Source organism: Falco rusticolus, chromosome 7 (genome assembly GCF_015220075.1).
Source record: "Falco rusticolus isolate bFalRus1 chromosome 7, bFalRus1.pri, whole genome shotgun sequence".
Taxonomy (NCBI): domain Eukaryota; kingdom Metazoa; phylum Chordata; class Aves; order Falconiformes; family Falconidae; genus Falco; species Falco rusticolus.
Window position 1 is genome coordinate 11,397,431 of NC_051193.1, and position 288,358 is coordinate 11,685,788.

The following is a 288,358-nucleotide window of genomic DNA, read 5'->3' on the forward strand; positions in this document are numbered from 1 at the left end:
AACTCAGCACAGCTGTTTTCCTTCTTCCCCTCCAAAACTGTCATGCCAAAAAGGGATGCAGCAGTTTCCATCATGTCTTCAAGCGAAAAACAACCTCCCTCATCCCCACAACAAACCTCCATCCAGCATCAACAGGCCAAGGGGCATAAAGCAGCAGCAGCAGCCAGGGAGACATCACACCGCAGGACTGCAGCTTATCCTGCTCTTCTGAGCAATTGTTCACAATTACCTTTGACAAAAGGACATTTTTCTGAGTCAGTCACTGCACTTGGTGGGGCTAACAGTAAAGCAGTCAGACAGCCTGAACCTTGGTCTCAGCCACTTCACATGTTCTGGAGACCCATCTCCTTGCCTCTCACAGACTACTTATTCCTAACCATGTAGCACCAAGGCTCGGTGTCGTGCTCGGCTCCTGAGCTTGCCTTGCTGTTGTGACTCTACAAAGAGGTGGCAAAAGGGACAGGGTGGTGGTGCTGGGGAGGAGGGGAAGGGGGAAAGAAGGAAGGAAAGCAGGATGTAGCTGCTGTGCAGAATGGTGACAGGGAAATCTCATTGACTGTAGGAATGCAGTGTCTGTACGTGATCTGATAGTGTAAAGGCCCGTGACACTGGCCAAAAAAGAAATGAGAGCATGAAAGTGAGAGAGAGGGGTGGACAAAATGGCCTTGCACAATCTGGCACAGACCCTGGAAGTCACAAGAGCAAGAAGCCATTAGAGGTAAGAGACAGGCAGCCCCAGGGAAGGGTTTTCTTGTGGAGACACTGGGCACTTAATAGACATTGCTTGTTCTCCCCTTGTATAGAATCTCCAGTCCTTTTAGCCAAAGCAGCCTGCATACAAAGGGAGCCAGGCCAGGGCTAACAACCTTTAAACCAATCTTTTTCACTTTCATAGCTGGACTCAAGTAGGCACATGAGGAAAACTGGATGTCTTCTCCCAAAGCAGTAAGAACCTACTATTGAGGGGTGACATGGTATGCTGTTCCTGTGTGTGGGCTCCCAGCAACGGTCCACACCCTTGTCCCTGACCATGCCATCTTTGGTGTCCGTGCCGAGAGCTGCTTGTGCCTGTTCAGTGGCAGTCTGCCCAGTCTCCAGTGGCACCAGTCTGTCCCACTAGCCCAGATCTCTCTAACGCGCAGAGGAAGGTTACCATGCTTAGTCTCACATGGTTACTGCCACCCATCATCCCTCACCCCAGGCTTGCACTGCTCTTTACACAAGCACAGAATAAACCCACAGCCACTGCTGCCCACCACAGACCTCCTTCTAGCAGTGTCCCCAGCCTCTGTCTGAAACCATAAGCCAGGTCATGCCAGGGCCATGGGTGGGAGGTATAGATTGGCAAAGGAACAAGGAAGATGAGAAGATGCAAAATCTTCCCTTTCACTGTCGCCTCCTGGCCATGAACACTACTCTGACCACCAAGATCCTTTCTCTGTCTCTTCTTCCTCCATCTGCATTCCCTTCCAGGCTAACGCCACATCCAAGCAGCCTATTTTTGTGCTGGCTGTTGTTGCCTTCTCAAAATTGCCTTGACAATGCCTGTGCCGCCCGCTCCCTGCCTCCTGAGAGCAGCTGCCAAGCTGAGGTTCCCGCTCATCCTCCATTAGCCACGTGAAAAAAAGACCCAGAAAGGTTTTGTATTCTCAGCCTGGTCTGGACAGACTGGATTCAGCATCTGACTCAGCCTTTCCCCAGGTCCAGATTATTTCCTGCTAGAGGGAGATAGGCTACAGGGAGAATGTTTCTGTCTCTCCCTCGCTGTCCCCACCACCCCCTGTCGCTGCCTGTCAGGCCTTTATCCTCATTGAGATGCAAGGCTGGCCACTGCGGCCATCCGCTGAGCCGTCTGCTCCTGAAGGCACCTTCCCCTCCTTCCCCCCCTCCTCCCGGGGCTGCCTGTGGAGCTATTCTTCAGCCTCTGCATTTCACAACAGCTCAAAGGCAGATGCATCAATCCTTTCAGGGGATGGGGACGTGAGGAGAATGGCAAGGGGTCTGCAGGCAGGTGTTGGTAGGTTCCCAGCCATTTCACGAGCTTTGTCCCGCTCCCTGTCCCCCACTGGCTTGTGCCTGAGGCTTGGAGTGGGGCATGGGGCAGAAATGGGGAAGAGAAGAGGATGGGGAGGAAGAGCGCTGGGATACGCTGACCCCATAGGCACGCCCAGCCAGGACGCAGGCACGCTCCCTCCCAGCTGTCTGCACGCTGCCACCTTTCCCCCGTCAGGGGAGCAGGGATCCAACCCTGTCCGCTCAAGGTTTACACCAGGGACTAATTTGGCCCTGGTGCAGACAACTGAGGGAGGGGGAACAACCCCATGGATGCTAGCAAGCGTGAAGGGTGGGGAGAAAAAGGAGGGGAGGGGATGGGGGGTTGTCGCCACCTGCGCCGGGCACCCTGGGCAGACAGCGCTCCCGTCTCGTACCCTGGAATGGGTTGGGGCTGGTTCAGGACCGGGTCCCCAGGACCCCTCCTCGGCTCCCTCGCGCAGCCGCTCTGGTCCCGCTGCTCCCCCCGCCCTGGCAGCAGCCGGCGTGGGGCAGGAGGGAGGGCTGGGTCGGGCCAGCTCGAGGTCTGCAGGAGGGCAGCTGGTTCCCAGTGTGTGTTTTACCCGTAGGTGCCACAATCCTGTGACTGTGTGTTCGAAAGCCTTGAGTCTATACATTTAAGAATCAGCAAATTAGAAAAATTGTCCTGAAATGTTGGGGGGAGGAAAAAGGCAGGAAGGCAGAGAGGGGCAGGGAAGCACTGAGAGGGAGGGAGGGACGGGGTTGGTAAAAGAGAGCTCCTCCAGGGGCACTGCCCTGGCTTTGTGCCCATCACCTGTGGGCTGGGAAGGCAGGAGGGAGGCAAGGATGAGAAAGGAGGACTGATTTCACACATTCAGTGCATATCATACAACCAGGGCAAGGCTTTCCTCCCGGGGCTCCTACCCAGGATGGCATCACTGCCGTAAGCCAGTCTAGAGCCCTGCCCAGCAGCCCGAACCATACTCACAGCAGGGTTACAATTCACTGCTTCATTGCTCGGGGGAAAGATATCTTCTCCTTTCTTTCTTTCTTTTTTTTTTTTTTTTTTTTTAATTATATATATCTCTTTAAGCACTTTTTTCTCCCTTTTTTGTTTCTTTTTTTTTTAAAGTCTTACAATTTTCTGTAACAGCAGCTTCTTTCTGTATTGGTGTGGAAGTTATATATAGAGAGATATCTATAAATATATATAAGCCAAACTGCCTTACAGGTTGTTGTTTTGTGGGATTTTTGTCGGTTTGCTTTTTGTTTTTGTTTTTTTCAGTGTTGTATGTGTAGCAGGCACTTGAGTTTATATGAAGATGTTTGCTTGGGAGCTGAGGGGCAAAGGACTTGGGAGGGGGAGAGGGAAGGAAGGACGGAAGGAAGGAGCAGGGACTTTCGACAAGTGGCCACTGCTAGCCAAGGATGTCCAGGTAGATTGGTGTGGCCTTGCCCAGAGCATGAAGGATCTTGTAGATCTCCTTGATGTTGAGCCTTTGCTGAGGTTCTCTCTGCCAGCAGCCCAACATGATGTCATAAACCTCCTTGGGGCAGACTCGAGGCCTTTCCAAAACTCGGCCCTGGGTAATGCACTCAATGACCTGAAAGAATGAAAGAAAAGAGACGTTGAACACCAGCTGGGCAGCGCTTGGAGGGTGTCCTGTCCCAGCTACTTCTTGGGTGATGTGGTACCGTTTGGTGAATGGGAGTGCTAAGAAGCCAAGAGGTCTGCAGATCCTTAGCACTCACCTGTTTGTGTATTCTTAATGATAATTTTACAGTGAAAAGTTCGTCTCCAGCTACAGCCTTGCAGTTCCCAAAAACCTTCCCCATTTGACACCTATCTACCTCAATGCACTTTCCAAACAGGTCATAGGAAAATGAAACAAAGTTTTAATTTATGATGTCAGGTTTTCCTGCTAGCTGAAGAAGGAAAATAAGCCTTAAAATCCCCAAACTAAAGTAATACGTTGCACAACTGAAATGGTATTATTCTTCCCTGAAAATCAGAGTCCTTTCCATTACAAAGCCCAGGAATGTTCTGCAAGGGAGGGTACAGAGCATCTTTTCCTACCTCCATCTCCAAGGGCAGCTTTGCCTCATTTTGACAGAGGCAAGCAGCTGAAAGAATGAAATTTCATCTCAAATCACATCTGTGATGGAGAAAAAAAAATCGCAGTGCTAACACTCTGCTTTGGGTCAGGTTGATGCTGCTAATGAATGAGCAAAATGTGAGCTTTTGGGTAGCATTGAAGTCTCTTCAGAGGGATGCCATTGGAAAGGACTCCCCTAAGTGTCTGTTCATGTTTTCTTCACCGGAGGAGCAGATGCAAAAGGAAGGGAGGTATGATTTGTGAGAGCTGCTATTACTGTCTGGCCTCCTTGGTTGGAGTTGCTGAGTCCCAGCATTGCAGTGTTTGAGTGACCTACCACACTCTGCAGATAAACACAGATCCCAAGCAGTGTGTTGAGGGAAGCCACCCAGCAAGGGATGTTTGGAATTTATGATTTATGAATAGTAATGGGCCTGCCACACAGCTCAACAGATACTTATCGCTTTGCTGTTTGCATATAAATACAGAGGGGAGATATTTGGACCTGCTGAAAGCGGCTGAGGAAGACACAGCATGCAGAGAAGCCTGCACTGCCATAAAGCTGCTGGCAGCGGTGACTTGTGGGAGGAGGTGAGTTATGGTTTCTGACAGGACATCCTGGACATGCACAGGAGCACTGTGATGGGCCCCTTCTCTCCAGGACAAAGGAAGGGCATAAACAGAAATTAATGGACTGGCTGAGGCCTTCAGGTGAGGTGGTGCTCTGCTTCATTCCTCTGCTCAGGCAGGGTCTTTTCCAGCCTCGAAAAAAACTGCTAAAAATACTCTGGAGGTATGAGGCCATGTGGATGCCACAGGAGGGAGCAGGCATCCCAGCCTTGCTACTGCCAACCCCCAGCAGCAACAACGCTCGACCAGCCTGGTGATTGCTCATGGTCCAGTCCTGGCAGCCTGGAGCTGGGCACAGACTCCATTAAGCTGCGTCTCCATGGGGCTCTGCAGCTGCGGCCAGGCTGCCGCTGGGTTGCTTTGATGCCTCCCCATCCAGGAGCTGGTGGAGGTGTCAGTCCTCTGCAACCACCCAGGTTCAGTCAGCCCACCTCTTCACAAATTGTGAAAAACTAGCCAGATGAGAGCTAACGTGGCTTCCTCCCACCAGGATAGTGTGTTCTGGGGCGGGAGTCCTCAGCTCTCAGAATGAAGTGGATACAGCAACAGGAAAGGGAAGGATGAGATTTTTTGCAGGGATAGTAGCAAAGCCAACAGAGCTGCACTCGTGCAGAGTTTAACCAGCCCTCCTCCCTCAAGGTTAAGGTTGACTATTCTCAGTCCTATTGCCCTGCAAAGGAAACTGAGGCAGAAAGCATGGGGGTAGCCAAGCTGTCATATTGCAGCATGCCTATCATCCATGTACAAGCTACATGTGCTCATTTGTGTCTGTTTGTATTTACCCTCCCAGGGAAATGCAAGAGCAGCTCATTAAATAGCGTGACAAATAACTTCTGTCGCTGTCGATTCCATTGTTTGCGTCTCTAAAATGTTTACGTGTGCTACTTTGGGATATATAGTCAGGCCCCATTGAGCACATGAATGGGCAAGTATTAGAGCTGTAAAGCAACACCTTGGATTTGCCATCTCTGCAACTCACTTAATTAAGGGATCTGTATCCAGAAAGCAGAAAATGCACATTTCTCATTACAAAAGGTGAAATTTCTGAAATCCATTAGATACACAGTAGGATAAAAATGTGCAAGGTTCCCACACACTGCTATGTCAATGCATCTTGTTCCTCTTCTATAATGCCCCCTGCTATTCTGAGCAAAAATCTTCCAGTGCATTTCTGCTGATGTGCCTCAAACCTCAGGTCTGACACTCCGCTAATCCCAGCCAGTCTTCCCTCAACATTTTTACAGCGCAGCCTTATACTGATGGGCTTCAACTTTTGCTATTCAAAGAAATAACAAGCAGAAACCAGCTCCTTGGGTTCCACCTCCAATGAACTGGGGCAAACAACATAGTAGATATCCCTACGGCAAAAAGCCCCCCAGAAATGCGCCACGTGCTATATAACAAGCTTCAAACTGTTTCTCCCAAACTGGAGATGGCAGCCAGAGCCTCAGCTATAAAGGAGAAAGAGAGCACAGGAAACTCTGGGCATGACAATGACTTAGGTCCTGACAGTAATTTGGGTATCCCCAGTTCTGACAGCACCCCGAGAGTTTACCAGATGTGGCTGTTATGGAAGTCTGCCAGGGACTTAGAAGGGAGAGACTGAGGTTGAACCAGCACATGGCTTTGGCAGAACCCTTTGGTTCCTGCATGCCTCAGTTCCCCTAGGCCTTAGGCAGAGATAACGACACTTCTCCCACGGTGAGGGCACCTGTGGGAGGGGACCATCTATGTATGAATTGCTTTGCAAGCAACCTGGAAAGGAGAGATGGTAGAAAGTACAGTTTCCAGCTGAGGTGTCTCAGCACTGTTGTACCTCTGTGTTTGAGAGCTGAAACCAGGGCTGCTTCCCATACGTGAAGATCTCCCAGAGGATCACCCCGAAGCTCCAGACATCACTCTCTGTTGTGAACTTCCTGTACATGATGCTCTCCGGAGGCATCCAGCGGATAGGCAGCATGGTGTGTCCTCCGACCTGGGTGAGGGCAAAGGCACAAGGAAAGCTGAGTGATGAGAACCCCGAGGAAGGGATCATGTCCACATGATGTGGACAAACACAGGGCATCCCTGTAAGCTACATCAACAAGGAGCTGTTCAAAAAAGCTGGGCTGGCTACTGCCTCCCCGACCGCCCATGGGCTTATCTACCAATCCCACCTGGTTAACATGATGGATAGGGAGTGAAATGTTTCAAGATAAATGATGGCCTCTCCTCCCAAAATGGGCTTGAAAAGAAATCAAACGACAAAATGCCAAGAGCATACTCCAACCCTATAGTCTGATGAACCAGGAGGCAAGGCAAGAAACAGTGTTCAGCAAAGTATTGCACTGAGTTTTGCAGGGCCTCAGTGCTCTGGGGCACCCACCAGAAATATAGGGTGAGGTTTGTCCCTCCTCGGTAAGGTTTTCTAAAAGTCATGCACAGGCATCTGCACATCACCTAGTGCCATGAAAGATTTTGTGCTCATAAAACTGTGCTACAGGCTTTTTTTCAAAGAGTGCTTTGAATATGTAAATGACTGCAGGACCACACTGCAAAAAGGCGGTCTGTTTGTAAAGAACAGGCTCTTACAGGCAGGGATATGCCCAGCATTTAATGGAGGCAAGAAAGCCAGCCCCTTTGGAGAGTTTGGCAATGGAAGAGCCCATGGGTGAAGTCCCATTGGGGTATGCCAAGCCAGGGAAAGGCTCTTTCTCTGTCAGGGTCTGCTCTTCTCCAGGGCACATGAATCCAGCAGGTACACAGCAGGTTTGCAGGATACATGCGAACAGTTTGAAAGCAGATGGATTTACCTTCAGATTCACTAGAGATTTCTAAACAAGTGTCTCTGAGCAGGACAAGTTTTTCTCTGTTCTGTCCTACATAAGAAGCACCATCTGTGGGGAAACAGCTAATTGATAAGGCCAGGCAGTGCTGGAAGCAGTACTGCTGCAAGTCTCCAGCACTCATTTCTACTGAGGATAAAGCGTCCAAGGTTTTAGCGGTGATGAAAAAGAGTGCTTTTGTGGTGCTGCTTGGAAGACTGCTTGTCTCATTACAGGCACCAAAAAAGCAAGTGCTAATAACTTTGTAGCACTCTATGTGAATCAGGCAGAAATCTCTCTGGTCCTGCGAAGCATCACAGGGAGGAGGTATCTGGTATCTAGGTTTCCAGCATATGTGTGGCTATTCAAAATAATGAGATTGTTGTGTTTACTTGGATGAAAACTTTCCTTCTACAAACAAAAGCTCTTGGTTGAGCTGCCAGTTTTCCAAAGCTGCTACAGTTTTGCCTGATTAAAGCAGAACTAGTGTGGGGAGGGGTCAGCACAGAGACACACTGCAGTGCTTGGAAGCAAGAGGGAGAGTGCTGGGGAGGTGTGTTGGAACAGGGTGTGAAATGGGTATGATGCTTAGCAGGCTCTCTGCACGAAGGGTGTGAGTCAGACTTCTCTGGGGTTTGGCAGAATTTGGACTTTGGGTTTGCAATGTTGTACTCAGAGGTCTGCAGACCAGCTTTTTTTTCTAATTTTGAAACAGACCTTCCTTCAACAAAGAGGAGGAGTTCTGAAAGTCTCAGGAACATCACTGTTTCCTAAGTGCAGAGGTGCTCAGAACTGCAACACATGAAGATAAAAAGCTCATTGCAGCTGTACACCTCCTGTTTAGAGATGGCTTGGCTGGTGTGTTCTCAGCTCGCTTCTCTGAACTCTCTTCCGTAATGGAAATTGAAATATGCTTTTCTTTGTTTGTTCCTTTGAAACCTTGGCTGCAATTCTAGCTCTTTCCTGCATTCCCAGCTTTTACAAGTTGCTTTCTTTTCTTGTGAAGGGCTCTGAGGAAATGTTATCAACAGAACAGGACATATATCGAACTTGATTGTTGTAAAAAATGTTTTGTGCTAATGTTTATTTTATTATCCTTTAAGTAGCCCTAAGTTTTCAGTTTTCCAACAACCTCCAACAAAATGATCACTTATTGCAAAGCTCTCTGTGTTTGCAGTATCCTGAATCTTGCAGGATCACTTGCAATTACAAGTCGTACGATGTGTTGAGCACAGTCAACTCCCTTTTGAACAGGTCTTACAGCAGTTCAGAATCTATGAACCAGCTTCTCAGCTTACACAAAGAATATTAGCGCAGTATTGCTTGAATGGGGGGCCCCTCATTTACACCACTTGCGTATCTGGCCCTGAAAGCAGAGTAGACAAGCCATCCCAGTTCTAATAAGCTAAAATAAAGTTGAGGTCTTTCATCTGCTCTAGAGACATCCTGGGGAAGAACTGCCAGTAAAGTGACATACACAGTCAACCGTTGTACCAAGGATGCGACGACACAGTCTTGGCTTAGCTCATACGGTGGAGTCCAGGGACGGCCAAAGCATTCCTCCCAGCCCTGTATGTCATGTGAGACATATCTTTTACTAAAAATTAATCTGGTAATAATTACTAATCAAATTAATTTGGGGAGGAAAAGTCCCAAGCAATGCCCAGAAAACATGTGGATCCAGAAAAATATGGCTCAGCTGTGCTCATAAAAAGGAAGGTATTCTTTGCAGAGGTATTCTTTGCATCCCAAACAGGGTGCCACATTTTTGAGAGTAAATGTTAAGTCTTGCACTTACTAGCTGGCTATAAGCAGAACAGGCATCAATTAAACTATACCATAAAAGCACTCCAATGCCTAGCCTGACACATAAGGCTGACTATTACGTTTTAAAGCATTGCTTTTGACTATCCCTTACTGCTTCCCTCACAAACTGATTAGGATTAAAATTCCCATTTCACAGATGAGAAAACAGATGCAGGAAGGCTGGGGAAGGCCCTGCGCTGAAGCTGTGTAGTAAGTCAACACTAAGTTGAGTCTCCCTGGTCTGTGGTCAGCCATACCCTGTTACTTGCTGATGTAGCAAAATGATTTAGAGCTGAGCACAGAGGGCTTGTGCTACTGATGCCATAGGAAGCAGAGTGTGTTCAGAGTGACAGAAATCCTTTGCATAACATGTAGTGGCTGCGAGTTGTATTATGCCACTGTAGACTTGCACGTGACTCCCATGGCTACACACTTCTTTTACAGGACCAGCCATTGCCAGAAGCATAAAAGTAAAATGATGCTATTAAATCAGGCTAAAAAAAAAAGGATGCTGGTTTTTTTCTTTTGCAAAGCCAGTTTACATGGCATGTCCTTGGCTTTGCAAAGAATCGTTACCATGTCTTCAGAGAGATGCTGAAAGTTTATTTCAGGCAAACATCTGTTTGCTCAGAGCTGGGCCTGGCAGGTTTCGGTCCATGTAAGACTGATGCTTGTCGGAAGCATGCTGCTTCTGAGTCTTTTCTAAACCCGTCACGTCATCTTCCTACCCCATCTTCCTCCATTTCCCTTGGGAGCCAGGGATGGGGGAGCCCAGCGATCATGCAGGTTCATCTTCTAAAGGCCTCTAAGGGTAAAATATCCTCAAACAGTGGCATTGTAACATCTCCCCTGGAGACACTCCACAACCTGGAAGAGGGATTTGCTTTCAAGCAAATAAAGCAAGTAAATCCTCCTCTGTTCCTCTCTTTAAATCCTAAGACGCTGCCAAGCTCACCCTTTCTCCTTGTTATTTTAATGCTTCATAGACCTGCAGACTGGCCTCTTTATCCCATTGTCATGGCTGTCTAGCTTTGCTTGACATTTTTAGCTCTCTGACTTTCTCCCCCTAGATAAACTCTCCATGCCCACATTGACATGTTACTCCCACTGCTTTCTTTTTCAGTTTGAAGTACTATCCTGGTAATAAACAGAACAATAAGTGCACATCCTTTGAGTGGCCAAAGTTTCCTTCTTCTGTATCCATTTTAAGATCACAGTATCACCTACTCGTTTCCACCCCTTTCTAATGGATACTCCCAAGTGCATGACCTGGTCTACAGCCACGTTTCTGATACTCCAGGGCACCTGGCCTCTGCTCTGAAGCCTCATTACACATCCAAGCCTGTAGACTTGCAAGATAACCAGCCACTCCCTTGGAGTAGCTTATTGCTGTATTAGATATGAACCTCGGGGAGCTGGGGGAGGTTCGTGAAAGGCCAGCATTAATGGCCATTAGGGAGAGAGATAATTACTTAATGCTAGTACAGCACTTTGACGATGTAAAGCTATATAAGTGCTATGTACAAGTAGGAGGCTTATAAGGCTTGGGGTTTGTCTGCTACCAAGGAAAGCTGGTGTCTGGGGAAAAGATTCTCCTTGTCCCACCTTTCTGAATGACATCCAGCTGATTAGGAAAGGAAAAGATGGCTTGTTATCCCCAGTGAGTTCGACAGTACAGCAGCAGGTAGTGGAGCAGCACCGTTCAGCAAAGACTGTGCACTATGCCTGCAGTTTGGGCCGCTGACAGAGATACCATGGAAATCAAAACCAAAGTATGGCTGAAAAGCCCTCATGAGAACTCTGGACTGGTGGGAATCCAGAGACTAACACATTAAAGGCAGCTGTTTGTGAGCAGTGCTGTTTTCCCCCTCCCGGCTCACATACCAGCTCCTGGGCTGTAGCCCAGGGTGGCATTCAGAGGGGAGGTACCGAGCCATCCACTCCATGCTCACAGTTGAAGGTTGCTTCATGGATCTGTTAAGAACAGAGTTTGGTCTCTGCCATACTCTAAGGCAGTATTTTATTTTCCTTTTTGTGCAGTTTCCTTCCCAACTTTGAAATAAAAAGAAAAATAAGCCCGTGCTTTTGTTTTCCTTAGTCATTTGACATTCACTTTCCAAGGTCATTTGACAGCTTTCTTCCTGTTCCTGGCATACTTCAGGAAGGCCCTGCTCCTGCTCCTGCCTTGGGAAAGTCACAAGAACTACTCACTGTAGGTGTCTTCATATGGTGCAGCATTATTTGAACTTCCCTTTCATGTGCAGGAAGTTGAGACATTTGAGTTTGAACAGAATCATGTAGCAGTAGTGGAGACCTTGGCACCATTTTTCTCCAGGAAAATCCAACACTCAGTCCCCTCGATGTAATGATAACACACGCATTCCCCAAATGCTGTCTCTGTTCCTGCTGCTGTAGGTAGGGATGACCTGGGATCTTATTTAATTGCAGACTTGGCTGTCATCCCAGGCTGGGCTGCACCAGAACACATGTCCTTTAGCCCTCAGTTCTAGGAGCTGGGTGATCCCTGGAAGATACTTAGCTCTGAACCTTCCCCCAGCAGCCAGATGTACGTCCCCATCAGGACACGCTGATTCCTGCTGCGGGCAGGATGTGTTATTCAGCAGTTCTGGACAGCCTTGTATGAATAAGAGCCGCAGGTGGCTCGGTGACCCAAGAGGACACAAGGGCAAAAAAAAGCAATGCAAGCAAGAAGCAGGAAAACCACCCCTGTTTGGCTAAGTTGAGCTCTTGGAGAAAAACAAACAGCAAACAAAACTGCTGTAGATCATGCCTTTGTTAGTCGAAGTCTGTCAGATCAGGCTGGGGCAGGAGAAGGTGGCTTCTCAGGGACAAGGCAAAGGGCAGTACGTGGTTATGGCTGGGGATGCAGGAGACACTCCTTTCTCGCCTCCAGTGCTGCATCCAGCAGCACTGAGAGATTCTTCCCGATCACATGTGCCTGTATTTTGCCTGCGTGGGTCCTGACAAATTCCTGGGCACCTTTTGCAAAGCAGAGAGATTAACTGCCATGCCAGACAGAGCTGAGCTTTGCTGAACCTTAGCTGTCCTCTACTCCATAGTTTTAACTGTCACCTTACTGGGCTCTTAAGTACCCAAGTGGTTTAAATCAGAGGTAGCTGAATGTAACTGCAAGTTGTGACTGGGTGTGATTCCGAGTACTTTATCTGTCATTTTCCTTCAGCTTATCCAGAAAGAAAGGCTCTAGCTATAGCTGAGATTACACCATTGCCAGAATTACTCTGCCCACAAAATATCCCCAAGGTGTTCTCCTGACTGAGAGGCGTCACGCGTTACGGCTGTACCAGCCCTCGGGCTGAGCCTCTTCTAAGCGACTCAAAAGCCATCACTGCAAACTCTGCATAGCCCTGTCCTTGCGTTCAGGTCCTGTGCCTTTGCTGCCGCGCTGTCATAGCCAGTGCTGAACATGAGCTGAAGAACACTCAGCAAATAAGAAAAAGCTTCCTCCAAAGATTTTGACTTGACTTAGTGTGTCCTCACCATGCAGCACTCTGCATGTGTACGCTCTGCTTTCTGGGAATGGCAGATGTGATCCTCTCCTAATCCTCACTTTCTACGCCAACCACCTCTTCCATTGCAGGCTCTGGCAGTGCCGCAGCGTGGGGCTTGCTGCCTGCTCCCCTGCATGCCAGTGACTGAAGACATCTCACAGCAATTTGCAAGCGATCACAGAGGGGTTTTGGAAAATTACAGAACGCCCAAAGCAACCTGCAGCTGCCTCTCCTACTTGCCTGCAGCTGCACTGGGTGTCCCAGCCGTGGCCGAAGCAGGGAAGATGCAGGTCACTTGCTGCCAGAGGGGAGTGCTGGACTTAACCAGGGAGAGCATGAGGAAAAGAACCAAATGTCCGCATCATGAGGTGATGTAAGGAGCCAGATGGACTTGCTCAGGAGCAGGAAAGACTGACCAGGCAGGGTTAATGTGAAAATGAGAAAGGGGTGAGACCTTCCTGCTGTCAGTAGGACTGTTTGGCAGGGGACTGTTTGTTCCCCCCAGATGCACACACTGTGTTTAAACATGAGTCTAAAAATAAAGCCTGCCGTTGACATTGTTTTTCCTTACTTCATTTAACAATCTAGTTGCTTTATGACCTGTAATTCTGAATCACGTTGAATCAAGCGGTATAATTTGCAAGCAGGGACAGCGGCCTTTCTCCCCCTTCCCCTCATCTCTGCTCCACTGACTGTGTTTTAATCCCACGGTTTTCAGCATTCCTAATGAGCCATTAACAAGCTGCCAATTACTTATGCAAATGAGGGGGGGCAGACATGGAGGGGTGGCTGTAGCTAGAGGTAAATTCTGCTACCTCAAAACGGCCTGAGATAAATCACTGCTGCTCTAAGAGCTGCCTGTACCCAAGAGTCCTCTCAGTTATATTATCTGCCATCTAAAAATGCCAGAGGTAATGCAGAGGATGGTTAGAAAAGGGAAACAGAGGAGTAATCGCACATATATTTTTAATTATGTTTGCCAATAATCTATTTGGTGTGCTCCTTACCACAGCTCACCCCTCCTATTTACTTCCCAGGACTCAAAGCAGCAGCACCCACTGCTAGAAAAGGGCTGCACAACCAGCCTGCAGAGGATCAAAGGCCAGTTTCTTATCTTTGTAGAAGTAAATGCTCCAAAAGCCATGATCTCCAACACAGGGACATAAACTGTAAGAAACCCCACCCTTGCCTCATTCAGCTGGGGAGAGGTGAGCGCACCTAGTAACGAAGTCAGCAAGGCCACCACCACGTCCCAGCAGGTCCTACACCACCACCCTGACAGTTGCTGCTAGAGCCTGCCAGGTGAAGAAGAGGTGACCAGCCTCCTGAGCCCCTGGACCACCTACTGAAAGTTTCTTTTGGTCCAGAGTAACAAAACCCCACGCTAGGATCTCGGACAGTGGAGGAAAGTGGTAGCATGAGGGAAAGATTCACCGGTAGAAGACCCAGTGGCTTCCCAGGAGTCCCACTGCTGGGATGTGGGTTGGCACTGGGCAGCTGTGCAGAGGGGTGCATGCAGATGGTGGCCTCTGCGGTCTTCTGCACCACAGCCACAACACGGGCACCACATCTAGGCTGTTCAAAAGCTACCAACTAAGCCACCTTTCCCTGGCCACTGCCCAGACAACAGCAGGTGCTGAGAAGGCCACTAAACCTAGTCAAACTACAGCCATCACGTAGTTTGTCAGGCACCGTATGGATTTACCATTTTGTCTCCACCAGGCTGGAGATCCTTGTACCACGCCACACTCTTCCAGGACAGGCCTGCTCAGAGACATGCAATATCCGTGAAACAGCACAGCTGTCGGCTAGATACAGCTTCAAAGGGGATCTGTAGTCTGCAAAGACTGCATGTGCCAACAGAAATTGTCCATGACTGATCTGCATTATCATTTTGCAGTGAGCTGGTAATGCTACAAGAAGTGTTTAATAGCTCAAAAGCTAATCAGATAGAGACTAAGTTAAACCATCATGATGCAAGAAACGCGTCCATCAGGATTCTGCTCTTTGGCGGACGCAGAGAATGAAAATCAGCTCAGTTTCTGGCTTCAGAAAGTAGGAAGATTTTCCCAATAAATCTCAACCTGGCTACATAAAAGTGAAGTCTCAAAATGGCCTGAGAAATGCAGTTTAGGAAATAGGACCAATAAAACACTTGCATGTATGATCACCCTACACTAAAATGCTTCCAGATTAGTATCTCATAATCTCCCCTACCACCGTCCCTCTCTCTCTGTCCTGACAGTGACTCCCCTCTGGGTAACCCATAATGCTCTGTCTTTGTCTGCAGCCAGAGCTATTCCAGGCTGAAGACTATACGTGACTTAGATAAGGCTCCATTACTTAACTTGTAGATGCTGGACAATCAGTTCAACTGCCTTAGCATTAATCATAATCATATTCAAAATTCATTAAGCTAGATTGTTTGGAAATCTATTTCTTGTTAATGTCAGAATCACTGAGCATAGCCCCGGCAGTGTATAGAGAGAAATTTAATACATTGGGAACTCCCGTATAATAAATGGGAACTCCCTATAGAAGCAGAACCTTTCTTTACGTGCAGCTGGACTCTGGCAGCTCCTGCCTGGTTTGTCATTTGTGAATTTTGTTAAGTAGCAGTGAAACACTCTGAGCATGCTGGCTGTCGGCTGATCAAGAGGCATCTATAGAAATATGTAGCTGAGTATGGAGTTTTTAAGGGGGAAGCTTAGATGCTCAGATCCATGCCCACAAATCTTAATAATACCTTTTGTATCTAAAAACTGGCCAGGCAACCCAGAGACTTTCATGCACAATCATGGTGTAGAGGTACAAAAATCTAAAGTCCTTTAAAAATAGAAACCTGTTCCTTGCTTTCCTGAAAACTTTCATTAGATTAGAGGATGGGGCTTTAGTACTTCACCAAGATGAAAAACTTTGAGCAATAAAATAGCTGGATCACTCCTTCCAGCCAGTTTCCTGTAGGCCAATTGAGGACGGTTCCCAATGGTGCGCTCCCTAATGGTTTATTTGGCCTGTTTAAGCATTTTGGATGATGGTGCTTTCCTTCAGGTACGAGTTCTCACCCTCTAGTCGCACAGTGGTTTCTCAGCAGGGTAACATCACAGAAATACAGAACAACTTCAGAAGATGCATACTCTTTGTCTCCTAATGAAGGCAGTGCAGGCACAGATGGCATCTCAGACAAACACGTTGCAAGCAGTTTTAAAATAAAGAGCTCATCATCAGAGGCTGCAGTGTCACACCTACTAATGATGCAATTAAACTCATCAGTGCCGGTGGGAAAGCTGTGCCAGCTCTGGCACTGCTGAATGGAGAGCTGCATTTCACGGCAAAGGCAAACCCCAGCCTGCCACCTCCTCCCCCTGCCATGATTTAGGTCCCTGTAGAGACACACTGAATATATGAAGCCAGTGGATGAACCTCCGGACACCTAAAATACAGGGGGTTGCCCTGGACATGCCCTTCCCATGCCTGCCTGAAGCATCCCCGTCAAAATGTGATGTGGCTTACAGAGGGGAGGCTGCAGATGGTGACAACAGCCAAAGATGGACAGGCGCAGGAGAGCGACTGCACCCACCAGCACGGCTGCAGTGGGGGAGCAGCAGCAGCACTGGGAAGTGGCAGAACTAAAACCATCAACAGCCCAAATGGTGGCATGTGCAGAAAGTGGGGCTGGGGTTTGGCCATAGGATTGTGATAGAAAACAAGCTAAATTTGAAAATCTGAAGACATAAAGCATTGCAGCCTCTCCTACTGTTTGTCCACCCAAGACTTTCTGTGCATTGAAATTTCCTCCATTCTTTATCAAGTTTTCCAGATGCCCTTGAGTAGGAGAGAACTGCTGGAGTCCCATGCATTTTAAACCACTGTGTTAAAATTCTTCCTCCCTACTTCATTTAGCCAGGAGTGTAAATAAATAAGCAAACCCACAAACACAGGAACCTGGTTCCCAGATGCCATTAGAGCCCTCAAGCACTAAGTGGCCATCGTAGATATCGCTAGTTGCCTTCTGCTCCCCTTCCTGCAGCCAGTCAGACACTCCACCCCAGGGAGCCCCACCGGGACCATTCAACAAACCCAACACCCGGCAGGACACATCTGACTGTTTCTGCCGTAATAGAGGACTTCTTCTAGATGGTCAGCTCTCCGAACTAGGCGAGTTTTCCTAGAGGAGTCTCCAGCCACCAGCTCTCCATTAGGGTTAGCCACAAGAGGAAGGGCAGAAGGAGAAAGTGAGTCTAAAGAAACCGCTAATGTTCTGCAGTGTCTGATAGGATGAATGACCCCTGCAGACATATGCTGAGCAGACAGGACAGTCCTCAATTATGTCATTGCTGGAGCGTTTACTTCAAGGAGAAACGTGACTACAAATGCTGGGCTTAAAGCCTTGGCTGTTTTTACCGCCTCTGGAGAAGCTGCTCTGGTCCAAGAGTGTTAGGTATGTGTGTGCATCATGCACAGGCAGTGACACACATGTCTGCGTATGAAACAGCTTTACAGCCCGAAGAGTAAAGCTGAAAAAAACCTGTTAAATTTCATTCTGCCCTCTTTCCTTTGTGAGAGAGGCCCTAAAGGATTTGCTAAGGTATTGATGGGTGCCAATCCATATATCCCGGCGGGTAACCCACAGCCTCTGTCAGGAAATCACAAGCAAATCTTGCCTACATGATGGAAATTTCCTGCTCGCCACAGATTTTCCCCAGCCTCATCCTCACCGCATTATCCCTGTGCTGACTTCTATATACTTCTCTCAATGTTTTCTAACCTTCAGGCTCACAACTTTGTAAATATTTGCAGTCAGGTAGCACATTTCCCCACTCTGGTCATTCTTTAGACAAACTATTTTCATACAGCTCTTTCTATCCTCAGCAATCAATTGTTTCACACTGTCTTTGCTTCTGCTGCGCCTCTGCAGAAACTGTTGACCTTACGGATACTCTTTGTGGGGCTGAATCAGGGACACATGGCTATGTAATAAGAGGGTATTTAAAATAATGACTGCTGTAGAGGCACACGCTTTGCTTTTTGACTTGGGCTCTTTACATGGATGGCTTCAGAAAGGCATTTGTTTCACTGGCACACTGAAAGCCATAGGCTTGCTGGGGAGCTGCCACCCCACGAGGGACTGTGCTTGGTTCAAGGAGGACAGGGTTTATAAAGACAAAATGTAATTTGCCCTGGGGCAGCCACAATCTCACTTTTACAGCAATACTTGCTGTATATTGATCATAACCTGCTCGGTGCTTTATTAGCCACCCGAGGTGCGATGAGCTGCTACTGGCATTTGTGCTTGATAATCAAAGGCATTTGTCATTCTTTGAAATGTTCTGTGAGTAGGTGTTTGATTTGGGTGCATGTAAAAGAGGGCAGCAGTCTGGAGCAAGAGGCAGGGAGGCAACGGGCATAGGTAGGGTGTCCTGCTGCCCACCCCTGTCCTGACCCACAGGGCATCCCCACTGCAGCATCCCACGTGACCCCATGGACACCATCCCACAGGGCAGGATCCCGTGGCTGTGCAGCTCTGTGGCTCAGCAGCATCCTCCACCACTGGCAAAGCTCTGCCTGAGGAAGCTTGAAGAGCAGCAGCCATTGCTGCCGTTCAGCCCGCAGCCGCCCAGCACCCATAGCTCCCTTGAAGCCCTCCTTTCTCTTTTGCCTTTCCCTCATTTCCTAGACAAACTGCTCTGGGTTTTTTTCCTCCCTCTCACTGGCAGGTACAGGTGGCTTGACGCCTCCCCCAGCTTGAATTTTAAACTATTTAACAGCTTTAAATGCACCTAACGAGGTTTCAGTCTGCACTTTGCTGCCATCCCTCTGCTTCTCTGACACTGGGAAGGAGAGTGGTTTGGAAACCCAACCCAGACTTCACTGCACTGGAAGTCTAATTACATGGTAACTGGTGACCTTGTAAGTACGGGGTAATCTGCTGCGTAATACCAGGGTAAATTATCCCAGTACTTCTGTCTTTTCCACTGCAGCCTTCCGCAGAGACAAAAATACAGCCAGTTAAATGGTAATTAATCTTTAAATCATTTGGCACTTACCCAGGCCAATGAGGAGTGACCAGCAGAAGCCCACTGGCTCTCGCAGGGCAAGGGACCAGTTCAGGAGCCACCGCTCTGGGACTGTCTGGTGTCACTTGGCCAGAGCAGGGGCTACTTTGTCACCCAGCCTCTCCGGGTGCCAGATGCCTAAGGCAGCAGGTATGGGCTGCTTTCTCGGAGCTGGATGTAGCTCTCTTGCCTGCCCTGTGTCAGGCATCGCTTATTCGGAGGGACACATCCAAAGCCATCTGCAGGAGGAAGGGGGCACCAGGAGCATGTGGATGCCCAAGGGGAACAGGCAGCCACCCTGTCTGTGTTAGCAGGATGGGGCCAGAGGTTCAGAGTGGCTCACCCGTGATGGGGGTGAACCATCTGGAGCACTTCCTTACCCTCACCACGAGGGAGGTGCATGGGAACGCACCAACACTTTCCTCTGAAACCACCCAAACCATCCAGGCACAGCCTCAGGCATTCACCCTGCAAAACTCCAGGAAAACCGGCTGAGAGATGCGCTTCATTCCCTCCCACACTAACAGCCTGTCGCCCTGGGGCTGGGGGCTGCCTGTCTGACCCCTGGTACCTCTATGGCACCAAAATATATTTGCATACATTTTAGACCCGCTGACATCATTCTTTCTGGAGACCTTCAGGTTCTTACAGTAACTACGGTAATGATTTTCAGATTATAGACTAATAAAATATTTTAATTTGTTAGGAACATTAAGGTGGGCACTGTACGATTCTTATGACATTTAAATACTGCTTAAAAAAAAAAAAAAAAAGAAGGGGGGGAGTTCTGAGTGCATTTCTTTTCCAGACAAGAGCACTGAAATAGAAAGTCAAAATCCTACACACTGGTACCCAGATCAGCTCTGACACCTCCCCTCCATGCCTGTTTCACTTGAATACCTGCCAAGTTAAACAAGAAAACATGAGATTGCAGTGTCCTAGTTGCAGCCCCGGTTTTGGCAAGCGAGCCCTCCTCCTTAGTCACTGTGCGGCAGCGACCTGATCTAAGCATGTACGACTCCGTGTGCCATTGCCCTCTATGGGCTGGGTCACAACTAATGGGTAACACAGAGGTTTTGCACCTCAGCCTATACTCACCCTTTTCTCCCCCCTGCCCATTCGTTGTGGGCTCTGATTAACTAACCAGACAAGACTAAAGCAAGCAAGCCATGGCTTTAGAGCATCCCGTCATTTCCGTGGCATGCAACGTACACCGTGTGCCATAAGGCAGACTGCTGCATCAGCCCCTTTCCTCTGGCTGGGTAGAAATTGCACAGTTTGGAGTGCATAAGACTGCTGAATAAAGCAGGAGCATTTTGGAGGAGGAAAATTGCCCTTGCAGCTCCATGGGTTGATATGGCTGATAGCTCTGTCCTTCGCCTCCTAACCTGTAAAATGGGGCAATGCAACTCACTGCCTTCTCAAAGATGCTGTGCAGGTAGTGGCTTGTACAGTAAAGCAATAAATGGCATGGGAAAGCCTGCCAAGAAAGGGAAAAACAGTCAAATGTTTAGCCTAGCGTTAGTTATACCAGGCAAAAGAGACAGAGGGTTACACAATGAATATTATGGAGAAGAATAGCAAAGAAGTTCCTTTGTTCTGTGAGTACTTTTGCCTGTACCTCAACTGGATCATACAAGATTAACGGCAGGTGATTATGTAAAGTCTGTACTACAAGGCAGAGGCAAGTGTGAGCTTGGGCCTCCCCATTATCATTACCTGACCTTGCACGCTCCCTTTTGCAACCTCAGCATTTTTTTGCAGATAGGATTTTTGGGTGGTTATTTTAAGAAAACTGTGTTAAATTTCTTGCTTCTGTGCCAGATACCTGCTGTTTAACAAACGGGCCATGACTAAGCATAGACTGGAAATTAGAAGCATCTATGAGTGAAAGCAATGAGATTCTGGGACTGTCTTCCCTTAGGAGCACATTTAATAGTGGTGCTTGATTATGAAAAGGATAAATCTGATGTGATTGATGCAACAGGGGATTGGATTTGATGATCCAGGGAATCCCTTCCAGCCTTCTCTACTCCTAATGAATTTATTTTCTAAGGACGGGGGGGATGCAGTGCTCTACTGATGGCAAACAACAGAGAAAAGTGGGTACCTGCTGATGGTTAATGGGTCTCCAACCCTAGACTTAACCACTTCCCATCACCAAGAAGGTGGAGCAAGTGTCTCTCCTGGTTCTGCCCATCCTGAAAACACCAAGCAGAGGTGGGAGCAAGGATCCTACCTGCTTCCCTCTTTGCATTTTCCAACTACCAAGGACTTGGAAAATGCACTTTCCTTGAACCAGTACTGCAAATGTCTCAGGTCACAGGTTCCCTGTGCATTTCTAAGGTACTTACCTGTCTCCCAAAACCATAATGCCTGTATCCCCTGCAATCTTTTTTTCATGTGAATCTCCTCAGTGAAGATGATCAGGGATCATCTTTTAACAATGGGAAACTGAGGCACAGAAGGACTAACTGATCTGCTATGACGGCAGAGGACATCGGTAACATGGAAGGGACCCACAGCCCAGTCCAAAGCTGGGATCTCACTGCTGGACTCTCCTCTGTGCACTTAACTGTGCTTTCCCTTTCACAACAGGAATAGCGGAGCAGAAAGTATCTTTCAGCCCAAGCATTCACTGGTCTGGGATTCCCATCCTCTGCCAAGCCAAGGGGGCTGAGTCTGGGGTTCCTGAGGGGAAAGTGCAAGGCTGTTTCCGAAGGAACGCACAGGGAAAGTGGTTATGTTTCTTTTCCCCCTGAGTAGTTTAAATTCTTTAATTCCTACTTGCTAATAAGATAAAATGCTGTGATTTCTGCAGGATCAAATGGTGCAGGATAAGCTAAGGCTGTTTATTAATTAACATGCTTTCAGGGCTGGGAAAAAAATAACAAAAAGATGCAACAGGGTTGTAGATGATAGCTATAAATATGACCCAGACATTACCTGCCACGACATTTTAGCCAAGGGGAAGCTGTCATGTTAGTGCTGGGCATGGCACTCTGATAGTGAATAAAACCCATAAATGAGAGGGCAATGCTTTCCGTCTAGAAAATGTGGCTGTTCACAGACACGGGCTACAATTTTCCAGGGCCTGATCCTGCAAATAATACCAGGTATAGCACTTCAGTGTGTCAGTGCTCCGCTGGCCTCCCCAGGGACTGCTTGGAGCAGGGAGTGCTAAGCTCAGTGGTAAACGGTTGCAGGATCAGATTCATAGTGCGCCAAGCATTTTGGATGAAAAGAGCTATAAAGAAGTCACATATTATTATGTCACATTGCAAAGGTCAACCCCAGTATTTGTTCTGTCATAAGGACATGATTGAAAGGCAAAAAACAGTGTCAGGGCACAGGGGAAAATAATTTTTTAAAAACTGCCCTCAGGGCTGAGGATACAGAATTACATCAGTGCTTAGAACTAAATTCCCATCCACACCCTGCAATTCAATTTTGGCTCAGAAAGGCATAAATGTAACAAAATAATCTTTCAGCAGCACATCTTATCCGCTGACATATCCTCTGTAAAATCAGCAATACCTGAACTCACACTCCTGTGTGATCCTTGCAACAGTCGGGAACTGCCAGAGCCCTGTTCTGTCACGGATCCCAGCAGCACTTCGCAGGATCCACTCAGGTCCTTAACATCGTGTAGGCGTTCACTTAACCCCCATCGCTGATTGGGCAGGAGAAGTGTTGGGATGCTGGGAGGAGGCTGGGCAGGGGGACAGCTAGTCCTCCATCACCTGGCCAGGAGCATACACCTCCCCTAGCAATGTCACAGGGAGGTTTGGGGCATGGGACCCTGGTAGCTTGTCCCAGTCATGGCTACTTTGGAAATATTTATGACCATCTCTCTGGGCTTGCTGGCACAGGGGAGCTATTAAGAAATAAAGTAAGGAAGCCATCACTTTCCTGCCTTAATTTAAGAGGGGTCATGACTGCTCCACACAGACAGTGTCTTTGGGTGGATTCGCTCAATCCATTTCCAAAACCAACTCAAGACAAGGCTCCCCAACTTTCTGGATCAGCAGAGCACTTCCTTGTGTGCCAGCAGCAAAACCTTATAGAACAATCCAGTTCAATGTTTGCCCCTCTCACAGGCTTCTGCAGTTCACCTCTAGAAGCCTTGCAGCTTGCTAGCGGTGGCTTCTGCAGTGCTGCAACACCTGGGGACCCACCGAGCCGAGCATCACTACACAGAGGCTCCAGCACAACAGTATGGTGGCCCACCTCTGTGGGAGAGAAAGCAGGGCCAACAGAGGTGTTACCAGCCCTCAGCTGGCTCACATGGCTCCCATCAGCCACCACCTTGGCAAACCAAAACGCCTTTGCACTGCTAGAGCACCTCCAGGCAAGGGGTGGGAGCAGCAGCGGAGCAGCGATGGTTAACATCCACTAATCGCAGCTGCAAGCACCCAACCGGGCACCGGGCAGACACCTAGGCTGCATCTAGACCAGCAGACAGAAGGCGTCAGGGCTGTCATCTGACAGTCCAACTGGTCCAATGGTCTGGTTTTAGTCTGCGCCAATTTGACGGTATCTGAAGGACTGTTGAGAGGACAATGCAAGTCAGGGGCAGTCCCCAGGGAGCAGTGCACATGCCACCCTGCTTGGAGGTGCGGAGTGGTTGAGCTGCACAGAGGCAAACCATGCTGCACTCAGTGCCATCAGAGCCAGAGGACGGCACACACCGTCCACTAGTGCAGAGACAGCTGGACACCCACGGGGGAAGACTGCACTGAAGACTATTGCATTCATCCCATATTATCTCACCATACAGACAGGCCCCAGAGAGTTACTACAGTAGAAACACGTGCAGTTCCCATCACACACAAGAGCCCCTTTGCTGCCAAACGCACTAGACCCGACCAAGTCCCAAAGCTGCTCAACCCCACGTGTCATGTCATGCTCAAGCGGTACCAGTCCCCCGCTTCCAGCTGCCCCAGGGGTCGAGATCCACTCACTGTTGCAGCTGCCGGCGGTGCCAGTCTCTGTCGCTGCCACGCTGCGCTGAACTGGCCCTTCGGACGCGGCCCTTCCTGACAGTGAATGGGTGAAAACAAGGGAAGGAGACAAACAAAAGAGAAGGGAAGGGTGAGAGAGGGAGGGAGGGATGGAGGGAATGAAGCAAGGGGACAAGAAGGGAAAGGGTATGTCTTTAACCGAACCATACGTCTTTCGCTGGCTGCAACATCCCAACACTGCACAACCCTTGCTGCGAGGGCACGGGGCAGGTGAGACCCTCTGGCCCTGGTCACCACCACCTCGCACCCCACACCATCACCTGCCCTCGTGCAGAGGGAGGGTGACCTGGGTGAGAGTCAAGGGGTGGGGGGGTGGCCTCCTGAAGCTTCTTCTTGGACTGTGAAGCCACATTCCTTGGGGGTTCCAGAGTCCCTGTCCAGACAGGAGAAGTTTTAGGGGGCTTGAGCGGCTCCTCTGTATCGGGTACATAAGCATCCTGCTCCTTGCCCATTGCCAGCCCTCCTGGGCACAGTGCAGGGACTCATCTGCCTCTTCCAGCAGAACAAGACCCAGACCTGATGTCTTTACTCAGGCTTAAGCTCGGGGTAGCCTGAGTTAAGGGCATCGTTGGCCAAATGTCCCAGTGAAGCACCTCGTACATCACCCTATGCTTCCCCAAAAGTCTTCGTCCCGTTGGTACTGTCACAGGTTGGGGGAGGAAGGAAAAAATTCATCCCACAGCTTCTGATCACCCATAAACCTGCCAGCGCTCACAAAACTGAACCTTCAGAGGGGACAAGGGAAGAAGCAGAAAATACAGCGCTACATTTTCCAGCATATCAAAGTAGGAAAGATTTGGGGAATGGGAGGGACGAGAAGGGGCAGGGATCTCAGTGTGCAAATTAGGAGTAAATGAGGAGCATAAGGGCTGCTGACTTCCTAGTAAGGTGTTCATGTTCCCACGGGGACAAAAAAGGAGACAAATTCCCAAGACAAAAGGGCAGTTGATGAGCACGGTGATTTGGGGGGACACTCCTGGCTGTGCTACTTAGGAGCTCAGGCTGACATCTGCCTGGGGAATATCAAAAATACGGCCTCAGGGTGTGTCCAGCTAGTCATCACCCTGGGCAGCTTCCTACTCCGCACCAGAGGTGAAAATTGAGCTGCTAAATGTAGCTGACAGCTCATTCCGCTTGGGGAATTGCCCCGTGAATGACTGACTCACCTCCCTTCCCAAAAGGTTGAGGTGGGAAATGGGTGGGGGAAAAGCATAGGAAATGGTTTCATGATGGTTGTTTAAATTGCCTCTGCATTAGTGTTACAGTTAGAGAAAAAGAAAAGAGAGATCTATCGCATAAAGCCACATCCTAAAGACAGCTGTGGCAGAGCTATGGACATTGGAAAGAAGTAGAGTAAATGAAGTCATCCAGCAGTGGAAAAAAAACAACCCATCAATATAACATAGTGCAGAACAAAGCAAATTCTACCTCAAACACAGAGCTGAAAGAGAAACATCTTCCTCTGTCAGATCTATTACCATGCATTTATTCCAATAACAAATAACTAACCCAGAGAGTTACCCAAACCTGATTTATTCCTCCATCTAAGTAAATATGAAGAGGCAGCCGAATCTGACTGTAAAAACCACTGATCTCATATGTTTTCCTTGTATGTATTGGAAAAAATAGGAGTGGAGTTTCTGCCTTGCTGCCAGGGGATGCTGGCAAAGCATTTGAGCTATAGATATTGTATCTTGTCACTAATGACTGCAGGGAACTAAAAAGGATTTGGATTTTTTAATGCTTCACATTAATTGATAATTTGGTCTCAGAATCCACAGTGGAACACAGGATTTGCTATATTGGATCAGTCTAGTGGCCCATAAAATCTGGCATCTTGCCTCAGTGATGCTCAGAAAAATTATCATCCCATGTCTTTGCTTATAAGATTGCTGGCCATTTCTGTAAGGCCATACAACTGAGGAAGACAAAAGGTCTTTCTGGCCTGCACAGCAAGGCTCTTTAAAACCCTGACACGTGGTTTTGGCAGGGCTGTATTACATCTGTTTGGGTTTTTTTTAATGCAAGGAAGAAACTCTGTTAATGACAAACATTTTCAGCAGACATGCTGCTGGTTTTCCTCTTGGTCACCACCACCGACATAGTGAGAACTTGTGTCTTCAGAGGGCAAATGAGAACATGACTGAGGCCAGAGGGGGGAAGATGCCTTGTACTGAGCAGAATAATATTGATTAGGCAGCATAAAGCTTTCCCTCACTAATTCCTTTAGCAATCTTCTGTGTTGCTGGAGTAATTGCATGGGGAAGAGAGAGGTGGAATCATTTAAGCGTTCAAAGCTTGACACACACCAAGAAAAGATTCCTATTTTGTGTGTGTGTGCAATTTTGTGCATCGTTGCCCCTTGATTGGGCAGTGAACATGCTCTCTTTGACAGCCTAGCCCTAAACAGCCTGTGCATTAAAGACAGCTGCTTGCAAACAGGGGCTTTCTCCATCCAGCTGCTGTGGTGGAGCTCTCTGTGGCTGTGACTATGAAACTGGGGGGGACCAGGCGGGGAAAGCCTGTGGAAACTCTGACCATGCAGGAATCAGGAGGAAAAAAGAAAGGCAATGCTTTTTCCATGCAAACATCTTAATTAAGGAGTATGATGAAGCTATTTACATCTTAATTTTTCTAGGAAGGTCTTCCGTTTGCCTTGAAGCAAGGCATAATTTATACGTGCTCCCACTAAACTGCCTTATAACTTCTTTGCTTCGAGTTCCTTCTGCTGACCATACTGAGATCTGGGGATGCTCCCCACCTTTCCCGACTGATGTGTGATCTCATGGCTCTCCCGATGGTAAAGGAGAGCTGAGATCATGGTCCTGCAGATGGGAAGGCAAGAGGTGGTCACTGGCCAGCTGGGAAGCAGTGAGGAAATGGGTCCAACAACATAGGTAAGTTGAGAGGAGAGAGTTTTACTCATCCAAGTCTCCCTTGATTGTAAGTGGCTGTGCCTTCCAAAGTAGGAACAGTTAATTTCTGTGTGCACAGGAGCACACACACTCTTTCTGGTCTACCTGGGGCTGGAATAATGAAGCTTGCTGGCATATGGTTCTCCACCTTCTGCTCTAGCTACAGTTTAAATCAAACCACCTTGGTAAAACCCAGGAACCACCAGTTTCTCTGTCCTGCCCTGTACAAAATCCTTCCTTGTGTCTGGTGACACCACGAAGGAACACGTTTTGGATGGATGTCCACTGTGGGAGAGGCTCTCTGGCTCAAACTAGGCTCTGTGCTCTTTTCCATGTATCTCGCAGCTTTCAGGTTAATGGGATGTGCAGAGTGGGGACAGCGGGAGGAAGGGAGCACATTGCATGCAGGCAGCCTCCAGCAAGCGCTTGGGAACCACACTTGAACAATACAAATTAGAGAGCAGGGGAAAAAGACAGTTTCACAGTCAAGGCGGGGAGAAGGGGAACTACTCAAGGATGGGTGGGGAGCACAAGTAGCTTCTCTTGCCTCTCTGGATCTGTTGGCTGCACCCAGGGGACACTGAAACAGGAAAGAGTCCTGCCCTCCCTAGTTAAGTTTTATGGGAAGGAAAAGGCTCCTGAAATCCCTGCAGGGAACTTGCTGTCTCAAGTTTTCACAGCAGAGCTGAACAGGCTTGGGTAGTCTGGCTACGCTGAGAAACAATCCCAGCTTTCTGAATGGAACTGGATCTCCCAGTTCCTGGTAGTTAAGCACTACCCCTCACCTGGGTCCAGCATTTCACTGGTTACTCCCAGTACTCTCCTCACCTCCCAGGAAAACAGAGATCAGTTCGGACAGCTTTTAAGAGCAGCCAAAGTCCTGCCAGCTGGGACCCTGACCTCAGTCAGAGATGCATAGGGGAGAGTATGGAAACGGAAGAGGCCACAGCCTATGTCCCACAATATCCTCCAGTCCTTAATAATCAGTGGCCCAGAGATTTCTTGAAAACATGGGAGGTATTTTGTGTTTGATAGCCTCTGATACATTACTTTGCTTTTACAGTTCTGTTCAAACACTTTTTTCAAGCCATCTATCATCTCCTGAGACGAGGAGTCCCACCACTTTACTACCCAGCGCTGCACCACCGTTGAATCCAAACCTCCCATGTACATCACCAGGTGTTTTAGGCCAGGAAATACCAAACAACAAACAATTCTTCCCCATCCAGCTACATCTAGGACCTCCACAAATGGAAAGCCAGCAGTTAAAATCCATCAAGAAGCTAAATCCAATGACTGAGAGAAAGCAAAAGCCTCAATTCAAATGCTTGGGAGTGGGGCTGAGCTTTGATTGAAAGTTTGTAAGTTTGATTAGCTCTCAGTAAGTGTGTGAAGGTTTGGGTGGTTTGAGGGGAACACAGAAGGGTTAAGCATTGAGGTCAGTGTTTGCATGAATATGGAGACGATATTAAACAACAAATCTGAGCCAAATGACTTGCAATGCAGCAGCGACATATCCCAGGCGTGAGAAGAGATGAGCGTGGAGGTCAAGTACCATAGCAGGGAGGTTTTATTTCCCCAAAACAAACTGCTCTTTTGTGCCTGTGCTTCAAAGAAGATGTCATGAGTTTATGAGAGCTCTTCACCTGCCACATCCCTCTCATTACTGAAATGAAATAAATGGCAGCAGCATGAAAACAGCAACTCGAGCAGGAGAAAGACAGGTATACAGTGAGGAAAAGGGGAGGGGGGAAACAGGGTGCAGGTGGAGGTCTTGGCAGGGTAGAGAATTAGGGTAGTTACCATTTCTGAGAAAATGCCAGAAGTACAACACAACCTAATTTCCCCAATTAATTCTTCTGTACTTGAGCTGCTTTGTGTGAAGGGCTCTTAATGTTTTGAACAGGAGGAAAGGGAAAAAAACAGAAAGACTCAACATTTGTTCTTTCCTCAGTGCAGAAATGGGGAAGTGTTGAGGAAAAATGTCTGGCTAAAACACAAGATGATGCTGTTACATCTTCCTTCCAGGAGATAAGCTACTGTGCCGCAAATTCAATTTGCAGAGATTTTTATGAGCCACAGAGATATCAAAGACCAGGACATTCAATATCACACTGACTTTTCCTGCACGCAAAACATATCAGGACAGGCACAGAGACACTTAACCCATGCACCCACATTGAGTGGTTCCCTCACATCCCCTGTTTCCCCCCCAACTGCAACGTAGGGAGAAATTGCTTCTTTTGCCCCTAAACCACCAGTCAGGGCAGCTGTGAGGCACCACGGCACGAGCCACCTGCACCTCATGGGGAAACAGGTTTCATCTAGAGGGAATGATGGCAATGACAACAAGGAAAGAAACAACAAATCAGGGGGTGGGGTGATGGGACCCATGGGGTAAACAGATGCTGAGACGGGCATGCAATACTTTCAGCAGCAGGTACAGGGTCCTGCACATAGCAAGACTGTGGCTCTGCCTGGCTGGCCCATCTGTATCAGTACTAGGGGACCCCAGGTCACATCTCCAGGTCACTACGAGACTTCTTTGCACTCACTTATGTAGGTAGACAAATCAAGACATGGTCTCCAGGATCCCAATTGGTACAGGAGAAAATTAAAGTACTTTTCACTTCTAAGTCCTTTCCTCAGCGGAACATATTTACAGAGACAAACCCTTCCCAATGCCCAAGCAGAAAGGATAGAGAAAGAGTACTGTGTTATGTTTTTCACCTCAGGGAAGGGGTAGAAGAGACAAAAGGCAATGCTCAGCTTTGGTGCTAGAAATGGTACTGATGTCGGAAGCTGAATGCGGCACACGCATTGTACCAGTTACACAAGATCCCACACAACAGCCAGCACGGCCGGGGACGGAGCTTTCCTTCCCCCACCCATCGGCACTGAAGCAGAGCCTGAGCACAAGGTCTGGGTGCACCAAACCCGGCTCACTCTATCTCTGGAGATGACTACCCCTGCTAGTGTACACCAGGTCTACTGTAAAACCTGAGGGTGGCAGCTTTTTTATTCCCACAAAGTGAGTCAGTAACATATCCCAGACAGAAATTCAGAGGGAGTTTTCCTCCCCTCTGCCTGTCGCGTTCCCCTTTGTAAGCGATGCTGCAGAGCCCTAGCACGCTCATTGCAGGGCTCCATCCTGGTGCTAACAGGGCTGGGCAGCAGTTTCCCTCTCCTAGGATTGATCTCCCACGCTGCAAACGTGCTCCACGAGATGGATAGCAAAGCAACGAAGAGAGCATCAGGGGACTTGGAAGTAGGTGGTGTACAACTGAAGGATACACACAGGCATTAAGGGGCCCTAGCAAGGATGCACAAAAAATGCTGGTGGGAGAGTACAGCCAAATCTCTCCAGAGAGTTCAAAGCTGCTGTGAACAGAGCACTGTTCAATGATGGTGTGATTGTTTAAGGACCCTCTATCTAGGAGAGCAAGGGTCAGAGCAAATCTACTTTCAATATGAGGTTGGTGTATTAGTCTTAATACCATGCTGAATGAGCTTCAAAAGGAGTACAACTCAGGCAGCTGCTAAACCCCAATGATCTATTACTTGCATGGAAACTTCACTGGAAAAATAACAGACTGTACCCAGGAAAAAGAAAACAATTCTGAACTCCAGAGCAGACAAACTAAAATAAGAGATGGTCTAGATGGGAGATGGTCATCAGAAAGCAACCTGACAATGGGTACTGAAAATTACCAAGAATGCAGGGGTTTTGCTAGACATTTTAAAGAAAGAGAAAAAAAAATGTTTACACAGTAAACCTTCATACTTTGCAGCAGGAGGCATCAGCCAGAGGGATCCTAGACTTTTTAAAGAACACTGACCTAAGGCCAAAGTTATAGCAGAAATGTTTTGGTTCTGATGTGAGAGCCAAGGTTCATAGGAAGAAATATTAATCTTTTATTAAACCAACTGATACTACTGGAAAAAAAAAAAAAAAAAAAACAAACCAAAAAAACCCAAACAAACAAAAAAGAGCTCAGAGAGGGTTTACGTGTCTAAAATTCATTCTTCTTCCCCCTCCAACAATATCGTATGTTCTATTAAAAGATATTACTTCTTCCTGCAAACCTTGTCTCTCCCAAACCCAAACAATGCTCCAGAGTGGTAAGGACACAGAAACAGGGAGCATTTTTTGTTATTATGTTTAGCTCTCTGTTGCTAGAAATAGAAACGTATTTTCGGAGCCCTTTGCAAATCCTGCATGTGCCTTTTTTTTGACAAGCAGGTGTCCTCTGCACGATGAACTGTGACCAGGAGAACACTCAGGACAAACCTCCAGGAAAGGATGGAGCTAAGTCCCCAAGTGATTTTAAGCCCAGCCCAGGATTTGGGGCAGGATGCCAGAAGGGTAGGACACATGAGGTCTGGCCACAGGGTTGTCTTAATGAGGTTTAATGCCTACATAAATCCTTCCCCTATGCAACATGTGTCTTCACTGCTGATGTCCCACCCACATCAGGATGTTACCTTGGAAGTTATTAAGGACCATTGACTACGATTTAAGACTGTGTTCTCTTCTAAAGATGAAGAAGTAGTGCCCTTTCCCTGGACAGCTGCCACACGATTTTGTTTTGGAATTGAATTACACATTTTGGGGGACAAAAGGAAAATGATCTGGGTTTTATTGGAGCTCAGGTGAGTTCAGAGCCACAGAAGGGCTCTGGGAGCAACCAGCCCCCAGTCTGCTGGGTGAAAGAGCAGCTGGGGGTCCTAAGCCCAGCTCTGGTGATGCCCTCTGCTCTGGACAGCCCCCACCCCAGCCGCCGTGACAGCCTCCAGCTCCCTGGGCAGCACTGGGCAGGCACCATGTGCTGACTTGCTGTAGTCTCCATGACACATTCAACTTGGCTGAGGCACAATGTCCCTGACCTGCAGCGTCCCACCACCTGCTGTCACAGTCCTGAGTCATACCTAAAAAAATCGCCTACTCACACATTTTTTTAAAGAAAACAACAAGGAAAACTAAATCCGCCCAAATCTTTTCTCTCCGATATGGATATATTTCATCCTGCCTTCCCACAGAGACCCACACCAAAGATTGCACAGCACATTACACAACACATCACAGAAATGCTTCTTCAGCATCCCCGCCTTTACTCTTCACACAGAAGCTGGGCTACTTCTCCATCTCCCCAGTCCCTCCACTTTCCTCTGCTTTCTAATCAGATGCTGCTCCACCTCTCCCCACCACCTCCACAACCATCGTCTCTCCATCCTGTCTTGTTGAAAGAAGGTTTAAAGGCAACAGCTGACAGGATCCCTCTGTGATGTACAAGGAAAAGGACGCATCTGTCTTCAGGCAGAACATGGAGAGCCTCGTGGAGAGGGGAAACAAGCCTTTCTGCTGCTTTTGTTACACAAATGTTTGGTTTCTGTATCCAAATGTGTAACAGGAAATTAAGCAGTTCACCTTTGTTAAAGCACTTTAGCATCCCACAAATGCAGGAGCCAGATGGTGTTCTTTCTTTGTTTTAAAAGATTAAAAATGGGAAAGAAAGGAAATGGCTAGGAGCTAATCCTCAGCCTGGAACATGCTTACATATCCACGTGCCCAGTTATCCATGCTCATGGGGCCTGGGCAAGAGCAAACACGGGGACCCAGTGGACTGAAGTGAGTCTGCTTGCAGAGAGCTCCAGACCTGTCACTTTGTCTCAGCTTTGAGGTGGAATCCTTCACTGTGTTCCCAGAAAATGACAAATTATAGTATTTTCCCTAGGCTGCAGCTTAGATACACCACGCAGTATTCTCTAGAAATCACCTGAAGCAGAACTTTGCTCCAGGTCCTACTGGTGGGAATGGCAGGCTGTCAGCAGGGGAAAGCTGCTGTGCACAAACACTGAGAATCGGACTTGGGAATTTCACCGGGCAGGCTGCAGATATAACCATGGACAACACCAAAGAGTTCCAAAGTTCAACTCTTCAGCCACATCTCCATCTTACATAGGTGAGACCCAGGAGCAGTTTGGTTCTTGCACTTGGGCTCCTTTTCTCTCTGTCTATATCCATTCAAAAGCCCTCACTTAGGATACCTTGGTGAATTTTATGATAGGCCTGTGCACTTAAAGGGATTGTCTCAGGAGCCTTGAAGAGCCAGTTTTCATGCAAGGAATGGGGATGTTAGGAATTAAGACTGTGAGGAAGACAGAGCACAAATGCACAACTGTTGCGAAGCTATATAGTTTTTCTCACCTACATTTGCAGGAGAAAGCAAATGCTGCTTCTAGATACCAGAGTTACAAGTCTAACACAGTCAATTCACATGAGCCCCATGTGGCTTCATTAGTGTCACAAGCAGGTTTCTGCTCAAAGGCTTGATTGCTCTTGTTCATAGGGAACTTAGAAGTGCAGGTTGCCACACAGAAACCAAATAGATTTCCCAGTCCAGAGACACCAAATTTTACAGCAGTTCTTGCAGAGAATGAATGCAGCAGTTCCGTGCAAAGGCACAGGGAGAGAAGAGGACAGGTACGAGACAGGGGTGCATGGGGAAGGACAGAGACTGTCACATAGCCATGAGGCTGAATAACGCGATCAGCTCCGTGTGCTCTCCTGGTAAACATGTCCCACAAGGTCGTGATTAGAGAAGGAGATTGAGAAATGAACCTATTTGGGTTCTTCTCATGTGCTGGGAGGAGTGTGGTTGGGCTGTGGCTGGAGAAGGGATGAAGGGCACTTGGCCCCTGCTTTTTGCTGGGGGGGATATACAGCCTGGGTGGGCTGCCCAGCTCCGCCACCGAATTCTGCTTTGGCCTTGGGCAAGTCATATAAACCCTCTGCCCCTCCTGCCACCAATGTAAATTTGGGCAATCAGAACCTTATTATGCTAGGACCCTTTTTTGGACTTTTGGAGAAAAAGCCTCCATGCATGCAGACCACAGTCTAACTGATCAAGGGTTTCAGAAGTACAAAAAGTCAGTGAAAACAGACAAAGGAAAATCAACTAAGAACAACAGGCTGTGCTGGTCTGCAGCTCAGCTCTTGCTCTGGTAAACAGATGACAACCAGTTACTACTTTGGTCACACATGGCAATTTGTGTTAGCAGAGAAAAATTCACTAAAAAGCCTTACAACACTGCACGAGATACCATGGAGCAATCCTCAGCAAAGTGTTTTGCACACACAGGATGAGGTCTACAACACACCACTACAGAGAGGACAAGAACGCCCACAACAAAAAACTAGACTGTAGAGATCATATCAGTTCTCAGGTTTTGGGGCCCCCTCCCAGCCTTCACATGTTAGCAGCAGCAAATTCTCCCATTGCACAGAGAGCTCTCAGTGCTGCAGGAGAACAAGCTTGGCTGGGATTGTCTCAAGCGGTCTGACACTGACTGTGGCTGGGGTAGATCTAACAGAGCTGAAGGAAAGGAGGCAGGCAAGAGCATGGGTGATGGTGTGGGCCGCTTCTCATCCTCCCCTGGGCTCTTTCTTACTCTTTCCTTCCTGAAGTTTCATCAGTGATGGGGTCATAGCCACCTCTCTTCCCTCATCACTGCCCAGTAACTGCACCGAGATCTTTTCCCAACATGGGCTCTTGTGCTGCAAGGTGAAGATTGGCTCCCTCACTAGTAATTAAACTTAGTGATAAGCCAGTGTCCTGGGCTGGGAGATGTGATATGTCTCAGCAGAAATCTGGTCACATTTTTCCTCCTCCCCAACACAGTAACTCCACTTGACAGCTGCCTATCTTATAAAGAAAACCTTCTGAATCAGATCAAGACCTCAGGTCAACCCTTTCTAGGGTAGCTGATAGAAATCATCCTCAAAGCCAAACATCCATGTTGCAACAAGAAGTAAACCCGCCTTAGTCCAAGCATCAAGCTAGAAACCACTGCTCCTTTGCCTGAAAAGCCCTTCCCTGCTGGTGGATGGCCCAGCAACAAATGCCTGCTCCAGTGTGCTTCAAACGCTCTGCACATCACAGATGCTCCTGTAGATGAGGAAGGGTGAGAAACAGGCTGTCCCCCCCAGGGAGGCTGCCATCCCAGGCACATAGGGCCGTGCAGACAGGTACAAAGGGAGTGTGCAAGACAAGGGGACAGTGCGAGCACAAATCACAGCAGAAAAGGCTGGAAAGGCATTTCTGAGTCATTGAGTCTGTCCCCAGAGACGAGTGCAGGATTAGCCTCTGCACTAAACCCAGGCATTTTTATCTAGTTGCTTCCTGAACTTCTTTAATGACAGACCCTCAGCAACCTACCTCTGACAAATTATTCCTTTGTCTAAATGATGACCCTGCTGGAAAAAAATGTATTGAGGTTGAACCCAAATTGCCTATTATTTCCTCTTCCACATCTTAGGCACTTATCAGTCAGTCTTTCAGTTGCCTTTTCTCTAGGTCCCTGTATTAAGTTTCTTTAATCTAACACCAGAGGTCACGGTCTGTAGTCTTTGTCATCTCTTTGGATTACTTTTAATTTATCAAGGTCTTCAAATAAGAGGGAGAAAAAATAGGAGGAAAGAATGGGATGACTTCAGAGCCATCCCAAAGCGTGTGACTGTGTGCTGGGGTATCACAGAGAGCTCTGTGTGTAGGCATCTGTATGGATGTCTGAGCTACAAGCATGCCCAGGACTGAAAAGGAATAAGGACTCAGGGATGCCTGATCAACACCTGTGTGCGTGTTTCAGTGAGGGAATAACCAAGTGAGTGAGCCCAAGAGCTCCAAAAACTGATTTACTGTAACATTTCCTAGTCTCCCTTTGCTCTGAGCATCAGACTGTGCTGGAGCTGCCTTACCCTGTAGTAATCAGTGCTGTAGACATCTCTTGACATCCCAAAGTCTCCAATCTTCACCAGCAGGTTGGCTCCGACCAAGCAGTTCCTGGTGGCCAGGTCTCTATGGACAAAGTGCTGGGAGGCAAGGTACACCATTCCAGAGGCGATCTGGCTAGCGATGTGGAGCATCTGAGATAGCCCTAGCTCCCCTTTGGCTTGTCGCGGCTGCCCATCCACGAGGATCATAGCATCTGGGCCATGTGCCCTATAGGGAGGAAGAAGCAAAAAGCATAGAGTTGGGTCTCAAAAGTGAGCAGGAGACAGGAATCCCACACTGTCGCTGTTCCTGCTGGGGTGGGGACTAGCTCCCAGCTGCACTGTGAGGATGTACACACAGCTCCAGTGGAAAGAAAAAAAGAAAAGCTTAAGAGAGCAGGAGGTTGGGGGAACATTCGGGGTGTGAGTGGGTACCATATATCCTTATCCTATCCTTACTCTGCTGCAAACAACTTCTTACAGCTACAGGTAGAGACAGACTGCCAAGACAGAGGGAACATTGGCTTGATGCAACTTGGACATTCTTCTCTGGCAAGACCTATGCAAAACTAATGAGGCTCCAGATATTTACATTTGCTCCAGTTAATTCTTACACCTTGGAAACCTTCCCAAAGGAAGAGATATCACCCCTTTTCCTCCACAGCCATCATATTCTTGCTACTTAGTATCTTTATTAGTTCCAACCAACCTCCTCTATTTCCTCCAAACACTGTATGACCAACCAGCCACCCCCTGATTGATATCAATACAGCCAGAGATCATAGAAAAGGTTTCAGAGGAACACCAGCAGCTTCATGGCTGGAGAATACCTTTTGTACCATAAGCTATCCCAGATGTAACACAGGTACCGTGAACTGTGAAGGCACGAGCACAGGTGCAAAGGTTAGACCTGGATGTCAGCAGATGCAGAGAACATCCTGAGCAACAAAAGGAAATAGTTTGCTGAACCAAGTGCATTGTAAATGCAGGACTTAAGGTCAGTCTCATTCCTGTCCTGTCCCCTTTTTAGTACCCTTCCTGGCTGTGTACCCAGCCTGTCTTTGCCGTACTCCCTCTGTGATGTCTCTTCCCCTGGTAGAGCTCACCCTGTGGTAGCCTGTGTGAGGGTGGAATAACAAAAGCCCTCATATTTAGGGAAAAGCAAGAGATTTTGCTGTGACCTTCCTCCTTGTGACTAAGACTGCAGCACAGTATTTCCTTTGAGGCTTTCATACTGTTCTCTTTGAAACGATTCTTGGCATTTCACCCCTGTCATCAGCAATAACCCCAGAGAGAGGCAGCAAATTGAAACTGCACATACAGAGATTTCCCTCCTTCTTGACATGGGACCGAACAGTGCACAGCAAGATCCAAACTGTTTCCCTCCTTCATCTCTGTTCCCTGACTGCTCTGTTGGACTTGAGGATGCCCCAAAGGGATTAGCACCCAGGTGTTTGGGGTTCAACTGATAGTTTTTCAAATGCCCCCCCTCTTCAGCTACCTCCTGCTGCCCTACCACTGGGAACATGGCTCTGAAGGTCCCTGCTGGTAGAAGGGACAGCTGGAAGAGGAGAGGAACTCCAGAAATGAGCGCTTGGGAGCCAGGAGTGGTTTTTTGTGAGCCATGAGTGGGTGATGCTGCGGTGAATGCGGGATGAGCTGGCTGGGAGCAGCACTGTGGGCAGCAGGGCTGGGGCTGCCGGAGGCATCTTGGACATGGTGGGAGCAGCATCACGCTGGTAGAACTGCTGAGGGCAAGGAGAAGCTGTAGAAGAGTGTATGCAGAAATGACTGCTCGATGTCTTATTTAAACAGCCCACAGATGGGTTTACCCCAGGAAATTACCTGGTGGTGACAACAGACGTTGACAGCAGGTGAAGCTGAGCCAGGACTGAGCAGGGTAGCTAAAAACAGCAAAGCAGGACAAACAATAGCTTCTAAAACTGTGGCGAACAGTTTGTACCAGTCATGCCTTGCAGTTACACCATATTTAGCTGCAGTTGATACCTGTTGTCATCAAAGGTAAACATTCCTAGGTGAGAAATGAAGGATATATTACTATCTCATTACTGCCAGCTTTTCCAAATACAGTAATGGGCTCCAAAGAAATGTGTGTCTGAAAAGAACAGGCGATGTTTAAAAAATAGCCAGCCGACGCCTTTATTTCACTGGCTCTTTGTACATCCTACTATATAGGACACATCTCGGTATGTCCTATATAGTACATACACTTCTTTCCCCCCCTTTCTCCATCCTACATGATTATAGTCCAGAAGAACGAAGTATCAACACATTTATGAGATTAACAGGAAGGATATTATTACATTTAGTTGTGTCAAGAAGCCTACAGAGAATATGAGAAGGACCTGCCCATCTTTTCTTGGGGGAAGGGGTTTATTCGGTTTTATAGAGAGGCTATAAAATTGGGTGGATCTCCTGTTAAAGAACTCTTGGGGTTTTTTTCCATTATGGAGTCATGGAGGCTTTTGTCAATGTGGGGAAGAAAATCACCCCTCTGGCTTCCTCTGCTGACATTCCTCTTTCTGTCCCAAGACAGTCTGACTGTGGGGCTGCTTCACTGGAAGGGCTGACACAGAAACATCAGAACTTTGCAACTTTTCTAACAACATCTACTGCCTGTCTGAGTTAACAGCAAATGACAACAACTTACTATAGACTGCAAAGATGGTCTGTAATGGCAATGTTCAAATATCCCTACTTCAAACCTGCTACTGTCACAGACAGAAAACAAACACTAAAAAGCCAGTGATGGAAGGAAAAGGAGGAAGCAATGAACATAGGTGGTGAGCAGAGGGAGAAGGCAGTTGCTGCAGACTCCCGAGCAGCGGGTCTGTGTGCCAAGGAGCACCCAGCCTTGCCACACACACAACCTACAGGCAGCCTTCAGCCCCTGTGTGCACCAGCCCTAGGGACACCACGCTCCCTGGAGAGCATGCCCCTGTTTCTCCACGGCAGGATCTCTTCACTATCCCGTTTCTATTAGCGCGGACACCATGATTGCAGACTCCCCTGGTGCAGACAGCAGAGTAAGTTGTTGCACCACTAGCAATGATCTTACACGCCAGGGCCCTGGAAGGCATGTGGAGCCATCCCAATACATGCCACCTCTAATCCAGCTGGTAGGTCTTGATCCTAGTGCTTCCCCTTGCCACACCAGTTCATTTTACAAACCAGTAAAATTCCCTTCTCTGGGAAGCACACAAAGATCTAACAACACTTAGGGGGATTTATTTATTGTGCTTTTCTCAAGGAAACTGGGTCTAAAGCAAACCTCTTCTGTTTTACCACTTCTCCGATTTCTGCAGTTACAATTGGGAAAAGTCCGTCTGAGTGTCTCCTACAGACTCCCAGTGTCCCTGGCCTCCAGAGCCTGCGAGCTCCCCTCTCCTGCTGTGGGCTGGTGAACCATGCCGCAATAAAAGCTGCTTGCTGAAGGATGCCAGGCACTCCTGCACCACCAACCCTCTCTGGCCCCCTGGCAGCCCCTGTCCCCCAGAGTTTCCCACGAGCAGATATCTGACCTGACAAACAAAGCCCAAGGCTTTTTTTTATACGCTCTCTTAGGCGTTTTGAGTACCCGTTTGCTGGCTATATGCACCCTTGTCCCAAAAGCCAGCTTCCTTTGGGACACAAAGGGCTTTCACCGCCTATCACACACCAACATGCAGAGAAGGGAGCTCATAGCTGCATGCAAAGGAGAAGCTGGCAGCTAAATGCAGCTGGAAGATGAGAGGCTGCAATCCCAGGGACCACACATCTGGAAAATATCTTTTCCGTCATAACGGCCAAAGATAATACAACAAGGATCTTTCTTCTCCAGTGACACCAGGACAGGCTCTGGGAGGCCAGACTGTTTCTCAGATAAGTCCCAAGGCAGTGTTGGGACATGGGGGTGAGGGGGTCCATGGCTCCAGCATGATATCAGCCTTAGGAGCACACTGTTGCGTGAAACAATTCCACAAGGCATTGGCAGTGGGCACAAGAGATCTCTCTGAGACAGCAAGACAGCGTGGTTTGGACGGTGAACTAGAGCAGTGAAGGAGGCTATGCCTCAGCTGTAATGTCTATCTCCTCCAAGGAGAAGAAAGTTGCTGATTCTGCCAGGAAAAAAGATGGGTCAATTTTCTGCTTTTCTTTGTGAAGCACTTCAGGAACACAGCTTCTCACGCTCCAGTCACGAGGCCAAGGCTCTGTCCTTAATGCTGCATCTCCAGCCTGCACTAAACACCATTTCAGGCCAATGCACGGCTTTCGTGCCTGTAGGCAGAGCTTAATCCACTGCTGCTAGGGGGGCACTGAGTCCCTGCAAGACAGCGTGCCAGGAGAGAGGCTCTTAGAGTAAGCAAGGTTGCTCCCCCTTGAATGTGGGTCTGAGGAGCTCTGCAAAGCTAGCATAGCATCAGCCTTCACTTGTCCTACCTTGCCAAGGGTGACAACTACCCAGAGCCTGAGACAGGGTCTGAGCTATAAAATTGTATTCAATCTACCTACAACTATGACAAAATAAGGAGGGAAACCAGTGCAGGGATGTTCCCAGCCCAGCCACTGCCCTGCGAATGCCCCATGGGAGCTGCAGGCAGTCTGGCACTGCTTGGCAGAGGAAAGAAGAAACCTCTGGGGTTCTTCCCCATAGCTCTTGTGGTAGAGCTGATCGCTCAGAAATAAAGACCTCAGGGAAGGACCTGTATTACCTGGTCAGAAACAGACTGTGATGGTGGGAAAAAAATCGAGTGTATCCCAACGCCAGGTCTAGACCTGCTGTGCTCAAGCGTCTTGTTCCTGCTGCAAACTTGTTCACACTTAGCAGTCAAAACAGGAAAATACCAAGGGTCCAATTTTCTAAATACTGGGAAATAAAACTACTAATTATTTCAAGAGGTAAGTACCACTCCACTTGCACGCATGTTTCGGAGCGTAATTTCTGTATCGTGGGAGAACAGCACCACAAACATCCTCCCACGGTTGCTCCCTGCCCCTCAGCGCTGGCGGATTCAGGGCACACAAATGATCTGTGTCGCACTGATGAAATGGCTGAGTGATGATTGGGGAGGGGGGAGACACTCCGGCAATTTGCATCTCTCTAGAGGCAGGGAAGGCAATTACAGCACTTTGTCAGGCCTCGCCTGGCTTCTTGAGTAGCGTGGTGCCACAGGTTAGGCTATTCTGTATCTCAGTCAGAAACTCTGTCTGATGAGGCTTAGGGAGCAAGGACCAGGGATGGACTCCGCAGGCACCACCCGAGACCCTTCCAATGTTTCTCAGGTCTTTTCTGAATATAGGAATGAGAACTAGAGATCAGTAAATGCCCAGAATACCAATTATACCAAGGGCTCCAGCAAATTTCTCAGAAGAGTACTTTGATTCCTGTGCTGTTGAACCAGGCACTGGGTGACATGGGGAGTGGTGACAAGCGGCCATCCTGCTTCAGCAGGGCATGGCTTTGCTGGGTGTATGGGACTTGGAGCTGCTGACAGCCATGGCTTCATGTCCTTCTACCCACCCAGGGCAAGGAGGGATTGCAGTCACCCTTCCTGCAGCTTCAGACTCGCTGGAGTGGGAGAAGTCTGGTTTCGATAGCTCACAGGGACTGTCCCTGGGACTATCTAAGAGGAAATGCTGGGACAGGGCTAATAAAGCACCAAATCTGGTGAGGACCATCATCTCCTAGCAGCTGTCCTTGGAACAGCTGGCCATCATTACTCAGCTCACCAGCATCCATGCAGTAATGGTGTCGCCGGTGCACCGCAAGTGCACCATATATAACAAGCCACATGCATAACAAGCCACACTGAGGCTGCAGAGCAGCTGTACAGTATCTCCTGTGCCCTCCTTCGCACATACCTCAGGAATTTGTTCAGGTCACCATGCTTCATGTACTCAAAGACCATGATGAGCGGGTCACCATCACCACACACGCCATAAAACTTGACGATGTGCTCATGCTGCAGGTTGGTGAGCAGCTCTGCCTCCCTCTGGAAATCCTTGCGGGCTGCCAAGGTGGGGTCCTTCAGCGCCTGAAAGAAGGGACACATACGGACAGGGTGGGCTCAGGTCAGGGCAAAGCAGGAACAAATAGGCCACAGCATTGCAGAAGAACCGGTGAGGAAAAGAGGGGAGACAAACCACTGCCACCACTTGCACCAGTTGCACTGGGAAGGCTGGTGGTAGGTGCTGGTGGCACCACCTCAGCGTTTCGTTCGTGTTGTTACCAGCCCAGCAGATTCCCCAACTCATTTCCAAGGCAGCAGCAAACATGCCTCAGAGGGTAATAGCTTCCAATTATTCCCAGCTTGGGCAGGATTTGTACTGGTGACCTAGGGGTGAATGGCTTCATATCTTATTATTATTAAATTCCTGAGCCAGCCAGTCCTTGCTATCTGTCTTTTATTTTGAAATAGCTGACTACACTGCCTTTATTCAGAAGATGGATTTGCCTGGCTGTGCAGTTATTGTGTGGATTTTTCAAACTGCCTCTGAAGAAGGACACTGTCAAGTCTTTTCTCATAATTTTTAAAATCATGTTTTTATTCCCTGCTGTTTATAACAGCTCCCCTGGCAGACTGATGCTGAAATCGGTATCCTTACTGAGAATATCTCATCTTCCACATTTGAGCACACCACTTTGCCGTTGCAGGGGAGCTTGCAGGCTCCAGGCTGTGTGGACCGGCCCGACGTCACAGGGTTGCTATGAAGATGTTGCTGTGGGTGCAGCCGGTGACTGGGGAGAGTTCCGCAGGGTTGGACTCTGGCTCGTCCGTGCGCTATTGTGCAGTTGCATCGCAGAGCTAGTTTGAGAGCAGCATGTTGTCATCCCAGGGTACCGAGGGATGGCACTTAGTAAAATAGTTGAAGTCCAGAACATTTGATGAGATGGGATGGCCAGGAGAATCAGCACGGTCTTTGAAAACATTTAAGGAAATGAAGAAGCAATTCTGGTTTTGAGTTGCTGCATGTTGGTTTCATTCTCCCCATCCTCCACATGCCGGGACTGTTTAGTACCAGTTCTGGCTTTAACTGTGCAGCCTAACAGGAGTCGAAAAGGATTCAAGACAACTTGTTCCAGTTACGTCCAGATTCAATCTGATGCGCACCGGTTCCCCCTCAGTGGTGGGGGACGCTAGGTGTCTCTCCCCTTACCTACACACAAATACACCTGCCCCTTCTTCCCCATGCCTTCAATCTCCCCGTGAGGACGGGAGAGGTGGCGTCAGCATGTGCAGGCTCCAATTTATGTGCAAAAAGGGACGTTCAGCATCAGAAAGCTGTGCAGAAGGGAAGGGGCCGAGCAGGCTGGTAGCACACCCGCGGCGGGTCCCCGGCACTGCTGGATGCAACGCCAGGCACAGCGCAGCAGGGCATCCTCCAGAGCAGGTGCTTTTCCCCCTCGGAGCAGATCTGCTCTGAGGCTTTCACCCAAGCCTTAGGACACAGACTCATCTCCTTCTTCTGCCCCCAAACTGCCAGTCACATGGCATAATTTTATTTTAATGCTATGTCCTCTGGGATAGCTTGGCTAGAGGTATTTAGATGGATGTTAGCTACACGGTGCAGATGGCAAAGCATCCATCCTTATCTCAGGCACACTATTACTTTTAGTCATTTAATATCTTCATAATGTAGATGCTACCCTATTTTTCCCCCGGAAAAGAATCCCCTCCCCCATCACTCTTTCTCCCTGTTTTTCCTGCATGTAATATTTCAAGCTGCAGCGAGTTTAGGTTTCCTCTCCTTCACACACAATCATTTCTACAAGGTGTTAGGACTGTAAGTTTGTAAATATCACACACACACACACACACAAAATATTAAAAACCTAACATTATTAAGGTTGCAACAGCCAAGCATTTAGAAATGAGGGAAAGGGGAGCTGGAAGTGGTAGAACAAGGAAAGAAAACCAGGACCGGAGGAAGAAAAGGGATACTTCAGCAAAACCACTGAACTGCCTCTCTAGGAAGGTTTGGGGTGCATTGTATCTGTGCCTCCATCACACAATTCCTGCGTGACATCTGGCAAGACACTCGGCATCTGCAGGTTGCAGCTGTTGTCACGAGGTGTCAGTTGTTCCAACATTACCTGGGAAATGCCCTCTCACACGGCATCAGCGCCAGGTCTGCCCAAGCACCACGTGTTTATTGCTGCAGCAGGGTTCAATGTGGGTCTGGTACCTGTTGTCCGTAGGGCTGGAAAGGCAGGTCAGTAACTCCATCCTCCACCTAAGTGGATCCTTTCAGTTTCCCTGCTTCTCCATCTGCCCTCTGCAAAACGGGGATGATGCAACCCCAGCACCTTGCTGGGAGGCTGTGAAAAACAGCACGCTCACATCTCGGGAGCTCTCACACACAGGAGTGATCATCACAATGGAGCAGCCCATAGAGAAATGAAAAATCTGCGTTTAGAGGACATGCCCTGAACAGCAGCTCCTCCAGCATTTCTAGTACTTGACTTTGTAACCTCAACACTCTTTGCTGAACATAGTTTTCATGCATTTCTTAGGATGTTTTTAGAAGCAAGCTGAATAAAACAGGAAGCTTGTCCATGCCATCACATCAAAACTCGGGCTGCAACCTTTAGATCTGCTGAAAATCTGAGTCCCATTTAACCGAGTAACACAGCCACTTTCTTTGGCCCTGGGAGGGAGTCCCTGAGAGCAGAGCAGAGGCAGACTTTGGGCTGCGGACTCAGCTGCCTTCACCAGCGTGTCCTGCTGCTGCCCTGAGCTGCAGAGACTGGGGAGGTAGTTCTCAGCCTCCATAGGGAGCATGAGATCTTCAGGAAATACAGCCAAATCTCAACTTAATATGTAAAGCCTTTACTTTTTTCCTCCCACCCCCCCCCCCCCCCACCCCCCACCCCACCCACCCCCTGCCTCCCCAAGATTTATAATGTGGCCCAAATTAGAGGGATTTTTGCCCTGCCCCTTTCTCGGAGCTGGCAAGAAGCCAGATTTCAAGGCCCTGCTCCAAAGCTGGATCTGTATGATCTTGCAGGATGAAAGGCACTCTGGAGACATAAGCTCATAGTAGCAATTAACAGAAACAAGTTTGGATGCTGTTTCTGCCTACATGCAAATGAAACTCAGAAGAGACTTGAGAGACAGGATCACATAAGGGATGGCTGACACTGATAGGCAAGTACCAGCCATGTAATCAGGCAATTAATCATATGGGTAGCTGTGCTAGCTCGGCTTTAACCAGTCTCAAGGTGAAAGGTGCAATCCTGCAGTTCATGGCCAGAGCATAAGGGGGCAAATGAGCTAAAAAAAGGCTTGAACTGTCAATGATTAAAACAACTCTCAAGTAACTGGCTGTCTCCAGCATCCTGGAGAGAGTGCTGGAACCTTTCTCCTTGTAAAGCACCAGTTCAAATGTAGATCTTCTTCCAAGAATTTAGGAGGCATCGATTAACTCCCAGGGATTAGACTACGTGTGTCTGCCAACTGGTGCCACTTGAGAGGACAGCCCATTTCTGCACTGAGTGGTGTCCTCTACCCAGAGCCACACTGATGTGGCACAGCTCACATGAGGACTCTCAAAGGGATGCAAACAGCACAGCACAAGCCAAGCTGATTTTTTGTTGGCTCACAATCACCAAAACAGGAGGAATTTGTGGCTAAGCAAGCAGGAGCTGAGTGCAGCCGAGCTGAGTTGCTTTGCCCATCTTGCAGCAAATTGATCCCAGCAAATTGGTTAGTTGTGCTTAGCTTTTGAGTGCTCATTTTTGCTGAGGCCCTTGTTTCAGCTTCTGCATTTTCCACAAAGGAATAAAATCCAGAAAGAGAAGGGCCCTGGTCCCTCATGGAGGAAAGTGGACTCCACGCTGTGCTGCTGTAGCTGCACGGGAGCTTACAGCTTCCAGACCAGCTTCTCCTCCCTGTCTGTCTCCTGGTTGTGTCAGCAGGAAAAGAGGCTTTGGCATTGGTGAGAATAGACAACCTTGAAGCGAAACACTGAAACTTTGCGTGACTAAGTGGATTTACCACAATCTCCGGCGTCAGATAAATTTCCACCCCTGGCCCCCAGCCCTCCCCTGCTTCCCTTTCCCACGCAGGCTCATCCAGCCTCGCTCCGCTGGCCAGCCCCTGCCCTACTCTCTGGAATTTGCCCTTGGGATTTACCTTCACTGCCACCAGCATTTTGTCGTTGGTGGGGCTGAGGTTGTAACACTCGGCCAAGAACACCTTCCCAAAGGCACCTTCTCCCAGTTCCCTCTTCAAAACGATGTCTCTCCTCTTAATATGCTGGACATCTGTTGGAGGGAGGGGAGGAAGAGGGAGAGAGTTGAGGGAAGAATGAATCAGGGTTAATTCAGGGAATGGAAAACAACTAATTCAATTTTCTAGCAAGCTGCAAAGGATCTGAAATTGCTTTGCAAAAATATCTACAGGGATCTTTTTACCCACCCACGGAATGCAGCCATCTCTGGGATGGAGCTAGTCTCATGCAAAACATCTGGGAGGAAAGTATTTGAGGTTTATCCCGTTCTCACTACAAGCTCGCGGCAAGCTTGTCCTCAGGGAGAGGAACCTTTGGGGCAAAATCTGCTACAAAGACCTGAATCTCTTTGGAATGATCCTGGAAATAATTCATCTCCTGTGAGGCATAGCAAAGGTCACATACTTCCGATGCCAGGCCAGGCAAGATTAGAAGGTCCTGTTGAGTTTTGCATTTCAGTCGGGATCACTCTAAACTGAAACTCAGGCAGATTTTTGAGGCTGAACTTTGGCAAGTCAAAGCATTCCCAAGGGGGGGAGGACCACTGACCCCCATGCACCTTAGGGCACAGGCAGGATCCAGTTGGAATCACCGAGTGCTGCCTCTCGCAAAGCCCTGACCCTGTAGCCATCTACACCACTGTTCCCTCAGAAACAAGGTCATCCCAGGATAAAGTCACTGGCACAACAGACAAACTGAACTCATTAGTTTCAATGATCCTTTCCACTGACATTTAGGATAGCGAGGACTGACAGAGAATAGCAACTGAGGTTTCAGGAAGAAACAAAAGAGCAATAGCTATTAATTTAATAAAGGTACAGAGGCCTATGAAGATTGGCCTGCTCAGCTAAGAGGGTCATTCATAAGGGCTAGATCTGCCCAGGTACTGGGCATCTACAGTAGATGAGCGACTAGCAGGATATCCACAAATGCTGCACCAAGATTAAATGCCACTGGTCACTGGGAGAGCTTAGGGGTCTCCATATTCTCTTTTGGGCACACTAGAGCACAGCTACTTGCTGCCAGATCTCCAAGAACATTTCTGGTGTCACAGCACCCATGCAGCTCCTCTGGCAATACAAAGGGGCTTTTTTTAATGCCCAAAATTAACTGTGGAAGCAGCCAGAGATGCACAGCCACCATAGCATTTTTGGGAGGCACAGTGCCCAAAACTTCATCTAAACTGCCCTTCACTAGAGTTTACTGTCTCCCTTGAGAACTGTGGTAGCACAGACCACCCCCAGCTTCAACCTGATGGTCATGGCAGGGCAGTGAGAGCTACACACTCTTCTCCAGTGCTTGGTGAGCAAAAGCTGATGCATCAGAAGTCTCTTCAAGAGGCATTAGATGGGACAGTGCCCTCTTTCCACTCCTATTCTGGGGCAATTATAACTTGGCCTTGCATCTGTTTGCTCACAAACTGGACAGCCTTTGAGTCTTGCCCATCTCTTCCATGTGCCTCAGGAGCTGTACAGGTATGCACCCCTTAGCTCAGACTCATTTCCCTTGGGGCACTGCAGATGGAGTGCTGGACAGAGTGATGGAGTACAGGTGGACGGACTAACACCAGGTTCCCAGCTGGCTGCAGGAAAGCATCACTGACAGCAATCGCAGCCTGCCACCAGCTCCTGCCACCCAGGTGCCTGAGTAGGCACCTGTATGGACCCAAGGGAGCGTATGCTCCACAGCAACATAGGTACCACTTAATGCATCAAAAAGCCAATGGATTGGAAGGCTATCATACAATTAAGCTTTTTAATCAGCAGCTCACAGGCAGGTTTCAGAAGCTGCCATCTCTGGCCCTTTTGCTTGTTTGGGAAGATGGATGCTGCGAGATTGCATAAGCAATGGGCCTTGTAATGAGTGATGCCTCTACAGAGAATTCCTGTTGACCTTTTCATTAATTGTTCAATAGACTGAAAACTGTTAGTTACCGATATTAATATTAGTAACATTAAGGCACAGGATGGTAGGCACGTCCAAAATTACTTTGGTTTAAAATCTGCAGTGACAGCCAGGGAGAACAAATCACATGCAGACTTTGTCTTCTCTACCTGGTTTAGTTGAGTGTTTAAGGAGTACCTTGAGAAATCTGAAACATTACGTGTTGAAATGTTAAGTGATGCACTTGGGTGAGGAAAGTCCTAATCTAAGAAAAGCTCAAATGGCACCAATTTACTTAATAGAGTAGAGGAAAAGGGTTTTTTCCTCTTTCTCTTGGCAAGCACTTCTGTAGCACTCATCACTACAGTACCTAGGATTTACTGTATTGACAAACCATGTATTTGCATTCTTGGTCTCCTGAACAGCAGCAGTCGAGAAAGCTGTGGGGAAATGATCTAGTATTAAATGGAGCCCAAGGACACTTTAAAAAAACTCAGAATCCCAACAGAAATGTAAGCTGATTGCTCCATTTGGTGTGAGACAAAGTTAAAAAAGAAATGAGCTCAGAATAACCAGCAATACTGTTTGACATTATTTACGCTTCTGGTGAGTTAAGAGGTAACACTCTTACGAGAACTGAAGCAAACCTCTCTTTCTGAACTCCCCAGGCTCTTGCCCAAAATTTTCAGCTCACAATTTTTCCTCCCAACATCTTAATAACTGGTCAGACGTTTCTGAGGGCTGGCATCCAGACTGTGTAATTATGTCTACATTATTAAAGTAATATCCCATCTGTCTTCAAGACCAGATTTTGCAGCAAGTTGTTAGGGTCACCTGAGAAGCTTCAGGGAAAATTTATATGAAGAACTAAAGGAGACACTGTAGCAGACAGAGTTGAACCGAGGGAGGAGCAATCCTTTTGAGGTAGTGGACTCACATAGCACTGCTGGATTTAAAGTAAACGTGGATGTTTATAAAAAGAAAAGGTTCATGAAGTTAAGCAGTTTGACAGCAACTGGACAATCTTACTGTAGAGTCAGAAAAGTACTTTTGCTGATCACAATTTCTCTCAACCTCGAATGGCCATAAATTTTGCTTCACAGTATTTTAGGCACAAATGGAATAATAAGTGAGTTATAATAAATTGCTTTTTCACATGCTATAGGCCTAAAATACTGAAGTTTACGTCAAGTTCTTCCATTCACAGTGAGATCAGCACTATGATTAATTCTACATTCCTATTAAATATGGGTTTTAAACATAAAGCAATGACAAACCGCCACGGCACTGTGCGGATGGCTGTGTTATTGTGCTAACCTTGCATCTCTTCCCTCATCTGTCCTGGCTGTAACTCATAAGGAAGGCCGAGTAGCCATGAAAGATGCTGCGCTGCAAGGGCACTTGGGAGGTTCATCTGCATAAATCTGTTTACCTCCTCCTGGAGAAAGCTGAGCCCTGTCTGATAAACAGCTGGTGTTTATTTGTTTTAGGCAGGCGGTGGTGTGCTAATCTGTCTCGGCTGTGTTGCAGTCAGCCCTGCCGACAAGGTGTATGCAAAATGTCTTCCCATAAGGACCACACTTTTTTTTTTTTTTCCCCCCTCCTCCCTGTACCATTAACTTATAAAAACAAGCCAACAAGATAATTCAAAAGAAGAACCCATGCAGGAGCCACAGCAAGACCTGACAAGAAAATAACCAGACTTGACTGCATGATGGGAACTCGTTCAAGGCCACGCTGTATCTACGGGAAGGATGTGAACACACAACACTGAAGTAATTCCAGTTTTCAATTAAGCATCTTGCACCCTCATTTGGGGATTACTATATTGCTGCATGATGCAGAAGGAGAGTTGGGCAGATCCCCCACCTTCCTTCCTGTCCATCAAGGTTTAACACATGGAGAACATGTTTCAAGCTCTTGCTTTCACTGCTGTTCTGAACAACACATGAACCACATCAGAAAACACCTGACCTGCAGCTGGCTGGAAATGGCCCGGGACTTCAGCTCAACGATGGCAGCACGTGGATAAGCTAGAGCATTAACCAGAGGGTAGGCTGGGACACTGCACTCACCTTTACAAATCGTCTCCAGAGCAGAAAGCTTTCCTTTTCTCTAGAAGAGCCAAGGCAGAGGGATTGTAGCTCTGGATCCGCAATGGGATCTTAACTAACCTCCTCTGAACATTTTGCATGATGGCTGACTGTATCTGTGCTTAAAGTGCACGTAGAAAAGTGGCTGTCTACAAACGGCAACTTCTTCCTCCCCATGTTCACTCCCATGTGTCCCTTAGTCTTGTCTGCTCCTCTCCTTGACACAAACATATTCTGGTTTGCTAACCTTGCGAACTCAGCACAGCTATCGGATACAGGGGAAGTAGAATAGGGAACAAGATTAATTCTGCTTTTCTCGTACATCAATCTACCATGTCCTGATGGGTCACTTCTGCACTGGCCCACGGGACAGAGCCTGGAAAAGCCACAACTGTTTTTTCTTAAATCACTGATTCAATGACTCTTCACCCATCTTTTACACTCATCTTGCAGAATCTCTCTTGCTTGTGACAAGGTCAAGGCAAAAAAAGAACCTCGCTCAACTGCCAAATCCCAAGTAGAGCATATAGGGGTGCTAACAGACTGTGTGCAATGAAAACATCCTTTTTCTAATAACCACCACATTTCCATCACATGAGCAGAAATCAGGAAGCTGCATGGGTACATTTCATGAATCTAATTTTCCAATTATTATCTCATTTCCAAATCAGTCCTTGGGGGTCAGATGAAGAAGAGGTGGGTTCAGTGACACTGCAAATTCTGCATTGCAGATTCCCATCACAGCCAGCATCCTAAAAAACATGGTTTGATAATACTTTTGAAATCTGGATGCACATGATTGAGTTTGGACACAGATGACTACAGTGGGAGGTAAACGGACAAATCAAACTCCAAACAGAGTAAACCGTCAGCAGCGCCAGTACTTAAGTTATAGCAAAATGCAAAACTACTTCTTAAGCGAAACCATTTACACCAGGTCTGAAATTAATTCTTCACATCTCCTTCTTTCCAACTCCCGAGCAGCGGTCTGTCTGATTGCTGTATTTCTAGTGGGTTTCCTGCCCTAAGACTCTTAATTCACAAACAACATGTAGCTCACTGGGGAAACAGCACAATTTTAGAAATTTCTCCATTTACTTTTGCCATCCTCTTTATCGGCAGCTTTCTCTTCTAGCCTAGAAAAGACCAATATCAATTTTCTGTCAGTTTTCTTCTTTTCTTCCACACACGTGGCCCTGTTTTCCCTAGCGGGAGGTTCCTTCCTGCACCTCTCCATCACCAGCTCCTCCCTCCCTTAGCTTTGTCACATCATCGCATTTCTTCTCTCTTTTTCTTTTCTATTTCTTACCTTTCTTGTTGCTCAATCCCTGTTTTAAAAATGACTTATTTTAGATGTGTTTCTAGGGTATCCTGATTTGAGTCTGATCCTGGGCTCTTTGTGATAATGGCCTTGATTTTCATAAGCTTCTAAAGCCTCATTTGCATCAACAGCACTATATAAATGATAACAACAATGACATTTTTCAGTAGTGGCTGAGTCATTTGCTGTAACAACTAATCTATGCCAAAGAATTGTCTCTTCTCTATATACATAAGCTGTCCACAAAAAGGTAGCAAAGTTCTCAGTTAGTCAATATGATTCATTCACTTCTTTCTTGACTCACTGCTAAAATAATTCTTAAGAAGAAACCCTGCATAGCTTCCCTGCTCCATGACAATTAAAATCAAATAAACAAAGCTTACAATTTACACTGGAAATCTTGTCATTTAGACATGTAACTACCAAACACAGTGCTGTTCATGTCAGGCAGTCAATTGCAACTTGGATGTCAACCAAACGTATCGATGAGTTACCCAATGTACCTGATCAGAGGAAAGTGTGCAGATCAGGTAGGACCAGATCAAAAAGCTTTGCTACTGGAGGGCTGATAAGTCATTCTCTCACAGACTTGTCTCATATTGAGAGAAGATAATGCATAGGCTAGCTGCACAGAGTCTAAGTCTCCCTCCTGGCCTGGTGCAAATCCATCAAAGTCAATGAAGGATATTGATTTCAATCATGGACTGCTGAGAAGCACACATAAACAAAGGGAGAATCAGTCCCACATCATTTTAAAAAATGAAGACACAAACACGCTGTTTCTTATCTCCATGTGGACTCCGAGTCGGTAGCCCTCCACTTTGTATGGCTTCTCTCCCACCTCTGACATGAGCCGCCTCTGGGAAAAGGCATGGATACACACTTTGGCAGCTCGGCACTGTGCCCAGCTGCTGGTTCTTTGCCAAGTTCCTCAGTTAAGGCACCCTTCAAGGACTCAGATTCAAAAAAGTCATGATTATAAGCACCAAGAAGTTCTGACAGTCCTTTCAAAAAAGGCCCCAAATCATGGAGGTTTGTGTAAAGCATATCTGAATCTCTGGGAATGTGGTGGAGCAGGCACAGTCCTTGGATGAGCCACCCGGGCTCCAACACGTGAGTGCACCAAGGTCCTTCCCACCCTTTCTCTGCAGGCCCTGTGGACAAGACTACCTTGCTCAGACCTTTCTCTTCACTTTGGGGCCGTATTTCAGTCTCACTAATTCTGTATGACAGCTCTCATAGCCATTTGTTTGTGTCCGCACAGCAAAAATATAGAGAGACTTTCTCACATCTTCCATCCATCTCTCCTTTGGCCTTGACGGAAACAACCTGAAATGCAAACGATACTCTCTCCCTTTTACTGTGTTACCTCTCTCTTTGCATCCCTTCTGAGGCTTTTCAATCTGCAACAAACCAATATATGTCATTGGCTTCACAGCCTCTGTTCAGACTTCTTCCCACCTCTTGTACCTTACCAAGATGCTGGCAACTCGCTTCCAGGCAGCCCCTGGTGCCTGACTGTATATTACATTATCAAACAGTCATGATCATACTCCTTCATAAAGACCTTAAAAGACAACTATTTTGTGTTTTTGCAGTTCTTTGCGTTTTCCTACCATCCCTTTCATTCCTTGGGAGCAGGCATGAGTGCAGCTCCCAGATGTGAAGGAGGCATTATTGCCCAGTTGACCCAGCAGACCTGGAGCTAACGCACTACATGCTGCTAAATGGACCTTGGTAAAAAATAGCAGGACTTGGCTTATTTGGCTGGACAATCTGGGCTAAAAAAAAATTATCCAAGAATACCAGTCTGCACCAGGAGCTGACATTCAGTGTAATCAAGCTCAAGAAAACAGGAAAACAGAAAAGCAACCTCTGCAAGCCAGATCTCCAATGCTTTGAAAATACCTTACAACCACCACTTCCAGGCATACATCTAGCAATCAGGACATCATCAGCTCCTCTGGTTTTTGTTGTTGCAATAGCAGGGGGGGAGAAAGCTCTGACCCAAAGGCTGCCTTTCAGTTGTCAGCTAGCTCCAGCCAGCCTCTGTTCGAGCGAGAGCCACGTTTCTGCCAAACAACCCTCAAACTCCACAGAGTGCTTTGATTAGCAGCATGGAGCGACGGGATTAGCACCCGCTGAGCTGCCGTAAACTTGAGCTGCTGCATCTCCACTGCAGCACCAGCTCTGATATCAGCCACACAGCAATCACCAACAACGACACGTACAGTGCTCTCGGAGCTAAAGGGAAGTGTAAAGGGAGTGCGTGTGTGTGCGTGCGTAAAGGAGCTGACAGAAAGGCAAAGCGCAATCACCCCTTAAACCAACAGCTTGTCAGACGCGAGCCCAGAGCTTGCCGCACTCCCCCACCGCACCACACTGAAAGCCATTTGGAAGCAGATGACACACCTGCAAAGTGTAAACCCAAACCAAAGCAAACTCTCATTTTCTTCATGAAAGAATTCTGAAAAACAATAATGTTAGAACATGCTTGGCAACACCCCACAAACACTTTCTAAGCAAAAAACTTCTGTCCCAGCTTAAACTGCCCAATAGTCCTATAAAGACAAAACATGATTTCAAGCTTTTCTGATCCATTTCAGTCCCATAAATCTGAGTGCTAACCGCTTAGCAATTATTTTATGAAAAGAGCAATATAAAGTGTCCCATGGCTACTGGGTGCTGAGGAGTCTCAGCTGGGATGCACAAAACCACGCAGTTCTGCAGAATGAACAGCAACCTGGGGAGATCCCAAAGCAAAGGAGCTACAGCAAGAGGAAGGCTCCTGAGCATCACCTCCAGCAAATGTTCAACAATGATTACAGCCACAAAGAAAGAAAGGCTCCAGAACATGTGGGCCTCGCACAGCAGCAGGCTCTTGCCTTTAAGACAGCATCCACCTCCTCTTTCTGCAGATTTGTGACTTACTGAAATTACTCAAGCAAGACCTCACTGTATCAACAGCACCCTTCGCTCATCCAACAAGAGAAATCCCTTCACCTATGTTGTTGTCAATGGTTAAAATGTCCTTTAGTATGGAGAACTAGAAGACTGCCCCCCAAAAATGTGATGTTTGCAAGGCTCCCTGCAGCTGCTGGGGTCAGGGTTAGGGAGCAGGCAGGCAGCTGCCATTGGGTTCCCAGCTGTGCCCCAACCCAGCGTCTGCCTCTGCCCAACCTCCTTGTGCCCAAGGCACATGTCACGATCCCCTCAGGTTAGGACAGACACCCTGGTCCCCCTTGCTGCTGTCACCTCTACAAAGCCCACGTGCAGGTTTGACCCCATGCCTGCCCATGCCTCTGTATGCACCAACTCCTCCTCAGCTGCCTCCCAGAGGAACGCAAAACACTGCTGATGGGACCAAAACCTTATTAACATTCCAGACAAAAGACGTGAAAACCAACAAATGATTCCCATTATCTCCTGCACCGTCTCAAATAATTCCTGGTTGACACTAGGCTGCAAAGCCAAACCACCTCTCTATCTTCAGCAGTCTGTCTCCTTAGATATCCAGCACCAACCTCACATCCCGAGAGGAGAGTCGGGCTCTGCCTTTCATATACAAAGTTTAACTACACAGCTGGGCTGTTCTGAGGAGGAAGACTAAGCCCACCAGGAGACAGGTAGAGGGGGGACCAGAGTGGGCTGCAGATGTCTTTGCATTGCATGAAATGCCCAAGAGCCCCACGGCAATGTATCATAAAAAGGACCTTACGCAAAGCATCGTCCTCACCAACTCACGAGTACACTCCAGCAGCTCTTGGAAACAGGGTCCAGGATTCTTGGCAGGGTGGGAGGAAAAGGGAAAGGGAGAGGGAAAGGGAGTCTTTCTGGTGGACGGGGTTTTTTTTCCACCAGCCAGGCCCCTAGGTCCCCTGCTGCCAAAGCACTCAGAATAAAACATTAATTCAATACCACACATTTAATTACACATTATTTGAAAGTGAATTTATTTAACAGAGGAAAATAGTCTTCAGAGAGCATCTGCCTCCCTCAGACTCATGCGTCTGCAGGGAGGGGGCTTGGAAAGGAGATAGGAGGAATAATGGTTTGTTTTACATCAGCAGCTACTGCCGTTCAGTTCATCCCTTCAAAAGGGGAGATTTTAAAGAGATAGAGTTGTGTTTTGCAGGAACTTACCGGCTGATTTGATTTTCCAGCTAGTTTTCACTTGATTGGAAAGCGCTGCTGCAGACAGATATCACTTGTCTTTCTTTTTTATTATTTTTCCAAGGGAAGGAAGAGATTACTGGTGGAGGGATGGAGGAGGATTGGCTGCCCCTCGAGGGACCACGCAATAGTCAGATTTCAGGCTTAAGGCTTTAACAACACAGTAATCAGACACTTAGCAGCATCCTATAGCTGAGATGGATAACCACAAGAAAGCTGGAAGCGACCAAGTCTCAGCAGCAGCCTCACAGCTTTGAGACTGTCTCCCAGCAGGAACGCAGAGGCTTACCTTCTGCCCCCGAGGTCCCGGAGCCTCTCGGCTATCGCCTCCCCCAGCCTGCGAGTTCACTGCCATGGCCCTGCCTGCTCCAGCGGGCCCAGAAGCCCGGCAGTGCCTGCTTTCAGGCAGCATTGAGCCTCCTATTTCCCCAGTCAAAGCTCCACTGCAGAGAGATGGGGACCAACTCCAGCACCTGGCACAGGCAGCAGCCCCTCCTCGGCTGCGTGTGAATCATGCTGAGCCGCCGCAAGGCCAGAAAAGAGCTGCCGGGTCCTTTGTAGGAAGCAGTTTCCTCTCAGTAAACTCAGCCTGAGCTTTCGCCTTTGCTGTCCTCCGGGTTTTGGCACCCCTGCAATGTCCCAGCAGGAAGATGTCACTCAGGACTGAGTTAATTGGCTCACGCCAGGACATGAGCCTTTCTCCCAACCCTCATCCCTGTGCTGGGTCTTCCTCCCACCGCTTAAGTTGGAAGCAGCACCAAAAAACACTTTCATCTTTGCAACAGCCTTGATTAGGCTGCATCCCCCACCTGGAGTGACAGGCAGACATGAAAGTGCTGCTAGCACCCAGCACTCCCTCCCACAGGTAACAGGAGAGCTCAGCCCAGCTAGTACTTACCCCCACAGCAGCTCCCACGTCCATGTCCCCATGTCCCCTGGTCAATCTATTACCCTTTTTGGCCTCACCAGCCAGATCCTGCGGGTGCCATCGCGGTCCAAGTAGTCAACCTCAGAGCCATGCTGCAGTTTGGTTGCACACCCAGGCAGATATTGCAGCACTGGGTTCAGGTCACAGTATTAAGCTTTTCCTCGAAGTTTTGAGGATTCAGGAGGTTTTGATGCTACTGTTTCAATGTTGGTCAGTCTCTGGCCTGATCCATGGTTTGAAGGATCTAGCCACAAGTGTATGCTGCTTCTGCCTAGTCCGGCTTTCCTGTCAGCATCTTCCTAATGGCTTCTGATCTTACTGTGCCCCCACCACAAATGCTAAAAAATTCCATATATACTGAATATGTTCTGGGGACTATGTGACTATTAGAAGGATGCTATTAAAGTAAAAGGTATGTTTTGGAAGTGGTTTGAGTGCCAAACTACAGTTGTGGTCCCTAGTGCAGAACCCACTCTGAACAGAGTAAGAACTCAGCCTGACGTTGGGTGCAAAATGAAGTATTTTTAGAAGAAGTGCAGTTCCCTCCAGATGTGAAAGTGTGAAAAGACTTACAGAAAAATCTGTTGTGACAGCATTTCTGGACCATCTCAAAGCAGTAAATTTGGTGAGAGGGCCTGGTCTTCTGCATTTTCCAGCTAGAGCTCCAGGCAGGTTGGAAATGCTTCTGATCACTGCCAGCCTTACCATCATCTCAAACGCAAAGGACAATTTTGGACAAAATATAGCATCTTCTGCTTCCCCCCGCACCCCCCTTTTTTTTTCCCCTTCTGTTATTTTTGAGTACCTATGTCTTTTCTCGTCCATGCCCAGTCATTCTCCCACCAGCTTCCTTCGGTGGTCATTAAATGAGTGGCTACTGCAGTCAAAGTCACGGAACAAGAAAATTCCAGAAGTAAGGCCATATGGAGTAAAAACATGAGGTGTTGAAAGACAAATCTCAGGCTCAAGTTATGATTTCATTAGAAAGCCTCTCTCCAATTTGCCCAATTTCCATCCCTCCCTTTCCTTCCCACCTCCTCCAACTCTGTTTCTCACAGGACCAACACAGGAGGTGTACTTATTCTACGGCTTGATGAGGTGTTCCCTCAGACTCATGTTTTCCTAACACCCTGAATGGACCTTGCTCCCTCTTTGTTTCTGCCTGAGGTTTCCTTGGCTTTCTCCCTGCTTGTTCTGTCTGCACAACCCCATCCCTTTTTTCATCTTGCCAACTTCTGCAGAAGGAAACCCCTGCAGGAGGAGTAATCTGAAACAGCTCTGCCTGCTGGGCTCTAAAATTACTGTGGTTTGGGTGACTTCGGCAACTGTTATGAGGTAGCAAATTATGCAGAGAGGAATAAAGAGAAAGATGGATCATACAAAGGAATTAGCTAATCTGATGGGGATAGCAGCTGGTCCTCCTTTAGCTCTCCAGGTCTGTACATAGTTGGAGCTTCCTGGACTGCTTTGGTCTATGTTCGAGTCACAAGTAGGATGCGATGAATATTGGGCTGGTGTTCCTGTGATACATCACACAAAGAGAAGTCCACCTTTCCTCTCAGGTCCCCCTCACTGCTGAAAAATGAGCAGGGTGGTGGCAGGGCAGGTCTAGATGAGAGAAAGGAGCCCATCAGTTCTGTGGGCCCATCCTGCAGAAGAGGACCTCTGAAAGGTGCCGGCTTGGCCGTGTGTTGGCTCTGGAGCTTCTGCACAGTGGGATTGGATTCGTTTCACAGACACTGGCCAAGCGGAGGCACTGTCGTCCCAACACCACCTTCCTCTCCTTGGCAGAAACAAGAGTGCTTTGGGGAGCAAGAAGTGAGCCATACACAGTTCTCCTTGGACAAGCCTTTGGAAATCCCTCAGCACCAGGAGTTCAGGACTATTTAAGGAAACACATACTCTTGGACACTGCCTTTCCTTCCCTGATGGTACTGCTTTATCATACCCCTGCTGTGCCCTGCCTTTATTACGATTATAAATGTGAATCCATCTTGGTTTATTGTCTCTGACACTCCCAGCAAGGAGAGAACATGGGGTAATAAAACACTATATATATGTCCATTTGTCTGTCTGTCATCTTTCAGCAATGTCTCAAGCTGTTATGAGCCAGATGGTTGGGGTGAATTTTCACAGGAAAACATCACAAACTTCACTGCATGCAAGAGGGCGGTAGAAAATCCCACAGTTTTCTCCTGTGGCAAAACATCAGTGTCTGCACCAGGGGAAAAATACCCAGTTAATTCTTCTTAAGGGCCCTGGTGAGACTTGAGAAAACATTCTGCAGCGCTGGTAGCCTCAGAAGACATGATTAATTGCAGATGGTGAAAAGGTGCATGTTCAGCTTTAACTGAACTATGTGTGAGGACCGGATGATTGCTAAGTTGGTATTCAAGACACATTGGGAAGGCAAACTACTAGATCTTCAGCTACAAACCCAAGATTATATATATATAATTTTATATATATATCATATATGGCTTAACAGCTTAAATTTAAATGTGTATACTGAAGTTTTACAGCAAGAACATACTGCCAGTGGAAAGTACCAAAATGAGCAAGATTGCTAAGAAAGGAGGGAAAGGGAAATAATGTTTTGCAGTTAGCTGAGGATGCAAAGGCATAAAAAGGACCTCCCAAAGCTGGCAATCACTATTTGTAGATGAATATATGTGAGTGATGCTGCAGAGCACAGAGTGGGGTATAATGGTGGAAAGATGTCTGATATGCCATTATCTGTTTCTCCTCACTAGCTTAGGACAGGTCTCATTTAATTGGAAAATGTCTTGAACAAGAGTATATAAGTTGCTTTCCTGAACTGTCTTTTATTGGAGAGCCTGCATCAGATACTGGGATGGTAACATGGAAGAATCAGAAGCCAGTTTCCATTAATCTAATCCATCAGCCTGCCTGCAAATCCTGCTCCATTATTGCAATCTGAGCTTGGAAAGTGACCCCAAATTCAGCTTGTATTATAAAGGTCACCTTGATGTCTTTTCTTTATCAATCAGAGTTTAAATCAAGTCCCTTAACCTTTTTCCAGGGCAGAATTTTCAAGCAGGTAATAGGCCAACCTACCCAGATCAATATCTGAGTGCAGATGAGCACCCAAAGTTTAAAACTTCACTCAGACTTCTTGCATTTACACAGCCAGGGCGCAATTCTCCTGTAAACAGAGCTCACATTGAGTCATCTGAGGTTTCCAGACTAGAATCTGGAATTGTAGAGAAAGCAGACAAAATAAAAAAATAATGAAGGAAAAAATAATTACCAGGCTGTTCAAAATCACATCTTCATTTCTGGAAGGAGTTCAATGAAGGAAAAGATTCCTATGGTGTCCAGCCCGCTGCATTTATCCTTTCTTGATAGATAGTGCTGTGTCTCCACGCCATAAATTGCTGTCTCCCCAAGCCATGTCTCCTCCGGCATGGGTATATTCCCAGTGCTGCTCACAGTATTGCAGGACGATCAAAGAGCTCCCCTCTCCCTCTCTCTGCATCTCTCCTCTTGCTTGGGATTCCTCTCTCAAACACACCCCAAATCAGGAGAGGCACTGGGCACATGTGGGACCTTGGCCACAGTCAGCACTGGTGAAAAATCACTCGCATCCATGGTGTCACAGCAGGGATGACTCCGGCTTCTGCTTTCAGCGTCTCCTTGCAGATCGTTAGCAGACATCATGAAAAACACAGATGATTAAGACTGACCTCCAAGACACATCACTTTCAGCCTCTTTCCAACTGGAAACACTTTCAGCAATAACTCCTTTCTGTCTCTTGCTTTTAGGGCAGATTCCTACGTAGGCTTTCATTTTAAATTCTACACCAATGCTTCTACCCCCAGTCATTAATCTCTGATGCTGGTCCTTGTCAAATACTTGCTGAAAATCTCACTGTACTATATCCACTGAATTTCCCTTATATATAGTGGCAGTTAGCTCCTCAGGGAATGCCAGCAGATTACTTTAGTGCGACCTCTCACTACTTCAAGCCACGTAACTTCGGTCTTCACAGAGTGTTGCTTTTCCAGGTGTTCTCCCATAACATCCCTTAAAGTGTAAGAAGATTTCCAAGATTTTCCCAGAGCAAACATTAAACTTCCTGGTCTGTCTCTTGTCCCCATTATGTCCACCACCTTCCAACTCTCATCCATCTGCCCCATTTTAGATGGGCAATTTAAAACGTCAGTGAAGAGCTTGGTGAGTCTTCTGCATGTCTACAGGTGTGTACGTTACAGGACGTCCTCTCCATCTGCAGAGGATGTTTACCTTGTCCCATGCCCTTGAACAGCTGGTCACTGATATGGGGAGATATTTCCCTTCATCTTCTATAAAGTAGGATGTGATTTTAGCAGATGAAAAATATTTAATATTGCTTCTCTCCTCGTATCGCTGATACAAGCTGGCTTTTGTTCTCTGTCATCAGTCTAAGTTCTGCATATATATCACTCTCAAGATAAGCACTTTCTCCTCTCTATCAGCCGTACGAGCTCACTGTTCTCAAAACTCCAAGCACCTCTTTGCTGTGAGGCCAGTTTCTTTGTCACTCGGAGATACTTACATGCAAAAGGACCTTGCTGTCTGAAACACACCCTCAGCATCCTCTATGGCTGCTGCTTTCCATCCCTCTGTTTTCTTCTGCTTTCTTCTTCCTGTCCTCTCCTTTCACTGTGATACTTCAGCATTGCCCCATCACAGTCTATCTCTTGCTTAGCCAGCCTGGCACACATCAGTCCTTTCATTCTGTCTTTTATTGCCTATTTTTACTAGACTGAATGTTTAGGGCAGCCTTCCCAACTGTACCTCTCAGACTTGCATTAAAGCCCAGCCAGCTTTCTTCAACTCATTTTGCATTCCCTGTAAGCCTGCCCGCCGAAAGGCCAGTGGTTTTGTACGGCTGCCCTTTCTGCAGACCCTCCTCAGCACTTCAGCTCTGCAGGGAATATAATCACTGCATCCTAGATGCTCTTCAGTTTCGAGTGTATTTATTACAGCTGCTCAGTTTCCTTTAATCTGTCATTTCGAAAGGCTTCTCCTCCCCCCACGACTGCCTTCTTTTCACTGAACCGTAAGTGCACTGAAGGAGGCTTTTACCTCTGACCCTCACCGCCTGCTCCAGTCCCATCCCTGCACTGACTCATGCTGGGTGCCTTGTGCACTGATTATTGCTCGTTACCCATGTGGCTTAACGAATGCACCCGGCCCTTTACAAACAAGTGCAAATGTTGCAGACAGCACGCTCCCACTGGTGACCCCTCGGGACTAATTGAGGGAGAGAAGACAACACTTTCATGCACAAATTGCCTGTATCATCAGCACCGAGATGGAAATAAACACCGAGAAACTCTCCCAGGCTTGTCTGAGAGAAGGAAACCTTAATGACAGAGAGTGCCCATGTCTGCCAGAGTCTTGTAAAACAATGCACTTCTGGGGGAACAGAACTATGTTTTTATGTAGGGGATGTGTGTCCCCTCGGCGACAAGGTTGAGCGTAAAACCACAAGCATCCCTTCAGAGCTGGGGCTGAAACAGCCAGAGAAACCCCAGTTGATATGAAAGACATCAACATGCCTTCCTATATGTTAAGCTGTGTGGGCATGCACACACCCCGAGGTTTAATTGGTGTATTAATGTATTAAAGCACTGACACAAACAAACAGGGACTGCTTTCATAAGCTACAAAATCCTTGAGTACATTGTAATTAGCTGGGCTTGTTAAACCACTTAATAAGCAATAGATAGCATGTGTCTGATGCCCCTGCACTTTGGCTCAGTGGGAAAGACAGGCAAGTGCTTAAATATGGAATGAATTCAGTTCTTAGGTGAACTGTTAAGAAATATCATTTCATTCCCTGTCATAGGGAACTTCTGCCCAGGGCAGACACAGCTGAGACCAGGGCTAAGGCCAGAGGTTTCTCTGGTCACCATCACCATTCTCCCCCTGGCATCCTGTTCCCTGCCTGGCCATGCACTCCCTGTGCTTCTGTATGAACAGCAATAGCCTGGGGAAGGCAGCACACTTGCCTCAGTTTCCCTTCCTGAAAATGGCCTCTGAATTATGCCCTTAGCGACTCTTGTTGACTACCAGTTGTAAAAGTGCTCTAAAAACCTTCAAATAGGACAGATACAGAAAAAGGGAAAGAACACAGCAAGACAAAACACGCAGACAGCATTTCCCAGTAGATCCCAAAGCTTTACAAACTAACTGCAGATGCATTGGAGTCCTTTCTCCTTTGCAATCCTGCTCTCTCAACTCATTACACAATTTCACAGGAGCAATCTCACCCTTCAGCCTTGACTGCAAGGGGCTGGGGGGAAACGGGGGCTGGCACAAATTTTCCTGTGCTTACCCAGGCTCTTTATCTGGGGACTAAACCTGGAACCTGTTGGACTAGAGGCTGTATGATCCAGTTAGAGAAGAGGAAAGAGCTGCCACGTGCTCGCTCCGTGACCAGGCAGCTCCCAGGCTGCATCTGGTGGTTTCCAAGGAAAGGTGGGAAGGGCTGGCACTAGGAGCATGGGGGAGAAAGCCCTGTGTTGAACAGGGGAAGGGGGTTATCTTTTCAAATGTTGGGCTTCTTTCCTTGTGATACCTCGTCGTTTGGGTATTCAAGGGAGGAAATACCTGCTTTCTGAACCAGGTGGCTAAGGAGCGTGAAGTATATGGCTGTATCTTAGCATCCAGTATATTGATTTGGATGGGGTAGGGAGAAGGGAATATATTCACATAATTCCATATGACACAGTGGCACTACCATGACTTTCACCAGCTCACAAAGCAGACCAAAGTAGCGAGAGCCAGGAAACCATCCCAAACACAGCCCGAAAGCTTTTCGACCAGCGAGTCATTACCAGGACTCATGCTGTGATCTCTCTTCTCCCGCTCCCTGACACATCCCAGGAAAGGAGAAAAATCAGCACAAACACAACCAGAGCAGGCAAGACACCTCTAGGGTTACTCAGCATCCCCGAATGCAGAATGGGCAGGCAATGCCTTAATTTTATCCCAAATTCTAGCTTACACCCACAACAATACCACCAACCCATGTGCTCCCGCACAGTCCAGCTGGCTATCCAGCACCTGACTTCACTTCCCCCAGCACATCACCACGCACAACAGCAGCTTTCAGAGAGCGGGCAGAGAAGCTCCCTGAAATACCGCCTCCACCCAAGCCCATCACGGAGACTTGCAGCTCTGCAGCTATTCCTAGATCCCAACTGGATTCTTCTTTTCATCTTTATTCTGCCTCCTATTCTAGTGCTGAACCCCAGGCCTGCTGCCTTGGAGCTTCCTCCAAACGTTGCATTCATCCATTTTTAAAGGTGACCTTCCAACTTTAAAGGAAGTTAGCAAGCCTTACTGTCTTCATTTGCCCTCTCCTTCTTTTCAACCTGCTCTTTATTATGAATTAAAAAGGGGTCTGAAAGGTTTCTTTATTAAAAAATAAAATCTTTAGAAAGACCACGTTTCCAAATCATTTCTCTCTCAGTTTTTGCAGCAGCCTTCTTGGATGCCAAAGTGCTTGCTTGCTGCAAGCAATCAGCTGCCAGCTCTGACGGTGAAACCTCCTCCCATCCCCACAAGTGCCTGCCACCCTCACCCCACCACTGGCCTCCTCCTCCCTCGTGCTGTTGCTGCTGTTTGGCAAAGAAGCACCCTGAAATGTTCTGGGTGAAAAAGAACCTTTGAGGGAGCGGGGTGGAAGTGGAGTTATTTTTAACTTGGATCGTACTAGACACGGGTTAGCCTGTGGCCTCATAAGCTCTTGTGCTGGCAGAAATGAAGAGCGGCAAATAAATGAAGTTCTCTTTCTCTCACCTTACTGCCAAAGTTGCATCTTGCAAGCCCTGGGGCCATATAGCAATGGAAAGGGAAGGTGTTTCCAGCCCTTAGCAATAATATTACTCTTGCCAATGAATTGGTCACAGTAATTAAAAAGGCAATAACAAAGCAACATGATAGTTTCCTGCTGTTGTGGTACAACATTTTGCCATTTAATCAGGACAAGCAATACCTGAATTTTTACTGCAATACAACTGAAATAAGAAAGAAAATTATGATCTTATAAAATGAAAGCTCAACTTCTTAGCCCTTCTCTTTGATTACAGAATCAAACTAACAAACAAACAAAAAAACACAAAGAAAAAGTGACCGACAAACCCCTCTCTCTTCCACCCTTGTCACTTTTATGGCTACGAGTTCTGGTCCCATTCAGATGGGTTGTGTCAACTATTTTTTTCTTCCAAGAGGTCAGGATACCACAAACCAGCGCCGTGCAGCCACACACTGAATTTAGTCATCATCATCTGCCTCCATCCAAGAAACCATAGGCATGTTCTGTGCTATGGATATCTGGCTGCCAGGAATGTGGCTGACACCCACAAACTCATTTCATGCTGACCGCCAAGTGACCACAAATGAGCAGGAGCCCTTATTCACATCTGGCCTGTGCCACACCGAGCCTGGAAGTGCCTGGCTGAGCAAGAAAGCAGCCAGCCTTTCCTTCGAAACCACTCAATTACATTTGCCCCTGCTCCTGTTTGCCAGACCCAGATGGTTAAGCCTTCACCCCTGCTTGATCCCAGAGCATACCAAGGACTTCTTCATTCTCCATCCGACCTAACGTGTCCCTGCTTTTCCTGGCAGCCCCACTGTGCCCTCACAGGCTCACTAGGACATACCCTTTACTCCTTTAAAGGCCAATCATCAAGCTGCACAACAAGGGAAGCAGTTGATTAGGTTATCGCTACAATTACCTACAGAAAGTAGCAGAGTACGTCAGATTTTTAGGAGAAAAGAGTGCTTCCCAAAGCAAAGGCAGGATTGCAAAGAGAAGGTGCAACCAGGTCAAGATTTAGTACAATAAATAATGGAAGGTTCCTCGCCTCACGCCCTCAGCCTTTCCTTAGCTCTGATGCTCAGTTTCATCTTTGGGTGATGAATAATTCACGGAGCCTTAAAATATATATAATCTATATCTCCTAGAACAAAGAGTCTTTATTCAGGGAGTTGTGAGGGTGCAGAGAGCAGCATGTGTGATGCCTGCACTTGGGCTGGGATGTCCCTTGGGGAAGAACCCTTGTAGCTCCCCACTTCTTTCCCAACCCAGAAGCTGCTCTGAGCTTGAAGCTGAGCTCTGTGGGAGATCCCAGCTCAGTCTCTGTGACACAGGGACGTGCTTGCTGCTGAGTGTCTCAAGAATTGTTTTCTTGAATCATACCCAGGACCAGCTCAGAGCCAGGCTCTTCTCTTCCATCCCTGGCAGCCGGAGTGTACGGATACCATCAGTGTGCTGTGGGGGACTTAAATCATTTATGCAGGGTTACAGATGGGGAAGTACAGCAAAAACTTACCTCTATGTCACAGCCTAATCCACTGAAGACTTTACCATCCCAGCTTCCAGCTCTCTGCCTTGGACAGTAGATCACATTTAATGATCATGTCTCTTCCCTTGAAAATCCAACACCACCTTCCCACCATCAGTATTTGATTGCTACTATGCATACAAACAGAAACATACATACATACATCCCTGCACCATGACCGGTGAACACGTACTTACTTCTCCAGACAAGAGCATCACTTCAGGCAATTCCAAGGATGTTATGTCAAAGTTACCTCCTTTCCAACCGAAGAGATGGCCATCCTCTGGTTTCTTGTTGGGGAACCTAGGGATGGGCCTGGGTAAGATCTGGTGAAAGCTCCAAGCCCATGAGGATTTGTCCTTACTCAGAAGGAAGCACAGGCAAAAACACAGGCAAAAGATGGAGGGTCTCAGGCAGAACAGGCTTGGCAGCAAAGTCCTCCGTGGCTCGTGTGCAGCAAGCTATGGGACGCCGCCCTCCCTGTGCTGGCAGGCCAACAGCTCAGGTAGCTGGCAAACATAAGCTTCACAGTGCTATAAACTAATGGCACAGACATGCCCCAAAAAGTTGAACCATCCCTTCAAGAGATCACTCATCAAGGGATTCCTGTGCAGCCCATTTGCTTTCAGTGGCCCTTTCAGGATCAGAGAGCCAGGTTTCATTCTATGCTGTATCTACAGCTCATGGTCGCCACGCTTCCTTGCTTTTTGGAGTCTTAGAGATCTTCTAGAAGGGACATAGTCGATCCTTACCCATTTGGGTGTACCTGACGATACCTTTTACGCTCAGGAGTCTTTATCTCCTAAGGGCAATTCTGGGGATTTTTGGCAAGAGGAATTCTTCTTCCCTTGTAAGACTGCTATTGATATCAATCGGCTCATTTTCTTTGAGGCTCAGGCCACCACCCTGAATCCAGGGAACGAAATTTGGCACAACATTAGATGCTTCACACATTACAGTCATGCAGAGGAGCTTAAGGACCTACACAGAACAGTACCCAACTCCCAGGAGTCCCCTCTGAGGTTAACAGGATTAAACTGAACTTTCAGTCTAGTCACAGGACAGTATTTTCATCCAACATGCACTGTCAGGGACTTTGCTGCCTTCTTCTGAAGCTGTGTCTATACAGATCCTCTGTTGGGATTGCGTGGCAAGTGTTTCATATGGCTGCAAAAGAGGTGATCCGTCTGTAATGCACTCTCTGCTGGCACCAGCCAGAAGGGTTAAGGCACATCAGAGCCTTTTTTGCTTACTGTTGATGAAAATGAGAGACTGGCATTATCATCAAGTAGTCACCCTTGCAGTTCTGTGCTCCCAAGCTTTCTAAAGAAGCAAAGAGCCATGCCGAACACCTCTCACAGCTCTGCCATGCCTGCTGGCACCCCAGCTGCATCCTCCAGCCGTCAGCCCTGACCCAGGCGGTCAAACAGGAGTAACGGTGGGTGTTAACCCCAGTCTCCAGCAGCACTGTTTCTTCTGGTGTTCCACTCACACAGTGCCAGATCTGCAGCATTTCCAGCCAGAAGAGCCCCTGCTAGCTCCTGAGCAGGGACTGACAGTTTCTCACTGATACTGTCTAATGCAGTCAGTTATCCTTTATGCATTTAGAACAGATCCATCAAAGTAATTCCGGCTAGAGGTCTGAATTCAGCATATTACACACATTAGCTCCCCGGAAGGAGAAAAATGGCACTTACCTGCCTTTAAGTGAGTCCCTTCTCAGTCACCTGCAATGTCTGTGCATTGTGAGATGTGATGGCTTTGGGGGATGTGTACCTCTGGAGTTGCTCTAGCAGTGCTGGGTGTATGACTGGAGCTTAAACACCCTTAAACTTGCAGCCCCCTCTGGCACCAGCTGATGAACAAATGTGTCTCAGGAGACACAAAGCAAACCTGCAGCCACCTCCAGCAGTCCATGGGGGACTGGGCCAGGCACTACCAAGGAAGGAGCGACTGTGCACAGCTGCTCCTGTTGTCCCAAAATATTGCTTGGCACTGATGCAGCAAAATACAAGATCCAGAATATCTCTAAAATTACCAGGCAAAAAGGCCTCATGAGGAAATCTGAGCAGAGGTACAACTCTTTAGCCTAGCAAGATGAGCTCACATTGGTGGTGTTTGAAATGTGCATACAGCATTATCATGATGCCACCCTACATCCCCGTTACTGGCACCAGGACTGAATCCCAGCAGGACCAGCCCCTGGACATGTGTAGAACATCAACTTTCCAAACCATGAGTGCCTTCTCTCTCGTATAAGATGTTGCAATACACTCCACCACCTCACCAGCCTAGTCCACAGACTGCAAACATTCCTCCATCCCTCTCCCAATTATCTTAATAAACAGCCTGGACACATCTTTGACTCACTTAAGATACTGATGACCTGGCCACGATTAGCTTATTCAGACATCCTGGCAGTTTACCGAGCCTAATGGGACTCCAGTCTGGCTCTTTCTGACTTCTCATGAAAGAGGCTGACCTCCAGCAGCGGCTGCGCTTCATCAGCGAGTGGAGACCAACATACAGATCAGACATGGGCTGCTCCCAAAATTCAGGCTGGAGCCATGAAGGCTACTTGCTCTGAAAACAAGCTCTTAACTACCCCAAAAGCCTGGGGAACAGCAGTTTTTCTTGCCTGCAAACAGACCTGGTGGGGTGGTACCAGTCCCAGGATAAGAAACAGAAACATGGGGTTAAGGACAACCCCAAATACCAGATTACCAAAGAACGTCTCTGTATATTACATTTCTGGCTGCCTGTCTGAAACATTCATTCACCCATCGTGAGAGCAAATGCAGCACCAATCAGCGCGTCACACAACGTGAATATCTGAAGCAAACCCTTGGAGGAAAAAAGCCTAATAGTCTGAAATCATAGGCAAATCCTTACAAAAAGTCAACTCATCTGCAGGAATTGGGCACAAGTCACAAATGACTCACTAACAGCAGAGCAAATAATTTAACCAGCACTTGGAATGAATCCCTCTGCTTTGTAGAGAACAACCAAAATTTATTCCTGCTGATTAGTCAGCAGCTGCACTCAAAAGTTCAAAATTAGTATCAAAGTTCAAATGTAGTTGTCTTGTACTTGCACTCTGCTTCACTGCTGGAGAGACCATCATCTTTTCTTCGGAAAGGAATCATCCCACATTTATTTACCGGGGCTGTGAGTGTGGGTTGGGATTTATTCTAGCTCTTAACTTGACAAACTGAGCCTGGACTCCACCTCACAGTGCTGTTTGGCAAAAGTCAGTTAACACTCTCTTGAATTGCTGTACTGGTTTCAGTAAGAACAGGCAACTTACCACTTCTCCGGGAACCAATTACCAAATCCCAACAAGGAAAACAGACAACCCCCAAAACTCCAGTGGTGTCTCCAAGAAGGTGAAATTCAGAACTGAAGAACGACATCAGGAACTGACACAACCAAACTGAGTCCAAGCAGAAGCAGAAAGGCATTTATCTGCACCCCTAGCCCCTCTGTGTCTTCCCCACGTGCCAGTTTATGAGAAAAACAAAGGAAGCTACACTGGGCAAATTAACATATATTTACCATTGGGTTTCCTATGTTGTTTTTTAGGGGTCAAGACAAAGCGGTACCTGCGTGGTCCCCGACAGCGTGGACCCAAGCTGGTACCACCAAGGAGCCTGCCTGTTATGAGAAGAGTTGGGGAGGACATCAAAGAAACCACAAATGATACAGGCAAAGCAAAATATATCACAACAGCAAAGGAAGATATGTTGTTGCTTCAACAGGTAAAGCACCTTTTCCAGCTCTGTGTGTGCCCGTCTCCTGTCAAACTCTTTCCCCTTCAAAGAGACCGTATGCACTTCCCTGCAGCTCGATAAACTTTTCTGCCATCTGTTCAGGCTCTACAGGCACTGGTAAATACACAGTTAATAAGGACTCTTTGACTTACTGCATAAACCACACCAGTTTAAGCATTAAGCAAAAATGAAGTCACCCAGCATTGATTTCTTGCATGCTCTCTTCCTGTCGCTCCTCCAGACCTGTGGTTTTTAGCTTTACTACTGTACCTAGGCCTCTTTATCCTCTGCTAATGCCAGGGCTTAACCCTGAGGATCTGCAGCTTTTTCTGGGTACAAATCAGAGCAGAGTGGTGATGCAGTTTGCTGAAACAGCAGAAGCACCCTCCTCTGACTGTCCACAGCTCCTGGGACTTCTGCCCCTGCCTTCCTGGACAGCGGAGCACAGACACACGCTGCAAAGGCCAAAAACCTGGTGGTACAGAAAACCACTACCTTCAAAAGAAGTTCCAGCTTCTTTCTCGGGAAAGAAGGGCTGACCCCTTAAAAGCACATCTAAGTAAACAAAAGAGCAGCAAAGGACATGGAGACTCAGCCGGTGCAACTTGAATAAGCAGCTATGGAGACTCAATATACCCTGGTCATGACCTACAGCATCACATACATCAAACACTCGCCTGCAGCAAGTCCAAGGTCCCACTGGGCCATGCATTATTTCCATCATGCAGAGACATATTGTGCCAGAATCATACAATGTCCATCACGCTCATTCCAGGCATGAACTAAAATAAATATGAGTCCATCTTTTTAGAGTCAAACCACAAGAAAAGAAAACTTAGCTTGTCTACTTGTTCACATGTAGGCTCCACAGTCTACAAGAACCGAGAAGGCAGGGTTGTGATTTTCAGGAGGAGTTGATACATACCAGTGCCTGCACCCTACCAAACCAGTATCCCAAGCTCCTTCAGTAATAAGCTTCATAAACAGCTCAAGAGTCATTTGAAGCCAGTGTGGGGAGGGAGAGCACGACAACAGTATCAACTCACCGTCCAGCTGTCCCGAAGAGCATGGAGCCTTCACATGGGTACATCAGGTAACAGAGGCAACCAAGCAAGCACAAGGAGAAACAAGTGCCCTACCCCTCTGCAATGCATGTCAGAGCCCATGGGCACAGTTAAGCTAGCTCCTTGGGAACTGGCAGCAGCACAAACATTGTGGGAACTTTTGTGTGAGCAATCAGTTGCCCTGAAATACAAAGCAAAATGAACTAAGGCTGGCCATACCAGCAGCCTGAGCAACTGGCTAATCAACTCCATTTGCAATGCTTCTGTGCTGTGAAACCTGGGAACAGACCCTGGATTAGTGTGGAGGAAAAGGCAGAGCTTCCACCACCCATGTTTCCCGCACCTCAGAAAGGAAAGGGAAGTAGGAATGAAATCTGGTGTAGCTCAGCTGTCCATCCCGTACATAAGGTTGTATGTCAGGAGACAACCATTTGTCTCGGGCATCACAGACATCCTTGGAAAGGTAAAGATCTCAGCCATCACCTGAAACTGTGAACCACAGCACCCGATCACTTCTAGAGGCACACTCATTAGAAGGGAATAGCATGCAGAAATTCAATCATAGCATGATTTTGAGACATTTGCTTGAAAGTCATGCCAGGAAGTTACAGGAACAGAAGGATGCTGGAAAACATGTTTCTATTTTGCTCATCAAAACTCTCACCAGGTTTTCTAAGAGGGTTCCAGCACCATCCACCAATATCAGCTCAAACACACCCCCAGCCTCATGCTCAGTCATCTGCAGGTTGGCACAGCAGCTTTAAGTCACATAAATGACATCTCCTGTTAACAATACTAAGCCACAGCCTCTAAGACACATCCTCATGCTGAGCCCTGCATGCTGAAGTCGTTCCTCTCTCTTCCTGGAGCAACCAGCCTTACATCAACTTCTGATGAGGAACTCGACTGCGGCACTCACCTGTACCCCACTGCCTTTACATCGAACGCATCCTTGCTAGCTTAGTAGGAAGCTAATTGTCCCTGATGAAGGGACAACAGTCCAACACCCAACAGGAGAGCAATTTGCACAGCTGAGCAGGGAGACCTGCAGCAACAGCATGTCCTGAAACAAAAGCACTGCAGCCAGAACAATTGTTTAGTGTCAAGGTCCCTGAGAGATAAGACTCCTGATAAAACTCCTTCCACCAAGTGTAGAAACATGTCTTGGCAAATCATGACACCATCTCCCAGCAGTACCGCCTTGTTCCTGAGAACATGACCGTTTTGAGTTACAAGAAACAACAGGTTATCAACTGAGTTAGTCATCAGCTAAGCTCTCAGGCAAGAAAACATCTTTGTGCCTGATGAGAACTACAGAAGCAAGAGCTACACCTCAGCAGCGTTCACATCACAGCTGTAAACCCCACCCTCCGCACACCCCGAAGAACCAAACCAAACAGACTCCCCACACATGGACCATCTCATGAAGAAGTAGACTATAGGACGTGTCATTCTGAACCTTTATTTATTTTGTCTTCAAAGAAGAGGCCTGATGCAGCTGTTTCGTTAGAAAATAAAGTGTTTATTAAGAAACTAGACATTGAACACCCCTATAGTCTCTGTGAAAAGGGACCATCCCATTTCCCATTAGCACAGGATGATAGTTATGGCAAGATAAGAATGCTCAAAGATGGAGGAGTCTCATTGACAGAAAATGAGGTAATGATTTACAATAATTAAAAATAAAATAAATTTTTTTTAAAAAAACATCCTTAGACTTGCTACTTAAAGCCACCAATCGCAAACGGCCATGACTGGCTTTTGTTTTCAGCAGTGAGGAACCAGAGACTTTAATTGGTGTTAAATTGAGACATCGATCACAGTGGGGAGAACTGCTTTAAATTATGCTGTACGGTCCGGAGGATTTCTTCTAAGCAGAGATGGACCTGAGCTGCAAAATTCAACCCTTCCTCTGCTAGGGTGTTTGGATATAGGCTTCTGGTCCAGGCCCACGGACGTATCTCTACGACTGATACACACAGTTGAGAGCAGAGTCCCCTGAACAGTGCTAGGGAGAGGAGACAGTTCAGACAGACAAGACATCCCCAGATCAGGTGGGCGACTTCCAGGAGATGGGGAAATTCAGTTCAGACAAGCACCCAGTGATTCACACGCTTTCTGGAGCTCCTCCACACTCTGTGAATCTGCAGAATTGAGGCGTCAATAACACATGGCCGCAGGTCCTCTCTGGCGGTGCACCTCTTGCATTTCCAGCTCCGATGCGGGCAGGAAACATTGTTGGGAGTTTTGGTCATGGTTTCTAAAACCATCCAACCTGAGCCAGGCCTCCTTGTCCTAATGCAGATGCCCCCCTAAGGCATGTCCGTTAACTTAAAGCAATCTGCTACCATTTCTCCTGTACTCTTCTATTGCACTTTACCTTTTTATGCGAGCGAACCAGGAGAAGAAGCAAGAGAATGGAACATTCCCAGGGACATCCCTATGGGAAAGCTGGTAACAAAACCTCCTGGCAATCTCCAGGGTGGTTCACGCCGGTCACCTGTAAAGGCAGGATGAAGCAGAACATCCCATTCTGAGGCTTCTGCCCAGTTCTGGCGGTGGGGGACCGTGACACTTTCCAGTGGCAGCAACCTTTCAGGGCTGGTGATTTACAGATATCCCTGATGTGATAAGGTCGTCTCGGGCCACCAAGAAGGCAAGCAAAGCTGAGTGGCTGGTGAGCAAGCTCCTGGTTCAGTACTCCTCTCAGAAAAGGATCTGGCCACACCTGAAGCTTTTGGAAGGTTTTGTTTTTTTTTCCTCTAGAGAAAATCTGCCTTGCTTATAGGTTATCACTGATACGTGTGAGCAAATCTGTATTTCCCATACACGTGATGCCCAGAGAGTCCAAGGAAAGCCCTGCAAGTTGCCGCAAGGGCAGCAGGCTTCTCTTGAGGACAGGATCAAAGGGTTTACTTTTCCATCTGAGAGGCTTTGGATGAAGTAAGACAAAAGTGGGATGGGAGGGTGGCGAGAGAATATAAATATCGGCCGGAGAACAGGATCGATATTCCTGTTTATGCCAGAGAAGAAGCAACAGAATACTTATTTTTCCTCTCCTTCACTCAGTCAGCCTCAAGCTGATGGTTCTGGGTATGTGACTGGGTTACAATCAACCTCTAGCTGGGTGGGAATACAGGGGAGAGCTAAAGGGGGCTGGAAAAGGCCCAGCAACTGGGACCTGCGTGCGTCTGATAGGCTTTTCCACTTTGCTTACTGCCCTAGTCCTGGCAAGGACACAGACCCTCCTGCGCGATGGATTCTCCATCCATGCGGGAAGTCCAGGCAACTCCTCAGATAAAGCTCATCATTCAAGCAGCAGGGAGAGACCAGAGTACGACAACAATATAGTCAGATCCAACGAGCCGCTCTAACACACACAGACAGACAAACAAAAAAAGCCTCCTAGAATATGTGCACTTCAAAGATAACCACATTCTCTTCCTGTCAGAGAAGTAAGATGGTTTTGTTTTGTTTTTCTTTCCATTATTCCTTCCAACATTATTTTCTGTGCAAGAACTGGGAGCGGGGCTGCCTTTGTTCTTACCAAAAGTCTTCGTTCTGCTTTAGTTGCTTCCAGGCTCCCTGCCTCGGCTCGCTCTGGGAGACCTCCCATGGCGGCGCCACGTAAGAGGTGATGGCGGCATTCACTGGGTGTTGCGAAGACACAAGCTTACAAGGAAAACTCCAAGCAGGGAGGACATGACTAAAGATGTCAGTTTGGTTGGCTTGGTTGGTTTTGTTTTGTGTTTTATTTTAAAGCAAAAGTACAATTATTTACTGTGTTATTAGGATGACTCCTTTCAATTGGGTTTTAATTCTCTTTATTTGCTCTCATTGCTGCTGTTGTGCCTTGCAGGAATATTTAACGAACACAGCGACCATTGGAGGAAAAGAACAACCCTGTTATCTGGTGACAGAAAACCACAGTTTCAGTTGGCTTTAACGTGTGTACAGGCAGGGCTGTAGAGTCCTATTAGGAGGAGACCTCAATCCATACAGACCACGCTTACTGCTTCCCACCATTTTGAGGGCACAGCCTATAAACTTGACATCAGAACAGGGACTTTTAAGGAGTTTTAAAAGCCATGACGTCCTTTGCTGAAATAAACACTGACATCCTCAACATAAATGCCTTGGTTAAGAGGTTTGGAATGTCCAGGGAGGCTTATTGGATTCAACATAATTTCTCTGAAACCTAAAGGGGAAAAAAAAACAGAAAAAAGAAAAAAGCAAAATAAAGTAAACGAAAAAACAAAAAAGAGCAAAACTAGAAAAAAAGAGAGAGATATCGACACACATGTAATTATTAAAAAAGAACCAAATGAATAACCAGCAAATGGCTGCCATTAAATTAAAGCCAAAACGCCCTTTCTGGGCCGGGCTACCTCACTCTGTCTTTCCATAAGAACAGGCAATTATTTCACGTGGCGTGTGCAGGCACAAGTGCTCCGAGGACAAGTGGCATGCAAACGGTCTGGACAGAGAACTGAGAACAACTCTTTTCTAGAGGTTCCCACTAACCAGGGGTGGAAAAGTCCTAATTCCTACCTAGTCCATCTTTCCCCTAGTCAGGGAGTGAGGAAAACTGAGAATCCTTCCTACACCTACTTTTCTCTCACGATTTATTTAGCCTGACTCAACATGTCTGAAGCCAGGAGTACTGCTGCAAGGCTGGGGAGACCTGGCTCTCATAGCCCCGTAGACGTCCTTTGCCCCAGCTGTCCCGTCTGCACCGAAACTTGCATACTGGAGCCATCTTCTCCTTATGCAACCCCACCTCTTTAAGGTTTCTGAAGGTTTAGGATTTGCCAGAAATACTGGCCAGATGAAAAGGAAAAATAAGTGGAACAGAGAACACAGGCATGTTCCTTCCTTCAGTCCCAACGAAATTACTGGGCAAATACAACATTTTCAAGGGCTGTATTAACCATCTCATCATAATGCTCCTGCCTTGGGATGCCTCAGGCAGGGAAACCTACTATTAGCATATTTCTAGTACAGAAATTATTAGATGTTAATTACTATTAAAGATGAACATTAGTCTCTGAAGCTAAATAAATGCAAATATTCAGGACTTACCAGAGAACACGTCTCTGGACTGGAGGGAGCAAACCTGCTGCGGAGAGCTGGATGTCAGCTCCAGGAGGGAATCCTTCTGCTGAGACATCCAGTCCCACAGCGCTCTCCTCAAGGTCTGACTGAAGGAGGGCACATTCTGGTTCACTGTTAGGACACAACCTGACTACGTTTAGCCTACGTTTCCCTTCTTCTTGACTTAAACCCCTGTTTTCTATCATCTTTTGTGCTAAATCCTGCAAGTTCTTGCAGAAAAGACCCATGCATTTATCTTCAGGTGTCAGCTCATCATTTTCATATTACTTTCTGAGACACCCATTTATAACAGTATTTCTACAATTGAGGTCATCTCAATGGACTGGAGACATGGCAGGAGTAGGCATAGTTCATTGAAGGTACCTGCTAAGACTGAAGTTGCTCTTAGCTCAGTTATAGTATGTGGACATAAGAGGCTTCTACACCAGCTCACCAAAATCCCAAGTAACAGATCCACCAAGCTGTCAGGACCAAGACATGCATGGCAGGATCCTAGGGATTGTTCTAATCTGTCCAAGCTTCTCATGGCCCAAAGGGTTTTTCCAGAAAAATTAATGGAATGCCTTGGCTACACAATTGCTCTAAGTTCTGGAGAACTCTCCTGCTCCTCATACAGTCACAGGATCCTGAAAAAAATCGGGTAAGTTAGCCTAAATCTGGCATCACTAGAACAGCAAGGAGCAGCTTGGATGCCCTTGAATTGATCTCGATAGGAAAGGTGCCTTCCACTAGACAACAGAAACTTTCTCACACTGAATCCACACTAGCCAGAAGACTATTTTTTTACACCTATTTCTTCTTTCTATTTTTTCTTTTATCTCTATTCCCTGCACTATCTTATTCCATGCTTCTTTTGATGAACCTGAGGATGCAGACAAAATCTGTTTGTTTGGTTTGGAACTGTTTGAACTTTTTTTGGGGAAAATAATCTGTTATTCTCAGTAGCCCTGAAGGACTGATCCACATGGGAGAGTAAGCCAGGCTCAGCTTCAGTTCATGTGTCATAAACAAAATTCATAGGCAAATTCCAAGTATTGAAATATCATTAGTACTGAGAAAGAGCCTAGCTCAACTCTCAGAGTTTAAAGTGCTGATACTTGGAAACGCGTATGTAAACTAAGTCTATTTCTTACCAGAGTCACTGGGAGACAAGTAAACATGGCATCCCTGAATGTCACTATTTATCGTGTTTTGATTTTCATAATATAAATATATTTTATGGCCACCAAAGGACAACTGGGAAAGTCTATACTCAACAATACCAAGTATCTCCAAGGAGCACTCCTGTCTGCTTTATTTTCTTTGCATTTCGAAGCTTTGCTAAATTAAGGCAATTCTACTTCTGCCAGACCACATCCAACAGACCTAAAAACCCACCGGGGACACACTGCCTCAGCAAAGGGACATGCGAAAGACTAGCAAGACAAAAGGCTGGGGATGCCAAGGGCTTTGCTCTTTGTTGACAGCACTATGCTGTGAATCCCAGCTGCAGGGCTCTCCTGTGACAGCAGGGTCTTTGCAGAATGGGACTGCAGCAAGGGTTACCCCATAACTGACACGCAGTCGTGACTGAGGGACGATGAGGAATGTGGCAGGAGGACAGCCTATGTTTCTGAAGCTTAGGGGCTGAACACACATACCACTGGACTTGGAAAAGCAATGCAGCATCGGTCATTTTGGCATCCTCTCCTCCTGATTTATTAAAGTTCCCAAAGAATCTGAAAAAAACACATCCTTCTCTCCTGACTGGTTTTCTCTCTTCCCTCACTGTTGTCTCCCACATTGTTCTGCTACCTTCAACCCCATTCTCTTGTATGGAGCAGAAACCAACAAGGCTCTTGCTAGGTTTATGTCTTCACTGTCAGATGTGAGATGGATGAAGTTCACTGAGATGTCCAGGGTTAAAATGGGTGAATCTCAACAGGTTCAGAGTTCAGATGCTGCTATGACAAATCTCATCTTGCTACCATCAAAGCTATTAGCTGCTGAAAAACTAGCTTGGAAATTCCTTAAAGAATGGGAGGGTTTTGTTTTACTTTTTCATTTTCCCCAGAAAGAAAAAATAAAAAAATAAAAAAATAAAAAAAAAGAGGAAAAAAAGTGTTCACCACCTTTGGAGGAGTTGGAGAAATTTAAAAAAAATCCCTTTTGTGGAGTTTCACATTTGTCAGTGCTAGCTGGAAATTGGGAGGAGAAATACTATCTTTGACATTGGTTGTAGATTTGGAGGGAAACCGCAATATACAAGCCTGAAAACACTAAGGAGGTAAAAACCCCACCGTGCAGATTGAAATCACAAGCATCTCCAAAGACCTACAAAATTGGGAAGGGTCTGACAGATTAAAGTTTGTGCTTCTCCTTGTTCTAGTGAGACCACTTTTTAAATTAAAACATTCTACTTTCTCTACTAATAGCCATGGTATGGTAGTGGAATAAATGTATGGAGAGTGTTGGAGAATAGGGAAGGAGGAATGAGCTCGGATTTGCTGTGCAGCTTTAATAGCCTGAGATGGAGGGGGCAGATGGGGCATTTCTCTAAGCAGGCTGGAAGGATGTGGCAATGAAAGGACAAGAAAATTAAAGGCAACCAAACCATGCAGTCGGGTTTTGTTCTCAACCCTGGCCATCCACTTAGTCCTCCAGAGCTGTCTTGCGTTTCCCAACACCCTGGCTAGCAGACCTCAGCGATGCTGCCCCATGCACATACCCAACCAGCCTACAGACAGTGCCCTGCAAGGAACACCCCTCCTCCACTGACTGAAAGCAAGACTAAGGAGAAAAACTGTATCATTTCACCTCGCCTTCATTGTTTGCCTTCTGGTAAAATTGCAGCCATTCAAATATACCATGCTTCTAGGGTTTTTGAGATCTGAGGCTGCACCAGGTCACCTGAGAAAAGCAGCAGGGTGGGTGACAACCGGGAGGTGAGGGAACGACGCAGAAAGCAATGCAGAACTCCTCACAGCAGCCCCATCCACTACAGCAAGAGCGGAAACTGCTTCTAAAACATCAGCAGAAATTGCTGTGGGAATGGATGAGAAAAGCAACAGGGTGCCACACAACACCTGGCAAAAATGGGTTAAATAAAAATAGCAAATTAGGGGCAATGAGCTGGCCAAACATAACACTGCTATCCACACAGCCCACATCAGGCAACGGAGCTTTGATCTCTCTTCTGTGTTACAGCAGAATTTATGATATAAAGGAAAAGCAATAGGAGACTCCAACAACAGTGTACATTTTATCTTTCTCTATGCACAGATATGAAGTATGAATAGCATCAAAGAAGGCATGAAAACCATCAAGCCTGGCCCGCATCCAGAGTGAAGGAAACAGCCATCCATCTAGTCAAAGCCAGGACTGATATGTCTATATCTGAGGGGAAAGCAACACAGCAATCCAGGTTTTCTGTCATGGATGGGTTCATCTGCAGGGCTATGATACAAAGCCCTCTTTTTTTTTTTTTTCCCCCCTCCCCCCTCCAACATATAGCACTGTGAGGTGCAACCCAGCCTGAGGTCTCACTTGCCACGACAAAGCAAGTCACAGAAGCTCAGCAGAAGCACACCATGAGGCTCTCCCTGGTGCTCTCAGCTGCAGATAGGCACATCATCTCCTGCACCATCCAAGGTAAAGTACAAAGAGCATAGACCTCCTAACTTACACCAGCCCAACACTACTGACCACAATGGAGAACCGCAAGAAAATTCATCCCACAGATGAATTTCACACCAATACACAGACCTCAAGCAGGTCTTCAAGTAGATAACTTCTTTTAAGATTCACAGAAAGGCTCCATGTAAACAGGGTCTTTATTCCCCTCCACAGCAGCTCACCTTGTATCTTTGTTCATTTTCCATGGTTTAACCTCAGGCATGAGTCTCCCACTTTAGTCAATGAGACTTGACATCACTGGAAACATTCTGGGAACGTGCTAGATGGAGTTCTAGCTACAGTTTGTGGCACCTTCGTCTTCTCCACAAACCAAAATCATGAGCAGGGGATCACAACACTGCATGTGTTTTTGAGGGCAAGAAAGGGAAAAGACGGGCTGAGAGCAAGAGAAACAGCAGAAGAAAATGGGCCCAGAAGATCCCATTTCCATACAAATTTCCCTCGTGTTTAACTGGAGCAGAGGAAGGGTAGGAGAATACTGCAGGCACTCAATAGCTGAACAGTGTTCCTTGAGAAAAGGGCAGCATTCACAGCTTTCCATGCAGTGAACTCTAAGAATATGTAAGAGTCATTAAACCTCTGGTCGGAGGAATTCCAGTATCCATTGCATTTCTACTGTTGCCGCCGTTAATGTGGGTCATGTCCATATTAGCCAGGATGACAAGTTTGTTTTCTCTGGAACTCTTTTGTGGATGGAGTAGTTCCAAGATACTAAATGATGTAGCCTGATAGCTCAGGAGGCAGAGCTCCAAGATTCCCCACTGATCCCCCTCAGGAAAAGCCCCAAAGAAAGAAAGCTCTTACCAGGGTATAAAATTAAAAAAAAAAAAAAAAAAAAAAAAAAAAGGAGGAAAAAAAGAAATATCTATTTAAGACCAAGGACAAAATAAAAAGGCTATTTTCAGGTCTGAGATGCCCTGTGACTTGAGTCAAAGCTACCCTCCCTGTCCAGAGGCACAGCCAATGCTTCTCTCCAGCCTACACAGAGGTGTGGCTATTTAAAGCCACTCAGAGGCCCACTGCATGATGGAAAGCAGCCAGATCAGTTGGGCCTCATCGGTTTTGTTTTCATTAGATTGAAGCCAGAGTATGTGAAATTACTTGTAAGAGGACCAGGGAAGGGGAAAGGACTGGGCACCCAGCAGTTTCACCCACAGCACACCGAGCTTAGTCTCTGCCTCATTCAAATCATACTGGGTCAGAGAGAAGGTACCTGAGCAAAGAGGATGGCCGTTTTGTCCCTTCCAACACCCAAGGCCGTGAAAAGGTGCGTAGCAAAACTCTCAGGGTTTGTACATCAGCCATGAGAACAAGACGCAGGGAAAGTGTCTGCAAAATGCCCGGGAGTGTGGTGGTAGCTGACATCCTGGGCATTGCAAAGCTGTTGCCCTGCCTCAGCCCCTCTGTGTGCTTGTACCACTGCATCCAGGAACCTTCTCTGCAATTCTCACCGCCTGGAGGAACAGCCGCATGTCACTGCCTCCGCAAGTCCCCATTTCTCACCACCGTGCACTCCCTCTGCCTCTGCACTCCACAAAGCCCGCGGGACCTGGCATGAAAAATCCCATCCCAACAAGTAATACATCATTTTCATCACTTTGGTTTTCAAATATATTCTTTTGTCAATTTTTAATTTATTTTCTTTTTTTTTTTTTTTTTTTTCAAGTCAGCCCTCAGAGTGCTGTCAATTTAAACATTGTGCACACAGCGTTACAAGAGCTTCTCATTTCTACTTTGCCTGACAGGTATCCGTGTCCCTCTGACACCGCCTCTGTTCCCCAGCTGCTTTAGATAGCGATAGTACCCTAAGCATTTTACACAGAGTTATTGAAGCCACTCACTAATCTGCCCAGCAATGAATATCAACTGGGAAAGAATCTGTTTGGGCTCGTGTTCCTTAATTGCTGATTAATTCAAATTATGGTACAGCTGATCCACCAGTACCACAGATCGCCACATCAAAGAGCCAACCAGCAAAGGAAGCCCCTGAGTTAGGACAGCAAAAGCCCTGTTGCAAACTTCTTTTTCAGCCAGAGAGCGCCTCATAAACATTAATTTGTTACGCCTCGCTCATTCCCTGGGGAGGCAGGAGCTGTTATACTCATTACACAGATGGCAAAACAGTGGCACGGAGCAGGACCACAGTTTCTCCAAGGTCTCCAAAGGAACTGATGCCAGTCATGGGGACTCAAGTGGGAATAGCCCCAGCTCCCAGACTCCTGTCCTCTCCAGGGGCTCTGGGGTCTAGAAGGGGACAGAGTGCTTGGTAAAGCCAGATGGCTGGGATATGAAAGCAGGCAGCAAAAGGAGACACACACAGCGGGTAGGAAAGCACACAACTGCCGCAGTCCACAGCTGGGACCTTCCCTGCCGAGGTAGTGCCAGCGATGATCTCCTGCTCTTCAGAAGAAAGGAGAAGGTTGGTGGAGGAGCTGATCAAGGCCCAGAACAAATCCTTGCTTGCGCATCTCTTTACTCTGCCATCTCCTCCAGCAATGCCTTATGTTGTTGAGAAAGGCCAGAGCTCCCCTCCAGGAAGTCCAGGAGCGGTAAAAGGCCGAGAGCCTGAAGTCTCAAGAGGAGCATCCTGTGGGAAAAGGTGATTTCATGGAGTTTTACAAGCTGAGGATGGAAACTGAGGAGTGCAGGAGGTCTCAGCAGGCAAGGAGGCACCAAGCGCTACAGAGGATTTGTAAATGGGAACAGGAAGAGCTGAGGGCAAAAACACAGCAAGAGCAGCAGAGAGCCTCGAGGAATGGGGTTTTGTTGATTTTTTCAGGCTGTTTGGATGCTGCGTTGTCTGGAATTATTGTCCTTCATCAGTGCCTTTCCAGTGCTCCTGCTCTGCTGATTGTTTTGGAAATGAAGGCTGCCACCACAGCTGCTCTTCTCTTGATAATGCCCCACTAGATGGTTCTCAAAATCAGTTGCCTTCTGCACCAAAAGGCATCAGAAGAGTGTCAGTAATCTTCCCAGGGGAGAGCTGCTGGTTCCAGTTTTTCTTTCAAGACCATGTTTTGGTACCTGCTAGTATGTGGCAAGCTCTAAAACACATGCGCCAGAGCACAGGGAGGGCCGTGCTGTCCCCAGGGGAAGAGGGGACAGCAAGCAGAGGAACACAGGCTTGCGCTGAGATTCTGTTGCTCCGAGAGGACAATTTGTGTAGTGCCAGCCAAATGAGGCAGCTGTTTGTGGTGGCCTTCGTTCTGCAGGAGGGGAGGAAGGGCTTTGCTCCCACAAAACGCACATGAAACACAGCATGTTTTTGCAAGAGAAGGTACAAAGTGCCCAGAGCAAAGCAGAGATGAGGTGAGTGGTGAGCCCCCCAGGCAGTGCACCAGGGGGGCTGCTACTGTGCTAGGAGACCCTCACTCTACCCGCCAGCCAAGCATGAGCTTTGCAGAGCAGGGAAGGTCTGGCCAGCACATCACAGCAGAGCAGCAAATGAAGACCTAAGCCCAAAACGCGTGGCTGCTGTCAATTAGGAGTGTTCATTCAAAGGAGGAAGGAAGGATCAGGGTTTCTTTCCTACAAGCTTTTTCCAGCAAGTGGTTTAGCCGGGAATTTTTGCTTCAGCAAGCTTAATGCACTACATGACTGCCAGACCCTTCTCTGACCCAGTTTCATTTTGGGTCTGAAAATAAGTCTCCCTCTCCCATCAAGTCACCTAAACGCACAAGGCATTTAAAGCACTTCAACCCAATCTTATTTCACACCATATAATTCTGTGCAAGCCTTTGTGTGTCTGCCCCACTTGTGTCACTGGCATGTGCTGATCAAATACCAGTAGAGATGAGGGACAGGGAAGCGGCTGAGCTCCCAGGCCTCTGGCTGGGGAGGCACTGCGACATGGAAACTCCCGGGAACACAACTGTCCAAAACCCATTTGCCCCTCCTGAGGCTTTCACATTTGAGAAAAATGCAAACAAGTTTACTTAAAAATAAGTTATTTCCTTTTCTCCATCACCTATCGTCAGAAGCCCTGCCTCCCACCACAGCCAGGACACGTCCTCCCCTATGTATACTGCTCTTCAAAGCAAGAGCTACCCACATTGGGACAAAAGCATGCAAACCCACACACTTCTAACGGCATTTTCATATCTGCACGTACAACTGAATGCAAGAGATCACAGTTCACAGCCTTGACTTCAATCTCAGTGTCAAAACCAGCCTATGCACAGAGAAACCGAGCTGAACGAGACCAAGAGTGCCAGCAGAAAGCAGGGAGAGCGCGCACACAACCTGCTGCATGTGAGACACGTGGGATGGCTAGTGGGGAAGCGTGTGAGAGAGCAATACTGCAGCGCAGAGCACGTGGCAGGGAGCAGAGGAGTGCTGGAGAGGGGCCTGAGAGCGCGCGAGTGCACACGTGTGGGCCTGAGAGCATAACACTGCTGAACATTTACTCTCACTTTACATTACGGATTTAATGGCTTTTAACAGGGGACTTTGTAAGCGATCAGGAATTGGAACAAAAGGAGCTGGGGGAATAATTATTCTAACCAGGGGAGCTAAAGAACATGGCAAAATCGCGTGCTGAGCAATCATACTAATTAAAGGCACCCAGAAGAATCAGGATAGAAACGCCAAATGATTTTCACTCTGCTGCCCTAATCCACTAACTGCCTACTGCCTCGTCACTTTGACTCCCACCAGCTGTGGGAAGGACAGCTCTGAGTTGGTTTGTAGCAATAAACGATGGAGCTAAACAAGTGACAGGGGGGATGGTCCCCTCTGCAGTGGGCTGAAGTGATGCTTGGCTTGCCAGACTGAACAGTGGCTGCTTTGCACCAGCAGCCTCGGCGAGGGGGGATGACCAAATGCCCCCACAGCCCCCAGCGGAGCAGCAAGGATCCAAACACACTTCCCAGAAAGTAGAAGAGCTGCTGGCAACTACCAGCATGAGGCTAAACACAACCCACAGTCACAAGCCTAATCCTTTCAGGCCAGCCAGCCCCGCTGCATGACGGCCTCTGCAATTAGCTGTGTTATGTGGCTCAGCATGGTGGCTTGTCCTGGGCTGTGTCTGGGGAGCACATTTTCAGTGCCACAACAGAGCTCTGGCAGCATGGAACATGCTGCTTCCTTGTCTACACAGCTTTGGTCATCACCAGGTTGGGTCCATTCAGGTTGATGCAGGGGTTTTCAAAGGCAGGGACATCTTTTATGCAGCAGGCATCATCCTGATCTTCTGCTTAAAATGCCAGCTAGGATTCATGCCACACTAGCATCAGAAAAGCAGGCATTAACACTGCAATGTGGGCAAATTTTCACCCAGAGTAAGTGGAGACTAGGAAAATGTCCATGTTGCAGGGAAAGGAAATGAACACAATATTGCTCCAGCAGACTAGAGGCTTGGGTCTGTAGACCCCAAACCAAACTGCCATGCACTCAGCCAGGTGTAAAACCCAAGGCAGACTTCACAAGGAGCTGCTGAGCCATGACCTGGTGAGGATGTCAGGGGAAGATCTTCCCTGGACATTGCTGGAGTCCAACAGGGTATTATAAGCCAAGGCAGATGGGTGCAGAAAATACAATTAACAGAACAAGATACACAGTAGTGAAACCACATGCTGAGTACAAAGAAGTCTCTCTCTGTCCTTTCCAATCTCTGCGAGAAGGTCCACCTTCACTAACTGCTTGGGCGAGATGCAAGTGCTTTTCTCTCCCGCAGTGCAGATCTGGGTTTTGTTGCAGCAGTCACCTGCATTGGCATAGGGTGGGAGCTGTACGTAGGGGAAGTGGGGCAGCAGAAAACCAAATGCTGACAACTGCCATCAAGTAACGGCTTTCTATTTAAAAAGCAATGGTTTGTTTGTTAATCAACAGGTCCATTAACACAGAGCAAATGCCTCTCTAATGGACACCCACAGGATCACAGGCTGAACTATTTGTGTGTGGCATCTTTTGATTGATTCACCCTAAAGATCATCAAGTAAATGAGAGAGGATGTAATATTTCTGCAGGAAACATTCCACAGCGGATACATTGATTGCAACATTCAGCCAGCTGCTGTGTGCCGGTCTCTTCTTAAAGAGACTTCATATTTGATTCTCTGATTAAATATTTCAAAACCAAGAACAATTCAGGGACACTGGCTCAACCATGCCAGACGCTTGGCCTGTGGAGATCTGGTACCCTGCCAAGGAGGATCACATGGGTGGCCAACATCCAACCCGCTCCCTCTCTTCCTGCCCTCAAGGCTCAGGATCCCATTCCCTTGGTCCTTGCCCAGCCACAGAGATCACTGCCAGCCCACTGCCTGGCCTCTTCCTGCCACCGCTAAATCCTTGACCCCAGCCAAGGGAGTCTGCTTGGTGGCACGCCGGGGACACAGATCTGTTGACTCATTTATTCAACTCCCACCTGCAGCTAAAGCTGCAAAGTCACAGTCCATTTTGCTTGCCAGCGCCTCTCTGACTCCTGCTCTGTCACCATAACGACTCCGTTTTTAATCAAAAGCCCACTGAACACCCGACAGGGCAGGAGGAGGCAGGGCTGAAAATGAGGAATACCCTGAGAACAAAGGAAGAAAGTCCAGGACCCATAAGGAAAATAGCAATGAAACCATCAGCTGCATAATTTGCCACACCAGTAATCCCAGGTGGCAGAGATGGCCCATGAGCTAAAACTAAGCACTTGCTGCAATCTTCAGTTTGCAAAAGCAGGTTCTTTTTCCCACAGACCAAACATGGACTGACACCTCCTTTATGAGCTGCTGAAAAAACACCGTCTTCTGAACGAGCTCTGCAAAAACACAGTGACACTTCCAGATTACAAGCAAACCCTGCCACCACTCACCAAGCCACAGCCTTGGAGCTGTCAAAGCTGCCCTGAACAAGACCAGCGGGACCAGGAGACCCTGGTTGCTGCCACCACTTCTGAAACAACATGCTTATTTCACATGCAAATGAGCCACACAAATTGAGACCAGACCCGCCTTTTCCCCTCTGAGCTACTCATAAATAACAGAGGCGTAAGGCAGGTGAAGGGTCTTTGAGGCAGGTGAAACACAGATGTACAAAGGACCAAACATCTAATTGGAGACAAAAGGAGCAAGCTAAACACTCACCCAGCTCCCACCCGGAGACACAGCTAACCCTCCCCTCCAGAGATAAGCTCCATCAAGAGTATGTCCAGCCTGTTGGAATAATGACTCCTTGAGGCAAATCAGAGGTGCCAGCAGCTACAAACGAGGGCCCTTCTCTGCTGTAGCTTCCATACTTTCTCCCCTTCGGTACCAGCAGGAAAACAAAAACAAATAGAAAGAGCCTACACATCCCATTCAGGCTGAACTATATGTGCCATTACAGCCAGGCAACCAGGCAAGATCTGCAGGTATAAGCTTGGCCATGGATGCTGGGCTCCTGCCCCTACTTCCTTTCTTTTCAAAGAAAATAAAATTGAGTTTGTATCGACTACTGAGAAAATGAGACAACATCGTACAGGACACGACTCTCTGCAATCAAATTAGGTCATTGCAACACCATAACCAACATGGAATGTGTAGGTCTGATAGTGTATAGGATCAAACAGAATTATTTTATACAACAAACGTTAAAAGACAAAAGGAAAATTAATCGTATCAGGACATCAAGCACAACTAGAATGTGAGATAAGTTTGGAGCGGCAGGAACAAGCATCACTTCTGTCTCGGGGCTTCCCTCTCAAGCCCTTCCTGTGTCCGAAACCAACCTGCTGCTCCTCAGAGCTGATCAGTAAAACCATGGCAGATGCTGGGAAATACCTTTGCCACTTCCTGCAGAGCTTCCTCACACCCCCTCCCTGGAGCTCTGATGGTTTCCAAAAGAGTAAAACCACCATAGAGCAGGTTTCCAGCCATGGCCCTCACTGTGTCAGCAAAATGCCTAGCAGCAACACACTCAGTGTGCAGACTTCAGGCATGCTGATATCTGTCTAGAAAGAGGACTTAACGTCCTACTTCTGCTGTAAGCCACCACTTCTTTGTCTATATATACATTGCACACAGATTATCAGAAAAGAAAAACTAGACGCATGGTCCAGCTGTGTAGACTTTCACCATCACGGTTTGGCATCTCCCATCTCCCTCCCCCAGCTCACATCTCTCAAACATCTCATGCCCTCTTCCTCAGCATATCCCTACACAGGTCACCCCCACCCCATCTCTCCTACCCTGAGCACTTGGTCTCCCATAGGAAAGCCTTCATCACCCAGCTGCTGAGCAATCACCAGCACAGACAACTTCATAAAGCTGCTTCAACCCAAACACCCCTCTACAAGAGAGGAGGGACTTCTCCAGGTGTACATGTTGGTAGGTATTTATGGTGATGTGCAGGCCACCACATGTCTCTGAAAGACGAGGGTAGGTTAGCACTAGGCATAGCAGCAGTGCTGTTCATCACCATACCAGGACTGTGAGGATCTAGATGTGGAACCTTGGCCCTGTGTGACCTGGGAGGCAAGTACTGCCATGCCAGGCAGGTCAAAACCCAGCTCAGCACAACTCCCTCAGCACCTGTTTCACCCCATCAAGCGAAGGAATATGCACCCATTATACTCATCCCGCTACACGCAGGAAGGAGGACACAAACCTTCCTAAACCCTACGGTTTACATAGCAGTCTGTGGCAGTGGTTTCCCAACTGCATAATGAGTACATTAACTTTGGCTAAGCTGATTCTCCAGAGATGAAGAGATGGAAAAGAATAATCGAAGCAAACTGTGATAGAGTTTTTGATTAAACAGCTGATGATCAATAGAAGTTATCTGCAGGGCACAGAGTGTTAATGAGCTACCATTCCTGTGGCAAAGAAACACCTGAGCCCACAGTCCCCACCCTACTTAGCCCACAGAGGTCAGGAAGACCTGCTCCTCCAGGACTGACAATGTGAGAACATGGGCTACTGCCACAGGTCTCCCCTGCCCTCATTCCTGTTAAAGGGTGATGGTGGAAGAAGGAAAAGAAATAACCTTAAAGAGGAACATGGCTAGAAAGAAAGGAATGAAAAATGTTAACAGCTTGATTCAAGGCTTGAGATGCTATGTTTAGGGGGAAAAAAAATAATTGAGAAGGTATTCATAACCTTCTCAGATAGCTCCATTAATTTAAAGAGGCCTTAGAGCTCTGCAGCTGTAACACCGGCACCTAGCACACCTACAAGCGGGAGGAAGAAGCGCCAGCCCAGCTACCAGCTTTCTGTAACCAGTGATGCTAGGCACCAAATGACCCACAGCACATCCTGCAATTACTATCCTGTCCCCACAATGATGTCACTGCAAAGTATTAGGTGCTAAATCTCAATACTTACTAATATCTTAAATTCATCCCCAAAGACTCTACGGCATTAAAGAGTGGACTTTATAGAGAATTTCTCATAATAACGTAGCCACCTGTTTAATAGCATGCAGCAGCAGCAAGGCTGTACAAGGGTTTCAGGGAACAAGTGGAAAGGAATGCTTCGTATTAAAGCTACAGAGAAGAGAAAAGGCTCGGAATGGCAGAGACACAGAATATCATTACCTCTGCCTGAATTTAGCTATTTCACTGTAACTAATCATTTTACTCTTCCAGAAATGTCTGGAGAACTGCTAGTGACCACAGGGAGCTGCTAGGATCTTTGTATTACATTTCCTCCCAAAGTTGCCTCCTCTGACAGCTCAGCCCAGCCTGCCTACAAAAGGGATTTGTTTTCCCAAAACTCACTTAGCCTTACCGTCCTTGGAGGGTCTAGGGAAAGCTGAGAAAAAAATCAGCAGACAGGATACTCTTTCTGGAGTGTCCCAACGGGAACAGAGGGGATGAACAGCACATTAGGATTTCTCCCCCCATCTCTCAAATTCTCACGGAACTGGGGTTTGCAATTGCCCTCTGCAGAGACCACGTCAAGACAGATCATTAATACTACTCGACGCTGAGGATCTCTTGTATTAAAAAAGCACTGCAATTACTTAGTTCAAATCTCTATATTATTCAAAAGATCCGTATCTATCACGGATATAGTATTTACACTGCTGTGGGGAAATGTAATAAATAAGGCAATAAGCGCTTCCTTCCTCCAGGCTGGGATGAAACTCTGCATCTTGGAGAGCGGCACTTTCCTTGGGCAGCAAGGCTCGCATCCCAGGCTCCCTGCTTGATTCCTTCAGCCAGGAACTACAGCCAAGGTAAAACACAACTGTTCCTCCTCCGAGCCCAGCACTCGGGCTCCAACCAACTCCAACTCCAATCAAGAGGGCCAGGAGGCAGTGCCTGGGTGGAATGAGGTCAACAGAGCTCCTAGGAGGTCAGGAAGGAAAGGTCTCTTCAGAATTAGTTGAGAGAGCAAAGCAGAAACATGTTAGACTGTAGCACGGTCCCTGTGAAGGTGGAAAGGGAGGATTTGGATTTAACCTATCTAAGAAAGGAGCCGGAAAAGCTCAGAACTGTCATTTTGTGGGATCATAATATATGGCTGACAGCTCCAAGAACTTGTGTGTCCGTCTAAACTCCTGACTCCAAAAGACTGGCTGTGAAAGGACTTCAGGTGGCGACTCATAAACACACAACACGGTCCAGCGGGCTGAACGTGGGCCAGCCTGCTAGCTGTCAGCAACCTGGTGTGACCTTGAGCAAATGGATGTCTTTCCAGCTGTCTCTCCTCATTCATAAAACAGCGATGAAGATGCTTGGCAGCCCCTTGATGGGCTGGAAGGAGAAATGCCTCTTTCCAGGAAATAGCGGAGGTGCAAGATGCCAGGTTACATCTCCTTGTTAAGGAGAGGATAAAACAGCCTCCATCCCTCAAATACTCAGCTGCCTGCTGTGCCCTCAGTAAGGATCCCCTGACATATGGACTCTGCTGTGATCTGTCATGAAAACAGGACCGTCCCACGCCACCCCATCTCTGGAATTTGCCCAGTATTTATTTTTAACACAGCCCTCAGTGTGAATATTTGTGGTGGGATTCATATGAATCCATGCTGATCTCCAGCTCCGAGCTAGCCTCACCCTGGCTGTGCCAATAGCCAGGGCTGTCAAGAGAACAGATGGCACAATCTCCTCCATCCTCAACAAGGTGTCTAACACAGGGCAGACCCCAAGCATCCCACCTCCTTCCACATGTAAGAAGGAAGATTTGGGCAGCCACCTCAGATGGAGTTTCTCCTACTCTCCAGAGGTAACTAACTTGTCCTAGAACATTAGACACATCAAACAGGGAGGGCCCTAAGCTTAAAACGGCCTTTCAGAATCATGGAGCCCTTTGCCAAGCTATTTATTTCTTTTGGGGTTTGGACTGTGAGTAATGGGATAGAGTAGGAGCTGTGGCCTTTCTGAGAGAAGGCTTGAAGATTGGGCTGCAACTTTCTGATATATCAAGACCTCAAGTACAGCTTGAAGCATGAGGTCCTTTTCTTCGGTGTACACCTGATGGCCATCATCTCCCCTTGCTCAATGCTCCACATCAATTACAGTGCAGAGATGTAAAATGACTGATACTTTTAATACAAAAGGCCTGTCATTTATTTATTAGCTGGCGACAGGCCCTGCAGTCCAGGATGGATGCATTATAAATCAACTGCATTTCTAACCATTAAAAATTCATCCAATTCATAATGTAGGACGTCCGTAATTTCCTTATTAGTGTTGAGTGTGAAGGATTTTTCTTTCTCCTCCCTTGGTTTTATTTTGCCTCTTTGCTTTCTCAAAGATCTTGCTCATCTGAGGATTAGCTTAGCTTAATCCTTGCAAGAAGGAGGTGGAAGGGTGGGAAGGGAGACAAGGGCTGAAGTAATTTTTTTTCAGTGTTTTCTTCTAATTGCAAATTTGCCATATATACTCAGGAGACTTAGCTGCCTTGTCTCCTAGTCACACTTATGGGAGCCAGAGAAACTGTTCATCCTGAATTTAAGAGATGCTTGTATAGAAAAAAAAATTAAAAAAAACCCTTTTTGCAAAGGGAAAAAAAGGAGGTATGGTGGTAGGACAGGGAAGGATGATGTAAAATCTATTAAAATGTATTAGCAAGATAGGAACAGGTGTCCAAACATTGTAAACCAACACATTTCAAATGATCAAACATGCATAAATGAGATAGATATATAAATCAAAACAGGTATGTATCATAACTTTCAGACTCTGCTCCAATCCATTGAGGAAAAAAAGGTTAGTAGGGCTGAAAGAGAGGCGTGACTCTTTGCAGACCCACAACTGTGATAGACAACTGCAGGTATTACTGCAACATCAGAATAAAAAGCCACCTGGAACTAACATAAGGAAAAGCTGAGTCTACATGAGGCTGTAAGTCATCACTTAGTTTGAGCACTGAATCCCGTACCGACCATGCCTAGCTGCAGACAGGACAGCCCAATCGTTCATGTGATGCATACAGAAATTTTCACGCTTTCACCAAGTCTCAGTTTATTCCTGTCTTAAATGGATCTATCCAGGTAGGGGAAGGGAGAGGGGGCCTGAAAAACAGATTCAGGCAGGACTCAGCATTAGGTAACTTGCCGTCTGTTTAGAAATGAGCATGCAGGAATCTAAAAATGGATTATGCAATAAACCCTGCCTTAATGGGAGGCAAGCCCAGGCACTGAGAGCAATCCTTACATGCTGTGAATTCAATGTACTTTTCACCTCAAGACACTTGCATACAAATCTTACATCAGCTACACATGGAAAAGGGTTTGCCCAGTTTTCCACTGGGTCTGTTCACTTCAATAAATCACTCTGAGTTCAACAAGGCTACTGCTTTATGCTTAACCGTGGTGTAAGACAGCTGCTTTAGGTCAGGGCTTCAGAGGCACACCACCAGAAGTGGTGCTTCCACTAACAGCAGCATCTTCCTCCATCCCATCAACCCCACCAGCAGCAAACCAACTCCATCCGCACGCATGACCAACAAGAGCAAGACAGCCAGAAGGATGCTGAGGTGGACTGGAAATGTTCAGCAACCAAGAATGACAATTTCTTCATTTTTGTTATATTACATATGAAGCAAACGAGCTCCACTCTACAAAAGTGATGCTGCTCCGCCTGCCCCATGCTGCTGGGAGGCATGAGCCATCACTGCCTGTGCACACCAGTTCTCCAGAGCCAGCCACCACCCTAGGCTGGGAAACAAAAGCCCCCTTTAACATGAGAAGCTCTTTAGGCAGAATATCTCTTTACATGGGTCATTCCCCAGCTTTTAGAAGGGGGTATTATGGGCTGTCTAGCCCAGAAGCAGCACTCAGAGTAGTTTTTTATGCTTTTTAAGCTCTACTGACATACAGCTTCTCTGCTACATCCTGGGCTGTACTTCTTGTCCCACAGGGCAGTGCTACTAATAATGTTCCTGCTCTGTGTGTGGTCTTGCAAAACTGCTCCAACTCCTAAACAATAGTAGCTATTTCTAATTAGGAATTGTAATTTAACTGTCAATGAACAAACAACAAGGGCCTGCAATCTTCTAACCAGAGAGACAGCTCCTGTCTGACCATGATGAGTCCCCATGCACTTCTAAGAGTTCACCTTAGAGGTTCTAAACCTGAAGAACAGTCCAGTTAGACCAAAAAGTCACAACACAATGTCCTTGCAAACTCTGGGAGGTCCCAGTGCCTTCAGGGGTATCCCACAGCCAGGTACCATGGTCACATCCCCCTTGTCAGAGGAGCGCAGAGGTACCCTAGCCTCCAGATACTTTCCCAACAGTCAAGCATTAAAAGCCGCAGTAAACTCATCACAAAGCAAGACAAATGTTTAACTGATGGCCAAAAGAAATCAGTACCACAGCTCTTCTACCCACACGCAAATACATACACCGGCTATTTTTAAAGCAATCCACAGCAAAATTCGCACAATCAACAAGCCATGAGGAGAATACTCTTGAGCCCCCCTTGTTACACCTGATACCAGGGCTGCCTGAGTTTGCAACAGCCTCCAGTCTTGCACTGTGTCACTACCTCTTATCCTGCAGGGATGAAGCCATGGGCATGAGGAGCGTTGGCTGATGAACAGAGCCCTCCTTTCTCTGGCACGGACACTTCCTTCAGGTTTGAGTGCTGTGGGGTCAAGAGCACTACAAGCCCAACTGCACAGGGAGAAGCACCAATACCTGGGCACACATCCAATAACGTGGGGAATGTAAACCTACTTTATCCCCATTTCATCCCATTTGTCTTCTCTCACCCTTCTACGAGTCTTGACTCATGCCAGACCACAGGTGAAAAGCACTCCTGTGCTGCCAGGCTTTGAACACCCACCAGAAATTGGAGATGCAACCATCTTTGATAACTTCTGGTAATCCCTGGCAGGAGAACTGCTTGGTCAGGAGCATCGTGGTGTCCCTGGCTTTGCCAAGAAAAGGCAGAGCTGCTGTTCAGCAGAAATCCACGTGTGCTTCGGCAGCATCAGTTGTGAGGCAGAGGTGATCGGTGTGTAGGTGTCATCGTGCAGGAATCTGAGCCATGGGGAATGAAGAAGAGCTGATTCAGCAACTGTTTTATGCCATGCCCAACACAGTGCATGTGTGAGCGGGTGGAGAGCACATGCCCACCTACGCAGGGATGGTGGTGTCTACGTGGGGGCCAGAGGATGCTGCAAGAGCAGTGGGAGGGTGCGTGAGCCCCTGTATGAGATGAGCAGGGGGCTGGATACAAGACAAAGCATTACGAGTGCACATACACATCCTCCATGAAACGGCGCATGGCTTGGGCCAGCCAGTCCAACTCATTTGACGCAGGAACAAGGCTGCCAGGCAGATCGAGCAGCCTGCTGTTCTAGAGCTGCTTCAAATCCAGGAGGAAACCAGCTCAGGGTCTCCCCTCATCTGGCTTGTTAAGTGCTTGACAGTTCACTCCTCATGGGCTCACTTTCCAAAATGACCCCAGGCAAGCCAACCCTGCTTGCTGGCCCCACAGACACCAGGATTAAAAGGTCCAGAGGAGAGGCTTTTAGGCCAGAAAAGGAGGCAGAGTTTTGTACGAGAAAATACTTCCCTGTCCACTCCTTGATGTCTGTATCCAGAAGTATTTCCATCACCAGTGCAGTCTCTCTGCAGGTACGTCAACATTAGCAGCCCAAAGCCACATTCTGCTTGATTTAAGGGTTTCTCTTCCTACTGGATCCCCATCACCAGGAATGTGTCTGCTCAATGTCACACACCACAGCTGTGCTGCCAGCATCGCTTCCCCACACCAGGGCTGGAGCCTGCTCAGCCCCTTTGATCTCAGGTATTGCTACAAATATCTTCAATGAACACACGTTGAAGTAACAGAGAGGGAATCTACAACCCAAACAGCTGCAGGAGCTAATCGGCTTCTGTACAAAGTCAGGTGCACATCGCATCTGCAGCAAGGCAGGGCTGCACTGCTGGCTACAGTGGCTCCTTCTACAGCAGGCAGGAGCCAGACAGAGCCATGTTTCCCACCCTCCCACCCCGCTTTTCTTTCCTCTGATACAATCACACAGACAATATCTGCAGAGCTGGCTGCGAGGGAAGGTATACACAAAGGAACTTGCCCACCTTCCCGAGACAGCCTGGAAAACTCTGATTTCTGTAGCACCATCATGGCAGGAAGGTCCAAAGGCTGACTTACTGAGCCAGAGGTTGCAACTCAATGTATAGATGCAATAGGAGGGATGGGCATTCCACCTCTGCAAAATGCAGCTTAGACTCCTGAGTTGTGGAAAACGCAGATATTTCTTCCACTTGCTTTTTCAGAGCTGGATGAAACGATGCAGAGCATAAAATTGCCACAGGTAAGAAAAACCATCTGAGAGGGCTGGTAAGAGCTGAGCAGGTTGGATCAAGTTGCACTGGCCATGCAATCGCTCCTGTTAGTCAGGTTTCACAGCCTGGGCAAGGGGATGAGAGGGCAATGCTGGGCACAAGGGAAGTTCAGTTCTGCTCTGGCAGGGGACAGAAGCAGTAATCTTGGTTGCTCACACTTTTCCTCAGGCACCTGCAACATCTGCTCTGGAAGCAGCTAGCCAGAGCCTATGGAGTTTCTGTAACATCCAAATCTTTTGCAGGACAATCATATCAGCACTTGGAGCTCAGAGCAGTTTCTGAGAGGCAACCGCAAACCAGAAGGAAAGGAAATTTGGAGGCAGAAGGTCATTGCAGGGACATCCAATGCCTTCCACCTGCTAGCAGCTGAGAGTTGAGGTTGGGGTTTTTCCACAGACCCAAGCCACAAACTCAGGCTTTGTTAGGACAAACGAGGAAACACAGAACAGAGTAGCAAAAAACATATCAATGAGTATACAGCTGCTTATAGGTCTTCATTAAATCCCCTAAAGACATCTCATATGGGTTGACAAGAAGGACAAGACAGTGAGGAGCCTCAGTGCAGAAGAGTGCCTACTTCAGAGAGGTAGTGGGCATTGGGTCCTGCTGGAGAAGAGCATGGGGATTTCACGTTAGAGGAGAGAAAAGGAAAAGAGAAGTTTGGAGAAACTGGAGAAACATCAGAGACCTGTGGGAGGGACTGGGACCTGTACAGCCTGGCCCCAGGCTGGGCGCTGGGCAGCAGAGTGCTGCTGGCACTTCACACTGGGTTCTACATTGTATTGCATGAAAATAACATTTGACAAATCCTCTCATCCCTGGAAGAAAAAAAAAAAAGAAAAAAAAAAAGGAAAAGTTTCTCTTTTCCACTACCAACAGTGCTCCTTCTCAGCCAAATAAAACTGCAAGCATTTATAGCTTTATTTTTACGTTGTTGTTTTTGGTAAAAAACGGGAACATGAACTGACCAAAAATAGAAACGCTGCATACTTTTTAGCTTCCCATGCCCAGGATGAACAAAGCACACTAGACAAACAAAAAGAATTTACAGCAGTAAGGGTAAATATCCTTATATCCCTCCCATTTTTGTTTTCAAGACCTATTTAGAAGCAGAGGTAAGACAAACTATTTGTTTAAAAAAAAAATATGATTTTTTAAATGACCACAATGTTCCTTTTAAACTGCACTGAAATACAAGATAAAGACAGGGTACTGAGTGAAAGAGTGCTGATGGCGCTTTTATTGTGTGATTTGCCTTGTTTTTTTCTGAAGTACTTCTTTTTAGCAGATTACCATGTATTTACAGTTAGTGTAATTATATCTAATTACTTAATTAGCATGAATACGTGTAATTACTAACTTCGAATATGTAATTATGTCAGGGCAGCCTGTAATAAATGAGGTTGAAAAAAGCCCTCATTAGGACTCTACGGAAGGACGGCTGCTCCACCCGTGTGGAGAATGCATCCCAGTCCCCTGACTGTGCCAGTCCTGGAAAACACAGAAAGCTCTGGTTGTGTCTGGCAAAAACTTCCACCAAAATCAAACCACTTGCCCCAAAAGTCTTCACAGCACTGGTGGGAACCAAGCATCCACTACTGGGAGGCAGAGAAGGATCTGCAAAGGATCTGCCCCCCAGACTAACCTTCTCCATCAAGGAGGATTCTTTCCTCTCATTTGCGTCTTGCTCAAGACAACCTATTTTGTTGGACAAGAAATATGAGGGAACAGAACTCCAGAACACAGGCATTTGAGTAAAGCTTGGGAGACCAGATCCAAGAACTAATCTGTATCTGATGCGCTGTGCTTATAATTAATTACTACTTAATTACTACTATTAAAGTAAAATAATCATCCAAAATGTTTCTTCTGAAACATTACCAATCTTTCACCACAGAAATCTCCAGCTGCTCATAAATACAAAACTTGAATTTTGCAAATTCACATCCTGAATATCAGAGGATGGATGGTAAGAAGTTGCTGTTACTGCCAAGCCTGCCCGAAAGGACTAATAGCCATCTTCTGGACAGAAATGAAGGTAGACTGGATCACATTTTACATTATCAAAACCTTGACCATAGGTTGAAGCCATGTGGTCCTACACCGTATTTCCTCATCACGTATTCTGTCCACAGCGCTTGCCACAACAAATACCATTCTTCTCTCATCTGCTTATTTCCAAGTACAGAGAGGTGAAAACTCACCACAACCTGTCGCTCCTCCTGCTGACACCCACCAAGCAGATATGCCACTTGGTTTCTCATCCATGTGCAAAAGATGAGGAGGAAGAGACTGTTTCAGCTTAGTCTTCTGAAATCAGTTTGTGGTTGGACTGTCCCCCCTGCCAAGCTCTTTCTTTAACCCTCCATGTAGAGCTGAGGATGGCTGAAACCACTGGCTGCAAACCCTAGTGCTGCCCAGCCTGCCATGGAGTTACAGCATAAAGATGGGGGGAGCATCTTCTCAGAGACTCAGTGCTTCATCATGAGAAAAGAGGGTGGTAGTTTCTTCCGTGGCTCTTTCAGAAGCCCTCAGCCAGGAAGGGAAAGAGGACCCTGAGCCAAGGTTGTCCCTCCTGCTCCTCTAAATCAGGTAGTAGCAGAAAGAGAGTGAGAGACAACCGCAAAAATCCCAGAAAGTCAGAGGTGAGAGCTGGCTCCTGTGCCCTTCATCCCATCGATGAGAAGACAGCACATCCCCAGTGAGGAACAGGTCTCTCTCTCCCTGAGGACACGTTAAGAAGAAGAGCGCACAGGACAGCATCGCACAGCGGGAGCGAGAGGGGCTGCAGCTCCGCGGGCAAGGAGCTGCTCTCCATATTTCAGCTGCAATTCCATTATGCAGAGCTAAGTGGCTGGGAATAAACATCCGTCATCCCTGCGTGATAAGCGATGTTTGCTAGTATAGAGGGTGACAGAAATCTATATCACATCAATGTACTATTAATACTGCATTAAGCATATAGAGTTTGCTCTCCTCATTGCAGCGCGGCAATGGGTATCGGCATGTCCTCAGCCCAGACAACATCCAAGAGCACAGGGATGCTTTCAGGAGGAAGGAAGGAAGGAGAAAAGTTTCATAGTGGAGAGGGAAATTGCTGTAGCAACACCTCAGTGCAAAGGAGAGATGCTGGGTGCCATGGAGCACCTTTGCTCATGGCTGGACAGCAGCTCTGTGGGAGGTGGGTGGCAGGAGAGAGATGAACGCCTGCATCAATACAGGCTCAGCTGGGCATCGAGGCACTCCCCAGCCCAGAGGATTTCTTTCTACAAGTGACAGCAAATGAAGAAATGTTTGTGTCCAAGCCCTGCACAGGAGGAAAGAAAAACCCTCCAGCATGAAAACCATGGGGAGAACATGAGCAACAAATATTCTCCAGCTCAGGTTTAAGCTGAACAGAACACATCAGATCAAACGACCCCCTTACAACAAAAGCTCCCCAAAGCACAGTTAATTTAAAAGGTGAATTATGAAACTCTCCAGCCTCAAGCAAAGCCACCAGTGAAGTCAAAAGTGTTGTCCAAGTCAAGTCTTGGGGACTAAAATACAAAACACACACCAAATCCAACTCTGCCTGAGGTCTCAAAGCCTGGATTTTGTCCTGTGAATGACAAGCAAATCTAAAAAATAAAAGGGCTTTCAGCTTGCCAGCATCCAGCTATGGTTTACCTCTTGCTAGCACCCAAAGGGAGTGCCTGTGTGTGGGGTTTGATTTCAGTCCCACTGCCTTGCAGCCCCAGGAAACCTAGAGCTCAGAGGTGGCAATTTGTCGTGGATTTTCAAGGGTGCAGAGTTGTCAATAGCACTACACCTCCACACTGTGGCACCTTCCACAAGAGAAGTGGCTCCAGATACCACCCTCATGCATCTATGTGAACCCTTCAGACCATAATCAAGTAGCCCTGTGAAACTCTGAGGCCAAATCCTGCTGCAAGCAACTTCCCCTGCAACCCACCCAGCTCTGACAAGCCCCACAGGGCAAATATTCAGAGAAAAACTCAATCCTCTGAGGTTTAATCTCTGGCACCACACAGCTACAACATCAGCCGTGTCTTGCAATGGTCGGCGCATAGATTCAAGAGATTCGAGAAAGCACAGGAGAGGAAGGAAAAAATAAAGCAGCAGAGCCCCCCCCCCCAAGCCATCAGAGTTTGCAAATCATTTTGAGATGAGGTGCTATAGGAAATGTAAAATACATAATTAACGGCACAGAAAAAACCCACTACGTTCAGGTTCTCTGCTCCTGCCTAATCACCGCACTCTTCCTCCCCTCTCTACAAACAGACCAAATTTAGCACACCAAAATGAAAATCAAAGGGAAAGCAGGGTGCATTCACTGGGTACACCCCACTGCTCTGCAAGCAAAGCACGGCGATAACGGCTTGGGCATGGGCTCACAGCACCCGGGAGGGTGCACGGCAGGGGCTGCCCCAGGGACACCTCCACCAGAGCAGCGGCTGTGGCTCCCCGTTCCCTGATGGGAGAAGCGGTGGCCAGGGAGCAGCGTGCTCCTGCTGAGCACTTCACTTAAACGCTGAATGAGTTCCTGCAGGTTGGGAGATCGGCCTCCTCCCTCTTTCCAGGGGCTGTAACGTCTCCTGCACTCATGAGTCAGCAGCAGCCAAGGGGAGAACAGAGGCGACTTTAATGCAGCACTCCCTGCTTCCAGCTGGGCCACAGAGATAGCACAAGTTGGGGGTGGGGGGGGGTGGGGTGTCCCCCCTTTTTTTTTTTTTTTGTAAGTTTTTTATATTTTTAGAGTTCTACCTGGAACCCAGACACACCAAAAGGATGAGCAATAGCAGGAGAGGAATGTTATCCAAACCTCCTGCATCACTCGACTTGCATCTCAGAGCTGGTAAGAGGCTGGGAGAAAACTACTGGCTGGCTGCGAGCTGCGTGTTGCGGAGGGCTATATTCGCCACTCGCATGGGAAGCAGTGCAGGACTCCCAGAAAAGCATCCTTTTACCCAGCACTTCCCTTTTACACTCAGAATTCAGAAACACGAAATAGAGAGGACCACCTGATCACCACCTGCTAGTCTAATGAGCCCGGTTCACAACCCAGATTTACATGGGCAAGGTGCAAAAGCTTTACAGAAGCCCATCAAACAAGACATCCAGCACCTAAGCCTCCTGTTCTTTATCTCCACGCATCTGCCCCACCTATGGCCACATGTTCTGAGCTTCTCCCTGGCCTGGCGGGGAGCCAGGGAGACAGCCCCATGGCTGGGAAACTGCTGGAGGAGGAAGGGAAGGCAGGTCCTTTCCCCAGTCAAGCAGGGGTCCCACGCTCCCAGGTGGCTCTCACTCACCCCTGGGACTTCATGCTTGGAGCCAACAAGGCAGAGCCTGGCTTTGAATGGCACTTTCAGGCAAGGGGGGGAAGGTGACTGGCGGGTGGCGGCGGGAGGGTGAAGGGAGGTGAAGGTGAGAGTGGAAAGTCTTCTCTGGAAGCACCTACATGTATGTTGTGATTTCTGAGACCTGAGATTCACTTTGGTTTCTGGACCATACCAAGACCCACTCCCTTCAAAAACCTCTTTTTCCTCTTTCTCATCCCCTTAACCTCTTGCTCCTCGTCCTCCTTTGCCCACCCCCCAAGCCCATCCCCTGATCCTCGCAGGGGGCTCCGACCGGATCGGGCACTCACACGTGTCTGGCTTGTGGCAGTTGTGACCTTGTCGGAAGTACTGAGGGTTCTCAATGACAGGAATGCGGGTCATGCCGATCACCACCGTGTCCGGGCCAGCATCCAGGGACGAGGGTGTTGTGATACCGTGGTTGATGTGGTGGAGGGGACTGGCTGAATCCTCCTCTCCGCTGATCACTGCCACAGGACCTGCAAACACCATGCACATCTGTCAGGCACAACAGGAGAAAGGGGACCCGCGAGACCTGCTGACCGTGCGAATACAGATCACTGCAGGTCAGCAGTGGATCACCACCAGCCCTTGGACAGGACACCTGTCCTAGCACTCCTGGCAGCTGTCCCATCCCCAGGGCTAGTTTCTCCAGGCACTGGAGGCAGGGCAGGGAAAACACCTGAAATTTTCCTTACTGGGTTTGGGCTACCAGGCTAACAATCCTGCCGGGGTTAAGGTAGCTACAGGTGAGACCACGTTACAAGTGAATCCTACACAAAGTCCTCTCTTAGAGCTGTCACAAGATAGATCAGTCACTGTGGTGCCTGTATACCCTGGCGTCACGAGCTTGGCAGAATACATAACTGTGCTTAGACTGGAGAAACATCACCTGTAAAGAAGATCTATTTCACCCAAACCCACTTTCACACCATTTCTCTCGCCCAGTATGTTTCCCATCTTGTTCTCCCTCCTCCAGATTCACCTACGCAGAACCCTTCAGTCAGACCGATACCTACAGGGACCTACAATAGACTGGAGTAGATAGTGCTCAGGTCATGCTGCCCCCCATTACCACAACAAAAGGCAACATCTCCCCCTTAACCTCCTGACCCCAAAAAAGGTCACAGTACCATTAGACAGACAAGGAAATGAGGCAAAGTAATCAGACCCCCAAGATGGGAGCGAAGGAAACCTCCTATCCCTCCACAGACTCTCTAGTGTTCATTAACTGAGTTCACTAGAGCAAGAGCACAGAGGCGGTTTCCCATGGGAGGACCCCTCTGCCACGCTGGCACACCTTAGAGGTCACAGGCACCCAAGGATGGCAGAGAGGAGACACTCCAACAAGATATGGAGAAGGCGGTGCCACAACCTTTAGGCTGAGCTGCAACAAACCCAGAAGATTCCTTCTTCCTTGTCTCCTCTAATTCATCTGCCACCATCTCAACTACTTCTTAACTCCCAACTCCCCATCTGCTGCTTGCTCACAGGACCTGTCACCATTCCCCAGTAGACTGAGAGCTGAAAGTGGTCCCTCTGCACTGACCCCCATGCAAAGTCCTGAAGTTGCTGCTCCATGGGTAAGGAGCCTCAGCACAGTCCACATGCCTTCCCAAGTCCCGCAGCACCCATTTACGCATTCTGGTCTACCTCCATGGAGAAGGTCCCCAAAACACCAGCACGTTCAAATGCACCCACATCATTCTCCCTTCTGAAGATGACCAGCCAGCAGCCACACTCCGGCTTCTTCAGCCTCCTGCTCCAGCTACGGCTCCTTAACACTCAAGTGCCTGCACGCAAAGGCATCAATGCTCTTATCTTGCCCTAACCAATGGCAGGCAACCATTGTTACCCATAGGTAACGAGAAGTGATGAAGGAAAGAGCATCCATACCTGAGAGCCAAGGCCTGCTTCCCACACATACTTCACAATACTCAGCTGTACCCCAATTTTCAGCTTATGCTTAATTTTATTTTTAGACCTTCTAACTTCAGCCTTTGCTTTCCAGCCAAGGCTGGAAACCTCAGGGGACATCAGGCCTTAATACATTATTCCCCACTTCCATGTATTCTCTACCATCCCGAGGCCCAACCAGCAAACCAACATCACAAACACCTCCATCATGAAGTGAAACCCTCTAATCCATGCTGCAGCCATTCGTGCTATGTAAACACAGGATCCTGAGGAGCTGGGCAATGTGGGGACAGCACTGCAACCTTCCACGAGAACCTCCCTTGCATATTCACATGGGGACAAAAAAATCCACACTCAACTAGAGATGCTGCTTTTCTCCTGTCTGGATGCTACCAGGGGCTACCAGAAGCTCAAGCAAAAATGAGCGGAGACGCTGCACTGAGGCTTCAAACCTATTCAGAGGCACCAGCCTTTTACCTGCATCACATAGAAAATTCCTCTCTCCCATCAGTAATCTGCTTCTAATTGCACAATTACTTTATTATGTAGCACTAGCAACAAAGAGGGGAGTCTTCGAACCATTTTACTCTCCCGAGCTTCTGGGAGGACAGGGTGAACATCAGCTCCATGCAGTCATTCTGCCTGCATTATAAAGGCTGCTCGTTTTTGGAGCTTTGAGTATTGTTTGTTCTTCCAAGTGGGATATAATAAAGTTATTGTGTAATTAGCAGAGTCCTGGCAGCCACGACAGGTGTTTTAGTCACAAGGAAAAAAAAGTCTCCTTTCATTGTGAATTCCTTCTGGCAGGTTCTGGCCTTTTTTTCCTTTGCTCCCCAGGCCCACATGACTTCCAGCTTTTGAGATGCAGAGGCAAAATGCAGCTCTTGCCGCAAGATGCCTCTGTTGGGACTATGCACACTGTATTTCTCCAAACACAAAAAGCAAACAGGCAATTTTGGTTTGAATGACTTTTGTTCTTTTGTGTTGTCAATTCTTTGCATGCGAACCAGGAGGATTGTGTTATGCATGGCGTGCACATTCCCTCAGCCATACCGTGCACCGCTGGCCAGCCCAGCTGCAGTGGGAAGGGGAGAACTCTGCATTTCAAGGTGCAGTTCACAAAACAAGTCATAAAAATATCAGCTGGTATAGACTGGTGCAGATAATGTGAGGAGATACCAGGAAGATCTCCCTTGCAGTGGAGCAGTGGGAGAGGCTGTTGAAGGCTTATCACTTTCCCTAAGTGGCTGAGGTGTTGCTTCAAAGGAAGGTACCTAATCAGGCAGTGGCATGTGAAAGGCCTCTCTAGTGAATTATATGAAGGTAAGTCTTAATTCTCCCCTGCTTTGAGAGCAGAAATCGCACCTTTGTGACAGGGAGCAAAGAGGACATCTCCTACAGCATTAGTACTGGAGGGAGATAGTTGGTTTCAGAATGAGCTATGGGACAGAGGTCAGGTTGGCACAGACCCTGCTAGGGACATACCCCTCGGGGGCTCACAGAGCCCTGCTAGCACTTAACCCTTGCTGTTCCTGCTTGCACAGCACTTCCTCATGCTTAAGGAACACAGATCAGGGCAGTGTCCTGCTGGCACAGGCAGGTTAGGACATGGCTACATCTAAAACAGTAGGGCATGCTCAAGGAGGTCAGATACTTGTGAAACTAAGTACAGCCAGCATCTACTACCCAATGGTCTGATGGCAATTTCCTTGCCAATGAACAGATCCAGTGTCACCTTCTTTACACACCACAGGTTTTTTTCTGCAGCTCACTTCTTAGGAGGACTTTCTACATGCATTATCCCCAGTTTCATAATCCAAACCTGTCCAAGACCTATAGGGTAAGAAGTAACCATATCTCAGCTGATCCACAGTTGCAATCTCATTCGCCAACAGAGTCCTGTGAATGAACTTTACCTCTTAGTCATCCAGCTGAAGTCAATGCTACCAAGATGAGCCATTTACAATATACACCAACTCTCAGAAGCTTCAGAGCCAAACTGATGCTCCATGATAATCTCTACCCCTACCCATTTCTGCAAAAGTGGGAAACCTCAAGAACTGCCAAGACAGTTACAGTCCTGCCACCACAGGGAGAGTACAGCACATGAAGTAGATTCTACCCTTGCAATAATCTAGGGACAGTTTACTGCCTGACTTGGGTCACACCAGCCCCACACAGCGCTGCAGCCTGGGCCGGCTGGGCATGAGCCCCCCGTGTGCCCGGGTGGCCAAGGAGGCCAGCAGCGCCCGGCTTGTGTCAGACACAGCGTGGCCAGCGGGGCCGGGGCAGTGACCGTCCCCCTGCGCTGGGCACTGGTGCGGCCGCCCCTCGAATCCTGGGGTCAGCGCTGGGCCCTCACTGCAGGGGGGACACTGAGGGGCTGCAGCGTGTCCAGAGCCGGGCAGGGGCTGGGGAAGGGGCTGGGGCACAAGAACCATGGGGAGCGGCTGGGGGGGCTGGGGGGGGTCAGCCTGGAGAGGAGGGGGCTCAGGGGGGACCTTATCGCTCCCCACAGCTGCTACAAGGGGCTGCAGCGAGGGGGGTCGGTCTCTTCTCCCAGGTCACAAGTGATAAGACAAGAAGAAATGGCCTCAAATTGTGCCGGGGGAGGCTTAGATTGGGGATTAGGAAAAATTTCTTCACTGAAGGGGTTGTCAAGCACTGGGACAGGCTGCCCAGGGAGGTGGATGAGTCACCATCCCTGGAGGTGTTTAAAAAAGTGTAGGTGTGGCACTTAGGGACATGGTTTAGTGATGGACTTGGCAGTGCTGGGTTAACAGTTGGACTCTATGATCTTAAAGGTCTTTTCCAACCTAAATCATTCTGTGATTCTACGACTGTATTTCCAGGTCCTGAAAAAAAATCAAAATAAATCACATTCTCAAGAGTCCTAAGGAACACATCTGATGGACGCAATGCACTAGCTTTCAAGTTTTCAGAAATGTTTCTGAAGATGATAGGCACTCAGCTGGCACTGACTATAACACACCATTTAGCAGACTCATCCCAATGTCCTCCACAGGATATAATTGGATTACAGATACTTTACAGCTGAGGACTTCTCCAAATTTCTGCTCTTAACTCTTTTTTTTTATGAGGGGAGAAGTGTAGAAATCTGGACAACATTATCTCCTACAACACAGTCATGGCTCTTTATCACTTTCATTCTTTCGTTCCTATCTCTTCTGGCTGGTCACAGCTGAGATCCAGTTCCCTCTAAGCACATGGCCACGCTGTTGCCCCTCAGAGACTCAGACAAGTGCTGGACTCACTGCACAAGCCTGACACAAACTTCAAAAACATTATCGATATGAAGCAGTCACTGATCACTTTTATAGCTCTGACACTCAAAATACATACTGCCATTAGTAACTCCTGGAAATAAAGCAGCTACCGCAGCTTCAACTTTTTAAATCTATCTTGGCAATAGCATATTTTTTTTGCTGTTAAGTAGGTAAAGAGGTTGAGTTTTCTGATGTATAATGCTGATGAATGGCTTTATTTGGAAGAACTCTCACCGGCTTCAGCAGAACATTTTCCTGGTAAGGTTAAAGGGAAAAATGGAGTAAAATGAAAAAGAGAGTACAGATTTTAAGATTTAGGTTTACCTTCCACTTGACAGAGAAAAAGGCAGAGGGACACAGAGAAGGAGCCAGTTTTGTACTGCAAAAATGCAGAGTAATAGTCAAGGGTAGCCTGGGGTAATTCCTGATATATCATCCTATGATCTTAAAACACAATCTAAAACATTTTGGAGCTCCCCTGATACTTAAAACCTGAACAGTGATGCACTAGCTGTTTCTGTGAATAGCTCAGTCTGTGTTACGGACAAGTGGATATTAACTAGAAAAGGAGTCTATTTGTTGATACTTCAAGAAGCCTTCATACGTTCTGAACATCAGACATGTTACATCTATATTCTGAAAGGCTTTTGATGGCTCTCCTCCCACCCAAGCAGGAGCCTCATCGGCCAGCAGCATGCACACTGTCTGCAAGGACAGAGTTCAGCTGTTCTCCATGCTAAGCCCATGCAGTGTTCCTGCCAGGGAAGCAACGTCAGCAGCAGTGGAGCCACAGAGCTGTGGGGAAAGGCTGGGGAGATACTAGGGCTGCCCAGGACTACTACCCCTTGGTGAAGAGGCGGTCGGCCCCTGCTCCAGCCCAGCATTACAGCCACTGCCAACCTGCCCCTTTGCAACAACCATGGGAGAGTCAGCCACCACAACCAGAAAATGAGGATCAACATGAATCTGATGTTAACCAAAGAGCAGCGAGGCAGCTTGAAAACGTTGCTTTGGGAAACATCACAAGGAGAATGCTGTTCTCCCTTCCCTCCCACAGCTCCTTTACAGCCAACTCCTCTTTCCCAAGACGCACGCCTCGTTCAAACACCACTGTTCCTGGCCTCACCTCCACCCTCTTTTTCTTCCCCAGCCTCCCAGTTAGGCTATGTTCCACCCATCCCAGCAATGTTCCAACTCTTCTTGCCTTGCATTCATCCCGATATTATCATCTCTGCAAATATTGAGCAAATACTCTTCCAGATTGCCCCAAAGTCTCTGCTTTTCAGAAAATCTGCTATCGTTCTCTACTTGGCACTCTTTCCTGTGGCTAAACTGGAGTTTGTCTTGGTGTTTTCCTTCACCTCCTTGTTCTTCTGGAAGCTCTGTGAACTAGGACATACCTTTTAGTCCATGTCTTGAATCGCCTGGTTCATTCACAGTGTTATATGGACAACTTGTAACTTAAGAAAAATAAAGCAAATAATAATAAATAGCTTAGGGAGCCCCTGTTTGCATGATCATATCATAATGGTAAATTATTTATCAAGGCTAAGAGCTATACTTTCTGATAAAATGTAGGCTCAGGAATATAGGGTACTTCATAAATAACCACAGATTAGAGAAGGTAATGGTCACTTCACAGACATCCATAACATAATGAATGCCCCAAAGCAGACAGGTGAAGAAACAACAAAAATTCCAGCTTGCTATCACAGTAACCTCTCCAAAGCAACAAAAATGATTGAAGGTGTAGGAAACATGACCTCCAAGGGAAAACTGAAAGAATTATGCTTTGTGTGGAGAGGAGAAGACTGAAAAGACACGTGATAACAGCCTTCAAATATGTAAAAGGTTGCAGCAAAGAGAAATGTAATAGCTGTTCTCCATGTCCACTGGGGATAAAACAAGAAATAATAGGTTTAAATTGCACTGAGGGAGATTAGGGTTTGAATGTTTCCCCTAATGCCTAGCAGTATGGATGGCTGAGCACTGGAACAGATAACCCAGGGATGCTGCAGGGGCTCAGCCACTGCTGAGCTGGGAAGGGAAAGGTTAAAGAAACTTCTTTCAAGGACAGCTTAGCTACAGGGCCTGACGCTGCTCAGAGCCCTCCCAGGCTGCAGCACTTTTCACATGCATCCAAACAGCCCTCTGCAAGGAGCACTCTTCTCTTTTTGATGCTTCCAAAGAAACTCCAAGCAGGGACATCACCAGCGCTGCTGACTGCATTGGGGCAGCATCTGAGGCACTGTGGGTGCAGCACTGGACAGGGATGGGGTTATGGTCTCTCCAACATGGTTTCGGAAAGGACAGCGCCGTCCACATCCCAGGCCACATGCTGAGGACAGAACCCGAGTCTGCTGAAGCAGAGTGTGATGTGACGAGTGCTGCAGGGCAATCCTTCCCTCACCACCCATGGCTCTGGGAGCTGTTGCTCAGAACACCATTTTTTCATCAAGAACAATCACTGCAAGAGCTAATTGTACCATCCACGTTTGTCTGTGTAATAAAAAGGAGCCATATAATTAACCTACTTAATTAAGAACTGTATATGACCCATAACTAGAAAAAAAAAATGCTCTCCTAGTAAAGTGGGTCACCATACATTGTATAGCAAGCACTGAAGCAGACCTCATTAAACTCCAATATATATTATATATAAAATCCCCTCTTCCTCTGACTTTAAACCTCTGTTGACGCTTCCATTATTTCCCTGATCTTAATCTTAAATGCTGTTCTTCAAAGGGCCACATCACCGACTGGCAAGTAGGTAATTCCAAGGCCAGATCTCTCAGCCTAGCTTTACAACTCTGAGCTATACGTACACACATACCTGCTTATTTTTAATGCAGATAGAAAACTAACCCCCAAACTTCAGCTTATCAGGAAAACAAACAAATAAAAAAAGTTTACAAAAATCCAAACCTTTTGCTGGAGCTGAAATCAAACCATCCCTCCGGGCTGATCTCTGCACCAGCAAGGAAGGGAACTGAAACTCATAAAACAGTAAGCGAAAGCACAACAAATACAATTAAAAATCTAGCCATGCTCAGAGCGAGATTGCATTTACTGTCTCATAAAGAGAGCCTCGTCCTGTCAGGCAAACAAAAGGAAATCAATTTGTTAATTTTTATTGGCAGATGTGGGCACGCGGCCAAGTCAGTGCTCGGTGCCTACACAGGACCTGCTTGGAGCCAGACTGCCGTGGGCTCCAGCCCATCCCCGGCCCTCCTGCAATGGGAAGCAGCCACTTCTCCTCATCCTCAGGGTCCCCAATCCAAACCAGAGGACGGCCCATCACATGGCGCCTCTTCCCCTGAGCCACAGCAGACCCCTCACTCACACAAAACACTGGGCTTTAACTGGAGAGCTCCTAATTCCAGCTTTGTCCAGTACGTTTGCTTTGTCACCACCACTTCAACCAGGTCCAAGCAGCTTTTCCCACAGCAGGTTATCCCTGCATCCTTGTACAAATCCTACAACACACCATGGGAGCTGGAGGGTATCACTGCAGAGGCCAGCCCATACAGCACAGCTCTGGCCCAAACCATGCCGTGGCCAGCTGCGGAGCCTGCAAAGGTGCCCACCCCTCCTGTGCCATGCCCCATGGGGCACAGTCTCCCCCATCAACTTTTTGAGGAAACAGAACATATAAGTCGTCACATCTTTCAGCTATGCAGGCAGATGAAGACTCTGAGAATGTAAATTTGAGCTCTCAAAGGGGTCTACTCCAAATCCTCAGCTTCCAGCCCCTCCAGCAGCAAAGGCAGGAAAAAATGGCCAAGCAACAATCCATTTTCCCCTCTCCTGAATGAGATGGTGTGTTTGGGGCCCTAACTATCTCAAGGAGGTGAAGATCCAGGTGAACTTTGGGGTGAAAGGGAGTGAGGGACAGGCCTGAGGGCCTTGCACCCACCACCACTCGGGTCAGACACATGGCTGCCCACCCTGCTGCCACCTTCCACCCTCTTATAAATTGCAGATACATTATTGTATAAAGAAGGGCTGGCAGATCCACATTCAGTGGGCAATCCCTACACAGGTGATCCTCACAGCACCTTCCCTTCCCAATGAAACAGTCTGCTGAAATACTGCCATTTACAAAAGCCGCTTTCCCTTTTTAATATTGACATTTCATTCTCTCTCCTGATTTTTTCAGGTGTTCACAGGGCAAGAAGGTAGCTCTTGCTGCAAAAAGGGATGTGTCAGGGCAGAGGGGCTTTGGCAGCCCTGTGCATCTTCCCTTTGCCTATTCCAGCCTCCAGTCATCCTGGCAGTGCCAGTATGGAGCATCATTCCAATCTCATTGTGGGCAGAGGATCCCCAAACCTCCCTCGCTCCTCCCATGTCCTTTCCTTCCCCCACTTTCCAAGTTTATTTATTGAGATCAGACACCAATCCTATAAGCACTCACACTCAGGAATGGAAACATTAAGATCAAATCATATAAAATATAAAGTCAATGCATATGATGGCACAATTGCATAAATCCAGCAGAACAAGCAACAGAAAATGCTTACAGTAAAAATGACGAGACAATCTCATAATTAAAAAGGGAGGAATCTGACAAGCCAGGGCCATGTGTGACAGCAAAGCCAGCCAGCACCCACAGGAAGGCAAAGCAGGAATTTTTATATCTGGGCTTAAAGCTCCTGGCCCAGCAGTACCAAACCTCTTCAACTCAGAAAGCGTATAACCAGGAAAAGGACAGCAAACGGGGCACAGGGGTAATCAGAATGTTTTAGATTCAGCAACACAAGGATCTGCTGACTCTTTAAGTATCAACAAGTTAACACTTTCTCCTGTATAACAGAGGATGAATACTGTGAAGCCACTGTGTTTGCCAATAGGAAAAGGTTTTCACCACTAAGGTCAGGTGAAACAACTACCTAGTAGCACAGAGAACAGGAAAGGAAGAAAAGTATTTTATTCAATTGTTGCTGCACAGAGAAAGATAGCATTTCATCTGGTGATGCTGGTGCTGGCATTCAGACCATCCCCAGTCACCTTCCGCCATTCCCACCACCTGGCTTCCCCCATTTGGTGGTCACAAGCCAGTTTTTCCCATTGCTAGGCATGCATTCTCCCCATGGAACGTGAGGAGCCAGCTGAGTTCCAACACATCCAACCTTGCAGACAAACCTCCTGAGATGGCATCTTAGCATGGCAGAGCCAGCACCAGCAGCTCCCAGAGCAGAGAAACGCACACCTGGATGAGGCAGAAGTGAGCAGAGGCACCCAGGGAGGCAGCATCTCTGTGCGGCCAAACTCCCTGCATGGTCCCCCTGCAGCCCTCCTGCTCCAGCCCTAAAGTCAAGTCTCAGAAATGGCTGGTGGGGCAGGATGGGGGTGTTGGTGGGTACTGGATATTCAATGAGACATCAAAACAAAGTCCCTGTTGCCTTATCTCCCCTGCACAAGGCCATCATTTCCATCCCTCTTTATGGGATCGTCTCCATTTGAAGCCAAAACCTCATTTTCTTCCCCCAGGTCTCCATCATCTCACTGCACTCAGTGCCAGAGCTGGGCACCATCCTACCTGTCCCAGATCCTCTGCTTATTACTGTTGACCATTTTGGCCCCATTCTTCCTGTTGACTAGAGATTTGCCTCTTAGTTTTTTCCAAAGTCACCAAGCTGTCACCTCGGGGGCACCTTGAACTCTGGAGCGGCACAGGCTTTACGAGGCGAGAGCTGGGCAGCGGCTGGGTAAAGGCCTCAGCAGCACCTATTAATCTCTTGGCTCACTCATCCCTATCACAGACACACCGTAAAAATGATATAAGCATTTCATTCAAACGGCACTGCAGAGGGAGTGGGGAAGAGCACAGGGCCGATTGATTTCCAGTATGTCTGCTCTTTACCTTCAGGTATAAATACAACAGCAAAATCAATCGGAATAACATCATATCAGCTTTCTAATCTCTTCTGTTTGCAAGACGCGCTTTATATACTGCGGCGTTTCCTACAGCTTGTCTACAGGAGGCCCCAGCACCTCCACACCCCCCACCCTGCCCGTGCGCAGCCGCTTCCTCACTCTCAGCCCCTCCAGGGCGAAGCTTCAGGATCTGCAGTTCCAAACCACAGCTCTTCCCCTGCTCTGTGCAGGAGGTGCCAAGAGGTCTCCCAAAGCAACGCACCTCATCCGCATAACAGCATCGCTAACATGCACTCGCAACCCCCTGGGTCACGTTAACACCTGCTAAAAGGGAGATGCTCGCTCACTCACATCCCTTCCCAAGCGGATGGCGGCTTGCTCAGGGTCAGTGGGTACCCGGGCATGCTCAGGTCTGCTGTCAAGCATGCCGACGGGGACAGTCCCATCAACACAGGGATACAGGCAAGGCAGTAGCAGCCTCTGCTTTCCCCACATCCTCAGGACCCCATGGCTCTATTCACCCATGGGCTCATATGTGGCCCTGGTGGCATTTCTCCTCCTTGTGAGCATCCAGCACCCAGAAGCCAAGTGACCCTGCACAAAAACCCAAGCCCAGAGCAGGGCTGCCTGCTCAGCACTGAGCAGATGCATTTCCTTTCTGCTTTTCCAATTTACCTTCAGCCCAAGGCTTTTATCCTTTCTCCTGGCCCCCTGCCACCCCACCACAGAGCGAGACTGTGACAAACTGATAAACATTTTCCCTGAGGCCTTGCTGGGGTGAGCGTGTGAATGTGAATGCAGCGTGAGGCTGGGGAAAGGGCTGCCTGGCAAGGCGTCAAAGGGCTGTCTCCTGCAAACTCCAGCTCAGCACCGAGGCGATGCTCTTCCCCACCTCAAACCCAACCTTGGCTGAACAGCTGTAAGATGGAGGGGAAAGCAGAAGTGGTTTAAGCTACGTCTCAGTTTTATCCTGCGATTCAGCCAATGAAGAACATGCACACAGTGTGCATTAAGCCCGTGGCAACTGCATCGCCTTCAACACTGTGGCCAGCGTTGGGTGAAAGCTTTAGGATGTGGTATCCAACCCACTCAGCATGGAGCTCCCATAGCACAAGGGGGCCACCAGTGATGTCTCTGTGCAGGGCTCCATTGGCAGCTCCACCACCAGCATGTCCAACCCACTGCTGGATCACTGATCTGAACCATGAATGTGATGCTGCAGTAACCTGCATCTGTGCCAGAAAATACTAAAAAACAGCAAGAACCACCGAAGGTCTCAGAGACAACAGCTAGGACCACTACGGCCCTTCTGCCCAAGAGTTTTCCTGCCTTTTGCCAAGACTGGCACCCAACTGTGCTTAATAAACACCACCCATGGAGAGAAAGCCCTGCCAGCAGCAGCTCAGCAGCACAAGCCAGGGCAGCAGCACACACTCTCCACCAGCCAGGACCATCACACACTGAGGGCAAGCATTGGGCATGTTTCTCATTAGCTCCTTGCCCGGGTCCACCAGCTGCCTCCATTCCCCTCCCACTGTTCCCCTTCCCATGCCTTGGCCACTGCAAGATCAGTCTTGGGTCATCTTGATCTACCTGGAAAGCTTAACCACCATGAAAACAAACTGCTTGTCCTCTGGCTCCAATCTCTCACAGAAATCAGCGCCAATGGAAGTGTCACTATCAATTTCATAATGTTATTAGATAGATGTAAAACTGGGCCAAGTCCCATATTCCTGACGGGCCATCAAAGGGGTGGGGATTATGGGTAAGGAGACAGGCAGCCCTGGCAGGAAAGGCAAAGGCTCCGGATCAATTAGCCTGATGAGGCTACCTTCCAGCCACATCACTTTGTGCTGACACCAGTGCCTTGTCCCCAGAGCCCAGCCGCCCACCCTTGCACCAAGAAGGTTTATTTTTTCCAGTGGTAACCGGAGCTCCTTCAAGCCCAGGGAGCTGTGCGTCCCCCTCCAAATATCCAATTTATGAGACTCCCAAGACAGAAGGATTTTGATATCATTACAGGACATCAATTTTCAAGCTTCCTTATTTTGGTTTAATATTCTGTCAAGATTAAAATGAAATATCATGCATTAAAAAATATAAATAAATGTCCCTCTCTTCATTGCTCAGCAGTTTCAACTGGAAGGAGCACACAAAATGTAAAGTACCTGGTACAACACATGGTTTGTCATTGCTCTGTGTCTTTCCTCTTGGTTTTCTTTCAAGATCCTACTTGGACCATGAAACTAAACTGGTCAGTACCACCATCTGATTCTCATGCAGTAATTAATAATGCTTGTAATTTTTCAAACTAAAATAGTTTTCAGTTGTTGCTTTTTTGGTCAACTTCTGACCTTTTTGCTTTAAATGGAATTTTTGTGAAAACATCAAGCATTGAGGTGACAGATGTCACTGGACTAGGTTCACTTCCAGCAGACACCCCACGTGCCCAGTCCCTGCCAGCAAGCAAGCGACTGCATTCACTCAGGGTGAGAATTTGTAGACCCAAACTTAAAGTCAGACCTTTGATGCTTACTTTCAGCCCAAAACATAAATCCTTACATGGTTAAAAAATAATAAAAAAGTCCTTGCAACCATAGTTTGGTTTAGTCCATGCACAAAGGCAACGGAAATTTAAAACTTGTGCCTCTCAGAAAGACAATTCTTTTGTTTTTTCCCCTCCACAGCCCTCCTTGAGATGATCTCCAGCAGCGATATCAGTCTCAGATTTATTCTATCCCAAGATAAATAGTGTGTTGCTCACAGAATCAAAACATATTTAACTTGTATAATGGTTTAAATCCTGAATCTGTTCCCACAATATTATGAGACTCTTCTCGAATATCAATTCCATGTCAGAAATATCCACAAACAAACAAACATTTTTTCTTTCACACTGAGAATTTGGGAGAGGAAGGGATGCTGGGCTTTGGGCAGCTCTGGTGCTCCCCAGCCCATGATGCTCACACCAATAACGGTACTGCAGGTGTGGAGCTTTGCTGCAAGTCCTGGGATCAACATTTGTTAAAGTGAACATCACTAAAGAAATGAGGTTTTGCAGGTTTTCAAGAAACCTTTGTAGACTTCACAGGGTAGGGGGGAAGCCCTTGATGTTCTCTAGACAGAACTGATTGGAAAGGGACTGATGCCTTTTGGCTCAACTAATACCCGCTGCAACATCAATACACTGGTGTTTTCCAGGATGTCATGCCTGAGTCCAAATTTTATAGTCTTTGGTCATAAAGGTGATGGCTTTGTTTAAAAGTCACAGAAGTGGCTCCTATATAAAGGCTCTGAAATTAAAGCTTTCTGGGAGCTGACAGCTCATCTGCAAAGGGCATCGCTGGTTTGGGGTTTCCACCTCCTTGCTAGGACCCTCATCAAGTCTGAGACGGGTTTTGTGAACGGGGGGATGAAATAAGCAGGGGATAAAAGGCTGGGAGATGAGGAAGGGGACAGATAACAACTCCCTGCTCAGACAACTTGCTGCATTGCTGATCCACCAGCTCAAACAACCCCTTTAATAAATTAGAGAGCTATTCATTGAAATGGCTTCCTCTGTCCCCATGCTGCCAGTTAATCTGTAATTCAGATAGATCAGTCAGAAGGCAAGAGTCCAACACATAAAATGATTAATTCCTCCAAGGCTTGGGGAAATTTCCTTTTCTAAACAGCGTAGCACGCTCCCCTCCTCACCGGTGAGCTACAGGCGTAGACGTGGCTCCCATCAGAGGTCAGCAAGGAAACGCCACTTGCATTTCAATACAGGTGCTAGCAAACGCATCGCCTGTCACCGCCGTCGCTGGGCTGGCAGTCTCAGGGTGGGAGCTCTGCCACAGCCCTTGCCAGGAGCTTGTCTTGCACCTCCCAGCACCTTCCTGCTCCACAAGTCCTCCAGCACTTAGCTAGAAATGCTCGACCTCCTGCCACCCTGTCAGCCTGACACCAACACTTTTCAAGATGAGAGTTTCTATGCAGCAAGAGTGTAAATTGTCAATTAAAGGAAGCAGGCTGGCCTGCAGAAATACAGCATCTACTGATTCCAGGTAAGAAACAAGCAGCTGGTGCCCAGCATGAGTGTGGAGGCTGGGGCAGAGCCTCATCTCCCAGCTCCCCCAAGGGGAATCATCCCCCAGATCCACCTCCGTCCGTTCTTTACAACCAGGACGCTGGCCTTTGGCTGGAAGACACCAGTGAAACAGAGCAGCTTCAGAAAATAAATGAAAGGTGGGAGTTAACCAGATGGACACACTGCAGCGGGTGGTTGTGGAATGGGGACAAGTCATATGAAGCTCCACGTGAGACCAGAGGCACCTGAACATGGTGCCAGCCCTGCAAGCAGCAGAATCAAAACAACTACATTCCTATAGCAAGGAGAGAGGCATGAAGAAGGGGAAAACCCTGCTAAAAAGGACTTGTGAAATAATGCAAGAGATTGGGCATCACAACAGTCACCCTGGGCATGGCCTGACAATACGAAGGGACATTAAAGCAGGACCTTTAGACTCCCTCTTTGATTCTGCTGGTTCTTGTAACCTCAGCCACCGGTTTTTAAAGTATGAGCAGAAAAGCCATCACCAGCCAAACCTCTGTCTCCCTACGTGTATTCCACATCCTACCCCCAAGATACTTCATCAACATCCCAAAGGCAGGTGGGAGGGAAGCTGCCTCGCATTAGCCTCCGAGCCACAAGGGCAGAGAAAGACAGGGCGTTCTGCATTTACCTCGGAGACTAAGCACTGCCTCCCTGCTCTACACCCCATGCCCCAGAACACATCCCTTGCTTGATGGCTTTGTAGCTCACAAGAGACACAACAACACATCCACACTGGGAAACCAGACCTGAAGGCACGTGGAGGTCAAGTGACTTCTCCATCTGCACTGCCAAGGGAGCAGGAAGGAGAGAGTGGGATAAACAGCATCCTCACCCACAGCAGGATGATGAGGGGAAAAATAAAGAAAAAAAAGAAGTGAGCTTGCACAAGGCTGGTAGCTTTCTAGTTGGCAGTAGCATGGACCTGCTGAGCATGAACAAGCCATGTACCCCTTGCACCAAGCCTGCTGCAAGCTGCCCACCCTACAGCAGACCCTGTCAAACCCATTCCCAAACTGACCTGCCTGAAGGCACCCATCGGGCTGGTAGCACCCTATGGACCATGGTTTGAGTGTGCAGGCAGCACAAGCATGCAACCAGAAAGCAGCATGAGGCAGTGAGAGCTGTGGTGGCAGAGGCACCTGGACCACAACGAAGACCCTTTCTAGAAGCAGCTATCAAGTCTCTGCAGAAGCAGTGAATGGAACCACTTCTCGTGCTACCTCCCAAGGAAATCATCGCTGCCGTTACACAGACACAATTATGTCTCCAGAACCTTTTAACCACAGCTCTTTAGGGCTGAGGGAGTTGATAGAAATTTAGTTACAGGGCTGACATCACTTAGCTGGGTAGAGACACTGGCACTGAGTCAGTGGCTGTGGAGGGATCACAAAACAAAACTAGTGATGGGGGAAGTCCTAGGTGATGCCAAGGCAGCATCTCCTGGGGGACCCACCCTTACTCCCTTGACAGTATACCACAAAGGCCAGGCCATTTTCTCATCTTATTCTTTTAGAACTTCCTTTTAAAGAAAACGAAAATAGTAATATATGTGGACTGCCTGTTTTCCTTTGGCTGTGTGCTCTCCTCTAGAGGGGACCACCACTCAGAGATGGATGGCTGCACGTGCATGTCAGCCACGGCAGGGCAACACAGAGCAACATAAGGGTGTCTCGTACCCAACACCCTCAACTCTCTAGGTAGCCCTAAGCAATGCCAGGATTTGAGCACTGGGCAAACGAGAGCACAGGAACACAGCTTGGCCCTCAGTCTCTCAGACACCTTGCCAAATCCATGTCCGGAGCAGAGGGATGCAGGAAGCTCTTACTGCGGGACCCTTGAACTGCATCACAGAGCCCTCTCTGAGCTTGGCAGAGCCAGCCGGGGGCTGCTTTATCATATCTGCCATCTGCTTGTTTGCTTTGCCATCCTCTGCTCCTCCTGGCTATGCTCAAAGACTCCTACCTGTTCTCAGAAAGCTTTGCTGGGTCTCAGTAAACAAACTACAGGCAGGGACAAGAATGGGGAGGGTGAAGGCAGGGGAAGGGGGTAGAGAAGAGAGAATCAAAATTTAATTAAAGACACTTTTGCTTCAGGGCCTCTGAAAATTACAAATTCATGAATCTCTCACTAAATGCCCTGAGCGGTTGTTATGCCAGGCTGCCTACCAGTCCCACCACAAGGGCCATAAAGTGCAAGTACACAGCTCGTCAGCTCCCTCCCTCCACCCTGCAACATCAGGCAACCTTGAGCAGCCTATCAAGCCCCTGACAAGTGTTTCTACAAACAGGAGCTATCAATCTGCAGCCCATTAGTGACACAGTGCAGGGACATGCTTGTTTTGTTTGGAGCCATGGCACAATGAGAGGTGGAAGAAGGATGGGATGTAGAGTAGAAGCACCGAGTTCTCCAAAAACATATTCTCTAATGAGACTGGCCAAAGAACTGGCATAAACCAAGAGGTAGATCCAGAGGGACTTCTGCTAGCCAGTGTCCATCTGAGGGCACTATAAAGAAAACCCATCTTCTGGTAATTCCCTAATGAACCAGCCCAGTATTTTCTTCTGTGGCTGAGAGGAATCTTCACCAGGGGATGCATGTGTGCTGTCCAGCCCAGGCATACTTTTTACAAGGATGACAAAGATAGCGAGCATCTTCCGCCAAACAGCAGCAAGAACAAGCTGTTTCACCGTGTTCCTCATTCGGCACGCAGCAAGGAACAGACTGAACGTCCAGCACGTGGGGGCGTCGCACAGCTCTGCTATATTTAACAGAGCTCTCAGTACAGTCTCTGGTAGTGCTATGAACCAACACATCGTTACCAGTAGCCTGTCATAGGAAGGCTTAGAAAGGAGGAACCTGGGGTATTTTTCACCCTTTACTCACAATCGGTCATAACCTGGAACGTGGGAGTCTGTTCCCAGTAGCACGGTCAAGTCTTGGCCTTTCTCTGCTAACAAGCAGGTGGTTGGTAAAGTGGTAACAAAATCTTGCTAGCTTGTCTTTAAAGTGGGCATCAGTGGGTGAGAATGGAAAGTTTCTTGTACAAGAAGAGACCCGGTACATAATGAATTCATTTGCTGAGCTATATCCTTGGCTAAATCGCAACCAGAAAAATAATAAAGATGTTAAGAAAAGCTTTCAGAATCACTCAACCCACCATGGGCTACCCTTTAAACCGTATCAGCTACTGACCCATCTAGTTACACCAATTTTCCAAAAGATTGAGTCAAGTGGGACAGACTAGTGTTGGTTATACCAGGAAGCCAGGGCAGATAAAGTAAAAAGCCCTGCACCAGAAAGGAGAAGATAGAATCACTCTGAAGAAGCATCACCCACACCAACTTTTGGCATTTCTAGAGCCAAGCTGAACACCCAAGCCTTTCTAAGAAACTACAAGAATTTCACATCCCTCCATTTAAGCAACTACTGCGCTTTCTGCTTCAGGTCACAAGTAGAAGCACAAGAGCCAAAAACTGAGGCAGGAGCATCTGTAACAGGAAAGCTTTGGGAGCCAGCCAGTTCTCCAGATTTTCCCAGCCAAATTCTCCAAAGCTTGGTTTGAAACACCCAAAATACAGACTATTTGAATCAAATTCCGAACAGCCTACAAAGGATGTCAACAGTCCACTCTGAGACTTTGTTTTGCATTTCTAGACCATCTGCTAAAGGATGAAACCCTGCTAGGGAGAGGAGGCAGCACAACAGATGCCATTGCTTCCAGCGGGTACCTGAGCACTGGAGGGGCACAGGCAATCACGGAGGCTGCTTTCCCATAGCTCAGCTCCCCTCATCCTGCTGGATCAGTAACCCACAGGAGCAAAACTGGAGGCAGGTCCAAGTCAGGCTGTTTTCATAAATAGATTTTCCTGGCTTTATTAAGCTCTCTCTTCCAAGGCTGCTCTCCAAATTGCAGATGCAATGCTTGGAAAGCTACAGAGTATGGAGACTAGAAATCAAGCCTTCTCGAGAAAAAGCAACAGCTCACCATGCAAATGACTGCTCTGGCAGGAGCATCAGTGAAAGGGGCAAACAGTTCAGTGCAGGATCAGAGCAATATAATTAGTGTGTCTCCACTTCCACAAGAGCATCCTGATACCATCTATGTCTATGGACTGGTTGTGCACTTGTCTGTCTACATAATTATTTAGAGTATTGAAGTATTTATCCACTTATTTATCTAAGCAGTGTCTCCTTATTCTATTTATCTTTCCATAAACCTAAAATACTTGTTTCTATTTTAAGACAATAGCACTGCTTTTTTCCCCAAAATTCCCGAAGTAGGACAGTTCCCAGGGGACATGGCTCCCCCCTCCCATGTCCTCACTGCAATTCAGGGAGGATCGCGTGGAGGTGGTGGGGTGGGATGGAGATAGGACGTGTGCCCACAGGGCAGAGCAGCTGGGGGAAAGTGAGCAGGCAGGCAGGAAGATGCATCCCTGCGTGTGTGGGGGGGCACGTGACAGCAGGCATGCAGACAGGGTTCAAGCTTAGAAGTGTGGAATATGCTGCCACAGGGTATTTCTTCTTCAGTGTAAGCCAGGATGGCAGCTGACCCAGCTTTCTCCTCCTACCTGCCTAGTCGAATTTCCCTCTTTCCACAGCACTCCGTACATGCAGAAATGCACAAACCTGGCAATGCTCTGCTCTCGCTCACACTCAGATACCTTTGCTGGGGGTGACCATGCCTGGTACCTTTCAAGGCTGAGCCTCTGATTTTTTCCTACAGGCAGGCTCACACCTCATATCATTAATCCTTGAACAGGCAGCAAGGGCAGACCCTTAAGGAGTCAGCAACAGAGACCGACCCCCTCACCGGCACGAGCAATGAGCATCCTCACACCCCACAGAAAAGGGAGGTGGTGCTCAGTTCTGCATCCCTCATGCTCCTTTACTTGTGACATTGCCTTCTGGTTTATCCTTCTCTTTTTTTCCCCTTGAAGAGTGAAAAATGCAAACAAGAGCTTATAAATTATCAATTCTTGATTGATTTTGCTGAGAAAAGCACATAAAACAATCACACAACAGAGAAGAAGAATAATTTAGCATTACAAGTGGGGAACGGTGATGCTGCTGAGACAGCTCTATGTAGGCAGAGCACTCCTGAGCCGCCCAGCAGGATCTCCCCAGTCCAGCCTCTTCCTCCTGCCCTTTGAAAACACACAAGCAAAACCATAACCTTTTCTAGCAGCTGCCTTAAAACAGAGAAACCCTTATTTCCATTAGCAGGACAGACCCCTTCCAACACAGTTATCTGATAGCACACAGACATGAATGCAGCTGCATACACACAGGCAGCCACCGAGAAGATCCTGTGGTATGACAGTCCAGGACTGACCCACAGCCTGGGAGCTTACCTACAGCAGAGCAAGGCTTCTGCATAAAAGACTACAATTTCAGCCCCAAAAGCTGTATCACAAGTCAGACAAGGCTATTATGGGCAGGTTTGTTGAATGAGTCTGTATGAACAACTTGCCACTGCAGATGGTTCATGCAACCGCAGTCCTCCTGCTCACACTTAGCTGCATACTAGCAGGTAGATTGGACTTCTCTTCCACCTGGGGACTCCTAAAAGAAATAGTTCTGCCAAGTGTTCACAGCTCTAGAGTTTCTCCAGCATCACATGCAAAATTTCTGTTCTGAGTCTATGTGGGAAGTGAGTCTTTCCCCAAAAACGAATGACAGCAGCACACCACTGTCTGCTAAAAGGCTGCATGTGTCACGGTTCAACCATTTCATCAAGACTACAAATGACACCATACAATGTTACTTGGCCATACATGCAGCTTTTAGCTCCTGTTTATGGAATTAGTACATTATTGCAGCTAAAATGCTTTCCAGGTTAGCTAATGAAGCCACCCAGGGATTGCGTGCAAGGACAGAGACAGGAGAAAGCAAAACAAACCACCCCACACTCCTCAAAGAGCTGATATCTGAGGACTGAGACTCTCCTGTGCCAGTGTGTCTCTGCCGGGGCAGACTTAAGACAAAGTTAACCTTGTCTGAAAGCAGTGATTTAAAGGAGATAAAGAACAGGAGACCAACACACTTACCAAAGGCTGTGCTCTCTGGCATAAGTAAAGGAGCTCTACAAGAGCTCAAGGTTCCTGTTGTGCTTTCTGCTCATAAACCATCACCTTTCCCGAGTCCCTCTCTTAAGTATCTCACCAACATCCAGAGTGCTGCAGACCACTGGCTGAAACCCAGCACTAGACCAGATGCTAAATGTGCAATCAGAAAGCAAAGCTACTCCCTGGGTCTCAGAGCCAGCTTCCACATACTGTTACAGCAGCAACAGAGTTGGGGTTTGATACATGTGAGGGTTTTTTTAGACACATTCACTTCTTCCCATCCCTTCTGCTCTGTAGCCTTTGGCCACAAGAACTCACTGTGCTAAACTGACAAGTCCAGTAGCTGGATTCTGGACATAGGGGAATATTTGATTGGCAGCAAAGACATTTGTGTGTGTCTATCTCAGCACTGGATTTCAAACCATCTGGGGTCTTTGCTTGGGTTTAATTCTGAAGAAAAAAAGCATTCACCATGCTGTCTAAACCCGACTTGCTTCTCTTCTTGCCTTTTACACAAAGTGTTTTCATTTTGACCACACAGGAGAAAAAAAAATAAAAAAAGTTTTATTTAGAAATAAATAAAGAAGATGCTGAAAGAGGTGGTGGCTTGTGGATGGGAAATTATATTCCTTCACTGCTGCAGTAATGATCTGATTAGGATCCAATCCTACCACATCCTTCATGCACTAAGTCATCTTTAAAGAGCTGAAGTTGCCTGAGGGCGAGGAATGGCAGGGGGGACACAGCGCGGGAGGCTCTGATACAATATGTAGGGTACCAAAGGGATTGTGCATTCGCCCTCTGGTCACTTTACAAAATGAAAAATTTCCTTGGGCACTGAAGCACCTTTTCTGGGGATTTTGACAGCAATGTCTTTTTAAAACTACAGTTTCATCCCTTCAAAATAATTTATGTGCATATCTGGATCCTCTGCATGAGCTGAAAATCCATCCATCCTTTTTGGTCTATTATTTCCCCCTTCTCCCCCAGACTTACCACCTTCCTCGCAAATCTGCCTTTCATCTCCCTCTTTTGCTCCAGTTTCCAAGCTGCGTAGGAAGCCATAAAAACGTGCCAGCACTGCTCCAGCAAGCCCTGTTCTGGCTGCTTCTGGCTAGATTTTCAGGATATAGTCAGAATATCTAATTTTTTTCCCTTTTCAGAAGTTAATTTCCTCTGATGCAGACAATGTTCTCTGCCCAGAGAAACTGCTGGGGAACATCCCACTGTTAGCTGCCTTCCTCCAGGCTTCACGCTTGCTATGATTGAGGACAGGCTCCCTCTCGAGCAGCCTGAAACCCAGCTAAGCTCCTTACACAGTAACACCTGTACAGGTGTGCCAAGCCTGGATTGAACCATGGGATGAGGTCCACAGATGTGACCCCAAAGCTACTCCATCACCCTCCAGGAACGACAGATGGAGAGAGCATTAGTTCCCCGCCAGCCTTGGGGAACTCACCCCGTTCTGGGAGGTTTTGGCCACAACAGAGGTGCTGCACCCCCAAAGAGCTCAGCAACCTGCTCTGGACTCAGGATGCGACCCATCATGTCTGCCAGGGTGATGCCAAGGTGCCAAACAGGCTCAGAAGAGGTTCTGCACATTTTTGACAGTGACATGTCTACAGGCACAACCTGCAATCCTACCTCAACCTGTACCCGATACAGCAGCCCCACAAATATGTCCCCTCGCAGTCTGGCACACAGCAGACACCACAGGCATTGGGAGAAAACTGTCCCTGCTCCTCATGAAATTGGGAACATCTCTCATCCACAGACATTGTACATGACTCTTTGATGCAATGCTGTTACAGCTGCTGGTATGTACCTTCACCACCACAAAAAATAAATCCTGATATTTTTCCCCTGCCCTCTTACTTTCATATTGACTTTCTTGTGGCCAGGAAAATACAGTGCTAAAGATGATGCAAGGACGGGGAGGTGGAGCAAAAGAGATCAAGGATTCCAATTTACTCTCCCCCATTCCTTATAAGAATTGGAGATTGGTTGGCAGTAAAGCTTTAATAGTAGAGATTAATAGGTGAATAAAGGGATTATTTTTTTTTTCCCCCTGCAGGTTTCTGCAGATCTCAGATGCAAGAACAAATCACTTGCCATGCCACGGTAGCACCTCTGGTACCCGGAAACTGGGGAGCTTTGAGGGGCTGTAGGTACCCTTTGCTTCCACTACAAATGGGTGACAAGGGGGACAGGAAGGCTTGAAGCCTGGGTCAGCTGAGGAGCCAGGGGCCCAGCTCAGGTTTCCTAGTCCCCACCACCCCCATTTGCTTGGACATGGGACCTTCCTGGCCAGGAAACTTAGCCATGCATGTCTCCAGTGCTGCCCATTCCCATGGATGTGGGCTACCAGGACTCCATCCCTTCCTCACCCCACCCTAGCAGGGCAGGAATACTATCATACAATTTCAGAAATAGCCAAAATGGACCATTAATCTGTTCCTGCAATTCAGGAGGTGGGATATTGGACCAAAGGGAACTCTAGGCTGGAGTGCAGCCTTGTGTGTGTGCAAGCTAACACAGCAGAGCACGGCTGTAATTTGTCATATGCCACCTAGAACACAGCTCGCACAGCCAACATGAGTATTTTTAGAGGCAGTGACACAGAGGAAAACAAGCTCTGGCCCAAGTGACTTCATGGCCAAAGACTACCAGCTGCAGCCTGCCCCAGGCTGTGCGCTGTACCTTGGCGATCTCGGAGGGTTGCGCTTAATGCCGTGTATACAAGAACAGTATAATTTCTGTATGCAAATCTCCTTATCAGAGTCGTTTGGTTCCAACAGAACTAAAGATCGATTCAAATATCATGACTGTAGCATTACACCAGGGGAGCACAGAGCAGGGCTGCACAAGGCTATCCCAGCAAAGGCTGCATGCTGGGAATGCTGCTCGCGTTGTCCGTCAACACAGAAATAAATCATTGCCTGTGGCTCTATCCACACACCATCTTTCTTATTTTTTGTCCACTTGGTAGTTCAAAATCAGCCAAATGCATTAGTTTAGGTCACGTTCATGGATGACACACACTGTACAGACACGAAACAAAAAGCAAGCTTGGCTCTTGGGTGCAAAACATCCTTGCTGTGTCCGCTGCAGCTGAATTCACAAGAAAAACAAATTTACTAGGACTTAGCTGGTGCATACTACAGCTTTGTTTCCAACCACAAAACATTCCTCAAAAACAATGGCCAAGAAAGTGCTGTTGCTCTTTAAACGTTACATTTCCCAGGGGTACACATTGGGTTATTGAGTGCAAGTAAGATAGGGGGAAAGCTTTCGTTCCTGTTTGGGGATTCATTTGGCTGCATTTCTTTTCTCATCATAAGTTATGTTTTTACTTCTATTTCATTAAAGCTTCTAGAGGCCTTTGGGAATGGATGCCCAGGAATAAAAAAAAACAATTATGATGAAGTTAAAAAAAACCAACAAATCAGCAAGATCAGGACTGCTGTCTTCTGCATGCAGGTTTTGTCCAGACTCAAGACAAGGCTCAGCCTGATGACCCTGCTCACTCAGACCTCATTGCCTTCACCTGTGCTGCCATCCATCAGCACACCGGTGTCCCCACTCACCTCTCCTCCAAGCTGGTGGCTCTTGCCATCCCCACACCACGGTCTGAGTGGTGAGACAGCATGAGCCCAGATGCCTGGCTCAACCTACCATACCAGCAGTATCTTGTGCTCTTGCATACATCAAAAGCTGCTTTATGAGTTCAGATGCTCCTTTTAATGAAGCAGTGAGGAAAAAAACCAACCTCCTCTCATGCTGCTAAAACACAGCTGAACGCAGCTCCCTCCTCCTGCCCCCTTTGCAAATTACTGGGATATTGTCACTAATTATCAAACTCAACAAGTGAAATTGTGCAATTTACTACAAACACACTGGAGAACAGATGTGAAAAGCAGGGCTTGGTGCAAGGAGGGGAGCATGCAGGAACCTGTAGGGCAGGGTGCCATGGGGCAGCCCCACAGGTGCTAGGTCCTGGTGTGGGAGGGGGTCCCTCCAGAAGTGTTGTGTTTGCATTTTGCAAAGTGTTTGCTTTTTTTTTTTTTTTCTTTGCCTGATGTTTACTTCAAGCATCACACTCTGAGGGCTTATAAAGAGGATTAAGTGGTGAGGAGGTCTCGCAGAGTTAGAAGAAATTAATCAAGCGGTAATCAGAAAGGAAATTAATCTGAAGAGTTAATTAATCAGCCAAGGCAGGGAGACTGCAGCCAGTCGTCCCTATCATGCCTTCCAGGTTGCTATTTCATGCACCATCACGGCAGCAGGGATGGAAGAAGGCAGTCGGGGGGGGGTGGGGGGGGGGGGGTGGGGCGCGGAATGCCCAGCCACCCCTCTGCACTTTCTAAGGAGAAAGCAGAAGCCCAGCAAGGCCAGGAGTTTCCCATACCCCCACCCCACCCCACGGGGACCTCAGCAAGGACATCTCCACCCATGTGCTGTGAAGTGAGCACTCGTCATCTGCCCCCCTCAGTCCAGTTCAAAAGTTTCCAAAGACCAAGGCATTCATTTCAGAGACTCTTCCGTGCTTCTTTAACCTCTTTCCTTTAGAAAAGGGATCTAGGTATGAAGCCCACAGGTTTTTGAATGCTTAATTGATTCTATACACCACATGTTCTCCTTCCAGCATCCTAACCAGCCATTTTACTTCTCCATTGTTCAACACTTCTAAATAGGTACCACTGGAGATCACTTCCCCTTTACTCTGCTCTAGATGCATTTTATATATTTAGCTTTTCTTTTTCTTAATCTTTTTTTACAATGCATTCCCTGCAGAACGTTAATCATTTTAGTTGCTCTTCTCTGAATGCCTTCCAAAAGGCGTCAGGCAGAATGTTTTGCAAATTTGCTCTTGTTCTTTCTGGACTGCATTTTGACTAATGCCTATTTCCCTTGGGATGAGACATACTCTGCACAGGCTGCCTGATGGGGGATGCTCCACCTCCACTCCAGCCTGAAGTACTCGGGGGGGGGGGGGGGGGGGGGGGGGGGGGGCGGGGAACTCCTCAGTTCACAGGGGCTGCAACACAATGCATCTCTGGACTTAAAGCTACGCCAGTTTGCAAAACATCTGAAATCTCATTAACTTCACCATTATTATTATTAGACTTTTTTAATGCACAGAGTAGACATTTTAATTGCCGGGATGTGGAGAGCAGCTTCTATCGTGTGTTTTACAGACCACAAGCAAGGATTCACCTATCTCTACATGCTGCCCACAACCTGCCTCCAGGGAGGTACAGCCAGTTCAGAGCCCAGCCCAGGGTGGCAAGGGGTTACCCAGCAGCCCCAAACCAGCTCCTTCAAAGCCCCTTCTTCAGAGGGCAGCAGGGCCCACCCCTCCACATGATCACCCCATGATCATGGAGAAGTGCTTGCTGGGGCTGCTGCCTTCTGTGAGACGACAGCTCGAACCCAAGCCAGCTCAGCTGGGGGAGGCTGCGCTATGCCGCAAAGTGATGGTGTCTTCTCCCAGCGTCAGCAGCCCAGGTACACACCGTGGTGATTAGGAAAACAGCAGGCAGAGCAAGGTTCCTCTCACTGACCCAGGGCCACCTCTGTGGTTAAGGGACAGGAAGACATCTCCATCTGCCATGTCTGGGTAGCACAGGCAAAATGACCTGCCTGGGGCAGGTGGTACCATTGCCAGAGGATCCAAGACAGAAGCATACCTTGAAAGAGACCATCAGCACTAAACATGTCGAAGTGAAATGAAAAAAAAAAAAGCTGCATTTCACAGAAAAGAACTTGAGGGGCTGAGAGCTGACCAGGGGGGCTGTAGTGTTCAAAGGTGATGAGGGACTGGAGAGAAACCAGCTGCAGTGAGGATGCTGGGTGGGGGCTAGCTGGATGCTCTCAAGCGATGTTCTGTATCAGCAGAAGGCCCTATAAAGTAGCTAGAGCAGCCTCAAAGGAAACCACATCCATTCCCCAGCTTCAATAGCCACGTAAACCATTAAAGCATTCAATCTTCTTGTCATCCCATTCCCTTCCCACCAGTTTTATTTCCAAGGAAGACTGGGAAGTGTTACCTTGAGCCAATGCCACCCTCACACAGAAAGCTTCCACATCACCCAGGGCTGTTCCTCCCCCTAAACCATGAACTTGTTCTCTTTTTCCTTTTGATACATAAAGGCTATTTGCACACATCCTCTAGAAAGAAAAATAACCTCGAAAAAAAGGGAGAAAGGCAAAAAACGACTGCTATCGCCTAAAACAAAGCTAAACTCTGCAGAGTCCAGAGGGAATGGTGAGTTCCCCTTGTCACACACATCTCCCGACGTCCTGACCCAGAGAAGCAGCTCCCCACAGATGCTTTTGTACAGAGAAAACCCTGCTCCCTTCCCATCCCCCCTACACTGCCTGTCCATAAATTGCTGGATCCATTTCATTATAACTCACTTCTGCTGTGACTGCCGATTATAAAAAATTGATTTTAATAATTTATAGCCTGCCCAGCACCACAGCACCCTGACTACTGACAGGTATCCAAAATGCTGGTCCTGGTCTCGAAATCTCTCCATTCAGAGCCAGGGCCTCAGATACCTCAGCAATCAATGCATCTCAGTGTGGTACCCCAAGAGCTGAAATAAGAGATGATGCTGCTCTTCTCCACATTAGTAATGCCACAAAGAGGGCACATTAGCAGACAGCAGCTCCTTCCTTTGAAATCTCCCTCCCCTATTGGCTCCAACAGAGACTAAAGAGTGAAGGATCTAGTCCCTGGGGTGGGGGGTCACCACTGTGTACTGACTTTGAGGGGTGCAATGCTTTTTATGTTGGTTTTTCAGGTGGAAGTTCAAAGGAGAAGGCATTAACCGCTTGCACAGCATCTGACCCCACACCATTGCCTGCAACACATCCCTGGGTCACACAAAGCTGGAGATGTATAGGTAAAACACTCCAGGAGAAGCTAAAAGAATAAACACCGTGCATATACACAAAAATGAGAGCTTAGATATAAATATGCATAGATAAACATACACCCTCTCAGATGATGCTATCAAATGCATTACTCCCCAAATCCCTGCAGAGCAGTAGACCATCTCCAAGGTCATATTAGCATGGAAGTAATGTAATCCCATTACCCAGACTCCTTCTCCTTCTCTTAGTTTCTATGTTGATGTTTGCTCTCTTAATTTTAAACACCAGCCGTGTATCTTGTGGCCCAGCCTGGGACCGCTTTGCTCAAGTGGTAGTAAACACACAGCTTAATTCACTCATTCTCCAGGAAAAAAAAAAAAAAAAAAAAAAAAGCTTTTCCTGTATGAAATACATGCACCCGCCAGCATGATGATCGACGCAGGGTGTGCTGAAAGCTGCTGTAACTAACTCAGGCTCGGGGAACAACCAGAGCACGCAGGGCGGTAAGCGGAAAATCTGTACATGCTGCTCTTGTCGGGAGAAAAATATCCAAGCGGCACATAACTGAGCTGCCAACCACGCACCGCACGAGCCTCCCCGGTGCCAGGGATGCAGCTCAGTGCTTGTGCTAAAGGGTATCTGCTAATTCCTCAAGCAAGGGACAGGGTCATTAAGAGGAAAGCTGGACCCAGTGCTTAAGACCAGGGGAAGCAGGGAGGGAGTGTGGAACAGCCAGCAAGACGAGCTCCCCAGAGAGAGGATGAAGGATGGTGCAGGCAGGGGCCACCACGGCCACTCTGCCCCATGGCCAGCAATAGTGGCCACCATGGCCACACAAGCCCTCTGCCAGCTTCTCCAAGGAGTTCATCCTTGGGAGAAAAGAAATCTTTAGAGTTGGGCCTTTGGTGTCACAGCATGCAAAACCTCTTGGAAATACGGCTCCCCTTCTCAGGTCCAAGCCCTGAATACCTCCCATGCTGCACACCATCTTCCTCTACGCTCCCAAAACTTCTCTAAGCCCTCTACAAATCTTCCTGAAGTTCAGGCCATTCCTCTTTGTCTATTCACCTTCTGAAAACATCTCTAATCTCCCTTTTTTTCCTTTTGCTGCCTGCAGGAGACTGTGATAACGTAACCTCCTTCACACCTCATCTCTGCTAGCTGACACGATAACAAAAAAGTTTAATAATAACAATCTCCAACAAAGAACACAGTGAAAGAGCGTGGGAAGCACTTCTCATCGGCAGATGCCAGAGAGATCTGCCAGAAACATGCATCTCAGAAGACACTGAGCATACGTTTAGACTTCTCCCAAAACCCACACGTGCCGCTTGGTGGCAAGCCCATGCTGGATGAAGGCCACAAGGGTGGCCAACACACGTGCCCGCTCTTCAAGGAAGATGCTCAGAACAGCATTTCAGAATGCTTTTACCCTCAGCATGCTTTCATTTTTGGGTCTCCCAGCCTTTAACCAAGTCTGATGAACATCCCCAAGGCTCACTCTGCAGTCCATGGTGAGAGACACACAGCTCCAAATGCTTCTGCATCTGCCTAATGAGGAACCTACCCCTCCTGGATGACTGCGGAGGGAGTCTGCAGTGATTAGTCTTATTAAGCCTCTGTGAAAGCTACTCCAACATCAAACTGATGAACTATCCAAGACAGACTTGTTAGCAGAGGATAAATTAAAATCCAGTCTTGGTATTTTAACAGTCTACAAGGCATCATTTCTGCATGGATGGCCCTTAACCCTTGCACACTCTGGATGATTTGTTCAGCTGCTGGTCACAGCAAGAAGCCCATCTCAGTCCCCAAGTCTATTTCTGTGTCTGTCTTCTGATCAAGACCATGCAAATTTACCTGCTCTGAGTTACCGTAAAGTCCTTTTTCTATAGTTAATGAAACATTTTATTAAGTACCATCCCCTGCTCCCATTATACACGTCAGCACTTGTTAGACATTAATCCCAGGATTGACAAAGGATGTTAGAGGAATTTCAGTAGGATTTGTCTATTAATTCCCTTTGCTACTTTTTAAATTCCTGTGCTTAGAAAAATGTTGGCATATGTGTCCTTCCCAACAGGTAGCCACTAATGAAATTATCCACCACCCGCTTTTTCAGTAAAGTTCAGCTGATCTGGCAAGAGAACCCCACAAAAAAAAAAAGTATCGCTGAGATAGTGGGGCTTGGAGCTGGTGTCACAGCTGACAAAGTGCATCACTGGGTCTTCACCCCTTCAGAACTGTGCAGACGGTGTCTCCCCACCTCCCAGTCCACATGTCCCATGTCTGCAACAGAAGGAAAGGCACAACCACAGCAAAAGCCTAATCTGTGCATTTGTGATACTATCCAGAAACAGGAATAAATGACCTCAAACAGATGAGGGGTGCTCATTTCTTTATCCTCTAGAAGCCAATATTTACTAGAAACATTTCCCTCAGCCTACAATTTCTAGGATATTACGACTTGATACCCTGAAGACTTTCTTTGGTGCCACAATGCATTTAACCCCCTGCATCTCAACAGCAGCAGCATAGGGCATGAACGCAGGCAACGCTGCCGGCGGTGCTCCTGCTTGCAGAAAACACACACAGGAGTGCACAGCTGCCAGGTGGTTCCCCCTGCTCTGCACTAGCATAGGACAGTCTTTGGCTCCAGGAAGATGAGTTTGTGGATTTTGCTTTGGTTTTATTGCTACCTGACCAAGACAGTTGTATGTACCTTCTCAATAATTTAAACTAACAAATTCTGCGTCAACCAAACCTCTTTATCAAGACAATATAGGACTGCAACATGTTCAATAGAAGCACATTTATGGGTCACGCATCTCCCATAGCCACTGTGCTTACTAGACCAATAAAAGAAATCAAGATTCAACCACCAACTTTCCATCTCCCACACTGCTAACCAAAATGGGAAACACTTGCTGCTCCCTCCCCCCTCCAGCCTCCTCCTGCCTTCCCCATTCACACCCCAAAAAAAGACTCAAGCACTGCCTTCCCTCCTTCTCCACCGCTCAAGACACGCCAGCACACTTAGGAAATCATTAGTGCAAATTCGAGCCAAGATTATTTATCCTTAAAAAGCCTGCCCAACAGCAAATCTCCCTCCAGCCGCTCCCAGGCTCTGCAGCTCAGTGCAGATAAATAGGCACTTACCGCCAGCTACTAACTACTTCATAAAGCATCTCCTTACTTTTATTCCCCTGCGATGTATACACATGTGCACACACACGCTCGTGCTCCGTGCACACATAGCACCAGGAGAGAGGAGTTTCCTCCTTCCCTACCTGCTTCGGTAAGGGTGACACGAAGCGTTAGGCTGTCAAATAAGTGCCTGGGCTGCTGCATCACCTCTCCCTCATCCTTCCACATCCTAAAACCACCAACTTCATAATGCTTTTGCATGTTGTAAAGCACCACGCGGTCCAAAACGTGACGATGCAAGGGCTGTAAAGTTTTCAGAAGACACGTGCCATAGAAGAGAGCTTAGAAGTCCCAAAGCACACGGGGCTTTGTATGTACATGCCAGCTTAGCACTAACATCTGAAAGTAAAATGCTTGGAAATGGCTCCTGGGAAAAGCTCTCAAGTGCTGGGTTCAAGACTGAAGGTTCTCCTTTAAGAACGGAGGAAGTTACAGGACCCTTAAGTTATCATGAATTTTCACAAAAGCATGATGCTTTTGACAAGCACATATAGGTTAAAAAAAAAAGTACAGATTTTTGCCACTGGTTGGAAATCAAGATTTATCCTCAATGCAGTTTCAGGCAGCACCCTGCCTGCATCTAGGAGGGTTTCAAAAGGCAGGTATCAAAGCAGGTTATTCCACCATGGGTCAAGCAGAGCAACCAGGATTTTGAACTCTGGTACCTTTTGCAAAAAGAGAGCTTACACAGCTTTCTGCAAGCTGTCCAGTAGCAGGTGAATAAATGCCAGTTTTTTGTCTCAATCAATTAATAAAATAAAATCAGGGGAAAAAAAAAAAAGGCATCTGGCAAGCAGTCAAAGGCCCAGTAGCATGTGCTAGTAAAAGACTCAATCAACCAAATTTAATAGTACTTATTTTTTTAACAAAAAAGCAGAACCTCATTCCTTTTTGGCAAATTAACAAAAAGCCCGCCCGTATGACTGGTCCCAAAACCACCAGCTGAAACGCTAACAAAGTTCCAGCAGGAGCAAACCCAAGTGAGACGCCCTTTGTTGAAGCATCCCTGAACCCAATACAGATTTTAGCTTCTCTATTGGGATGCACTTAAGAGGAAGCAACTTTTTTTGGTGTGACCTGATCACAGCGAGTTCAGCAGAACTTAAATCAATGCCTTTACCTATACATATCAAAAGGTAGGAAGGTGCCCTGCTTTACCCTTATGACTTCAGTTTTAATATGCCAGGGTAGAACACATGTGCTTTGCTGATGAGGGGTTTTGGCACATGCTGACATCCCATTAACTCCAATATCTTGTTAACAGACAGTAGCAGCCAAGAAGCATTACTTGAAATCTTTAAGCAGAGAAAATAAGCCCAAATCACTTCTAATACACCAGCAGCATAATAAACTTAGACAGAAAAGAAACACAGTGAAGGCCATATGTTTTGTTATTAAGAACTAAATAACAAAAGGGGAGAAAAAGTCTAAAATCCAGCTGCCCTGAAGAAGCAGTGTGGAAGGGATTTCTGCAGACACCCAGAAGTGAAATGGGGCTGTATCTAATTACCAATCCCTACCACCACATTTTAGATCAAGGGAGATTGAGAGCAAACAGAAGACAGAAGAATTTAATAGTCTTTAAATAATAACAAAAAATTAGAGAAAAAGAAAATTAATTAATGGTCAATACAGCTAAGCAAAGTCTTACTGGAAAATTCATCACTATGTCCTCTTGGTCCCACGTGCCATGGGGACAGACCTGCACCAGTCTATAGCAGGATACGCAGCAAAAATACTCAGCAGCCCAAAAGGTATGAAGCCTCATTACCAGATGTTGTTACCAATTAATTCTGGGCTAAGAAACTTGTCAAGAAGGCAGACGTTCTGTAAATCTGTAAAGACATTTCCCTTTATATACACATATATGCACACAACTTGCATTTGCTCACCTGGCTGACATACAGAATAAATTAATAAGCCTAACTTTAAATTTATAGTAAAAAATCAAAAGAAAATTAAGAAAAAAGTATTTAGGAGTCTAAATTATAGTGAAATCAAGAGGATGAAGCAGTTGGTCTATAAAAACAAATCACGCTGAACTACCTTCAATGCCTTATTTTCCCCTGATTGAATCACAAAATTAGTCAATGAAGACTGCAATATATTCAGGCTTAGTAAAATATTTGATAGTGCCTCAGAAAAAACTTCTTTGAAATATTAATTGAAACTGGCTTGAATATGAGCACTGTCATACAACAGTATTAATAATAACAGTAAATTTGATTTATGTGGCTCTTCCCTCCTAGTGCCAGTCTGGGTGGCACAAATAAGCTTTAAGCTGGAGAGGCTCACCATGGGGACTGGTGTTAAGGGTGGGTTTCTCCAACATCTTTATTAATCATTTGAAAATGAAAGAAACCCACTGAATTAGCCAAGCTGTTGATATGTGTCTGTTTAGGGGGTCAGGTGGGATAGTAATAATTTCTGAAAGCCACCTCTGATTGATATGGTGGGTGATTGATGGAGCAGAGCTGGCTCCTTCTCACCAGCTCTCCTACCTTCTCGTGTAAGTCAAGTGGCACTGAAGGCACAACATCACACAGGCAGCATGTTCCTTAGCCAGCAAAAACGGGCAAAAGTAAGAAAACCAAGAAGCAAACTTCGAAAACATTAAAGAAAAACAAGATTTGGAGATAAATCACCAATTTCTGAGAGGCAGAGACCTGGAAAATCGTTAACATCCAAATAGGCTGGTGAGGACAGCAGGCTGTGAACAGGTTATGAGCCTGTGAGGGAGCAGGACAGCAGGACCATGCTCTGCACAGAGACAAGATGTCCCCATTACGCACAGGGGCCCAAACGTGGGGTATAGCCCACAACCCTGCTGGGTATGGGGCCAGGAGCCTCCCCCATGCTGAGGAGAATCGGCAAAGAGCAACAACAAGAATACAATGATGGTTCTGGAAGGACTGAGCTGGGATGAAAGATGGTTTGCATCTGCACCCTTGCTTAGTGCTGCAGGAAGACCCAGCTGTAAAGACCCCAGGGACAACCACAAGGCTGAAGCCAGGGGGACAAGGTGTAAAAGCATGTGATAGATTATCTGAAACAAACAGAGACTGAGTAGCTCTCTGGCAGCAAACTGCCATGCCCCTGGGTCCAGCCCCAAGAGCACTTTTGGTGACCAGCACAGAGCAGCAGTGGGACCCCGCACGTTACACACCCTCCTTACAGCTCCCACTAGCCAGTTCCCCAGCATCACACTGCACCAGTGCAAGGGCTGCCAGCCCTGCCCCTCACCAGCTACCCAGGTCTGCCACAGCATCCCACTGCTGTGCACACAGGCATGAGCATGGGAATTTACCCAAAACCCAGATGAAAAAAAGTCAGAAAATCAATTAAGAAATCAATACGAATAAATATTGATTCTAGACTACTGTTACCTCAAAATTATTGGGGTTTTCTTTCCTTTTTATAATACCAGACATCTCTCCTTCAAAAAAAAATATATCATAGCTTAATAGGTAAGACCCTACTAATTATTACCCCCAACATAGATTGGAAAAAGAGCGCTTTGGATGAAGACATGCTTTGCAACTGTGCACCTGCTGATTGTGGAAAACTGCCTCTGTTTCCCTCTTGCCAAGGCAGGACTGAAGCTGTAGCCCAGTGAAAGCACTGCAGACCCTGGGTCAGACCCAGGAGCAACCCTGGATACCACGAGACGGTGCCAAGGGGGTCCTGAGCAAGAGGCAAGCAGACCCGGCCAGCAGCTCCCGCAGAACTCCGCAGCCTGGGAGCAGAAGAGGCAGAAATCAGCCTCTCAGGACAGGGATCCACAGCTGGGATCCACAGCTCTGTGCTGCATGGTGAGAAACATGCCTCAGCCCAAGGGCAGCAGCAGCTTTACCTGCCTCCCTGAGTGCCGGCTCCACTTAGCGTAATGATTATTAAGCCCTGTCAGCAGTTATAAAAACCAACGGACGCAGCTCCACAGGCAAGTGCTTCAAAAGCCGCCGAGACGCCCCTGCTCACAGGTTTTCATTACCCATCTGGAAAATTGCGGATGTCACAAGAGCTTTTAGAGCATCAAGATGAAATCGTCTTGTCAGCAACAAAAGGGCCAGTTCTCCCCTGCCCCAACCCCAGCAGCTGTCTCAGCACCACTGCCGGCTGCTGCGCAAGCAGCCAGCATTGCACCAGGACACCAGCGCTGCCTGCCCCGGAGCTGCTGTGGCACCGGTGTCTCAGCCCGTGCCACGTGAACCTTACTGTGAAGGAACACAATGTTTTTCCTCTCACGGTAATTCACAGCCTCTTGACTGTGTTAGGCTGGGAAGAACTTGCTGTTTGCCAAGGAGGATGAAGCACACCCTGGGACACAGAGAAGATGGAGATGCAGGTTCATCAATACCAGCTCCGCCTATAGCTGGTTCAGGTGGAATGAGAAGCAAGCCAAAGAGTTTATAATCCAAAACCCAAGCAGACCCATCTCTTTTTTTTTTGGCCATAATTGTATGGGGTTTTACCCTCTGCAGCTTTTGAAGTGCTACACTGCTTTGACTTGAGTAGCATCAAAGACAGATGTGGCAAAACCACCTTGACAGAGACCATGCTTCCCAACGGGGTTCTGATCAAAAATGGCTTTTTCCTTTTCTGCAGGGAAAACTCCTCACTGGTCACAAAGCGAGGTCTGCCAGCAGAGCCACAAACCCACCCCAACAGCAGGGCACGTAAGATGCTGAGCTACAGCCTGTGTATCTTGATTTGAAACAGTCTCTTCCAAAAGGAGCTGGTAACTCCTGCAGATGCTGCACTGAGGTGAAGTAAAACAACAACAATAACAAAAAAAGTCTTTCTGCAGCTAACAGGTTCCAGCAGACACAGGGAGCAAAGAGGCTGTGAGACACAGAAGATGGCCATGAGCACCAGCTCCAGGCTATTCTCGTGCCACAAACCTGAGCAGAGGGGAGATCCTGCAACAGGGCCCAAGCGTGGAGCAGAGCATGCTGAAGGCTGACTGGGGGAGGGGGGGATACATGGGTGCACCTGGCATCCTTTCCCACATGGTGCCCCTCAATGGCCCCGATGGCTGCAGCCCAAAGGGAGACCTGTGGCCAGTTTATATGGCCACAGACAACAAGATCTCCCGAGCCCCCTTCCTGAACCACAAACCAGGTTCAGGGTAACAGAGCATCCCATCCTCTATCTTCCTTCATTATCCAGGGCCACAGCACCAACTGAAGACCACTCTTCCAAACAGAAACTGGATTATAACCCTGCCCCTCAGATACAAAATATGGGAATCCAAGTGTGATTTATTCCTCCTGTGCACAAAATACTACCCCAGCTGCCTTTGTGTACAGCCATTATCTTCTGGTCCATTGATTTTTAATAGCATAGCTGTAGATCGAAATGAGATGCCTGAGCATCACATAGGGTTTTGCGCTGCTCCCGCCTTCATCAAGAGACACTTAAACACTGGTGCTGATGACAGAGCTTTTGGGGCTGTCCGAGACACAGGCAGGCTCATTATTGCACCACAAGAAATAGAAGTTGGAGATAGAACAAACCCATTAGATCATCAAATGCTCCGGTGCTCTCTACAATTTGCTTCCTCAGTGCTTTTGCCAGTTGAAGCTTGAACAGCCCAAGTGACAGCCCCTATCCTTCCCTTGTGAGGTTACTCCACTGCCTCCAAATTTCTAGGCGCTCCAAGCAGATTCAGCCTAGGTTCAAAGACCAAGCAGCATCATTCTCTTTCTTCTCTCCATTTGCTTTCACAGCTCCCAAATGCTTCCCTTGCCAATCCTGCCATTTATATCGCAGTCACCTGTCCCTCAACCAAGAGCAAAGCTCTCCTGCTCCAGGGTTTAAGGATGGAGTGCCAAATCTCAGCATCCCTGGCTGAACATCACAAAAATGAACAACAATCTTACAGCAAGTCATGATGAGGAAGAGGTGATAAACTTACCAGGGACATCCTCCCAGAGGACCGTTTATCAGCATTAACAGTAGCAAAGTCTTTTTCAGAGAATAATTGGACAACCGTAGTGCAGACAAACTACAATTAAGATATTAATTAAAGCCCTTTGCTTCTTCCCACACTGCCCTGCACCTTATTAAAGCCACATCAAATCTGACATTTAGTTGTCTGGTTGTTGGCTGCCTTCAGAGAGGCACAAGAGCTCACACAGTATACAAGGCTTGTAAAAATGACGTCTCTTTATCACATCACTTACACTGGCTGAAAAAATAGCCTAACCTGCTGCTGTCTGTGATATCTGTTCTGAGATTAACAGAATTATTCTGGCCTTGTGCTGTCATTCCAGCACTTTTGCTAAAGCAGAGCCATGTGAAGACAGACAGACATCATCAGACCAAGCAACAAACACTGATCGGAATCAAGGAGACAAGGAGCAGGCATGCAGAGGCATCACTGCCTTGGAGAGAAGCCCCCTGAGGACTAGCATCTTTTGCATGGTCCTTGGGGTAGGCTGCTCAGGTGACTGAGGCTAGGTGATTTCACGACTAGAAAAGATTCAGGCAAGCAGTTGGATGAGGAACTGGAGGGGTAATTTAGTTGTTCCTGAATGGTGAGTGGATGAAGAGCATCTTCTCAGCCTTGCAGTGCAAGAGAAGCAGCCGTGGCTCACTCTCACCCTCTCTCTCCTCAGCATTGTGCCTACCACATACGCAAAAGCAGAAAGAAGCAACCACAGTGCCACGAGCAGCAGTGTTCCCAGTGCTGACATTTGTTAATGCTTTGTTGGTGGAAAATCTGGTGTGCTGAGTCGGGAACAGGGACCGCTCCAAATAAAAACCCTATTAAATAAATAAATACATTTCAACATCTTTCCATCACCCTGGCTGGGAGTTCACATCATGTCGGATCACAGGTAACGTGAGGGTCACTTGCACAGCTTTGGACACCACAACATGAGAACTGCGTGTAACAGTCAGCAGTGAGACATCTGCTCATGCAGAACTGCCCCAGGCAAACACCGACCGTGCCATGGGGCTCCTTTAGGTCCTTTAGGGTGGTGGTGCACCCAGGGTCCAGCGCCCAGCTGGTGACCAGACCAAACGCATGCATCGGCCAGCAAGGGAGACCCATGCGTGTGGAGGAAGAGCCTGCAAGAATGTGGCATGAAGGAGGCTTGGGGCCTCTCGGGTCACCTGAAAACTACTGATCTGACTTTTTTTAACTGCTTTTAGTAGTTGCCTAAAATAGACACCTTGGTTTTGTAAAAGCAACTGAAATAGATAATGGCTGGTCAGTGCACTTTATGTTTCCTTTATAAATAACCTAGTAATGCTTCTGGGAGTGGGAAAATGGTTTATTTCTAGATCTAAATAAATCCTGATCATCTGCTAACCATTTCTCCTTCAGGGTCATTTGATGTGTCTCTCCAGCCAAGGGTGGCTCCTTGCTCCTTCAGACAGCAACAAGGACATCACCACCCCATCTTTCCAAGCCTTCACCAGACTAACACCACCTGGGACCGAAGAACAAGGGATGTGAGCATTAACTCCCAGCATGAGAGCAGATCTGCCTTTGCAGAGATGCAGAAGCAGGTGCCTTGTCACAGCATCTCAAGGGAGAGGTGAGATCTCTGGAAGGTTTGCCAAGGAGCCCAGGGCTGCACAGCAGCTTTCCCTTGCTGTCACCGTACCATTTATGGACTGTACGGCTTAGCAGAGGGTGAGGAACTTAGCAGTTCAAGGAGCTTTATGCTTTATCACCTTGAAGGCACTAAATAAATAAATAAATAGCACAACTTGCACTTCAGCAGAGTATAAACAGGCATTTATAGAAAGAAGCCCCAGTGAAACCACATGCCCTTTCAATCCACTTCCCAGGCAAATAAAACCAGGTAGTATCGAGAGTCAGAAGTACATCAAGGGGCTTTTCAAACAAACAGAAGGATACCAGCAAGGAAAAGCTCCGACCTCCAACAGCCCCCTCACAGTTGCTCTGTCCATGGCCCTTTGGGAGGCTTAGCCCGTCGGCACGGCTGGGCTCTGTGCTTCACACACCCGAGCTCAACGAAAACAACAGCAATCAGTTCCCATTTCCAGCTCGTTAGTATGGCTCACCATACATCCCTGAGCCCCCATGGTTAGCCATGGCTTTTAATGTATGGCTGTTTCTCTCCTGTAGCCGTGCCAGGCTGGCTGATGTTACTTTGCTCTCTCTTTCTTCCTTCTCCCTCTACATGGCAGGCTCCCAGGAGGATGAAATGAAAGGGCCCTGATCACAGATTTTTCCTGAGCAACTAACCCTTAAGGTGCAGGCTCTCCAAGCTGCAGAGTGCTTGCTCATGCCTATACAACTGCAAACAAATCATCAGGGAAAAACAACCAGTGCATGACTGTAACCACTCTTGGCCAAGGCAACGTGGGTCAGAATGAAGCCTCACCTGAAAAGTAGGTGATGGCTCTTGTATATTATTTTTTTTCCACCCCTTTAAAACTGCAGCGATAATTGCACGATGAAAGAGGGAAGGAAAAAAAAAAAAAAAAGAGAGAGAAACAAAAAAACAAATCAACAAAAGCAAAAAGCCAGGCACACATGATATCTTTGCAGGAGCTGGTCCTCTTGAATCAGAAACCCTGGAATTGTTCTGCAATCGACTCAGTGGACAGTTACCATCTGTTTATGGAAAAAAATGTTAATAACCCCCAATCATAATCAAATAGGCAACCACTTTACTTTAAGTACCTATTAACTAATGTTGAATTACAATGGAACAGCTCTGCAAGTACTTCTGACATCCACAGGCACATCAGCAGTGCCAGCACTTTGATCAGGGCTAATAGAAAAAGTACCAAATGAACCGATAGCAATGCGATTCCTCAAACTACAGAAAGCGTGGGCAGTATTTATTTACTGTTCTTTCGTCTCTCCCCAACCTCCTTGTTGTTTCTGCCTATTCAGAGAGAAAATATACATACGCCTGTATACAGATATACACATCACCCACCACAGCACACCCCGTGAAAGCCTGCTCCCCTGTGTTTTGTTATTCTATCTGAGGCTTCACTTCCATACGGGTTCTCCAATGCCCAGAAAGGCTCAAAGCATTTCCATCAGTGGGGCATCACCCAAGCTGTCATCCTGTTTAGCCTCCCTATTTACATGATGCCTGTAAAGGCATCTTGAAGTCCTTCCCCCATCTCCTCTGGGTGGAACTGGCCAGCAGATCCAAAAGCCGCAGCAGAGAAAGGGAAAAAATGAGCAGGCAGAGCTGCACATACACGCTTGCATGTGTGCAGACAGGCAGCATGATCACACACCTTATTTGTTTAGGAAATCAGATTAAAAAGCAATCTACTCTTTGCCAACTGCAACCAAGTCTGAACCATTAGCTGGCACTGTCTCCACCCAAGGAAGAAAACCTTGTTTGGAGAATGCAAGTAGTTTTTAATCTCAGAGCCTGGGAAACAGCTCATCTCAGCAAAATGACAAGTGCTCTTGTCTGGATTTTCTCTAGCATCTTTCTCCCCATATCTCAGCAAACTCAATTTGTTTCTTTTGGGGTTTTTTTTGGTGGTTTTTGTTTGGTATTGTTTTGTTTTTTAAGCTGTGCGGCACCAGGAATACATCACACAAATATGCACAAGCACACATTCTTTATCCCTAGGCACTTGCAAACATAACAGAAAACAAAGAAAAGGAGCATATATTTCAGCCCATCAACCTAAGCATTTACACGGCCTCCATCACTGTGCCATCCAAACATTTTGTTAGTCCCAGGACTTTTCTGTGCCGTTATTATTGTTTTATGAAATTTCATTTTTGTTAGTCCCGGGAGTTATGTGTGGGTTTTTTATTATCTTATGAAATTTCATTTCCTGTCATCTTCTGGGATTAAACTTTGATCGGAATACGTGGGTTTACAAGGCTTGCGGTGACAAGCCTGACCCCAGAAGGTGAGGTGTAAACCCTCCACCTCCGGCGGGCAGCCAGGGAATGTGGGACACCGAGCCCAGAGCAAGCAACGACTGGGAGCGGGATGCCGGGCTCCTTACTCCCATGCAGTCTATCCCACCTGTAAAACCCACTCCCCTGAGCCATGGCAGTAAACCAAAGAGCCCCAACTTCCAATTACTTGCACTGCAAGATCCTATTATTGTTCCCACACTAATACAAGGCTTTAAAAAGCCTCTCAGCTACCCCTCTGGATACATCACCCTTCAGCAAGCAGTCGCAGCCCATTGCTGCGACTTCAGCGCGTCTCGGTTTTCACATTCCCTTTTCCCAGCGGTTTCCTCGCCACTGCCTCCATGTCACCCACACAACGCCACGTTTCACAAAAAGGCGCTTTGTCTGCCATTCTCCTGCCGCCTCCGCCACCCCAGCTCCAGTGATCCCCCAGCCCCCCCACCAGCTGCTGCAGCCCCCACCCCCTACCCCAGCTACAGGAGCCAAAGCCGACAGGCGGCCAAGAAAGGGGAGCTGACCTCTGCCACCCCGTGTTAATGAATGCCCTCTCCAGAGGGAGCAGGGGAAGGCGAGGGGGATGGCACATGGCCAGCCCCTGTGAGCTCAACCGAGGGATGCCACAGAGCCGGGAGCCGGGAGCACAGCACATCGGAGCCCCCTTCACAAAGAGCTTTTGTGGATGCCACCGCTCCAGCCCGTCAACAGCACGCTGGGCAGCACAGGCTTTTCTACAGCTTCACCGTCAGCTGTATCAGTAGCCGGGTCGTTACCAGAGCTGCAGATCTGCCAGGACTCTCGTGCAACGCTCTGAGGGTCTGATATCAGCCAGAAGAGGAAAAATGTAGACAAACCATAAATGTGGACACACCATCCTCTCGTAGTCATCCCCCAGCACATGTACGCCAAGACACAGTGACTTTCTTTTCAGCAAAGGCAGCTGGAATATCGGACACTTGGTAGCCCATTAGTCTGCTTTTAAGACTGGAGGGCAACACAGCAGGCTGGCCCAGAGGGTTTTTCCAGCCTAATGTCACATTCAACCTTGTCAGTCCAAGTTCACCTCTCTCTCTCTCTAGGAGATAAACCATCTGCTTAACACTAGGAGACGCAGAAGGAAAAAAGATGTGCTCAGATTGACTCGAGAGGTGCTTCGGGTAACGTGTCCAACATGAGCACACAGTGTTCTGCGTCCATGACAAAAACAACAGGAAAAACCTGCTCCTGCAGGCCTGCCAAGCTGGGTTTTCAACAAGTGGCAACATATCAAGCGGTGATGAACAGCTCCTGATTCAGGGAATGATGCACTTTCCCAAAAAGCCTCAGGGTTTGGATTTTTTTTCCTCAGTAAATGGTAGCATGCTGGGTGCCATACAGGATGGCTCCTGCCCAAGAATTAACTGATGAGGGACCCAGAGGACAGTGCCAGCTAAAGGACATCTGGAGGTGGTTGTCAGCTGTGCTGTCCCATACAAGGTGTCAGAATAAGGCAGAACCTGTATATGCGCCCCTGGACAAGCAGCTCAGGACCACTCAGTAAAGTGATTTGATGATTTGTACAAGGGCATCACCCCATGCACAGGCAGCCCCCAGGGAGAAGGAAAGGAACAGTAGCCCATTAGCGAACTCAAAGAGGAGGCACCACGGAAAGAGACATCCAGCACACACAGAACAAACACAGGCTTCAAGGTACCACTGCCAGACTGGGACCATCTGCAACAGCTCAGCTGAGACCCCAAAGCAACTTAAGGAGAGAGCAAGTCCTCTGGACTCATTGGCCTGCTGAGCAGCAAGGAAAGAAAGCTTAGAAACCACATTTTGGAAAGTGTGGAAGGAACTGTGACATATCTTGTGGGGGTGAGAAATAAGTCAGCTGCAGCTGCCTGGGCAGACCATAGCCAGGGTACCAAACAACATCCCAGCTGGTGCAGGTGAATGTAAGAATTGCGTTTGTGTTGTGGAAGAAAATGTGGTGAGGTTTGGTAACGAGCTGGATGCAAAGAAGGGAGATACCGGCTAAAGATGCAAAGCATGGTGGCGTGCCAGTTGACAATGGCACTACGGCTAAAGAAAAAAGTGTTGGCAGAAGAGATGCTGGGGGAAAGCAAAGGGGTCAGAGTGGGGACAGCCACATGCCAGGGAGACTGTCCACAGGGCAGGAGGCTCTGCAGCCTCTGACGGGGAGCAGAGCTTAGGCAGTATGGGTCAGCTGCCCACGGTGCTGCCTGTGACGCTTGTGACTCATTCAAGAACTGTGTCCCTGGTTTTAAAGATCCATTTAATTTCTGACAACTTCATCTCTCCAAGAAATATCAATAAAAGTTTTAGAAACTTTTTGAGGTTGTGGTTCCATACCAGAACTGGAACAAATACAGCACAAGGAGGAGGAGGAAAGCAGGCTTTTCTGGTTAAATGTTTTTGCCTCCCAAAAACTGCACACACAAGGGTCCATCAGAGCACCCCTCTGGTTTCTGGGAAGCAGAATATCCACTAACACACTTACCCAAACACCTCTGAACACACACACGTCTGTTCACAGAGACTGGTTACCCACATGAGGTTAACTCTTCTTTGATTCTTCCACTACAATCAGAAGTTACTTTTCCTTTTTATATTTGTATCTCTAAGCCCCATCAGTGGCAAGTGCCCAAGCACTTCCAAAGTGTTCTAACAAATCCCTCCAGAAGGCACGTAACATCCCAATTTTACAGATGGGGAAATTAAAGCAGAGACAGAGGTTAAGACAGCTAATTGCCTACGGACATCAAGTGAGTCAGTAGAAGAGCTGGGAATTGATCCCAGGAACCGTGTCTTCCATTCCTCTACTCCACCCACCAGTCAGTACACCCTACCAGATGGTTCTTATCATTGGACATATGGACTAAATATTGCTAAGCTGGTGTAGAAGATTCACTATTTAATTAAACGTCCTGTCTTCTATCTCCATAGGATGCACAGGGGAAACTCCAGCCAGAATCCCATCTGGACCCACTCAGGAAACATCTCCGTGAAGCAAACAAAGCCTGGAGGCAACCACAAGAAGTGTTCCCAAACCTATCAACCTGCCCTGCAACACAGAACCCTGCAAGGCCAGGAAATAGGCTGCAACTCAGGAGCCTCAGAAGAAGCTTGTGTTGGCAAAGCCTGGCTTCGACCAGTGTGTGCATGAGCCAGCAATTAGACTGGGAACTACTTTGTCATGTGAAGGCTCTTCCTCCAGACTTCACTGGGCACCACCAACGCTGCCCAACTGGAGATACCAGCCGAGTCACAAAAAGCAGATGGCACAATGTCATCTACTTTCTTCTTGCATTAGCTTTATCACATCACAGCACTGGTGTTGGTAGGACAGAGACACCGTTCTGCCTGGCAAACTTCAGATGCTTTCTTGCTTTCCAATCACTACCAAGGACACTTGAAATATCTCCTAAAGTGGTTATTCATGATGCAGAGGGAGAAACTTTCCAACAGAGAGGCAACAGAAAGAGACCTTCCACATCACTGACAGACAGATCAGCAATTGCTTTCCCGGCATGGACCTTACAAAGTTACAGCAGCATCTCAGTCTTACAGACAGGCACAAGATGGGTACATCTGCCTTTCCAGCAGAACCCAAAGCAATTTCACATCCTTCTGTTCCCCCTTCACACCCCGCACTCTGCACCCAGTGCGACGCAAGGGGAAAGCCATGCATCATCAAGTCCGCAGACAAGACTTCATCCCAGAACATGCTCTCCTGAGTACAACTCCCTCAACACGTGGCTGGAAGAAGCAGGCGCAAAGCTCTTCTGAGCAACCTGTAGATGCAGTTACGTGCTGATCAGGAAAACACATGCATACTTCTGCCCAGCAGGACATACAGGTGAGAACCACCTGCCTGGATGTCTCCATTACTCTCTCAACAAACAGAAGAGGGCTGGACACCATTCCCTTTAGAAGGTTTTGCACCAATACAGATAATGTAGGAATAAAACCACAACACCTTTCCACGTGTGCTATAAGAGCCGGGCAATCCTGGAAGGTGCCTCCTGCTAGAGGAAAGCAACTGCACGTACCTTTCATCCCAAACTTGGACCGCCGGCCATACTTGTTGATCATAATAAAGAGGACGACCAAGAGGACACAAGCAAAAGCTGCCAGCCCAACCGCTATGGAAACCTGAAAGGAAAAAGCCTTAGTCAAGACAAAGGAATTTAGGAGTCTAGACTGGAAATGCAGCACCTCCTTGCACAGTTAACCTTTCTGTAGGCTCACACCATCTGCTGCAGCCCCGTGGATATCAGCTGTGGAGGAAAATACAAGCTAAAGCAAAGGGCTCTAGCACAGCTTGGAAGCATCACAGGCTGTTTTTGCAGGACTGGGAAGTCTGGGATTTCCCTGTCAGCAATGCTGTTCTGGGACCAGCTCCTCCCAGGCTCTCACTCCGTGTATCTGCAGGGAAGGACCACCTCTGCTCCAGTGTCTGGGCTCTCCCTTCGCTGCACCGCATCACGAGCCTCCGTTTCTGGCACAGTGGTGATGCCACAATACTAAAGCTATACTAACCTGAGCTGGGAACACACAGGAGCAGCAGAAAATTCTTTAGAAAGACCAACTCTGTCTCCATCCAAACATCCCTCAGGACAAAGAATGAGGGAAAATAACACACCACAAAAAGAAAACAGAAGAAAATAAGCAGAACTGAGGGGTTTTTTTCCCCCCTAAAACATTTGGTTTTCCAAAAGCCTCTAGTGGTTCCCTATTTATTGTGATTTTTCATAGTAAATATTTATACTACAACAGTGTCCAAAGTCCTTCACTGGATCCATGGTTCCACTGTGTAAGTGTACAAGCAGAGGAAAGAAAAACTTCTTCCCCTAAAGGGTTTACAATCCCAGGCTTATTTTAATATTTATGAATATTTATTCCTTCAAGCCTTTGCTTGAGATACTTTTATTGCATTGATGTAAACAACAATTTCTTTGGCATTTGTCCAATTGTTCTCCTGTACTGGGTCTTGTGATGCATTTAGACTTCACTTCCTTTTACAAAACTGTATTCTGCTATAATAGAAAATACATCATTTAACCAAGAAAAAGTAATTTCATTTTGCAACCCTTTTCCTGCCCTCAATACATTAGCTATGAAATTTTTACATTTTTTATTTGATCCTTCAGCTTGTTTTTTGTGCTTTATATTTAATAATCAGTGCACGTTATTACTCCAGTCTCACTGTTCAAAGCTTTCACTTCAGTTACAGGAGATTTTCAGCTGGATGAGAACTGAAACCAAGGTGGATTGGGTTTTGTTCATTCCGTTAACACCTGGCATGTTTCAAGATCTTAAAACTTTCAGAGAATCAGAGCAATTGTGTAACATGCTAATTTTTTCCCCCAATACTTATACACACATTCATTTTTTTTTCATTTTTCTACCTGGATTCTGCAGAAGACAGACAATGTTGAGATCTGATAAGCTGTAGGCTTTCTTTTCTTTTTCATTTTTGGCATGCCCTGCAGAGCAGGAGAGAGGGCGAACTGGCACTGACAGAACTGAACCAAGCTAAATCCGAGTCCCTCACAGGGCTAAACTTAACAGATCAATAATGGTCTGAAACACACAGTTGCCTGTTTGTTTGTTCTCTGGGTGCTACTTCTTCAGAGCGAGAATTTCTGACCCTGCAAGCAGCAACTTCACAGGATCCCTTATTTTCAAAGAGCTCCCTAGTTCCACTGCAGACCCAAGAGGATCAGATGGTTCATGTCAGTATTTTACCTGCCTGACAAGCCACAAAATCCTTCTGATTGTTGACTTGAGTCATAAAGGAATATTTTTTCCTTGCGAACATCTCAGAACAGCACAGGAGTGTAAATACTGAGTCATCAATAACAAGTAGTGCATGCAAAACAGTTCTGTAGAGAAGAGGACAGGACTCACCCCAAAAGTGTCCTCCTCTGGTTTGTGGGTCACAGTGATCGGCGGGGTGGGACTCACTTCATAATCACCAACTGAAACCAAAACAAAGACAGAAGATTCAACGTGGCTCCCACGGGACTCCCAAGGCACTAGCATATCCCCGATGCCTGACCTAACGCGAGGCAGCTCACCCCTAACAGAGGTTCTCACTTTCTATTTCAGAAGGCTCCAAAATCAACCATCAGAGAGTTCCCTGTGCACATCGGCAGAGAAAATACAGATCAGGAAAACACTGATGTCACTCCAACTTTACAAATGAGAAACACTTGGGTGCCTGGATGGCCTCCATCCATCCATCTCCTGGAGTTTTCAGAAATCTGCTGGGCTAGGTAGGGTCAAAACACAAGACTGACTCCAGCAGAACTTGATCCAAAGAACCAGTTACTGGGGGGGGTGTGGGGGGGTGGTGAGAATCTGTTGGGGAAACGTCACAGAAATCAAGCCCTGCTTCTCATCTCAATCCACACTAGAGAGCATGTTGTCAATGGGCCATGACACACAACTGCTTTGGGGACTGGCCAGCCTGCATCTAGTTAAGACCCCTTCTGCTGCACCACAACCAACCATCATTTCCACTAGGACCTTCTTCAGGACATCACTACAGGGAAATGAGCATCTCCTGAGCTCTAGAAATTGACTACCCAGCTGATCAAAAGCTCCCCAGCCATCTTGCTCACGTATGGGTAAGCCAGGACTTTGTGCAGTCTCTGCCAATTTGCTTTTGGCTTTCTGATTTTCCCTCCAGGAGCCCATAAGTCAGAAGAGCACAGGAAACCACAGAAACAAAACACCCACCATACACAAAGGAGGAGGAGGCACTTACTTGAGACAAAGTTGTCTGTACTCTCTGTGGAAAGGACAAAGAGAAGCAAAACAGTTAACAGCACAGCAACCACAGAAGTGGTCTCATTCCCAACCCACCTTAGAGACAACCCACCACCCCAAAGAGCCCAGGAAACCAACTCTTCCTAGTTTGTCCTGTCTGGCAACTGTAACTTGAAACTGCAGCACATGTGTCAGCAGGATATGCTGGAGGTCAGGATAGAGAACACAGGGGTAAGCAACTGTGCAGGGCCATGGGCTGCAACAGGAGGGGAGGGATGCTACTGCAAGTGAAAATGGAGAACAATTAGCAGCATGCTAACCACACCTTTGAATGGTAGTTAAACGATCCTGCTTTCAGCAGGCGAGCTTGCTCGACAGACGCACAGGGCTCAGCAGGACCGAGGTGGAGGGGAAAGGAGCAGATTTTGCCTTACATGGCAGTGTTCACCCAAGGACAAAGTCCTTCGAGGATGAGGACCAGCTCCCAGGGACGAGAGCCCAGCTTGGGGCCAGGGGACAGAGGAGACATCCTCTGACCTCTGTTTGAGCCACGCATAAAAGCTAATAACATCTGAACTGGACATGGAGGTTGCGGCTGTCCTAGAGCTGCCTCTTGCCAAGGCAACACCACCAGTCCCTGCTGTCAGCCTCTCGACTGCTCCAGTAAAGCTCCTTCGGCGCCAGAGGTGGCCAAGGCCCCAGACAATGAAGTCTAAAGCTCTCGGTGACACTCAGTTTACATAGCATGAGAATAACGTCAGCTTTCCATTCACTTGCCCATGTAAGAAATTGAGCCTGATATTAACTGGAGTTTACACAGCTTTGCTGGCAGAGGGCTCCTGGAAGGATGCTGAAACGTTCACACTGAAGTATGGGTAAGGTTTGGAAGGGAAGTGTAAAACAACCCCCGGGTGACAAACACAGCTTTCCAAATCAGGGGAAAAAAACCTGAAAAAATATTTTTGTTTCAAGTCAAGCAGAAAAGTAACTTTCCTTGGCTTTTTCTAGCAAGGCCGGGGGGTGTGGAGGGATAAAAGAGGAAGAAATATTTCATTTGGAGACTATTTTTTCGCTATTAAAGCAGACAGAGTCCAGTTGTAAAACTCTTGCTGCTTCTACATTTTCCCTTTCTATTTTTCTCCACTGGACTAAGGAAATTCAGCAGAAACCAACAAAACGTTTTTCCCATTAAACCCTATTTTTAAAAGTATAAAACACAGACAAGAAATTTCAGCCAATTTGAGTTCTCTGAGAAGTTCTCAAAGAGTTGAACACTCATCACAAGGGAGGTAGGTACATTAACCTTTGTGTATTAAGTAAGGAGGTGGTAGCTTATGATAGAGATGCCAATGACAACATGCAATGAGATTTTTATCAGGATATGACAAATCTGCCCTGAGAGCCACTGCCCTGGCTTCTGGAGCCACATCATCACAGAACAGCAGGATATGGCATGGGGCACAGCTCCCACCCAGCTTCTAGCAGCACCTTTTGCCTCTCATCCTGGAAAGCACAATCTGGCACAGTACCAACGAGAGGTTGCAGACCAGGGGTTTCTAAAAAAACATGGTCACGGGTTCTTTTCTATGCTGATAGGAAGCCTTCCAGGCACTGCATTTTCATTAAAGACTAATAATCTCATCCTGGGCAGTGACAGCAAAACCCTTGCATGTGTGAATAGCTATAGGCAATAAGCTTCTTGAATGAACCACCCTGGGGAACCGTCAATTTGTGGCATTTTCTGGAGGAATCCACCTTCAAATGGGAAATTATAAATGTCAGCTGTGGTACTGGACGGAGCAACGAACTTCAAGGAAAGTAAATTACATCCTGCATTGGGCTGACAGGGTCTGCCAGGGTGAGCAATGGCTTGGGACTTTGGATCAGAAGAAATAAAAGAAACTAGTCAGTTCCTGCTGAGAGATGGTTCAGGGTCAGAAAGTACTCCACACCAACACCGCACACAAGGCGTGGGTGAAGATGCACTCACAAGGGCAATATTTTACATATTTCACACCATCCCATTCTCCCAGAGCCTCTGACACAAAAGGATCTTCAAACATCAACGTGCCTTCCCACGTCACACCACAGCACAGATCCACTTCCAAAATCAGCTCTCTAGAACAGCAGATCTGCCCCCTTTTCTGGAGGTCCAGCACCTACTTAAAGAGCTGCCCCCGTTGCACAGATGGGGAAATTGAGTCACAAAGGTGGAACCTGACAGAGGTGAGACTGCAGACCTGCACGCCTCTCCTCACCCACCTACATTTGATAAGCTGCTCTTCTGCCCTGACAGAAGGAAACATAAATAGGTCAGATAGCCAAACAGGGCATCATCCTTGAAGCCAGAATGCAAATTTTCCACTCCTTTCCATATCGGCTCATTTGTTCAATTGTCAGATCTTCAAGGCAGAGATTTGGGTTTGCATTTATGATATCTGACCTGCGGGAAAACTCTGTGTACATATATGGTGTGATATAAATAATAAATGAGAGTACCGTTGGTATTTTTCTATATTTAGCAAACGCCCTATTTTGCTGGATTTTCTTGGGCTGCAGGGGCCAATTTAGAGCTGCCACTTTCTCATGGCATCATTCCTGAAGGCAAAGGCAGCAGCTTGCACAGACCTTAACTCCGTGATGGCCAGCATGGTGTTGCAATGCCGGAGAGCAGACCAAGACCCTCCATGCTCCCATACAGCAGGCAGATCACCACAAAAGTCTCCACTGTAGTCCCCAGAGCTGGATCTTCATGTCCTCAAATGCTTTTTTTTTTCCCCCCTTCTTTTTTATTCCCCTTCAGTTAAGCCCTGAATCACTAGGGAATACAACAGGGAATTCCAAACAATCGGGTAAGAAATCCCAGCAAACTGATGCAAAGCAACTAATTGAGCCATTGCATCTTTTGTAGACCTGTCATTCTGGGATTGCACATGTTATATTCAGAAAGAAAACAATCCTGACACTGCTGCATCCAGCTTTAATCATTTCACAAATGCAAGCTAGAAGAAAAACAGGGAAGAGCTGCATCACTTCAAAGGGCTTTATTTAGCTTATAACTGGCAACCACATAGAAGAACACTTTCGCTCAAAAAAATTGGGCAACCTTTTTGGGGCACACCAGAGCAGATCCAATATAACTGACCAAATGTACATCCTATTCCCACTGAAATTCCTGAAGATCTAAAAAAAACCCCCAAAAACTGCAGAATACATTACACAACAAAAATAACTAAATCAGTCTCTCTCTGCATTACGACACCAAAGCACAATTAAGTAGGAGAATCACACTGGTCAGAAGAGGCCTCTGGAGGTCACTTCTTCCAACCTGCTGCTCAGACAAAGGCCAACTTGAGTTGTCAAAGCCTTGTCTAGGTGCAAGGATTACCGATGGGACCATAGTAAGACCTTTGATTTGCAAGCAACCCTATCGAAATAAACTGAATATCCTACCTGGAAAGGGTTTTTCAAGGAAGTGTCCTTTGATGGTTTGGTTGGCTGAGCCCAGCTGGTTGGTGGCCACAATCGTGTAGTTGCCATTGTTGTAGTGAGTGGGTTTGTTGAAGAGCAGGCAACCCTCGGACACTTCCCCTTGTTGGTAAAACTCCATGTGGATGATCTCTGTCTCCCGGAGGACCTGGCCATTGTGCAGCCAGTGAAGGGTGGGAGCTGGGTTCCCATGCACTGCAAATGCAATGCAGTGCTCCAAGTGTAGCACCGGCTCCTCCAGAGTTAGGATGCGAGGGGGATCTAGCGGAGAGAAACATGGCAGGCTCACAGCACACCTCCACCCACATGATGTCTCTGTGCACCATGGAAGTTAAGGTTATTGAAAACACAACCTCCAAAACCACTTGTTCCTTCTATTCTTCCCATGGATGCCTGCAATGAAGCAGGGCTAAATCACAGTAATGCTCCCTGGAAAGGAGATCTGAACCATAGCCAGCTCTTTTGGGCTTCTGAACAAGGGTACAAATTAACAACATGGATGCTTCCTTCACCAGTCCAGAAACAGTTAAGCTTGGAGTTGCCCAGTCCACACGCCTACCGCTGCTCTCCTTCCCCCACAGGATCATGGGGAGGCCGCCTGGCCCCATTAAGGGCACCAAGACATAGCACTGTTATATTACACATGTGCAAGGTGCCCATGGGAGCTCTCCAGTCGCACTGAGCAACTTCGGATTGCATAGCTGTGGAAGCAAACATCCCTCAGTGACTGCCTGTCCTTGGGGGTTTTTGACTGCCTGAATATCCCAAAGGAGTTCTTGCTCGCCGAACACCCTCCAGGGGTGTTTTAATTAAAGGGAGTAGAGTGGGAGAGGGAAAAGAAAAGCAGAGACTCCACCTGCAATTTATTGCATATGCATCGTCTTCCCACTGGGACACCCCAATAATTCAAATGTTGCTCTGCCATTGCTTCTGAAACCCCATTTACAACGCCTACATGTAAAGTCCCAAACCCCAAGGCTAGCGAGGTCTGAACTGGAAGAACAGAGTTTTATGCAAAGACAAAGGACACAAAAACATGTAGGTCTTCCCTAGAGCTCTCCTTTGCCTGGTACCATCCAGCTGCAAAGACAATCCATGGGACATCCACAAGGAACAAAAACAATGCACCAGCTTTGAACCATCATTTGGAAAAAAAAAAGAAAAAAAAAAAGAAGACAGTGAGTTTTTTCAGGCAGCGAAGGTGATAGAAGAGAAAAAAGGTGCAGAGCTGGTTGAAGCTAGGCAAATTCTCCCACCAGCACCCAGCTACCCTGAACCACCCAGCCATGTCCCAGCCACATCCTTTCACTCACAAGCCTAGATGTGCATGGGGCTTATTCACATCTATCTGGCAAGGAGGATTCAAAACAGGCAGCCACCTACACGCACAAATCCAGATCTTTTCAGCATGAAATTACAGCCTGAGTGATGGGTCTGGGCAACAAGAGCAGGGGTAGCAGAAACTGTCAGCAGCTTATAGGATTACACAGGGGAAAACAGGCATTGGCATGGTGCTGTTTAAGGCGTGGAGGAAAAGATGCTAAAACACAGCACAAAAACCACCCACCTGCTGACCAATCATCTCTGAGCTGATCTAAACTTTAATTACCTCCATTCTTCAATCCATCAATAAGTACTTATAGGGAGGAAGATGAAAGCAGTAAAGCATCTGCTCTCCTTTTTCTTATCCCTTGTGACTGCCTTGTCTACAGGACCCCGTGGCTCCTGCACTGCACTGGACAGACAATATGCGTAGGTTCACCAAGACTAGCCAGAATCCTGCACGGGTTTCTGCTCTATCTGACAACATTGGAGGTGGGGTCAGACTTTCAAACTACAGAGTAAGGGCAAATATTACAGACACAGCAACATATAGTAAATCTCAGCTGCCTGAGAACACAAAGCTGTGCAAACTTCCTCTTAAGGTCAGGTTTGTGTTAAGTTATATTAGAAAGCACAAAGAAAGTTTAGCTACTTGCAGCTAAAAGTGAACAGTTGAAATGTGAGACACGCATGTTTACGTGGCATTTGCAGTTTAACTTTGTAGGAACAGATCTGGGAGGAAGCACTAGCATCCCTGAAATCAGAGGTAAGATTTACACTAGCTTTAGCAAGGGTGACATTTAACCTCTCACGTAGCATCAGGGCAAGCAATTCTCTGTTTGTAAACAGAGTTTTAGTCCCTCTGCGGCTCTTCCTTATTCTGCTGGATCTTCCAAGAGATGGGCGGAGAGATGTCCACCACCACTGTGGCACTGCTGCTCCTCCCCTGGTCTAGTGCTCATTTCTGCATTCATGGAAGCAGCAGGAAAACAAAAACACTGACACTTGAGAGAGCTATATGAAGATCCACTTCCTCTTCACTGCACTCAGCTCCTAATCCTCACCCACAAAACCAGAATATCACGAGTAGCAAATGGCCACGCATTTCAACGGTTCCCAGGGCAGCCCTCCAGCCTCTATATGGTCAAGGTCTCTCCATAGCTACTTACAGTAGACTGTGAGCAGCACACTGGCATTGCTCATCCCCACCACATTCTCAGCAATGCAGGTAAGTAGGAATCCGTTGTCTTCACTGGTGACATTCACCAAGGTCAAATTGATGGCATGAACGTTGGTCCAGTTGAGGTTGGTCTAAAAACCCCAGAGAGAAATACAGATAGAAATCAATGTCTGGTGGGCTCCTCTCCTCCCCACTACTGACTGCCCCCAGAAGATGAGGATCACAGTTTCCACATAAGATGTCAGATCTCCAAAATCCAAGGACAACTAGGATCTGGGTGAAGGGAGATGTTTCCTCACCTCATTAAATGCACCACATCTTATAAGAGAAACTACTGGGAGAGGGGAGAGCCACAGAGTTGTAGCGCTGATAAACATGGCTTGCCTCTAGAAAGCTTGCTTAGCTGCCTATTTCAGCTACAGCTATTGCAGACACCTTTGTAAACAGGTGGTCTCATTAGAGGAGACATGAGTTAATTCAATTAGGGAGCACTGAGATATGAAGCTATCTCCTCCTCACTTTCCAGCCATACAGAGGGAAGGCTTTGCTGCCCTCACATAGTTCCCATGTGGTTCTCATGTGGACAGGGCACAGCCTCCGTTTTACTTTGGATACAACCATCTCACTTTTCTCATAGCAACTTCCACCATCTACCTGACCCTCCCCTCTGCATGCACAGACCTGGGAGACCCATGGCAGCTCTCTCGCCCTTGCCACATCAGGCACAGGCAGCACTAAGGTCCTCTGCCCCCTACCTGGTGCGTGTTGATGGAGTGGAGATCAGCCACGGTCCAGTCGACGTCAGGCAGTGGTGATCCTGAGCCGTTGCAGGTGATGACAGCATTCTCCCCTTCCCGCACCGTCAGATTCACATGGCTCACACTGATCTCGGGGAGGTCTAGGAGAGCCAGACACCAAAAAGCGCTCAGGTGTGGAGCAGCATTTACTACAGCCAGTCACAGGACATGTGTGTGGACACAGATCCCACCAAGCTGTTTCCCAAATCAGCCTCCACCACCCTGGGATAAGCAGCAGGAGGTAACAGCGTGTCCTTGCCCTACCAAGGAAAGGAGGTGTCTTGGAGATAGGGGAAAAATGTAGGCACTGTAGATGTGCCAGCTGAACAGACCCTCCCGTCACATTTAAATCCGAAAGTTGCTGTCCAGTTCTAGCCGCCCTTCCCTTCACAGAACCCTCATCCTCATCTCTTCTACTCCCACAGAAGCTGCTCTTGAGGCCAGTCACCTGGAAAGGGAAAGCTGTGTGTGACTGGGAGAGGATCCAAAGCATTCCCACCTCCTGGGACAAGGTACAGAGCACCCAGAACTCCAGGTGATAGAAGCATCCCCCTAATTTACAACAATCCAGAGAAGATGACCAAGGATGTATCCTCATAATAACTGCAGCTCTCCTAATACAAGGTGCCCTTGTTGTTCCTTGGCAAAGACAGAGAGAGTCAGTGATTTATGGCAGTTCTGATTTACGCCACTTCCTTACTCGCCACCACAGGCACCAAATATCCTTGCAACATGTAACAAGACAGCACTGGTTGCAAGAAGAAGAGCAACCAGCCTTCTTGCACAAGTTGGGCTTTCTGGGCTGTTCGTAGAGGCAAAGTGGGTAGGCAGGGCATGGGGGAACTGAGCAGTGGTGCCTTCCCATCATAGGGCAGCAGCATCCATCACGCCAGCCTAAAGCCATGGGATGAGGATACACACCCTTTCACTGCTATCAGGGAGTGACGCCAGGAGGGAAGCAACATTGTACTGACTTTGAAGGATGCCAGAACAAAGAAGGCAGCAGTCAAGGCCTGGTAAAGCTGCATAGGCGGCAGGAATCAGTGGAGAGGGAGGTGGGAGGGACACGTATGGTCACTGGTGGTTGAAATGGTATCAAACGTGGCCACACCAAGCAACACCAGCACCAAAGGACAAAGATAAATGAGGTCTTTTTACAACATCCTTTGAGTGGTCTTAAAGCTTGAACAGAAGGAGTTTCCTTTGGAGGAAAGCAGATCAGTGTGGCTCCCTGTGCTTCCAGGAGACTGCAAGGTCAGAGAAGGTGCTCACTCTGCACCCCAGCACGTTGTTCCCAAATCAGCACCCTGCTGTCCCCTAGAGTCTAGTACCACCACTGATGGAGCTACCTCTCCTCCAGTCCCTGATCCCTCAGGATTTTTTTTTTCCTCTAATCGTTGCAGATTATTCTTCCCATGTGCGGAGGAAATTACAGCACACAAATCTTTTTAGTTCATCCACATGCAGGCACACTTTGGCCAATTTCCAAAGATGAACAAAGGGACATCGTGAACTTCGGGTGGGTGTGTTGCAGGGGAGGGGGAATCGTGCATGCTGTTTGTCTACGGCTGCTACAAGAAACATACCCAAACTCCCAGAACAAAGGACAATCATCAGAAAAAGAAAACCTCTGGTTTTCCTCCTCCTTTCAGCCTGTCAGTTTGACAGCTGCTTGTGTATAGACAGTTTAATTGTTCTGCTGAAGGTACACCTCCTTCCCCTTACTCTGCAAAGGATGCTTTCCAGTAATGGCAATAGCAGAACAAAAACTGACACCAAACAGGCAGCTGATGCGTGAACAAGGTGAAGGAAAAAGGGATAACTATTGAACGTGCCTCATGTTGCCCCTGGGGCCACTGGACTCTTTTAAACATCAGCAGGAAAGAGAAAGAGATACAAAGTCACTCTGCCTCTTCCCTACAGATAACTGGCTTTCAAATGAAAAAAAGAGAACAGAAGAAAATTAACAGAGGCTTGTATTTCCTAAGAGTAATTATGAAAGATACAGTGGCAGTCTTTGAACAACATACTGTTCCCAGGATTTGTTAAGACAGACGAAGAGCAACATGAAACATATCCCTTTTCAAGGCATCACGCAGACTCATCGCAGACACTTCACCAAGCAACATCATTACAGTGAAGGAAATGCCCCGAATCACTCAATACCTTCACACATCCAGAAACAACAGCCCCACCTTTACCCAGATACTCTATTCTTAATCCACAAACTACCCTAATCAGCTTCTATCATTTTATTCTTGACCACATGGTGGGATTCTGCTACACCAAGTTCCCCAAGAAAATGGTTAAGAAGATAGGACAGGGCTCCTTCCCGGCACCCTCCTGGCCTCCCTCATACCCGCCCGCAGGAGTTCTTACCGCACTGGGTGATGTTCATCTCCTGCAAAGGGATGATGGCTGCATCCATGTTCATGCAGTAGAGCTCCTGGTACTGCAGGTTTGCCTCGCCCTTCTCCTGCCAGAGCTGGATCCAGCGGATGTCACAGCTGCAGTTAAAAAGGTTCCTCTCTAGTCTCCTATGGGCAGAGAGAGCGTGAGAAAGGACGGTGGGGTGGGGAAGGATGAGCAGGGCCATCACCTGGCTCCAGGCTCCCTGAAGAGGATAGCCACCACGCGGGTGCAAGGGGCCCTTCAGAGCTAAAGAAGAATCTCCTCCATGTTATTTGCCTGGGGTCTTCTGGTACTCGTTATTTATGTCTCTTCCGCCTTCAGAGAGACAGAGGTTACACATCCATGCATTCACACCGTCTCCTTCATGCATGCACACAAGGTTTTACATCTCCCAGAGCCGCACACAGGCACATGCAACGTCTTTCACCGCAAGATCTGCACATCTGCAGCTCAGTCCCGCAGCTACCCAGACACCCAAAACATTCATCCCTCAGCAAAAGAGCAGGCGGCTCCCCACTGCCCTAAAACATTGATTCACATCTTCAAATCCTACTTCAGTGGGGGTCCAAGATCCTGCTGGGTAAAGCACACCTGCAGCCCCCACTAGCACTCAGCAAAGCTGGCAGCTCTTCTCCCAAGTACCTTGGACAAACACAGCCTCCTGGTGACCCAGGACATGAGCTAATGCACAGGGTATCATGCATTTTAATCAAATCAGAGAGCACTGCACTGAGACCCTGCTGACCTGGCCAAGAAAAGAAGCACTGTCTTTAATGTACTTCATTTAAACCACACTTATATATGGTTTATATACCAGGGATGTTTATTATAATTGATTTTCCAACCTATTAACCATTTCATTTACATTTTTAAAGCCCTGAAGCTTGCTCTCTGTGGAGATGCAAGGAGGCCAAACCCCAGCAGGGAGGAGAGCCCAGTGCTCAGCCAGGCCAGACTGAGTTACCAACGTGGGTTGCAATGGTAACTTGAGCAAAAGAGGAGATACAGCCTGAACAAACAAATTATCTCCCCACATCACTGTGTAAGCGAAAGAAAGTAGGAAGCAGAGAAGCCAGCACTGCAAAAGGTGAGCTCAGTCACCCCAAAGCAGAAAGGTACATTCCAATGTCAGACCGTTGCTTCACATGATATCTAGATCCCCCTGTCATACAGCAGGGAAGCTGTTTTTCTAGTCTGTTCTGTATATTACTGCAAAATCCATGCTTGCTTTTACAAAATTAATTCCACCAGCTAACAGGATTTGGAAACGACCTTCCAAACACATGCAGCTGATGTTTTGTCAATACAGTACGGCAAAAGGAGCAAGAGGAGGAGAAAGGATCTGCTGATAGCACCCAAGGGTGTTAAACCTGAACCCTAATGATGCCATTTTGAATCTTCTTATAGAACTAGATGCCATCTGACCTTTTTTGTGTGCATGTTTTAGAATAAACACTGTGTTAAACTTCACTCTGTGGCTTTTCATTAGTTCATTCTTTTCCCTTGAAAAGCACCTAAACCTTTGCAACACAGGTTGACAAGCGACTCAAAAGGCCAAAGCACTAAATTTAAACAGACCAGAGCAGATCAGTACTGTGATTTGGTGGAATTCGAATGACAAGGAATTCCCTGCATGCTATGGTGGATACTGCCAGGGCCTCATACAGGCTTTGCATTCTCTCCAGCATATCCATGAATCCATGTTCTCCTCAGGACTCTCCCAAGGTCGTTGCTACCAGCAGGACATGGAATGGCGCGTGGGTAAGAGCCGTGGACTCTGCTAACAGCAGATCAGGTAACCAGAGTTGTACCCTGGGACCAGGCAGGGAGCCAGGAGAGCTCAGAGGCAATGGGGGAGAAATTCTGCTCAGTTGCAAATATCCTCACGAAATGAGGCTGCTGGGGACAGCCACTGCCGTAGCAGGTAAGGGCAACTGTGTAAGTAATAGACAGCAGCCTTCCTGGCCCATTGCTAATTCATGAAGGCCCGTGAATAATGCAGGAGCAGCGGGCTTCAGGGCAGAACTTACCCACGACCTGCCCCAACATCAGCCCTGCCCCAACATCAGCCCTGCCCCAACATCAGCGCTGTAACTCTCTCTAATCAAGACCCCCACAGGGGCTTTTGCACAAATTAACTCCATCACCAGCTGGATGCGCTGAGTGCCACTGGCAGCTGATGTGGCACCACAGGTAGAAGAGGGACAGATGTTGTGCAACTGTTTTCCCTAACATGCATCGCAAAAGCACTCTTGACATGCAGGAGACATCCTCATTCCTTGCTTGGTGCCTGATCTGCCATGCCAGCCAGCTCTCCAGAAAGGTGCGTAGGGATTTCCACACTCACACTGTCCTTTGCCTGCCCAAAATCCTGGACCTCCATTGTTCTCCTCAAGACCCCACCCCCTGGCAGGGATCATTGGGAGCTGCAGCTCCTTCCAGCTCTTCCACCCACAACCTCTGTGACACATCTCCGTTACCTACAACCCTCTGCTTGCCGAGATAAATGCACCTTCTTTTCTCCGCAAGGAGGAGAAGCACCTCTGAGAACACAAGGTGCCCTTTAGCCAAAACCCACTGTTGGGCCAGAAGACATCACCATGTGCTGCAGAGACATCTCCCATCACAGTGAGAAGGACAAAAACTGGTGCTGAAAGGCACAGTGGAGCAGCCAAGAGGTCTTCATTGCTGCTGTATGCTTAAAGGATGCAGCAGCAAGAAATAAGGCAAGGGGCTCCTTCTCATGAGACTTATCTGACACAGCTTTCTCCCAGAGAGGATGAGTAAACCCAAAGGACATTTTTCACATGTAACCTTAGCTTAGAAATGTTGCCAAAGCATCGCTTGGTTACAGGCTCTCAGGAGCTGCACATACTCCCGCACCTTTTGAAGGCCTTGTTAAAACTGAAAATGCCTGTGAGAAAGAGCAAGTATCACAGCCGCAAGCAAGCTGGCGTCTCTGCACAAGCAGAGCTGCTCCCTGCACAGAGGAGCTGGCCCAAAAAAGGACCAAACCCACACATGAGCCAGAGCCATCCAGCAGCCCCAGGCAAAGCACAGGCTTGTAGCAGGGTGTGCTCTGGGCAGAGCCCCTCCATGAGGCAGGCACACTTGCAGGGCTTGTGTTTGGGACAGAAGAAAACTGCAATGATCACGCCCTTCACTGTCATTCGAGGGGACAGCGACAGAGCTGAAACCCTAGAGCTATGCAGGCACCAAGTCAATTCTTCAGAGACAGCGATGCTGCAAGCATCTGGCTGAGCCCAGCTTTGCTCCCCGCCGAAAGCTGTACCCACTGCCTCCCACAACAGACCGAGGGCTCCCTGAACAGCCCGCACCAGGGTGGACCAGTGCAAGAAGGAGATGCCATCAGCATCGCAGTACGTACTGGGACAGACAGGACTTCACACACACACCCCGAGCAGGTTTTTTTCAGGCTATGTAACTATATGAGACGCACACGCTGTCCCACACCTCCCCTCTCAGCTAAAACAAAGCTGTCCACAGCTAAAGCCCCTCAGAGGGCAGTGGAGGTCCTCGCCATGCTTCTCCTGTCTTAGTTCACATAAAACTGCTGCCAAGGTTTCATTCATTTGCAATTCAAAACTCTCCTACCTCAGTGTTGCAGCACAATCCAACTAGTAGACTGCAACAAGGCTTTGCCGTTGGTCAGATTCTACTGTCCATGCTGTATCTGCTTCCTCCAGAGGTCAGACCACACTGCTCCTCCTCCATCTGACCCCCTCTACCCCAATCCTCAGGGCTATTTAACCACTTAGCAGGAACGAGCTACACCTGCACATCATCCATGTCAATCAACCCACTGCCTCTGAGGCAAGGCCACAGCTGCATGTTATCAACACTAACAAACCCACTGCCTCCATTCCTTTACACCTCAGGACTGAGACCACTTCCCTAAGCTTGAGAACCCAAGAGCACCCCAGAAGACAGAAAACAAAACCTACTTTTGTTTTTCATTTCTATTTATTTCCCTGAACCAGGGCTTCTTTTGGCAGTCCAGCCAGAACTCTTATTTCCAAACCCCTGCCAGAAAGGGATGGAACAGAAAGGGAAGAACTCAGACAGGAGTGATGCGTGGCGTCTGACGGCTGGATTAGCTAATGCAGAGAGCAGGCAAGTACCCACTGTCTAGCTACAACTCTATTAAGAGTGACTGTTGGCGGCAATAAGTTCTTAAGCTGGAGGCACAGACGACTTTAAGTTAGACTCATAACATTAAGTGATGCTGCTGTGCCCCGTTCCCACCAAAGCCTCTTGCTGTAGCATTGCAGAAATCTACCGCAGGGCAAGCTGGCAGGGACTGCTGGTATTAGAAATGCTGATGGGCTGGGCAGAACAGCAAGATGTTCAGGACTACAAGGTTTTATACAACCAAAGATGTAATTGGATCCAGAGTCTTAAGTCTTTCCGGGAAGGAATTTCTTGAAATGTCAGCCCTGAGCTCTCTGAGGACATGACAAAGGAAGCCAAGGACATGACAGAGGAAACCAGCTGTGACTTCTGGATAAGAAAGGCTCTAAGTCCAATGTTTATGAGCTGTTGCATGTGTCAGATTCTTCCCTGTACACACTCAACTTCAGACTTAGGAGAGTTGCGCACACATTAACCCAAGCCCTGCTGGTAAAGATCGGCCCATGCTGTGGGAATTAGAACTGGATTTACTGGAAACAATTCCAAGCCTTGCTTCTGGCCAGGAGGAGAAAGATAATATTCTTTGGAATTGTGCCTCATTTTTGCCATCCTTTCTTCAGTGAGTCAGCAGAGGAAAGTCTCAGCTCTGTTGAACAAGAAAAGAAATTCTGCTTTAAAGCAGTACCATCTTCCCGAGCTTGTGATGCCTTGAATGCAGCCAGGCAGCTGTTTCAAGCCCCAAGTTCCCATCCACCTGCCTGCTTTCATAGCATGGCATGATCTTCCCATTGATCTTCTGCTCCTTCCTGCTCTGTGTTCACTGAGTGGCTTTGTCAGGTCTCACGTTCCCTGGCAATCTCCGAGTCGCATCAGTTGTAGTTCCTCTCCTCCCAACACCCTGCTGGAGATGATCCTCCCATAGCTTCCCTTCCCACATGCTCTGCTGCTCTGAGCTGCCTCGTTGTAAGTCACAGTTTTGCCTTCAGTAACTACCGTCCCTCCAGATCCCCAACTGCCTGGCAGCACTAGTACTCAATATCAGGTGCCTCTGGCAAACTGCTGCATGCCTACACCCACTTGTCCCACCAACCCTCCCTGTAGACGTAACCTTCTTGAGAAGAGCAGACTCTTGCCAGCATCTATGTGTCCCTAGGGTCTTCTGGCCTCTCCATGGCCATGCGCAAGTACTGCTGCTCAGTCTGCCTGCCTTGGTCTCTGCTGCTCACCACCTTCTTCCCTTCCAGAGAGTTTTGGCTCAACTTCAAGTCCTTGGCTGATGTCAGTCTGCAACTCCCTTTCTAGCTTTCACCAGTGCTTCACACTCACTTTATGTGGGCCATGTATTCTGTCTCTTTCCCAGATTCTGGAAGCCTCCTTGGAGCTCAGTGTGCCAAAAAACTGTCTTCTACTCACCCATCCTCTGCATGTCTAAAAAAAATAAAATATTTCCCACTTTGGCACATCCATTACTAATCTTCCCCCATCTTGGGATTTGCTTTTCCTCAACAGGTTCCTTTCCTTTTAGCACTCAGGACCATGACCACCCCACAGTAGATAATGTATGTCTTTTCCCTAACTACCAGCATCTTTACGTGAACAATGATTCAGACCCCATGGCTCAGGCTACACCTCCACACTGTCTAGTCTCAAAAAAATCCAAAGTTCATCTGGACAGTTTCATGGCCCCAAGGAGGACACTGCAGACTTATCCTCCTGCCCTATTAACACCGACATCCCAGCAGGCATCAGCTAAAACATCCCTCTCCCATCACACTTTTGGGGAACACCATCATCATGTTGTTCTGGTACTGACCATCCTACTTGTGCTCACATGGGTGGAGGGACCTTAGTGACAAGGAGCCCAGAGAGGAACATTTGTCAGGAAGCACCAATGACAAAGCAATTCTTCAGAAAAAAAAAACCCAAAAAAACCAAAGTTGACCAAGCTGTTACTCCAGCCCAGCCAACAGCAAAAGCCAGACCCTGCAGGCACGTGCATCTGTAGGTATAAGTTGATCACTGGAGCTGGTTCCAGCGGATGGTTTGCCAAGATCCCTTTTGCAACATGGTGGCAAGAGAGGTCTAGCCGAGGCTCCAGCCCCACATGGTGCTGAGCCTCCCCACAGGACACTGAGGACACCGTGCGTCACATCAGGGCTGCTTTCCCACCCCGTCATCTCCTCTTACCAATCAGCCCTGTGATCGCCTACATTTCCATCTGCATTACTTCTTTCATTAATTGGGGCTTATTATTTCTGAGAAAACCGCTCTGAGCACAGCTCCGACCGCAGCCAAGCAATTCGGTTCCTTCCCATTTGCCAGGCTGCAGAGTGCTGGCCCCAAGTGACTCTGCTGACACCAACCAAAGCCACCCCAAGCACACCTGCTTCCCTGGCAGGATCACCATATCAGGACAACACAGATGTATTCTTCATCAGGTGGGAACAAGTACACTCTGCTGCCCAAACAGCAGTATCTCAATTCCCTTTGTGCTTGGCATTGGTCTTTTGAGTCTGACTTGGGCTGGCAGACCAGGGACACGCCTGAAGAAACAAAATATGACCAAATGAAACCACATAAAAACGAGCCCCGCTGGAAGTATTCCCATTAATCTGCAGGCTCACCGTTACCCCAGACCCTGCCAGTGCCTCTAGCTCAGGACTGCAGCCCCATTTGCTCCTCCACTCTTGGGTCTCTCTTGGATAACAACCATCAATCTGAGTTTTGCCAGACGGTGCAATGACAATAAGTAAAGGTCTAAGAATACAAATGACTCATGCTATTAAACTTGAAACCTGAGCCAGGATTGAAAAATATTTAGAGCTGTAATCAGCAAGGAGACAAATTCCAAATTCAGCATTTTAACTCTGCAAGCCAGATTCCCCATCAGAAGGGCGTTTCTCTATTTTCTAATATCACTATTAGTATTTTTCATTTAACAATTTGACAGAAATAAAATACACTACAGTAACACCAGTGATAACACACTTACTCCCACTTGAAAGACTGTCTTTATTCTTTCATAAGTCACTTCTAGCTTACAGCTCTATTGATCATCAGTGAGGATGAATGGAGCTTCCCAGGTTCCTCTGGGACAAATCCTACATATATATATATATTTATTTTTTTTATACCCACCAAACAAGAATTTCTAAAATTCAACAAAACAGGTCATCAGGGCAACGCTCCATTGATTTCATGTCCACTTATTCTCCAAGCACAGTGCTGAATGCTCTATCAATAATTCAGCAGGCTGAAGGCCACTGGTGCCCCAGGAGAAACACTACCTCATCTCCCACATAGGAGCTGGGAGGTGCCTTGACTGCTAGAGAGCAACGGTGTCATTCACCTAAAAAGAAGGGGTGTCTTATAAAGCCTGACCATCAGCTAAAGCAAAATGGTTAGCCCTACGCTGCAACAGATGAGGAGAAAGTGTTTGAGAAGGTCTGCTCAAAATCTAGTAAGTATTTCTAATGTGTTCCCAGAATTAGTGAACCATTTACTACCCCAAGCATGACTTGTTCATCATCCCGACGTTAATTAGCCAGCTGCTGTGAAGTTAAAAGAGAAGCAGTTCTGCTCTGGTGCTCCCGTACCTGGGAAACCCTCCCAAGGATGGTGCTGCCCACTGGAGTATTAGGTAATTATTCACAGGCTTCAAAATAGCTCTATTTGGAAATCGTTCCTCCTCTCAGCCTCCCCTCTTCTCCCAGGAGATACCTCCAGGGTGGGACTTACAGTTCAAAGAGTCGCAGGGTCTGGAAGAGTTGCCATGACAAAGTGGTGAGCCGGTTCCCAGAGAGGTCTCTGAAAATTAACGAGAAAAAAAAAAAGTCACGGTAAATAATTCCTCCTGCACGTGGCCCTACCGCCTCCGCAGGGCTCATCATCCTCCTCGATGGGGAGGCTGTCAAGCAGTTTAGGGCCCAACTTTAGATCTTATAATGAGAGGTTTTAATGAGGACAAGCCCAAATGGAAGTTTTTCATTTTACTTTTTTTTCCCCAAGGGAGCAAACTGTCTATATCCTACTGCAACATTAAGGAAAAAAAAAATACAAACAGAGCAAGATATATCTGATACTTGCCCATGAATCCAGAGCTCAATCAACCACAAGCAGAAAGAACAAGTCTAATTTTGTAACTTGAACAATAAATTAAGCACAAACCTCATGTTAAAAATAGTAACAGCCAGGTTCAAATGACAGCTTGATGATTACCCAAGGTGTTATCATATGATCTGCAGTAGCTGTGCACTCAAAGCGTCCTGGTATGGCTGTGGTGTTGCACCCAAGGGTTCCGCCACTACAACAGCCAGCAGCTCCCCATCCCTCTCTCCATCTGCCCAATTGTGCAAAATCATAAATCTCATCTACCTGAGAAAGCTCTCATCTACCTGAAAGCCAAAGAGGATGAAGGAGTGTAAAAGCAACCAAAACACTAAAAACAAGAGGAACAAATGTGTTTGGGGCAGACCAAGTGGAAAGAGAAAAGTCCCAGATTTCTAACAGCATGAGAAGACGGCAACGAAACGCTTACTGCAGCAGGCAGCCTTCCTGGGGGTGCCTGGCCAGCCTGAGAGTCACAGAGGGACCAGCCCATGGGGTGAGCAGATAGATGCGTGGTCACAGGGTCTGGCAGAAACTCAAATCCTCCCAGGCCTATGCTGGCCTCCAGAAAACCCAGGAGGTGCTGCCTCACATGCTTAGCTGAATCCCTCCCTGTCATCACCAGCTCCTGCCCCGCTGCGAGCCACGCAGGCAGGCTGTGGGCAGGCAGGACAGCTCGGCACGAGGCTGCAGATGCCCTCCTGCCTCAGCCCTGCTTGCTGGGAACAGTGGTGAAGCACCAGAGGCACAAATGACCTGGAGGTTCATTAAACTCTCAGCTGGCCAGAAAGGAGGTACGGGACGAGGTGACAACCTGTGGGCAGCCTACCCATGCTAGCCTCAGCCCACAACCAGTTTGATTTGCAGAAACATGGTAAAACCAAGAGAACAAATCCTGGAATGGCTCTTGCCACTGCAGGTCTCGGACACAAGAATTTAGGATGAGAGATTCATCCATCACCTTACACAAGGCTGCAGCAAGGGCAGGTACACTGGGCAGATGCAGAGGGCACAGCCCAGGGACTGACAAGGCAAAAGCAACTCTGGTCCTGTCCCACCTGCTACCAAGCGATGCTGTGAAGCCCAGAATTCTGTAGTTAGGAACGGGGAAGCCGCTGCAGTTCACACAGCAAACCACGATCCCAAAGGCTCTCCACAAGGCTGGCAGAAGAATAAGCCCAAACACCATGATGGCCCAGTGCTGCATCATTAAATTCTGGCTCTGCTTCACATCAGACTATCCCGCTGTGGAAACCACGGCAAACCACAGGTACCTCATTTCACATGACTAAGATCCCACCGTTCCTACGGCTGTAGACAAACTGCTTCCAGACTCCAATAAACTTCAGAAAGGTGGCAAAAATAGCAGGTGAAGTTAAGTGGGGGGGTATGGGGGTGGGGGGTGGAATATTGCAAACCTCCCTCTTTTATCCACCCCGGAGCACTGAGCACCTGGAAACTTTGCAAAGACAGATGAAAAGTAGGAGGGGAAGGAGCAGCTCGCTGCTACTGAAAAGCGAGACAGTAAACTCCCCCAACCAGAGAAAAGAAGGAAGCGTAAAGGGGGATGCATGAGAGACAGCAAGATGTAGGAGAGAGGCAGAGATGCAGAGGAGGGAGTGAATCTTACTGGAATGTCCTTTCTCAAAGGTCATGTTTTGCTACATTAGGCAGAAATGTCAAGAGAAAATTGGATTCTGAAAGAGAAAAAACAACAGGCTTTCCACGCAAATAAGGGAATCAAAAATAGCATGATCGTGTTATTACAATTTAGGACACAGAGACGGAGAAAGGAAACATCCTCACTAATGCAAGAAGCTTTGCCAGGCAGATGTGCTGTGCTTCTCCTGCAGCCCCTGGAAACCAACTCCTACCACCTCCTCCTTCCCCCAGACAACAAATCAGAGCAAGTATCAGGCAAAGAGGAGACGGGTCTGCGCTTGCACACATCTGGCAGGAGATGCTGCTCTCGGAGGGCAAAGACTGTGTCCAATCCAACTTGACTTCTGCAGGGCCAGTCAGGGGAACACACACCAACGGCTCTGCTTCAGATCAGCCAGGACACACACGGGGAGGAGCAGGTTTGCCATTGGAAACAGACACCTTGAACGGACACTTTAAAACATCAGAAAGTTCCTTGCAATGGACCCTTGTAAAGATCCGTGATCTCAGCACAGAGACAGGCTGCACACACAAACATACATTAAAAACATGCCATTGCAGTCACAAAACCTCCAAAGGTCAAAGAAGCCAGGACTGGGTTTCCACATGCAAAGGGTACATCTAATGACTTCTGCCACAAAAGATAGAGCGCTCCCATGGAGAAACCTCACTGCACAGCATTCATTTCTCCCAGAACAGATCCATCCCGTGCCCTGGATGGGGCAGGTTTCCCAGGGAAAATAGCATGTGATTGTGTAATTAAAGACGGTATCGCAGTAGATGCACACAAGGAGATTAAATTATGGCTCCACAGGTGAAGCTCTGAGCTCTGGCAATTTGTAACTCCTGTTCAGTGCTTTGCAAGGCTCCCCCTGTGCTCAATCCTTGGCTGCACACACCGAGTTTCCCAGTATTTTGTAAAGCATAGATAGGCAGGATTAGGGGAAATCAAGGCACTCCCACACAGGAATAGTCCTCTCCCAGTTTCAGCTGCCTGTTTTGCCTTTCTGTCACTGTTTCCAAGGCTGAGTCTGTTGTCACCTCCAAATGCCCATCGCTTGCACTGACCAGAACCTCTATCCTCCTGTGCCAGTTCTCCCCAACCTGTTTGCTTCCCACCTCACCCAGCCACTTCTCCCCAAATACTTCTCCACCCCAAATTTCCTTATTCCCAACCAAATTTCCTATGATCTTCCCCACTTTTATATCCTCCAATCCCAACCCCAGTGTCCCAACAAGAGCGGCCAGTCGTCATCTCCCCTATCCACGCCCAAACATCCTTTGCAAAACTTCTCCTCTCCAACTGGATCAAGAGCCATTCTGCCTGTGTAAGGAGACATCTCAAAGCAAAATCAAGTCTTCCAAGGAAAATCTGTCCTTTCACAATGTTTCTTTCCTTCCAGAAAAGGAGGGTGCAGGTGCTCTGCAACAGGAGCATCACCAGTATTTTCTAGCTTGAACAAAACAGACTGTTTCCCCTGCTCCCTTCCACTGCCTCAAACATTTGAGCAGGTTTTTATTTGAAACTAGAAAGAAATAATTCCCCCCACCCCAAAAAAATGCAGGCAGAAGCAGACACCCAACACAGAAAACTTCAGCCTGAGCAATTAAAATCTGGCAGAGTTATAGGAAAGTGGAAGCAGTCCTGTAGCGGAGCTTGCCAGAGAACCTTTATAACAGCCTATGCATCAGCTCTACCTGTAATAAAATACGGCACATCACACATCGAGGAAACACGGGGGAAGGGAATAAAATACCTTCCCTGCGTATTTCTCAGCAGTGAACAGGACAGACTTGCCATCAGTGCTCCTGGAACATACTCAAACTGCTTCTCCACCATGGGACATTTTCTCCATCACTCACAGGATGCTCTTTTCCACAGAGACATTCTTTAGAAATAGCTGCCAGGGTCCTTTTTGCCTCTGGAGTAGGTTTCAAAGGAGTTGAGTAGGGAGAAGGAGTTGGATGGAGCACACCTGGACCAGGTCCAGGGCAGCAGGCATCCAATCCACTCGTGACTCAGGCTCAACACCACTCTCCTCTCCTCCCGCTGCAGCAGCCATGGTCCTAAGCCTCCTGCTTTGCAGGTGGCTCATCACACCATACCCCCACCAGCAGCCCCCCACACCCCTCAAAGGCAGGATGTTATCACTGAGTGACAGCATAGTCCCACTTCTTGCCATCTCCTTCCACCCATCCTCCTACTATGTTTCAGGAGGGAACACGCTGTGTCCTGCACTCCCCCACAGGCACTGCCGAGACCTTGCTGGTGACTGGAAGGGGAGGGGAGGTGACTACTGCCATTTTGTCCCAGTACATGACAGAGATGGAGTCGCTGAGGTTCACCTTCTGAACAAACTCCTGCATTTAATAAGGAATGGGCGGGTGCGGGACAAAAAGAGGAGTCTGAATCCATGCAGCCCAGAATAAGTGGACTTCAGTGCAAGAGGAGACAGCATGTCTTCTCTCTCAATTACCCAGCAGCCAAATTTTTTTCCATTATTAAAGCCATTTTTATTCAGCTAAATTAAGCCAGTTGCCTCATTAATGACACCAAGAAGCAGGAGCCCCTGTAATTAAACTGTAGGCTATATTATGCAGTTCAGTCTGATGCAACAGCAGAAACACTGCTGCTGGGGAGGGACCCTCCACGCCTGTCCCTTCTCCACACATCTCCATCCTCCACTTGCCCTTGTTGCCAATCTGACACATTTACTTCTACACGAGAGAAGTTTTTCACACATTTTAATAACATGGTGCCACTCTGAAAATTGTGATTGGAGCGGGATTAACTGTGCAGAGCAGCTGGGGCTGAGGGAGCACGAGCGACTGCCTGGCAGAAATGACAGGCAAGATGCACATCCTCACCTGCGGTTCCCCAGTGCCGTGGGACTCCCTTGATATCCCCCATGCTTTAGGCACAACAGGTGCTTCCCATCATCTCACAGCTCGCTGCAGCCTTGGCCAGGTACTGGTGGCCACAGGAGAGGAAAGTGTCAGCAGCCTCACACGCTGCTGTAGGTGTAGGGGTAGGTCCATCCAGACGTCATTTCTGCAGCAAGTAAGCCGCTAAAGCTTTGGGTTTGAACCAGAAAAACACTGGAAAGTCACTCTGGGGATTGTTTGTCCCTGCCAGATAACTCCAGTGACCTCTAAATGCAATGTTACACTCCCCATCGCCCGCCCTACCCTCCCTTCCCCCTCCCTCCTTTTCCTGTTTAGTAAGCAGCTTTGCTCATTAAGGGAAAAAATGTACTGTCCTCCCTTAATGAATGTGCTAAAATTACCCCAGCAAGTCCCAGAAGCTGTGGCAGTACAGGCCTCCCCACAAATCAGGCTCTGCAAATATTAGACTCAATTGAAAACTCCAATAGCTCAGCACAAAGCCCCAGCAGGACGTGCTTGAGATAGAGCCTGCAAAAGCACTGGGCAATGCCAAGTGCATGCAAACCTCGCATGCCCGGGAAGCAGACTTAGCAGAACAGGACACTGTGTTAAATTGGTCAGCCTGAGATTTCATAGCTGCCAGCAGTTCTCCCGCTTGTGCTCCCTGCCCAGACTCAGCACCAGAACATGTGTATTGATGCTGTGGAGGAATAAGACAGTTTACAGAAGTCCTCCAGCCATGATTTGGCATTACCTCCAGTTCAGCTCATCAAGCAACCCCTTAGCAACACCCAGGTCTTTACTAACCCTGAACACTGCAGAATCAAAAAGCCTCTGAGACTCAATCTTCCTTTGTAAGTTTGGATAGCATAACTAATTCCTTTCTCACATCCACAGGTACCGTCCTGTGCCTTGTAAGGCATGCATCACACAGCATATCCCATCACATAATCATCTCATTTCACCCCAAAATATTCCTTGTTCTAGGGCTACAACCAGAATTGGCAATAATTTTCCAAACTCAAAGCATCCTGCACCAAAGGAGAGCAAGAGAACATCACTGGTGACACACAAGAGACCCTGCCACTCCACGTGCACACCCACTAGCCCTAGAGGTGCAGTGCCCAAGGAGGAACTGCCCAACCCTTCGGTATTTCCCAGCTGCACGACCTTGATTTGTAAAGAATCCCTACTGTCACTGAAACAGGGCTGAAGGAGGTGGAAGAGGCTGGTCCTCTGCATTGTTCTTTAAACAATAGCATTACAAAACAGAAGTTGCAGAGCAAGTGGGAAAGCGTAAGGCACCACGCCTCCATCACAGGGCTCCCACACCCCGTGCCAGCAGCACATCTGCCCCACGCCTCTCCTCCCACAGCCTTTGCCAATGCAGCAAGCCATCTCCTGCTGCTGCCTTCATCCCAGCCCATCCCAAAACATTTTAAAGGCCACCCAACCCCGTGACGCTCCCACACCCTCTAAGTCATCTCTTCTGAGGCATCTCCCAGCTGCATGAAGCTTTGTTTGGAGGCAAATCACCCCTCAGAGTTTATTGTTGCTCACAGTTTTTGTTCAGCGGACGGTACAGATGGGAAGCTGTCACCAGATGTGGGTAATGCTGTCCCCTATGCTTCGAGGTGGAACAGATGCAGGGATCTGGCCCTCTGGACTCTGATCATCTCTCCCCCTGTTGTGTACATTTTCCACTGCTCTTCTCCAAAGACATCTGGGCTCTCAGAGGACTTGAGGAAAGGTTAAAAGCTGGGTCAGCCTGCAGTTGCTTTTGCTTTGCCTGCCAGCTTCCCTGCAGGGCAGAGTCCAGCAGCATCCACAGAACATGTCAGTCTTCTGCTAAAGGAAAACCAACCTGCAACGGGCAAGAGCCCTTCCCCACGGCTGCCCTCCTGCAGCTGAGACATCCTCAAGCCTGTCCTGCCCCCACCCCATCTCTTCTCTCCCAAACTGTAGTAATTTTGGATCTATTAGGCCCAAAATATAACTATATGTTGGGCTTTTCTCCTGCTTCGGCATACAGAAATAATACTGGAGATGTGTGCCGACTGAGAACAAGGGTTGCCAGCTGACAGCTCCAGTGAGGGGTTGGGTTTATCCTGCCTGTTTGCTTCAAATTGCATGTTTCTTTGAGCTGGGAACAGAGGAATGGGAGCTGGGAACTGGGGAATGCCTCCTACTCACAGGTTTCCAGTGGACCCAAAGCAAACCAAATCGCTCTGTACTGCAGCGAAGCACAGCTCTAGGAGACAGCATGGGAAGGAGAGCTGTGCCTAAGGGGTACTTCCCTGCATCTCTGAGTACACAGTGACAACAGACCCCAAACATGTGCCCTCCCAGGCTCACATGTGTCTCCCACCACCTCCCCCTTGCTTGCACTGGAGTAAGCAAGGACAAGTGCTCAGGAGATACCACTGCCACTGGGAGGTCACCCCAGATCCCCAGGCAGGCACTGGGAGAGCTGGACAAGGACCACACAAGAGCCTCAACTTCAACACATCAAGCACAGATGCACTGGGACAGTGCCTGGTCCTCCCTCTCCCTCCTGAACCAGGGCTGTGCTCTCAGCCATTAGAGGGCTCTTGCATCAAATTTATCTTAAGGAAAAAAACCCAGACACCTACTTGGATGCCTGGATGTCAGCAAGCCCTAAGTAATCTCAAACGCTACCCTTGCAGGGCGGTTGGAATGTAACAGCTAGGCCTGAATCCCAATTTGCCTGCCTCAGGGAGGGGTGTCAGAGGCTGTGATGGGCTGGGACAGTGCCAAGCACGCTGCAGAGCCTCTGAAGAAAGGAAGGGGTACAATAATGAAAATATATATATACACACACACACACACACATATATATATCTCCCAGCAATAGCAAAACAACAGGGCATAAGGCAGGCTAAGCTCTCAGCAGACACTGCTAAATGGTTTCCAATTAATTAACTGATTACATGATAGAACAGAAGGGGATTCAAGTGAGTGCTGTTGACCTTTAAGAATAATTAATATCATCAGGATCGTAAAACTCGTCCAAGAAAAATAATTAGGAAGATTCTAATATTGCCTACAAAGCCTCATCGAAGGGGGAGAGGAAGGTTCTGGTTAATTCAAGGCACGGTTCTCAAGCATTTTCTAGCAAACCCATTTCTCCCTTACACTTGCTTCCCCCTGCAGAGCTTACACACATAAGCTTCTTCCCTACCTCAAGGCACGCCCCCCCCCCTCCAGATCAGTTTTCCCCATCACCTTTTCTACAGCCCATCACCCTTCTGCTCCATTTCAACCTTCTTTCCTAATGAATCCTTGCTCCAATCCTTTCTTGCAGTCCTCTCTTCAGACTGGTCCCTGTCCCTTCCACAGCTGCATCCCATCCCCTGCTCATCTTTGACCTGCTCTGAGATCTGCTCTCTGCCTTTCTGCACCTCAGGAAGGAGCCCTGGTCCTTCCATATGCCATGGATCCACTTTTTATTTCCAGTCACCACTGGCAGCTTCATAGGCTGACAGAAGGCAAGCGCTACATGTAATCCCAAAAAGCTCTTCCCTGCTTTTCCTCAGCAGTCAAATCCATCACAGAGGCTGGTCTGGGAAGCAGATGTAAGCAATGCACAGCAACAGGAGAAAGCAAGAGACTGAGAACTCATGACTCCCTTTTGTTCCATTGCACCTCACCAAGCACATGAATACACCCACCCCACTATACTTTCCTTGCTTCTCCTTTCCCAGTTCACTTGGCCCACAGGTCCTGCATGGGACAGGGTCTGGAAAGCCACTGAGCCAAGCAGGAACTGCAGTGGTGAGCTTCGCAGGGAAGGTCACTTGAGCACACTGGAAGGCAGGTTGCATGAGCAGCCAACATTTCTTGCGAGGGAAGCATTAAAAAAAACAACCTACAGCCCTGGAATGACACCCACCTTTACAATGAATAAATAAGTTTCCTCTGCTGCTTATTATCATTAAAAATTCTGTGGCCTGACACTTCACAAAATTATAAATAAAAGGAAAAATGGTCTTCCTGGGCTCAGAAAAGCAGGCTGCTGCCAAAGAGCTGTGTTTACACCAGCTAATGAAAAGAAAGCCTGCCATTAGCCTACAGCACTCACCCCACCTTGGCAGGGAGTGGAGCCACCTACACCCACAGCACAGGGGGCTGGGAGGCTCCCATGAGGGACCAGAGCTGGGGGGCACACGGGACACTGGGCTGCTATGGGGAGGTACACACATGGGGAACAGGGGACTGAAGGGACCATGCTGTCAGCCAGTGGAGATGGCAGCTGCCACCTCCCATGCTGTGTGGAGGCTCCTGGCTGCAGCGGGAGGTGAGGCTGACGTGCTCCCGCTACACCTCATCAAACAGCAAGAAAAACACGCAGCCTTAGAGACAGACAGCATCAAGCAGGGAGCTGCCTCGCACCAGGCTGCTGCTTCCCTCCAGGGGCCTGTGGGGTGGGGATGAGGAGCAGGGAGGCAGCAGATGCCTGGAGCACACCCGAGCACAGGCATAGTCCCTGTTTGCAGCAGCTGAGCACACAGGGAGGAGCAACACCCTGAGCAGACACCTGCCTCCAGCTACACCTGAGCCATGGTACAACATGCCTCATCACAGCTCCAGGCACGATTAGATGAGGGGGACAGGGAACTATTGGTGACTTAATGCAGTCAGAGTCCAGAAAAGCCTGCTTGATACACTTCTTGCTTATAACCACCCCAAAAGCAGAAACATGTTTTGTCTTTGACAATTAGCTCCGTCAAAAAACACAAGAACATCTGGACAAGGCAGTTACACTTTTCCTGCTCTTCTCAACACATGATGTACTTGGAAAGGAGAAATATCTTTCACCCACCCTTTATCTTCAAATATTGGTCACCATAAGGAACATTTTCAAATGAAAAGACTAATCACCATGAAGCACCGAGTACTTCAGACTGCAGCAGGCATTCTTTCATTATTCTGAGACAGCAAATTACCCACAATTATCAACACACACAACTGGATACAACAAACATTTAGCCAAAGCCCATGGGTTGTGGTTGCAGTAAGGTTGAATGGCAGATCTCCTAAAGAGCTACTCATATGAGAAACCCACAAACAGCAGCTGGGTAGCAGTGCTGCAAGACAACTCCATTCGCGCTGCAGAACAAATCCAGCGCCAGAAACCACTGCAGCTCAGGAGGTTTGTATTGCATCTATCAAACAGGCATCTCGACAGACTGGCTCCATAGTGGGAGAGTTGGAAGAATAAAGGCACGGCTGTAGTGAAACCAGGCTGGCCACCCCTCCGGTGGGCTCACACTGGATGGCTCCATCCAACTTGCCCCTGCAGTCAGGTGTGCACAGCCACAGCTCCACTCCCTGCCCTGGGGTGCTTGGCTAGGCCTGGAAGGGGAAGGAGTTTGTTCCAAGAGAAGGCGAAAGGCGGCAGGGCTGCATGCAGGGAGGCCAAGCTGCAGGCTGGGGCCAAGGAAGAGGCAGAGAAGCCAGGAGGCTTAGGTGCATGCAGGGAGGCTGCATCAGAGGCCAGGCGGCAAGCAGAGAGGCAGGGAGGGCCAAGAGGCCTGGACAAGGCTAGAGGCCAGGGTCCATGCTACAGGCAAGGTGGCCAGGGCTGGCTCTAGGCTGCAGGCAGAGACATCAGAGCTGATGTGGCAGCAAGGAAGCCCAGCTGCAGGCAGGGAAGACAGGAGGCTGAACTGGGACAGAGGCAGGAAGGCCTGGAAATCTGGAGGGTGGGAGGCAGAGAAGCCCAGGCCCAGGCAGAGGGCCAGGCCCAGGCTGGAGGGCGGGATGTGGCGGGACGCAGCGGGAACCGGGGATCGCGGCTCCGGGACGGTGGGACGCAGCGGGAACCGGGGATCGCGGCTCCGGGACGGTGGGACGCAGCGGGAACCGGGGATCGCGGCTCCGGGACGGTGGGACGCAGCGGGAACCGGGGATCGCGGCTCCGGGACGGTGGGACGCAGCGGGAACCGGGGATCGCGGCTCCGGGACGGTGGGACGCAGCGGGAACCGGGGATCGCGGCTCCGGGCAGGGAGACCCGCGCTGGGGTGGGCCGGGCGCTGTCGGCCCTGTCCGTGGTGCTGAAGCGCGGCCCCGCGGGCGCACGGTGCGGGCACGGCCCCACCGGAGGAGCAACCGGGGGGAAGCCAGGCCTGGCCCCACGGCAGGCTGGAGGCAGCAGGCGTGAAACCTCAGTCACTCATCCTCAGTCACCAGCCAGTCTACTGATACAGCTAACCCACAGCTCCTGGGGAAGGCAAACTTCTGGCCCCCACTGGCAGCCTTGGAACTATCCCACAGTCTCTTGCATCTGACATAATTCACAGCTCACCCCTTCACAAATACAAACGACGGGAGGGGGTTAGTCGGAAACTCCACCCCCTCGCCTAGTTTTCCAATAATATTTTATCATTCCAATAAAACACACAACTGCCTAACTTATGACATTTAAATTCTTGCCTAGTCACACACCATCATGAATTAATGTCCCATCATTCATGCCATGTCGTATCTAATTGCTCAAATAATATACGATTTTACTGTTTCTATTTTTCTGCCCTGGTGCTTATTGCCCGGACATCAAAAACTGAAAAACAGTCCTGCAATCATACTGTTAGTAAACCAGTATCATGGAAAGAAAAATCCCAGCTGACATAACTTGTGCAGTCACTTAACTTTCACTCATCCTACCGTGATTGTTCACTCTCTCCCCCAGCAACTTTCAAGCAGGTTTGCATGTCCTCAGGTCCCTCTTGGGGAAGGTCCTCCTCCTAGTGCAGCAGCTCTGATACTGGCACAAGCGGGTAAGATGTGCCATGTACCACATGTAATCAGCTGAGCCACAAGTTCTGGGGAACAAGCAAAAGGGACAGCCAGAAGCTGTTTCTGGAGTACCTCCATGCCACAGTGACCTCAGAAGCCTAGGAACAAGATCCGGTCCTTCTTATGCCCAAATCTCCAGAAATCAGCTCATTCTGTACTGCTGATCTCAAGAGATGCAGTGATGTTTAACCAAGACAAAATTACACCTCATCTTTAGGATCACATCCAAGAGGAACGTTTGGCCTCTCCTTGAAGGGAAGCTCACAACAAGATATCCATCAGGCCATTGCTGAACAGCAAGGACTGTGTCACAGAGGATGAGTCCCCACAAAACCTCAACTTATCTCAGGTTCACATTTTACCCCAATCCTGAAACAAGCCTTATAAAAAGACCCACATACACATAGCCCCACGTAGGAACAGACTCATTCAAAACATCCCCAGCATTGTCTGCAATCTTTTTTAAAGAGTGGATGGGAAAAAAACAGGACCTTTGTAAAACCACCATTGCCCATTTCACACATCTGCCAAAAGACAATTGATCAAACTTCAGAATGGGAAGTAACTCTAATAGACACACAGCGCAGCTAGATAGAACATCTCAACATTTCAAAGAAAGAAAGGAGAGACAAAGCAAAATCCTGAGAGCCAGGTACCAGAGTGATAGTTATAACCTAAGAATCCAACCCGGCAACGAACATTTATGATAGCATTATTATAACTCATCTTACATTGCAACAGCATCCCACAATTCAAGGCCAGGTTTCACTAGAAACCATACAAAGTGTTACGCTGCAAATAGATCAAATAAGAGCAGAGAAAATATATGTTATTATTCCAGGTTTTCCAATGAGGAACTGAGGCAGGACAAGTCTTGCCATAAGGTGCACAGTGCTTGAGTTAAAAACTTTCCTTCTCACGCCCCACTAGAGTACATCAGTCACAAACTCGCCACTCCGCCTCCTACTACAACACATTAAACCTTCTTCACAGCAGAGCAAAGCAGCCTGAAGCCAGGAATTAGTTACCCAGCCCTCTGAATGCAGGTCAAATGATTTCAACCCAGCCTGAAGGAAAGCCACAGTCCTGCAGGGAAATGGTCTCTCCTCTGGCCTTGCGCACAATGCCTGGTAAAACGCAGGACCTACCTCTGCCGGCTACAGAAAAAGGAAATGCTGCAGTTAACTGCTTATCAGTCACCTGCGGTAACAACTGGGAATAAACATGCCATCACACCACTACTACTGATTAGCATATCAGCAAGGACCTGCCCTACACTGGCATCCAAGGGAACAAAGCAGATGGGGGGCAGGACAGGAAAGTTAAGGGAAACAGAGGAGATGTTACTGCTGTTTATTTTAGTGACTGCTCTATAAGCATGCCCAGCATTTTATATAATAACTAGAGACACATGGCAGAGAAATGCTTCCCCGAGTAAATCACAGCACAGAAGTTTGCCCCTAGAAGAGGCTGCAGCAGGAACATCCTTAGAGTACAAATGGAAGTCAAAGGGTACCCAAGCTGCCTGCCTGATTAGGGATAGTAAAGGAACATTCACCCAGTGGAAATTAAAGTGCCCTTTAAATTCTTCTCATAGCTATTTTGCCTATATTCATGGAGAAATTCAGTTCCTATTTAGCCCTTTACAAATGCAAAATAAACCAAGTTAAATTATCAAGGAGGGGGCTTAGGTAGATGCATTTTACTTCACCCTCCCAGTGAGCTAAGAACTTACATATAGTCATATATTGTGTCCTGTCTCACATGCAGACTTATTAGGCTGCACTGACTCGAGAGTATGGACAGGAAATCAGAAGCAATTAACACATGACAGTTTGGGTTAGGAGAAGACTGCTGGGATAGGTATGACAGCAGCACAGTGACGAAAGGACAAAGCAGGGAGAAATAATCAGGGAGGGGGAGGAAGGGTAACAGGACATCCAGAATCAAGTGGAGGACTGCAGACAGCCACAGGGCCTGGAGCTGGTTATGGGAAGAGAGCAAGAGTTTAACCCTGCTGCGTATATAAGAATGACTCTTTCAGAGCAAGGCAATAGATCATTAACTACAAAGCAGGGGAAAATGACCCTCAAGACATGACTTAGAGGGAACAGTGTTATACTTGCAATAATTCAGCATCTGATATTTTGTTTATTTCTTTATTTAGTGTAAGGTCTCGATCAAGCTCCCAGACACACAGAGCAAAGGAGGTGAACCTTGCCAGCCTTGCAAGACAGTTGCCTGCAGCCCTTTGAAAGTGCATGGGTCTCAGTTGCTGGAGGGCTTCAAGTGCTGTCCTGAAACAGCACTGAAGAGGGCAGAGAGCAACTCACCAACCTTGTGCTGCCTCAGCTACCTCAGTTCTCAGGGGATGCAGCCCAGCTTCTTTCCTATCAAAGCCTAAAACCATAACACATCTCTGGGAATTCCCACATCAAAGCTACAAACCACATCCAATACCAGGGCAACAGTTCATATGACACTGCACAACTGCTGTGAACCCAGCCAGGACACTGAAGCTAACTCCATGCTCAGTAAACAACACAACCTACAGAGGAGGTTCTGGGAAGCTCTGATTAATCACAGCTCAAGTTTGCCTGTGACAACAAGCCCATAGATCAGCCAGCTCAGTCTTTCACCAGGCAAAGCAGATCCCTGCACATTCCTGCCAGCACCTTCTAGACCTTCCCCAACCCTCAACTTTGGGAGAAAAAGACTGGCAGGATCACACAAAAATGCCTATGGAGCAGAAGGTGATCTGACCATACCATACTCAAAAAGCTGTTACACTCCGCACAAACCACTCCAGGGTCTCCATCTTTAAGACCCCTGGAAGAGACAGCTTGATCGCCCATGCCATCCTTACTCTGGCGGGCAGGGCTGAGAGTGAGCTCATTGACAGGAGCTGTGTCTTGACCAGCCCACAAACCAATTTAAAGCATGTATAAACCTCCAGAAGACAGTTTAAGAAGAGCCTATGAATGCAGACAGAAATGGCAATTATTAATTTTCTAAATAGAAATCTGACTACTTAAGCCTTATTTAAAAGTGTGCCTGTCTGTATAATTACACAGCCTTAATTTGTTTTCTTTACTACACAGTAAATAAGGTGTGCACAATTACCCTCTGCAAATAAAAGGCAGTGCCTCCTGACTGGCTGGCTGAGTACACAGCCGCCCAAGAAATCATTTAGAGGGAATCAGTCTCCTAAGCACCCGCTTCCCAGTAAAGGGGAGACTCATGTACTGCAAATGTCAGCTTGTCTAGCTCTAGGCACAACCTGGTGGGAGTCTGCTCTCCCACATGCACAGCTCTACTGTCCCACAGCCAGCAAAAGCTGGATGCTTTGGCCAGCAGCAAACAGGTCCTGTCCTCTCTCCCATGCACGGATTCCTGGTGCGCTGTGAAGCTGAGCTCGCCTGTGGACTTCCCAGTACCTAATGAGGAATGTGATAATGTTGTATTCTTCCCCACAAGGCACTCAAACAACCTCGCTTTACTGTTCCTCTGCCTGTTTTATGATATGAGCGGGAACTTGATATCCCCATGACTTGCAATCCTTTATCAAGTTCAAATAAACTGGCCAAAGCATTCCAGTGTTATTAGGAAAATGATAGAGAGTGAGAGCGTGCAAGACTTTCCTCAACAAGCTGTGCTAAACACAGCGACACAGTGAATATGTATTCAGAGGGTTTACATGTCTCAAATGTAGGGACCATATCACCCCACAGTTTTCTTGTACAGCCTCAAGCCAAAGACTGAGGTTTTCTGTCAACACCAAACATTTCCTACGTTCACCTGCTAACACTGACTTCCACAAATCTTGGCTACAAAGGCTCAGTTTTCCACAGCCTAGACCTGCTGGTCCTTGCATCCAATGCATGGTGCTCTCTAGGACCATCCCCACATTAGCCAAAGGGCTGTCAAAGCTGCACAGACACAGGACCAGGAACACACCAGTGCAACTTTGCCCAGCAAGACGACCTCAGTGAGGGCATAAAATGACACTGGATGCTAACCAGCTTCGACCAGACCCACAACCATCCCCATTCAACATCTAGCCAGTACTTGTTCTGGAAAGAGTTAACTGCCTCAGCCTAACTGCCAGCAGAAGAGGTAGTTCCACATTACAAAACCTACTGTTATATTTTGGATTAATTGCCTGCATAGCAGTGATAGGCTTCACAACACCGGCGATCAGAGAAGACATGGAGCCCTAACTCTCCTCATTCAAGAAGAATACACAAAGTTATTGCTAGATGTACACCTCTGCCTTCCAGTCACTCACTGCTCCTCCACTGATTAGGTTGGCCTTAACCCCCTTATACAGCTAATTTCAAAACTTAAAGGACAGGCATGACCCTGCCAGGCAGCACTTTGAAGCCTACCACTCAGGCAGCTGAATGCTGAAAAGCCCCTTCATAAGTCTCTCGCTTTTCCTCCCTGATTCTGTGATGGGGAAGGGGGGGGGGGGGGGGGGGGCGGGAGGAAGGGGAACAAGCCAAACTTCATCCAGAACCACTATCTTAAACCCCCACAAACCTGAGCTCCTGCAATTAGAGCTGTGATAAGTTATCTGCTTGTGATTGCACAGCTGGGGTCTGAAGACAAACATGTGCACAGAGGAAGGGCCAGAAATAGAAGTTGCTGGGAGAAGACAGAGCTATCTGGCCCATCTGAGAGGAGGAAACCTTGATGAAAGGCACTGGGGAAAAAAACTCACTTCAGCAGGAGGCTGAGATTTAACCCAGGATGGGGAGCAGGGAACAGCTTCTGAGTCTTTACAATTTGTACATGAGCTTCACGTGGAAAAATGCCTGCTGCTGCTCAGACCTAGCTTGTAACACCCTGCAAAGGTCCAGCTCACCATCCCCACCATCTTGTGCCAACCCCTCCTGGCAGTGAAACCCCTCCGTCATTTATGAGACACATTTTGCCATCTTATAGACTCAAGTCCACCTGCAACTGTCCAAACAGCCAGCAAAGGAGAAGAAAAACCAGAGCAGCAGCAATAACACATAGCAGGAACTCAACAAGCTTAAGCACACCATCCGATGGTCCCCAGCCCCGTACCCAGCTGCAGCCAGCCCTACTGCAAGGGGATTGGGACAGTATCCCTTGCTCCTGTCAGCTACTGTACCTGGTTACAGCAGGCCAAGACTTACAGCAGAGTGACATTTCCATTAATCCTTTTATCCCTGGCTCCTACGTGCAGCGGTTGCAGAAAATGTCAGGCCTTTGGCGAGCCAAGCTTCCCAGGAGGCAGCAGCTGTAGAGGAGCCAAGGAGGCACCCCGGTGCACTTGCACAGTGCCACAGCCATGGAGGGGCCCCGGGTGGCACCAGGTACCTGCCAGGCTATGCAAAGCCTCCAGAGCCACTCCAGAAAAAGCAGCCTGGCTGCAAGGGAGCAGCAGCACCATGGCCCAGGAGCCTCTGGGGAACAGGAGGGAACCACCATCCCTGCAAGCACCAGGTCTCCATCCCTGGGTGCCCAGTATCCACCAAGGGGGACATCAACCCTGCAAACATCCACGTTGCCAGCTCCCAGGAACAGCATCAAAACCCACTAGAAAACACTAACCAAATAATATACTTACTTGCCTCAAGCTTCAAAAAGCAAGGAAAGAAAGATGTTAAGAACATGATCAATCTTACATGACCCAAGCAGTAAACAAACACATATTTCATCACCACATACCAACCTTAACTCTTGACACAAGATGGATGTGGGGTTTTTTCCAATCTCAAAAGTAATCTCAAAAGACAAAACCAAACACTTTTGGAAAAAGCAGCAACAATCGCATGTGTACATATTAACACCACATTCAGCCTCAAAACAAGCATACATGGCCTTCTAAACTACAACATCCAAACTAATTTAATCAGGAATCAAATGTTATACATTTTATCTGCTGGATACATAAACAGCAACTGCACAATTGACAAACACCCCACCACCACCCCCAAAAAAAAAAAATCAAGTGGGAGAGGTCTTCAGAGAGACATTTCTCAGTAAAAAAACTACAAAAACACACAAAACAAACACTACAAATCAAAATAACAAAGCACAGAAATCAGGAAATTCCCAGTGGTCAGCATTAAGGAAGGTTTATTATGACAAAACACACAAGCTCAGTGCTTCTTCACAACTATTCATGCCCTTTGGTACGGCAGATCTCCTATTTAGCAAGTACTTTACCGTCACTTAGCAACTGTAACTGGTTTTCCAAAAAGGAAGCTTTTGGGGTTTTTCAGTTCACATCATCTCTGAGCAGACATCAAAAGACAAATCTATCCTGCTCTGCAGGTCACATCTATCTCCCTCCGCCAGCAGCACGCCCATATCGATGGCCACACGCATCTGCAGACTCAAACAGATGTGCACTACGACTGTTTTTCATGGAAGAAGCCACTAACGCTGGTTTCCAAAAAGCAGGGATACACACACTCTCCACCCAGCCCATCAACTCATGCCCACGGCCAAGGCCTCTCACCAGCCCCTTTACTCCTTTTATAGCTATACCAGAGCAGAGAGGGGTTTGATCTCAGACACAGTCACTTTGATGAGCTATTTCAAGCCCATGGAGGGCCTGGCACACCAGCCTGAAATCCAGGCTTTTCTTTATTGCCTTGGGAAAGGTAAATGCATATCTAGAAGAGAAATCAGTGCCCTTAGCCTCAAGGATGTGGAACGTCCCCAAGACAACACCATACCCACTGGCTAATGATGCCCCAGCAGCTGGACACTTGTGCAATGTCCCATGATAACAGGACTCCAGCCTCTCCAGCACAAAACAGCCCTACCCCAGGCCTGCTGCAGACACCAGTTTAAGAAGTTAATAATTAGGCCCAAAGCTGACAGCCCCGTGCCCCAGGATTTGTGCCAGAAAAGCATCCTTTGGTTAAAAGCTAATGAGCAGGGCAGGCTCCAGCTGTGTGGTGAGGCGCGTGGCTGCCCCCCGAACTCTGCAGAAAGGGAAATGTGCACCAGCCACCGCAAGGCTGCTAATGATGCAAGCGATGGTTAGAGCAGCGATCAAAGCCAGGGCAGGACTAGAAACCAAACCCCATCAGCTGCCCAGTGGGAGCTCACCCCATCCTGTGTCACATCATGCTTCCCTGCATATCCGCTGTTCCTTTTCCTGTCCTTTACCACCTCTCCCTCCCTTTCCCCATCGCTCTGCCCGACAGGCACTTTGGAGATCCATTCCAGGGATCACCTTCCCACAGGGAGCAGAGGGAAAAGGAGAGGAGCCATTGGCACTCACATGTAGCGCAGGTGAGGGTTCTTGGCAAAGGCGCGTGGCTGGATGTTTCGTAGTCCTGAGTTCCTGATTGTCCTGTGAAGAGATGCAGAAGGGCAGCAATGGAGTCAAGGCAGACAACTGCTCTAAAACCCTGCACTCAGCATCTGAAGTGCACTGGGAGCCCTCGATTCCCCGCCCCAGGAGGCACATCTCTCCCTAGACAGCCTCTATGAGCTACAAGCAAAGAGGAAATTGGGCTTTTCAGCTTCATCTGATACGGTGACAGCACAGGCTCAGCACAGAGCAGCTGCTGGACAAGAATCTCCCCCCACATTCACCAAGGCTTGCTGGGGTGGCCCAGAGCATCTCCTGCTCCTCTCCTCTCCCTCCATCTCCACAAGCAGCACTGCCTGCTCCCACAGCAAACTTAACACCCAGCACCGCCATCTCCCCTCCCTCAAACCCAAGAAAAACCTTTCTGCTTGCAGCTCTGTTAAGGAGGGGTGAGTATTTTGCCTAGGGAATTATGGACGTTGAGGGGGAATCCTCTTCCCACCCTGTTTTGGAGAAGTTCTGTCAGCACTATGACCAGGATTTATCAATATCTGCTGCGAACAAGTGTATGCCTGACTCCACTGATGCTTTTTTAGGTGAGATGAGAACAGCAGCCAGCCTGCTTACAAGGGTTACGTGTGTTAGAAGTACAGCTTTCTGGGGTTTAGATATTGAGTGCTCAGCAACGTACACCTCTCCTCCAACCCACACACAAGCTGTACCTAATGCAAAGCTCCCAGGGAAACAGATTAGCAAAGTCTCCGATTAAGTCTGAACAACACTGCATCTCACACAAGCAGCACTCAGGGCACTCCCAGCTCCAGGAGGATGCAGGAGGGGGAACTGAGTGGTATTCTTGCTTGGCCAGGCTTCCCAAGCACCTAGCAAGAGCTGTCAATCTCATGGACCTCAGTTTCCCCTCCATGACGCACACAGTTGACCTCTCCTGGTGCTCAGAGTGCTGTGCAGGAAGACGCGATTACCTTACTGTGCAGCACCACCATGATGGCAATTGCACTAAATGAGGACCAACAGCCCAGCAATGAAGGATCAGTGGAGACAGCTGGAATTTTGCATTGTGGGGCTGAAATGAGTCAGAACAACACACAAGCCCAGAACCAGAACAGCAGGGGAGAGGTCAGGGTTGATGTGTGCTGGCAGAACTGTCAGGAGCTAGCAATCTTCCTTCTCACAGACCCAGCAAGGACCAAAAAGCACTCTGCAGAGTCTCATAGCAAAACACAGTAGAGCCAGTAGCTTAAACAGGCTCCGAACACTGCGGCATGGAGACTGCAGATGGAGGGAAGCACAGCTCTCTGCTGGAAGGAAGGGGCTGCCCATTGCTCTTCTCCTCCCCGACACGCAGGACATACTCACAGCCTCTGGAGTCCCGTGTACAGCTCCATGTCAACAGCATTCAGCGTCTGCAAATTCTTCCAGTTCTCTATGTGTCTGCGGAGAAGAAGGAAAGGCTCAGCTGCTGCACGAGATGGTCACTCTGCCCATGCAGGGGACAGCACACCGAGAGAGTGTGTCATGCCATACCACCCTGCCCCATTCCGTTTTCCCAACATTTTGGAAAAGCCAAACAACAGTGTTTTACCCACAGCTTCAGGCACAGAACGTGCAACCAAGCCATTAACATCTTTGCTCTCTGTACCTCACCGCACACATTTATGAAACAAAGACACAGTTGATACAGCTCACACAAAAGGAGTGAATACAGAAACACAAAACCTCTCAACAAAAAATTAGGGCCTAAATAGGAAAAAAAAGAAAAGTCATATTTATCCAGTCTTACTGGGGTGGATAAACAGGGTCCTAGCCTTTGTTGGCAGGAGAGCAACAAACTTAGTTTGGAAACCATGCCTTTATTATAAATTCCTGAGTCGCCTGGGGGCACTCTGGCAGGTATGTTATAGAGAACAAGCCCAGAAATAGATCTGTCACTGCAGGATCGTTATTCGATAAATATTAGAGCCAGGGGAAAGTGACAGAACAACAGCCCCAGAGAACAGGGTCCCCTGTTACAGGCAGCACAGGAGCAATGCTGGCAGCAGTGTGGCCAGCTGGCTGTGGCCGTGGGCTTCTGCTAACAAGCTGCAACGCTGCGTCGTGGGGAGGAAGCTCAGTCCTCGGCCAGTTCAGTCTTTCTCCCAGATTAAACTCAGACATACTCCCACCAGAAAGCACAAACATTTTCAAGAGGTTCTTTGCTGGGGAGCAGGTGGAGGTGGTCCTCTTTCAAAGGTGAACTGAGAGGGGGAAAACACTTCTGGCTGATCCTCTTAGACAACATGTGAAAGAAGCCCAACTTTTAAGTTTATGAATATGTGCACCCAAGCTCACAATCTGCCTTGATGCAATAGTTGGCTTTGAACTTGGCCCTGGAGAGGGGAAACAGTTCCAAGTGATGCAGGGTTGGGGTGATAAGCCAGCACTGAGAACCATCCTATGATTCTAGGCAAGAACATTGCAGGACCCCACGTGGTGGTCCAGGGGGCAAGTAAGCAGGAGAGGGAACTTTGACCACTTCTAGAACAGTCACAGGGGCCACAAGTTCCTCCTCCAGCATTCATTACACCTTGTGCTTGCACAAGAACAAATGAATCAGTGTGACAGAACTATATGGACCTATTTAAGCCATATCCCAGACACCACCAAGAAAGGAAAATACAAAGCCTGGACTAAATCTAAACGTATTTCTGCAGTCTCACCATGCAGATCCAAGAAAAGCAGAGACCTGCAAGAGTCACCTCTGCTTCCCACATGTCTCATAATTATCTACACACCCAAAGGGGTTAATGTAAGGATGCAGCATAAGCTCCCAACTGGTTGCTACACGACAGTGAAAGTTACAGTTCATCCTCAATGACCTGCTCATTGGCTTGAATCACCTGCGTCCCAGACAGAATGAGAAAAAGGACATTATTATAGCTATTTCATATTCCCTGCCAACATCTAAGGCCCCCGCGAACACTTGCAGAACAAAACACAGACTGGGAGGAGTCAGTCAAGAGATCCCACAGCTCGCTGAAACCCTTCTGAGACAGGGCAGGACTGTGAGTTTAGGTCCTGGGCCACAAGACTGCAGGACTGAGCAAGGCTAGAAACACATTGAAGACATTTCCCATCTTCAACTCATACACACACACAAAAGAGGTCCTCCAATAGGAAGAATGTGGAAAGAAGCAAAAACGGGATAATGTGCATTTACCACCAGGTCATGCTGAAGTTACAGCATCCAAGCAATGACCTTCAGGGAGGGATGGAGCAGCCCAGAGCTATGGAGCAACCACAGCTGGGAAAGAGGTGGCAGCCAGATTGGCTCTTGTTTTATTGATTGTGTTTGCTAAAAAAAGTCAAGGTTATTTTTGACCTGACACTCAAAGCCATGTGGGCAGCATTTTAGAAGAGGCAGAAAAAAGACCCTAGCTTGTTCCCAGTGACATGCACAGGCATGACTTTCTGATGACTCAGCACTGAGGTACAGGGGTCCTGGGGGGGCCCTACAGCCAAGCCCCCTCAGAAGTCACATTACACTAGACTGTAAATACAACTCCACGACCTGTGTTCTACCATCCCAAATGAAGCCCATGAGGTTCCTGAGCCAGATATGTTTTGGCATGTTATTTAACAGACACACAACACCTACAAAGTGATAGACAAGAGAAACAACAGTGGAAATAAATACATACATACACAGACATTTACATACAGGATAATCCCCCATCCCAGCAGCTGCTTTTATGTAGAGTGCCATACAGGGAAACAGCTTAATCTTGAATTAGGTGCACAGGTCAGCAAGGGACTTTAAGTCCTTTAAGCTACACAGACATTTCCCTTCTCAGGGACTTCAGGAAATGGCTTTCTTTTTTTCTGTGATTTTTCAACGTAGCTGGAGTTGCACCCTTGCTCCTAGAAGCAACAAATCAGTCTTGGTTCACAGGCACCTCAAAAATACACCAGGAAAACCATTTTCTTTGTTTCCCTACTTCTTTGGAAAGAATATGTAACTGTGCTGGCTGGGTTCATCTGAATCCACTTTAAAAACGAAACAGAAACACATCTTACTCTGAAAGCTCAAGGAGTCAAGCTGTGATTTTAAAATTGGCAGTGGTTGCACAGGAAAGCAAACCAAACAAGCAAAGAAACTTCACCCCTAAAACTTAAGTCCCTCTTCATGTCGTTCAGCATCTCAACTAGCTGCTCCTCTTTTCCTTCCAGGATTCTGTTTACCCTAGAAATCTTACGTCCTCCCAAAGGCTGTTGAAGACTGAGCCCTTCCCTTCTCCTCTGCCTCGGTTCATTAACCCAGCAGGAACACGGGTGCTGGGTTCACACCAAATACAGACGTGACAGCTCCCTGCCCTGCCCTGGTCTGTGCAATCAGGCATTGAGGTATGAATTAGTCAGTGGGTTACTCCCTCCTCCCTGCAAGCATCTCTATATATTCCTGTGGCATTCCTCAGTTATTACTAAGGTAAGCTGCTCTTCTGCAAGATGCAACAGTTTCAAGCCCAAAACCATACTTAAATCCTGAAGTGCTCACCATGCACATCCACCTAGACTCATTTCCAACTTCTAATTGAGACCATACGAGATGCATCGCAGACACAGATGAGACTGCTCGCTTTGGGGGGGGGGGGGGGTGGGGGGTGGTGTGGAGTGAAGGGGCCGTTTGCCTAAATACTCACTTCCTTCTCATACTTCTTGCCTGTTTGGGGAGTACTGCTGGTCCAGGTCTCCTTGCGCTGCAGAGCTGCCATTATACCATGCCTCCTACAGACCGATCAAAGTCTACCTTAGGTGTAGCTAGGGCTTTGCCCTCCCAGCTGAGACTGAAACACTGCCCCAGAACTCCCCTCCTCTTCTCATTTCTGACCCAAATATACTCCAAGCATTTTACATCCATTTCCTCTTGTGTCGAAATTATCTTTGCTTAAGCAGCTCTTTTTCTTTCCTGGCATTTCTTCCTCCCTCCTTTACAAGCAAGAGCCAGACCCACCCAGCTATCATTTGTAGGTTACGTGAGGCCAGCTCTAAGGCAGCATGTCTGTACCAAGCAGCGAAGTGCAAAGCTAATTGTCTCAAGTGCCTTGAAGAGATACTAACTCAAATCCCAGAAGTGATGCAGATATACTGCTCAGAGTCCTGGTAGCGAAATTATTTTGCTTCTGGTTTCAGACCCAGCACAACTGATGCTCGCACTTGGTGACCTATGCAAGAAGGACCACTGGGATAGATACCATAATAGAAAATGGCTTTCTATTTTCTTCATCAGCTTTTAAGTCCCTTTTTCTTGAATAAGGGTGACCAAAAACACAGAGCAGTCTCCAGGTCTCACTTGTATAACAGCATGAACAACTCCCCAGCTACACTGGAAACACCATGACGTGCTGCCTGAGATCACACTGACCTTTCCAACAACCCCATCAGCCTGGAGGCTTGTTTTCACTCTGTAATCAAAGCACTGCACCAAGCATTTCTATCCACCAGCTTGTTACCAACTGACATGATTTCTTAGCTGGCAGCAAAAGCCCCATTACACCCACATTTGCAATCACCCCACTTTGCATTACAGACTCACTCTTGGTTTTGCTACTGCAGCTCTTCCCCTTGGCCATCCTCACCCCATTTTGTGTTCCCACAGCCCCAGCACTGTGCCAGCAGGGAAGCCTCTGAGCACACTCCTGCCTTTAGTGCCATTATACTCAACAAAAGCAGAAGCCAACACCTCCAAGAAAGCTCAGCGGTTATCTCCTCTTTCAACACTTCCCACCACCACTCCTCCATTATCCAGCTCTTCACCTACAATAGCTGGGCTATACTGTGTCTTCTCCAGGAAAAACAGACCACTTCTGATGTAATGCAGCATCATATTAACCTCTCACCACAAAGTCATCTCTTTGCTGAGGAAATTGGTTACCTTTCCAAAGGAAGAAATGGGGTTTATCCTGACAAAAGCTAACTTTAGGAGGCCAGCCCTGCACCATATCTCAGCCTCCACGTACTCACAGACACACCTTTACAACTTGTTGAAAGCCTTATAAACTGCTGCAGTTAAACCAATGGTCAGTCCACAGCACGCATGCTGTGTCCCAGTTGCTAGCAACCTTGTGAAGCATGAAGCCCTGTTTATCAGCTCTGCAGCTCGTGAGCATCACTTCTCACTTCAAATCCCTAGGCACCGTGTGAAGCCAGTAAGGTGGCAGGTATCTTGCCCCTGCGTCACACAGACATCAGCAGTCTTGTTGACCAAATTGTCAGCTGGTCTCCAGAAGTGCCAGGAGCTTGCCCCACTTGCTGGAAGGGGACTGGTAACCACCAACCCTGTGGAAATGATGGCTCCTTTCACTCCCAGAAATGCATCGTGCAAGGAGCTGTTCGACAGCACAGGCTGGCATCACCTTCTTGATAGCACGCGGCAAGCCTGCACAGTAATGCGTGCTCCCCTTCAGGGCCAATGCAGCAAGGAGACTAGAATATCCACTGGGATTAAACACAGCCAGGTTTATTGTGTCCCACATGCCTGAGGCAGAGGTGAAAAACAGCCTCTTATTCCAATTTACCAAGTGATGAGCTTGAGGCTACTTAATGTGTCTGGCCTTCCTTCACCCTCCTCATACAACAATGATAATATTTATCGAATCTCTCTCAGCTTTTCAAGCACTGTGGTCAATAACTAAAAAAGGCACTCAATAAGCAACAAGTATTATATAGCATGTGTACACACATGCTACCCAAATGTGTATCTAGCCCAGACTTGGAGGGGAGCAACTTTTCACCAGGATGCCATCAGCTCCATTCGCTGTGAGAACAGATGACACATCCCTGTCAGAGCCATGCCGTGCAAGTACCACCACTCAGGTTTGGGTGCTGGGCAGTGAATAAATCGTACACCAGCAAGCAGGCAGCACCCAACACACGCACACACAATTATTTTATTTATATATGTTTTGATACATATATATATATATGAAAGGCAAGCAGAGCATTTGACTCCTCTTGTAGGACAACAGGAAAATTGATTTGTCATCCAGGCATATTATACCTGGCGATCCAGACAGAAGCATTAGCTTCCAATTACCCAATATGTTTAACATTATAAACAAACCTCCTGGCACACCAGCTCCAGACCATACAATTATTAATTTGATTGCAAGCAGGGAATAGAGGGAAGACATCTTCTAAAACCCTTGACCGGTAAGATCTGCTTCCTCCAAGCAGAGGTGCTGCAGATGTTGACAGGAAGCCCTGGAGGCTGGGAAACCTGTGGCACTGGTGCAGGTCCCGCACCCCCGGGCAAAGCACAGCCATGGTGGGGACTGCCAGCTCCTTTTATCCATCTTTTTGCACCCCACATAGGGCTGAGGAAGCCATAAAGGAATCCGCTGTCTTTCACAGTATTATAAGGCACTTATTGCATACATTTAATATCCAGAGGCGTGAAGGACTTGTTTCTCTCAATATGGAAGTTATAAAAGTGAATTGGTAACTGAGCATTAAAGGCAAGTGCAGCTGCATAAAGACTTATGAGGGAAATATTTTCCTCATCTAAAGCATGGGCTTCCCCTTCCCAAAAATGCATGGAAAAGTCACCCAGCAGTGGATAACTTTGCATCCTTGAGGATAATTTGAGGTCAGTGGGAAAAGGGGAGGGGGGAGGCAGAAAGCAAACTCAGCTTTATAGAAACAATTATGAGCATAACCCCACAGTGTAATTGTGATTCGTCAAGGTAACGATCATAAAACACACCACTGTGACACAGCTTCCACTGCACCAGCAGATCTCCTCTTGCCAAGGCCGTGCACAGGTACGTGGGTGCTGCAGAGGATACAAGGGGGGTGTCCCCAGTCCCCACCCCATGGGCTCAGCAACATCCAACCCAATGATCCAGGCCCTTCCAGAAAGGCTGGACATAGGAAAAAGCCCCCAGTCCCCCGAGGTGGGAAGGGCATGGGAACAATACAGCCATGCATGAGCCACCGCAGTGGGGTGTCTCAATAGTCTTCCTGGAGAAACCAAACTGCCACACACAAGCAACTCAAGGACACGAGGCATTCACAGGAGGGGACTCCCTGCAGTCACCTTTCAGATGAGCATAAATGAGCTCCACACTCACCCCAACACCATCCGCCCGGCCCCAGACCAGCTAGGAGCAACGACTAGGTGCAGAAGAGCTGCTACAGCTGCGCTGTCTAACAAGACTGACATATAGAGACACCCTGCTGTGGAAGACGGCCTGAGAAACAGCTTTAAGCTTTGCTGAACAATTTTCTAGACACTACAACGAAGCCATACACCCCGGCACCCATAAGGACACACAGGAGCAGTACCTAAAGGAGAGGAAAAGTGCATGCATTTAAAAAACAGCAGTGCCAACATGACCAGGACTCCATCCTTTACTTTTGCCTTCAAGGACACGAGAACCTCTCAGACACAGGGTGCACTGTGCCTTCTGTTTGTGCACTCACCCATTTTCCTTGTATGATCTCCGCAAGCCTCCAGGGCAGTCTCCACATCCCACACCAGCTCTGGCTGGCAACTTATGGAGCTGAAAGTATCCCTTCCAGGGACAATGTGTCATTTATTACTAGAGGACAGCAGGCTGCCTGGACTCAGCATGGACAGATTGCCGCAGCACACTGGAAGCAGTATGTTCCCGTTATCACACACTACAACCAAAGTTTTTCAGTGTGGGAAGAGTTATGCCTAGTCACTCACTTTCAGAAAGGAAGAAATAGGTGCAGGTGGGATGGCAGAGCTGAAGTGCTCTGGGCAGCAGTGCAACTGCCATCAAAACAAGTACCCTCCTTTGATATCCATTACTATTACTCAGCTAGTGCTGGCAGAAGACAGCCCTGGGGTCCCGAGCAAGAACTGAGGTGTCCAAAATCATCCCAGTGCTGAAGAAATCTCATTTACCAGAGATGAGCAACAGTGCAAAAGCTTCAGGAGGAAACTTCCAAGTGCCACAGCATCTCCTGCATGGGGAGCAGGATTGGGCGGAGCAGTGCCCCTAAACCCCTCTGTGTACAGGTTGTGCTCCTGGCTCAGCCCCAGCTCCCTGCCCACCACCTCAGCACCTCTCAGCTGGATCTCTCTCCACCTTTCTCATTTATTGCATATCACTCTGACCCCTGCACAGTCTCAGACACCACCTGAAGCGACAGCTCAGGATGGGATGAGCAGTTTAGTCCTGCAGACATGGACAGAAGTACACAAATCCAACTGCCTTGAGATAAAGCATCAGCAAGAGACCACAACCCCCACCTGCAGCATCAGCTGTATGCTCCCCTTTTCCTCTGGAAAGCAGGCTCAAAAATTATGGTATTTGCCCAAAAGGGAATTTCTTTCATTACTGTCCAGCAGGAGAGCCCACAGAGCCAGTCCTCTGTGCCCAGAGAGGTGCTTCCAGAGAGGTGGATCTGGGGCATGTAGAGCAGGGGCTCCTGTTCAGAACTGCTAACATCAACCCGTGCGTATCTAATGACACCGCATCTCAGAAACAAGAGGGCAATTCAAGGGCAGAAAAAACAATTCCCCTGGGAGTTTTACACCAAACAAACCTCAAGGTGAGGCATCCCCCTCTGCTTTATGGGGCACAGCAGACCAAAAGAGCTCCAATTTTTAGGCAGCTCCCCAGGCACCTGCCATGCTAAAGGAAAGGATGCTTTTATCCATAGGATTTCATATGCAGTGAGAGCCAGCAGTGTGCACCATTTTGTGGTCTTTAAAGATCAAACAGCATTTTATAGAGGAAGCAGCACCCTGGTCACAATCAGCTTCAGTAATCACATTCTGATTTATTAAACTCCCCCTGCAACTTCAAACTGGAAGTCCGATTCCCTCACACTCCCGTCTCCGAACAGGTCTGGGGTTTTTCAGAAATTAACATATATATCTCTCTAAATTAGAGACAGAGCTGCCAAGCTCTGCTCCAAAGGCAGTTGTGTTTCTCTCCTGAAGAACACAGTGCCTACACACATTAGCAAGATAAGGAGACATTCTAAAGGTATGGGATCACTAGAGTTCAGCTTGGCAGGAATAACTCTTGGTACAGAGTACTGCCAAGGAGCATGTGGTGGAAAAGAGCCCTGCAAAAAGGCACAAAGCCTTGACGATGGTCAATACGATATCCTGACAGAGCATATTAGCTCAGCTAGGACCCAAAGGGGAGTGCTGCCAGCCACGCGCATTGTACTTCATGCTGTGCTTGAAGACAGGAAAATGGATGGAGGAGGAAAAGGAGAAAATAAAGTCTCCCACGAACTGGCTGTTACTGTGATATACAGTGCTGGGAATGAGAAAGCAGGAACGAGAGTCCAGTAAGAGCAGACATGAGAGCCAGGGATGGGGCTGCACAAACACCACAGTGGGAGGGGGCTGCAGTCCTTAATCCAGACCCGCTGCCTTTCCTGGCCCTGCCCGCTGCCACCCACCCACACAAACCCACAAGCACGCTTTCTAAAACCACAGCCTCCACAGGAGTCTAAATTCAGGAGGTTTTTTACATCCGTATCAGCTTCATCTCAAATCCTGTTTCAATGTAGCTGCACATTTTTGGGCAGATCCTGCCACTGCTCCCATGCCTAGATCCCAAAAGCAGCATAGAAACCAGAGCTTGGAGCTGCAAACTGCGGGTGCCAAAGGATCCCTCTGCTTCTGCAGTTATGGCTATTTAGCAGCCAGATCCAGCGCCCTCCCTCAGTCCCACATCCCACTTTATCCCCCTCCACTCCACCACCCCCATAGCATTGCTCATCCCGTCTCCAGCTTTCCCACACACCCCAAACACCAGGAAAGCCGCTGCCTGAGCGAAGCGAGGGGAGAGCCAATCTTTCTTGGACTCAAATCCCGCTCCCACGAAGCATTTGTTTTCCCAAACAGCTCCCAAGGAGCCTGAACTTTGATCCTCCAGTATTTTGGCTCCTCAGATGTTTATGAAGTTCGAACAAGTGGGCAGCAATGCCCAGCTGGGCTGGCCGCAGGCCAGGCTCCCAGCCGCTCCGCTCAGGACGGCCACGGGCAGAGCAACTCCAACCTGCAAGAAGAATTGCCAGGATCCCCATTACCTCCATGGCATGGCAAATCTGCCTGCCCAGCCCACCGGCTGCTCCCCATAAAGCCAAAGGACTGGGCAAGCTCACCATGGAGTTTGTTTTGAGCCAAACTGCCAGGACCCCTCCCTGCCCAGCTTGTATCTGCCTTGCAAATAAATCACAGCCAGCTCTGTCCGCCCTCCCCACCAGTGATGGGGCTCCTCCATCACCCATGAGGACTCAATCCCCTTTTCCCCAGCCAGGAGAAAATCCTTCCCCCTCCCCTTAAGCTTTTCCTATGAGGAGACACACACTAGCTTGCTCTTACTACAGAGGTGTAAGAGCAGAAGCATCACCCACGAGCAGGGGGATGTACCCATTAAGACATCCTGACTCGGAGCTCTAGGCTTCCCAGGATAGCAGATATTTTGTGGGAAGTCAGCTGGCTCCAAAAAGGAAAAGCTAACCAGCACACCTATAAACACAACACAGGCAGGAGGAGGCAGGGAAGAAAGGAGAGCAGGGAGGGAACAGACACTGAAAGCTCCTCTCCCAGCGCTCTACTTTGTTCCAATAAATGTGAAAAAAGCACCTTGCAAAATGTTATAGGAGAAGACACCCTGACAGCCAGAGATGCTGCTAACTGGGCTGTTGTGTTTGAGCTGATCCAGTTATGCAAACAGCAAATCTGGGGACTGTTTCTATCTCGTATCACAGTTCACTCTGCCGTTCCTCCAGATAAAGGTGTAACTGAATTGCAGAGAACCCTCTGCTCACCCAGCACCTCGACGGAGCGGCAGCCACAGCCTGGGCTTGCCAGCTCTCCAACACCAGCTGCCCTGACCAAGCCCCTGCCCTAAACACACTGCTGTGCCCTTCGCCAACAGGCTCTCCTCACGCTGTTTGAAAATGTTCTTCATCACGGGGGCTTAGGGGGTTGCACAGAGGGTTTAAGGCCACAGAGGTGAGAAGCGATGACATCCAGTCCCAGGTGGACCATGGCAGCCCACGTGTCCCTCTCCACAGCCCCAGGCCACATCCCCTACTGTGAGACATGTGAGACATGATGAGCCTGATAGATTGGTGCTCCTGAAAAAAAAAAAAAAAAAAAAGTCTCCTATTTCTGAAGCGCTACCAGAAGGCTGGCATTAAACTGACAGGTATAAAATCTCACAGGAGCATCTGAGGAATCCAGAGGTCCTGCTCGGTTGGAGCTGTAGAGAGGCAGCTAGCAAGGAAGCTGGGCTGCACCTCCTGACAGCATCTGCCCTTTCACCATTTGGGCTGAAGATACATTTAACAGGACACATGTCTTTTTGGCACCGTTTTCAGTCACGCAAGAATTTCAAAGCCAGAAGGCAGATCATCAGACCAAGTCCTTCCAGGGAGATTTTGTTGTTGCTGTTGTTGGTTTACATACATATATATGTATATATATATATATATATGGGGGGGTTGTTTGGTTGTTTTTTTTTTTTCCAAAGAATCACTCAAACTTTGTTTCTGCTCCTGGGCAGCTGGAGAGCTAGGAGGGTCCCAGCACCAGCCCAACCTCAGAGGAAACTACCTGAGCCCAGAGGGTTATCAGCAAAGGGAAGCTCATTCTGCATAAAGAATACAGACATTGTCTGCCACCAGCCCCGGGCAGCCCCCCGGGGAGCAGGCTGGCTCACTTGCAGCCTGCAGCAGCTGGGGCCCAAGAGCCCACGCTGTGTGCCAGGCTGGGGCTTACCAGGGACAGCAGCTGGCGGGGGACAGCCGTCTCACATGCCGGCTCCTTCCCCTTCTGTGGATATTGCAACGGGACAGAGAAGGGCTGCCTTCATGCTCCCTCCGCCTGGCTGGGACCAGGTATCACCAGCTTACACAGCTGGCATCAACCCAGCAATATGCTCTCACCCACAGCCCCCCTGCACCAGCCTTGCACTGGGCATGTGAGATGCCCACCAACCCCCAAGCCACCTTCGAGCTCACCAGGCAGCCAGAAGACCTGCCCAAAGCCCCAGTGGTGGCCCCCAAACCCAAGCCACCACCAAACCACAGATAAGACCCAACAGCACCGGGTCAAGCCACTCTCTGATCTCTGCTGCTGCAATGCCAAGGCTCAGATTCAGCCCCTGGGATGGGACACACAGTGTCACGGTGACAGTCTTGTGCCCATCACTGCATTCCCAAAGTTTTCTGCACCAAAAGCATTATTTACACCCATTCTAGCTGTTTCTCTGGCTCCTAGTGAGGGCAGGAGGCATAGGAGAATGAAGCAGGATGAGGACAGAGACCAGAGCATCACTGAGATGCTCCAAGGCCAGAAGATGCAGCTCCCTCCACTGGGGCTCTGAGCCCTGAGGGGAAGCAGAGGCAGGTGAAGGGCATCCCCAGCTCCCACCTGAACTGACACAGCTCCCAGCACCACTGGAATCACATCAGCAGCAACAAGCTCAGCAGTGCCACCAGCTTGGGCAATCACCCTGTGCATAGGCAGCTGCAGCATCCTGCACAGCTCCCTCAAGAGCCACCAGCACACACTGCCGTCACACCGCACAGCCCTGCAAGCTCCTGTCCCTTTCCCCAGACCCAAAGCCCTGACACGGCTGTCCCACGAGGGTATCCCAGCCCTCCCAAGCGGCACAGTGCAAGCACCAGCTCCAGTTTCCATATTTTAGGTGGCAAGAGCATCAGGGCTGCTTGTAGGCTGCCTGGCCATGAGGTCCCACACAAACACACTGAGCCAGAGACCTTCTGAGCAAGAGGCAATACATGATCTCCTGAAACCCCTGCACACTGACCAACAGCTTCTGCCCATGACAGTGTTCAGCTGGGTTGGTTTTGGTTTTTCACATCTTTCCCCTATCTCCCCTTTGAAAAATCCTGTAGTTGCTATGGAAATAGTCTCATCAGTATGACTGGAGCATAGCAGTGCCAGCCAAAACTCCCTGTGGCTCCCAGTTGACACCAGTGCCTAGAAACTGGCAGCACTGGAGGTTATCCCAAGCTGCACAGGGGATACCCTGAGCTTAAAGCACCACTTGGCACTAATGGGTGAGTGAGACCCATCTGGGACTCAAAAAAAGCCTGCAATTCACCCAGGGATAAACCAGGAAGAAAAAAAAAAAAAAATAACTGAGACATCCTCACATTGGCTAAGGGATGAGAGGGTAATAAACAACAAAAAGCTGCAATCTGCCCCAGCAATACCCTCACCACAAGCAGGAGGTGGCCACAAATAAGGGTAGTAGGAGCCAAGCTGAACTTTGTCACTGGCCCTGCCACCAGTTTGATGCACATCTCCAGGCAGGCTTCTGCCACCCTCTTCATACTCCCACCTTCCCACCTCCAATATGCAGCAATAAGCAAGCAGGGTGCAAACAGCAACCATCAAGTGTTGTGAAGAGGCTTGGAGAGCAGAGCAAGAATCTCTCCCATCCAGCAGAGACCAGCATGTTGGACAATTGCTATGTGCCACAAGGGTGCTTTGCTCTGAGTCACCCCCTCCCCTCCCAGGGCCGTGGCTGCAGACCATTCAGATTTTACACTGTGAGCCAATTCCTTGCTGAAAACACTGGCAGGGTCTTTGCAGGTGAAGGATCATCCTTTACCACTACAGCTTGGAGTAAGGCCCCCAGGTTCCAGAGACCAGCTGAGTGGGAAATGCATCTTCTCCACAGGATGGACAGCAGGCCAGCAGCGCTTAGTGCACATGGAGATGCTCCTGCCGTGCTGGCAGATGTAATGCATCTGTCATTAACCCTGGATTTAGAGTAAGTGCTAGGGAATGCCATCTCCATCACCCTATCCAGCTGGGAGACAGGGAAGATGTGACACCCCTGCCAACAGCATGGACATCTCCTGCCTCCAGCCACGCTGAATAGCTGTATTCAACCTGTTAGTGCCCATCACCTTGTCACCAGCTGTAGCTCGTGACAAACAGCAGCTCCGCTAGAAATGACAGCAGGAGGCTCTCACAGCTGCAGGATACAAATGCAGGCCTGTGCCACTACAGAGGGCTGTCCCCAGCCATCCCTAACCTGACATCACTTCACAAATGGCAGTTTAACCTTGCTGCAACCTGGTGCCACAGTAATGAGCTTCTGAGCTGTGTGGTGGACAGTCACATCACCAAACCCTTGACAGCACTCATTGTGGACCACCACGCATGAAACTCCTTTCACAGCATCGTTGCATGCTTGGCAATACAGATGTTTCCCCAAGCATTCTCTCCTGGGGCAGGGATTTTCCTACATTCAATACTGACGTCACCATGCAGATCCCACTAAGCTTCAGTATATTCCCCCACCAGCCCTACAGGAAGCTCCTGGAGCTGTGACACAACATATCCCACCCGCTGCTCTCAGTCCTGTCTGCAAAGGGGGAAACACTATAGGCAGCAGCACCATGAGGCACTATGGCATGTCCATTGGGCTGACACATCAATTGGTGCCAGGGTGGATCTGAGTGCAGCACAGAACATTGCTGGACCCTGCCAGTCTTTACAGGTGCACAACCCTAATTAATGGTCTAAACAACAATTTGCATCATCAAACTGCAAGGGGCACATCTACTTCAGGAACCATGCACATCATCAGTCTTGCCAGATCCTGAATGCTTTCCCAAAAGGATGCACTTGAGAGAGGAGGACAGGCTTGAGCTGTTAGTGAGTCATCCAGGCTTGGTCAGAGATGCCGAAAACAGGAGCATGTGCTCCAGCAACTGTCCTTTCCCATCCAGATTTAACCAGTTCGAGACCTAAAGCATAAACTAGCAGCTGTAATGCTTCCCACTCCACGGTTTTGTCCCATGCCTGGGGAACACACAGTCTCTCTTGCTCTCTGCTGGCAGAAATATCATTGCACCAGCCCAAAACATTTTGCTCCACAGTTTTGTGGAGCTGTTATTGGAAGAATTTGCATGCAAAGATGCCTGCAAAGCAAAGGGATTCTCTACAAAAGCAAGAGAGAGGCCCGGATTGGCCCCACTTGGACCAGGAACAGCAAATCCACGCTCAAGCCAGGGAGCAATCAGCCACCCGTGACACTGCTCCCTCCATCTCGTGATGCTGTCTATGCCAGAACACATCACTGTCCCACAAGCAGCACTTCCAAAGGCCTGGGTGACAGGCTGTCCAGTCCAAGCTCCCACAGTTCCTTTACCCCCTGTGACCAAAAGGTGACCTCAGCGATGGAACAGGACCATCCCATACCACCTACCGTCCAAGAAAACAACTTCTCTCTCATCATTTGGCAAACCTTTCATGACACCTTAAGAAGCAAATCTCCCAGCATCCACCTTTATCACTTTTATCACCTTTGCCCCAACACAGGGGTCCCTATCAAAACCACAGCAGCAGGGATGCTTTGATGAGGCCAGGTCAGCCCTGGGGATGCTGCTACCAGGCAGCAGAGCAGAGCTTCATTGCTGGCTCCGGGGGAGGCCACCCATGTGGGTGCCTGGGTGTACTGCTGGCACCCCACAGCACCCCGAGACACCCAGCCGAGAACCACTGGCTGTGTCCATTGCCTGTGTATTGCATTGCACAGCACCTCAAATAAACGCTCCCCACAGCCAACACAGCGAATAAGATTACAACAAATATAAACTAATGATACAGCTGTCAAGACAGATTAGACTGCACAGTGTAAAAAATTGCAGGGCTGTTTAGTCACAACAATATAAGATTAATTTATCAATACAGCTTATGTGGCACTGGAGAGATAGTAAATTGAATAAGTGAATCTTTTCTACACCTTGCACAAGGAGGGAGTCTCAGACCCAACGGGCGCACGGGTCTGGATACCAGTGAGGATTCACAGACTGGGATCAACCCGACAGGGCTGATTTGATAAAGCCTGGGGGGTCTGCACCCCCATCCCAGGCTTAGGGGATGGGCATGCATGCCATCCACATGCACAGCAATGCACCCACGCACTCCAAAAGGTGCCCACCCTTCCGCAGCCCCAGGCTGGAGAGGGATACTGCTAAATCAAGACCCCCAGAAGGTGTTGCTGCAGGCAGGAGCTTCCCAGACCCCTTTCCACAAGCTCCTCAAAGTCCAGCATTACAGGACTTGAGACGTTTGCGTTGCCTCATCTTTAAGCTCTGTGCCAGTTACAGCATGTGCATGTTTTGGTGCACACAGCAATCAGAGGCAACGATGTGCCTTGCTAACACATGCAAAAATATGCACAGCCACCTCCACCCTTTGGGGGCTAAGCTCTGGCAGATAGAGGCAAGCTTGCAAACCTGACAACATCTCTCAAGGGTTCCCAAAAAGCAAGAATCCAACTCGCAGGTCCTTAGGAGATGCTTCCCTATTCATCCTGCAGCTTCTGGTCAAAGACTACAATGTCCCCATCGGGCCTGTATAATTTCAGATCTCTCATATGTTGCCATCTGTGGGTTAAAAATGTGCAAGTAAATAAATAGCTGCAGCGATAATGAGCCAAGGTTTCGATCTGTGAAGGTGAGAGCACAGCGGCATCCGCCGATATGAAGGAAGCACCCGTTTCTATAAATATTGAAATCCGGTAATTATCATCATTAGAACTAGTTGTGATTTAGCCGTAGCTCAATCCCAACAAGTAAGAATGGCATTTATTTGCCACAATTAGAACAGCTAAAAATACCTCCCAACTTTGCCTGGTTCAGCCCCATCCCACTACCCCCCCAGCAGGCTCAGCCTTCAGCAGGGAGCAATGCAAAGCGGGGGGACCACTTGAAGGGCCATGGAGGGGGTAAAGAAACCCTGTTCTCCCCCAGGGAGACCAGGACACCCACACAAGGTCACTCCATCTTCTAGAAGCCCTTCCCAGCTCTGCTCCACGGCTTTCTCCCTAACTCTGATTCAGCCCAGATAACTCCCACCCTGCCACACTGGCTCACCGGTGCAATGAGGCGGCTCCCTATGAAAAATAACATCCCCCCTAGCAAGGTGCCTTTTCCATACTGAAAGTTTATTTGTGTTTGTACCAGAAGGCACAGATTTGCTTTAAAAACATTATATTTAAACAGATAAAAATGCAAATGAAAAGGCCTGGCTTGCCCAAGCCATCCCACTGGCAGTGGGGGGCAACAGCCCTGGCAGCACCCAAGTGATCTGAAACAGCCATCACTGACACACAGGTCTTCTCACCTCAGGGGAACAATATAGTTACGCCAAGATCCTCCACACGTTCAGCATCTCTTCCAGGCCCCAAACAAGTGCTGAAGGACTACAAGAGCTCAGCGTGCCAGACACACACCTTCATGGATGAACCTGCTGGAAGATCTCATCATTCCAGACCCCCCAGTATAAAATCCTGCAAGGAGCATCAAGCTATCCTGTTCTACCTCTGCCAGGTGACCAGGGGGCCACCACCTCTTTGTGAGCCTGTAAGTGTGAAGGGACTTGGCCATCCTCCCTTGGGGACACATCTACACTCCAGCTGTCACTAGCATTTTCCCGGCTTTCTCCCTGATGATAAATAAATGCCCGCAGGGTGCAGACAGATATTGCAGGAGGCAGCATCTCAAGGCAGCTACAACCACCTCTCAGCTTCTCACCCAAGCCCACAACCCAGGAAAATCCCCACCTACTGACCCACATCACCCAGGGCCATCTCCTCATGTTTGCTCCAAGACTCGAGATTATCCCTGTGGAAACGTGCCCAACTTCCCCAGTCAAGGATGTTCTTTCTGACAGTCACGGTGAATATTTTCCCCTGCTTACTCGATAATATCTGGAAAGGGCCGTGAAATGGGCAGCTTAGCGATTCTCCGCTGCGCGGGGGCGAAGGCACTGAGGTGCTCGCTGCCAGGTTCCAACAACAGCCCAAATATTCATGCCTGCCCCATGGGCCACCACCTGCTCCTCCCCAAAATGCCTCCAGCCCTGGGACTTTCTCAGACCCCAGCCTCCCTCCACGGGTAATCTGACCCCTCCGAGGGCTTTTCTCCCCCCTTGCCTCTGAACTCCCTCCAGTTTGTCAATATTACTGTAATAAGGTGCCTCAAACTGAGGCCACATTCCTGTCGGTTTTGGGTTTTTTTAATAAGAAAAGCCAGTTCATAGCTCGGCTCCCACAGCTCCCCCTCTCCCCAAACACAGCCCATCGCTATTTGTTTAGGGCCCTAAGCCAGTTTTCAGTCCATTTGGCAGCATCATATCCAAGGCAAACTGAACTAATTTTAAGAGTAAGATTTGGCGAGACACTATATCAAATGCTTTGCTAAATCCAAATATATTAGGATTTCCACGTTCTGCTCAGCCACTAATTTTGCGATTCCATCAAAAAGAAAAAGCAATCAGGTTTGTCTGGCAAGATTTATTCTTTCTAAATCCCTGCTGTTATTGCTCGCGCTTCCCTTATCCTCTAGTGCTTCACTTTCTTAATACTGCAGGACTGGAAGCATTTGCTGGAAATTTATTTTTGCTATTTATATGGATTTGGAAAATCTGCCTCTGCTCTCCTCCGCTGCCCCCTGCCTTCCCCAGTGCTGTTAGCATCCCTGTGCTGCCACCGTGCACATCGCCTTCTTCATCCTCCTCCCAAAGTCAGAGCAGAGCAGTATCATAAGCCCAGTGTTAATACACAACTGGCCTCAGACGCAAGATAAACTAATCCAAAAAAAGGATGTTTGGCAGCAGGAGAAAAGTTTAAAGGAAACACGCAGCTGGGTCAAGCCCAGGTCCACTGCAGAGCACCGCCAGCAGTGTGAGCAGTTAATATTAATGACTGATTCGGTTCTCCCGGAGCATCACCTCGTTCTTCTCACAAGTCTTTTGGCAACCACCCTCCAGGCGATCAGGCAGAGTCGAGCCACAAATGACACCAGCTGGTGCCTTTCCAGAGGACATGCACAGTCCATGGTGGGTCAGGACCAGCATGTCTGTGAACCAAACCCTAAACCACTTCGGGCTGTTGAGGAGCTCTTCCAGACTTGAAACTTGCAGAGGGGTCAGGGAGGGCTGCATTCCCCTGTCCTGGACTGGTAACCCAGCTTCCCACTCGTACCCTGGGAATCTGGGGCACCTGGAAAGCCACATCATAAGGCACTCTGATCTCCTGCAGCATTTTCCTCCCCAGGTAGCCAAGCAGGAGTCTCTAAACCCTGTGTGCACACAGCAGCTTTGCAGACCATCCCAAAACACACTGGCGACCCCATCCTGACTCTGACTGTGCATCTTCTGTGGTGTGCTCCACTGACCTCCGTGGGAGTAGGGCAGAGCTGCTCATGCATTTCAGGGTAATGCTCACTCCTGCTCATTAGGAGGAAAAAGGCAGCTGTGCTGGAGCATAATCTGTTTCTGCTCACTAAGTCCTTGGACATAGAAAGGCTCAATATTTTGCACACCAAGTAACACCCTGTCTGGGTGCCAGGTGCATGCGCACCCTCAGGATGCCCCATCCAGCCACAGCATAGCAGAAGCACTACCAGCCTGGACTGAAGCCGAGCCACCCACACGGGCCAAGCTATCAGCTCCAGCCACTGCCTTTCCCATGAAGACAAACACCTCCTCTTGCACACCCTGGCGCAACCCAGTGCGCTCAGGCTGAGCAGCGAGGCTGGGGTTACAGACCGCACAGCTCACAGCACCAAGCTGATGCCCCGTGCTTGGCGTCCTACACCTCCCTCGGGTCAAGTCCCTGCCAGACCCCTTGCCTCAGCTCCTACACACTGTCCCAGCATCATCATAAGGGGGAAAAAAACACAGCACAGTCATCCCAGCAACTCAGGGCTCAGAAACAGAGCACCAGCACCCAGCAGAAGCTGAGGTGATGGTTCTCTGTTACCATTAAGGGACCGCTGCTGCCCACAGCTCCTTCAGTGCTCACTGAAGGGAGCTCAGATGGGGGCCCAGCAAAGCTAAACTACAGCATGACCCTGAGGACTCGAGGGTTAAATGAACATTCTCTTTACTCTGGCCGTTTTTACATCTCAGAAACATGTCCTACAGGAGCAACCCTCTCCAGGAGCCCTCCTGAAGTCTGGGATGCCTGCAGCACAGACTCCACCAACACCTTCCAGTTTGCACCCAGCTGGCTGCAGCTGAGGGGCTGAAGGTAACAGCCCAGCCCTGTCCTGCTTCCAGCGCAAGGACAACCTTCCCTGCAGGCAGCTGGGCAGAACATCCTCCACCAGCTCCTGCTGGCGAGTGAGTCCAGGGGGAAGCTGTCAGGAGGGATTAACAAGTCCTGGGGCAGCTGCCCTCCATCACCCCATCACTGCACCCTCCCTCCCTACAGCCCCCCCCCCCCCCAGCCTCACCAGGGTTCAGGATTTACAGCACAGGCAGAGCAAGGGGGCTGGCAGCGGAAAACTGACAGGGACAGAGGATTTACAGGGAGAGGCCAGTTTCAGAGGAGGTAGAGCAAAGCAGAGGGTGATTTACAGGGTCAGCAGCAATTTACACAGCAGGTAGCACCAAGGAGGCAAGGATTTACAGGGGCGGGGGAGAAGTACTTTTAATGGGTGTTTATGAGGAAACAAGCAGCTCCTTCCCCTGACCACCGAGACCCAGGAAGGGGTGCGGGAGCAGATGGATTTGCAACCAACCTCCCCCTCTTGCTCTGGAGGTCACAGACAGGCCAGCATCAGGGACCCTTGCCATCCCAGCGTGGCTGCAGCTGGTTTCTGTTTGGCCACAGCACCCTCAGGGTCATTTCAGCATGTCCCTGTGCTGCCACCATCCCAAGGCAGCATTCCAAGGCCAGGCTCAGTGGCCAGTCCCTCCAGGGAGGCTACAAATAGCAAACACTCAGACATCTCCTCCAGGAGCTGGAGGCCCTCCCTCCTGGCAAACCCCACAGCCCCTCCCTGCCAGGGTCTGATCCAGCCCATCTGCTGGCAATGAGGCAGCATTTCTCCCACTGCCAAGGCTCCTCGCTGTCGCCGGGATGGGGCTGCCAGGCTGGCAACTGGTGGGCAGAGGTCACCGTCTTCCATCCCTCAATCCCACAGCAGTGCAGGCGAGCCAGCCCTGGGGCCAGCAGCGCAGACGCTCACAAGTCACATCACCCAGTCTCCAGTCCCATTTTTCAGCTGCTTCTGGCACCCAGCAGGAGCCAGGGTCTGGGGTCAGCCTCACACATGCAACCCTGAGCACTTCAGTTTGGGCAAGCAGGTCCTTTCCCTCTCCCGCCACATCTCCCTCCTACTCCCAAACGACAACGGGGCTGGCAGGGGACGCACAACCCAAGCACACAGTGTAAACATGAGGGGTGGCAGCATGTTTGGGTCTCCAGCTGTCACAAGCCTCCCAGCCCAGGCTCGTACCAGCAGCATCCCTGAGCTGGCAGGTGCCAGGCTGGGCATCGAGACACACGGGTTACGACTGGCTCACTCTGCCAGGGGTTAGCCTCAAGGGTTGCACGGAGTAAGTAAAGAAATATATAAGAAAAGTTGTCCCATCACCGAGACTGGTTGCCGCTCTGCCATGTTGTGACATCCTCCCATCAGAGCATGCTGTACTGTGTAGGGCCCTCATGGAAGTGTGACAGGTGCCACGCAAGCCTCTGCCACCCCCAAGAGGTGCCAGGACCAGCTCGACTTAAGGAGCAGGCTAGGACATCTTACTGCCCCCAGCCCTTCCCTGCCACTGCTCCCCGACAGTGGTACAAGCTGAGGGCTACCTATGCAGAAGTGATGTTTGCAATACATCATGGCCTGGGGGCCACAAATTCAACCATGCCAACAGAGGGGTGTCCCTAGATGACATGCCAACCCACATCTTACATGCTTCTACACTCACTCCCAAAAAAACCCACCAGTCTGGTTTTCAAGAGAAAAGGTGGAAAGGCTGATCCTCAAAGAGCCCAAGAGGGAATTTACTCAGACATTTCGTCTCAGTCTTGTTGTCCCATCGTTATCCCCAGATAGCAGGAGACCACATGCCCAATGAGGGCAATCCCTGCAGGGAACACTCAGTTTCTCCTAGCGTTGGGCTGCTCAGCATAGGGATGCAATAGGACCAGGAGCCACTGGCAGCAGGAGGGAAAGGAAGAGCTCCAAGCGTTGACCACAGACACCCATGAAAGCACTGAGCACTGCCCAGCCCTGGCATGGCATAAACAAGATGAAAACAAAGTTGTGAGCAGCCTACACAAAGAGAAGAAATTTCACTCTTTCAGCCCAGAGAGACAGCAGCTCCGTAGCACAGAGGGGGGGTTACAGATCACACTGGGCAATATCCCAACACCTAAGAGCTCAGATAATGTCCCATCACTCACAGACAAGCGCTTGCTCCCAGCACAGCCCAGTGGATCCCACAGCTCCTCAGGGTCATCTCCCCAGCAGAGAAACATGTGCAGCACCAGAGCAGCATCCCAAGCAACCTGGTTCTCTTCTCCATGTAAAACCTCCAGAAAGGCACAATAGCAGCATCCAGCCCTCACTATATCCCTGAACAAAAACCCGTACGTCTTCACCCAAACCACAAGCAGCAGCAACACCATTGCCCCCACCCCGCTACCCCGAAGTTTGACTAAAGCTCAGGAGTATCTTTGCTTTTATAAATCTCTGCCTTTTAATGATGGCTTCAAGGCTCAGAGAAAAAAAAGGCCCATTAAACTCACTGAATAAGTTAATGGGGCAGAGAGAATCCATTTCAAAGCCACCCCAGGCTATTTTCCTCTGGAGCTAAAGCCTGAATAAGCAAAAAGGAAAAATTAAAACTGTACAGCGCTTTGCCAATAAATAACCCCCAGTGTAATCCGCTACCAGGCAGGCCTCCATTTGCAGAGATAATAGGACGTAGATCAGCCGCAAACCACCTCCCCTCACAGGGACCACCACCTTTTGATTGCAATTAGCTGTGCCATGGCAGGAACCTCCATCTCCTGTCTGTCCCCTTCCACCTGCATGAGCAGGAGGGAATGGCACATCCTCCAGGGAAGTACCGAAATCCAGCACTTGGCTCTGCAATTCCCCAACATCCATGCTCCAAGTACACACCTCTGTTCCTCTGCCGCTGTTTTTTCCCCAGCCTATTGCCTGTTCATGCCCCTTCACCCATCTTCTGCCCCTCCTTCAACAGCAGCACTGTGGGTCCGTCCCTCACCTGTGCGCCAGCACCCACACACAGCTGCTTCTCTCCAAACACTTAAAAACCAAGTGCATGTCCCAGAGAGTGGGAATAAATAAATAAATAAACCCTGTTTGTAAATGTTGATCCCGCTAGACGCAGTTTGTTTACTATTTAATATTTAAAGATGCTAATTAAGTCTCTGAATAAATAAATCTATGTTACCCGTGCCTTTTGGAAGGCAGGCATCCTTCCCCCAGGGCCAGGGCAGCTCAGAGCAGGGCGGGTGCTGGGCAGCCTGTCTGGGGCTGAGGACTAGCCTGGGGCAAAGCCTGAGGTTCCCACCACCATCCCTGCTGGAAGGGAGAACTTATCTGCAACGCAAAGCAACACCAGGCACAGCTCAGGCTGGGGATATCAGGGACTTCAGCCATTTAGACCCAGAGGAGAGCACAGGCAGCGCAAGGCACAGGGAGGAGCATTTCCAGGCAGCTGCCCAAAGCAATGCCTCTCGGCCCCGAGACGGAATCTCAACTACAACCAACGAGCCAAAGGCTTGTGCTCCTGAGAGCCAGAGGATCAACCCACAAAGCGCTGGGGGGACCCAAAGACGGGCACCAACACACATCACTGCAGCCCACCACCAAGCAGGCAGCCAGGGTCACTCCAGCGACCAGCTACAGGCACCCACATCCCTCCCAGCTGCCCCGCTGCCCAGAGCCAGGGTAGGCAACCCACACAGCTTCATACCTGAGAGCATCCCCACTTCAGCTCCTCTTCCCAAAACCGCTACCACAGCATCTTGCAAGGCACACTGCAACTGCCTGCCTTCCTTGCCCACAAACCGTAACATCTCTCAGTGCCCACACCTCAGCTCTCCCACCAGACACCTCTTCAGCCTCATTAGGCTCTGCCTCTCCCAAATCAGCTCCAGCTGTACCATGCACTTTGCCATTAACCCCCAGGGTGCCAGGCCCCGCACAGCTCCCTGCTGTAGAGGCTCCCTCCCTGCCCAGCCAGCACCCCTGTGCAACATTGGTGCCCTTTATGCACTCCTCGAGCTCAGGCTTGGCTCTGATGCTCCCAAGGAGCATCTTCAGCACCTGCCCCAACCTGAAATGAGGGGCATAGCACTTGCCAAGGGAGCACCAGGCTGCTGCTCTGATGCTGACCCAGTTCTGTGCTGCTCTGCCCTTCCCCGCTGCAGAACCTGGGGCATCCCATCAGACATCTGGCAGTACAGATGTGGCCAGAGCCCACATGAGGCTCAAACTAGGAAACACCCCCAGTAACACTCAGCTCCTCTGAACAGGCACAGGGTGAACCCCAGGAGGACAGGGGTGCCCTCATCGGGCTGGGGAGCTGAGAACACACAGCATCCATGACCCTGTGCCCCACTGAACTTTGCTTGCTCCCCAGGCTGCTCAGCAGCAGTCACCAAGTGACTTGGCTTTCAGTTCACTTTTCCTGGGATATAATTTGGCTGGGAGAGCACAAGCAAGACAGGAGACAGACAAAACCAAGGCCCACATCGATGCCCCAGGAGCACCCAGCCACATCCCAAGAGGTTTGGGGGACAAGAAAACTTCCCAGCCACACAAGTCACAGAGCTCCCCAGAGGCAATCCCATCTGTACCAGGATGGAGACAAGGGATGCCCAAGCTGGTCTTGCCTGCCTGGATTAGAAGCAGGCAGGAGGAGGGCTGTGATCCAGGACAAGGGCAGGCAGCCCAAGGGAACAGTTGCACAGCTGCATCACAGACTGCAGAGCCAGAGCTCCTGGTTCCCAACCCAGGTCACTGCACAGCATTTCCATGGAGAGCATGGGATGGGGGATGAGGGAAGAGCTGCTCCCAGAGCAGAAGGAAGGTCAGCAGCTGGAAGCACCCAGGCTCTCCCTCATGTGGCTTCATGTCCCAGCAGGGTCAGGAGTTAGAACCTGGCATCACTGCAGCTCAGCTGAGCACTCATGTTCCTAATTTATCCTGGCAAGACCCTGAGCATGCAGGGTCCTCAGCAGCACTCAGATTCCCAGCATCTGTTTGAGCATTTCCACATTAACATTTCCTAGTGGGAACCACCTGGGGATTGCTCAGGGAGAGCTAGTTAAGGGACAGCCTTGCACAGCCCAGGAGGATGGGGACTTCAGCCCTCTCACACCTGCTCCCACCCACTTCTTCATCCCCCAGGGAGAGCACGCAGCAGCCAGAAGAGGCACCAGTGTCCTGGGCCCTCCACGGCACAAGTGAGCCCAGCATGGAGCCACAGAAGGGCTTCAGGGAAGGGGCTGCACGGGGGACAGCACCTGGGCTCAGCACCTCCCTGCACCCTTCCCTGGAGCCCTGGCATCCCAAGTCATCACCACAACAAGGACCAAGGTCAAGGAGAAGCATCCCAAGCTACCCATCTGTGCTATCACACCATCACATTCACCTGGGAATCCTTCCTGACCTTTCCGCTCCACTGCTGGGACTTCAGCTTTTAATTAAAAAAAGCAGTTTTCCTTTCCATTTAGGCAGATCAGAACTTGGAGAAGGGGAAAGTGGGGGTGATGGCACGTACTGGAGGGAGGTACAGGATGGGGACAGTCACTAATAGGCTCCATTATCTCCTACACCAGAGCACTGGGTGGCAGCTGGAGGAAAGCTGGCTGCACACGCAGTTCTGGCTTCTCCTTTGGCTCCCCAACTGCTACATCACATGAAAACAAGCTAAAAATACAGCACACAATTTCCCGGTGCTATTCTTCCAGGCAATCAGGTGTCAGGTCTCACACAGAGGGGGATAGGGCAGGACCCCCAGCCCTATGGGATCTGGAAACACTGTACTGGGTGGTTACACGGAGGATGGAGATGCACAGGGGGACATGCAGCAGGGCTAGCGGAGAAGCCCTGCTAGCTGGGCACGGAGTCCAGTGCAGCCTTCCAAGGGGAGTCCAGAGAGAGTTTAATCTCCCTTCCTTCAAATGAAGTCCAGGCCCTGAGCAGTATCACAGCTCTAACCTAGGTCCAGCAGCCACGCCCCAACACACACCTAGCTAAACGTCACCCCTGCCATGATGCTGGGGACCCATTTGCTGTTGCATTGCAGGACCGCTGGGTGTCACAGCCCTCTCACCATGCTGGCAACACATGGCAATAGCCAGCAGGGAGATAACCAGCCTATCTTTGGCCCGGCTGCCAGGGAGGATGACACACCTCCCAGGAGCCACGCATGGAGGATGCTACAGGGTCACAACCAGCTTCCTACCATCGCTCGCCCTTGCCCTGTCTCACATTAGGCTCTTCTCAGCCTCTCCCTCTTGGGGAAGGACACATGGCCTCTTTAGCCCTCCAACCTCCATCCAACCCATGCAGCACAGAGTTAATCAAAGAAGCAAAAAGCATTGCACCTACCCTGGAGCCCTCCAGAGACAGTTCTTAGCTTGTGCCCTTTTGCCCGGGGATTTCTCTGGGGACATTTCTTATGGCTACTAGATAAAACAGGACCAATATAACAGCCTTGTTCATGTCCCCCTTCACGCTTGGCCTCTCCTTAAACCCTGGCTGATGCTGGGCTGAAGGGTCTCCAGCCCCTCCGGGCTGCTTGCGGGCCAGTTGCACCACTTTCCGTGCCTCAGTTTCCCCATCCGTAAAATGGGCAGAGCTGAGAGAGGCTTCCTTGCAGATCATGCACAGCCAGCAGCCGGGTGCAGATGGCAGCACACTGCCCTGGCCCTCATCAGGCACCTCTTGCCCAGAAACACCTTCCCACAGCACCAGCTCTGGCTGAATCAACACCTTCCAAAAAGCTGCAAATCACCTCAGTTCACAGACGGGTTGTGGCTGTCTCACTCACAGCGCTGTGCCAGAGCTATCGGTAAGTGGGGGTGCACAGACCGCATCCCCCCGCAGCAGCAGAGAGGAGAAACCCGTGACCTAGCAACCCACTCCGATCCCAGGGGACCACCCGACAGGACGGGGTGCCCACCCAGGATGCTGAGCTAGGGAGCAGGTGGGTGCCCCCGAGGGGTCCAGCAGCACGGGCACCCCAAAGCAAAGGCTCTTCCCCGGCACAGCACCCAGCGGCACGCCAGCAACGCAAGCGGCGACGTGACCCCTCAAGCCCCCGGCCGGCCCCGCACCCCGCGCTGCCGCCGGTGCCCCCGGCCGGGGCTGGCGGGCGGCTCGGTCCCGGTCCCGGTCCCCATCCCCGGCGGCGCGGCGCTCTCACGCTGCCGCTTGCCCTCTAGCGGCACAGCCGCCCGCCGGCGGGACACCGGTGGAGAGGGCAGCCGGGCCCGGGCCGCCCCAGCGGGGCACACGGCAGGGGCTCGGCCGGGGGCTGTGGCACACGCATGGAGCTGCTCATTCGCAAGCGCTCCCGCAAAACCAGCCTCTACCCGCAGCAGCCTGGCAGCGCTGGGCGACGAAGAGGAGGAACAGCCCGCTGCAGCCGTAGTCCCGGTGATGTGTGCGTGGCCCCCACAGGGACCTGGAGCACCTCGCCAGGGTGGGGTGGGGCTGCTGGTCCTCATCCCTTCGTGCGGGGCACAAAATGCCTGCAACACCCAGCACCGCACACAAACTGCGGCCTCCGAACAGGCAATTCACCCCGCGGTGGGTTTGCTGCACACCCCTCGGTGCCGAGGGGAGATCAGAGCCCGCAGGCTGCTCCCAGACACCTGCCGACCCCCCCAACTGCAGGAAACCCAAAGCTGAAAATTGCACAGTACCCAGTAAATAATACACTGAGTCACAAGCGTTATCAACACCCGCTTTTGGAAGCCTGGCAGGCTCCAGGGTTGGTTCACTGCCCGCTTGACCGCAGCCCCCCTTGAATGGGATGCACCAAATCCAAGCACAAACTCTTGGGCAACACCTGGCATGGGCACTGCATTGAGCAGGACAAGCCAGCGGGCCAGGGTGGCACTGGGCAACATCACCGAGCACAACCTACCTGCAGGGCTCACCAGGTGTGACCCCATGGGACACCCCATGGCCTGTTTGGGGGGTTCACTGAAAGAGCCCAGTAGTGCTGGGTGCATGGATGGTCACAGGCCTTTGGGAGACCATGAGCAGCCTCATGACAAAGCACATGAAGGTGTCACCCCCACAGGGGTGAGTTGATGGGGTAGAGCTTTCCTTAACCAAGATCTACAAAAGCCCCTAGCCCAAGGCAACCATCTCTGAGCCTCCAAGGCAGCAAGGCAGGTCCTTCCTCAATCTCTTACCCTCCATCTCCACTTCTTCCCTCCATGAAACACCTGTCCTAGACCCAAAGCATCCTCATCTCACCTCTGCAAGCCCAAGGAGACAAGCCAGCAGGCAGAGCTGACTTAGACCTCCCCAAACCCTGCAGGACACGAGGGCTGGGAAGATGTCACATGCACCCTCAAACCATCCAGGTCAGCAGTTTCTCCGGTCTGGGAAGCAGCTCAGACCCTACATTCAGCTCAGAAAAAAACTGGGAACTTCTGGCAGACACCAAAATTGTTTTGTCCCCACAGAAATAGCTGGAGTGGCCCATCAGCAGAGCCCGGCAATGCAGACATGGCTGCAGATCCCAGTGGGATCAGGCACAAGGAGGGCAGACACCAGCAGACCCTGGCATGAAAAGGCAGGTGACAACCCAGTAGGAATCTTGTGTCCCAGGCAGAGTAGGGCTGTAACTCTTAGGTGCTTTGTGTCTTCCGCCCAGTGTTAGCCCAGTCACTGCTGGGAAAGCCAAGCTGAGACCTGGCCTTGATGGCCAGCACCTCCAAAAAACACCTTCTATAGTCCATCTACCCCAGATCCTTCTGCTCTGTCCCTGAGCATAGCCTGAAGGGCTGCAAAAGCACTGAAGGTCCCAGACATCACCTGTTCCAGGAAAGTGCCTCCCTGCAGGACTGGTCAGCAGGGAGAAAGGCCATAAGAGCAGGGCAAGGAGCCAGCAGCCAGCCCAGGGTGCTCCTGGTGCAAGTTCAGCTACTTTGGTGCACAAGGCAGCACCCGCCACGGACCCGATCCCCTGATGCATGTGGGGCAATATGGGAACACAGTCAGGACCAGTGCTCCTGGCTTAAAGTACCTCTAGAGCATCAAGACCATACCTCAGCCTACCCTCTTGTCCCAGATATCTCTGCACCCTCTTCTGTCCTCACAGCCTCATGCTGCACCAGCCTCCCCCATCCCAACAACCTTCGGGACAGCTGCTTTGCGTAAACAAGAGCCTTGCAAAACAATGCTGGATTGAATTGGGGACCTTTTGAATGGTCTCTGCAACAGCCAAAGCCTCTGGGACCAGGAGATGGGAGGAACGATGGGATGAGAAGCTTTGGGAACACAGAGCCCTTCATCTCTGGAGAGCAGTAGTACACAAGGCACACTGGGCATGCTGTGGCTAATTCAGAGAGGGGAAAAGTTTGTGCCCTGTTGTCTGAAGCAGAGCAATCACCAGCTTGAACATCACGGGAGCCCTCTTCCTGGCTGTTTGTGTCACCAAAGCAAGTTCTGCTTCACCCAGCCCTTCCAGGAAGATGCTCGCCTTTTCTTTCTTTCCCTCCTTCCCAGATGCAGGCATACATGGGCATCACCAGTGCCTCAGCTCTCCCTGCACTGGCAGTGAAGGGGTGCTACCATTCTGAGCACCCCACGCTCTCCCCCATGCCACGTGCTCCCAGCTCCTACTGCAGTGAGTGGGGGCTGCCTGCTGCTCACCCCCCACGGTGCCTGGCTCTGACGTGGCTCTCCCGCCCCCAGCCAGGCCCACGGGATGGGGATGGAGCGGATGCTGCCATGGGCTGGTAGGACAGCCCAGTAGGAAAGGACGGGGCTTCTCCTCTTGTCCATGGAGGGGGCAAGATGCTTCCCCTTGACCTACAAGTGACACTGCAAAATCCCACATCCCGCATGTGTGCTCCCCAGTGACCCACCTCCTCCTGGGTTTCTCTGAGTTCATCTCACCTTGTTGAAGGCAGCTACTACCTACACAGATAAATCCTGCAAATGTAACCACCAAGGGTATTTTACCACGAGAACCCCCGTCCTCTCCTGGTGAGGCTGGGTAAGAAAGCAAGTCTTTATATACCAGGGACACATCCCTACCTCGAGGGAGCCCAGAGGTGACAAACGAAGGCCACCGCCGCCTGCCTGGCAGCATCTCTGCAGTGCCATAGCAACAGCTGAGAAGTAGGGAGGCCCAGATGGCAAACTCCTCCGTCTGTCCTTCCCCACGCGCCATGCCAGCGCACGCAGGCGCTGCCCACGCTGCCAGAAGGGTAACTCCCCGGCCCGCCCCTGGCACGCGGCGCCCGCCGTCATCCCAACACGCGGCGGCACAGGCGAGCCCGGCTGCCAGCCAGACCCCTGCGGTGCCATGGATGGAGACCCAGAGTGGAAAACACCCTGGTTGCTCGGGACATGAGGGCAGAAGGGGTTTTGCACTGCAGACCCCCAGAACCAAAGTTCTCCCTGCGCATCTGGTCTTTTTAGGGAGGTCTTGCAAGGGATGGAGCCCTGCACCACAGGGGTGAGGCTGGGTTAGGGGAAGCTTGAGCATCTCTACAGGTCACACCTGGCTGGGGGCACAGCTAAGGCTACCCAGCTGCCTGAGGAAAAGCAGTGCCATGAACCAGCCCCATGGTGGGTCCTCTCCCCAAATCGGGGGGGGGAAGTCCAGCAACATGACTCCAAACTGGAACCAACTCAGCCAGGGTCCAAGCTGGCCCCAGCGCTAGACAGAACCCTTGGCAGGCCTCACAGGGATGTCTGTGTGCAGAGCTGCATCCCCAGGGATGCGATCTGAAATTGGATATGTTTCTGGGCAGGCTGGGAAAGGGCAGAGGAACATCAGCCAACCCAGCCTCCTCCACGTCAGGGTAGGAACCTCCTGCCCTTCCTCTGCTTCACTATTAACCTGGCACTGCCTGGATTTGTATGAAGGTTGTGTGCCAACATCCCCCCCCCAGCCCAGCCAGGGCAGAAGCCACCCAATCCTGACTGCAGCTGCTCTGCTCTCACCAAAAGGAGGATGGGTGGGAAACCAGAAGCAGCAGCAATTGGAGTGAAGGCTATTCATTTGAGAGCTACAATGGGAGGCTTGATGATGGGGTATCACACTATGGGCACCCACAGGGCTGGCCTGCCCTGCCTCCCTCTGCGGGCAGTGCCACAGGCTGGGTGTCCCCCTCCTGCCATCCTTGCCTCAGGGGTCTCATCAGCCACTGAGGTGTGAAATAACGCAAAGCTCTTGCTGGCTTGGCCCCCAATGCTGGGGGGACTGGCCTGGCTGGGCTGCAATGGAGGGGGGCCTCTGCCCTGGCTCAAGGGCGTAAGGTGGATAAGCCCTCCGATCTGGCTGACACTGCTTTCCTTCCTCCAAGGCCTCCAAATGGGCCCTGGCAGCCTTTCATCAGCACCACCCAAGCTCTGATTGCAAAACTGAGCTTGTCTTTCAGACGCGAATAAGGCCCTGCTTCGCCCCAGGGTGGCTTCACCACACCACATCCCATCTACCTTTTCACCAGCAGCAGGATGGAGCAGAGACCACCACTTTCCCCAGGGCCTGCAGGGAGGACCTGGCTGGAGCATAGCACCCCCCAGCCACAGGGACAGAGCTAAGCCTCCCTTATTGACCCCCAAGCCCAGTGGGAGAAGGTGTTTTTGCCCACTCACTGCCCACAAACGAGGCAAGCTGCCTAATGAAACCAGGCCCCCAGTGAGCGTGGCAAGCAGGGGGAAGCACCGTTCGGTGCCCAGCTGAATCAGACCTGCACTCCAAGGGTGATTCAGTGATGACCAGGCTGGGCTTTGATGCGCCCCTCGCCCCAGCACCCATGATGCAGGGGCTGGCAAGGAGGGGCCTGAAATCAGCCTGGAAGGGTGCAGGACCTGACGCCTCCCATGCAAAAACGTGAATGTGGGTTCAACCCTGGCTCCCAGCAGTGGCTCCTTTTCCCAGGAAATGGCCCCACCACACAAACTATTCCTCTGCTCCCGTAAGTATCCCCTATGAACCACTGCTGCCTTCCCAGTAAGCACAAAGCCCTGGGGAAAGTTTTCACCCATGCTCAGCCTCAGCCCCTTCCAGCATTTTGGGGTTCACCCCAGTCCTGTGCCTCAGCCCCCCAAACCCAAGGAGGGAGGCACAGGGCCAGCAGCGATGCAGAGGGTGAGGGAACGTGCTTTGCTCAGTGTGGAGCAGAGATGCATACAAATTCCAGCCAGAACTGGCACCTTCTCCTCCTTCCCCAAGTTAAGAAAAGCTCCTCTCCAAAAAAATACCCAACATCTCTGTTTCTAGAGTTGTCCGTTTCTGGTTTTTTTTACCCTCTCCTTTTTACAGACTGCTTATCAGCATTTTTCAATTTCAAAGCAGTAAAGACGTTTTCTGGGCACAAAGGGCTCACATAATACTACCTCTCACAGCAGTTCAGATGTATGTGCATCTGACAACGCACGCTCGCTCACGCTGGTGGGCTTCCAAATCCTTCGCAGCCTTTACTGCTGCTCCCCACCCCGCAAAGGGTTAAAACCAAACCACAACAAACAGCAAGCACAGGGAAAAAACACGAGTTTCTCTGACTTCCCAAGCATCATCCATATCCCTCTGGCATTGCACAGAAAACACTCCAGTACCGAGATGCAGGATAAATATAGGGCAATTGGGAAGGGAGCACTGCATGAGTTTCCCCGTTTACTTTCCCCATTCCGGCTGGGTTTGCAGAGGTTTGCTAGCAAGGTGAAGGGAGAGCTGGGAGTTCAGGGTCAGTGGTACCTGCTGAAAACCTGCCTGGGCATCGCATAAACCTGTAAGCAAGTGGGGAAAGCGGCTCCCGTCATCTTTACCCAGCAAAGGTGACAAGCAGAGCTGCGAAAAAGGCACCGCAATTACTCCATGGCTCTGCTGCAACTGCACTGTGACCAAATAAAACAGCCTCAGGAAGAGACCCAGCAAAGCCCTCTCCCTCTATGCAACTGTGCCATCGAGGTGGAAAATAAATAAATAAATAAATAACCCTCCATTACTCATTTCAAACCTTGCTGCATTTAACTGCCAGAATAAAGGATTCCACCTCTTCCCTGCTCAACTCCCACTGGCAACTTGCTCTGGGGGCTACATTTCCCTAAATGCTCACATTTCAATTAGCATTAGAATAATGAAATGGCTCAGAGTTCATCTCGCTCAAAAATGTACTGGAAAATAAAGAGCAGAGATTGGAAGCGATGAGGATTATTTTTTTTTCCACACACACACACAGCATGATGGATTCAGGAGAAGGAAATATATTCCTTTCTCGACTCCACGTTGATGAGATTAACATAGGCTTTGCTAACTGCCTCTCCAAACAAGGATAATGCAACTTCAAGTTGATTTTCCAGATAAACAAGCATGCAAACAAACGCAAAGTGCTCAACTAAAAATACCTCCTTGCTCCGATGCTTCTCCCCACCGTCACCACCCCGAGACGAAAACATGCAAATCCTATCGCAGCACCACGGCGAGTTACAAAATTATAACAATGCGAGTTAAATAAACTACTTAAGGGACATCTCACTGTCCTGTTTATTTTTTTTTTCCCTCCCCTTAAAAAGGCGAAACCGCAGATGCCCAGATACACTCAGCCAGGGCAGGGCAGGCAGCATTTTCTGTTGTGGGGATGCAAAAAAAATACGATATTCTAACCGGATCCAAAGTCTCGAAAAAGAACAAGCGGCTCAGAACTTGCTTTTCTTGCCCAATTTGGGTAAATATGTGGTTGTATGTGGCTGTGGCGTCCCCCCTCCCCTTGCAAGAGCAGTTAAAGGAAGCAGCAGCTTTAGCATCTTCGCCTGCTGCTCTCTCTCCTGCTAAGGAATCGGATCTCATTGACTTTACTCCTCTTAAGCCTCGGCCAAACTGTTGCTGGGCTTTTTAATTTTTGTGAGGGGGGATGGGGTAAGGGGGAAAGGCGGATCTGCGTCCTCCGCACGGGCAGCCGGGCTGAGCTCCGCCAGGCAGCGCGGCAGTGCCGAGGGCACCTGAGCCCTGCACAGCCCGGCCAGCCCGCACCGGGAGGGGACGGCGCCCCGGGGGCACCCCACTTACATGGAAGTGATGTTCCTTGAGATGTCCGTGATATTGATGCTCGTGTTGCCATTGCTGCTGCCTGAATCCTGCCCTTCCAAGAGAGGGAAGAGGTTCCCATCATCCGGCTTCTTGCAATTGATGTCTGTCTTGCTGCAAAGACAATTAGCAGGGCAAGCCAGCACCGAAAGCAGATAGTCTCCCCAAATGCTCCAGAGCAAAAATACCCTCCAGAAAGTGCACTTGGTAGGGCAAAGAGAGACATCCATCTCCGATTGCTGCTTCTAAAAAAGAGGAGGAGGAGGAAAGGGGGGATGGAGGGAGGGGAAGGGGGGGAAAGGGGGGAAGGAAACAAAGACAGAGGGAGAAAAGAAAAAAAAAAAAAAAAACCACACACAACAAAACCTCAAGCGATCAGATGCAAAAATCCTCCAGCAGATGAAATCATGCTGGCAGCTGGCTCGGAGAGGCTGTAATTCCCGCTAGGGCAGCGGCAGCGGGCGGGGATGCATGCTGGCCCGGCCGCCCTGCGCCCGCCGCCCGCCGCTCCCCGCCAGCCGCTCCGGAGGATTGCAACGGGAGGCTGGGGAGGCAGCCGAGGAAATAAATAAATAACGAAAACGGTGCGAAAGTCACCAAGTCCCACCTACTGGGCAGAATTAAAATTGACACACCTGCAAAAAAAACACACAGAGGGAGAGGAGGGGGCGACCTCCCCTTCCCATCGCTTCCCTCCCCCGGCCTGGCCAGCCCTGCTGCGGCGGGCACAAAAAGCAGGGGAGGAGAAGAAGGAAGGCTTGCAAAGCTAGCCGGGCTCTGCAATAAAAAGGATTCCCCACCCCCCTCCCTCGCCGCTAAAATCAACCTAGGGGAGGGGGGAGAGAGAAGGGAAAAACCCACCCCGGCGCTGCTGGAGCCCCAGCTCAGCCCCGCCAGCAGAGGAAAAGTTGCAGCTGGGGTTAAATTTGTGCTGGGGAGGGAGAGCAGAGGGGCTCTGGCTCGGCTCCTGCTTTCTCAGGCTCTTTCGTCTTTGGGAGGAGGACGATGCTGTCTTTCGCTTGGTTGTGGGGTGGGTTCACAGCCCCCACCCCCCGCCTGCAATCCGGACACAAGGGTGGAGAGGAAAGAAAGATTAAACTGAAGTGGAAGAGAATGAAAGCCAGTGTGGATTACAGCAATTTAATTTTTTTTTTTTCTTTAGACGATCCTAACGAGAGGCAGATCAGACGGCTGGGTGGGAGAAGAGACTGGAGAGCACCCAGGAAGGACTTTCTAGAAAAGACACACACGCACCCCCCACCACTCCCCCCCCCACCAAAATGCAACGGAGACTGCCAGGAAGTGCAAGCAGGAGCACCCAGGGTCGCGGCTCCCGTCCTCCTTCCCCTGGCTTCCCCCTTCCCTCCTGCAGCAGATTCTGCAATCAGACATGCAAAAAAAAAAAAAAAAATCCTGAAAGAGGAAGACTGAAGTGTTGAAAAGGCTGAGCTCAGAGCGCCGAAATGGCATCAGGAGAGCAGTGAGTGCGAGCTGAACAGCAGAGCGAATTAAGATGCATGGTGCATTTTTGGCAAGCACAAACCCAAGCAGATCAGAGCTCTGCTTAATTTGCTCTGCTTTTCTACAGCGCTTTTCTGCATGCTTCCCCCCCACCCCCCCACCCCACCCCCAATAGTTTCATCTCTGCTCCTCCACACGGAGACACTGTGATAAAGGGATGGTGCTGCAGGCAGGATCATGGGTGAAGGGAGGAGTTACAGGTGTAGGACTCCAAATATTTCAAGGGTCTACTTCTGCCAGGCACAGGGCTTTGCATAGGGAGAAGGGACAGAGGGATCTCTGCACAGGCTGAACCAACACCTCCAGGCTCTGCTGTGCGCTCCAAATCATCCTAGTCCAGAAGGGGCAACAGGATTTGGGGGTAAAAAGGGGGGGGGGGGGGCGGCACAGGAAAAAAAGAAAAGCAGCTGCAGGGAGGATTTGCAAGCACAGTTCATGCACCCATACACCTCAGTGGGGAGCAGGCTGCCCACGGCCAATGCTCGCAAGAGCCCATCCCAGCAGAGCACAAGCAGGGCTCACGCTTGGGTAACTCCTCACCCATTGCCGCACAGCCTCGGCACAGGGCCTGGGGACAGCAGTGATGTGCAAGGGGCTGCACATACCGGGGCATCAGTCCTGATCCCGTGGGCAGCTTCCAGGGCACAAGGTAGTTTTGCTAGGGCTCCTCCTGCCAGGACTCCCTAGGGGAAGCAGGGGTACTTGCCTGGTGAATAAATACCGAGGTGGGAGGACTGGCTTCTCCCTGAGCCCCACCTGCTTGCAAATTACTGAAGTGGAACACCTGGATCTAAAGAGGTCACAAGTGCCTGGCACTGCAAGGAAGAGGAGCATGGCAGGGAAGGGGGGGTCCCCACCCCCATAAGAAGTAGGTTCTGTCTTCAGGCATCTGTATGGAGACTGTGTCTGGGAAGGCACCACAAAGGAAAACACCCAGGCATATATTTATTCCCTGCCTCAGCTTCCCCAAAGACATCAGAGCGATGCCATTCCCGTGGCTCAGCACTGCAACCAGACTGGAGAAGACAGTGATGGAGTGCACCATGTCACATGCCCCTGCCAGTGGGGGACGCTGGGCACCCCACAATGCCCAGCCAGCATGTGGGTTCATCCCTCAGCAGTGCAGGGGACATCACACTACCTGCAAAACCAGTGCATGGGCAAGACCAGGGCTTCCTTATACTGGAACTGGTGCAAGATCACAGCCTCCTCATGGCACTTGACATCAATCACATCATTGCCTGCAAAACTGGTGTGAGGCCTTCAGCCTGCCCTGGCATGTCACCACGGGGCTGGTCACAGAGTGGGGACACGTTCAGGGGGCACACACCTGCATTGTGGACCCACCACAGTCCCACAGCAAGGCAAGGCTCTCCTCTGGGGAGATCGGTGTCGGGACCTGGGGAAGCCACTGTCACCTGGAGGTGCCAGGGCAGCACCGCTTGGCATGGGCATGAGCACTCTCATGACTACTCACCAGGTGGCAGCCCGCCCTGTGTCCCTCTGTGTCCCAGGGCACGGGTCCACCCCTGGCCTGGAGCAAAGCACAACTGCTAAGGAAGCATGAACCCATCCAGAGAGGCTTTTGGGTCCTCCTCTGCAAGCTGAGCCACTCCCATGCTTTGCAGCCCCCTTGCAAGGACGAGATTTAACCTGCAGAAAGTTGGGGAGATCTCAGGTCGGCTGTCCTGGGTGTGAGGGGTGCAGGAGCCCACTTGCCTCACAACATGCACATCCCACTCTGCCACCCGGTGCCAGGCTGGCCCCACTTCAGCAGCTGATGAGGAGGTTTTATGCCAAGCCACGGCTTCCTCTGCCGCTAAGAGATAAAGCTGCCACTCGCAGAGGAAACGTGGCCAGGCAAAGCGGGGGAATGGGAGGAGCGGGAGCATCCAGCTGGGTGCCCAGAGGGCAGGCGGAAGGTAGGCAGGAAGAGAAAGAAACGAGGGCGCTGTTCATCCTCCCCAGTGCAGGCTGCCAGGGGGATTGGCGAGTTCGCTGGCAGAAGAGACTGCAGCGACAGCAAAGTCCCTGCCACAGAGAGCGGACGGGCCACCAGCCTTCACCCAGCACCACACCTGCGCGGCTCCTGGTCCTCCTTCCCCCGCTGGCACCCGCCACCCCTCACCGGTCCACAGACAAACAGAAGATGATGCTCAGCGAGAGCACGTCCAGACCCAAAAGGGAATGGGAGTATTTGGGAGTTGCAGATGGTGGGAATGCACCCTCCCTGCCTCCATCCCTGCCTCCATCCCTCACTCCTGTCCCCGTGGAAGAGGGAGGCAGGAGCAGGGCATGAGTGATGGGGCTGTCAGAGTGCAGAGATGGTATCTCAAGCAGAGGCCTTGCCGTTATTGCTCTGAGGGATGCTGGCAAATTGCTCTTTCAAGAAGCATCTCCATGAAGGATGAAATCAGTGCCTCCTGCGAGAACTCTGCCCCACAGGGGTTCAGGGGCTGGCTTCTCTCTGGCCTTCAAGAGCCTCCAGAAATTCCATGGAATGCACTTGGCTGAGATCAAACACCAGTTCCCCTGCAGAGAGGTCTCCATCTCCCCTATCCCAGCTGCCCTTTGCATGGGCACACAGGTTGCTACCGAAACACCCAGCCCAGAAGAAGGAGCAGGCCTGGGAGGTGCCCGTGAGGCTCCTGGCCATGAACAGAGGTGAAGGCAGCTGTTCTGTTGGCATTTCTGCTCTTCCCACCCACACGGCTGCCTTTAGTATCATGCTCTAGGGCTGCCTATCCCTTGGGGACAATCTTCCCTGCTGCCGCTCTGCTTCCCAGGTAAAGGCTCCCCAAAGCACTGCTTGTCTCCTGGGGCCAGCAAACATCATAGCCCTTCGGAGCCTGACCAGAAAGAGATCTGTGGTCCGATATCTGCTCAGTCATCATAAGCTCCTACGTCCACTCCTGCCTCTGATCTTCGTATCGATCTGGCAGGCCCGCGTTAAGGCATGCACCGCCCTGCTCCCTATTACCAGAACAGCACTCGCTGTTCGCTGAAAATGATGAGCTGACATTTTTCTAGCCCCCCTCTTGTCCAGAAGGATCTGAAAATCTGCCTACAGCAGGGCCACTTTGCGCACCTCTGAAACACAGCCAGCCCCAGGGTGGGCAGAGCTGCTGCTTGGCAGCATGCAGCAGTGCCAGACAGCAGCGCAGGGCGTGAGTTCTGACGGGAGAGGCACAGAGAAAGGTTTCATCCCTTGTGTTGGGAATTTGGTTGTAGGTTCGCATGCCCCTTCGCAGAGATACCCCAAGAAGGGGAATTTTGGAGAGGATTCAGCTTGCAGGGTCAGTGCTCGGGAGCTGCTGCCAGCTTTTGGGGCGAGGGATGGTCACGGATGGTTTGGGGGCACAGTATCCCCCACAGCATCACTGGCACAGGCTGCAGGAGGAAACTATCAGCCCCTGCAGAGCCAAAAGGCATTTGCCTCTTGCCTGAGCCATGCAGACACACGAGCATCAGAAGTGTTGCTCCCTGAAGCAGAGCTCCTTGTTCCTGTCACCCTGGGAAGAGCTTGGAAGCAGCTTTTGATCTGATGTCCATATCGCTTCTCAAGTGCTTGGCAGGAAGAGCCCCTGTGCAGCAGGGAAGGTCACATCCTGCACACAGGTCAGCCTGGCCCCGGGAACCTGCAGTGAGAGGGGCAGGGGGAGGTGCGTGGGGCAATCATATTTGGGCAGCAGTAGCTGCATGATGAAGGGTGAAGGTCTCAGCTGGGGGAGGTGGCTGGAGAGCAGCTGGTGGGAGGAGACTCTAACCTCGGCTTTTTTTCCCCATGCTGTGGGCATGTGGGGACAAGGGCAGGATGACGCTGTTCCAGCAGATGCCCTGTTCATAAACTCTCCGAGGCTGTTAAGAAAATGTAACGAAGAGCATCTAATCAGGAACTGTTTGCTCAAATAAACAGGAGCAAAAAATTCAGGAGAAAGCATATTCAAGTGAGGTCTAAAGAAACATCCCTGTCACAAAGATAACAAATAATGCTGTGCTTGCATTCATCGCTAGGACCTGAAGCAGTCTCCCACCTAGGCAGCTCCTGAATTAATGTGTCTAGCCAGGGAAAAGGTCTGGTCATGGCTGTAATATCCAAGAGATCCAAGAGATGGTCTAGGGAGGATGCCTGCAATAATAATAGTATAGAAAGACTGCAAGGAAGGTCTTGGAAATCCCAAGGAATAGGAAGGAGGAAAATGTGGAGCAGATTATAGCCGCTGTCAAGAAATCAAGGCAGCTCTTTGATCTGCCAGCGATGCTCTGTGCAGAGCTGGTCCGTCTCTCACTGAGAAGAAAAAGGCGCAATTCTGAGACCTGGGTGGGGAAGCTCTAACAGGGGTGAGACTGCAAAGTCTGAGGGCAGCTGCTGGGAAAGGAGCTGGGGAGGGGGCTGCCAAGGAGTCCCAGGAGGCACTCAAGATGGCCATGCTGCAGGCAGATAACAGGAATTATAGTCCCAGCATTGTTCCTCTGATGCCCTGCCATCTGCATGTCTCTCAGGGCATTTTACATGCACAAAGCTGCTTGGCTGTGGGCACAAGTCAGGAAATTCCCAAAGTGAATGGTCAGGCTGCAGAGTCATGGACACAACCTTTACCAGGGCAAAGGAGTGGAAGTCTCCATCATGTTCTCCCATGATTTTCCCTAAACCAAGCCTGTGCTTTCAAAAAGCTCACATTCCTAATTCAGTCTCTGAATGTGCAGGTGGAGCATATAGGACTTCAGAGGGGTCAGAGAGGGCCTGGAATGTCCCACAATGCAGGACCTCAGCGTAAGAAAAATTCACAATGAACCAACACCCCCCCACACACACCCAAAAAAAACTTAGCTTATTTTCAACCATGCTTTTAAGAACAAAAGCAAGAGTGATGTCCATGCCAAGCCCTGTTTTCCTGCATTGCAGTGCACCATCCATGTGTCCCTGTGCTCCAGCTGGGCACCTGCACCCATGGCAGCATCCCTCCCCGCTGTGTGGCTCGCAGAAGCTCAGACTGCCGCTGGGATGCTGGGGAGGAAATTGTGCAAAAGGAAAAGTGGCTATGACACACACCTCATCAGAGAGGTAACAACACTTACCTTGGGCCCCTACCAAGGCTCCAGGTTGATTCACAACTCACTGGTGAATTAATTCCTCTTCGCCCTGAGCTCTTCCCTGCACACGTGCACAGAAACATGCTCCACAAACCCTGGTCACCCTGTTGAGGAAATTAAATTGCTTTAGAAAAAGTTCCCCAGCCTGTTTATGCCTCCAAATCTTTCACTGATCTTCCTTCCAGGGGCGGGGGGCTCTGTTGACTTTGGAGAGAGGTGCCAAAGCAGGGTTAAGCAGGGAAGAAACTAATATAACCAACTCCTTGTAAAATGATTTACCAAAATCTTTTTGTAGGGTGTTGCTCTCCCAAATAAATCCGATGAAGTTGCTATTATCTACAGCAGGGTAGGGAAGGCAGCTCCTACCTGGGTGTCGGGGCTCTGATGTTGGAAGGACATATAGCCCCATTTCAGCATCATCTGCAACTAATGTGCTTCCCAAGTGCCAGGGGGATGAGGGACATGCATCCCCCACAGCTGACTGGGGAGATCGCTGTGGCCCCAAAAGGACATAGTTTCAAAAATCTCTGCTACCTCTTTCGTCCCAAGGCTGAGTTGAGTCAGCAGCTGTTTGAAAGGGTTTCCTGGTCCATCAGGGGAATTACTTAAGACATCTCCCCACCCCATGATGGGTGTGAGACAGCTGGTCCCACCCTCAACCCACCATGCGTGGAGAAGTGGCCATACCAAATGCAAAGGGACTATGACCTACGAAGCCTGGCTTAGCCAGGAGCCCCAGGCTGAGTAAGCAGGACCCCAAAATGCTCTGTGCCAGCCACCTCACCCCACTCTGTAGAAAAGCAAGCGAATGCAGGACGCTCCCCCTCTGCAGCTGGTGGCATCTGTGTTTTCCTGCTTTCATGCTTCTTCGGCATCACCTGAAAGCTGGAGCTCCCAGAGCACAGGGTGACAGGCTGACAGCAGCCCCAGTAGCAGGACCGTGCCCCTGAGCCCTCCTCTCCAGGTGCTGCCATGCTTGTTTCTCAACATGGGTTTTGCAGACTCGTTAACAATCCCACTAATGCGCAGCATCTAATCTCTCCCCACCCGGGGATGGCAGCAGCTGGGGCTCAATAGCATAATTGTATTTTGATCCCTCATGCCAGACTTCCTAGACACATGCTGGGAGTTGATACCACCTTACAGGAGGGGGCCTTGCTATGGGAAACAGCTACCATGATCTCTGCTCACCTGGGGAGAAAAGCAGGGCTAGTAGGGGAGCTCTGGTTTTGGCTCTGCAGGGAAGCCCTTCACCATTCCCACCTGGCTGGGCTAATGGGGAATAACCTGGGAGACTCTGGGGCACATGTGTGGTCTGGTGGGGATGGAGGGATGTTGCCCTCAAGCTAGGGCATGTGGTCCCCAGGTCAGCCCTTTAACACTACCCTCAGCCCCCATTGTGCTGCAAGGAGAACTGGAAGCAGCAGCCTGGTGTGTGAGCTGTGGCAAACACCCTGCCAAAGTGTCTGCAGTAAACAAATCAATAACTATGGGAGGATGTACATTAGCCTTTGAACACACTCCAGGTAGAGCTTATTTTAGCCCTTCCAAGGAAAGCATGTAGGGTGAGCAAAGGTGGGGGGACAAAAGGGCCAAGGGGCTGCAGGAAGATGAGGTGGGGGTTAGGAATGAAGATGGAGAATTAGGAGGAGGAGGGTGAGATTTATCAAGCAGGCAAATTGAAGGATTAGGGATGTGTGTGGGAAGCAGCCAGCTGAGGGAACCACTGGGGGGCTAAGGAGAAGGGGGATTCGAGTATTTGCAGGGGCTGGAGCTGGTGCACATGAGCATGCCTGCAAGTGTGATGGGCACAACGTCCACATGCTAGAGCTGAGAAGTGGGGATGTGCCGTGAAAGATCATTATGGAGGAGCCATGCGGAGAGAGTACATCACCAATGGCTCAGTCCCCCACCCCTTCCCATGCCTGGCAGGTGAAATCCCACCATAATTGTCTTCTGCTCCTCCAGCAATGGTGGTGTTCAGGGCCTGCTCCAGCTCCTTATGGGCTGGCTAGGGGCCAGGGGCTGGATGGAAGAAGTGCTCACCTCAGTCCCAGCCCTTACACACCATCTCAGGATCACCAAAGGAAGACTGTGCATCATGGATCCATTCAGCTGTGGCTGTTGATGATCCACAGATCATCAGGTGAACAAAAGGTCTAGACACCTGCACATAAAACAGCTGGGAGATTTTCTTCTCCTTGAACATGCGGCGTTTTTTGCTTGCCTACTCCTTCTCCAGTCGTGTCCCTTGCTAAAGATCACTACCTTCCAAAAGCAGCCTTACCAATCTCACACCCACCTGTCCAACACTCAAGTTGCCAAATCACTTGCCAACCTCCTGTCCAGCAAACTCCAGACCTACAGTCCAAGAAAGCATCCTACAAAGTGGCAAATGATCTCTCAGGTCATTTTGGTTGGTGGCAGGCACCAGCAGGTCAAACTCTGAGGTCTCCATGCTCATCTGGGACACACTGCCAGGGTAGGAAGGCAGATGAGAACACCAGCAAGCCCTGAAGATGTCTGGGTAGCAGTGCCATATTCCTCCCTACATTGGCACCTGTATCATCTCTGCTCTGCCACTTTTAATATCAAGCAGGAAAAGCCAAAGCCCAAAACCTCGCACTGCAGCTACATGTCCGTTCTGCTAAAAGGGCGAAGCCCCCCACATCTTTTAGCCCATTGCTGAGCAATTCTCAGCACTGAGCAATTCCCCCTATGACTCCACCAGCCTGAAAAGTGGTTCTTCCCATCCTTACAGAGAAAGATCTGGCTGATGTGATTTATGCCTACTGTATATCTGAGCTGGCTTGCCACAAGCCGTTGCATTTGGGCGAGTGCTGTAAACCACAGAGGAGCATCGACTAATGTGAAACACAACCCACCTCAGCGGGATGGGGTCCCTAGAGCCCATCTTCCCATTCCCCCCTCCCCTGGCTTCGCACCCGCTCCCCCTGCCAGGCAAGGCTGTGGTTTGTGATAGCCAAACGCATCAACAGCTGAGTGCGGCAGCATTAACCAGAGCCCTGCCAGCCCTGCTCCACCCGGGGAGCTGGGGAGGCTCTGGGAGAGCCCTGGGGAGGGATGCAGACAGACTTCTGCCAGCCGGAGGTGCTCAGCCACCCACTGCAGAGCTTCCAGGGGAGCCTGAGTTGGTCCAAAATAGCAAACACTGGAGAGTTTTCCTCCAGCAAAGAGCTTCCACTATGAAGAGCTATCAGTGAAACACTTGTGATGCAGTTCAGCTGAGTAAAATAAATAAAAGTGACTAATGACTGATTAAATATTAAAGGATCACTTTATTTTTGCAAATACACAGAACACTGCACACAGCTGAAATCTGGAGATGGCCCCTACAGCTGAAATGACCAAGGATAGCTAAAATGACACCAGGTTCTTCCTTGTGCTGTAAGGAGGATTATCTGGATAGAGACCTCTGCTTCCCACCAGCACAGAGGAGGGTCCAGCAACCATCTCTGTTGGCTGCTCGTGTGCAGATTATCCAAACAGCACTTCTATAGCCAAGACAGATAAGCTGAGCTTCCAGACCATACTGTGCCAGTCTGACCTGCCTCTGAGTACAGACATTGCTGCGCGAAGCAGGCAGATTCAATAGCAGTTGCTTCATCATGCGACAGGGCTCCCCTCGCCCCTTCACCTCCCTTAGTGATATGCCAGAGCCATCTAACGAAGTTAAGATAAATATTTCCTTCTACTGCCTATCAACAGTGGCTGGAGGGGAGCTCCTTCTCTCACCAGTCCTGCCACAAGCCCACACCATTTCAATGGCCCCAGCAGCCCATCCCCATTCATTCCCCTTGGGGAACTTCTCGGCCTCGCGGAGGTCTCCACTCTGCTCGTGGTGCTATTTATCTCCTCACCTGCAGCACAGAGGGATGCTGTGGTTTTGGTGGGTGAGCTCTGCTGGAGAGGATGGAGCAAGCTGTTCTGGGGGTCTGGCAGCTCTGGGTGCTCTGGACCCAGATCCATCACTCCAAACCTGCAGGGAGAGCAGGTGGAACACACCACCATGGACCAACCCCAGCAGCCCTGCTGCAGGACCGGGGGGTTTGCAAGGATGAGCCAGAGGAAAACAAGGGATTTTGTGGTCCAATGCCCAAGTCCCATGGCTCAGACATGGGAGCCCCGGGCTGAGCAGCCAGCACACCTCCATGTGGGGGATACACGTGAAGAGCACGTGGTCACTTCACAGGCAGTTTGCACTGGGAAGAAAAGACTCATTTTTTTATGAAATAATTCCCTTAGCACCAGCTGGTTGGTTGCTCCATCCCCAAAAGCCTGCCAGAGAGGGACATCCTGATCCGAAACACAACTTCCTTCAGAGTTATTACAACTGAGGGAGAACATTTGCCTTGGTGCTAATTTTATTTTTTTGGTAAAGAGGAGTCCAAGAGGCACTGCAGCATCACATGTGTACCAGCCCCATCTCTGGAGGACCCCAATAAAACTACTGTGCCCATCTCTTCCCCTGCCATCTCCAGCTGGCCACAGTCACTGCCCAGGCACGGAGAGGGATGCTGCTCAGTTAAAATCCTGGTTATTAGGAACTCAAAGGGAAAGGAATGAACGAGTGCCAAATGGCGAAGGATAAAATCAATATGGGGAGAGCTGTTATTTAAGCTTCTGAGCTCCGGGGTATTACAAACGTTGGAGAGCAATGAAATAAAAATGATACATAAAGTGACAACATCATCATGTCTGTATAACTGACGCCCTTAGCAGCTGTTTGGTCTGAACAACAGAAGTAAATCCAAATCTGTGCCTGCTGCCCAGGGCTGTCTGGCACTCCTAAGGGGGCACTTTGCGATCAGACAGAGAGGAAATTACAGGGTATTTTTGCCAACCAGATCATTTTTAACCTCCTTTGGTCACTGTGCCCTGGAAGCCTGGAGGATTGCATAGTCAGCAACTCACTCCACGGACCAGCACACCAGCTCTTCTAGAAGAGGCTGGGTCTTTGCTGCAGGTGGAGGAGACCCCATGGGGCATCCCAGCAGCTTCAGGGATACAGGGTGGCAGTGGGGCTCCCTGGGCACAGGAGCCAGCCTGCTGCCATGGCCAGGAGTTGCTTTCCCAGGACATCAGTCCTTTGGCCAGCCATGAGCCAAACTGCACCAGACAGGGAACACTGGGAAACGATCCTGCAAACCAGGAGTGAAAAAACTAGGCTGGCATGTGAAGTGTCCTTTCCTTGCCTCCTAGGCTTTCTGACACCCTCTTATCACCCTTTAAAGCTTCCCCACGCCAACACAAAGCAATAACATTTTTATGTCTATGTGGAAAATCAAGATAATTTTTTTCCAGCTTTCTCTGCCTCTCTGTCATCTCTCCTCCTATTGACAAGACCCTGGAAGCTTGTAAGCCCTCCCAGCTTTGCCTGCAAGCAGCCCCTCACTGCCAGCCCCCCAGCGCATCCTCCTGCCTGGGCCTGTGTGCGTACCACTGTTGCTGCCGGCAGCGGTGGGTGTTGCGGTGCCCTGGGTCCCCCAGCAGCCACTCGGGGCCAAACTGGGCTGCTGGACAGCACGGATGGGGAGCGAGCCACGAAACACAGTGCTGGGTGCTTTGGGAGGCTGAGGGACACCTTGGAGGATGCAGAGCTTAAATACTGGGTTGTGGGAGGATGCTGCAGCAAGGGGATTCGTACTGCCACCTTAGGGAAAGCAAAAGAAATGCTTAACCTGCGAGCGGGAAGCGATGTCACTCTCGCCTTGGGTTGAAAACCAGCTCTTGCAAGGCCGAGGCAGGAGTTTAACCTCCGCAGCAGCGAGGGGAGCCGGGGGAGAGCGAGTGTATTAACCCTGCTTGGGGCTGTGCCTGCAGCTGCCCCCGCATTAACCCGGCTCCGGGGCAGCACCCGGCCCCGTTCCCGTGCTTTTGCGGAGGCAGCGGAGCAGCCGCTGGCTCCCCGAGCACTCTTTAACCTCCCGAAGATGCTTGGGGATGCGCTGGCGGGACGTGCTGGCAAAAAGCAAAACGGCCTCCGAGCCGCACAGAGCAGCGAGGCCGCGTCTGCCGGCAGCGGGGCACTGGGGACCAGCCCAGCGGTGGGCCGAGGGGGCCACGCTGAGCAGGGACAGGGAGGGGACAAATGCTCTTTTCTCCTTGCTCACCTTAGCATGCTGCTCCTGAGCCTGGGGAAACCTGGCAAGACCTCCAGTCCTCTGCCCAAATTGCTTTCCCTGAGCGTGTTCCCATGGGCTTTCCCCACCTTCTCCCACCCCTGCAGCCCGCCCTGTAGTCTCAACATGAGCTCACGGCTGCTCAGATCCACCCTGTGGGGTTATGGTACTCTCCTACTCTCCCGCCTGCACCCAGCTCCCAAGCAGCAGAAGAAATCGGAAAAGAAAAGGGAAATTTTTGGACTGTGGGTTTTCTGAAGGAGAACTGAGACCAGTGCTGCTTCAAGAGAGGAGGTGGGACAGCAAGGACAGACGGGGGGAGGGGCAGGGATGCAGGATGGGGTATGCTGACAGTGTCACATGGGATGGGATGGGATGGGATGGGATGGGATGGGATGGGATGGGATGGGATGGGATGGGATGGGATGGGATGGGATGGGATGGGATGGGATGGGATGGGATGGGATGGGATGGGGTGGGATGGGATGGAACGGGATGGGATGGGATGGGAGGGGAGGGGAGGGGAGGGGAGGGGAGGGGAGAGGATGGGGTGGGTTCAGATGCTGCAGGGCAGGGCAGAGAGCTGCACCCTGGCGTCTGGGAAGGGTTAGGGCTGAAATAGCAGCTTGGCAGGGCAAGGAGTTGCTGGCAGATACATCCAGAGGGTAAACATGGACCAGTGGAACAAAAAGTATCTAGAGAAACCTGAGAGTGTTGCCTGCTCTCTGCTGTTCCTGACGCTTGCAGTCTTTCCTTCTTTGGGGGACAGACAAAAGGTCCCAGCTGCAGCCACAGACACTGCCTAACCCCCAGGTTTCTCCATGCCTCTTCAGCATTCCTGGATTTTGATCTTTCCAGCTCTTCCCAAGCCTGCATCCATATCTCTCCTGGTGGTGCTCAGCTCCTGCACATAACCGCAGTCAAATATGCAGCACAGAGCATCTCTGCGGTGGGTGGTTACACTGCACTTCACCTACTGGAAATGGAAGTAGGGGAGAAGAAAGGAAAAAGAAATAGAAGCAGAAAAACAGTTTCCAGGCTCTGCCTCCATTTTTGTGAAACTGCAGCTAAGTGCCAACAGAATTGGGGAAATCTGGGGTTTTCCCGTTCAGCGACGACACAGTTCCCCAAGCAGGGGGAGCATGACAGGTTGAAACTGCAGGAACAAGGCAGGTGCATCTCCCCTTACAGACCTCTCAAAATCTTAACCCAGGAGCACCGAAGTTAGCCGAGAGAAACTTGCCAAACGGAAGCCTCCCTGTAAGCAGCAGGTTAAGGCAGGTTTCCTTGGATACAGGGAGCACTCCAGCTGTTTAGCAAATGGCCAAGAGAAAACTCCAGCCTTGCTTTACAAAACAGGCAGGGATTGATGCCACCCTCTTCTGGCTGCCGGGGAGCTGGGAAGGGGACAGCCCAGGGCTGGCAGTGGAGCTGGGTGCCAATCACAGGCTGAGGGGACACCAGCTGTGGGGAGGGTGCTGATGCCTTCTGGGCGGGGGTGCAGGCAGTGTGGGGTTGGCATCTTGTTCTGCATTGATTTTCAGGCTGGTCCTTTGCAAAGTGCTCACCCTTGGTGAGTGGATGAGGAAGATCCGGCTTTAGTCCAGTGGATAATCCATCTATGCTGATGAACAAGGTTCCTTATGGATAATTTAGTGCCAAGGAGGGCACACCTAAAGGGCCTGAGAGATGCTCTTGGGTCTGCATTCACATCCCAAGCTGTGTCCCGTGAGAAGGCATGCAGCATCTTGCAGCCTGCCTAGCTGCCCAGCCAGGAGCTGTAACAGGCAGATGCGTGAAAAGGAGACTCGTTAGAGGTGTCCCTGTCCAGAGAGGTGGAAGGGTTTTTCCAAGTAATTAAGCAAGCAGCGGGGGTTGGGAGAAGCCTTGCGAGGAGACATGACATGCAGCTCTGCTCATCACTGAAAACATGGGTCGCAAACAGCTCCCACAGGAACCACAAGGTGATAGAAAGAAGCTCATGCATAAGAGAAGGGAGCAGGTCTTCTGTCCTTCAAATTCACCCCACAAGCCTGGCCTCCAAGTTCAGAAGATGTCAAGAGACACAAGCCCATCAGGGAGGTGTGGAGACAGTGATGGAAATCTTGGGAAAGGTCCTTCACGTCCCTGTGTACCCGTGGCAGCACAGCAGACCAAAGGGGTCTGGCAGGAAAAAGGGAGGAGTGCAAGGAGTGTCCTGTTTATGTGGTGTGGCACTTTCTTCTGTTTTAAGCTGATTATTTTTTGGATGGAGCTAAGCTGAGGGAATGACCATCTGCATGAGAGATGAGAATGCCACTAGGACAACTGTCCTAGAAATCAGTGGAGTGAAATTTGGCTGGCCTTCAAAACAAAGTTAACGTGGCTACTTTAATTGGAGGAGGAAGGCATACTACTGTGCATGTCCCTGCTAGATGCTCAGTTAACACAGTCCAGCAATTCCTGGGATGGTGACAGGAGCCCTGGTTGGGCTCCCCCAGCCATTTTTCAATTCTGCTGCATCTTTCCCCTCACTTCATCAAGTCATCATTAGGCAAACGCTCAAAGATGACACCAGCAGCAACACAAGGGAAAGCAAAGCTTCCACGTCAATGCACATGACTTGACAATGCAAATAGCTTGGGATACACAGTGCATAAGTATATATTATTAAGCAGCAATAAATGAATGAATTTCCCGTACTCGCTTGGTGGGTAGGGGAGGGAGGATTCAGGAAAGACCCGGTGAACTGACAGCCTGAATCTCTCCCTTCTCAGTTTGTCTCTATCGAGTGGCTTGTTTGCCCTGGGTGTTTGAGATCGAATCAATTAGGATTCTTTGTGCATTCAGGTATAATAAAACAGGGACAATTAAACCTAATAAAATTCAGGTAGTTGTGTCCTACCCTCCTTATGGTTTCTTGTTCTTTTGACAACCTCCCATGAGAGGTCAGGGCATGCCTGATGGATTCAAAGAGGGCAGGGTGAGGGGTCAGCCAACACAGCCCTGCTCTGGATAGTCCCTGATGTCCAAAACCCCACAGAGGAGAAGAGATACACCAGCTCTCATTCCTGTATTGGCCCAGAGATCAGTCCAGGTGCAGAGGTGGCCTGGGATGGATGGTTTGGGACAGCTGTAAGACTAATAATAGGAAGCATGGGAAAAGTATTAAATAGGGGTCTCCCCAGTTACAGATGGCCCCAAGCTGAACTGACAAAGTTAGATGGAAAGTAAACAGTTGGCTCCATTGAAGAAACCTGGGAATTCACCATGCCTCTGAGGACTGGATGACACAGGGAAATCCCATAGTGTCCTCTTGAAGACTGGCCCTGATGTGAGTTGGCTCCCAGTACTGGACTAAAGTGGGAGAGACAGATGTACTCAGCAGGCAGTGCCACAGAGAGACCCCGTAAGGGTCTGAGTCCAGTGCCACAGGTGCAAGTCCAGGCTTGTAGCAGCTGCAGTGGTGGGAGGAAGGAACAGACAATCTTCTTGCAGGGTCCAGCCACCACCCTGGAGCATCTTTCACCAACAGGGTCTCTTACACAACCCAGTGAAGGGACCGAGGCCACATCATGTCGAAGGCAGGGCTTAGGACCTGAGAAGTTAGATGGAGAGCGCTGGATTTCTTCCCCAGGACTGGATGAAGAGTGTGTGGTTATGAGCATGGCCATCAATGAACCACAAAGCCTTTTAGCATCCATTATTTGCAACTGCTGCTGAGCAAACAAATGTGACTACATCAGTCACTGGACCCATCCCCAGATGAAAGCTGCACACATCAGCTGATGCTTCCCTCCCAGGAAAGAAGAGCTGACCCTGAGGGAGCGTGGTACAAACCCATCCCCTTTCCCTTCTGTAGGCTTGTCAGGAAGAGACAAAATGGTGTATCTCACCTCTCCCTTCTTCTATCATACCCCCTGCAAGGGGTTCACCATGGTCTTTGAATGATCACTTTGGGCTACATCTTCCTCTCCATGTCAGCTGAGTAAGTCCCACTCATAGGTAGGTTTGGGAGATGTGCGCCCATCCCCACCAAACACCCATTTGCAGCCAGCAGCGTGGAACAATGGAGGCCCCCAGCGTGGGCACCAACACTTGGAGGTCAGATCCATGTGAAGACCTTCATTCAGCTCCACCTCACCTGCCCTGACATAGAGAAGGGCCAAGGCTGGGTGTCAGCCCAACAGAGGTCAAAAAGAGGAGGCTCTCCTGGGCGGCCAGGGGGATTTGGCTGGCATCCCAAGGGCTGGTTTAACGGAGCAGATGCTGGGCTCCCTTGGCAGAGCAGGCAGCGAAGAGCCCAGCAAATGCCTCTTCCCAACCACAGACCTGCCCTGGCTTTGGAGCAAAGGCTCGTGCTTTGCCAGCACACTGGGGTCCTTGCACCCCTCCGCCTGCTTGCCTGTTTATCTTCAGGCTGCCAGCTTAACAGGATGGTTTATTTATTTATTTTATTCGTAGATCTTTCTTTGCCCCACTGCTTCTATCCCTCTCTGTTTTCCCTTTTGTCTTTTTTTTTTTTTTTTTTTTATGAGTTGTGCCGCACTTCTTGGTAAAGCACTTTAATCCATTTTAATGCCCCAGTTCTGCTCCTCAGTGACAGCCTGGTGGTTAGTCTAATGCGTCCCACTCACCTCAGGGTTACTAATGAGGTCACGGCGAAGGCAATCTCCAAACTGAATAATTCACTAATCAGATGCTGCAGACTCCAGTGGTAAAATTTATTTCTGACACCTAAACAGCAAATGGGTTTGTGGACACACACACGTGCGCACGTGCCTGCACACACGCTTCTTTTTCTTTCTTTGGAGCTATTTTTGGTGAATTGGTGCCGTGCCATACACGGGTCTCACCACAAGGAAGACTGGCTCGTCCCCAGCTCAGGCTAAGGAGGAACTAATGTGAAGGGCAGGTGCCTTGCACAGCGCCATGGGATGGCTGATTGAGTGTGGTGAGACAAAGATTTGGGGACAAAGGCACTCTCATGCCATGTATAGGGACTATCTGCTGCCAGTTTTCTCCTGGCCTTAGCCCTGGGGGAACTGCCTGGCCAACCACCTGGAGGAACTCACTGCTGATTCAGACACAGATGGGACTAAGGACTAGTTTTAGTCTTTTATATCTTTTATATATCTGGAAAACAGAAAAAACATGCATCAAATTGAAGCATCCAGCCTGTAGAGGGTTTGATGCTGTCATTGCTAATCTCATACTCTATCCCCTCTAGGACAAGTCTCCCAGATCTCTGCTCACCTCTGCCACTTTGTATTATCCATATAACATTGCATGAGTTCCCTCTTGCCCCTTTTCTGTATTGAAAGCAATGTCCATTACTTCTACGTGCCACCCCCAAGCATCTCCAAGACAGGAAATAGTAATAATCCAATTAATTAGTATTGTTAATAATAAAAGTCACAGGGAGTCATTAATAATAGTTAATGCTCCATATTCCTGGAGGAGGCAGCAGTCTGAGAAATTTTGCTTCTTTGTTGCTAAGCCAGAAAACACGTAGCTGTTGACATGCCTGGTAGGTCCTCAGCATGGGGTGCATGCTGGCAAAACCTCCCCCTTGCCTTGGACCCGAATATATGCTGCCTCAGCAGACAGCCGGAGCTGAAAAGCTCCATTAGTGCCACCCGTATCTGTCCTCTGCCACAGAGGGGCTGTGATTCTCCTGAAATTGCCAGTCCTCCTGATGGTTCTTCTGCAAGAGAGGGAAGGAAGGTCTGGAGCTGTTCGGGCAGCAAACGGCTCTGTGGATGGGAATTGCAAGGAGGTGGCTAAGCTCTGTTTGAGAAGGATTTCATCAGGCACAGGAGGGCTGTGACACCTCTTCCAGCTGGATTTGGGCCGTGCTGGGGGGAAGAGAGCTCTTTCAGAGAAGAGCAGCTTCCTGTCAAAAGCATAAGCTGAAGCTGCTCTGAAATGCGATGGTGAGGACATGGTTATGGAGCTGGACACATGGAGGAGCCCATCCAGGAGCCTGGCTGAAGGAGGAATAACTGCTGGACCTGGCTGCAACATTGATGAAAGCTTTGTCCCAGACAAAATGTTTCGTGGAAACGAACTGGTTTCCACTGCCAGGAAAGGTGAGAGGGTACAAGGGAGTGGGTCTGCAGGCGGAGAATTAGGGATATGGGAAGCTGAAGCATCCAGGAGGGAAAAGAATTCAAGTGGAGAGAGGATTCAAATCTGTGCTCCCCAGCCCTGAGCCAGTGCCCTGCACACCAGCCCAGCCCAGCCCACATCTCTCAGTGCCTGAAGGCTTGGTTTTCTTCAGAAAAGAAGCAAACAACAAAATCTGAAGAGGTGATGAAGCCAACTTTCTGGTCCTGTGGCCAGCTCTAGCAATTATTACACAGTTAACTGCTCATCTGTGACAGTGCCGGTACAAATTAGCTATACCATTTGGCACATCACCATTTTCCTGGAGATCCAGAAGATGATGTTAATCACCAAGCCCATGCACATCGGCTGCAGAGACAAGTTCCGCAGAGGTGGCTCAGTGGGCATCCAGGTCCCACAGCCTGGCACTGAAACTCCGCATGAAAACTTTTTTGATAACCCATCCCTGGCGTGAGATGCTGCTGTGCTGAATGGTGCTGAGTGCCATCCTAGCGGCACGGGGGGATTCATGGGTCTAAAGAGAAGCATAGGTGTCCCTCCGATGTACAGGCTCAAAGAGGAGGAAGAGCGGATCCTGACGGAGCCAAGAGCAGCTGCAGCCAGTGGGGGTCCCTGCCCCAGACACTCACAGCCCTAGCTGGGGAAGAGCTGCCGGGTGGTCACAGAGCTCCCACCCCCCTGCCTTGCAGGAAGGGTCGGGCAGGGGCAAATGAGCTCATCCTCATCAGAAGCCACCCTTTGATGTCCGGCCATTCCCCTGGGGTGCGGATCACATATGGCCCAAACACAGAGCAAACCTTAAGATGCAACATGAGCAGGGAGTGAAATTCCCTTGCTGCTTCCTTTTGGTAACGCTTTCATGCTGACCCCTTTTTGCAGTGGTGTTTCAGCAATGCCTCTTTTTATGGCCAGGGATGAGGAAGCAGTAAATCCAGGTTCCAGGCGAGTGGCTAACACAGCGTGGAGCCAAAACGGCCCAGTGATGAAATGTCTCAGCACAAGCAATGACCTGACAAGGTGCCATCTTTTCTGAAAAAGGGTCTGCAGCGAAGCAGCATAAGCCCCAGCCCGGCTCTGGGGAGGAGGGAAGCATGCAGGGGGCAACGGTGAGAGCACAAATGAGGCAGGTACCACTAGCACAACAAGGTGGTGAAAGGGAAACCTCAAACCCTGCAGAATCCAGGAGAAACAACCCTCACCAACTGGAGCAGGGTACCAGGGGCCAAGAGAGCCTCCTCTGAGTGCCAGGCACTGCCAGGCTCCCCGCCCAACTGCTGAGCAAGATTATGTGATAAATGATTGCATTAGTCCGGACAGCTTCTCATTTTCCTCCAATCTGGCCTGTCTGCCCTCTTAGCACGGGGCTTCTGATAGCATTTCTCCCTTCACTGACTTCATTTTTACTGTTAGGTTGTCAAGCTGTCAGTGGGAAGAAAGGAGAAGCATGGACAAGGCTGTTACTGTCTGTGCTCCACAAAGGTCCTGTGCCTCTGCTGTCCCTGCCCTCCCTGGCCCATCCCTCTGCTCATCTTCCTTGGAGACCTCCCTGGGCATCACATGTATCCCCACTTCAGCTCAGGAGACAGCAGCTGCCTCTGCCTCTTACTTGCAAGGATATAGTGGGGTTTTGTAGAAATTATGGGTAGAAGGGGTTTTGCAGACACCGTCTGGCTTGAATTATGCATTGATAACAGTTTTGGGGGGAAAGGCTCATGGATGCCATGTTGGGGTGCACAGATGATGCTTGTGAGCCCTTCTGAGTGAAGCAGATGCTCCTGTCCTGGTTGATTGTTGATGGAAGGAACCAAACTGACAGTGGGAACCAAGCCAAGCTTGTTCTGGTATAGCTTTCTTCTTTACTGTACAGCCTGCTTGATGTTTATGCTATGAAGACAAAATGGAGAGGTTGGGGGAAAATTAGTTTTCATCAGAGCTCTGTGTGATGTCCAGCTTGGCATCCAGGCAGCCATCCCTCCTGGCACCAAGTAGCACATGGAGAGGAGGTGGTGGCTCCAACAAAGTTGTAGCTCCAGGGTCCTCTGGTCCAGAACAGGGACACGGTTAGGGTGAAACAGTCCTGTCACCCAGCACATCTCCAGTTCCTACTAAGGATTAGGGGGATGCTGGAGGAGGAGGTGGGTGAGCTTGAGGTTTGGCCTGATTTGAGGGAGAGGCACATAGCCAGAGCTGAGCACTTGGATGTCTCCTGGGTCCTTCAGGCTGAAAACGCAATAGTCCAGACAATATTTTAGCTACCCTGCTCCCACACACGGAGTATTGTGAAAAACTCGAGTCTTGATTTCCAGAAAGAACATCATCATGCCTCTATGGCAGCATTGTCAGTCAGTACATGCTTCCTAAACACCAAAGTCTTCAAGTCCAAGTATCCCCTAAGTGGAAATCACAACAGCATGCAGAATAGGACTTTTCCCTCCTAATCCCAGCTCTGTGAGGGACATTCAACAGCTCCCCTGTGCTCTGTACCCCTCTTTCTCCATTTGCTAAAATGGCATGATAATATTTGCACCTTCTGCACATGCCCAGCACAAGTGACATGCTGTGGAATCGTTGGGTGGAAGATGTCCCATAGCTGCAATCCTCTCACCTGAGTGAGAGCAGCACTGGGAGCAATAGTGCTGGTACCTGCAGCATTTCTAGGATGTTTCCTTTTTCCAAAGCACTTTGCAAACATAAAATAACTCTTCTAACCCCCTGTGAGGGAGCTGGGGAAGCCTAATTATTCCTACTAACAGAGTACCCCTCCTTTTCATTTAGCACAGAGCAAGGAGGAACTTTTATGTCTTGCTCCCCACCAACGCCCCTAGATAGCACTCCTTCATGTTGATACGAGGGTTAACAACCATTTGTAATCGCGTTAGAGAGGTGGTTTAATTCCAAGGAGGCCCATTCCCTGGACTTGCTTCCCTCCACTGCATCGCAATGAGCGGATCAAACAGCACCAGTTCCAACGTGGAGATCGATCCGGGACAAGGGGAGCACATCTGTGGGCTGGGAGCACAGTGGAGATCGCAGCCGGCATCCTGCTCCACCAGTGGAAATCTTTGCAAATGTCGTTAAGCAAGGGCTGAGTTAGGATATCAGGTACCAGGGAGCAGGGGATGGCGGCAGGCAGGGCCACGCAGCCAAGTGATGCGGGAGTCGGGTGACCTGGGATGTCATCACTTTGCTGCTGCCCTGTGGAAAGCGCTGAGCTCAGTAAACACGGGGGATTTTGGCTTTTGAACACCAAGGAGAAAGCCACCTTCCCCGCATGGGGTAGGAGCAGCTGCTGGGAAGGGCTGAGGCAGGACAACAGCTCCATGTGCCCATTTTTCAGGATTATTTAGGGTCTAGGCAAGAGGCCAGCATGTAGAAATTGGTGAAAAATGCTGATTTTATCATCAAAGACCTCCCCTGCACCCCCTCATTAGACAGCCTGTTTAGCCATTTACCTGCTAGATGGGTCTTTTTATTGAACTTGTCAATATTTGCATTTACACCCTTTGAAGCGGGTGAAGCTTGGATAAAGCAGCAGAAATCGGGTAGATCTGCAAAATTTCCACACACCTCATCTCTCCAGCCTCGACAGATGAAATATAATTCAGGAGGAGAAAAATCTTAGATGGAGTGAAGGGGTCAGCTCAGAAGGAAGATATAGACATGGAAGATGTCTGGGAGATTAACTGCTAGACATGGGCTTCCCAAGGAGCCAGTGCTTCAGCGAGGCCCTGGCAGGAGATGGAGAGGCAGCTGTGGGGTGCCCCACTCCTGCCACAGAGGGGTGGGACCCCCAAGATGGAGCTTATAAACTGATGCAACCACAAGAAGGTGCAGCTTGAGAGGCTGCACAGCCTCCCAGCCCCTCTAAACCAAATGTCTGCCCCTTAGCTCTCCTAGCTGTCACCACCACCTTGCCCCAACTATGCTGTTCCCTGTGCTGCCCCTTTGGGGACTGCTTTTGGGGTTTGGCTGGGCTTGGTGCCTGCAGAAAACACCAGGCTGGTAGCTGGGGAGTTTGGAGCACCACAAAGGGGTCCCCTAATCACCTGCCAAGGGGTCCCCACTCCAGCATGCTGCTGGGAGGGGAGAGGGAGAGGACTCCTCTGCAAAGACAAGATCTTGTAGTTCCTGGTGTACAGCTATTTTCAGATAATTAATCTCTCAGAAGAAGGAGATATCAGTCACTGCAGGCACTGACGAGGTGTCAGCCTACTGTTCACTGACAGTAATTGCTTTTTCTCTCCCCCTCGCTGGAGGGAAACTGAGACTCCCCCTTGCTGCCAGCCCCTACCCCACACAGTCTCTTCTGCCTCTCTGGGGCCAGCGTGGCAGGGCCAGGGCTAGGCTGGGAGCAGGAGACACCCCCAGCCTCCTTTGCTACCTCCTGGCAAAGGTGGGCTGCCTTTCCATGGGACCCACTCCCTCCCCTTGCAGCAGCTCTGGGACTTGCCCTGCTCAGCCCATATAGAGATGTGGCTCTGGAAGGGACCTTGTGGGTCACAAAGGCCAGCTCTGCTATGGATGAACTGCATCAGCCCCTAACCCGTACCAGCCTCCTCTGCTAATTCTTTCAGGCACAAAAGCTCCTGTGCTTTCCCCAGTTTTGTCTCCTTTTCTGGCTGAAGAGAGGAAGAGACGAAGTGGAGGAGGGACCCCAGAACTGGGGTCTGGGGTCTGCAGAAACCATGCTAGGTTAGAGGAACCGGCAGATTTAGTAAGGACACAACTAGTTCTCTGTAGTGTTAGTATCTTCTCCTGAGCTTGCCAGCCCAAATGCTGGTGATTCCCCTTGTCCATCCACATTGTCTCCATCCTTCTTCCAACTTTCTCAGCCCTGGACACCCATAGCAGGACTCAACACCACTGAGAACTGTACCCCCCCTGGGCACATCTGAGCTCCTCAGTGGCTTCTAAGTCCACCCCAAAGGCTTTCAAACAGGGGCACATCCCAGCCAGACACTCGAGGAACCCACTGTATTTCCCACCGCTTGCCACCAGAGTCCCTCTGGGACCCCATGGAGTCTGAGTTAAGGAGAGACAAGCTATCATTGATGAAAAAAATGTTCCCATCCATTTTCTTTTAATGCTCTGTCCTGCAGGGAATGGCTGACCTGCATTTTGACAGGGACGCAGGGCCCAGTGGACAATTAAGTATCCATTTTCCAGAGTGGGCAGATCATGTGTAATTATAGACCGTGCCAGGGTTTATGGCCATGGAGAATCTCTCTGACTGGCACTTAAATGCTTATGAAGTTGTTTTGAACTTTTTCCAGGAGGAAGGGATCCAGTATGGGTCATCCAGCCCTCCCAGCCCCTCTTTCTGCCCCTCCAAATACCAGATCACCCCATGCCCAGGGCTAAGCCTTGAGGGAAGAGTAACCAAGCAGTAAAGGGCTGTAAATGCCAGAAAAGCAGTATAGGATCTTTCCTCCCTTCTCCAAAATAATGCGCCAAGACCAAGAGATTGGGCTGAGACTCTGAGACTCTTGAGAGCTTCTAAGAGTAGACTGAAGCTGAGAGGTTGCTCTAGGCTGGGCCATACCTATCAAGCCCTGAATATAAGCAGGTTATAAAACACCTCCAGGATCCTGGATTGAATGGACATGGACCCTAGGATCTTCTCTGTTATTTCTCTTGTCTCCTCAGCACCAATATTTTGCTAGGACCAACTTAAAGAGCAACTAGACAAGCGCCAAGTACAGTTGCTCCATGAGACATGGTGGAGGAGACGTAGGTCCTCGCACTGGTTGCTACTGGGAGACATGTTCCCTGGTGTAAGCTGAGTCAACCTCCACTGAGCCTGGTGCCAGCAGCAAGAAGGTCAGAACCATCTCCAGGAACTCCAAGCCAGTCCAATGCTTCGACACCAAACCTAGCTAAATGGTCACACCTTCAGGCACAGCTGCCTCCTCACAGAAGTCCTCACCTTTCATAAAAAGAACTTCTCTGCAAATTATGGGGAACAAGCCACGTGAGACACCAGGCAGTCTCCTGAGAAACATTTAGACTAAATCTAGGCTCTCCAGTGAGTCAGTAGCAAAGTAGGTGAGAAAAAAAAAATGCTTTTAGAAAAAAAGCGAGACATTCTGAAAGAAGGAAAAAATCTCTTAGTGCAAACATTTAATAGCATGGTCATAAAACAGTGGAATAAAAAAAAGGACATGAAATAACAGGATTGGTGCAATCTTTTCTAATTTCTGAATCACCGCCTCTTCTGAGGCCTATAAGCATGTGCTGGGGGAGTCCACCTGAGCCCACCTCACCTGGGTAACCAGCCAGATACAGCCACGCTGCTGTCTCCTTCCCCATCTCTCCTCTGTGATGCTGTGACTTCTCCAAGCTCAGGATGTCTCAACAAGGGGATGCCGGTCAGTGCAGCAGCAGCGGTTTCAGATGGCCCGCTTGTGCCATTCCCAAATACCTACTTCCATGTAGACACTTTTTGTGGAAGAAGAGAGATTTCCCTTCCAGAATAATTACTCCGCTTGGAAGCACACTAATTAGCCTGGAACAAAGTGGCTCGAGTGTCCACATGGGGAGCTATTGTGGAATAGCTTATTCTGTCAGAGCTATTCTGGGCAATTTCCTCTCACAAACAGGCCATGCGATTTAATTTTCCTTCTTTCTACAAACAGTTGAAAGGTCTTGCTTACCAACCCCAAATCATCACAGCCTTCCCTGCCAGGAGCAAGCGATGGGTGCAAATTGTCCTGAATCCTCCTCTCTTTGGGACTCCCTCCTTTTTTTTTTTTTTTTTGAGGGGAGACATAAATCAGAAAGATTTACACCAGGACTCTGGACTCTTTCCAAAGGGTGAGGTCTAACCCAGCATAAATTAACCCGAACAATGGCAAGTGAGGACAATGTTCTGAGCATCCCATGAACATGCCGAGGACTTACGCAATACATGTTTACCAGACAAGGGAAAAGACAGAGAGAGAAGAAGAAAAAAAAAGGCAACACCAAGTGGCTCTGTAAACCTTTTACAGAGGTTTTACTTTTACTTTAAAAAGTACCCTCTTTTGACTCAGATTGCAGTGTTTCAAGAAATGCATTATACATTTCATTAGCCTGTAATTAAATTCACCTTTTCCCAGCATGTGAGAAGGCAATGAAAAAGGGAAGGAAGATACTGGGGCAGAAGAGAAGAAAAGCCCATGGTGCTGGTGGGGTTGGAAGGTGGGAGGACACTGGGGGTTGCTTTGTGGAGCCTTGAATCACCCCAGTGATGGGAAAACTGGTAAACACCAAGAAAGACCCACCTCTAAGCAATTGTAGCCTTCTCACCTGGTTCTCTTGGCATCTTCTTGGCCCAATTCATTTTCTTCATCTCCCTCTACCCACAGTGGGTCTTGCAGATAAGGAGAGGGAGAGCAGACTAGAAGCACAAAAGCAGCTTCACAGCAAAGCAAGAGAGACGTGGGAAGGACCAAGACCAGCTGCTCCAGGAGACGAAGCAGAGAGTGGTTTCAGCTGTGGGTCTGAAAAGGCTCAGAGATGCGCTGCCAGCCTGGGATGGCTGGGGACACCTGGGACGGTGCATCGGAGCACTGCAGGGACAGCGGGGAAGAGCCAGGGAGGCGAAGGGCTTTGGAGAGCAGAGGACAAACTGTCCACTTTCTGCTTGGTAAAAGTACTACCAGTCTGGTTTCACTTGTACCTGATCTTCTCAACATCTGTCCCACTTTATGACAGCTCCCTTATTTAAAAATAAATCCTTGGGGGGAAAAAAAAAAGAAGAAAAAAACCCAACTCTGCAATTTGTTCCTCCAAGCTGGGCTGCCTTTCTGGCCCTGATTTTATCAGAGTGGAGACAGGCTGTCCTTGCAGAATGATTTTACCATCTTGAAAATGATTACAGGGCTGCACAATGCCTTCAGCTCACCATGTAACGATATTTTTATACGCTGTCTCGTTAGATCGCCACCTGGGTTGAGGATGTTTTCAAACATTGTCTCTTCATGGTCGGCGTACCGCAGTACCAGGAATAGAGTGACGGATGGGAGGGAGTTCAGAGGGCAGTGGCAATAATCAGAAATCTGATTTACAAGGGAATGTTAAGAAAGCTGAATCCATTTTGCTTGGCTAGAGCAGAGAACTGAACATCCATCCACAAAGATCTGGAAGGGCAGGAGGCAGGCACTGGGGAAGGTGGTACCTGGTGTGTAAGCAGAGGAAAAATGCATAAACTAAAAAGCACAGGTGCTTTCTCCATAATATTTTGTTTTCAGCAGATCTGGTATGGATTTCTGGAGGGACAGGAAAACTCAACTGGAAACAGGAGTAAATGACACCCTCGTGAATAGTTCTGCTTAGGCAGAGACGTAGGTTACAAGACTTAGTGGGTCTGCTTCTCCTCCAACCTCCCTGCTTCTTAAACCACCATTGACCAGCAGTGACAGCCAGCTATTAGTGACCTGAGCTGCCACCAAACCTGTGCTCAGAAGGTGATGGGCTCCAGAGCTCACTGTCACCCCTTGGAGTCCCCTGAGCCCCTGGTCACACCACGTGCCTGAACGAACTGACATTATCCCTGCAAACAGAGTTCATGGCGTGTTGCACACTTGGGTTTTTTCCCCTTTATAAATACATGTGCTATAGCACGGCTGCACTCTGTGAACCAAGGGTGTGAGCAGCCTGTCATTAGAGGAGAACGAAATGCTGATTATGGGTCAATTAGGTAGGCTAATAAACTGCCTGTAGCTTTGTTTAGGAGAGAAACTGTATTTCATTGCACAGAAAACAGTGAAGAACATGGAGGGGGAGTGTGTTTTTCTGAGAAAGGTTGAAACTTGACCCCTAGGAAGGAGGGAGGGAAGGAAAGGGATGCCCTGCATGGATGTGGAGGGACACCAGTGGACAATGGCCCGTGGTGGGTCTGAGTTCATCCCTGCTCCTGTCCTACGGTCAGGCTGGAAGAGCAAGCTGGGGCTGCTGGAGGGACTGGGGGAGCCGCAGAGGGAGGAAAGCCAAAATCATGATGATGAGAAACATTATCTCCAGGCATGGTCCTCACCCATGGCCAAAGCTGGGCTGGGACCTGGCAAGGAGAGCATCTCAATGAGATGAGGCTGGAGGGAGCCCCAGCATGAGCCAGGGCAAAGGGCAGGAGCTGGGCTGAGAACACTTCTGGTACTGGCGGGATGAATGCAGCCCAGCCAAACTTAGCCAGGGCAGCAGCATGTGTGTGAGACCACAGGAAAGGGACAATCCTGCCTGGGGGAAGGATTAAATGATCTACAGTGCTTACATGAAACAGTTGTTTCCATTGCTCATTTCACTCTGAATCAGATATTTAGAGGTTTTTCTGAAGTGGCTTTTCTTTCTTACTTTTTTTGGTGGAGGAGATGGAAACCCCAGCACCAGCCCTTGCCTTCCTGGTGGTGTTTCTGCTCCCAGCTCTCACCATGACAGCCAGGTGCCCTGGAAAAAGCCAAGCTGGTTTCACCAGGCCCTTCGCACAGACCTGGCACCCAACCAGCCTGCCACCGCATCGGCCACAGCTCCATGGGGGCTGGTTATCTCGAGCTCAGCATCTTGGTCCACGGCTTAGCTGTGGGCAATACCCCTTTCGCCTTTCACCCTGCCACGATGGGAGCATATGTGCAAGGCTGTCATAAAAATAAATCCCCTTCCATCACATTTCCTTGTATTAATAATGACACTTAGTAACTTCTGCTTAATAGCCTCCATATTTGTGTGTGAATCTGTGACACACGGAGGACTGGATTTGCTTTCTCAGCACAGGCAGCATGGTTGCCCCATATGTCATGCAGCTTGCAAAAAAAGGAGAGGGACAAACAAATGTCACTCTTGAAAAAAAAATTTAAAAAAAAATGCAGATTTTTATTTTCTTCTTGCTGATAAAAATAGGGCTGACAGCTCAGTCTTCTCATTCTACAGTGGATATAAGCACCAGACGCTCATGGGTATGGCCAAATCCCGTCCTGGAGGGTTTGAGAGGATTTCTCTTAGTGTGCATTGCATCTTCATCCCTCAGTCACCACAGGTACCAGGAACAGGCTGAGGTTACCTGAGGATGCTCAGCTCTCAGGGGCTGTGCCTTAGCCGTGCCCAAGCCACGCCTGTGGTTTGCTCCATGTACGGACAACAAATCTAGTTGTGAGGGCAGCCAAAGTACATCCCTGAAGGGACAGCCTAAACATACCATGTGAGTCTAACGAGCCCATTAACAAGCTGGATGGCCACCAAATAACATCCTGTGTTTAGGATCAAGCAGAGAGGAGGGGAATCCGGGGGCAGCTCCAGAGGGGTTTCTTTCTACAAGGATGGAAGGCTTCGATGTCTCCCAAGGGGAGCGTGTGGGCCACTGGGAGGGGATGTCTCTGCCAGCTGCCCAAGCTGGGTGAGGAAGAGGTCTCCTGTGAGGATCTCAGGTGGAGACGGTGTGGGGGGAAGCTGCTGGAAAGGTTCCCCCACATCGGAGGTATGGTTTCACTTCCCCAGGCTCTCCCCCATTTGCAGCCTTGCTCCTCTCGGCTGGATTTCCAGCACGGGTTATATTTCTGGCTCTGCTCACCAAGTAATTAAAAACACTCATTTAAAAAACAGCAAAAACAAACAAACTAGAAATCAGTCAAACCTCATCAGTCAAGACTGCTCTGAAGCAACCAGCAGCTACAACCACAAAAAGGCTTTGATTCCCAACCCATCGTCCTAGGTTTAGTGTGAGGGAAAATAGTCTTCCCCATGGAGAAGAGGCTGCTATTACAATTTTTTGCAGTCAGAAAACCTGCATAAATCCCAGAGCACCTTTCCTTATTGAGAGGAAGGAGCCACCACCTGAGGGACTCCCAGGGTCTGGAGGAAGGCCACCTCTCCTAACCACACTGCTGTTGTCCACCCAGCCCTAATGGTGCCAGGGATAATTTTGTCACCTAAACTCCACACATGGGGTGTCAACCACTTAAGGCTCCTTCCTGTACCGTCAGTAGGTGAGGCCAGAAATAATGGTGATGGAAATGGGGGGGGGGGGGAGAGAGGTTTGGACGTGGTGATTCAAAGGTCTTCCTACAAAATCTTTCTAATCGGGCATTTACCTAAGCTGCATTCCCTGCCACACAAAGTTGTTGCTTAAAGGAGTGCATACAGCGAGGAAATTGCCTTTTTATTTTGATGGTTATTATTCCTCACTGGAAAAGGGGGAAAAAAGCTATCGCTCTGGATTTTTTATCAGGTTTCAGCCACTCTGCCTGATGTTCAATGAAAGAAAACCTATCTCTGTTAGAGATGAGTAGCCCTTTACAGAACAGTCATTGCCTGCAAAGTAACCTTTAAGCACCTGGCTGTCTCTTAAGTTAATGCAGGTAGAGAATGGAGAGGAAGGTACAGTCACTTCTGTATGTTTGAAAAATGCAGCTATTTCTCTTAAAATTCAGCAGCCAGCCACACACACTTTGATTGGTTTTGTTGATGATGTTGTTTTCAGTTTTCCTGAAATCACTATCCTTCACCTTCTCCCTGCCTGGCTCAGTCATCCAAGTCCTCACGCAGGCAGGAGGGAAGCAGAGTCAGCCCATGCTTCGGGGACAAGCATCAGGTCCCCTTCCCACCGCTGATGTTCGAAGCTGGAAACCCCTAAACCTAAAAGGCAGCTCCCTCAGGAGAATGAATGCAGGAGACCACAGGTCCCACGCGAGGGTCTGGGCAGCAAAACAGGGGTTGTTAGAAGGGCTGGTGTTGCACCCCAAGCCCGCACCATCACAGTGCCAGTCCTCACCATCACAGCAGCTCGTGCTGGGACATTCATGTGCCTGATGTGCTCTCTCTGCATATCTCTGGTTGTGACTGTGGCAGCCAGGAGTGGTCTCGAGGTGACAAACCTTCCTCTGGTGCAACACATGCCACTAGGCAGGCAATCCCATCCCAGCAGGAGACTGAGATGTCTGTGTGGATGTCGCTGCAAACGCATCATGCACTTCCAGGGCTTGCCATGACCATAAGCTCTCCCACTAACAATGACCCCAGCAAGGTAAGTTTGCAGCCAGGCTGCGAAGGTGGGCATGATTCGACTAAGTCTTTATGGCAATGCCATGTCAGAGACTTTGGAGGATGCCTTTGGTGTGGCAGCTTAAGATGCCCCCAGCCTTGCATGACGAAGCCCAACCCTTTTGCAATACAGATGGTCCTTGCAGTGCTATCGCCCTTCAGGGACCACCACCAGGCTCAGAAAGGACAGCACTGAGGATACGGGGCTGCAGGTCCGCCAAGAAAGAAGGACACACAAAGGTCACCCACTGCGTCCCTCCACCCACATCCATCCCCATATGCTCTGAGCCACATCAGCAGGGAAGAAACCCCTGCAGCCTTTCTGCTCTGGCTGTACAGAGAGGGGTGGCAGACCCCAGCCGGTGAATACACACGTGCCAAGGGAAACCTGAGCCCTCCCCACGCGACTCGCGCCACAGCTGCATCCCGTGTTAGAAGGTTCAGGATTTAGGGTACCCCCGGCACCTACTGCATAAGTGACAAGCAGCTGTCAGCAGCTTACGGGGGTCTCCGGCTGCCTGCAAATTTCCGCATTAAAGCTGTAAGCTCTCATGCCTCACTTGGGACCAATAAAACAGGATAGGGTAGAGGCTGTCGTGATAAATGGGGCATAAATCACACCTCCCCCTCCTCCTTCCCCTTCCTTGGGGGGAGGTGGTGCTGCCAGAGCCTCAGCGAGCCCTGCTTCAACATGCTCAGACAGGTCCTCTTCTGCCTGTGCAGTCAATTAGAACTTCATCAGAAATCAATTTGCGAGGCCCAGCTGAGATGTACCTATAGATCAGGCGATGCCAAGTGATTATTACACTAATGGAATATTCCATTGATTAATTGAATATTTAAGTCCTGAAATGTAAGCCCCACTGTCTTATCCATGGCTTGTTATGGAGCTGAGAATCAGAGACAGTGCACCAGCATGAGAAGCTAACCTTGAGTCTCGCTCTTCTGGGGTGAGAAGCAGAGGGTCTGGTCCTGGTCACATGGGAAACATTTTTACCTCTTTGGTAGATGCCTCAGTCATCCTGAGACACTCCTCTTTCCTGTGGCAGCAAAAATAACGTCCTGCCTTTTCTAATAGGTTGGGTCTGGACACTTGTCCTGACTTGGAAGTCATGCAGAAATGGTGTATTCTGGGTGACGGGTGAGAAGTCTATGCAAAATAAGTAACGCGCCTACAAAAAGCACATAGGATAGTTAATGAAGTGGAGCAGATGCTGTTGGGTCCATTGCCTGGACTCCTTCCCAGGGTTCTCCAGCTGCCCTCTGTGGCCGGGCAGCACCCTTCACATCCACCTCTTCCTCCTACACAGAGCTCCAAAAAGCTCAGCCTTTCTCTGCCTCTTGTGCAGCACTAGCTTGGATGGCCCAGCCCTGTCCCAGGGTCAGTGCTGCTCCTGTTCTCCAAGCCCAGGGAGGAAATTCTTGGTGATTTATTTTCTTTTTTACACACAAGCAGATGTCAGGACTACGGATCATAGCCAGCAGGTCAGGAGAGCCATCCGAAGGCTTTCCAAGCTCCTCTACCCACAGCCTGACAGCTTCTCCACACCATGAAAGCCCCAGGTGTCCAGAGGGCAAAGGTGGCCAGATGCCTCCTGCATCAGGCTTCCAGATTCGCTGCACAGAGAGGGCCAGGTTACTTGTTTAGTGAACACCTGGTTAAGTGCTTTGTTGGATGAAGGCCATAATGACCATGAGAGAGAGTAACAAGACAGAGATGGGGGAGAAAGGAGGGATGGAAGCAGCAAGTGGAAGAAAGGTGGGCTGTGCAGCTGCGGTAATCATCACCAAAGGGTCCAGCGGTGTGTTAAGGAATATTATCCCTCAATGATATTGCATGATTAACTCAGCAGAGAGCCATTAACTAGATGAGCAAGAGAGGACTCCAGTCCTCTGCACGGAGCTCCTGCTCCCATGCCAGATGGTGAGGTCTCCTTCCCAGACTTGAAGAGCACTGGCTGCCTGGAAGAAGGAGCCATCCAACCCAGAAAGGTGGCCTCCACGGCAGATGTCCAAAGAACTGGAGAGCCATTTGCTTTCCTCCCAGCAGGGCTGTAAGCAACCCCTTGAAGACTTCTTCCAAGGAGGTGGTAGAAGCTACAACAGCGGTCACTATCTTCAGAGAAATTATTGCAAGGGTAAAACTGGATCCTTGTTCCCACTTGCTGCCTATCTGTGAGGCCTAAAGCGATGGCTGTCATACAACCACAGGTGGCAAGATACACGTAGGGTCCCCATTGTCCCCATCTTCCTCTCTCCCTGCGCACAGCATCTGCGCTTCTTCCTGCCCTAGGTATTGGAAAGGACCCTGCAGCCAGCCAGGATGAAGGGAGCACATGGAGAACAAGTACCATGCCTTCATTCTGGCAGGAGAAGGTCAGGTGTCCCCTCTGCACCTCAGCTTCACACCCGTCTTTGCACTGCCCTGACCATCACTGGGGACTCCTGGTCTCTGCTGTTGCCCCCAAGGTGTACTGGGGTCTTTGGCCTGAGCTCTGGTAGTAGAAGGTGCTTAGCTGCTTCATGGAAAGCAGTGTTTTTCCCCCCTCTTTATGTATGTTTTTCTGAACAGGAAGGTAAAAGTAAATGGAGAGGAAAAATAAGTATTGATGGAACAGCTAGAAGGGAGAAGAGAGCCTTTCATCTCACTGAGAGACCTGACCTTTCAGTGGTAGCTTCAAGAAACCTCAAGCAAATGTGCTTTGCTGGCATTTGCTGCAGGTGAATCACTGGGAGTTTTCATCCCCTCTCTCAGGAGATAACATCTAGACGTTTATTAACTTGCAGGCTCTGGGTGTCTTGGAGACCTGAGGAGTCTAGAAACCTCCAGCTAGTGAGATCAGGCTCTGAAAAGATGCCTGAAGTTACGTCCCTCTGTCTTTTCTCAAGCAGCAGATCCCTATGAAACCCAGCATTTCTCCTGCTCATCAGACCCTATTGCCCTCATCCATGGACCTGCTAACAGGGCTGCAGTGGGACGCAGCGCTGCGGTGGCCTCAAGCACTACCTGTGGTCTTCAAACTATGCTTCAGTCGCAAAACACAATAGACTCATAAATGCAGCGCAGAAAGATGGGCCAGAAATGAAACACATTCCACTAGGTTGGGTTTGCAAAGAGAAGAGGAAAGTTCATCTGTGCTCGCGTAAAACCATACAGCCCCTCCTCTCCCATAGCAATGGGGAGCAACGTGTCCAGGCTGCCTTCCTCGTAGGAGGGGGCTGGTAGTCCCAGGCATACTGGTGACACCAGGAACCAAGGGGGGGACTGGAGGTTGGGAAGCAAATAGGGTTGTGCTATTGATCAGGGAGAAATGAGACACAGCATGATGGAGAGCCCATCTTACCCGTCTTGTCTTGAGTTCCCTTAGCTTCTCCTCAGCCAGAGGGATGCGGGAGGCCCACAGCAAAGGTATTACAACAGTAGCATCCGGACACACGCTGGGAGAGGCATGCAGTCCGTTCAGACACAGGCCTCCATCTCCTGCTGTGGCTGTGTGCAGAGCATGAATCTCTTTGGCAAGCCCTGAAACACGGCCCCCAGGCCAGAGGGCAGCAGAAGCAGCCCAGGAGCCAGCAGCACAGCAGGCTGGCTAGTGCAGGGTACCACAGCCGGTTCAAACAGCGGTCGCTGACGATGTGGGGAAAAGAGATAACATCACCGGAGCAGGGTTTGCTGGCCGCCGGGCAGTGCAGAGAGGTCAAATGCTGTGTCCCCATGGCCCCTGCCTCCCCTGCAGCCTTCTGCCACAGGGCTGCTACAACCTCTGAGCGCCCATAAACACACACCCCATCTTCCTTCCCTCTGCAAAGAGCGCAAACATCATTGATTTCAGAAGAATCCGCAGGTCTCCCCGCAGAGGTGTTTTGCACAAAGGCAGAAAGCCTGGGGTGGTTTTTCTATCCTGGTAGCCCTGCAAGCAAAGCAGCAGGCAGCTCTCCCTTCTCTGCCCTCCCCTGGCTGCTCAGCCTGCCGAGAACTGATCCTCAAGCTGTAGGAAGGATCCTCCAGGGTCACGCCAACCCCCTCCATCCTAGCCTTGCTAGATGAGGCAAGGCAGGGGGAGAGGGGGCAGAGATGCAGTCCTGCCCACCGCAGCCCCACAGCAGAGACCCAGAGACCCTCCTTCTGCCCAGGGAAGCTCCGTTGCAAACCTGGAGGACAGGGAGAAAAAATGGAGGTATCAGAACCATGGTATGAATCGCAGGGAGATTTCAGACTGATAAATATTTCAGACTGACAACTATTCCTGTCCTTGAAAGTTCATTCATCAAACTCTCAGCAAGGCCTCCACACCCCAGGACCATAAATACTAAGGCCTATTTTAACAACTGATTTCAGCATGGCCAATAGCAAAAGTATGGAAACCTGTTACAGATCAACCTATACCCCTGCATATTGCAGGGTAATTTATTGCACCTATAAAGGCTATATTCAAATATACTTATGTTGTAATTACAGTCCCTGGCTGTGCGGGATCCATTTGCCAGCTGATTGTACCTTGTTTAGATACAACTCTGCACGATGATGAAGATTTAGAAACAATGGCAGCTATTAGTATGGCAGCAATATAAGCAGCCTCATCCTTAAGTGCAGGGATAGTTTTACTGCCTGTCTGTGGACGGAAAATTTGATCCAAAACCGGGAAAACCTGCTGGCTGTCAGGAGAATAAAAATGTTGGGAACCAGGGGCTGTGATGCTCTCACTTCCTCGGCACTGATGCAGTTTCTGAACAGTGCTACGCCAGCTCATCCCTGACCCCTGCAATGGGTATCACGAACTCCAGCAGGCAGGCACGGGTCCTGCGAGCCTCAGACCCCTGGAGGACTTGAGGGATTGTTTTTTGTGGGGAGTATTTGTCTGTTTTCTCCTTAAATTAGGTCCAAATTTTTGGGTTGCCCAGATAATCCCCACATGATGGAGCAGCACCAGGAGCCTCTGGCTAAATGCCACAGCAGGAGTGAAGCACAGAGCCGTTCATTGCACCACATTCCTGTTAGCGATGGCCTACAATAATAAAAGGGAAATTTGCTCTGCTTCTGTGTTCCATGAATAAATTTCATCCCCAGATCCTTGCACCAGACCCAGACTGTGATATCTAGTGCTGAGCAGCCGCCAGGCTTCTTGGTTCCTACCTCCAAGCACCATCTTGGCTATGAGCTCTTTAAGCAGAGCTTTTGCCTACCAGGCACTCTTAAGCACATTTCATTCATGAATTAAGTCCCTGACAGCCCATATCTCTATGATCAATATGTTTGTTTATTAGCAGCAGCTGCTGTGTTTTAGCAAAACTGGAGGGCTTCAGCAGGAGCAGTTTGCTCTAACCACAGAGCAGGGCTTGGGATGGGGAGGAGAAGGACCTCCTGCTGGCAAATGGGAGCTGGGCTGGATAAGATTTCACGCTAATGACCCTTTAATTGAAATCACTGCTTGGGACAGATTGCTCAGCTAGGGGATATCTGCACTGATGGCTCCCGGTTTGGCCACTCCTGAGATGAGTCCATTAACTCAGCAGCAGAGAACAAAAGCAAGTGAGAGGGACAGCGAGGGTCGTCCATCCCCAGCAGAGCTGATCTGCACATCCAGGGAAGCCCAAGCCACCAGCTGGTTGTAAATGGAGACCCGCACAAAGGGAGGAGAGGGTGTGCAGCTTGTTGGACCTTACGCTCCTGCTTCACTGTGTCTGCTGACACAGGCTGGATGTGACCCCTACTGTCTCATTGTCTGGGCAGGGTTGTCCTCATGTGCTGGTCCTGTGTGCCCAGGAAGGGGAATCAGGACACCTGGGCCTCATCCCCAGCTCATGGTCTGACCTTAGCCTTCACTTTTCATTTGCTCCACCTTCCTCTCTCTCAGTCTCACTGCATGGATGTTGCAAGGCAGTAATATCTGTCTACCCTAATCCATGCTAGGCAGGAAGACGGACACAGCAGAGAAGAACAGTAGCTGGAGAGAAGGGAAAATCCTGCTTTCTTGTCTTCTTGTGCAAGTGGCAAGGCAAACTCCTTCCGTGAGGTCCTTGTTTGCTTTGCCTTCCCCTCCCGTAGCAGCAAAGGCAGCACCGCACAGCACAGGCATAGGCAAGGCTGCTCCTGTCTGGACTGGCAGCACAAGCCAGCAGCTCAGGATGAGGGTGAGCCGTACCCACATTCGCCCCATCCACCAGAGCAGGGCATGTGTGTGGGTCTGTGCCATGTAAAACTGGAGACCCTTCTGCACTGGGTAGGCTCCAGGTGAAGGGCAGAACATGGGCTTTCCTCCCTGCAGAGACTGGGGAGCTCTGATACGAAATGCAGGATTGGCACTAAGTCCTTGACAGCCAGAGATGCTCCAAGTTACGGTTCCTGCTCCGTGCACCTGCCTCATTCCCAGTAAAGAGGGAACCTCCCAGTCCCTGAGGACCCTTTGTATCACAAGGTTTATTAAGGGACAGAGAGTGCTAATGAAACCCGGGCTTGTTAGACGTAGGCAGCTCTTTGGGGCCTGTTTTGTAAGTGGAAATGTTGATGTGTGTCTCTTGCAATGCAAAGAGATGTCTGAGTGCACAGAAAGGAGGGTTACGAACCTGCTTTGAATGCATTTATTATTCCCATTAATTACTATGCCTGCTAAAGAGGACCAGCTGTTCTAGGAGGCTGTGGTACCAATTTATCAGGAGAAGATTCCAACAGAAGTCGCAGAGAGTTTTCCTCTGAACTTGGGAGGAGGAAGATGGAGGTTTTTTAATTAGAACTTGTTATTAATGGGAACGTAGCAAATTAAAAATAGTCTCCCTTCCCCCCTCCCTATTATATGAATCTCTGATCTCAATTAGAAAGATCAGGGACTAACCATTGAATAGGAATTACTGAGATGAAAACTGATTGAAAGACAAAAAACCAAAGACAGAAGCATCACAGGGAGAGAATAGGAGACGAGGAGCGGCAGGACCGGGAAACAATGAGCGGAGGCTGGCGGAGGCTGCCTACAGCTGCTGGGTGTCAGAAACACAGGCGAGAACTGGTGGCTTTCTGCTTTCCCCTGCAGTGAGGACACCCTGCCAGGGCTGCTGCTAGCAGGGACTGTCCCATCTAGAGCCATGGCAGCTCATCTCTGCTTGGTCTGGGACTTAAGACTTGCTGCTGGGCGTCGTTTGTACCCCAGCTTTGCAAGCTCAGCAGAGTGGGACCATAGGGTCTGGCCTATATGGGCATTTCTATAGGAAGGGCAAGTCCCCGTTTTCAGGCTCAGGGCTACCTGAGGTGTTTCTGTGCGAGCCCACTGGTAGGTTCAGGCTCCTGTCTGCTCATCCTTGCACCTGCAAAAATGTCCCATCTCATCTTGCCTCCTTTCTTCAACCATCCTCCCATCTCACCCCACCATCGTTGCACGGCCCCAGAGCAAGAGTCTTTGCCCCAGGCTCTGCCCTCATGCAGGCTATGAACAGGCTACATCATGCCCCCACCTCTATGGTCTTGTCCTGCTGGTTCTCCAAACCAGCAGCACTGAGGATGCCCTGAACCTGCTGAGTTCTCAGCAAGAGATTATCATGCTGGTCCCCAGGCCCTCCACCCCCAGAGCTTTAGCTCTGCCACCCAGGCGTGGAGCGGAGCTGGCTGCAGGATCAGTCCCTGCCATGTCTGTGTGGGCAAGGAGGGGGTAAAACAGCCTGGTGTGGGTTGGGACAGGGCTTTGTGTTTCATTCGGGTTTTGCCAGTCTGAGTCACACCAGGCTGGGGAATGGGCGGTCAGCAGTGAAACCTGGGGTGATGCAGAGGGACGGCTGGGTCTGACCAAACTCATCTGCTGCTTCCTGCTGTTTGAAAAACTTGGTTAATGACTTCTTAATGAGAATCTCATCTGCTCCTTTCTCTGGTCACCTGTGGATCAGAGCCCCTGTCTTCCTTCCAGCAGATAATCCATGCCATATTCTAGGGCAGGCAGGGACCTTAGGCTGAAATTACAGCCTTGCTTACTAATTGCTGCATGTTCTCTCTCTGTAGGTATATCATTGCCAGCAATTAGCACAAAATCCTTTCCCACTCTTGTTAAGTTCCTGTGCTGCAGTTAAATACTCCCAGATCCCATTTAAATGATTTCAAATGCAATTCATTCTGGCTCGTTAAATAATTCCACAGCAGTGTTTGTCGTCTTCTCTCTCTGTTTTCCAACAGCCACTTTCTCCCAGAAAGAATACGATGACTGAAGAACAGATAAGAAGGGGGAAGGGGAAGCAATACAAAACCTGAGAAATTCAGGGTCCATCCTCTTCACCCATATTTTCACTTCTTTTTTTCCCTTTTAATCAGGCTGACACTTCTCCTGGTAATTGGATTTTGAGATCTTATGGCCCAAGGAGAACAGGTCATGCCAGGGTTGTGCCCACGGCATGATGCAGCACGTAAGCAACTGGAGGGAGCTGCCTTGTGCTTCCCACTGTGTTTTCCTGAGTCCAGAGCTGTGGATGGGCAAGGTTGAGAGTCAGTGAGACAGCAAGTAGCTGCTCAGGTCCAACTCAGGTTGCCCTGGGGACAACCTGATGTGTTTCTTCCGCTTACAAGCCTTATCCCTCCTTTCCCTATCATCTCCTCTTTTTCTTCCTGCATCACCCAGCTTCTGTCCCCATGTCTCCATGCTGCTGGTCCAGTGCCCCATGGCATTGCCCACCTCTCCTAGAAAACACGATCTTTACCTTGACTCACACATTACGTGCAGAGCTATTGGCAGGGGGGCAGGACGGGCTGAGATTGATGCCTGCCTGTCATCACCATCTACATGGCATCCCACAGCATTTGTCTGTGACAAGTGACAGGACACAGTCACAGTCACAGAGTCCTGCCCTTTGACCTGGGTTGTGTATGCCCCCAAACATAATCCTCATGTTGTCCTTCCTAACGCGGCCGTATTACATCATCTTTTGGTTTCAACTCCTGGTGGTGCTGCCAAGTCTCATGCATACCCTGCACACTTCCCAATATAGGATATTTTCCTTAAAGTCCCAGTTCCTGGAGACAAGTGATTCAGCAAGACTCTCAGCTTTTGTTTTATACTGAGGGGAAAAAAAAAGAAAATTAAAAAAAAAAAAAAAAAAAAGGAAAAGTTCTAGTTCTTGTGGCTGGGGAAAAAATAAATAAAAGCTGTGTTATTTGAGTGCAGCCTACTGGTTCCAGAGCCAGAAGGCAAGTGGAAAGAAAACAGCATTTAATATCTATCTTTGAATTTGGAGACCAGGTTGGCGAACTCTGAATGTCTAGGGTCAGCGGCACAGCATCTGTTGTGCCTCTGCAATGGAGAGGAGATGAAGGAGCCCTGCTTATCTCTTTAGGTAGATCTTCATGGCTCCACAGCCAGGGCTCTGTTCACTATGAGGGACATTATGGCAGGGAAGAGCTCTCCACCTCCATCAGGAATAGCCAGACTCCTACTGTGATTTCAGTAGCTTCTTATTCCCCCCGTATCTGCATGAAATGCTGCCACTTGCTAAATTTAATGGCTAACCCTTCTCCACCTAGAGATGTTACCTGAAGTGATCTCCGTATCCAGCTTGGTAAGTCAATGGTTTTCAATCTGCAGCTCTTGAGGTCTGGGGATCCAGCAACTACTTGCAGGGAGTCATGTAAAAGTTGCAAAGAAAAGCAATTTCGTTTCTGCCATTCAAGAGTCCACGGCTGTGTTACTGTCAGAAAATTTGTAGTGGTCCTTAAGTTGACAAAGCTGAAAGCCACTGTGCTAAATGCATTAAAGATCCTGCGGGATGAAAGGTGGAAGAAAAAGAGAGCGCTATCAACAGAAGGGGAGCTGCCAGACTGCCGGTTGGGGAAGGAGGAGAAGGACACGTGGGTGGAGGGATTCCAGGGTTCAAAACCAGACTTTGTGTTTATTCCCGTGTGCTTTTGTTTGTTTATGCCAGAATGAGTTTCGAGTGAGGTGCATGGATGAACTCCTCAAGCCACTTAGTTTCCAGGGTGAGAGCAGGCAACATCAAGTGCTCACAGCTAAAGTCCTCCTGAAAGGCTTGGATGAGAAATGTAAGTCTGGTTGGAAGGGAATGAGCGCTGAAAGGGGTGAAAACTAACCAGAAATATCACAACAGTGTTCACACAGTAAAGTTTGCTACCAGAAAACAACTTGGCCAGCCACAAGCCTCAGACTGGGATGCCATCTTATTCCCAGGCAGCCATGGCATTGCAAGGATGGTCCTGAAAAACACCATTTAAAATAAATGGGGCAATGTAAGGGAAATCTCTGCCTGAAAAATGTGTGTCCCCATCTGTTAAACAATATTCAGGTGCTCCTGCATTTACGCTTCCTCCAGATTTATGCAGCGATTGCTTTCGAAGGCAGATTGTCTATGAGAAGAACAGATGGAGGAAACAATCCTCCCATCCAAGCTTTGCACCAGAACTGAAGAAGTTTGTAATCTGGTTCTTGTTTATGGAGCCAAGGCTTCAAATTAAGCCCCCTCTGGTCTGACTCGCTGGGTAGCTCAGGAACCCACGGCAGAACTGAGATACTCCTGGTTTTACTTATTTGTTTCTGCTGGTTTCCCATCGAGGGCTATTTTCTGAATGCAACAACAGTGTCAGGGATATTTTCTGCATGGGCACCTGCTGGGGTCAAGAATGTGGGCCAAAGATAACAGGACAGCTGAGCCAAAATTTCCTTCTTCCCCACAGGTACAGGAGAGAATTTTTTCAGGTGTCTGAGCCAGCTTCCCAAGCTTCAGGACCAACTGGTGAGCAAAGTCTCTCCACTAACCTGAAACTTCCATCAGCACAAAATTTGCTGTAAAATGAAAAGTCATTTTCTGGAAGCAAAATAATACTCAGTCATATCGGCATCTTAGCTCCCAATCTCTCTGTCTTCTGTATCTCCGTCAATATTCAAAGGAAAACAATGTGATTGTTAATTACAAACGGTTTTGAATGCATGAAATAAACTGTTTCAGAGCCAGAGCCAGCCAGAGGCAGGAAAGCTGAGACTACGTGTGTCGAACTGCTTTAAAGGGCTGAAAGTCCCATTATAATTAAAGCTGATGCAATCGTCGTAACAGACACAAGGTGGAAACGTTACCTTGCTTAGCTTCCCACTTGTCTCTCCTCTGTCTATTCTGTTTTGCATTGGACTAGGTGGAAGATGCTGAAATATCAAGGGAGTGCTTTGCATTTCAAAGAAGTTAATGCATAAGTGATATTGTGATTCATTAGTCATCTATTGGTGCATTGGTGTTCCAGGGCCCACAGATAAACTGGCAGCCCTTATTGAAAGCCAGCGCTCCCCTTTGCCCACCTGCTGCGAGTCAGAGGTGCACAGGAAGGAAGAGGCCAGCCAAAGCCCAGCAACTCCACCTTGGTGGGAAATAAAACAGAGCTGGACGTTGGTGCAGCAGTTAATGCTGAAAACACAGTTGCTTTCCCCGGCTCTAGATGATCTTTTTAATCCCATCATGATGTAGCTCACCATGGTGAAAGCTATCACAACCACCTGATGATGTGCAGGATGAAAGAGAAGCACACAGCTGTAAACAGAGGAGGAGTCTGGATGCAGTACATGTACAAGGTAATATATATATGGGCATGGAGTGAGGCACGCACAGTATCCCTGTGTGTACTGGGCAAGGTGGAACAGGCTCATATGCAGACACAGACATGCACCACACACATATGTAGACACAAAACTGCCAGAGAAGGTCCAGGCATGTGGCACGTGGACAGCCGTGAAGCAGCAGCTCACAGGGGAGGGATGCTCAGAAGGTCCTGGAACCAGCCCTGGGCACGGCATGTTCCCAGGTTGTACACTCACAGCTCCCTTCCTAGCAGAAGGTCCCACCTGAGCAGGACCACCCTTCTCCAAACCCACCTGGGGCTGGAGAAGATGTGGAGGATGGCAGTTCACAGCAGAGTGCCTGTGGGGCAGGAAAGGGGGTACCATGGCTGGAGTGTATGTAGGGGAGCAGGGAGGAGAGAAATAAAGGATGTGAAAGACAGGCTGGATTAAACACCCAAACCCGAGGAGGCCTTTGGATAGAGCCATGTGGAGGGACTGTAGGAAGGTCCCAGGAGCCCAGGACAGCTTGCAGCACCAGTTCACCTGTTTATCGCCCTAGAGGGACTGCAGAGCCTAGTGTGTTTGCACCTGCCCAGCCAAGGACGACCATGCCACTGCCACTGCCACCTCTGACTCCCCTGGCCTCTTCTCTGCCAGCACCATTGCCAGAAGTCACCAGCATACCGTGGCCAGAGCTTTACACCTGCTGGCTTACACTTCCACCCACCCTGAAAATAGGACAGCTGCCTGCTTTGCAGTTCAAAGGCAGCCTGCCTTCGCTTACCAGCTGGGCTGAGGCTAATTTGTAGGGAAGGAGATAGTGCAAGAAAGTGTTTGTGGTTATTCTGTCCTCCGATCTGCTGCCCACATGCTCTGGGGGGCTTGGAAGCTGCAGGTCGAAGTGGCTGGCAGGCAGAGCTCCGCTCCCAGCTGAGCAGCTGCTCCACACTTCTCAGCCAAGGCTGTTGCTGTTGGGACACCTCTACAGGACAGCCAGCTAGGCTATGTTCTTGTCACCTCTTGGAAACTACTCAAAGGGGAACGTCCCTTTGCTCAGCCTGGCTCTGCTCCCTTTGGAGCCCCCCAGAATGCTCTCAGTCCCCCATGACTGCCTTTCTCTGCCCCTGCCCTGGTTTCTCACCCACATCCGTAAGCCAAACCACCTGGGGTGCTTTGCTCTCCCCTCTCCAGTCCATCTTCTTCAGCTTCATCCACCTGCCCTCACACTCCTGCACACCCAGTACCTCCTCCCCAGAAAGGGATGTTCGGAAACATGTTGGCTCCACCACAGGGAAACACTCCTGTGGCTCTGCCCCTCTCTCAACCTAATCCCAGCCACATGTCCCCATATCATCGGCTCCATATGTGGCCCGGCACCTTCCCTCCCAGTGGGTTGCAATACCTCCAGGGTGTTTTTTCTGCACCCAAACCCAGCCATGCAATTATTTTATCCTCCCCAGCTCCAACTGCAAGGAGCAAGATGGTGAGTGGTGAGACCACATCCAACCCAGTGGCTGTCCCTAAGCCTGTGGTCTTGCTCCACACTGTGGCTCTGTTCCTCCTCCTCTGCTCACAACCTTCCTCCTACAGGAACCGGTGACTAATGCTGATGGCACACGCTCCTCTCCATCGTGCATCATCTCAGCGCGTGGGTGTGCGAGGGTGAGAGAGTGAGCACACGGAGGAGGGGGTAGCGCTTGCAAGAGTGTGAGACGGGCTGTGGAAGCCTGCATGTGGCAGTGGGAGGGGGGGAACAATCCGGGGACCACAGTCCAGGGACATGAGGGCAGCAAGGCTCCCTGGCTCGGCACAGCAAGAGCCAAGGACGCAAAGGGGCATACAAGTGGCACTCTCTAGCCATTCTAGACATTGCTCCCAGGGTCTTGCTCACCCAGAGCAAGTGGGGACATGGACTTGAAGGAGTTGGAAGCACTGGGCACACTGGGAAGATCAGAACTCCCAGATTTCTCTTACATGAGAAACAGAGCAGGAGGCCAGGCAGAATGGCTGAGACCCTTAGGCCCCAGCCCCCTGCGAAACACTTCATATTGCCACAGTCATCATTTTTAAGCAGTCTCCTACACCAGCATTCTCTCACCAGCATGGTGCAGCTCCAGGACATGACACAACACAGCTCATGGTGCACCAAGCCATCAGCAGTGACCACAAAGGTTGATGTGTGGGGATAAGGAGACAATGGGGTGGCCCAGCATTGCCCAGCATCCCTTTTGTGAGCTGCTCCATCATCCATGGGGTGTCAGACCCTCAAGATAAGGAAACACTCTGGGTCAGACACTTAGGGGACCCTTCCCTCCTGCAACAGTCCCACCAGTCTCCATTTAGCCCCATTGCCTACACAGGGCACTGGTTGGTGGCCTCTGCGGGGCACAGTGTGCTGAGGGATGCATGATGCTGAGGGAGGCAGTCCCAGGAAGCCAGATCCATGCAAACTCTCAACCCAGTCACAGAAAAGTGCATTGCATTGAGGTCATCTTGCCTGCTTCGTCCTGGCCAGCCTTGGGTGCCCACATGCAATTTATCTGTGCATGGGTGCACTTATGGAAGCCGCAGATATTGCTCCTAAAGGCTGCAAGACCCCAGCCAGGGCTGCCCTTGCTCTGTAGGACACACACGGTGTCTGTGGCCAGGATGCTGCTGGGATTTCAGGCTTTGGCTGCAGGGTAAGTACCAGCATTCTGTCCACCAGGTATGGAAAAACCCCTCTCTCCAGGGTCTGCTGCCCCTCAGGCTGGTATATTCTATCATTTCTGGCAGTCATGAACTGGTAGTGAGGGCTCATGCCACATCTGTCCACCTTTGATCACCCCACCACATGCCTGCTACCCATGCACAGCCAGGGCAGCCAGGCATGAGACCCTTTGTCCTCGTCACCCCAGGTGCACCCCCCATCACCCTGCCGCGGGGAGGCTCTTTGGTGGGAGGCCAGGCAGTGCTCTTAAACAAGACGGTTAACCATGCCTTTGTTTTCCTGGCACGCGGGCATGTGGTTTTTCTTTTTTACAAGCCCACTTAAGAGCAGAGGAAGGGGCGAGCTGCCGGCTGCCGTGCCGGCATCCCAGCGGGCTCCGGCGCCCTGTGCTGCCAACCGCAGCCCTGCGAGCCTGGCGTAATGGCCTAAAGAGCGGCGGAGAAAGCCAGAGCAGCCTGCTAATGTGAGCAGAGCAGACAGCACAGCCCGCGGGCTCCTCGCCCCCCTCCTCCTCCTCCTCCCTTTGCCAAAGCCCTGCCCAGACAGGGAGCCCGGAGAGTCTGGTTTTCTCCCTCCCTCGAGAAGACTCTGCACCCTGGGACCCCCCCAGTGGGGCTGGGTGGGGAGACAGGATCGGGCTGAGGCGCGGGGAAGCCTCCCCTCCCACCCTGCACTCCCCAGGGGTTGCTTCGACTTGGCTGCTCACACCCCTGCCATTGCCCTGCCAGCTCTGTGCCAGCTGCGCGGAGGGACACGCTGTGCTGGGGCAGCGAGGAGGACAGCAGGACCAGGTCCCTGCAGCCGGCTTGGAGGCTGGGAGCCATCTAATTGATAGAGGGTCTTAATTACCTGTGCCCTGGATAGAGCCCACACGGGGAAGAATGATGGACAGTCATCTGGGCCAGCAGGTCTAAAACAGGGAAGGTCATCACTGAAGGGTTGGGTAGCAGTATTATGGAGCGAGTGCCACTGGAACTGCACCTAACAGGCACCGTTCTGCATGCTGTGTGCCAACAGGCAGGTATGAGCCATCGTATGGGACCCACTCACACCTTACCTTCCATAAAGGTCCCCAGACAAACCCTACGAGGGGCTGGAAATGCCGCTTTATCCTGGCAGATGTTCTGAGTCTTTGAAGACAGAATGGGGATGCTGGAAGGAGCAGCGCACCGGCAGGTAACCCCAGCTGGAGAGGAGAAACCATTTCTGCTTCTTTGGAAGAAAGCAGAGTGGCAGCTGAGGGCAGGCTGAGGCGTTCGAGCCTCTGTCTGCAAAGTTTCAAGGTGCAACAGTCAGCAAATATCAAAGCAGCAGGTCAGAATCAGCGTTGACTTCAAGGATTCCTCAAGAACTAAAGAATCCCCTCAAAAGCCCCCAGACCTCAAATCCCATCATCAACCCCGTGACCACTGGCAGCGGGTTTCACTACCTAGCAGCGGTAGCAATTTATCACATAAACCTTGTCCATTAGGAGCAGAATGGAGCCCCAGCCAGGAGGTTTCATGGCAGGTCCTGAACAGGTTTTGGCACCTACTGTTTGGATCAGAAACACTGACCTCGGAGGCACCTCCAACCATAAAAATGGATGGCAAAAGCAACATGTACTCCTCAGTCTTTGGCATAAAAACACTCATAAAGAAGGAAGAGCAGCACCTTAGCCCAGGTGGCAAGGACAGAGCATCTGCCAGCCCAGCCCCATGTCACCAGAGTCCTCCAGTGCAGGTCCTCGCCCCCAGGCTCACCACAACCTGTCCCCCTGGCACATCCCATCGCACCAGAGACATCTTTCCCAAGCAGCCCTCATCCAGAAGGACCTCAAGGCTTTTGGCAGCTGCTGCACCACAAAGCATTTTCCCCGGCTTCTACGTGAACATCTCCGCTCCAGGAGAGCCCATAAACACCCAGCAGCAGCTTCGGCATTGGGGTAGACACAGGCTGGAGGATGCTGCCTGCCAGTTCAGCAGTGCTCTGTACAAACGCCTCAGAGGGGTCTGTTGCAAGCAGAAAGCTAGCCAAATCCTGCTTATCAGATGGGATCTACCAATATCCCTGCTCACAGCAGTATGACTGCAGGGGTGTTTTTGTCAGCCGATGACACGAGGCTGAAATGAAGATAAATGAGAGCAGAAAAAGAGAGAAATCCCTCATCAAAACACATCTGAGCTCAGGATAAAAAGCAACTCTGCAACAAGGGTTTCTTTTTTTCTTCTCCCCAAACTTTGGGAACTCGGATGTGGGTGTGAATATCACTTTAAGGATTTATAAAATGACACATGGCCTCACCTGTCAGTATGCCAAAATCTGAATGTCGGTTTTAATTACACCGAATATTTTACTTTCTTATGCAGAGGCATAATCAATTATCTTATTTAAAGGCATTACGATAATGTGTGTGTAAAATGGAGCCATTCCCTGTATTGCATTAGATTCTCTAATTATAGGAGAATGTTTGGAGCTAAAATGTCAGCCTGTCATCTGGCGGGTGTGTAATTCATGATCTGCATTCGCCAGCACGGATGGAGCTGACAAAAATTGCATTCGTTCCCTTCCACTGCTTTGGCCTCAAATTTGCCTGGTCTGGAGGTGACAAATCCCACCCCATCTTCCTTCCTGAAGCACAGTGAGTCCATTCAGTCTTGTCTTGGGTGGACGGTGCCGAGTTTGACAAAGTGCTTTCTGTTGGTGTGTGTTCCTTAGTTAACCCACCGGGTGCCCAGAGATCAAGTGTGAGGTTATATATCAAGCTCTTGGGCAGCGCGGAGCTGCTAAGGTGTAATCAGGGGCTCAGCAAACGGCTTCCTCGTGGTCCCACCAGGCAGGAGGAGACACAAACATGAACAGAGCCAGAGGCTGAAGACAAAACCCACCAGGGACTTTTCAACACACCCTCATCTGAATTACGAATAATGAAAGCCCTCCAACTCTCAGTTATTAAGGCAGAGGAATTAGATAAAAATAGTGTGCTTGTTTCTTGGAAGCTTAGTCCTTTCTTTAAGCATTACCCAAGTGAAAGCAGCCTGGATGGCTTTGCTGCCTGTATTTTGCAGGACAGTTTATGATCGCATCCACATTGCCTCTTCTAGATGGGCAACCACACAGAGCAGTGGGAGGAGAGAAACCCCTTTGACTTGGGGCAGAGGGAAGGAGGAGCTTGGTTTTTTTGGAAGTTATACTAAACTTTCTCAGTGAATGAGAAACACTGCTGGGGTGGGGGGGGGTGGGGGGGGTGGGGTGGCAGGTGGGGGAGGTGTTGCTGTGAGAGCACCAAAACGGTGGTTGTGACCCCCGCAGGGTGAGAGGCAGCAAGAAGCATCACCCTGGAGGTGACACCTCAGCAACACCATCACAAAGGGGATGGTCCTGATGAGGGAAACTCCACTGCTGGCTTTGCCATTGACAAAGGGACAAAACACACCACCGTTGCTTTGTCCAGCACCAGGTGATGCCGTTTCCCAGGCAGTAGCTACCCACTCACCTTGGAAACAGGTACTGCAGGACCAGATGCGCCACACTGCACAACGCTGCCAGCTGTGGGCAGTGCAAACTCCCAGTCTGCCCCTGTGCCTGTGTCCCAGCTTTCAGACCAGGCCACCTTCTTGATTTTCTGCAGTGACTTGGATCTGTGCAGCAGAGCAGGACCTGGGTCTCCCATGGGTTTCCCGCAACACCCCTGCCTCCCTAACCCTCCAGTTCCCAGCACCACCTTCCCCACATATGGGTATCCTAATGCAGGCATCATCCCAAAGCTGCCAAGGATCCACATGATGCCATTAAGAGGCTTATTAAAAAGTGATGCTCCAATTTAACACCTATTATCCAGCACGGTGCCCTTTAGCAGCGCAGGGGAACCTGCAAATGGAAGCCCCAGCTCCCAGCAGAACCCTAAGTGGCTGAGTTTAACTTTATGGCTCCAATTAGAGGAACACTAAAGCAGCACTGGCGCTACGGATTTATTAACACTCATCCCATCCCCAGCCCACTGCTGGTCAATGCTAGCAGCAGGCACGAGCGGGTGCTCTGCCACAGCAATGCTCCATCCACCTCCAGGGGAGGTTCTGGGAAGCTTCTAGGGAAGGGATGGCATCAAACAAAGGGGTATCAAGGGAGAAGAGGCTGAACCCATCCCCGGTGGCTGCTGCAACAGGATGCTAAGGCAAAGGGGGGAAAAGTCTTTCTGGGTCCCAGTTCTTCCTTCAGTCTGGATGAGCAGGGCGAGGTGTGCTGCAGGAGCGGGAGGGAGAGCAGCCGCCTTCACGCACAATCTGGAGTTGTTTAAAAAGTCCGTTTGTTCCAGGAGGTTTATAGGCCGCCTTTGCCTAATAAAGTAATTTTTTAGCATCTCGCGTCACCCTAATTACTTGTCACAATAACAAGAGACAGCTCTCACGTGCTGTGCTCCCTGGCCCTGCCAGTGACAGGCATGGCCGGCAGGAGGGACAGCGGGTTGCATGGGTCTGTGGGGAGCACGGAGACTTGGCGTCATGTGTTCCCACCACTCAGCCCCAGCATTTGAGGTCACTTCCCCACGCACCTGCTGTTTCCCATTTCCTCATCACAGCTCCCCAAAGCAATAGCACAAACACCTTGTGAGGGGCCCCCCCTCACCCAGGTCGTGTTGCCGGTGGGACCCTTTGCCAGCTGCAGGGATGGGAGCAGTATTTCAGCACCGTGCTGCTGCTCAGGGACTGCAAACATCCCCTCCCTCAGGCAGAGGGATGTCCCCAGCCCTGAGCCACTAAGGCCTGCTAAGGAAAGCCAGGAGCAAGGCAGGACAGCAAAACCAAGCAGGTCCCATTCTGGACCCTCCAGTAGCACATCATCCCCCTTGCAAACCACTCATGGGGCTACAGTCACCCCACAGTGCTGCTGCCCCAAAGGCTCAGCCCCCCACCAGCTCCTACATGCGCCACTGCCCACATCACTGCCTGCACCAGCAGGGCAGCTCCCACCCTTCCAAGCTTCTGCGAAAGCCCAGGTGGGATTTCATTGCAGCAATTTTCTCCCCATCCCCACTGCTGGCTCGTTACCCAGCGTGCCCCTGCCAGCGTGTGCTGTCATTTCCTCACCATGAACGATGTCTAACAGCTCTTTTTCCCCCCTTCATTCAGACAAACAAACAAACAAAGCATTCCAGGCCTTTGTAACCAGAGGAAAATTAGTAGCAGGTGAAAACAGATTTTAATGAGACCAAACTGTTCCTAACATAGCCCAGAAACAGCGTTTCTTTCCCCTCCCTTTTGCTGTTCTGTGGTTTGAGTGGGTAAAAAGCAAATTAGGATAGGGAACACTTAAGCTTTTCTTGAGCAAAGTACAGGTCTAACGGAGAGATTGTCCCAGGCATCTGTGTTCCCACTTGCTCCCTGCATGGAGCCCCCATAACCCATCATCTGCCTGTGCTCCCCAGGTCGAATCCAGCCCTTACTCATATGCGATGGTCCACAAAGTGGGAACTTTTCAGGCTGCAAACCAAAAAAAACTCATTCCAGTTCAGCATGAAATGTTTCATTTCACTCCCATATTAGTTAACGTGGTTTGTTAAGCTTTTTTTTGGAAAAAAAAAAAAGGGAAGATCAACAGTAAACCACAAAATGCCAACATATGGGAACAAAAGGTCCCAAGTTTGGGTTCTGGAGAGGTTAAACTGCCTGGATGAGGTCACATGCTCCTCAAGAAACGTCACATCTTTGAGCCAAACCAGGGTATTTGACTTGAATTCATTACTACCTTTTGTTCCTCCCGCCACTATTTTCTCTGCATTTGTTTACATGAAGAAAATCTCCCCCTTCCCATTCCCCAGCTCTCCTCACATATTAGAGGAACATTATGGGTTATTTATAACTCAGCTGAGCTTGCTAAATGCCTTCTTCTAGGAAACTAGTTCATCTGTCTATTTTGACTCTTTGTTTAATCTCTCTTGCCCATCTGTTCCCACTGTCATTGCTGGAAGCCTGGCACTGCCTGAGTGCGAGTGGGCACTGACGGACACGGGCACATAGCTCAGGTTGGGGAATGTTACCTGGGTTTAGCAAGAAGCAGCAAGCACGAACCCCAGCCCTGTCACTGCCTTTGTGGACATCTCTCCAGTGCCACTGTACAGCAAAATGTCCTCAGTTCCACAGCACTGCAAAACACCTTTGCTCTGCCACTGCACTGCAAAGCGCCCTCAGTGCCGTTGCACACCCGCAGCCAGGCTGGGCACGGCGGGGGGACTAAACCAGCCCCCAGCAGAGCTGGGGCTAGCGGAGCTGAACACCCCATTGATGGGGCAGCCAAGGCTTCGAGTGTCTGTGGGGCAGCTCAGATGGGAATAAAGGGACTTGCAGAGAGGCTTGCCTTGCTCCAAGGGAAATCCCAGTCACTTGGAGCAGTTCTGGCTGGAGGAAATACAATGTACTATGTCTGGGCGGGGGGGTGTGGGGAAAGCAACTTCTTAGATGGTTGCACCCATTTATCACATGCTGGGCAGTGCAGAAATGGACCCCTGAGGGGCTGCAGACCAACATGCTGCCTGCCACCCCGGCTGGGAAAGAACATCCCCCAGGACAAGACACCTCACTGCATGGCTCCGCTTTCACTGAAAATCTGGCAAACTTGACAAATTTTGAGGAAAAACCCTCGTGCCCACAGGCTACCAGAGCCAGCTGTAAGAATGTTTGCAAAGCAAGGAAGGGGATGCCTTCAAGAATCCCACAGCAACACGGGAGGAACAGCCCAATGTGGGAAGCCTCTGCTTTTTTCCATGAGAGAAGATTTGGATAATTTCAGAAAGGTGACAGGAGTGTCAGCCTCTTCCCTGTTCCCTTACTGTCCCCAGGGGAGCTCTGAAACCACATCTGTACCAGCACATCTGGCTGGTGCCCCTCAGAGCAAAGGCTTTGCTCACTACCTGAGGACACAGCTTTGAGGCATCTCACTAATCCCCCCGCATCCCCACTTACAACCACATGGCCAAAAGCTCCTTCACTCCCCTTTCTCTTAATATATAGGAGGGAAACATCTGAGATCACTGCAGTTTTATTGTCAGATTTGGCAGCCTTTTCATATTTGCTTGGATTGAGATATAAATTGAGTTTGGTTTTCTCCCACCGACTCAGTTATTTGTTATAGGAATAAGCATGTGGTAATGGATTAGACAGGGGAAAGATTTCTTTCAGGCGTGTGCACGAGGTGGGATTTGCCATGCCCTGTCCCATGTTCTCCTGATGTAGCTTTGCATCACCAATGACTTTGCAAGCTCCTTCCCCTCACTATCCAGCCACAGCTGGACGTGGGATTTTTTTTCATGGCAGACTTGTGCTTCTTTCCCCAGATCCTGCAGTGTTTTATTGCAGAGGAAATTTAACCAATGGTGAAGTAATTTTCTAAATCTGCTCCCCACCCTTCTCCTTCCCTCAGTCACTTCGCTAGAAACTGTGAAACATTTGTGGGGCTCCTCAGCTGTCCCTGCAGTGATCTCCCTACCCAAGGAGCTGTCAAGATCCCTTCGCCCTTCCATCTTCCATTTGTGCAGACCAGGATCTCTGCATGAGACACTATGCTCTCTGCATCCCAGCCACATCCTTCCACCCTGCCTGCAGCAGGGCCGGGCTGCACCACCACCAGCCCCACAGGGTCTGTGACCAGAGAGAAGGGCACCACATGTGGCATTAACCCTTAGAGCTGCCTACCAGCTCTGGCATTCCAACACTCCCCACTCCAGCACTGCTGCTTCATCTGGGGTCTGGCACTGCTGGGCTTTCTCCCGTGCCCCCAGCCCACCTGGGGGCAAACAAATCCTCACAAATCCCCAGGCATACTGCAGGCAGCAGGGCCCAGCTCAGTCTCCCCAGCATCCCCCCTTCATGGCACCTGTGGGGAGTTTTCATGGAAAAGCCATAAAAATCCTCCTGTCCCCTCCATTTGATGGGGGCTGCGGGTCCTCACAGCATCCCTGAGGCCACAGCACACTCTGCAGGTGCTTGCACCACAGCACCGACACCAAACCCTCTGCTGGGCCCATCCCAAGCGCCACAGCCCCGAGCCTTGGCCACCCCGTGCACCCCCAGGGATGGCAGCACTGGGATGCAGAGGGGCCCACGCCTGCAGCCCTGGGGTGCTGGGAGCTGGGGCCATGCAGAGGCCATGTCCACAGACAGCAGCAGGCAAGCAGAGACATCAAATAGAGCCTATGGCATCAACATCCCACCTGCCCCCACAGCTCTACCTCCCCACTGCACCCCCAGTTTGCAAACCACCAGGCACTCACTGCCTACAGCTGCTCTGCAGTGGGGTTTGGCAGCTGAGGGGCTTTGCCCCTTCCAATGCTCACCCCTGCTGCAGGGCTCTGGCACAGCAATAGCTCTGCTAATTGCATCATCATAAACATGGTTTACACTGCTACTGCTGCTGTGTATCAGCTCTTCTAGATCACCCTGTGCAGCAGTCTCCATACTCACCAGAGCACCAGCCTCTCTACTGAGGTCAGAGGAGCTGGGAGATCCCCCTCAGCAGCACGCAGTGTTGAAGCTTGCGGAGGGCTGTCTGGCAGGGATGGAGCAGGCTAGGGGTACCAAAAGCAGTCTCCAGCAAGGAAGCCTCCACAGCCCTGAAGCACATCCTGCAGAAAGCCACTTAGGAAAGGGAAAAAAAAAAAATTTAAAATCCACACACCACTACAAAATACCTGGGAGAAAAGAAAAGCCACACAGCTCTATCAAGGGAGGAGATTAAAAAAAAAAAACAAAAAAACAAAAAAAACCCCCACACCAGAGGAACCACAACTCAAATCCCCTTCCAACCCAACTTCTCCCACCCCCTAGAGCTCTTTATACTCTGCCCAGCTCTCCCAGGACCCTACCCAGTGCCTGCTCCCAGCTCCTTAGGGCAAGCACCCTATTCAATGAGTCTACATCAAGCTGAATATGAAGCAGCTGTGACCCCCTCACCAAACTCAAAAAGCCCTCACATCAGTGATTTCACCTGCAGAAACCAACTGGCTCTAGCTGCTGTGTATCTCCCTGTCCCAGTACCACATGCCCTGGTGCAGGGAAGGAGGCCAGGGCTTGCCAGAAAGCAGCAGCATTTCTAAGCAGAGCTCTTGCAAAATCCCCATCCTTTCCCGCACGATGTACAGCAGAAGCAGCCGCAGCATTCCCACCTCAGAGGAAAGGAGCCGCGAGGCAGTCAGAGTCCCTTGGTGATGAAGCATTGCAGCACAGGCTGCCAGGAGCTGGCCGGGATGCTCCTAAAGAGCATTCAGCAAGCCTCAATAACGTGAATCTGCTGCCGAAGCCCCATGCAGTGGCAAAGTCCTTGGCTGAAGTTCCTATTGAGGAGGCTGACGGCCAGGAAAGCCACTGTAGGGCGTCCCAGGGCTGCACTGGACCCACTGATGACTGCTGTGGAGCCCTGAGGAGCCCCCTGCCCCCACAAAAAAAAAGTGTGTGTGTGGTCCCTGAAGACAACAAGGATGATGGGGGCTCTAGGGATTCAGGCACTGGGGAAATCTGGCTCCAACAAGTCCACACACAGCCAGGGGGGATGTGTGGGACACCAGCTCACTGCCTGCAGAGCCCGAGTCTTCAGAGATGTGTGCGTGGGGGTTAAAACCTGCCGCTCAGTTTGCACTGGTTGTGGGAGGCAGTGGGGTCCCCTGGGCTGCTGCATCCTCCCTGCTGGAGTTGCACAGCGCACCAGGAGGGGACCTCAGCATCCCTCCCCAGGGGTACCCCAGCGCTGCCCCCCGCCACAGCCTGCATCACCCAGAGGCTGGCATCTTCAAGGCACTTCACCCAAAATCAGTCCCAGACGTTGAAAACTAAATAGCTAAAGCAGCACGTTTCAGATCCTCAGGGATTTTGTAGCTAAAGCTGCCAGGCTGCAGCAGGGCTTCTCAGCTGGCCCTGTCCACCACTCATGTCTCAGCTGGGCTGAGCCTCTGTTCAAGCACGTGTGCCTCTCACAGGTATTTAAAAATAGAAATAATAACAACCTCTTCTCTCTTTCCTGCCTGGTTGGAGAAATAGCTTAATTAGTTAATAAGGGGTTTAATTTGTTGTGTAGCTGTGTGAAGAACTTGCAGAGGGCAAGCTAAGTCAGTAAGTCAAAGCAATAAACCTTAGAGGTAGGCTGGGAAGGGGAGGGTGATCCCACTGTGACTGGCCATGTCCTGCAGGGAGACCCGGCTCTGCCTCCGGCTTCAACAAGGATTTCCAGGCCAGGCCTGAGGAGCTTCTCTTGGTGGTGAAATGATTGCATCCCAGTGGAAAAGTTGGAGCAAATCAACATTTTCTGTTTTGCTGAATGATTTCTGCCCACTTTAGCAGGGCAGCTGGATCTCAAGCAAGATGCTGCTGGCCCCAGACACACAAGTCACCCCTCCTCTGCACTGAGATGTGGGGCTCCCAGTATCCCTCCAGCACTGGGGAAAGGCAGGGAGGTGACCAGAGGATGGCTATTTATTTCTATACACTCAAACCCGGTGGCAATGAAGATGTCGACTCCTGAATATGGATTTCAAAGTCTTTATCTCCAAGTGCACTGAGCTTGTACAGCTGGGGGAAAACTGCCAGGATCTCCTGCACCCCTGTCCCAGCTGTCACAGCAGGGCCAAGTCGCTCAACACCCAGCCCCTTTGGCCAGTGGCCAACTAACCAGGGCATGTACTGTCCCAGAAAGCTCCTGCCTGATCCAAAATGACATGGCAATTAGTGTTTATCCACAGCAAAATTTTAAAAGGCATAAAGTGGGCCTTTATATGGAGTCACTGCCACACTGCAGATGAGGCTTCAGCGCTCCTTGTCCCCCAGAGCAGTGCAGGGGACGAGGACCAGGGTGCTCACCAGCAGTTACAGCCCTCAGAAGTGTTCTTACAACCCTGGTTTCTGCTGGACCTTGTTAAGGGTGAGCTCTGAGACGGAGATGAGCGAGGTAGAAGAGGAAGACAGAGACCTGACCTTGCCTTTGCCACAAGCTGTTGCAGCCTGTCAAAGCACGAAGGGCTGATGGAAAAAGCTGCGCACACACGTACAAGCACACAGACATCACACCTCTCTCCACTCCTCTTCCCCATCACACTGCTCTTCCCCATCAGGCACCGTCGTGCAGCCCTGTTGATGACTCTGGACCACACTGCACAGCACTGCTCAATTTAATGCATGCCTTTATCAAGCCCGTGGTGTCCCGGCTGGGCTTCCCAGATACGGCTGCTTGACCTCACTGAGCATCGGCTGATTTCCCGGCCAGGGGAAGGGTTGGTGCTGGGCTGCTGATGGAGCTGGAGCCAGGGAAGGTTGCTGGGCTCCACCAAGAGCCACAGCAGGAGATGCCAGAAGAGCCAAAGGCTTCTCCCCAGCAAGTCAAGGCAAAGCCACGGAAAACTTGTCCGTGTTCCCACATGGCTGCTCTACACGTCCTGTTTGGGTGTCATTACAGGTAATTCCCTGCTTGACGTCTAGTCAGAGGTGGGGGAGGGAGCCACCATTTCAAGAAAAGACAAAAGGGCTCTTTCTTCATCAGCATTAACCTCAGGCAGCTCTTGAGAAAAATTCTGGGCAATTAGTGAAGCATAAGAAGATTTATAATTGAAATCTAGTTTGTAGCACTACAGGCGGCTCCCTCGAAAGACATTTCTCAGAGACCAAAAAAAAGGCGGGGGGGTGGGGGTGGGGGTGGAGAGGAGAAAAAAGAATAGAGAGAGACAGAGAGAGAGAGAGGGAACTAGTTAAAGAGTTTTAAAATCTTGCCGAAAACTCCATTTAGTTTAACATTGCATGATAGCTTTCATAATTCAGAACAAAGTGCAAAGCTCTTTAATGAGGCCATTAATGACCCTTTAATTTACTCCACCAGGGCTGAATTCATAAAACATTTATGTTCCATTTACACAGGATTTTCCTGAGACTCTTCGGGGCAAGTCAGCATCACAGAGTAGGTGGGATGAAACAGAGGGCTCTTCTCTTCTGTTCCCTCTCTTCTTCACCCTGGTGCTGAGGCTCCACGTGTGTCTTTTAAATCTGTTAGAGAAGCCGCAGGGACCCAGGAGGAAGAAGAGCCATTTTTGACCTTTCTGCATGGTAAATAGATGCAAGAGCGCTCTCTTGTATTTCTGCTTTAGGAACAATGAAACCCTTTTAAGATCTAGCTGGGGCATGAACAGCCAGCCTTAAACACCATTTTTTTAAAAAATCATTACAGCCCAGCTCCAGTTCATTACTTGCTTGCAAGATCAGATCTGCTCTTGGGGTAGCACTGTTGCTGTTGGAGCATATGGGGGAGAGATGTCCCACCAGCTTTCCAGGCTGCTTCCCACTGCTTCGGGTGATGGTGAAGGGTTGGGGGGAAGCTTGAAGGATGCGGATATATAGTGGGTGCTGAGGCTGCTGCTGCTGAGTGAGGGAAGGCTGGACTGGGACCTGCTGCCAGGCTGAGCAGAGGTGCCTGCCAGGCAGCTGCTAGATGTGGTAGCTGAGATTGTCTCTTGGCATCTCAATATCTCCCGTCCCTGCAACTGTGGGAAGCTAAGAGAGCTGGCAAAGCACACGTGGGGCAGCACCCTGCGTGAGAATGGGGCTGGTTCATCAGGAAGACCACACCTGAGCTGCAGGTGATGGTCCAGTCTGGTTGCCCCTTTACCCAGACTAAGCTATTTGTCTCTCAACAGTTTTTCTTCTGTGACAGACTGCAAGCAGGGAGAGACACCTAGCAACGTGTAATTGCTTGTATGGGCTGAAACATCTTTCTATTAAAAAAAACACAAAAACAAAACCCAAACTTACTCTTCCTGGTTTATTCCAAAGACCTCACTCATTTCTTCAGAAGATGACTGTTTCTAAGCATCTTCAGATAAAAAGAGCCATTAATCATCACAACTGGGTTCACAGCATCTTAAGTTTGCTTTTACCAGCCTTCTCATCTGCTTTGTCAGCTTCAGAACTGTTAAGCACTTCTGGTCTGCTTGTGGCTTTGACCCAAGAAGGGTTTCCTGCACCAGCCAACACAATATTCATGACAAGCCCAAGAGGACAGAGGTGCCAGCCCACAAGAATCAGTTCCCCAAAAGTCCCTGCAGGGAGGGGCAAGGAAGATGCTCTCAGGCTATCGGCAGAGGAAAAAGGTGAAGTCTGTTGGAGAGCATGTCAAGAGTCAATGTTTCTAATATCTATAAATGACAGTAACATTCCATGCCCGAAGGTCTGCGGAGCTAGGTCTCCCTGCAACATGTGTCTGGTAAGGCGTGGGGGGGGCCAGGCTCAGAGGGAGTTTTATTTTCCCTATCACTTGCCCTCTCCCCCTCAAATTCAGGTTGGGTTGTCATTCTCATTTCCTTCCTCACCTGTGCTTTTGCTGACGCAGGTCAGAAATCCGATGGACCATCGAGGTACTGACACTGCTTGCGTCTGTACGGTTCATGAGTCATCCTCCTCGTTTCACAGTTAAAAGGACTGCTGACGCTGATGCCCTCAGAAAGGACATATCATCAGGAGCACCAATACATTTGAAACTATGTCAGCGCTCAGCAGCAGCAGGCTGCACGCACACCAGTTTGTTATTGTAGGGTCTTTTGCGTGCATTGCATTCTATGCACCAGGTTTGTGGTTGTAGGGTTATTTTTTTTTACTTCAGGGGAAGGAACCAGAGAGAAGGATTGCTTGACCTGCCTGGTTCATTCGTGCAGAATTGCTTTGCAGAGTAGGGCCAAGTTTGTCAGAACACTTACATCACAAAAAGAAATTATGGCCAAAAGAAATTTTAAACATGGACAAGAACAAAATAACAAAAACCCCACAGACAGACACTCCAATGAAGAGAAAAAATAGACATCATTTTTCAAAAATTGCAAGTGATTTTGGAATCTCACACTCAAAAGTGATCTAAGCACTAAAAGCACCAGGACCCTGACAGGATAAATAGGGAACTGGTCCCAGTTCAAGCCCAAAGTGCCCAGTGTCAGCATTGCAAGTGGTGTTGCAGGCGATCAGTGAACGGGACGGAAGGGAACCTGCAGTGAGAAGAGGAGGCGAAATGGAACTGGCTGCCCGAGGCACCAGGACAGCCACAGCAGCGGGTCACCCACTCTGCCTACCACGTGAAGGGATGCTCTCTATCCTGGTGTGAAGGTGGGATGCGCCTAGGTGGACACATCTAGCTTTTGTGGACAATAGAGACAGGAAAAGCCAAATTTCCATGCTGAAATCACCCCCAAAGGAGAACAGAGGCAGGAGGTACAAGATCAGCAGGCTAAGGGGAGCCCACGGACAGAGCTGGCTGCCCCCAGGACTGAGATCATTCCTGGGATGCTGTCCTGCATAGTGACTGCTGACTGACAGCGAGCAGGGAAAGGAGCCAGGTCTGAGCAGCACAGGGACCTCCTGCTGTCACACAGAGCTGCCTGCAGACCCAGGTGCTCTGGGGACTCTCACTCCCTTTGGCTCCAGCAGCAAACACTTCTGGGCAGCTCCAGGAACAAGTTGCCTTAGCTCGATTGTTATTTGATTTCCAAAAAACATCAATGCAGGGATCCCATCCAACCTGGACCCTGGACTGTTTACTAAGCACAAGCTGCCATTTAGTTAGAAACACATGGGCTCTTATTATTACATTTCCCTGGAAAAAAACACAATGGTTTAAATGAAAAGGGAAAATATTTAGTAAAAATCAAAACTTGCACTCACACACATAGACGCTCTGAGGTTTCACAACCACTTAATTCCCTGCTCCTCCATCCCAGTTTCCAGCTCAGCACATCTCTACCTACAAAGAACATCTCCAGGGAAGCCTACAGCCAAGGGCTTCGGTTTGCTTAGGTTACCCACGTGGCCAGCCACACGGGGTCAAGACTCCAAACTATGAAGTACAGGTAGGTTTTTGAAGCTGCCTAATTTTGCACTGATTTCTTAACATTATCAGGTAGCTTACATACCTCCAGGGCTCCAAGAGTCGATTTGCAGCTATTGCCCTTGAGGGCATGTAGTACTTGAAGCCAACAGACACACCGCCTTTATGAGGATGTCTTTGTGCTTTAGCCATAATCAGAAATGCATAGTTTGAGCTACACTGAAAGAGACCTGCGCATATATCCATGACTCACCTGAGCAACTCTGAGCAGTCCAAGATGTCTCTCCACCACTGTAACTGAGCGCACCTGAGGATCTTCACACATCCACTTTCCTTCTGCTGCTGTAAAAACCCCAAGAGAGGGCAGCCGAAACATTTAAAGCCTCAGTTTGGTCACTTTGATGGGCCACAGGAGGTGGCCGATGCTCACAAGGTGCCTGTCCTACTGGTAGTGTCGATGCTGTCTTGAAAATCAAGGTGATTTCATGGCTAAACTACAAGCTGCAAACAGGAGAAAATCAGCAGGCCAGTGAGAAAGCCCTGTTTTCCTTAGTACTGCTGCTGGGTCTCATAATCAAGACTATCGGATACACAGATGTCATGCTAGTAATGGTATAACTCTATATCAGCCTGACGGCACAATGGGTTTACAAAAGGAGCAGTATATGCAGAAATACACACTCATGCTTACTAATCCCTCGTAAGCCTGTAATCCTGATTCTTTCTTTTCCAAATAATAAGTGCAGATCTATTAAGACCCTATCACTAGCAGCATGTTAAATTCCCCTCTTCCTGCCTGGAATCTGCTGCGTACCCTATGCATTGTAGGGCAAGGAGTAGACGTGCCGTCCCTCAGCCCCCTATAATAAAGACGGTGATGGTGCATGCTTGAAAAATCCCACCCTGGTGTTTCTCCCTTAGCCCTACCAGGGGGAGCACATGGAAGCAGCCACAGCCTTGCTCTTATTTCCTTTCTGGAGGGTCTGAGGATGTCTTCTAGAGGGCATTTCTGCATCAAAATGAAACACACTTACTCACAGCCATGCAAGTAAGCAAGGGGATACCCACCAGTGTTTGACAGCCTCCTCCAGCCAGCCCTGGTGGAGATTTTCCACCCCCTTCTTGCCAGCTGTGTCCTAGTGCTGCCAAATCCCCACCTCCACCAGCATCCCCAGCCACAAACAGCTACTTCCAGGGAGACCTGGTATCAAACAACGTTTCATAACCATTCCCCAGCCACCGCATACAAATAACCTGGAAATAACCCTTCCAGGAGTGACAAAGTAGCAGTCACTAATTACACAATTAATTTATTCTTTGGCACTAATAAAAAAATGAATTTGTGTTACAAAGGAGGAGATTAAAAAAATCGAAGGATTTGTTTAATTAAAACAACAATGTATTGAAAAACCAAGTAATTTTAATGATACAGACAATGCTGAGATTGTATAATTAGTAATTAATTACCTATACAATGACACTTTCTTTTCTTTAAAGCTATTCCTTTTTCTCCTTGTTTGTTTTGCTTTTTTCTTCTTGCCCGCGACTGTCTTCAGGGCACACAAATCATGGGAGCGAATTACTGTGCGGCACATTAGCTAACAACCTGGCTCTGTGCGCAATTCTTTACCTGCAGGCGGAGGTGCCACATTCTCGCCTCTCGCATCCTGGTCCCCACCGAGGAGCAATCGCAGACCTCCCTCCCCACCCACCCCCTGCCTGTCAGGGCTGCTTTCTGTACCCAGGCAAAGCAGTGAGCGGTGCAAATTGTGACTCCAGCCACCAAGAGCCACTGGGACAGTTGACAGGCAGAACAGCTACAGCCTTCTGTAGAGGGAGTCAAGGAACAGACTGTTAGCCCAGTGCTAGATACATATTATGCTTATAAGTCCTGATGTTAACCAATGTTATATATATATTTTAAGTATTCATGTATTCATAGCTATAAAGGCCTTTTCTCTACTTGAGCTAAATTGTATAACCGTGACCTATTGTCCCAGAAGGCTTTTTATTCATGTTAAATGGGTACTGAGATTATAGCACTCCTTGGTAGTAGGTGCAGAAGTGTTCTGGAGGAGACAGGAGAAGACGGATGATCTTATTGAGGCTCAGCACAGAAACCAAAAACACAAGAACCAAGCAGCTCTGCAGCACAGCTGGCTTTCGCATCTGAAAAGTCAGCTGGGAGGTTGGCTCACTCAGGAGGACAGGACATCACCCAACCTTGTCCCCTCCCTAAGGAAGTGCTAACTGCATCCACGGATTGGAGACAACATGCCCAGCGTGCACTCTTCACACGCTCACATGCCCCATTCTGGTGGCTCCAGCTTGCCATGTTGGTCCCCGATCGCTCACTGGTCCCATCTGTTCCCTGACCCTTAAGCCAGGGAGAGTGAGCCAGGCTGGCCTCTGTGGCGCTGCTGCTAGCAGTGCTTCACATGGTGCATCTCTCATGTGTTCTTCCACCCTGCCTTGTTCTTTGGGGGCAGCGTGCTCACTTACATTTCCCCACCCACCCCCCCAAACAGTAAAATTTGTCACTGGCTCCCTGGTACCCATGGGAGCCTCCAGTCCCATCACAGAGCCCAGACGCACCCTAGCAGCTACCAATTAGTACTCAAGATAAAACACAACCTCCTTGAAAAAAGCTCTGCATCAGCATCCTGCAAGTAGCTCCTGCAGCCTCGTCCCTCCCTGCCCGGCCATGAGATCACTGCAACTCATGTTAGTGAGACTGGCAGGTCCCCTGCTTGGATCTTAACCATTATCCAAGGCCCAGGGGCCCCTCTGGCTGCTGGTTTTGAATCTCATCATCACACAGGCACAAGCAGTGAGATGTTCCCAGATCATCTGTTCGTTCCCAGTGCACACCAAGGAGAGCCCCCAGTTCCTCAGAGACGTGTTTACCTCCACACTGTCTCGGGAAGAAGTCAAGACAAGGCCAGCCCAGGTGCTGGTGCCAGGATGCACAGTGGTGGCCAGGGATGCTGCTGTCCCCTTGCAGTCTCCAATACTCCAGTCACTCCGACGCAGTCGGGGTAGAAGCGGCAGCGAGCTGGCTGCTGGCTGTTACACTGGTGCCAGATGGTGGATGAGATTAAAAGAATTTGATTTTCAAATAATCCATAAACCTGGCTGAGCTAATGTCGTTTCATATGCATTATCTTGTAATCCCAGGGAAGAGAACGTTTCAAAGCAAAGAGCCTTATTCTCCCTCCCTGCAAGGACTCTAACAAGCTATAGATAATCCCCTTTTTGTTGGAAGGTGCTTACAGGAGACCTACAACACCCGGAGCGTGGCACAGGGGTTGCAGCTCTGTGCTGGTGCCTGGGCAGAGGACAGCCAGGCACCCAGCACCACAGAGGCTATCTTGTCCTGAGCTTTGTAGGGGCAGGAGCAGCACATAGCAGGGCCCAGGGACACCTTGAACTCAGGCCCCTGGCCAATAAGGGAGAAATAAAGGAGGACTTTTGCCACTGCTGTCCCCTAACACTCCATGGAAGCCAATGCTGCATGACCGGGGTAGGGGGGGAGATACATTCCCTCTTCTAGGTAAACACGCTTTTATGCCCACTTTTGGGAATAAACCCCAAAGCCCAACCCAAGTAAATCAAAGGCATGCTACGCCATCCTGGGAAGAGGATCAGGTCCTCCCTGGTGACCGAACCCCACAGCCAGGGTCTGGTGACCACATTCCCACTCACAAGGTGAGGGACAGCACGAGGCTCAAACCTGAACACTGCTGGAAATCCCTTCACTACCCTCTCCAAAGCAACCACTGCACAACCAGGCCGTAGGAAATTAATCCTCAGGGATTTCTTGACTTCTCCTTGCCCGTTTCAAACGCCTACAATCATTTTTTGCCCCTATCTCTACCCTATATATGGATGTACCCCTTCTGCACCTCTATCCCTTCCTAACTCCAGCACAGTGCCCTGGGCAGCCCTCAGCACCCACCTGCCATCCACCCTTCATCCTCAGATGCTGCCTGCCTGCTCCCTGCTCTTTTCTTTGCCCTAGAGACTCCCTTGAGCATCCAGTTACTCGACAAGCCTCCACGGAGCAAAGCTGGCCTTCTGCCGGTCTCCGAGACCCTTGCAAGGCACCAGGCTTAGGCACAACAGTTAAAAATCGGTGATCGTTACTCCATGCTCCAGGTTCCCCCACTGGAGCAAGCAAGAGCTAGAGCAGGAGGTGATATTAAGGGGAAAGGGAAGGAAAGCTCCACGATGGGATTTCCCAGTCACTGCCTGCCACCTAGTGCCTAGCAACTGAGCTGTTTCACAGGCAGCAAGTGACATCCACATCCATCCTCGAGGGAATTTAGCGCTTAAATTAGAGCCCTCGACATTTGTGCATCAGGCTTCTAGCGCTAGGGAGTTCCCCACTGTGCCCCTCACTCTGGGCCAGGGCGAGGGTTTTGGACTCAAATAGCCCAAATCCTGGTGGGACCTGGCCAGGGAAAACAGCCTAGAAGCAAGGGGAGGTGATGCTGTGTGCCTGTCTGGGTTGCAAACGCGATGCCCAGCTACAGCAAGCTAACTAAATACAACACATCTTGCTTTGCTGCATGCTGTTACCTTCAAGGTCGCATTCTCATCAGCAGCGGGTCTGATCAAAGCAGTGCACACAGGCATTGCGTGAAGAATGCCACAGACAGGCTAAAAATAGGGAGACAAATGGAAACATGAGAGAAAGGGGCGAAGCATGAGGCTTGTCAGCTGTGCAGGAGACTGAAAACCTATAGAAAAACAAGAAACAAACAAAAATAATCAAGAAATACTGACTTTATGACTTGGATATGCTGGCGCTTGGAGATACTACTGTAGTTTCTCACCCAGTTCAATCCATGGGCAACCATTGCAGCAGGAACCCAGGCCCTACGAGCCACTTGCAGCCTTTGGGTTGGTACCAACAGCAGGCGGTTTGGAATATTTTACGGGTCTTCAAGTAATTTGGAGGGCTGATGCTCTCCCTTCCCTCCCTTCATATACCTGTGCTCACCTTATTGGCTGGTCATCTGGCAGCTTCTTGTCCCTCTGAAAGGACTTTGATACCCACCTACCCACAAATGCAGGAGACAACAGGCGAGACAGCTACAGCTCACCACAGTCCTGTCTCCAGGCAGAGAAAATTAAGGGATACGAAATCCAGAAGGGTTTGGGACAGGCAACATCCATCCAGCCCACTACCTCCAGCCCGTGCTAGATCATGAGCCTTTAGCACGCTGCTAGCAAGGGGCACCTTCTGCTGTGCCACATCCCTTACTTCTGCACAGGGGGCAAGGCTGGGCGTTGAGCTGTGAGCGCTGGTAGAGCAGGAGCAAAAAAGTGGGTCCCCATGGGTGCCACTTCCAGCAGTCACCCATCCCGCACCCTGAAATGGGGAACTCACTGCCCCTTTACACAGGGCACTGGTGGGATCAGACACCCCAAATGCCCAGCCTCCCTCCCCAGCAAGCCCCTTATCACTTGGCTGCCCATGCCCTGTCACACCCCGGTACTTTCCTCAAGCTCATCCAACATTTACAGGCTGTGCTATTTGCTAGTGCCACAGCTTGGGAAACAATTGCTGTTTTGCAGAGGGGAGCGTTGGGTCTGACACAAATGGGCTGCACTGATCATTTGGAAAAGGCAGGCAGGGCAGGGCACCAGCTTACAAACACGAGGAACCAGATTTACTGATTAGCACATGGCTCTGATTTCCTCCAATGCTTCCAGAAAAGCAATAGGCGACATTAACAAAAGGATTACTCAGAATTCAAAAGCAAATGGGATTTGTGACCCATTATATTAACTGGGGACTGAGGAAAGCTCTACAGAGAGAGAACACTGCCGGCAGGTCACCAAACCAATTATTAAGAGCTCACAGATCACGAAGCTAGATATATACACACATCATGATAAATTTCTATTTGCCTGCAGAAGCAGGACGCTGGCCGAGCCACCCTCCCAACCCAGTGTGCTTTTTCTATGTGCCCATTAAACCTGGATTATATCTAGTTACTTTCCCCAATAATTCACTTCCCCCACAGGTTTAATGCTGTGGAATAACATTTGGGAGGGTAAAACCTGAAAGGAGAAATGTAATGGGCATAATTACTTTGATAGATGAGAGTGAGCAGAAAGCAGGCAAGCAGCACACGGTGGGAGCAGGCCAGCAGCACACATACTCACCCCTGACATCACTCACCGTCCTCCCAGCAGCAGCACTGGCCCGTGCCTCGTGCCTGACATCCCCAGCTTCCCTCTGCACAGAGCAGCCCTTCGACACAAGGTCACCTGCCTCTGACATCCGCCTTCACCTTCATCTCCAGCAGAGAACAGCTTAAGCCGCAAATTGTTAGCTGTAAAATCTTTTCCTAAACTTTCGCCTCAGTTAATTATGAGATTGGATGTTCATGGTAGCCAGGTAACGGGCCGGCTCCTGCTCACATGCTGTCCTGCTTCTGGACTAGGCCGTGGTGGTGAGTCCTAAAACCTTGTATATGCTGCATAAAGGTTTATTGCCTTGCCTAGGTTTTGAAGAAGCTTCATTTTAACGTTGCTGAATAACCCTTTGTATTTCAATTAAGAAATGCCACTGGGTCTCCAAGCATTGCCTGTGAAGTCCTGCCAAAGGATTTTATAGCCCCAGCAAGATCTGTTAGGGAAACGTAGCCTTCACAGCAAAGCTGTACCTAGAACTACCCGAAGAATCTTCCTGCTGTCAGCATTTTGTACTCGCCTCACAAATTCCTGGCTTTGCTTTTTGAGGGCCTGGTGTTGTTTGAGGATTGGGTATTATCAGCAAAGCTTCTGGAGCAATTTTACCCTGAGTCCAAGTTCCCAGTAGCTCTCTTTCGTCTATATCCATTCTTACCTTCGCAGAGATTCACTCAAACGTTGCCTTCTGCGTGATGTATTCTGCATTCTTCCAATGCTCTGGTTATGTCAAAACACAGGGGCGATTTCACAAGAAAAGGGAGGAAAAAGGTGTCCTCGAAACAAAAGGATGGGACCTCATCCACTCATATCACCGCTGACCTCAATCCTGATTTTCCATGTCATTTTCTGCTGGGTCTCTGGGCTGCTGTGAGCAGATCACCCCACACTGCATCCCCTGCAGGCAGCTGAGCACAGCAGGAACAGGCCGCACTTGCAGAAACCCCAGGTGCTACTAGAAAAACTCCCTCCAAAGAGACAGATCCTTTCCAATACAAACACAAGAGCTTGAACAGAACAGAAGGAAAGTGACTGATGCTCCTGGAGACGCCTTATCCTCCAGGACAAGGAGTGACTCCACAGGCTGCCCCAGCCGAGATAGCTGAACTCCTACCCTCCCTGAGCCAGCTCACCCCTTGGCCCAGCAGGAGGGAAGCTGCAGGGTGGCTCCCAGCACTCGAGCAGCTCTCCGTATTTAGGAGCAATAGCATCTCTCCTCCTACAGGTTTTCAGAGAGCAGAAAGTGGTGGCCTCTCCTGGCTCTGTGTGTATTTACCTTCCAAATGCTTAAGCCTTTGGTTGCTTGGAGCCAGCCAGGATGAGCAACAAACAGCAGCTTCCTATTATGTGAGAAAGCACATGGGTCTGAACAGTTCACAGCGTATCACAAAGCGCACGAGCAGGGCTCTGCTTAGAGAGCACCAGTCCCCAAAAAGCCCGCAGACAGGGAGGGATATCAGCTAGGGAAGATACTTCTTCGGGAAAGTAGAGGAAAGCTGTATCTGTGAAGCTGAAAAGTGGTTTTATTAGGACTTGTTATCTCCCCTTCACTGGAGGGAAGTGGTAGCATCAATTTGTCACAAAGAAAACCTTCATCTCTCTTTTTAACATGGTAGCTTAAGCAACGGCTTAGACACTGGTGGTTTAGACTGCAACTGATCCTTAACATTTGCTTCTGCTGCTGGAGGCTTTATAGCAACACCCGCTGGACTGCATTGCACCAAGTAAAGATCATCTTAATACACCTACTTCCCTGTTGGAGGGGGGGGAAGATCTGGCTTTTGTGTATCATCCTCAGGAATGGAAGTGCCCTGTGCAGAAAGCAGCTTTGAGGAGCAGAAAGTCTCCACAGTCTGACTGCTCTCCAGCTTCCTCCCCGAAGTGCGCAGTCAGATAATGCTCAGACACCAGCCCCGGCAGCCGCAGCACGGCTCTTACGTTGGACTTCTTAGATGAGCCCCACGTTGCTGCTCTCAAAGCGAGGACTCACAGGTCCTTTCCAAAACACCTCTCTCCTGTGCACACTTCACAGGAAAGCTCTTCGATTGATCTGACTGTGCCTTGCACTTAAGAGCCACAGCAAACTCAGTGCTTTCCCAGGTACTTGCTGCAGCTTCAGGTTCTGGTAGAGAGATCTCACATGAGGTGGCCTTTGCCAAGATGAGAAAAGCCCTCCAGGCTCTGGGTGCAAACAAGCTGCAGACTCCCTCAACAACCAGGCAAAAGCTCATGCAGCTCGTCTCCATCTGCAAGGGGAGTTTTGTGTTTCATGCTCAACACAAGTGAAAGGCTTCCCCTGCTCTTTGTGCTGGACCACAGGAGGCACACTGCAGCTGCAGCAGCTCTCTCCCAGCCACAACTCAACAGCTTCTTCTGTTCCAGGAGAGAGAAAAGCTCTCTCAGAAAAGGTTTTAAGGCTTTGTACTATCTGCCAGTAGTTACTAGCAAAATATATCCCACCAGCCCACCTGATCAGACCTCTGCAACTCTGCAAGTATGGGCCTAAGTTTGCACCAAGTGGAAAGACAGCCGGCAGCCACCAAGCCCTCAACGGAAAAGAACAGCCTCAGTCATGTACTGTGGTACCTCTTGGAGTAGGGAGGAAATGAGAAGATACAAACCAT

At 49.3% G+C, this 288,358-nt stretch overlaps 1 protein-coding gene across 3 annotated transcripts; it reads right to left on the reverse strand.

Annotated features, from left to right (window-relative positions):
- Nucleotides 1-3,067: 3,067 nt before the first annotated feature.
- On the reverse strand, nt 3,068-220,865 carry NTRK3 (neurotrophic receptor tyrosine kinase 3). 3 transcript variants are annotated; one of them, XM_037395410.1, is made up of 18 exons: nt 219,589-220,865; nt 185,874-185,948; nt 184,464-184,535; nt 165,457-165,525; nt 157,534-157,691; nt 155,113-155,255; nt 154,347-154,488; nt 151,819-152,115; nt 148,364-148,387; nt 147,502-147,572; nt 145,641-145,743; nt 100,653-100,841; nt 45,784-45,914; nt 41,510-41,682; nt 35,633-35,876; nt 23,900-23,974; nt 6,556-6,714; nt 3,068-3,617 (listed from the first exon to the last, which is right to left on the reverse strand). In XM_037395410.1, exons 1-18 carry the CDS (start codon nt 219,834-219,836, stop codon nt 3,432-3,434), a joined length of 2,559 nt encoding a protein of 852 aa, XP_037251307.1. In that variant the 5' UTR covers nt 219,837-220,865; the 3' UTR covers nt 3,068-3,431. The 3 variants fall into 3 exon arrangements, with proteins under 3 accessions (XP_037251307.1, XP_037251305.1, XP_037251306.1); XM_037395408.1 differs by lacking the exon at nt 23,900-23,974 and having other exon boundaries at nt 219,589-220,864; XM_037395409.1 differs by lacking the exons at nt 3,068-3,617; nt 6,556-6,714; nt 23,900-23,974; ... (1 more) ...; nt 41,510-41,682; nt 45,784-45,914 and adding an exon at nt 71,978-74,674 and having other exon boundaries at nt 219,589-220,853.
- Nucleotides 220,866-288,358: the final 67,493 nt, after the last annotated feature.

Coding starts and splice junctions, on each gene's coding strand:
- NTRK3 (XM_037395410.1), bottom strand. CDS start 219,836: ATGGATGTCTCTCTTTGCCCTACCAAGTGCACTTTCTGGAGGGTATTT. Junction 148,388..151,818: donor CCTTGAAAAACCCTTTCCAG/GTAGGATATTCA, acceptor TCCTTTCCACAG/AGAGTACAGACAACTTTGTC. Junction 145,744..147,501: donor CAGAGGAGGACACTTTTGGG/GTGAGTCCTGTC, acceptor TTTTCCTTTCAG/GTTTCCATAGCGGTTGGGCT.